The sequence below is a fragment of the Mesocricetus auratus genome, unplaced genomic scaffold, assembly GCF_017639785.1.
Source record: "Mesocricetus auratus isolate SY011 unplaced genomic scaffold, BCM_Maur_2.0 Super-Scaffold_100027, whole genome shotgun sequence".
Taxonomy (NCBI): Eukaryota; Metazoa; Chordata; class Mammalia; order Rodentia; family Cricetidae; genus Mesocricetus; species Mesocricetus auratus.
This window is the reverse complement of record NW_024429208.1, coordinates 2,716,057-2,954,869: the sequence shown is the minus strand read 5'-3', so window position 1 is coordinate 2,954,869 and position 238,813 is coordinate 2,716,057. Positions and strand designations below refer to the sequence as shown.

Below are 238,813 nucleotides of genomic sequence, written 5' to 3'. Positions count from 1 at the left end.
ATAGGATTTCTTTCTTGGGATTAAGTTCGAGTCCAGTCTCTCTCTGGAGGTAGGAAACCAACCTCCTAATGTCTTCCCTCCAGAGGCATAAGGTCTTTGGGTGGGATCCTAGTCTTTACACCCCTGCCCCTTAGGACCCCACGGAACAAAAGCCAGCCAACATCCCCCACCTGTCCCCCGGAAACAGGAGCCCAAACCTAATTACCTTTGCCTGTGGGCACGGGAATTTCCCCATCTGGGAATTCCAAATACCTACTGGGAAAGTACTGAGCTCTTTCCGGCAGTGGTGGCTCCCGTGGAGCTGGGGCGGAGCCACATTCTCAGGTGCCTGAATCACAGCCAACACAGCCGAGGAAGTTCCAGAGCTTCAGGTGTCTCTAACTGTGCTCCCCGAACCACTCGGCCTCCCCCTGCACAGACACAGAGCGGGCTCGGTCTATAAGGGAAGAGCTGACCTTCATCTGTGCCCCATTCCTGGCTGGGCAGGGCAGGCTCAGCCAACTCTGCCTTCCTCCCAGCCATCAGCTGCCTTGTTCCTTCCATCCTCGGAGGATGAGAGAGAAGTGGTTTTTTTTTTTAAAGACATACGGCCTAAAGTTCGGTTCTGCAGTATGGGGGGGGGACACACATATACTTAGTGTATGGGATGCCATAAATTCAAACCCAAGACAGCAACAACAAAGAAAGGGGTACTTCGTGGGTGAGGCGGCCACCGCCAGCTTTGGTTTCACCAGTGTTTTTGACAAATGGTGACTACGTGAGGTGGGTGGATAAGAAAGGGAAAAACACCTTGTTTTTTTTTTTAATTACTTAATCACACATGCAGGGCCTTGGATTTGATCCCAACACCAATAATAATAATAACAATAATAATTTTTATTGTTGTTGTTGTTATTCAATAGTACTTGCCGAAGCATGTAAGACCGACTTTAGTCGGAATTACAGTTATTGGGGCAGAGACTCGCTGAAGAGCGTGCAGTGAGAGCGAGGGGGTCTGTAGAGACAGCTGGGTGGGCGTTGGGGAACAGCAAATGACTAAGAGGAGAGAAAAATCGGGTGGGGGGGACTCTGTCTAAACAGATCAGGCAAGACGCCTGTTGAGACAGGCCAGGTGACCAGACATCACCCCAGGGCTGTGGAGGATGACTGAGGGGGATCAAATATGGGAGAGGGAGCTTGCTAAACCAACTTAATGGGGTTTTTCACTAAAACTAGGTTTTACAAGGGAAGCAATGACTAGGTGTAGGAGACACAGAAGCCTGAACGCTTAGGCAGTTTGTCACCCTCTCACCCCAATGGAAGGCAGGCGAAGACAAACAGGGATCGGGTTCATAGCCACGCCTTGAATCCCAGTGCTCGGGAGACACAAGAAGGGAAATCTCTGTGAGTTCAAGGCCAGTCTGGTCTATACAGAAAGTTCCAGGCTAGCCAGAGCTATATAGTGAGACCCTATCAAAAAAAAGAAAGGAAGCCGGGCGTTGGTGGCACACACCTTTAGTCCCAGCGCTTGGGAGGCAGAGACAGGCGGATCTCTGTGAGTTCCAGGCCAGCCTGGTCTACAGAGCAAGTGCCAGGACAGCCTCCAAAACAATACAGAGAAACCCTGTCTCAAAAAACAAAAAATAAAAATAAAAAAAAAGAAAGGAAGTGATGAAGGGAGGAAGAAGGAAAGGAAGGAAGGAAGGAAGACAGACAAACAGACAAAGAAAGATAATAAACTTAAAAGTGGAACCCCAGAGAGTGGCAGCCTAATTGGGCTCACAGCTGGTTGGGCCTTCCTTCGCCCCAGTAGCCAGAGAGGGGAAAACCAAGCATGTGGTATGGTGCCGGGTGTGGGGTGACCCACTCGGGTGACCTACATAGAGCCTTGGGTTCCCCTCTGCCTCCTCCAGCCATGGCGTGGGGGTGGGGGGGCTGCTGTTACTCATCTTAGGGGCCCCACAATTGCCCAACGTTGACGGGTGGGAGCCTCAAGTGTGAACTCGGGGTGAGGACTTTCCGTGTCTAGAAAGGACTCCAGGGCATCAGTTTCCTCCGCACACTCCTCCTCAGGCACCAGCCTCCGCCCACTCCTTCCCAGTCTTCATTTCTTCAGTCCTCCCCCTAAACATGCCTGGGACTGACCTGACCCCCTAAAGAACCGCACACCTTTAATCCTGGCACTCCAGAGGCAGAGGCCGGTGGATCCCTGTGAATCTGAGGCCAGCCCGGTCTACACAGGGGAGCCAGAGCCACGTGTGAGACCTCATCTCAAAACAAAACTATCAAATAAATAAAAAGCCGGCGGGCTGGCAGCAGCGGGAAGCTAATGGGCCCAGCGCGCTTTGTTCTTCAATCTTGGGAGCTTTTCTCTCTGGGAAGGAATACTGTCTCCTTCCCCTGTGTTGATTCCTCTCACAGTGAGGCAGGAGCTAAGAGAAAGGGGGCGTGTGGAGGGGTCTCGTGGGGGCCAGGTGTCCCTGGCGATCAGGATGCTGCTGGAAATCCCGGGGCTCAACTGTCCCTGCTTCCCTCCACCTGGACCCTTGGCGTCAGAGCCAGGGGGCTGGGTACAACCGGTGCCCGCCGTTCAAAGCGAGGCCACCCACCCCTGCACCGCCACCGGAGTCAAAACACGTCTGCATTTCCACGAGGACTCTGGCTGGCGCAAGCCGGCATAGTTTGCATTCTTTATTTCCAAAATCCATGTCCTTACAATCCGTCCCTCCCCTCCCCCGATCACGGGGTCCCAGGCTCCCCGAGTCTCGGGACGTCACGATCGACACATTCGCATCGTCAGTCCATCCTCCCTGGGATGCAGACGGCTGTCACCCCACCATCACCGCCCCGAAGAAGGTCTTCCCTCTCCTGCAGTCCACCATGTCCGGGTGACTGATGTTGACATACACCCTCTCGCCGCTCCGCAGCTGCACCAGGCCGCCGAACCCCACGCTCGTGTACCACAAGGACCGGTACCCGACGGGGTCCACGACGGGGGTCACGGTCTCTGCGCCCTCTAGCAGCAGCTCGGGGGAGCCCCGCCCGTAGGCGCCCCCGGCGCGGTACAGGGCGCTGCGCAGTGTGAGCGAGCGAGCGCGGCCTCGGCTGGCAGGGGGCGCCCTGCCCCGGTACCCGACGTGGCAGTAGAGGTAATAGACGCCGTCCAGCGGCAGCGCCAGCCCGTCCGTGCGGGAGAACCGCGCTCCGCTCCTCAGAAACGCTTCTTCTTGGCTCGCCTCCCAGCCGAGCTCTTGCCCGCTCATCCAAGCGCCTGCAGAGAGGGACACGCGTGGGCCCTCGGGCCGTGATCTCTAGGATGGGGACCCTCTCCCTACCACTCCCCCCACGTAGGGTGAGCCGGACCCCGAGCGAGCAAAGGGGCGGGGTCTTTTTCACTCCGCGGTACTCGGAGGGGAGGGGTAGGGTAGGTGAAGGAGGCTAACCCCCCCAAGGGGATTGGCGCTCTCCGGGTCTACCAGATGTTTACCAATTAGGTGAGCAGCGGGAAGCTCGGGGCTGAGCTCCGTTTCTGGCTCCCCCTTCGGCCGCCGCTGAACCCCTGGATCTGGTGAAGAATTCACGGCTGGAGGCTGGGTGGCCACCCGCGCAGATGCCTCCTGAGAGGACTGTGCAACAGGCCCCTGGGATGGGGAGCCTAGATTCTTGGAAGAAGAGGGCATCTCGGGACTCAGACGGGGGTCAGGAGCCCCTGAGACGCTGGAGGGTGAGGGCAGGAGGCAAGATGGCTTGTGGTCATCCAGTCTCTTTTGAGCCTGTGCTCCCGAGCCAGTGATCTTCTCAACCTGGAGGGTAGGGGTCACCGCGCCCAGAGTTCAGATGCGGCTGATGGCAGCTCCACCCCTCCCAGCGGAGAGCCCGGCCTAGGCTACTCCAGCACCCCTGCCTAGCAAGCATCCTGCAAACACAGCAAATGCCTTTGGGCAGAAAGACAGGAGCCGGGTATCAGGAAGGGGCTTGCAACTTCAGGGTAGGACCGCGTGGAGAACAGGCAGACACAGAGCAGACGCGCCCTCTGGGGAAGCCCCCAGCTGAGCTAGGGAGGCAAAAGCACAGCCAGAGGTAGCCACTCACCCGACGTCCCTGATCCTGGGGCACCAAGGCCAGCACAGCCAGGACAGTGATGGGCACTGCCAACAGCAGGGTCACCAGGGAAGCAGCTCCAGCCACGGCCAGCAAGAGGCAGCCCCTCCCCTGGGGCCTCCCACCCTGGCCCTGCAGTCCCCGTGTCCCCATCCAGACTCAGCACCACGCCCGGGGGGCAGGGGCTTTCATACCTTAGGGGTAGGGCCACCCCCTCCCTGCAGACCCACACACCTGCCTGGGACTTTCCAACACCCCTGCTCCCCTCACACAGCTTCCTGTTTACCCAGAGCTGGGGCTAGGGCGGGGGAGCTGGATGCCTAGGTTCTCTGAACTGGGGAAGGAGATGGGGCAGAGAGAGGTTTTCAAGGAAAGGGTGAAGGGGGGCTTAGCAGAGAGGGGGAAATGAAGCCCAGGGAAGGAAGGAAGCTTGCAGAAGGCCAGGCAATGGAGACTGTGATGGGCAGACAGGATCCCAGGTGTTTCATGTGGTCAGCACGCTCTGGACCTCACAGGCCAGTGCTGGAGGGAGGGCTACACTCACACGCACACACGCACACACTCACACGCGCACGCACACACTCACACACACGCATGCACACACTCACACACACGCATGCACACGCACGCGCGCACACACACACACACACCAGAGGTTAAGGAGATCGAGTAGGAGGCTAAGAAAATGGGCAGCTGCGTGTCTGCATCCCTGAGACTCCCCTGCCCTCAAACTGGCCTCTTCTCTTCTGTTGGTGTCCCCTAAAACTAAGTAGCAAACGCAGAAATCAATCGATCCACTCCACAGCGATGTGGCTTCATGAAGGGACCTCAGCCTGGCCCTCTCTGAGGTAATGGCCCAATGATAGAACTGTGCGGGGGCGCGCACTCCACCTCAAGGGACACAGTCTAGAGCGAGCAGCCTCCTCTGTCAGGAAGCGTTGGCTAAAGTTCATTAAGCGAATGTCAGGGTGAGTGAATGAGCAGTTCGTTGAGTTTCATGAGCAGCAAGAACTGAATTACCGTGATCGGTGGCAGCTGATTGGAGCCTAAGGAGGACCAGGTGTGAGAAAATTGGACCAAGATCTCAGGTCATCTCCCACTTCCTGGTGGCCCCCGCAGTGTCCCAGCCCAGACTTCCTGTGGGGATGCTAACGCCAGCACAGACACTAATAGAATTTAACTGACAGACAAATAGCACTGAGCACCTGCTGGCCGCCTACCTGTGCATCTAATCTCCATGCAGGGGCTCAGAGAGATTAAGAGGCTGTGGCAGGAGGGGAACTCGTTGACAGAATGTCTGTCTACTGGGCTTCATTTTTTTTGACTAGTAAAACAGTACTAATTTCAGAGTTTTACATTTTACTGTATGTAAATTTTATCTTCCTGTGGCAAGGAGGAAAAATGAGGAAACAAAATACCGAACTTGAGCGGCTCAGAGTTAACATGCAGCAATGCTTGCAACTTGGTAAGATAGGAGAAGTAGCCTGGGGATTGGCCACTGGGTCAAGCGCTTGCCCAGCGTGCACAGAGCCCTGGGTTTGAGTCCCCCTCACTGAATAAAGCAAGTGTGGCACAGCAGGGCTACAGTCTCTGCAGGGTGACCCTGACTGAAGGTGTGAGGCCAGGCTGGGATGCAAGGGAAAGAGCCGGGCGTTGGTGGCACACGCCCTTAATCCCAGCACTCGGGACGCAGAGGCAGGTGGATCTCTGTGAGTTGGAGGCCAGCCTGGTCTACAGAGTGAGTTCTTGAACAACCAGGGCTACACAGAGAAACACTGCCTAGAAAAACCAAAGAACAACAACAACAAAAATTTTTTAATGAGATAGGTATGTGATTCAGCAAACAAAATGTTTGCAAATCTAGGTCAGTGGCTCTCAGCCTTCCTAGTGCTGCAACACTTTAGTACAGTTCCCCATGTTGTGGTGACCCGCAACCATCAAATTCTTTTGTTGCTACTTTATAGCTGTAATCTTGCTACAGTTATGAATCATAATGTAAGCATCTGATATTCAGGGCATCTGATATGTGACCTTCCAAAGAGGATCACACCCCTCAGGTTGAGAAGAGCCTAGATCTGGCTGATAAGATTAGCTGGTGGGGGCTGGAGAGACAGCTCAGTGGTTAAGAGCTCTTTCGGGGGACCTGGGTTCAGTCTCTAGGACCCAGGTTAGGGGACTCACAGCCACAGAACTCCAGCTCCAAAGGATCCAATGTTCTCTTCTAGCTTCTGATGACAGCAACACTCATGTTTGTACACAGACATGGGACATAATTAAATATAATTAAATAAATTAATTAAAATATAATTAAATTTAAAAAATAATAAAAAGAAATCTTTGAACATATATATTTATTTGCTGTTAAGGTTCTGTTTTTCTAGATGCTTGAACTTTGGAAGTGTGTGTGTGTTGTGTGTGTGTGGTGTGTATATGTATATGTGTGTTGTGTGTATGTGTAAGTGTGTGTGTATGGTGTACGTGTGTGTATGTATGTGTGTGTGGTGTATATATGTGTATGTAGGGTGTGTGTATGTGTGTGTGGTGTGTGTATATGTCTATGTATGTGTGTGTAGTATGTATGTGTGTATGTGTGTGTGGTGTGTGTATATGTCTGTGTATGTGTGTGTAGTATGTATGTGTGTATATGTCTATGTATATGTGTGTGGTATGTATGTGTGTATTCTTGCGTGTGAGTGCATACAGGACTTCGGGTGTCAGTCCTGGCCTCCCATCTTGTTTGAGACAGGGTCTGGTGTTGTGTGTTCTGCAAATCCCGGGCCGGGCACTCCCTATGTTCTTGCAGGGATTCCCCTTCTCCTCTCCTTGTCACACCAGCAACATGGAGTTTCAGAAGTGGCTGCTACACCCGTCTTTATGTGGTTTCTGGGAATAAACTCAGGTCTTCAAGCTTTTGTGGAAAGTGTTTTCACCAGTGGTCTTTCTCTTCACCCAGTTTTAGAAATTTTTAATAAAAAATAAGGTGTGATAATAAAGTGATAATAAAATATAAAAAAGAAGAAAATCATTTAAATTGTGCTCCACACCAAACTTTGGGGGTGTGGTAGAGGAAATAAGTACCATAAAATCCCTGGATCTGGTCGACAAAACATGCGTAGGGACCCAGGCACCAGGCTCGCTCACCCTCTGCCTCCGTTTTAGCTAGCAGCCTCCGCTCTGTCCAAAGACTTGGGGCGCAGCCCTTGAGCACCCCCATCCCTCTCAGTCACAGCTGAAGGGCCTTTACCGGGGTCACTACTGCCCTTAGTTCTCTGCTCAATGTCAGAACGCTCCATCCGGCACTAGAAGTGCTGGCTAGACCTGCGTTCATCGTGGAAGCTCCCGGGAGGAGGTGGACATTCATTCAGAGGGTGACTTGGAAGGCTGGACCTGAGGGGTCAACCACACTGGGGGTAGCTAGGCATCTAAAGGGAAGATGTAGCAACCATCTCCCATGGTTTTACTTCCTCTCCTAGATGCGGGGAGGTACAGAGGCAGGGGGAAGAAGTTAGAGCCGGGGGAAGGGCACAGATGCCCGGGGAGGGGATGCTTCTTTCCACTCAGGTGCCCCTGAACAGCTGACTGAGTAGCCTCTAAACCAGAGTCTGGGAAGCTACCAGTGCGTGTTGGTCCTGCACTGGAGGGAAGTGCACCGTGGATTTGGGGTTTCTGGAGCCCCAGGGAACCTTCTGAATTCAGATCCTATCCTTGGAGCCCCTGTGGTGTCTCCCCTTTCCAGATGTTAAAAGGATATATAGCTGAAAGTGGTGGCGCAACCTGTCCGCGCACTCTGTGGGCCGAGGCAGGAAGAGGCAGAGTTCCCGGCCAGCCCGGGCTACACAGAAAACCCCCGACAATAATAATTAGTTAATCAATCAACCAATCAATCATTTTCAGCACAGTTCCTTGGCTCCCCTCCCCCCATGCCTGTTCACGGCATTCCTCTTAAAACTAGGAGGCTCTTGGTTCCGAACTGTCATCCCTGCACCTGGTTCTTGGGTTATGTTTTAGGGGCCTCTTTCTGCCCTCAGGCAGGAACCAGATTCAATGGCAGGAAGTGCCCGAGGGAAGTTAAAGTCCCCAGATCATCCTTTGTAGCCTTTTCCTCCACACCAGCCAGATAAAGCTTTCCTTGGGTGGGCACCGTGTCTCTGTTTTCCCAGTGGTCCCATACCTAATCCAGACCCCACCTCCCTCACCCTCTCCGCAGCACCCAGGATCCTGCTCTTCTGGCCCCCAAGTCCTCTGAGCCCTCCACCCCATCAGCCTAGGGCAGAGGAAACCCAGGGGGCCTGGGAACAGTTAAGCACCCTCTCTATTACTCCTGCGCTTTTTGTTTGCTTTTGAGACAGGCTCTCACTCTGTAGCCCTGGCTGTCCTGGAACTCATTGTGTAGACCGGGCTGGCCTCGAACTCACAGAGATCCGCCTGCCCAGGCTCAGGGCTGGATTTTCCTTGTTAAAGTCTCAGGCCCCCGGCCGGGAAACATATGATGACAAACAATACAGCCTGTCAAAGGACAAGGATTGCAATGGGGCCCCTTGCCTCAGATGGGGAACTTGGGGGCCACGTGACTCGTCCAGGCCATTAAGCCCAGCAGAACAAGGGTTAGTTTAGTCTTGACCTTCAGGCCTGTTCTCAGTCCCTGGCTATGTTACAGGACGAACAAAGTAAGTAGGGGACCCCTCTGTTCTACAGGGGAAGGGCCCGGAGTGCCAGAGAGTGGGGAGGGGTGAAGAGTGGTGTTCGTGGTTAGGAGAGGCGGTCAGAGTGCCCCCAGAACTAACCAGTGCAGGTATGAGTGGGACTTCCAGAGGCCCAGCGACACCAGGGTGTGGGTGAGAAGTCAGGAGGTGACAGGTCTCAGATACCAAGAAAGGTAGCCGGAAGGCTGTGAATCTCTAGAGGAAGTGAGAAGTTGAAGTCTTGGTAGAGAAAGTGCCCTGGGCTGGGGAGCACTCCTGAGCAGACATGAAACCCTGGGTGACAGCCCCAGGGCTCAAACTGGGCATGGGAGGGCCTCCTGCCTGCCCAGTGCCCGAGAGGTGGGGTGGCAGGACAGGAGGTCAGGCTCATGTGCTCTCTGCATAGAGACTTCTGGGAGTTTGAAAACAGCCTGGACTATAGAAGAGACTACAAAAAAAAAAATCTAAAGCTGGGGGTGGTAACACACACCTTTAATCCCAGCACTCAGGAGGCAGAGGCAGGAGGATCTCTGTGAGTTCGAGGACAGTCTGTTTTACAGAGTGAGCTCCCCAGGACAGCCAAGGCTACACAGAGAAACCCTGTCTGGAAAAACAGAAATCTCCTAGAGTATATCTCCTGCATCTAAAACTGTTAGAGAGTGGTAGAGCCCTGCTTTAACCCCAGAACCACGTAAACATTCGCGGCGGTCAGCGCACACTTAATCAGCCTAGCGTTCGAGCGCTGGAGGCAGGAGGGTCAGAAGTCCAAGCGTGCTTGGCTGTGCAGCGAATCTGAGGCCTCCAGGGAGGCGTTGGGACTCTGTGGGCAGGAAAGAGTCAGGACTTTGGAAGAAGCACTGGAGGGTAGGGGGAGAGGGAGGAGAGGGTAGGGGAGAGGGAAGAGAGAGCTAGGGGTGGATATGATCGAGAGACTTTGCATATGTGTATGAAATTGTCAAAGAATAGAAAGTGGAGGGGAAAGAAAGAAAAAGACTGTGAAACTTACATTTAACCAGAGGATTGGGAAACCAGTGAAAGAAAGACTCTCTCGTGTGCCCTTTTCTGCCCTATAGAACTGCTGGTCTTTGGGAGCTTGGGGCTGGGAGGGCTCCTTCTCCTGCTTGTCACCATCCTGTCCGTCTGCCTGTGCCGGATCCATCAGAGAGGTGAGCCCTGCTGTCACCTCCGCAGCCATCCCCAGCCTGCCCGCGCACCCTGCCTTCTGTGGGGGCGGATGTCCCATCATCAGTCCTGTTAAGTAGGACGGATGAGAGGAGAATCCGAAAGGCCCAGCTGCCACTGGGGGCCCCAGAGCAGTCAGCGAGTGAGCAGTGTGCGAGCTGCTGTGCCAGCAACAGGCCTGTGCTGGAGATGGAGAGCCGGGGAGGGGCGCTGTTCTAGGCAGCAGAGCCAGTGCCAGCCGCTGGCCTCGGGTGGATGAGCCCGTCTAGGGTGCCATTCTGGGGTGTGGAGCTGGGGAGGGTCTTGCTGAGTGTCCCCCCCTTTTTTCTTTCAGTTAAGAGACTGGAAAGGAATAAGGTAAGTCAGGGTTGAAGGGGTGAAGGGAAGCCCAAGTAGGGAGTGGGGCTGGGAAAGAGAAAAGGGAAGAGGAAGTAGGAGCAAAGGAGAAAATGAGACACGCAGAAAGAGAAACGAGGCGACGGGAAGGGAGGAAGTGGTGTGTTTACAAGAGTATAAACAAGTCCAGAACAGGCCGGGCGGTGGTGACGCACGCCTTTAATCCCAGCACTTGGGAGGCAGAGGCAGGTGGATCTCTGTCAGTTCGAGGCCAGCCTGGTCTACAGAGCGAGTTCCAGGACAGCCTCCAAAACCATACAGAGAAACCCTGTCTCGAAAAACAAAAAACAAAAAAACAAAAAGCAAAAAAGCCAAGTCCAGAACAATGGCCAAGAAAGGAGGAGGTTAGAGAGAGAGAGATCCCAGGACAATCAGGGCCACATAGAGAGACCCTGTCTCGAAACAACAAAAGCTGAGAGAGAGAGAGAGGGAGAGGGAGAGAGAGAGAGAGAGAGAGAGAGAGAGAGAGAGAGAGAAGCGGGCGCGGGGGGGGGGGAGTGGCTAGCAGTGTGGTTTAGTTAGTAGTGTCTGTCTAGCATGTTCAGAATCATAGGTTTAATTCAAAGCACAGCCTAAAACCAGAGCAGTGGTACATGCCTGAACTCCCAGGTAGAGACAGGAGGCCATCCTCAACTACATACCCAGGTGAAGGCCAGCCTGAGCTACATGAGACCCTGTCTCCAAAAGGAGGGGGGGGGTTCTAAGACAAGTGCTTGCTGCAACCTGCTGTGGTGGCCTGTACCAGAATCCCAGCACTGTAGGGTGCAGACAGGCAGGTCCTAGGGGTTCTCTGGTCAGCCAGCCTAGTGGGAATAGCAAATTCCAGTTTTTAGGGAGAGACTCTGTCACTACTACTACTACTATTACTACTAATGTGTAGAAACAATTGGAAAGGCATCCAAGCATTCTTCTGGCCTACACAAGCACAGGCAGGCAGACAGACAGACAGACACACACACACACACACACACACACACACATACACACACACACACAAAAGACGGAAGGAGAGAGAAAAAGCAAGAGACTGAGAGTCAAAGAGAAACACCTAGGAACACGGGTGGACAAGCGGAGTTTCAGAAAAGAAAAACCAGGAGACGGAGGCAGCAGAGAGAGAGAAAGATGGGATCTGGAGCAGGGCTCAGGGAAGGATGTCAGGACGGCACCCTGGGCCTTCATCATAGTCCTCGGCCCCACCAGGCCCAGTACCTAGGGCAGGAGCTCCACTACGCGTCTCTGCAGAAGCTGCCAGTGTCCAGCAGTAATGGCACCGAGAGAGAGGAAGGAGAAGGCGGGAAGGAGGACCCCAGCAATGACTACGCCTGCATTGCCAGCAAGAGACCCACCTGAGCACCCCCAAGTGCCTCCCTTGACCTGGGTGGGTGGGCAAAGTCACCCTGTGTTCGCCTAGTAAAGACTGGTCCCCGCTTCCATGTCAGGCTTCTCTAAGTCTCCGGTCCACGGCTAACGCTCCCACCCACCTGGGGTCAGGTGTCACTGAGTGTGGAAAGCCAGGAAACAGCTTGCGGGTCCCTAAGGCACAGTTGACAGGGGGCCTAATCGGCTCTGATAGTCTGTCTCTCAGTTGCTGCAGTCACAGCCTCAGGGCCCAGGACAGGTGGGTGTGGTGGTGTCCCTGGAGAGCTAATGGGGGGTGGGTGGAGAGAAGCATAGAGGGGTGTCTGGATAGTAACAAAATACACAAGAGCCGTAAGTAGGAGTGAGGAGCTGATACCGATTTATTGTTGGTCTCTGAGGGTTAGAATCACTCCTCACAGGCTGTGGGAGGGGTGCCGAGGGTTCCCGTGTGACAGGAGCCTGGAGAGAAATGGGGGGGGGGTTGTGCTGCTCAGAGCTACAGCCCTGAAGCTGTCTTCTTGCGGTCTCTTCCTCCCATTTTCTGCCCCTTGCCCACCCCCCGCCCCCATCCCCCCACCCACCACCCCCGCCCCCGCTCAGCAACTCACGTTGGCCCTGATAATAGAGGGCGCTGCCTATGACCACCGAGAGAAAGCCGAGAGCATAGAATCCAGCCCGGAGGAGGAGGCTTGTGTGGGGCATCTGTTCTGAACTGGAGGCTTGCTGAGATTCTGCAACAGGACATGGAGAGGAAGGAGCTGGGGGGTCTCAGAGCTGGGGGCAGTCCTTAACTCCCAGGGACATCGAGTCTGGGGTGTCCCACCAACTCACCTTTCCCCACCACCAGCCGAGTCCCGTTCCCTGTCCCGATGCCCTGGCCTAGCACCTCCACGCTGCACACGTAGGTTCCGGTGTCACGGCTTTGGGCGTCCTGTATGAGCAGCTCTGCCTTGTGGTCCCTGATGAACTGGGGGATGGCAGCAAAAGAGGCCACACGGCCTCTGAACTCGGGGGTCACGTTGCTCACCTCCATCCCCGGGGTCACTTTGTCTTTGTACCATGTGACGGAGCCGATGGCCGCTGTCCCTCGGCTGGCATTGAAGGTGCAGGGCAGGAGAGCAGGGGTGCCCTCTTGGACACGTATCTCAAGGGGCTGAGACACCCAGAGAACACAGGACCCTGGGAAGAAATTAAACATCCAGGGAAGAGCTGCCCAGCTACTCCAAAGAAAAAGGCATTTGGAGGACACCCCAGCTTTCCTCATGGGCGTGTGTCGGGACAAGCACCCTGGGTTGTCTCGTTAAGCCCTTTCCTCTTCACTAACTTAATTTCTCTAGTTTTCAAATTCTTTCACACACCAACTGCAGCCCATTTACAGCCAGCCTTCTCTGGAAACCCATTTTGCCCAACTCGATCTGCACCGTATACTTGAAGCTCAGGAATGCATGTAGCTGCCTAGTTGAGTAACTCCGTGGTGACATCACTCTAGATATTATTATTGCGATGGGAGCTGTTTTTGCTTTATGCTTGCTGGGGTTTGTTTTGTCTTGATTTTGTTTTCTGTATCCCTGAACACCCGGCACACAAACATAGAGGCAAGCAAAACGCCAATTTTTTTTTTTTTTTTGGTTTTTCGAGACAAGGTTTCTCTGTGGCTTTGGAGGCTGTCCTGGATCTCGCTCTGTAGACCAGGCTGGCCTCGAACTCACAGAGATCCGCCTGCCTCTGCCTCCTGAGTGCTGGGATTAAAGGCGTACGCCACAAACACCTGGCATTTGTTTAACTTAAAAGTATTTTATGAGCATGCGTGTTTTGCCTACATACACATCGGTGTGCACATGCCTGCCTACTGCCTGTGGAGACCATAAGAGGGTGCCAGATACCCCAGAACTGGAGTTATAGGTGGTGTCTGGCCACCATTTGGGTCCTGGGAGTTGAACCTGGCCCTATGGAAGAGCAGGCAGAGCTTTTAACCGCCAAGTCATCTTTCTAGCCCCTACATATTAATTTTGAAACTAGACTGGGCTATTGGAGATCCTGTCACCAGAATAAACATTAAATTAAAAAATAACTGTGAAGCCGGGCATTGGTGGCACACGCCTTTAATCCCAGCACTCGGGAGGCAAAGGCAGGCGGATCTCTGTGAGTTCAAGACCAGCCTGGTCTACAGAGCGAGTTCCAGGACAGCCTCCAAAGCCACAGGGCAACCCTGTCTCAAAAAACCAAAACAAATGAACAAACCAAAAAACAAAACAAAAAAACAAATAACTAGCTGGGTGGTGGTGGCACACGCCTTTAATCCCAGCACTCGGGAGGCAGAGGCAGGCAGATCTCTGTGAGTTCGAGGCCAGCCTGGTCTATAGAGTGAGTTCCCGGACAGCCCCCAAAACAATACAGAGAAATCCTGTCTCGAAAAACCAAAAAACAACAACAACAACAACAACAAATAACTGTGAGGTGAGGATGATGACATAGGCCTTGTCACCCAGCACTCTGGAGCCGGAGCCAGGAGAACCTCCACAAGTTCAAAGGTCAGCTCAACTACACTACCTAGAGAGTTGCAGGTCATCCAGGGAAAGAGAGAGACCCTACTTCAAAACAGAAATAGCCCGATCAATCAGTGGGTAGAGCATTACCACCGGCAGGCTCGCTAGACATCTGCAGAGGAGCCTGAGACTTTGCCTGACAGTCCCAGTCCCAGCATTGATGATTTTGGATCTGCAATCTACAGTTTGAAAGGCACTGTTTGTACTCAACAAACATAACTTTTCATGTTCTCTTTGTTAATTAAAATCTGTTTCAGTAAAAAAAAATATCCTAGCCATAAGTCTCTAAAACTCCTAATTATACATGTGTGCCCTATCTAACTAATAACTTAGTAATCTAATCGACCTCAGACATCAAGTTGAGCAGCCCTCAGGGATGAAATTCAGAGTGGCTAGATGGCGTAGCTGATGACCGAGCCTGATGACCTGAGTTCAAGTCCCCGGAGCCATGCACGAGAAGGCTATTCTGTGACCTGTGTGAGCCTTGACAGGTGCGTGCTCGCCTCCAAAATAAGTTGATGTACTTTTAAGAATTAAAAACATCAAAGAAAGAAAGCCGGCTGAGTCTGTTAGAACGAGCCGTAATCTCAGCACTCAGGAGGAGGCTAAGGGCCAGGGCCAGGCTGGGCTACACAGTCAGGGCCAGGGGATTAACTCATTCGGTGGTCATGTGCCCCAAGGCCTGGCTTTGATCCCTGATGCACCACCCTAGCGCCTCGGACAAGTTCAAAGTCATCCTTCGCTATATATGCCGGAGATGGCCTAGGCTTCTGGGACCCTGTCTCAAAAACAAACAAGCAACAATAACACGGATAGCCAAAGTCAGAGTGTCATCCCCTCCTCTCCACCTGTTTTCCCCTGGGGCCTTTCAGGGCTATCTTTCTTGAGAGGAGGCTGAGAAGAAAAAGAAGTCTCTGGAATGGATGCTAGAAATGACCCTTCGGATGGAGGCGACCTCACAGGTCTGCCTCCCGAGTCCACAGACGGTAGCTTTCCGAAGTGCTCTCGGCATCCCTCCGAGGGGGCGACACAGTGCTCAGCCCCCTCCAGGCACCCTCTGGAGCATCCACATCCTCCCCCGCACCCACGCCCTGGGTCCCCGAGCGAACTCCGGGTCACCTGGATAAACCGTGATGCAGATAAACAGCAGCGCCTTGGCCATGTCTCCAGCCGTGGGTGAGGTGACGCTGACCTCGGCCTTGAGGTCTAAGCAGAGGAAGGGTGGACCTGAAGCCTAGGGCAAGCAGGGCTCACGTGTGACTCGCCAAGGACCTCCCCCCCACTGCTTGGGGCTTGGAGAATCAGACGCATGCCCTGTTGAGGAGGGAGATGGGGATGAGGGAGATGCCTGGGGCTCTCTGGAAGCAGCTGGTGGTCAGGTAGTTCACTAGGACAGGATGTCCTCACAGTCTGGTTTTACCAGAGGGGGTGGGTGAGACCAGGATGTGGTTCTCTCACCTCCTGAGGTTCAAGACCAGACCTTCTCCCAGAACAAAACTCCAGCCGAGAAGCTAGCCCTCCTTTCCCTCCGGCTTGTTCAACCGTGCCCAGGCCCACTGCCTCCCCAGGCTGGCTTTCCCTCTGGGCTGCCCGAGGAAGTCTATAAACAGTGGGATTAGGGGAGCCAGCTGATTGGTGGTGGTGGTGGACCTGAGGTTACCCAGGACTGCGTCTGGAAGCTTCATTTGTACAGGTTGGGCCTATGCCCAGCCGTGTTGGCAGGGGAGTGAGTGTTATTAACGGATATAGTTTGGCTCGTTCGTTTTCACGTTTCCTGGAAAGGGCCATTCCCTGTCGGTGCTTTATTGTGCCTGCTGCACAGACGTGGTGACCCCTGAGACACCCATTCATTTGTTATTTCATTGACGTTCGTAGGGAATCTGCAAAGGGCCCATCATCTGTTTTCAACAGGCACAATGGCAGACGTCTTGTTCCCTATAACTACAGGTCACCCCTGGTATGTACTTCACAGACCCACCCACAGGAGACGACACAGCGCCTGGAGGAGAGGCCTTAGTGCAGTGTGCAAGCATGGCCCAACCTCACCATCCACTCTCTAGCTCCTTTTAGTGTGTGTGTGTGTGCACAGGAGTGTGTGTGCACAGGAGTGTGTGTGCACAGGAGTGTGTGCAAGGAGCGTGTGTGCAAGGAGTGTGTGTGCACAGGAGTGTATGTGTGCACAGGAGTGTGTGCACGTGTGTGCGCACAGGAGTGTGTGCAAGGAGTGTGTGTGCACAGGAGTGTGTGTGCACAGGAGTGTGTGCGCACAGGAGTGTGTGTGCGCACAGGAGTGTGTGCGCACAGGAGTGTGTGTGCACAGGAGTGTGTGTGCGTGCACAGGAGTGTGTGCCCCAGCAAGTGTGTAGAAATCAGAAGACAAGCTGTGGGAGTGGATTCTTGCTTCCTTCCATGTGGGTCCTAAGGATAGAAGTCAGGTTGGTTGTCCGTCTTGGCAATAAGAGCCTTTACCTATAATCTCACTATCCTCATCTTCTGCATGTTTAGTTTTTTCAAAAAACAATTTTTAGGCCGGGCGTTGATGGCACATGCCTTTAATCCCAGCACTCAGGAGGCAGAGGCAGGTGGATCTCTGTGAGTTCGAGGCTGGGCTGGACCGACATCCTCCAAACAGTTTATGAGAAACTCTGTCTCATAAAAACCAAAAAAAAAAAAAAAAAAAAAGACTGACTTAGCCCAGCAGTGGTGGTACACGCCTTTAATTCTGGCACTCTGGAAGCAGAGGCAGGTGGACCTCTGAGTTTGAGGCCAGCATGGTATACAGAGTGAGTTCCAAGACAGCCAGAGCTACGGAGAAACCCTGTCTTGAAAAACCAAACGAAAAAGAATGGCTTGGAGCACTTCCAGTGCTCGCTGTCTCCCAAACTACTCTCTGCCACCTGATAACCACAGGTGCCACTCACTGGGAAGGACTCACTTGGCCATCTGGCCACCAGTGAGCCTTGGAGAAGCCTGCCCACTAAGGTGACTAAGCGAAGGGTGCCGTGGGTGGTTATGTGCTGCCCCCTGCTGGCGATGGAGCCTGGGACGAGACATTTAGGCTCTTCTCCACTGAACCTCAATTCCCAGCCCAGAGTCAGTGTGGAGAATACTGTCTTTCTTCTTCACCATAAGCCCCTGGTTTGGGAAGGGAGGGGAGGGACAATGGCCTTCTGGCTTTCTCTTGTTGGTTTGTTTGTTTGTTTGTTTTGGTTTTTTGAGACAGGGTTTCTCTGTGTCTTTGGAGGCTGTCCTGGAACTAGCTCTCGTAGACCAGGCTGGCCTCGAACTCACAGAGATCCGCCTGCCTCTGCCTCCCGAGTGCTGGGAGGCCTTCTGGCTTTCTTATCTTTTCTCTTAAGCTTCATCTTTATGTGTAAGGGCTTTGTCTGGATGTATGTCAGGCTACCACGAGTATGCCAGACGCCCAGAGAGACCAGAAGAGGGCACAGGACGCCCTGGCATTGGAGTTACTAGTCGCCACATGGGTTCTGGGAATCAAGTCTGGGGCCCCTGGAAAAGCAGCAGGCACTCCTAAGTGCTGAGCTGCCTGTCCAGCCCCCAAGCTATTTCTTCACAGTGAACACTCAGACTCCATGACTGGAGGAATAAGGGTTTACAGGTCATCCTGAACTGCACTCTGCAAGCATTGACTACTTGTGTGTGCAGAACCCACAGCTATAAACTCCCAGACACCCCCGTGCTAGCTACTCAGCGTGTATAGGTCTCTTCCTCCCTCATGGGCTGGGTTGACCCGGGAGACGGCTGGACCTAAACATAAACTTCACGTGGGCTCTGTGGAGTTTTGCGGTTCGTGTTTTATCACCCACAGCTGCAGCAAACAACAACACTCTGCTCTCCCCTTGTCTTTTTGCCGCCCAAGACTTCCGACCCTCCTGTCATAGCTGCGGGTTCTGGAGACATCCCTTGCATGTTTTCCTCATTGGTCCACGTCTTAGTCAGGGTGACGACTGCTGTGATGAGTCACCATGATGCGTTTCCGTTGAAACCCGGGCAGGAAGAGTTTATCTGGTTCACACTTCCACATCACTGTTCATCATTCACAGAAGTCAGGACAGGAACCCCCACAGGGCAGGAACCTGGAGGCAGGAGCTGATGCAGAGGCCATGGAGGGTGCTGCTCACTGGCTGCTCAGCCTGCTTTCTTATAGAACCCAGGACCAGCAGCCCAGGGATGGCCCCACCCACCATGGGCTGGGCTCCCCCATCAATCACTAATTAAGAAACTGCCCCCCCAAAAAAGCCGGGCGGTGGTGGCGCACACCTTTAATCCCAGCACTCGGGAGGCAGAGGCAGGCGGATCTCTGTGAGTTCAAGGTCGGGCTGGACCGACAGCCTCCAAAACAATACAGAGAAACCCTGTCTCGTAAAAACCAAAAAAAAAAAAAAAAAAAAAAAAAAAGAGAAAGAAAAGAAAGAAAGAAAAGAAAAATCCCTAGAGGCTTGCCTGCCTACAGACTGAGCTGCAGGTGTTTTCTAAGCTGAGATTCCCTTCTTTCAGACGAGTTTTACTTCTGTCAAGCTGACATAAAACTCTCCAGGGCAGTCCATCCAGAGTAAACCGTGGTGTGTGCATGTTCAGGAACAACTTTCACTACCTCTGAGACTTTCTAAGGACTTTGGCAGTTTTATTTATTTAAGGGCTCTGTTAGTTCTATTATTTACTTGTTTGTTTGTTGATTTATTTGAGACAGGGCCATACCTATGTAGTTCTTGGCTGGCCTAGAACTCTCTCTGTAGACCATGGTGGCCTTGAGCTCACAGAGATCCTCCTGCCTCTGCTATGATTAAAGATGTGAGCCACCACACCCAGCCTTCGATTTGATTTGTTTGCTTGATTGCTTTGTTTTTAGAGACAGGGTTTCTTTGGTAGCCTTGGCTGTCCTGGAATTCATTCTGTAGACCACACTAGCCTTGAACTCATAGGGATCACAGAGCTCTGCCTGCCTGTGCCTCTGCCTCCAGAGGCCTGAGATTAAAGGCCTGTGCCACCACAACACAACTTTCAATTGAAATCTTTTTGTTTTATGAGACAATTTCTCTGTGTAGCGCGGGCTGTCCTGGAACTAACTCTGTAGACGAGGCTGGCCTTGAAGAGATCCACCTGCCTCTTCCTCCTGAGTGCTGGGAATAAAGGTGTGCGCCACCATTGCCCAGCTCAATTTGAAATTTTTTTTTTTTTTTTTGGTTTTTCGAGACAGGGTTTCTCTGTATTGTTTTGGAGGCTGTCCTGGAACTCACTCTGTAGACCAGGCTGGTCTCGAACTCACAGAGATCCGCCTGTCTCTGCCTCCCAAGTGCTGGGATTAAAGGCGTGCGCCACCAACGCCCGGCAATTTGAAATTTTAATGAATAAACTTAGACACACTTGAAACATGAGTATGTAGATCAGGCTAGCCTCAAATTTCCAGCAACATCTTGAATTGAAAAAAGAGTTCTTGAGCTGGGCGGAGGTGGCACATGCCTTTAATCCCAGCACTCAGGAGGCAGAGGCAGGTGATTGTCTGTGAGTTGGAGTTCAGCCTGGTCTACAAGAGCTAGTTCCAGGACAGCCTCCAAAGCCACAGAGAGGCCCTGTCTCGAAAAACAAACAAACAAAAAGAAGAAGAAGAAAAAGAAAAGAAAAGAAAAAAGAGTTCTTGGGGTTAGAAACACAGCTCAGTCACTAAGTGCACCAGCTGCTCTCCCAAAGGACCTGCATGGTCCAGGGCAGCTCCCACGTCCTGTGACTCCTGACTCAGGCGGCTGACATCCTCAGCTGGGCTGCGGAACAGAAGTGGTACATGGACATATGTGCAGTCAAAGACTCCACACACACTTAAAACATGTACTATTCAAACCGAGCAACGGTCTGCACCGTGCGTCTTCATGAAAATTGACCTTCGGAGTCAGATGGGTCAGCACTGGTTTCCAGTCACAGGCGTAGGGGCCTGAGGCAGGAAGACCGTTGCTCAAGGCAGCTTCCGGGCCAGGTTGAGCTACACGAGTCCTGTCTCAAGATGAGAAAAGGAAAAGGCTGTCCAACTTTCTTATCACAGGTCACTTGAGATCTAGCCACTGGCTACAGAAACTTAAAAGAAATCTTGGTAGAGCAGGTGCCTGAGGATGAGTGCTGGCCTTAGGAGAGGTTTGGACCACTGTGGAAATGCAGCCATGGTGACAGACGCCTCAGTGTCCTCCATCCAGCTGCCAGGAGCTCCTCCATAGCCCCAAACAGCTGCAAGCCAGACACACCCTCTGATGTGGTCTGCACAGGTCAGTCTCCTGGGCAAGGGGCAGTTAGAGAGGGAGAATGAAGGGTAACAGAAGACTCTGAGTGCACACACACACACACACACACACACACACACACACAAAGGGTCCTCCCTACAGGTAGAGCGGGGGACTGGTGGGCGTGGCAGACAGGAGCTACTCTGTAGGATGCCTATCAGCTCCCTCGCAGAACTGGATAACTGCTGTGAACTGGATAACTGCTGTGGGAAGAACCTTGCCGTGCGGTGCAGTAACTGGGGAACTGTTGGATCCAACTCCTGCAGGTTGTCCTTTGCACTCCATCCAGGTCCTGTGGCATGCATGCAAGCACACATGGACACAGTGAATACTTAGAACCAAACTAAAAGAAACAGTGTATCTTTCCCTTTTTACCCAAGCATCTCTTGTATCCGTTTCTCAGGCCATCTCTCCTGACCGGGACATCCAGAGTTGCCCTCTAAGCACAGACCTGCTCTCTACGCCAAGAGGTCTGCTGCAGACCGGAGACTTTTCATTTGCTGGTTCACCAGGCCTACCAGTGCTGCATGGCATGGCTGGAGAATTGTCCCCACTAGACACTGAGAGTGCCTGGAGGGCAGGGCTGCATCGCTCTCTGCAGGGGGGAGGCAGGCAAGAGGCTGGCGTCTTCTGCTAGACTCTCCCCACCGCCCGCCCGGGGGGGGGGGGAGCAGCAGAGTGGATATTGCCCTCAGTGGAAGGGGCACAGCCTGGGGAGGGAGAGCAGGGGGGAAGGGGCCAGAGAGGTGGGATTCACAGCCCCGGGCTCCCCTGCTGACCCAGTGACTGAGGAAGGCTATTCCTGGGGAGGTCATTTGCATGAGGTCAGAGTCTTGCTCAGCCCACAGCAGAGCGAGCGGAGCGGGAAGTGGCTCGCTCGGTCTGCTGCCCCCCAGTCTCACTTTCTGTTCCCTCAAAGCCTCTCCGGTTCTCAAGCACCCGTGTAGATTCTACTACGGATTTCAAAGTAGCCGACACAGGACGGCAGTGGCGCTGCAGGCCCTGACGCCAACAAACCAAGGTCCCTTGGGAACAGGCTTCCCTGTGTCCACTGCCCCTCTGGGTCCCAGAGAAGCCAGGTCCTTCCCTTTCAATGCCCTGGCCTCAGCTCACCCCACTCCTGGACTGCAGACTTCAGCTTCCACAGTGGGGAAAGTCAGCCAGGCCCCCTCAGCTGCCTGTCTTAACCTGCCTCATGAAGTCAGAGGAAATCTCTGGGGAAAGCCACCATTCCTCACTTCTTTGGCTCTGGTATTTCTTTGAGACAGGTTTTTATTGTGGAGACCTGACTGGTCTCCAGCTCCCAGGGTCCTCCAGCCTCAACCTCTTCCAGGTGTTGGGGTTGCGGGCCTGAGCGCCATGCTGGCCCCCTCAGATCCTGGGTCCCTTCTACACCTCCAGGGTCTGACTGGTCCTTCTCTCACACAGTCTGCTTTCTTGGAGGAACTGTGTAGAGCTAGGAAAGGTTCAGTCCCAGCCATTTGCGAGGCTGAGGCAGGACGCCGCTTGAACTCAGGCATCTGGACAATATAATGAGACCCTGCCGGAAAAAAAAAAAGCGATGTATCGGAACGTTATTTGTTCGTCTCCCTTAAACCTTCTCTGCCTTCTTCATGGGGTACTGGTGTCAGCAGAAACGATGGGGAAGTGGTGCCTGGGAGTTAACGAGAGAGGGGATGAGCAGAAAGGGAAGTACGAGACAGGTCCCAGAGGAGACCGGTGGAGAGCCAGCAGACAGCGAGACCCAGAGAGACCACCAGGCTGGCCATCTGCCCCGGCATCTGCTCAGCTATGAGCCAAAGCAGGGATTTGCAGGGTAGGGTAGGTGGCCCGCAGCATCAGGAGCCAGGAGGAGTCAGGCCTGCCTGGGTTGGGGAGCCAGGAGGGCAGGGCTTGGGTAACCCTCGGTTGGGCTGGGCATGGGGAGCAGGAAAGGGGGTTAAGCCTCTGCGTCCCTCAGGGGGAAAAGCCTTTGGACTGCTCAAGGCCCAGCAGGAGGAGGGGCTGGATGAGATCAACAAGGTAAGAGAAATAATCAAGGGGGTAGAGTCTGGAGGCTCCCCAGGCAGAGAGGGGTGACCCTGGCTCTGACCTGCCCCCAACAGCAATTCCTGGATAATCCCAAGTACAGCAGTGATGAGGACCTGCCCTCCAAACTGGAAGCCTTCAAGAGTGAGAAGTGTGGATGGGGAGGGAAGCCGGGACTGGTGGGCGGGCGTTGGGGGACGCAGGGGTTCGCAGGATCACAGCGAGGCCAGCAGAAACAGTTGCTTTTGGTGGTGGAAGAGGAAGGCGGCCTTTGTGCCTTTCCTTCCCATTCGTGGTCCTTTTCTCTGCCCTACTCATCTTCCACCCCTTACAGGCTTCCTCTGCATCTGCAGCCTCGAGACCCACCACCCCCACTTCCTCTGCCTGCCCCTCCCCTCCTCCCACGTTCCTGAAACCCCGTAACCAGCAACTACACTCTGCTCTTATTTTCCCCCCTAGAGAAGTACATGGAGTTTGATCTGAATGGAAATGGAGATATCGGTGAGAAAAAGGGGGGCCCAGGGGGACTGTGCAGACCTACGCAAACAGGGGTCTCCTCTACTGGTGCTGCCCCCCCCCCGTGGACAGGCAAAGGTCCAGCCACAGCTGATAATACAAGGGCCGGGATGGGTGCGTGGGGGTACAGGGTGGCAGAGAGAGCGGACCCTCCTCTCCCACCTTCAGATATTATGTCCTTGAAGCGGATGCTGGAGAAACTCGGGGCTCCCAAGACCCACCTAGAGCTAAAGAAACTAATCAGAGAGGTGTCCAGTGGCTCTGAGGAGACGTTCAGCTACTCTGACTTTCTCAGAATGATGCTGGGCAAGGGATCGGCCATCTTGAGAATGTGAGTGTCCAGTTCTAACCTCCCTGGGATTCCCTGTCTTCTCCACCGCTGGCCCTAACCTTGTCCCCGGGAACCACCCTTCCGCCCGTCCACAGCTCTGGTCTCCCCCAGTCTTCCCTCCCCTCATTCCTCCTCCCCATCGGGACTCCTGCAGCAGCCTAAGATCTGCTCCCTTGAGAGACGCGCCCCCGATGCTTGTGTCTCTTGCAGGATTCTGATGTATGAGGAAAAAAACAAAGAACACCAGAAACCAACTGGTCCCCCAGCCAAGAAAGCTATTTCTGAGTTGCCCTAACGAGGTGGATGTACACATGGGGGGAGGGGGCATTCAGTGGCAGCAACCTGGGAAAGAGAAGTGGCTGTGAGTCAGAGTCAAACTAAATAAATAATGCTCCCCTACCTCGTCAAGGCAGCTTCCATTGTATCGGGGGACACCTGACCTGGGCCTGGGGAGGAAGGAAGCATCTTAGCCCCAATAATCCATCTGTCCAATATTGAATGGGTTTGCTGTAGCGGATAGCTCTTTGTGCCGAGGGGAGATTCCAGAATTCCAAGACAACTTTGACCTACAGAATAGAGAGGTGTGTGCCTGGTAGTGGTGGCGCACACCTTTAATCTCAGCGCTCGGGAGGCAGAGGCAGGTGGATCTCTGGGGCCAGCCTGGTCTACAGAGCGAGTTCCAAGAGAAACCCTGTCTCAACAAACAAACAAACCCAAATAATAAATAAACAAAACAAGAAGTTAACCTCCACCGAGTCTTCATCTCCACCTTTGTGACCTCAACAAATCACACAGTCTGTCAGGTTTTACTTTGAAGAATCAGAATGAATGAGAGCTAAGCTGTTTGTTTTTCGAGACAGGGTTTCTCTGTATTGTTCTGGAGGCTGGCCTGGAACTCGCTCTGTAGACCAGGCTGGCCTGGAACTCTCAGAGATCCGCCTGCCTCTGCCTCCCGAGTGCTGGGATTAAAGGAGTGTGCCACCACTGCCTGACTGACAGCTAACTACTGTGCCTGGCCACCAGAAGACCTCAGTACTGTTAGAAACTGTGCGAACAGACACACGCATCAAAGGGCCGGTGTCCCTGGGTGGAGTAATGGTCTCATGACACCACAGAGTTGAACGAGTCACTGGGACCCTTATGAGGAAAAACTACGAACGTCCAGTCCAGAGGTGGGGCTAAAGGTCAGTGGTGGAATGCTGGCCTAGCCCTAGGTTCATTTCCTGGTACTGCCAAAAACAAAGCCTGTCTGCTAAGGAAGGGAAGAGGGGATGTGTCAGGAGTGAGCAGTGGCAGACACAGTATTCAGCAGCTCCGAGTGGCAGGCAGTGTGGAACAGCCAAGCAAACCAGGAAAGTCAGGAACCCAAGGACTGAAAGCCGACCTTTCCTTTCCCAAGGGATCCAGGTAAGCAACTCTGGCCATCGGTTCAGGGCTGTCCGTTCTTTGTTCCTTCCTTCACCAATGCTGGCCTGAACCCAGGGCTTCCCACGTACTGAGAGAACACTCCATCACTGAAATATGTCCCCAGCTTGGGCTGTAGAAATGGCTTAGAGGTTAAGAGCACTGACTTCTCTTCCAGAGATTCTGAGTTCAATCCCCAGCAACCACATGGTGGCTCACAACCATCTATAGTGAGATTCAGCGCCCTCTTCTGGCAAGCAGGCATGCATGCAGGCAGAATACTGTATACACAAATATATACATCTTTTTTTTCAATTTTTATCTATTTTTTATTATTTGTTACTGCTAATTTTATTAAAGCATGATAAATAATTCTTAAAAAATAAATATATCCCCAGCTCATATTTCTTTACTCCCTGAGAAAGCATTTCACATCCAGCAGTCCCAACACACACGGCCTCCCAGTGGCAAAGCGAGGGAGATGTCCTTTCCAGTAGTTTCCATAGAGATCCAGAAACTGTAAAACTACAGGTGGGGGGGCTACAAAGAGGGCCAGCAGTAAGAGCACACACTGCCCTTGAAGAGGACCCCAGGGATGGAAACGGAGCTCAGAGGCTGAGCTCACACAGCCAGAAACAAAACCAAACCAGATTTTGGCTCCCCAAACTGTGGAGCTCAGTGACTCTAGTTCCAGAGGTTCTGGTGCCCTCTTCTGCTGTCTGTGGGCACTGCACCCACATACACATAATTAAAACTAAAGGAATAAGCCAGGCAAGTGGGGTGCATGCCTTTAATCTCAACCCTCAGGAGGCAGGGGGAGGGAGGTGTATCTTCTGTGGGCTTGAGGTTAATCTGGTCTATAGAGGGAGTTCCAGGCCAGTCAGGACGACAAAGTAGCTCAAACATAGATACACCACACACACACACTTTATTCGCTGCTGGGAACTGAACTAAAGGACACCAACTTTTAATTGTGTACATGTACGTGCACATGAGTGCCTAGGACGCCAAGGCAGAGTCCCCTGGGGCTGCAGGATGCTTCTGAGCCACCTGGTTGGTGCTTTGCAACATCAGTCACACTCAGTAGGGCGTCATCTCTCCAGCGCCCAAATCCTCTCCTCCTCCTCCTCTCTCTCTCTCTCTCTCCAAGGTTTCACTTTGTAATTTTTTTTAAAGATTTATTTATTGTGTACACAGTGTTCTGCTTGCATGCCTGCCTACATGACAGAAGAGGGCACCAGATCTCATTACAGATGGTTGTGAGCCATCATGTGGTTGCTGGGAATTGAACTCAGGACCTCTGAAAAAACAGACAGTGCTCTTAACCGCTGAGCCATCTCTCCAGCCCCTCACTTTGTAATTTATGAGGGCCCAAACTCACTATGTAGCATGGGCTGGCCTCAAACTCATGATCCTTCTACTTCAGCTCAGAATGACTGGGATCATGGTATCAACCAGCAGTGCCTTTGTTCTACCTAGGTAATTATTAGCAACAAGAAGCTCTTTAAATGCAGGTTTGGAGCCGGGCATTGGTGGCACATGCCTTTAATCCCAGCACTCGGAAGGCAGAGGCGGGCGGATCTCTGAGAGTTCCAGGCCAGCCTGGTCTACAGAGCGAGTTCCAGGACAGCCTCCAGAACAATGCAGAGAAACCCTGTCTCGAAAAACCAAAAAAACAAAACAAAACAAACAAAACAAAACAAAACAAAAAAAACAACGCAGGTTTGGGCTAGCTTTGTCTTACTCCTTGTTTGTTAGCAAGTGGCGCCCTCTAGTGTGAAGCTCTCGTGTAGGTAGGGATAGGAACCAGGATTCTTTAACTCTTCCCAACACCTGGAATTAACTGCAGCTTCCTGGCAGATGAGCCTGGGATCCTTCAGCCTTTGAGACCAGGCAGTGTTACAGCTGTTGGCAAGGAGGAGATCCAGGACCCGTCCTGAAAACTCTGGAACTCTTACAGTGACTGGGGCCTGCAATTTCTCCTTTCTGGTTATTTATTTATTTATTATTATTTTTTTTTTGAGGCAAGGCTTCTCTGTGTAGCCCTGGTTGTCCTGGAACTTGCTCTGTAGACCGGGTTGGCGTGGAACTCACTGAGATCCCCCTGACCCTGCCTCCCGAGTGCTGGGATTAAAGGCGTGCACTACACCACCTAGCCTTTTTAAAATTATCACTTTACACACGCCATGCTTTGCCTCCTTGTGAGTCTATACACCACCTGTGTGCCTGGCACCTGCGGGCCAGCAGAGGGCGTCAGATCCCCGAGACTGGCGTTAGACTGCGGTGACCACCATAGAGTGCTGGGAGTTGAACCCTGTCCTCCACAGGAATGTGACGGGTGTTCTTAACCTCGGAGCCATCTCTCCAGGGTTTTTGTTTGTTTTGAGGCAGCATCTTACTATGTAGACCAGGCTAGCCCGGAACTCACAAAGATTAGCCCGTTTCTGCTGGGAACCGTGGGGTGTGTCAGCAGCTCCTCTGACTCGCTATGGTTTTCTATTCTCCGGCCTCACCTCTCCATCCTTCATACTACTCTTCTCCCCCAACCCTTGCTCCTGCCCACACGCTCGCTCTCTCAAACTGAGGCGGCCTCCTCTTCTTGCCTTTGCCCAGCCCTCACTGCTGGAAGCAGGCGCGAGACCACCAGAGAGGAGTCTGACTGGGCCCTGTGTTCTAACACCAAGGGAGGCGGCACGGAAGCCCTGCCCAGGCAGGCGACTTCCCGGTGAGCCAGCGTCTTTGCTTACTTCCCCTGGGAAGGGGTAGCACCAACCACAGCCAAGCTCTCATGGAAACCACTTACGCCACAAGCTGCACAAACTCCCAGCAGTCACAGTAACACCCCTTCCAGGCCGCCAAATGTACACTGCTCTCTCTGGCCTCCATGAAGACGGCAGAGAATCACCTAGTATTCATGGATGCCTGCAAGAGCAGAGTGTTCCGTACAAACTATTGGAAACGGCTCTGACGGGGGCTGTTCCTTCAGGGGCTGGAGCAACCAGCTGCATCGCGGGGTCTGGCAAGCTTGACTGACAGGCCTTCCTCTCAAGGAAGCCAGGGGAGGCAGGAAGGGAGAACCCAATAGGTGCCAACTGGGGAGGCATACTGCCCCGGGCTCCAGTGTCCTTGCTTGGGTACAGGGAAGTGGTCAGAAGGGTGCTAGTACCTAGTAACAATTTAAACAGTGCTTAGCTTAGCACCCAGTGCTCCAAGTAGGGTGCTTCAAGATTACAAGCACATGCTAATTCTTTTTTTTCTATTTTCCAGACAGGGTTTCTCTGTGTAGCTTTGGAGCCTGTCCTGGAACTCACTCTGTAGACCAGGCTGGGCTCGAACTCACAGAGATCTGCCTGCCTCTGCCTCCCGAGTGCTGGGGTTACAGGCGTGCACCACCAACACCTGGTGGTAATTCTTAACTGCGTCCTGCTAACTTTTGATCTTCATAGTCTGTTCTGGGCAAGTGATTCCTTCATTTACCTACATTAGCCGGGCACAGGCCTGCAAACCTCTGCTTCTACTCACTTCCTTCCATACCTGAACTGTATGTGTCCTCTCAAGACTAAGATTTGCACCACGTTTCAGTGTATGTGTGTGTGAGAGAGGAGAGGAGGGAGAGAGGGAGAGAGGGAGGGAGGGAGGGGGCAGGTGCATACGGAGGCCAGAGGACAACCGCGGCTGTCATGCCTCAGATGATGCCACCTGGCTAGGCTGGCAGGCAGCGCGTCCTAGGCGAGCCACCTGTCCCTGCCTCCGCAGCACTAGGATCACAAGCGGGTGCCTCTGCTCTCTCCTCGTGTTTCCTGAGGGTACCCTTCACCCTGCATTCACCAGCACAGTCAGATGGCCCCTTCTTTACCTCGGCAATATCCCACACGTCTCCGGTGTTGCCGGCCGCTGGAGAGACGGCTCGGCAGACAACAGCACTTGCTGTGCATTCAGAGAGCCCGGATTGGATTCCTAGCACCTACATCTGGGAGCTCACAACCACCTGTAACTCCAGTTCGGGGGGGGGGGGGGGGGGGGGTCCGACATCCTTTCCTGAGATCCATCAGGAACCCACACGGTACTTATGCATACAAGCAGATATCCAAAAACGGAAAACAAAAATAATTAAAATAAAACAAAAAAAAGCTATTTCTGGGGTTGGGGAAATGGCTCAGTCGATGAAGTCCTTGCTACGGCAACCACGAGGCTGGGCGGGACACCGGCGTCTGCAACGCCGACGCTAGGCTGGCAAGAGACAAGGACATCCCTGGGAACTCGTTGGCCAGTCCATCTGGGACCCCCGCTCCCCCACCCAACTATCCAGATTCACTGAAAGTTATGTTTCAAAAAAAAAAAAATGAAGTGTCTGCGAGAGACCTCCGGATGTCAACTCCTCGCTTGCACAACCACCCGTAGAGGCCAGCGCACCCCTCATAGACATAAAATTAACGCGAAAACGTTGAGTAGGTAGGCTTGGTGAGGGGCAAAGGGTTTTACAGCCAAGAGCTAAGCAACGAAGAGGGGAAAGAGTACTACCTTGAAATTCACGGTTGGAAGCACACAAAATTGCCAACAACACTAACTTAAAAAAAAAAAAACCTTTTTTGAAAATTACAGGGCATAAAACCAGACGTCCACCTGAGCTCGTCGCCGCTGTGACGCCGAAGGGTAAGGTCATTCCCACTCTTTGTTCAAGCGGCCTGCATATATTATGCAGATACCCAAGAACCCCTCGACGAGCGCCCACCCGGAGGACGTGCACGGCGGCCCCCTCCCGGCCCTCCCATTGGCTGGCCCACCCACCTCCTCCGCATGACGCGATCTACCAGCGGGAAAGAGCCCGCCCCCCGGACGCCTTTCCCTCTCCCCTTCCCCGGCCCGAGCCTCTCCCAGGGTCTGCGTTCACCCCGCCCTCCACTAAGTCATCCCCTTCCGCTGTCGCCGCGGTCCTTCCTTCCCGTCCCCGCCGACTGGAAGCGCGCCGCGGGGGCCGCGCCCCAAGCATCGCTCCCCGGCGGCGCCTCTCCGCGGCCATCCTTCCGCGGGCGCACCACGCATGCGCCGCCGCTCCTCCTTTTCCCACCGTCCCGTCGTGTAAATTCTGCGCCCCAACGGCCCGGCGTTCCGCCCGGTCTGCGCGTCTCAACTGCCGACGCCGGGGGCGCCTCGCTAGCCAACCGGCGTCCTAGCGCCCGTAAGTCCCTCCCCTTTATGCAAATAGCCTCCGCGCACACACTCACACTCACCACACGGCCTTCATTTTATTTTATTTCATTTTTTTTAAAGAAGCAGGTGGGGGGGGGCCGCAGCCCCGAAGCGCGGAGGGGGGGCCGGATAGGAAGGTGGGGGGCCCGCCCCGCCCTCTATGCAAATAAGGTGGGCGTGCCCAAGCCGCGGAGGGAGGCGGGAGGTAGGGGGGCGCTCCCGGGGGCGGCGGTTGCCCGGATGGGCCGTTAGTCGGAGCCCAGCCGCGGAGTGAGCGAGGGAGACGGGAGGAGCCGAGCGCGGCGCCATCCGCCGCCATCCGCCCCCGCCCCGCCGCCATCCGCCCCGGGGAGCCTCTAAGCCCGGGTCCCGGACCTCCGCGCACCCGGCCAGGTGAGTCTGGGCGAGCCGGGTGCTGACGCCCTTTCCGGCGCGGGGCGGCGGCGGCGGCGACGGCGGCGCCGGGCCGGGGGAGAAGCTGCCATCAGCCGCCGCCATCTTGTCCTCCTGCCGCCGGCCCGCCCCTCCCCCTCGGCCTGCGCCGGCCGCTCCCAGGCCGCTGTGCGGGGGCCCGGGGAGGGGGTCGCGGGTGTGTGTGTGTGTGTGCGTGCGGGGAACCCGACCGCAGCCCGGCAGCCGTCCCCTCCGGGCGTGCCACCCCGCTGCAGGCCGCACTTCCTGCCCGCGTCGCGGCCCCGGTCCCCCGCGGCCCCTCCGCCGGCCGCAGGCAGACGTGCGCCCTTCCGAGGGTCGCCTCGCACTGCCGGACCCCGTCCCGTGCCACCCGGCGCAGTGGTTCCCCCTCCTCCTCCTCCCTCGGTCTCTGCGTCCCGGTCACTCGCATCCTGGAGCCCGGCTTCCACGCAGCATCTCTGCTTCCTGCATCCCCCCAAAGCCTCGGCTTTTCTCGTTTTCCCCGCGGCCCCTCCTCTCTCCCCTTTTCCTTCCTGGCTGGCTGTCTTGACACTGGGCCCCCTCCCCCGCCGCCCCCCGGCCGTTCTTACTTCCATATAGTGTGTGTCCCTCCTTCCTTTCTCGCCGATTCTCTCTCTTCTCTGTCTCTTTATTTTAATTATTATCAGCTCTAATTTGTGTGTTTACGATTTTTCTACCCCCCCCAGTTTTTCACGGTAGATTTCATCTCGCCTTACCTGCCTGTAGAGCAACACCCCCACCCCCACCCCGTCCTCCTTGTCCCCGGCTTACGGTAGAGTTCTGTCGTCCCCGGGTTTGGCCTTCCTCCTATACCTGCATGCTCGCTCTCCTCTTCCTTCCATCTCGACTTCACGCTGTCCCCACCCAAAGATGAACGCCTGGTCGCTCCAGAAGGAGCTGAGATGGAGAGTTTGGGGACCCAGGGTGGTTAAGGAAAGGGCCTGTCTGCTTGCGGAGAGGTTTCCGAGGATAGAAAATGCAGTTGGTCCTGGTTTCGGGTCTCTTTGGGCCCATGGTTAACGGGGTATTTTCAGGCTAGCTCCACAATGCTTTGTTTCCACTCGGTTTTAAATGGTGTACACCAGGGTCCGCTGGTGTTTTTCCTAGGAGCGGAACTGTCTCCAAGAACCAAGATGGGGGCAGGTAAAGCAATGGCTGGCGTGTTCTGCGCACAGGGGTTTTGTTCCCGGGAGTGTGTAGGGCCCCGTTGTTTAGTAGGGCTTCCTGTGGCCCCAGCTCCCAGTCTGGCACAGCGAGCTCATAAGAAGCCTCCGCTTCCCAGCATACCTTCTGTCAGGCCTCCCCAGATGGGGCTTAAGGCTGCTGGGAATGGAACCTGGGACACGGGCCCTGGGGCATGATTACAGAGCTAGTGTCTAGTAGGTTGGCAGTCCTAAGTTCCCTTACACGCTCGATGGAGTTGTGTACCTCGTGGTTTTCTCTGGGGCTTGGACCTGGTTGTCCAATTTTATCCTATGTCCTGATTGTTGGAGGAGTGGAAGATGACTACTTTTGGGATAGCAAGAGAGACTGCTGCCTTTTCTAAGGTGGCACAAAGGACAGAGCGTCTGTTTCAGGAAGATACTGGTGTTTTATTTGCTTGCTTTGTAGGGATACGTCAGGGAGAAAGGACGGCTGTGGGTGCTTAAGAGACTGTAGTAACTTACAGACGCTACAGAGCCACATGTCTGGTCCCTAAAGAGAATGAAGAGAGCTTCTAGGCTTTTGTCTGTGAAGGGGGCAGACTCTGAACCGCCTGCTGTCATCCACAGGCACCGGCTTGTTTTGGGGGAGGTGCCTGCAGGACCCAACGTACTCAATGAGCTTCCAGCGCAATGTCCGATCGCTCGGGGCCGACTGCCAAGGGGAAGGATGGAAAGAAGTATTCCTCGCTCAACCTGTTTGATACGTATAAGGGCAAATCCTTAGAGATCCAGAAACCCGCTGGTGAGGGTCCTGCAAACGTGTTGTTAGTGCTTGAACACTGAGCATGTGTGGTGTGTAGGCTTCTTCAGCAGAGGCAGCAAACAGACCAGAGGAACCATGGACACCTCCCGGTTTCATCTTCAGTGCTGGGGCGGGGGTGCCGGGCTCTGGTCAATAAAATTCCAGTCATCCTCCTGCAAAGGCGTGTTTTTGGTTCCTTGTCCTTGGACACGTAAGAATCGGAGGGAAAGAAATGTGGATTTGCAAAGATCTGGGGCCAGCTTGCCCCTCGCAGGCTCTGGATCAACAGTCCCACAGAGAAACACTGATTCCAGCAGACGTCACCTTTGTCAGGAGAGCTTAAACGTTCTTATTGCATAATGGGATGGCTTCTGAGAGAAATCTGTAGTGAAAAGGTAGTAGAATGTTGAGACTTGTCTAGATGGGATCCATGGATGGGAGACTGTTAGGCATTTCTGACTTTTTCTCCACATTTTTCTTCAGTTGCCCCTCGACATGGCCTGCAGAGTCTCGGAAAAGTTGCCATTGCCCGGCGTATGCCACCCCCAGCCAACCTTCCAAGCCTGAAAGCCGAGAACAAAGGCAATGACCCCAATGTCTCACTAGTGCCGAAAGACGGAACAGGATGGGCAAGCAAGCAGGAGCAGTCCGACCCCAAGAGGTAGACGGGCCTGGGGAGCCTGGGAGGATGACTCTGTTAGGACAGACGTGGTCTGTTCTAAACACATAAGAACCAGGCAGAGCCTGTATGATAACAGTTACGTTGTCATAGTGTTTGTAGATGATAGTGATAGTCAGTTCCAACTTTGGACCACTTGGAGAACTAAGGCAGAGGCTTCTCACACCCTGATAACCTTTCCATCCTACTATTCCCCCAGTTCCGATGCCTCAACCGCTCAGCCGCCGGAATCGCAGCCACTGCCGGCTTCACAGACGCCTGCCTCCAACCAGCCGAAACGACCCCCAACAGCCCCAGAGGTACTAGGAGAACCTGGAGGGGTTGGAGCAAAAGCGACATTTTCCTCCTCATAACCATTTGTTACTTTTGCTTCCCAAGAACACTCCTTCGGTTCCAAGCGGGGTAAAGTCCTGGGCACAAGCCAGCGTCACCCATGGAGCACATGGAGATGGTAAGTTCAAGAGTGTTGGGGGTCTGGCCAGTGGTGGCACACATCCTTAATCCCAAGACTTGGGAGACAGGAGCCCTGCGCACCTTCAGTGAAGATCTTTGGTCTTTGTCTAAGTCTCCGTCTCCCGCTTCATGTCATGCTCAGGAAGTGAGCTCCTGTCTGATTCATGCCCTCCTTCTAACAGGTGGAAGGGCATCAAGCCTACTGTCGCGATTCTCTCGAGAGGAATTTCCGACCCTGCAGGCGGCTGGCGACCAGGACAAGGCTGCCAAGGAAAGGGAGTCTGCCGAACAGTCGTCTGGGCCCGGACCAAGCCTCCGCCCCCAAAGTGAGTGGCTTCCTTGTGTGAATGAGTGGCTGCGTGTAACCAGGATAGTGCCTGTTGCCTGGACAAGCTGAAAGCTGTGTGACTCATCCTCTTACCCCATCGATAGTGAATTATCTCTTCCCTCTGCATTTCTCAAAATACAGATTCTACAACTTGGAGGGACGGAGGTGGGCGTGGCCCTGATGAACTGGAGGGCCCGGACTCCAAACTTCATCCTGGTCATGATCCCCGGGGTGGGCTGCAGCCTTCAGGCCCACCCCAGTTCCCTCCCTACCGCGGAATGATGCCGCCCTTTGTGAGTTTGTGTCCAGTCTTGGAGTGGTTTCACTAAAGGCAGAGTGGTAAAAGAGTCAGGGTTTAGGCAAAGTATTGGTGGCTAATGCATACTTGGGAGGTGAAGTTCAAGGCTAGCCTGGTCTACAGATGAGTTCCAGGACAGCCAGGGCTATAAACTGTTGGGGGCGGTGAGTCAGGACTTAGTTTTTGGAGGACACAGTTGGAAAGTAGACCCCAGTGTAATGGTTGGGGGGGGGAGTGGTGGAACACACCTTTAATCCCAGCACTCGGGAGGAAGATAGAGGTGGATCTCTGTGAGTTCAAGGCCAGCCTGGTCTACAGAATGAATTCTTGGACAGCCAAGGCTACAGAGAAACCCTGTCTCAGAGAAAAAAAAAAGTAGCCCCCAGAGAAATGGGGACGGGAGGATAGCATGTTTAAAGGGCTGGCTGGCTGTTTATCCCTCTTAGCAGAGAAATGGGGATGGGAGGGTAGCATGTTTAAAGGGCTGGCCGGCTGTTTATCCCTCTTAGCAGCCATTGTTGGGCCTTTCTGCAGATGTATCCCCCATATCTCCCATTCCCTCCGCCCTACGGACCCCAGGGGCCTTATCGATACCCGACTCCAGATGGGCCCAGGTAAGCTGTCAGATTTCTGGGTTTGTTCCTGGGGACAGTGTGAGGCTGCTTGGGAAGGTGTGTTTTCTACCCAGGAGGTTCAGCTTTGTATGGGATTCTACTGTGCTGTATTTAATATTGCTCCCCCTCTTTTTGTTTTTCTTCCCATACACAGTCGTTTTCCCCGTGTGGCGGGCCCCCGGGGCTCAGGGCCGCCAATGCGCCTTGTAGAGCCTGTGGGTCGGCCTTCTATTCTTAAAGAGGATAATCTCAAAGAATTTGACCAATTGGACCAGGAAAATGATGATGGTTGGGCAGGTAAATTTGGAGATGTGGATCTTGAAGATTAAACTGACGAGGAAATGATGAGTCATGAGAGGGGCAGATGTGAAGGGTACGGGTGCATGGCATGAGCAAACCCGCGCATGCGCGCGCTCCAGAGCACTGGGCGAGACGAGGGTGACAGGACTTGGGTGGGAGTGGATGGGGTGGGGGTAGTTAGCTTTGAACGGTTTTGTTTTTATAGTTCTAGGCTGTTGGCTTTGTTGGGGAAAGATGTGAGATTGGAGAGCCGACTGCTTAGTTTACTTACTGTCCATTTTCTTTCCCTCAGGGGCCCATGAGGAGGTGGACTACACTGAAAAGCTCAAGTTCAGTGATGAGGAAGATGGGCGAGACTCTGATGAGGAGGGAGCTGAGGGCCAGTGAGTTAGGGCACCAGAGGACAGAAGGGGGCTCTGTTTTTGTGTGTAAAGGGCTGGTTACACTTGAGTTTAATACATTGTCATCCGCCCACAGCAAGGACTCCCAGTCACCTGCTGCTGAGGAGCCTGAAGCAGATGGGAAAGAGGTCACGTCCCCTGGCAGCCAACCGCCCCCTCCCAAGACAGCCTGGATAGAGAACTCTCGGCCTCCAGAGACGGAGCCGGCTCCTGCCACCCCAAAACCTCCCCCACCTCCACCTCACCGGGGACCCGTGGGGAACTGGGGGCCCCCTGGGGACTACCCAGTGAGTATCTACAGTGAGGGCTGAGAGGGTGGGTTGTGGGAGCCATCAGCTGAATAATTACATCATAAGCGGTAATAAGAAACTAGAGGAGGGCTATGTAGCATCTCAGAGAGCTTGGAACTCTGCTCCTGGGGCATTTGGGGAGAAGGGATGATGGGAAGGAAAGGCCACATGTTTAGGTCGCCATGGGAACAGAGATGAAGAAGGGCGAGGAATTTGTCTCCACCCAAAGAGACCAGTAACTTAGAGGTGCGGTTCTTCTGTTGGTTGAGGAGTTGGTTGGTGGTGAAGGTGGCAGCTGTGGTGACTGACAGGCCTGGCCTGATGGGTCTGCCCATTGCCAGGACCGTGGGGGTCCTCCCTGCAAGCCCGCAGCACCTGAAGATGAGGATGAAGCCTGGCGGCAGCGTCGGAAACAGTCCTCCTCGGAGATCTCCCTGGCAGTGGAACGGGCCCGAAGGCGACGAGAAGAGGAAGAGCGACGCATGCAGGAGGAGCGCCGGGCCGCGTGTGCCGAGAAACTCAAGCGGCTTGATGAGAAGTTTGGGGCCCCTGACAAGCGGCTCAAAGCAGAGCCTGCGGCCCCACCTGTGGTCCCCCCTGCTCCAGCTCCGCCGCCTGCCGTCCCCAAAGAGCTCCCTGCTCCTCCAGCTCTGCCGCCAGCCCCAGCCCCAGCCCCAGAGAGAGAGCCTGAAGAGCCAGCACAAGCCCCTCCTGTGCAGCCCGCCCCCAGTCCAGGTGTGGGTGCAGCTCCCACTCTGGCCAGTGGAGGTGGCGCTGCCAGCAGCACCAGCAGTGGCAGCTTGGAGGCCAGCCCAGGTATGGAGAAAGGGGTAGGGGTGGGCTCTCCTAGGGGCCTGCCTTGTGGGGAACTGGATAGGAATGGTGGATCTCACTGGAAAGAGAGTTTTATTGCGTGAATTATGAGAAGCAGGGAAAGAGGGTTCTGTGTCGGGAAGTCTGGAGGAGGATCAAAAACCATTTTGCAGCACCTAAAGTGGATCAGAGTTGTTTGTGTTTTCTGGTGGTGTCACAGGAGTACTTGAGGCCTTGAGGTGTTTTCCTGGGTGGGCATTAATATAGTTGAGGCTTGGTTGAAACCTTTAGGGGGGTTAGAGTTTCTGGGATACTTGGACTGTTTTGATGGACCAAGTCAGTCTATTCTTCCATGCAGTGGGACCCCAGCTGCCTTCAAAAGAGGGTCCTGAGCCACCAGAAGAGGCCCCTCCACCTGCCACACCCCCAGCCCCAAAGGCTGAGCCCAAGGGTGAAGGGGTTGGTCCTACCCGCCAGCCTCCCAGCCAGGGCTTGGGCTACCCCAAATACCAGAAGTCTTTGCCACCTCGCTTCCAGAGGCAGCAGCAGGTAAGGTCAGGTTCTTGTCCTCTGGCTGTTTGTGTCTTCCCCGCCTCTGGAGACCTGCAGGCCTGTGTTCACCTTCTCATTGTGTGACCGACCGCCATCCAGCTACTCCATGTTGTCACGGCCGCGACTTTCTCTGTGATGCCTTTGGTGTAAGCTGTGGTAACCTTGTCCATCCTGTGTTGTTCTGACAGGAGCAGCTCCTGAAGCAGCAGCAGCAGCAGTGGCAGCAGCAGCAGCAAGGCCCTGCCCCTCCTGCCCCAGTGCCCCCGTCACCACCACAGCCTGTGACCCTGGGAACTGTCCCTGCCCCACAGGCACCACCCCCACCCCCCAAAGCCCTGTACCCAGGCGCTCTGGGCCGGCCCCCACCAATGCCTCCAATGAACTTTGACCCCCGCTGGATGATGATCCCTCCATACGTGGACCCTCGGCTCCTCCAGGGCCGTCCCCCTCTGGACTTCTACCCTCCTGGGGTGCATCCCTCTGGTAAGGATCCAAGGAGTGGTGGGACACTGGTCTGTATGACAGATAGCCGGGGCGAGTCTTGTGGGAGGGAGCAGGCTCAGGGAGGCGTGGACCGTGGGCTGTCGTCACTCAGGAAAAGTGTCTAGAACAGGTGCACATGCTGTCTGCTGGGCCTGTGACATGGTAGCATCCTTGTTTTCTTAGGTCTGGTTCCCCGGGAACGTTCCGACAGTGGGGGCTCAAGCTCAGAGCCATTTGAACGCCACGCACCACCTCTATTACGGGAACGGGGCACTCCACCAGTGGACCCCAAGTTGGCCTGGGTAGGAGACGTTTTTACCACCACGCCCACTGACCCTCGCCCTCTCACCTCACCTCTGCGCCAGGCAGCAGATGAGGACGACAAGAGTATGAGGTGAGTTGCTGGGGAGGGGCGGTGCGGGGCTGAGTGTGGTCATCCAGGTGATGGGATCCCATGGAAGGGTGTTTAGGTGGGGAAGCACCGAGTGCGCTCACCCTCATCCTGACAAACTTGTGTTTCTCTTCAGGAGCGAGACTCCTCCAGTACCTCCGCCCCCACCTTACCTGGCTAATTACCCAGGTTTCCCTGAGAATGGAGCTCCTGGGCCCCCAGTCTCCCGCTTCCCTCTGGAGGAGCCAGCTCCCCCAGGACCCCGCCCACTACCCTGGCCCCCAGGCAATGATGAGGCTGCCAAGATACAAGCCCCACCACCCAAGAAGGAAGCCCCCAAGGAGGAACCGCCCCAGGTGTCGGGACCGGAAGCAGGCAGAAAGCCTGCCCGTGGAGGCCAAGGCCAAGGCCCGCAGCCACCACGCAGAGAAAATCGTACCGAGACTCGCTGGGGCCCTCGCCCAGGCAGCTGCCGCCGGGGAATCCCTCCAGAGGAGCCAGGCGTCCCTCCTCGCCGAGCTGGGCCTATAAAGAAAGCACCGCAACCCGTGAAAGTCGACGAGATGCCTCCTAAGCCCCTAGAGCAGGGGGATGAAACCCCCAAGGTTCCAAAGGCAGATCCACTCAAGACAGCCAAGGGGAAGGTGGGCCCCAAGGAAACCCCACCGGGTGGGAATCTCTCTCCGGCACCTAGGCTCCGGAGGGACTACTCCTATGAAAGACTAGGCCCTGCATCTTGCCGGGGTCGGGGCCGAGGCGAGTATTTTGCCAGAGGAAGGGGCTTTCGGGGGACCTATGGGGGCCGGGGCCGGGGAGCCCGGAGCCGAGAATTCCGAAGTTACAGGGAATTCCGAGGAGACGACGGGCGTGGTGGTGGTGCAGGGGGGCCAAACCACCCGTCTGCCCCCCGAGGCCGCACTGCCAGTGAGACCCGGAGTGAGGGTTCAGAGTATGAAGAGATCCCTAAGAGACGCCGCCAGCGTGGCTCTGAAACAGGCAGTGAGACCCATGAGAGCGACCTGGCCCCCTCTGACAAGGAAGCCCCCCCACCCAAGGAGGGCGTGCTCGCTCAGCCCCCCCTTGCCCCACCGCCACCAGGAGCTCCCCCGTCACCAGCTCCAGCCCGGTTCTCCACTGCCCGGGGTGGCCGGGTCTTCACCCCCAGAGGAGTGCCATCGCGCCGTGGCCGAGGTGGGGGGCGGCCCCCGCCGCCTGTTTGCGCAGGCTGGAGTCCTCCAGCCAAGTCCCTGGTTCCAAAGAAGCCTCCACCGGGTCCTTTGCCCCCGAGTAAGGAGCCTTTGAAGGAGAAGCTGATCTCGGGGCCTCTGTCCCCCATGTCCCGAGGCGGCAACATGGGTGTAGGCATGGAAGATGGGGAGCGACCCCGACGGAGGCGACATGGCAGAGCTCAGCAGCAGGATAAACCCCCTCGTTTCCGGAGGCTGAAACAAGAACGTGAAAACGCCGCGAGGGGAGCCGATGTCAAGCCCCCCTCCCTGGCCCTCCCAGTCCCCGCCCCTGGACCCGAGGAGACTCTGGCAGCCACCACTGCCGCCCCGCCCCCTCGCCGCACAGCTGCTAAGTCCCCTGATCTGTCAAACCAGAACTCCGACCAAGCCAATGAGGAGTGGGAGACTGCGTCAGAGAGCAGCGACTTTGCCAGCGAGCGCCGGGGTGACAAGGAGACCCCCCCTGCAGCACTTATGACCTCTAACCCTGTGGGAGCTCCTGGGGGCAGTGCGGGTGGGTCTGGACCAGGCATCTCAACCATGTCTCGGGGAGAGCTGAGCCAGCGAGCCAAGGATTTGAGCAAGCGGAGCTTCTCAAGTCAGCGGCCAGGCATGGATCGTCAAAACCGCCGCCCGGGCCCTGGGGGCAAGACTGGCGGTGGTGGCAGTAGCGGAGGTAGCGGCTCAGGCCCTGGTGGACGGCCCGGCCCAGGACGAGGGGATAAGAGGAGCTGGCCCTCTCCTAAGAACCGAAGGTGCGTAAGGGCAGATTGTTAGTGTGTTAGGGTGAGGGGTGAGCATGGGTACCCGGGAGTTGGAGGCCTGTGGATGGATGTCTCTTCGCCTTGCTAAGGGCAGTTAATCGAAAGAGTTGGCAATCCCCATGCATGTTTTCCTGCTCTAGTTTATTTCCGTGTCGCTTTGTAAATAGAAAACTTGGAAAGGGTTTTACCGGGAGAGGACAGGGTATCAGTGGAGAAGCTAGAAAACAGATGCTTGACTCAGGGACAGTAAGAGTTAGTGAGCCCTGGAGCTGATGCTCTGCTTTCTCCAGCCGTCCTCCCGAGGAGCGGCCCCCGGGGCTTCCTCTGCCACCGCCGCCCCCCAGCAGTTCTGCTGTCTTCCGCCTCGACCAAGTTATCCACAGCAACCCTGCTGGTATCCAACAGGCTCTGGCCCAACTTAGCAGCCGTCAAGGAAGTGTAACTGCACCAGGGGGGCACCCGAGGCCTAAGCCTGGGCCTCCCCAAGCCCCTCAGGGCTCGTCCCCTCGGCCCCCAACCCGTTATGACCCCCAGAGGGCCAGCAACGTCGTCAACAGTTCTGGTAAGCTGGAGGCAAGCAGGTGGGAATGACTGCCTCCCCGAAGGTTAGGTGCTGGGGTGGGGAGCAGAAGTTTGGGTTGGGGGCGCTGTTGTGGGTTCAGCGGTGAGCATAGCTGGAAGGACTGGAGGGTGGAGTTGGGAGAGCAAGCTATGGCCAGGGCTCGACTGAGGTGGATGCTGACGGTTCTCCCCTTTTCCCCAGACCCCCACTTCGAGGAGCCAGGGCCGATGGTGAGGGGGGTGGGCGTGACTCCCCGGGACTCTGCTGGGGTTAATCCCCTCCCCCAGAAACGACGGGAGCGGCCTCCCCGAAAACCGGAGCTGCTGCAGGAGGTGAGGGGTGGGGCTGGAGGGTGGGCCTCTTTGCTCTCTGTATTCTCTGCTGCCTTCTGTGGCGAGCTCTTGCTCGGATTCTCCGTGTCAGTCACCGCTTGTCTCCCACTGTGTCTCTCTCTGCTGCCCCTCACTTCAGGCTGCCCCAGCTCATTTGCGTTTCCCCTCTGGGTTTCTCCCCTTAGGAACCTGTGCCAGCTTCTCACAGCTCTGGATTCTTAGGCTCTAAGCCTGAGGTCCCAGGCCCTCAGGGAGAATCCAGAGATTCAGAGGCAGAGGCCCTGACTCCCCACATCTGGAACCGTTTACATAATGGTGAGTAAAGCTGGGGGGGCTGGGGTGGGACGGGTGTGAGTGGCCCCGTTCGGTCTGTCTGTCTTCTCATGGCCTGGCTCATGCTTGCTGTGTGCTCTGCAGCCACAAGCCGAAAGAGTTACCAGCCTGGCTCCATAGAGCCCTGGATGGAGCCCCTGAGTCCCTTCGAGGATGTGGCAGGCACAGAGGTGAGTAGGCATTGGGAAGGGTGGCAGGGTGGTTTTTCGAGACAGCTTTGGAGGCTGTCCTGGAACTCGCTCTGTAGACCAGGCTGGCCTCGAACTCACAGAGATCCGCCTGCCTCTGCCTCCCGATGCTGGGATTAAAGGCGTGCGCCACCACCACTGCCCCTCTCATTGTTCATCTTCTCATCTGTCCCGGGCTCCTCCCCTCAGTCGTGTGCACGCCTGTTGGGTTGGTGTTTCTGCTCTAACTTAGCTCCCTCCATTCCTCAGATGAGTCAGTCTGACAGCGGGGTGGACCTGAGTGGAGATTCTCAGGTGTCATCAGGTCCCTGCAGCCAGCGAAGTTCCCCTGATGGAGGACTAAAGGGGTCAGCAGAGGGACCCCCCAAGCGGCCTGGAGGGCCCTCACCCCTGAATGCTGTTCCTGGTGAGGCTGCATCTGGCTCTGAACCCTCTGAACCTCCTAGGAGACGGCCACCTGCTGCCCATGATGGGGACAGAGAGGTAGAAGACTTACTTGCCTCTCTCTTTGCCGGTGTGGCGTGGGATTTCTCGGTTTGTTTCTCTGTCACTCACCAACTATACTTTGTTTTTGCCAATGTAGGAGCTGCCCCGGGAGCAGCCTCTCCCCCCTGGCCCCATAGGCACAGAAAGATCACAGCGCACAGACCGGGGCCCAGAGCCAGGCCCCCTCCGGCCATCCCACCGACCTGGCTCTCAAGTTGAGTTTGGCACTACCAACAAGGTCTGAATGGGCTGAACTTGGACATATTCTGGGTTGGGTACGGAGAGTGATGACAAGTGGGATGGACGGAAGTTTGAATTGTGGGACAATCACCTCCCCCCCCCCCCCAACGTTACAGGACTCAGACTTGTGCCTAGTGGTAGGAGACACTTTAAAAGGAGAGAAAGACTTGACGGCGTCAGTCACAGAGGTAGGTAGTATGGCTTTGGGGGGGCTGTGAATCTTGATGAAGATAAATGAGTGCGTGTGTGGTGCAGTGGTTCCCAGCCCTGCCTCCTGGTGCTGCAGCCTTTAACACAGCCCCCATAGCGTGGAGGCCCCAACCATGCGGTTATGCCTGGTGCTGCAGCCTTTAACACAGCCCCCGTAGCGTGGAGACCCCAACCATGCGGTTATGCCTGGTGCTGCTTTGCAGCTGTGACTGTGCTGTTGTTAAGAATTGTCATGTGGGAGGGAGGGACTGGAGACCTGACCCAGCGGTGAAGAGCGCCGGCTGCTCTTCAGGGTCCTGAGTTCAGTTCCCAGCACCCACATGGTGGCTCACAGCCATCTGTAATGGGATCTGGTGCCCTCTTCTGGCCTGCAGGGATACATGCAGGCAGAACACTGTACATGATAAAACTTTAAAATCACAATGTAATACTCGGTATGGGAGCCCTGTGAAAGGGTTATTTAACCTCACAGGGATCACAGCCCACAGGTTGAGAACTGCTGGTCTAGAGTGCTGTAAGGGTTCCTTCTTGACAAAGCTTCTTTTGGCCAGGCCGTCCCCATACCCAGAGACTGGGAGCTGCTTCCCAACGCGTCTGCTCCAGCTGAGCCACAACCCAAGAGCCTGGGTTCTGGGCACTGTGGTCCAGAGCCCAACCCTTCAGGTCAGCGCCTGTACCCTGAGGTCTTCTATGGCAGTCCTGGGCCTCCCAGTTCCCAAGTAAGCCCCATTCTCATCATTTGTCCCCTTCCTACTTCTCCTTTTTCTTTTCCTGCTTTTGAAGCGGCCTGAACTCCTTATGTAGACCAGGATGGTCTCAAACTTCGATGCTCCCCTGCCTCTACTGCCAGGTGCTGTGATTAAAGATGCCCCCTACCAGCATACCTAGGAAATTGTGTGTGTGCGTGTGTGTGTGCCCGCGTGCCAAGGCATGTGCTAGACCTACAAGCAGAGGTCAGGACAACTCTGTAGTCCTGCCTCCAACTCTATGAGGTTGGGTTCCAGGCTACCAAGTGTCAGCAGCGAGTGCCTTTGCCGGCTGAGCCGTCTCTTTTGTCCTCGAGTCGGTTGTGTCCATTTTTCCATTTCCTGCAGTGAGTGGGTGGATGGGTGAGGCTTTTCGTTGAGTTTTTGCTTTTGATAGCATGTTCCCATTGCTCTGACAAAATACCTGAGAAGAACCTGTGGTTTTGAAGTTCTTCATGGTAGGAAGGAGCATGGTGGCTGGGTGATTTCTTTATCTTGCTGGGTAGTGGTAGCACACACCTTTAACCCCAGCCCCAGGGAGGGCAGAGGCAGGAGGGTCTACAAGAGTGAGCTCCAGGACAGCCAGAGCTATATAGAGAAACCTCGTTTCAGGAAAAAGAGAGTGTTTTGTTTCCTTTTAAAACACGCACGGGTGTGTGTCTGCGCGTGCCTGCACCATGTGTGTGCGGTGCCCAGAGGCAGAAGGCAGCCTTGCATCCTCTTGGGACGGAGTTCCAGGTGTGGCTACTAAGGATGCACTGGGTCTTGCCACCAGTGTGCTTAACCACTGAGTGATTTCTCTAGCCTTTTTTTTTTTTTTTTTTTTTTTCCTTTTTTTTCTTTTTTGGTTTTACGAGACAGGGTTTCTCTGTTTTGGAGGCTGTCGGTCCAGTCTGGCCTCGAACTCACAGAGATCCGCCTGCCTCTGCCTCCCGATGCTGGGATTAAAGGCGTGCGCCACCACCGCCCGGCTTCTCTAGCCTTTTTTTAAGCTTTGTTTTAATTTTGTATGTGCACATGATTGCAGGTGTGCACAGAGGCCGGAGTGTCCGATCTCCCTAGAGTTGAGTTGAGATGGGCGTGGCGCCTGTTGTTAACAGTTGAGCCAGCTTTCCAGCTGCCCCCCCCCATGCCCTTGACTCAGTCTGGCCACGTTATCTGAACTGCCCTTCAGTTTACTGTGCAGTGTAAGCTGACCTTGAACTTGGTGGTGTCCTCTGTGCCATCAGCCTTCCCAGGGACAGAGGCCACCAGGCTCCACTGTTACTCAGTCTTGTTCTGTGGGGCCCTGCGCCTACAGGGTGGTGCTGCCCACCTTCAGTGGGTCCTCTTCCCCTTGGTTAGCTTCTCCTGGGACAACAGTGTAGTGGTGTGTTGCCTTGTGTGTCTCTCAAAGTCACTAGAACGCTCTCACCTTGCTGTCCTCCAGCAGGTCTCTGGGGGCGCCATGGACTCTCAGTTACATCCCAACGGTGGAGGCTTCCGTCCTGGGACCCCATCATTGCACCAGTACAGGTAAAACCCGATGCTTGTAGACCCCCGAAGGGAATGTGGATAGATGGCAGCAGGGAGGGTACGGAAGAATAGAGTAAGGCGTCACTCAAACTAAGAGTAACATCTCCTTAACTTCTTTTCAGGTCACAGCCCCTGTATCTACCCCCAGGTCCAGCTCCTCCCTCGGCGCTGCTCTCTGGGGTAGCTCTCAAGGGCCAGTTTCTGGACTTGTCGGCACTGCAAGCCACAGAGCTGGGGAAGTTGCCTGCTGGGGGGGTTCTGTACCCTCCACCGTCCTTCCTCTACTCTGCAGCCTTCTGCCCCAGCCCTTTGCCTGACCCAGCCTTGCTGCAGGTGCGTGGTGGGCCGTGGGAAGGGTGCTCGTGGGGCCCTGCCCTCCCGGGAGCTGACCTTTTCCCACTTGCCAGCAGGTACGCCAGGATCTGCCGTCCCCGTCAGATTTTTACTCTAATCCTCTACAGCCTGGTGGTCAAAGTGGCTTCCTTCCTTCAGGAGCCCCTGCCCAGCAGGTATCTTGGTCTCCTCCTGCCTCTGTCTGAGTTTGGATTTTCCCAAATGCTTTCCTGCCCTAGTGGACTCACTGGATTTCTTGTAGATGCTTCTACCTGTGGTAGACTCACAGCTGCCGGTGGTGAACTTTGGCTCCCTGCCACCAGCGCCACCTCCTGCTCCACCCCCGCTTTCTCTGTTACCTGTGGGTCCTGCTCTGCAGCCCCCAAGCCTGGCTGTGCGGCCCCCACCTGCTCCTGCTACTCGGGTCTTGCCTTCATCTGCCAGACCCTTCCCCCCTAGCCTGGGGCGAGCAGAGGTAAGGGGTTAGGTACAGCGCCTGAGAAGTGAGGCCCCTTTAGGTGGGAGGGTTCCGCGTTTCACGTCGAATGGGTCTTAGATGATAGAAAGGTGGGAGGATTCAGACAGGGTGCTCATAGGTGAATTATTTCTATCTTCAGCTGCACCCAGTAGAACTAAAGCCTTTCCAGGATTATCGAAAGCTGAGCAGCAACCTTGGTGGTCCTGGGTCATCTCGGACTCCCCCAACTGGAAGGTAAACAGGAATGGGGTGTAGACTCCATCTTCAGGCATTTTCTTTGAAACCAGGACAGTCTTGGGGCTTGCCTTGACCAAATTTCTTCCCTTAGGCCCTTCTCTGGTCTCGGGTCCCGTCTCAAGGCTCCCCCTTCCACTTACAGCGGAGTATTCCGAACTCAGCGCATCGACCTCTACCAACAGGTGAAGGAGAAACCCTGTGACCCCAGCCTTAGCCTAGGTTCCATCCTGAACTCCTGAAGGGTTGCTGACTTACTCTTCTACATGTATGCATCCTTAGGGCTCCCCACCTGATGCCCTGCGCTGGGTGCCGAAGCCTTGGGAGCGGACAGGACCACCTTCTCGAGAGGGGCCTTCCCGAAGAGCAGAGGACCCTGGGTCCCGGGGGGGACAAGGAGCCTGGATTGCCCCCACCCCGCTGAGGGAGTTCCCCTTGACCCCCACCCCGGGGCTTGTATATAGATTATAAATATATAAGGGGGAGGGGTGGGTGGGGAGGGGTTGTGGGTCTGGAGCTCACTTCCCCTCTTCTCTTCCCCTGGTCTCCCATCCCTGGGGCCGTTTGTTAAAAAAGAATAAAAGAATTAAAAAAAGGGGGGGGAAGTCATTTGGGGTTTAGTTAGCTGTGATGTTTTACCGTGTATACCCAGTAGATTCAGTAAGAACTATGCACTTCAGGGTTCCAGAATTAGGGACTTTAGCTGGGCCCAAATAAGGAAATCTGCGTGTACCAGTGGGGGTCAGTATGTCCCTGTCTTAGGGTTTCTGTTGCTGTAACCATGCGACTCTCACAAAGGCAAGCATGTAATGGGGGCTGGGTCACAGGTTCAGAGTTCAGTCCACTGGCAGCATGGCTGAAAACGGTGGCGTACAGGCTGACGCAGTGCTGGAGAGGGAGCTGAGAGCTCTGCATCCCGATCTGCAGGCAGAAGGATGAGCAGCCCACTGGGCTTGAGCGTCTGAAATCTCAGCACACTAACTACCTCCAACAAGGCCATACCTAATGCGACTCCCTCTGAGCCTGTGGGGGCAGCTTCTTTCTCTTGGGCGGGCTCCACTCTGCTAGTGACTTCCTCAGCAGGTATCCAATACTGAGGCCCGAGCTTCAACCTGACACCCTCTGAGCCTCCATGCAAAGATGTCCCTGACACATTGGCTTCTGTATGCCACCCTGCCCCTCTTTAGAATCCCTGTGTTCTATAACCTGGCTGCAGCGCTCCTCACACTGACAACCAGGGAGCCTTGGGCACACCGCACATGTTAACAGTCGTGTAGCCCTGGCCACTTGCAGACTCCTTAAGAGTGGGAATGGGCTGTTTGTGACTCTTACTGGCTTCTTGCACCTTGTACCCTGACTCTAAAAGTCAGAACCATGTGGCTGAGGCTCCCAAGCTTCACTGCTTGCTAGGGCTGGAACATGGCCGGGTTATTGAAACACATTTTCATAATAAGCTTTCTGGTTTGATGGCTTCCCTTACTGTGTGTCAGCACATTAAGCTTAGGTTCAGCAAAAGGGATCTCACAGTAAAACACTTTCTCCACGAAAGCCACGTCTAGTATTGTCACTTCCCATGAGTTTATGGGGACCAATTACATTCAAACTACACTTTACATCCCCTGGCTCCCAGAGGTCAACAATATGATGTAAATCGATTTTGCCCAGTTTCAAAGGGCCCCAGAGTCGATTACAATTGTCTCAAAGTCTAAAAGTTCAGTCCCTACTGAGATGGAGTATCTCAACTATGATCCCCATAAAATCAAAAGGCAGACCACATACTAATGACAAAATGGTACAGGATATACATGACCATGCCAACATATAGGGGAGGGAACATACTGAGCAAATACTGAAGCACTGTAACACGAAAAACCGAACTGGTTACTCCTTAGTTTTGTTTTCTTCAAGACAGTTTTTCTTGCTTTGGAACCTGTCCTGGCACTCTGTACACTAGGCTGGCCTTGAACTCACAGCCATCCACCTGCCTCTGCTGGGATTAACGGCGTGCGCCACCAACGCCCGGGGTTCCAGTTCCTTTTACCTTTGTTGATGGCAACACAACTCGTGGGGTTGAGCAGCTTTCTTTGGCATGTATGCCAACATCTTGGCGTCTCCAAGGCAAGCCAGGCTTCACCTTTACAGCATCACAAAATGGCCTTTCTAACCTCCATGTAGGACTCTCCCGACACATGGCCTGGCCTCTGCAGCTTTTTTAGTCCTTGAGATCCAATAACCCCTTTCTTGCATCCTTGACTCAAAATAACATGACTGAAGCTGCCAAAGTCCTGATAGGGCTGGGTGTGGCCCCCCCCCCTTTGTTCAATGACATCGTGGCCAGCTTTGTTTCAATGGTTTCCTAAACTGCCTAAGCTTGGCTGTCCTGGAGCCTGCTCAGATCCATCATCTGTCTTCCAGAATGCTGGGGCTAAAGGGTGCATAACCTTACACAGCCCTAAGCTTTTCTCTAATTCTCTTTCATAACTTGGAAGGTTAGCTCGGTAGGCTTTTGCTCCGTGACCACTGCCTTTATTGCACTTAGTGTCAGGCTTTTCTCTAATGTGTTTATAGTTCCTGGTGTTCCTTTTCTCCTCACACATTTTCTATTTCTCATTGCTCAGCTGCTTTTCACTGTAGATTCTCACAAGTGTGTCAACAAATATCCAAGCGACCCCATCACCATTGAGCTGTCTGGAAATCTTTGTAAAAGCAGACAAGCAGAAAGCCAAGTTCTTCACCAAAATCTTAGTGCTCTCTAGGCCACATTAATAGTCCAGCCCCACAGGTCAGGACCCTCAGCACACATTGCTATCACCTCAGGCTCCTAACAGGGCCCATTAATCTCCTAGTCCAAAGTCTACAGTCCCCCAAACAAAAGCGGCGTCGGGCCTCCCGCAGCAATGCCCGAGTCCCCTTTTCCAACACTGTATTGGGATTCAATTGCTGCAGAAACAGCATCACCATGCTAAGTCTTACAAAGGAAAGCATTTAATTGGGGCTGGCTTCCAGGTTCAGAGTTTAAGAGTCCCGTTGGATCAGGCAGCAGGGCAAGCCTTAGTGATATACTTCCTCCAGCCAGGCCACACCTCCTATAGTACCATTCCCCATGGGAGCCATTTTCAATGTAAGCCACCACAGAACCATACAGCTGCCTGGTGTTTCCGGTTTTCTTCAGCATGGGTCTGTCATTAGGCCTTTACATTTCAGGGATCCAGGCAAAAGTTGAGAACAGTTTAAAGTTACTGTTGTAAGGGGCGGCAGAGGTGCATGGGTGCCAGAGTGCTACTTGGAGCACCGTCTTTTTACAAAAGTCCAAACCACCGACGGGCCTGCATTCGCTCCATAAGCAGAGTGTGATGCACATGTGTATTAGGTTCCTAGGGATTTGATGAAATGTTGAGAAAACAAAGTACCAGACAAAGGAGCCAGGAAAATCCGACTTTTATTTCTTAAATACTGTGAAGGAAGGGGGTGATCCCCTGGTGCGAAAGCTAGGGGTCGTCAGCAAATGCCCGGTGGGCATTGGGGAAGCGCTGGGGGCTGTAGTTGGGGTCTTCCTGCAGTCGCTTTTGGATATCCGACCGGAGCTAGAAAGAGAAAACACACACAGGTTAGAGGAGCCCTGGTTTAGCCCTATGATCCCAGCAAGTGCAAAGACCAGCCCTCAGGAAATACTTCCCCACCAGCCATGCTGGCAAGCCCAATGAGATTGCTGAGCCTTCCCAAAAGCCACAAGGAAAACCTTGACCACCAACCGGGGGCTTCATCTCTGAATAGATCCAGGGAAGCAGGTACCTGGCCCAACCCCTCCCAATAGACCATCCCTATTCTGCTGCAAAGTGGGGGCACCTGCTGCCTGTAGCTCTCCTGAACCTCTGGAGCCTCCAGGTCCCGGCTCAGGCTCTCGGGGCTTGTCAGGGGCCGAGCTCCGGCTGCCTTAGCTGCCCGGCTCACTGCCTCTGAGAGTAGCAGCTGGGGGCCCTCACCCTGCATTGTCTGGGGACAGGTTGAGAGGGAAAAGGGGATCAACATCAAAACCGGTGCCACCACCCAGTTCACCCTTTCCCTTAGTTAACAAGAGTCTAGTTCGGCACAGGGTGGGGAAACAGTCTGCATGTGGTTTTGACAGCAGAAATGCCTTCCTAATTAAGAACAAAAAATGTTTGATTGCAAAGAAGGCACCAGCAGGTCAGACCACCTGAGACTCAGAGCTAGCTACTCTTCAAGGCAAAGCCCCAAAGCCATGGGCCCTAATCACTTGGGAACTCACACAGCTGAGGTACCACAACTGCCACAAGCAGTAAGATGAAGGCCCACGTTGTCACACGCACAAATCAACAAGCCTGACTCCCAAACAGGCTTCCTAACTAGATGGAGAAACTGAACGAGCGAAGCAAAAGCCTCTAGCTCAACAAGGGTACTGGACAGAGACAGTCTCAGGAAAGAGACAGACCAACCTTGCGTCTCTTGGCAGGCATACCGCTGAGGTAGGCATCACTCAGGGGCGGCTGAGGTTTCACCTTCCGCTGGCTCTGAATGTCCTGCTGGATAATAGGGACCCATTCCTGGGGAGGAAAGGATTAGAAATCATTCCCACAAGGTAGAGTTCCTAACCCCGCTGCATCACCCCTGCCACTCACTGGGGGGACCGCAGCTGCCCAAGGCTCTGCATCAGCTGAAGCTCCGTCCTGTTCATCCCGGGAGCCACCTTCAGGGGCAGGGGGTGGACCTCGGGACATGGCTTCTTCTGCTGTTGTTCCGGGGGCTGGGGAAGCATTCTCCCGCTGGAAGGAGATGGCAGGAAGGTCCAGCCTTCAGAATTCTTTGTCCCCAAGTCCCTTTTCTTCCAGCCCAGCCAACTACACCATTATCTGGCTTTCCACCTCTCCCTGGTACCTGAGGCTCAGGGGAAGTTCTTTCTGCTCCCTGAACTTCCATCGGCTCTTCAGGAAGTGCCTGTGGGATTGCACAAGACAGACAAGAGGTGGGGCGGGTGTCAACAGCCCATCTCTCCAGTTTCCTTGTGTCCCCTGACCTCACAGTGACTGGGTCTCTTACCTGGGGGGGATCACCAACCCTGCGGACGTATCTGAGGATGGCATCAGGGCCCACAGGCATGTGTTCCAAGACCACCTGAAGCCTCAGTCCCATCATGGTCGTCAGCCAGCTCACCAAAGATGGGTTCACTCCACGAGACATTCGACGCTGAGGGTTAGAAAGCAGGATTACAACTTTCAACCTGCTTGTACAATCTACATCTAGGGCAATAGCTGTAGCATTTGGAGAAGAAATATAAAAACTGCAAGACTTAAGAGTTGGGTGGTGCTGAGCCGGGCGTTGGTGGCGCACGCCTTTAATCCCAGCATTCGGGAGGCAGAGGCAGGCAGATCTCTGTGAGTTCGAGGCCAGCCTGGTCTACAGAGCGAGTTCCAGGACAGCCTCCAAAGCCACAGAGAAACCCTGGTTCGAAAAACCAAAAAAAAAAAAAAAGTTGGGTGGTGCTTACAATCCGGCCGTTGATGACAGCAGCAAGCTCCATCTGCTGTCCTCCCAAGCAGTGTAGGTTGAGGGCCAAGCACTCGAACAGGCCCTGGTTACACAGCTCCAGCAACCGGGCTCCAAATCCACTGTCTGCAGGGAGGGTGTGAGAGCCCATGTAACTCCGGCCGCCCTGCACCGTAGCACCCCCGCCCTGGCAGGCCCCGCCTGACCTGTGCAGTGCAGCACATGCGCAGCGATGCTGTTAAACTGCTCTTGGAGAAACTCTAAATTTGTTCGGATGATGTCCACACCTGGCTGAACCTGCACCAAAGACTGAGACACACAAAGATCTCCAAATCAGGACCATCAGGATGTAGGGGGAGGAAGAGGCAGCAGGGGCCCCCAGCTTCCCCGCCCAAACCTAGACAGGGAGAAAATGTACAAAGCACACTCACAAAGCTCTCCCGTACATATTCTTCCAGCCCAGTGATCAATGTATGGGTTGCCATCTGCAGGGGAACATCACAGAGAGGCAGTCAGGGCTAAGGGATGGAGGCGACAAGGAAGGAAAGCTCTGGGGCCCTGGGCCTTCATTTACCCGGATGTTGCCAGGTGTGGGCTCCTGACCACCCAGGTAGTGCTGGTGGAAGAAAGAGCGCAGCTGCGGCTGGAGCCGCTGCAGGGGCTGGAAGTGCCCATGGAGAAGCATCACCACATCCACCATGGAGAAGTTCTGGCACAGAAGAGAGAGCAGAGCTCCAAAGAACCCTAGGGAGGGGGGCACAAGTGAGCAGTTGTGTCCCCTCCCTGCCCAGCCCCACAAGCTGTCAGCCTGGTCCTTCTTAGTAAAGGAAGGCCAACTATGTCCCCGCCCCGCTAGTTCAAGACCACAGCACCCCCGTTTTGCTTACCAAGAGCCCCATCAGCCCCCGGCTCAAAGATGTTGCTGGATCCACTGAGGCGTTGGATGAAGGCAGCGATGCTCTCACTGCTGCCAGCCCGAGCCCCCAGGGAGCCCAGAAGGGAGCTCAGCACTCCCTGTACTACCGAGGTGAAGAACTCTGGTGGAAGGCTCTCTGGACCTAAGCCTCCAGTACTCCCTGTTCCACCAGAAGGGGACCCTGGTGGGGGTGTGGCCTGCTGCTCTGGGGCAGGGGGTGGGGGTGGAGGAGGTGGAGGTGGTGGAGGGGCAGTCTGTGACGCCTAGCAGAGAAGGAAGGAAGGAAGGAAGGGTAGAAGACAAAGACCACAGCGTCAAGAACACAAAATGGCACCAAGAGGGCACAAAACAGTCAGGCCCAGGAGAAGAGCACAGAGACTCTGATCTTGACCTAAACACACACAGCCACCACCTATTCTTAGTCACTGTATTTAATGTGTACAGGCATTCTGCCGGCCTGTATGTCTGTGAAACGTGTGCCTGGTTCCCATGGGGACCAGAAGAAGGCAGCAGATCCCCCAAACAGATGGCTGTTACAGATGGCTGTGAACCACCACGAGGGTTCTGGAATTCCAACCCTGGTCGCTCTGCAAGAACAGCGAGCTAGCTCTGATGTTAACATCTTAAGCCAGAACACTCAGGGACAGACACTCAACAGAGGGCGTGAAGTCAAGTAAGCACCTCCCTGCCTCTGAATGGGTCAGACCAGGGAGCAGACCCTTCCCCTCACACGTCACTAAGGTGCTTCTCAGCAGCTATGGGAGGTAACAGAAGCACCACTGCTCTACTGTGCTGGGGGACAAAAGGGCAGGACAGCCACTCACCTGCAAAAACTCGGTCATGCCCTGGAGAAAAGCGGGAACACCAGGCATGGCCACGGTGATGGTGGGAGATGCCATGGCAGGCCCAGCAGCCCCTGGCCCTGCCGGTCCCAGCAGGTTCCCCAGGAGCTGAGAGAACTGAAGGTCAGCAGCAGACGGCTGAGGGGGTGGAGGCTGCGCAGGACCCCCAGGAGCAGGGCCAGCTGTTGTGGCTGTGTTCGTGGTACCAGCACTAGCTGAAGCAGTGGCAGGAGCCGGAGCCGGAGCCGGAGCCGGAGCCGGAGCTGGAGCCGGAGCCGCAGCTGGAGCAGGAGCTGGAGCCGGAGCTGGAGCTGCAGCCGGAGCCGGAGCCATTCCTGGAGTCCCCTGAGCTGTCAGGAACCAAAAAACAGTGCAATTTGAAGAAAAACCAAGTTACAGCTGCCCCGTTCTAGTCTTTCCAGCAGGAAAACAAGAACTGAGATGTTTTACAGGACTAGGACATACAGAGCAGGACAGAGGTCATCAGGACAGTTAACATGGAGGTCCCTTTGCCCCCAAATCTTACTCAGTAGCCCAAGCTAGCATAGAAATGATCTCTACAGTCTAGGATGTCCCTGAAGTAACCAGGCACACAAGCGGCCGCAGCTGCAACCCTGGAGTGTGAGCCAGGAAAGACTAAGACTCACCGACGAGGACAGGCTGCATGAGAAGCTGCCCCACAAGGCCGCTCACCATCTGGGCCAATGAAGGGTTTGTGCCCAGTCCAGTGCCCTGCGGGACAGGGAAAGGAGTCAGCTCGGTCCCTCCCACAACCCGCCAGGAGTTTCCCACTGGAATGTCCCCGCACCACTGCTCACCAGAGTCCCCGAGACTGGAGGCCCCCCAGGATGGGAAGGCCGAGCCTGTGGAGGAGTGGGCCGGGCGATCACCACCCGAGTTGGTGCTGTTGGAAAGCCAGGCACCTGCTGTCCTGTGGACAGAGACCAGAGTGCGCTGAGGGCTCAGGGCTTGCTGCAGCAGACAGTACCACCACCATGAACTAGGCCCACCTCCCTGGCCTCCCCTTCCAGGTCATTACCTGCGGCCGCGGAGGCAACTGCTGCCACCATGGCCTGATGAGTGATCTGGTGGGCGACGGCGTGCATGAACTCAGGGGGCAGGGAGGGCAGCTGGATGAGGGTGGAGCCTGGGGGGTGGGTCTGATGTAACCTTGAACCTGGACCCCTTCAACCCACCCACTCAGCCCTAACCCCTTTCTCCCCAGAGCTCTGAGCCTGCTCTGATAACCTCATTCTTACCCAGGGTCTGTCCATGACCTGGAGGTCCCAGGGGACCAGTAGGAGCACTCGGGACACCGCCAGGCTGTGATCCAGGATCTGAGCCAGAAAGACATCCAGAAATGTAAGAATGGCAGGGTCAAGGCCTGGCTGTACCTCCTGACATCACTCTCGGACCTCCAAAGCCCCTGCTCCTCTGTTCACTCCAACAGAAAGGCTGGGCTCCCCTCACACAAAGCCCCCCCCCCAAGGCTCCTGCTGCCCTTCTCTACCAGCAAATCTCCCTAGCTCCGCTCACCTTGGATGTTCATGTGCATCATGACCACAGGCTCCACGCTCTGGTGGGAAATCCGGATGACCCGTGGGTGGCTGGCAGCTGGGGGGGGCGCTCCTTCGGTTGATGAGTCAACAGCGGTAGAAGATGGAGGCAGGGACGAGGCCTGACCAGAGCCTGGGGACGCTGCCTCTGAACCGGGAGCTGGTGGAGGCCTGGCCCCATTGCCTGTCATGGTCACAGTAGTCCCCACATTTATCTGGAAGACATGGATAGGCAGACATGAGACAAACACAGGGGCCTAACCCAGACCACCGAGAGCCTCCCAGAGACACCACATGTTCTGTCATCACACTTCTCCTGCCTCCCAGCAGCCATCTGGGTCATCCGATGCCACCATGCCCCTCTCCTTCCTCCAGCCAGGCTCCCTGCACCCACCTGAATGGGAATGGCTGCCTGCTGGAGCACCATGGGAGTCGTGTAGTGAGACATGGGCCGTACCACGTGCAGGTGCCGGGGCGGGGCACAGGCTAGATTGCAGCGCAGATCAGACAGGGCCACGAAAGTGTTGCCCAGTAGCCGGAGGCTCTCCCCCACCAGGTTGATCAACCTCTGGTCCTCCTCACGGCCCTCATGCTGTGCCCAGGGCAAACCCAGAAAAGCAGGACATTAATAGGGACAATGCCTTCTGAGACTGCCATGTCCTGTCTCTGGAAGCATCTACATGAACCAAAGCTTTTCATTTTCAAGTAAATTCTATTCAATGCACATAAAGAATTTTCCACAAAAACACAGCAAAGGTTAAGCAACCAGGTGTAATTCCTTTCTACTCTGTATACTTCCTAAACAATTAAGAACACAATAAGTCCAAAGATTGTCACCATCTCCTCATAGGAGACCATTCGCCTACAGAGAGGGATTTCTGTGCTAACACTGAGGACAGTGAAGAGCTATCTGCATCCCCCCACTGCTCCCAGCACTAGGAGGGAAGGCCACCAAAAGGCTCACGTTGTTGTTGTAGTCTGTGGTGGCAGCAGCACCTAGGACCTCACAGTAGCGTTGCAGGAAGGGCTGAAGACGGCGCTGCAGGCGCTGTAGCTCCTGGAGGACTTCCACGTGCTCCGCAGGGGAAGGGTGGCTGTGGAAACACCAGAGCCATGAGCTGCGGCTGTCCTCAGGGGACGACTGCCACTACCCACGCACTCTCTAAGACGAGCGAGGGTGGAGAGGAGAAAGCTCACTCCCACGTCCCGGTATGGCCCATGCAAAGAAGGCAAAGAGGGGCTCAAAACCAGACGAGACCTCTGCATCATCTTGCCTCACAGACAATAGTCTACATGAGACGCCCTTTGACCCCACTACACTACAACCATTAAGAACCCCAGCAACAAGCTGGGCATTGGTGGCGCACGCCTTTAATTTCAGCACTCGGGAGGCAGAGGCAGGCAGATCTCTGTGAGTTCGAGGCCAGCCTGCTCTACAGAGAGAGTTCCAGGACAACCTCCAAAACAACAACACAGAGAAACCTTGTCTCGGAAAAAACAAAACAAAACAAAACGAAATGAACCCAGCAACCACTTTCCTCCCTTCATACCCTTCCTGGTCCTCACACCACACCCACACTCTGCCTTCCAAGTCCCCACAGGGCCCCCCATCTCTCACTTGGGTGTATTTGTGTCTGGCGCAGGTGTAGGGCCCGCTGGAGCTGGGCCAGCAGCAGCAAGCTCTGGAGTCTGGGCTGGGGTGCGCTCCCCCATCTCTTCTGACTCCATGGGCTCACGAGGAGGCGCTTCACTCTCCACTGGTTCTGATGTTTGTGAACTCAAGGTCACTGTCTCCGAGGCCACAGTCGGTGTCTGTGGGGGTGGCTGACTGGCCTGTGCTTGGGGTCCTCGGCACTGAATGTGGAGAGTCAGGACACCAAGGGTGAGACTGCGGCTGCCGAGGCTTATGCAGACCGGAGCCCAGGGTGCAGACAGTGCCCACGAGGCCCTGAGCAGGGCTGTGCACCCCCATGACTGGCAGAGACTGGACACATGCTGGATTGCGTAGCATTTATAGAGTAGGGGCTGTGCTTTCCTAATTTCCAGGAGAGGAAATGGCCATGAGCTGTGACTATAACAAAACTAATAGTTAGGATACCCTACACTGAACATGACAACATGACAGTTAAAAAATTTTTAAATTCCCAGCACTCGGGAGGCAGAGACAGGCGGATCACTGTGAGTTCGAGACCAGCCTGGTCTACCGAGTGAGTTCCAGGACAGGCTCCAAAACAATACAGAGAAACCCTGTCTCGAAAAACCAAAAAATAAAAAATAAAAAATAAAAAAAAATAAAAATAAAAAAATTTAAAATTAATCCCAGCGCCGGGCGGTGGTGGCGCACGCCTTTAATCCCAGCACTCGGATCTCTGTGAGTTCGAGGCCGTGCTGGACCGACAGCCTCGAAAACAATACAGAGAAACCCTGTCTCGTAAAACCAAAAAAGAATCCCAGCACTCTGGAGACAGAGGCAGGTAGGTCTCTGCGAGTTCAAGACCAGTGTAGTCTAAAGAGTGAGTTCCAGGACAGTCAGGTCTACATAGAGAAACCCCATCTCTCAGAAGAAGGAAGGATGGAAGGAAGGACGAGAAAAAAGAAATTTAAAAATTGTGGCAGGTGCTGGGTGGTGGTGGATCTTTGTGAGTTCAACACCAGCCTGGTCTTCAAAGAAAGTTCCAGGACAGACTCTAAACCTACAGAGAAACCTGTTTGGAAAACAAAACAAAAAGTGGCATGCGTGGCTCCTCACACCTATAATCACAGCACTTAAGACGCTGAGCTAGGATAGAGGCTCACTGTGAGGTCAAGGACAGCCCAGGACACAGAATGAGGTTAGAGAACATTTCTAAAAGGCAACTTCTTTAAATGCAGGAAACCTATGACATTGTCTGGCAGTCTGAAACAAACTCTCAGACACCAGGAGTCGGAAGGTTGGCAGGAGACAAGACAGTGGCATGTGCCGGTTAAGCCCCACTTGAGAGGCTGAGGCAGGCAGGCAGACAGCCTCACAGACTTCCTCTGCCTAAAAGAAGACTACACAGAACGATCCAGAACAGGAAAGCAGGCAAACAATCCAGAACAGGAAAGCAGGCAAACAATCCAGAACAGGAAAGCAGGCTCCTGCAGCCTGAGTATGCCAGGAATGTTCTTCCTTTAAGACCATGAGAAGAGGAACACAGGAAACTCTAGCCTGTCAGACCTGCCCACTCACCTCCATCCGGGACAGCAAGGTCTGTATGTCCCTGATCATATGCTGGGCCATCACCAGCCGCACCCGGGGCTCACTCTACAATATAAGGAGGGCGGTCAGCGCAGGCCCGAGACAAGCCTAAACCCCACAGCACACTATACCAGCTCCCCGGCACAGTCTCCTCAGCCAGGTCCTCCCCACCTCAAGGCCTCCTTCTCTTCTCCTAGACCCATTTCCCTGCCCCTCTCAGGTCCTCACTCCCCACCTCATGGCCTCCTTCTCCCAGATCCCCTTCCCTGACCCTCTCAGGTCCTCACTCCCCACCTCATGGCCTCCTTCTCTTCTCCCAGACCCCCTTCCCTGACCTCCCAGGTCCTCCCCACCTCATGGCCTCCTTCTCCCAGACCCCCTTCCCTGACCCCCCAGGTCCTCCCCACCTCATGGCCTCCTTCTCTTCTCCCAGACCCCCTTCCCTGACCTCCCAGGTCCTCCCCACCTCATGGCCTCCTTCTCCCAGACCCCCTTCCCTGACCCCCCAGGTCCTCCCCACCTCATGGCCTCCTTCTCTTCTCCCAGACCCCCTTCCCTGACCCCCCAGGCCTCACTACCTGAACTGGGGCCTGCTCCATGTTGATGTGGACATCCACAGCAGAGCCGTCACTCTGGGGAAAGGGTAAGGGAAGTTGCTCTGGGAGAAGCCGCATACTAAGGCCTCCATGCTCCAACCTTTTCTGGAGCCCCTACCCTCTTTTCCTTAAAAAATGGAGGCCAGTACAGGCCAGAGGCCTTTCCATCTCAAGGCATGCACCCAGGACACCTATCTTCTAAAGTCCCTGCAGCTGCCGTGACCAAAGCTACTCTTCCCAACAAAACCCTCCCATGAGAAACACAGGCTCACAGGAAGATTGAAGGTTCCAACCATGACATAGCTGTTGGCATTCCGGTCATGAACAGAGGCCCCAGGCCCCCGAGTGCCAGGCAGGGGTGCCCCGCCATGAGGAGCTGAAGCCGACCCTGTCCCAGAAGATGCTCCTGAAGGGAGCTGCGTCTGAGGAGGAGCCCGTTCCACCAGGTGGATAACCTTTCCCCCAACATCTGCAGAGAAAGAGACACACACCAAAACTTGTAAGTAGGTAACCATGGCCTCTGGACAGCAACCTTCACCTCAAGTGGCTCCCAGCCCTTACTGTATTCCTGGAGCTTCTTATCATCTTGCAGAACCCGGCCCTGGTAGATGAGCCGTTGTTTCTCAGAAGGGATGCTGACAGAGGCAGCAATATGCTCCTTAAACTCCTTTACATTCATCTGAAAGGAGAGTCACGCATCAGAATCACAAAGTGAAAGAAAGCAAAAACCAAGAGGGACGCCAGACTTCAGATGCTGAGTGAGGCCACAATCAAAGTGGGTGGCCCAGCCAAAAACACCCCAAAACAGGTGGTACACAAGGCTGGAGATGAGGGGTGGACGGGCAACAATAAGGAACAAACAAAAAGGCAGGCTGGGGAAATGGCTCAGTGTTAAAAGCTAATACTGCCAAGCCAGGCGGTGGTGCCCACGCCTTTAATCCCAGCACTCGGGAGGCAGAGGCAGGTGGATCTCTGTGAGTCCGAGACCAGCCTGGTCAACAAGAGCTAATTCCAGGACAGCCTCCAAAAACCAGAGAAACCCTGTCTGGAAAAACAAAAACAAAAAAGCTAATTCTGTTCTTACACAGGACCTCAGTTCATTTTCTAGCACGGATACTGGACAGCAGCTCACAACTACTGATAAATTCAATTCTAAGGGACTCAGTGTCCTGACCTCTAAGAACACTTGTACCCACACAAACCTATACAAAATTAAAAATAAAAATAACCAAGGAGTGGTGGTATATGCCTCTAGCAACTGGGAGACAGAGGCAGATGGATCTCTTGTGAGTTGGAGGTCTACATTGTGAGTTCTAGGACAGCAGAGCTATGTAGAGACTGTCTCAATAAATAAATAAATAAATAAATCCAAAGGGTAACCATAACAACATCAGTAAATAAATAAAAATAAATCTTACAAGAAAAAAAAGCTTTTCTTCTTCTTGGCTTAGTATCCACAGAGACTGGCGGTCCTTTTCTAAATATAAAACTACAACAGGAGCCCGTGGCTGTAATAATCTCAGGGCTACAAACAGGTGGACACTGTGGCACAAGCCTCTAACCCATGGAGACAGAGGCAGGGGGATCTCTGTGACTACCAAGCCAGCATGACCACTGAGAGACCCTGACATACAACACAAAACGAGGTCTACAGAGATGTCTGAGTTAAGAACTCATTTAATTCCTCACCATCAACACATAACGGAGTAGGCGCTGCCATTTCCTAACTCCCACAACAACCAGAAGATGCCACAGGTTACAGGACCTGACGCCCTCTTCTTGGGTACCAACTGCACATACGGTACACATACACACCTGCAGACAAGACACTCACAGGCTGGACAGCACTCGCCTTTACTCCCAGCACTTGGGAGGCAGATGCAGGCGGATCTCTGTGAGTTTGAGGCCAACATGGTCCACATAGTAAGCTCCAAGATAGCACGCGCTACACAGTGAGTACAGTGAAACCGTGTCTCAAAAAACCAAAACAAAATAAAATAAAAATGAATAAAATCTTAAAAAAGAATTGAAGCCAAGCGGTGGTGAACACTTTTAATGTTAGTACTCTCTGTGAATTGTAGGTCAGACTGCTCTGCAAAGTGAGTTCCAAAGCTGGGGGGAACGACACCCCTGACACACGCACCCCCAAACAACCTTCTCCACCAATGGCAAGAAACACTGGGAGGAAAGCAGGGTCTGAAAAGAAGCCTGAAGAAGAAAGAAGGGGGCACAAGACTATCTGCAGCTCAGTGGTGGGTGCTCTGCGCTAGGTCCTAGGTTCAACACCCTGCAGGAACCCCCAAAATAAGAGAAGGGGGAAATGAAGAACGCAAGCAAACCAGTGTGGTAACACACACCCGAGAACCCAAATTTGGAGCACACAGACAGGAGGATCACAAAACTAAGACCATCAGTTCTAAGACATATAAAACCCTACCTCAGCCGGGCAGTGGTGGTGCACACCTTTAACCCCAGCACTCGGGAGGCAGAGGTAGGCGGATCTCTGAGTTTGAAGCCTGCCTGGTCCTCAGAGTGAGGTCCAGGACAGGCAGGGCTACACAGAGAAGCCCTGTTGGGGAAAAGCTAAACAAAACAACCCACAACAAGTCAGGCATGCTACACCTAAGAGCCTAGCAGACAATGGAACTCAGAGGGTCAAAGGCAGCCTGAGCTCTAGGAGATACCGTTGTCCCCGCCACCCCCAAAAAGAATCTTCCCAACTAGACACCTAACTCTTGGTAAGGGCCACAGACACCTACTCACAAAAGTGTACGCAACGTTCCCAATGTTTTAGAAACCACAGCTAACGACCGGCTCATGATCTGTTCCCGAAAAGACTTTCGCAGTAACGGCAAAGGTAACTGTGCTCACACTGCACGCTGTGAGTGCCAGGGGTTCAAACCATGCCTCAGATACTAGGCTCCCGGAATCTATAAATACGGCGTAAGCCCGAGAACGAGTTGTTCAAAAATAGAGCAAACACAGCACACTTGTCTGAGGTCCCTGTGCTGCTTCCGGTCCCAACGGCCGGAGTCATCCGTGTCCCTTTGGGCTGAGGTCGGCCCAGGACAGGGACAGATTCCTCCTCTGTTTCCCTCGCCACCTAGGTCCGCCAAGGGGGAGGCGGGCGGGACTAGAGGAACCACACCTCCTCACTCAACAAGAACAGGAGGTGCTCTACCGAGGAAGGGACAAAGGCGTGGAGGACAAGAGAGCCGGGATCGTCCCTCAGAAGGCGCGCGAGCGACCGGGGTGCATGAGTGCGTGCGTGTGTGTGTGTGTGTGTGTGTGTGTGTGTGTGTGTGTGTGTGCGCGCGCGCGCGTACATATACATAAATTATGTTTATAGAAACGAAGCCGCGGCCTCACCTGGGCCCCCACAATGAAAGTCCGAGTCTGGGAGTCCAGGGTCTTCACCAGGACCTCCAGGCTGTCGGGCTCCTCCATAGCGGCGCTGGCACTATCGCTCGGCTCCATGGCCGACAGCTCTCTGAGGGAAAAGCAGAGAAGGGCGGGGGAGGAGTGGTTGGCCGTCGCCCGCTCGCCCTGCCTTTTCCACACCCGGAAGACCGGCCGGGGGGAGGTGTGTGGGGGGCCCGGCCCCCGCCCCGATCCCCGTAGGAAAAAAAAGGAAAGGAAAAGTTTCTCATACACGAACGCAGAGGTTCACGCGCGCCCTCATCGCCCCGTTTTATTTTTTTGATCCGGGGAGGAGGCGCAGGAGGAGAAACACAAAGGGCAGGAGGCGGCCGGCGGCATAGGGAGGCGAAGGACGGGGAGGTGGGAGGGGCTCGGCAGTGCCAATCACACCCGAGGGAGAGCCGGTTGGGCCGGCGGGGGGGGGGGTCCGGGCGGCGGGCGCGAGACCGACCCGGGGGGCCGGGGGGCAGTTGTCATCACCGGTCGCGGCCGAGCGGGCACCGGCGCCCGCCGGGGGGATCGGGGCGGCCAGCCCGGGACAACGCGAGGGTGGGAGGCGGTGGGGGAGGGGAGGGGTCGCGCTGGCCTCCGGCGGGGGAGACAGCGGCTCCGCGCACGCGCGCCGGCCCCGCCGAACCCGGCCGGGGTGGGGGGAGGAAAGGAAAAAAAAAACCAATTCACCACAGACGCCCCGGACACTCACGGGAGCCCCGACCGGCTCGCTGGCCGCCCCTCCTTCCGCCTCCGCTTCCGTCGGCGCTCCAGCGACGCGGCTGAGCCGACACGCGGCCAGTCACATACACACACACGCACACACGCACGCACACGCGCGCGCACAACAACAACACACACACACACACACAGGCGCGCACGCACAAGGCACCCGCACAGCCCACCGCCCCGCGGGCTCCGCCCCCCCACCCCGGCTTCCCCCACCACTCCGTACCGTCACTTCCGGTCTCCCCCAACCGGGCCCCAGAGGCCACTTCCGTTTCCCGATCGTATTTGGGGGGTCTCGAGGCGGCACTTCCGGCTTCCCCAGGCTTCCCCCTTCCCCCACCCCCTCCGTCTCCCCAGTCCGCTTGTGCGGGGCCGGATGAGGAAGTCCACAGCCCCCACAGACAGTGAGTTCCTAGGGGGCGACACGGGCCGGGGCCGGCCTTAGATGGGAGGGAGCCGACCACCCCGGAGGAGCCGCCGCCACCGCCGCCGTCGCCCGGGGGACCGCACTGCGCCTGCGCGCGCGCACTCCCGGCGCGTGCGCACACTCTCCCCCCGCCCGCCCGCTCTCGCTCGCCTCGGGCGCTGTGCGGTTTCTGCCCCGGCGCGCGCCCCGCCCGGAGCGCCGCACGGCCGAGGTGGCTGCCGTAACGCCTGAAGCAAACGTCCGCTGAGCGGGCGCGGGGGGAGGGCGGGTGGGGAGGGGAGGGGGAGGGCCGGCCCCTGGCTGCAGAGGCGCCGCGGACGCCTGCGTGGGGGCCTGCGGGGGTTGCGCCCCGTGCGGCCGCGTCCCTGTTTGGCGGGCGGAGGAAACGGACAGGCGTCTCCCCTGGCCACCTCACGCTCGGCAGGGCCCCTGGTCCTCCCGTGCTGCCCGCGCTTCCGGAAGCCACTCTCTCTCCCCCCCTCCTCCCCTGGACGGTTGGGGACGTTCCGTGGGCTGTGTCTGCTCGCCCCCCCTCCCAGCCGGATCAGGGCGGTTGCGCCGTTTTTGCAGACTCTGGTGGGGGTGGTCTCATGCAGGTCGTTGCTCGGGAGCGCCCGAGGGGGGGGGGCTCCATGCTTTTAAGACAACTTCAGCGTTTTGAAACTTCATAGCCCTGGCGTTGGTGGCGCACGCTTTTAATCCCAGCCCTCGGGAGGAGGCAGAGGCAGGCGGATCTCTGTGAGTTCCAGGCCAGCCTGGTCTACAGAGCGAGTTCCAGGACGGGCTCCAGAACAATACAGAGAAACCCTGTCTCAAAAACCAAACCAAACACAAAAGCGGGCGCCCAGACAGGAGTAGGGACCGAAGGCGCTCGCCACAAAGAGAGTTTGCACAGGTTACAGTTTCTCTGCCGCCTCCCCCCTTTCTCCCCAGGGGTCGGTCCTGAGGACAGTTCCAGTGAGCATTGTTGAGTGAGCACTTACTTTGTCCCAGCCTGAATGGCTGGACTTTCGCACACAGTCTCACTGCGTCGCCCTGATTTGCCTGGAGCTCCTAATGTTCCACGCCACTGCCCAGGGCTGCGATTTAAGTCGCGTGGCACCCTGCCAGACAATCCCAGGCTACATTTTTTATTCTTTCTCTGAGACACCGTTTTCACTATGTAGATCTGGCTGTCCTGGAACTCAGAGAGATCCACCCACCTCTATCTCCTAAATGCTGGGATTAAATAATCTTTTCGACATTTTGGGTGGGGGGTGGGCTGTGTGTGCCTTGCATCTTCCACAGCAGCCTAAGTGTGGAGAAACATACCGGTGTCCTCTTCCCACCGTGGGGACCTGGGGGTCGGTCAGGCCCTCACCTGCTGAGCCATTTCCCTAGACACACATTTTAGGGTTACAACATTTCAAGGGCTGGAGTGGTAGGGCACTTGCCGGGCAAGCCCAAGGTCAGGCTTGATCCGTTGCTCCACACGGAAGTCTTGAGCACCACTCCAATAAAAGGGTCAAGCCTATCATCGGCCATGGGTTTCTTGTTTTGTTTTTTCTTTTTTGTGTACATAATAAATAAATCTTAAAAAATAGAAGTGAAACGTTAAAAAATAGAGAAAAGGTGTGATTTATTTCTATGGATATTTGGATATTTAATCATGAGCCTTTTTTTTAATTTGGATTTTCCAAACAGGGTTTCTCTGTGGCTTTGGAGGTTCTCCTGGAACTATTTATTTATTTATTTGTTAGGTATGTAGTGCTCTGTCTGCATGCATGCCTGCAGGCCAGAAGAGGGCACCAGATCTCATTATAAGTAGTTGTGAGCCACCATATGGTTGCTGGGAATTGAACTCAGGACCTCTGGAAGAGCAGCCAGTGCTGTTAGCCTCTGAGCCTTAAGGCAGACAGGCACTTAGGAAGAGGACACTGTTTATGTAAATAAGTCCCACCTCTCATTGCACTGACAGCTCCACACACGAAGACTATCCGGTGACTGTCTCTTGACATTGCATTTAAATCTTGACAACATAGCAATCCACCACTTAAAAAGCACTACCAGCAATTGCAGTGGGTGCTTTGTAGCTACTAACGACAGTGGATATTTACTTCTGACTTGGTGTGTACATGATCTCATTTAACTGTGAGACTGACAAGTTGCCCATCCCACAGATGGAAAAAAGAGCAACAAGACACACACACACACACACACAGCCTGGCGTTGGTTGGTGGCATGCCTTTAATCCCTGTCGCGTCTGCTGCGAGGCCTGTGTCCGAGAACGTGCGGAGGGTGTCGGGGATTGACAACACAGAGACTTGTTCAACGATGTAAAGAAAACTTTAAGCAGGCCCCAAAAAGGTTCAAGAAAACTTCCTAAGAAAGGCTCCCACCAGAGAAGCTTCTGCTCTCTCCTCTACCCTGGCTGGTTCTGCTCTGACACCAAAAACTGATCTGGGCGTGGCAGAAGAGGCGGTTAGTCTTTTGATAAGGTCGAGGTCAGGGTGGTTTCTGTGGGCAGGCCTTTTCCAGGAACTTATTGCCCCCGGGCATTGTATTGTTTTTAGTAAACATGTTTTTAGTAAACATTGTCTTACAGCTGCCTACTCCCAGGCAGAAGGGGAAGTGGGTCTCTGCTCAAGGTCTGGTGTTCCCACAAATCCCAGCACTCGGGAGGCAGAAGCAGGCGGATCTCTGTGAGTTCCAGATCAGCCTGGTCTACAGAGTGAATTCCAGGACGGGGGTGGGGGGGTGTATTAAAACAATTGTCCCAGGAGGTGGGGGTGTGTAGATCATTGCTATTACTGAGCATGCCTGGTATGCTTGAAGCTCTAGGTTTGATCCCCAGCATGAGGAGGCAAAAAAACAAAAACAGAAACAAAAAACTGTGCCTACCCTAGCCCAGCAGTGGTGGTACACGCCTTTAGCACCAGCACTCGGGAGGCAGAGGCAAACAGGTCTCTGCGAGTCCAACCTGGTCTACAGAGGGAGTTCCAGGACAACCAGAGCTACATAGTGAGACCCTGTTTTGAAAAAAAGGAAAGAGGAACCCACCGTGCCCCAGCAACTGGCTGGCGCCCGTTCTAACACTTATCAGCTTGTCTTGCAAGGATTTGTTTGTAAAGCTGTTTTTCCATTTCTTAAAAAAAAGTCCCCTGGGATTAGCCAGTTCCTGGCAAACAACTGAAATCCCTAAATTGGCCAAATGAATGAATGAAAGACGGACCCAGTCACTTGCCCTCAGTGCCTCCCAGCCCCGCAGAGCTCCAGCGCTGATACAGGTTGGAAGACTGTACACGTCGACTGTAGTGGCCCAGCTCTCCTGATGCCTCGGGGTCACCGCACATGCCAGGGTCTACTGCAGAGGGGCTGAATACGGAAGGGGGGGACGGGCCCAGCGCTGTAGCTAATCCAGGCTTGGGTTGGAAAACAAGGCTGAAGTTACTTATTAGCAGGTGACAGGGTCAAGGGTCGAGGCAAGAGGGGGCTGAAAGCAGAGAGTGGACTGCGCGGCCAGCAGAGAAGGGTCAAGGCACCAGTCCCCTCGCCTGCTGCGGAGCACCAGCCGGATCCAGCCGGACATGTTCCACCAAGTCTGGGCAGCTGTGCTCTACCTGTATGGCCTTCTCTTCAGCTCGGTGAACCAGTGCCCCGAGCACGGTCCACTAACGGCGCTGGACATGGGTGAGAGGGAGGTGAGTGCCGAGCGAGGCAAGGGGAAGAAAGCCCGTGGGGAGCCGAAAAGTCCTGGGTGGGGTAGCTCAAGGGGACCAGAAAGCAGGGGAGAGGATGGGAGGAAGAGGATGAACAGAAAGAAGGCCCGAGGTAGGAAGTCGCCGGCGGCCCCCTGCTGCAAGCTGGCAGGGCCCCACCCGAACCCGCAGCCCTGGAGGTTGGTCCTCCCGATGGGAAGGCCGCCTGAGCTCTGTCCTGCTAACTCAACCCCCTTGCTCCTTTCCACCGCCTTTCCAGTCCCCAGAGCCCCACCTGGGCCTGTGGTACTTCATCGCAGGGGCGGCCCCCACCAAGGAAGAGCTGGCTACCTTCGACCCGGTGGACAACATCGTCTTCAACATGGCTTCCGGCTCCGCCCCAAGGCAGCTCCAGCTTGGGGCAGCCATCCGCATGTGAGTGGCAGCGGCGAGGACGCGGAGGCACCACCCGGTGTGCTCTCTGCCCAAACCGTGATCACCGCCATCTCCCCCACCCCACCCCCGAGTCGAGCTCCCCATCCATCACCCCTTGCCCGCTGAGCTCAACAGCCTACGAGTCACGTTCGTTCTGCAGATGACAGGCCAGGCTGGAAACCCTGAGAGCTGGGCCGGGCGGGAAAGAGAGGGAAAACATAGAAGGTTGTGTAGTTGCGCTTGGAGTGACACTCCCATCTTTCTTCCTGGCTACCAACCACCGCCTCTGCAGGAAAAACGGGATCTGTGTGCCCCGGAAATGGACATACCACTTGACTGAAGGGAAAGGTAGCAGAGGCCTCAGAACTGAAGGTGGGTTCCCACCAGCTCGCCGCCCTCCCCATCTCCTCGGAAGTGAGGATCGAACCTAGGGCCGCCTGCACTGAACTGCACCCCCAGGCCCCTCCTAGCCTTACCACGACAGTGGTTGAGCTCACCCTGTAGCCCCGGCGGCCGTGAATGTGAAATCCTCCTGCCTCGGCTTGCGGAGCAGCTGGGATCAGGGCGGCGCACTAGCCACCGGGCCTGACTCAGCTTGTGCTCCTCTCCCAACCCCGCCAGGCCGCCCCGACATGGAAACAGACCTCTTCTCCAGCTCGTGCCCAGGAGGAATCATGCTCAAAGAGACGGGCCGGGGTTACCAGCGCTTCCTCCTCTACAGTGAGTGGGGGTACCAGGCAGGCCGAGGGAAGCCGGAAGGTTAAGGGGCGTCCCTTCCAGGGCGGGATGGGCATCTTCACCAGGCCCTTTGGGAACAGGGAGGGGAGGCAGGGCTGAGAGGCAGGAATGCTGACCCGCCTGGCTGCTCCCTGTCCTTCCAGATCGATCTCCACACCCTCCAGAGAAGTGTGTGGAGGACTTCCAGGCTCTGACCTCCTGCTTGGACTTCAAAGCCTTCCTAGTGACTCCCAGGAACGAAGGTGAGGGGTTGCAGTCTCCCAAGTCTTGTGTGGTGATTGTAGAGCTAGCTCAGTGCAGCGACAGCAGAGGCCGTGGCCAAAGGCGGGCGCCCTCAGGATGGGGGGGGACACTGGTCCCGCTAATTCTCACAGGCTACAGCGGCACCAGAACTTGGCTAAGAGCTGTGGCTTCACCAAGCATAGCTCCGGGTGACTAGAAAGAGGCTTTTCTGAGGTGGAGGGGAGAGCGACGGCTCAGAGGTTAAGAGCAAGAGCACTGACCACTCTTCCAGAGGTCCTGAGTTCAATTCCCGGCAACCACACGGTGGCTCACAGCCATCTGTGGTGGGATGCGATGCCCCCCTCTGGCGTGAAGGTGTACATGCAGGCAGAGCGCTCACATAATAAGACAAATCATTTTCTTTTTAAAAAAGAGGCTTTTGGTTAGGAGTGGAGGCACACGCCCATAATCTCAGCACCCAGGTGGCAGAGGCAGAATAAACCTGGTCCACACAGTGTTTCAGGACAGCCAGGGCTATGTAGTGAGTCTGTCTCCCAAAAGTAAAAAGAGGAAAAAGATAGCCGGGCGTTGGTGGTGCACGCCTTTAATCCCAGCACTCGGGAGGCAGAGGCAGGTGGATCTCTGTGACTTCGAGGCCAGCCTGGTCTACCAAGTGAGTTCCAGGACAGCCTCCAAGACAATACAGAGAAACCCTGTCTCGAAAAACCAAAAAAAAAAAAAAAAAAAAAAAGAGGAAAAAGATAGGTTTCAGCCAGGCATTGGTGGCGTACACCTTTAAACCCAGCACTCAGGAGGCAGAGGCAGGAGGATCTCTTTTTTTCTTTTCTTTCTTTTTTTTTTTTTTTTTTTGGTTTTTCGAGACAGAGTTTCTCTGTGGCTTTGGAGGTTGTCCTGGAACTCACTTTGTAGACCAGGCTGACCTTGAACTCACTGAGATCCGCCTGCCTCTGCCTCCCGAGTGCTGGGATTAAAGGCGTGTGCCACCAACGCCCTGCAAGGCAGGAGGATCTCTGTGAGTTCAAGGCCAGCCTGGTCTACCAAGTGAGTTCCAGGACAGCCTCCAAAACAATACAGAGAAACACTGTCTCGAGAAACCAAAAAAAAAAAAGAGATAGGTTTCTGAGTCTTTAGAGCAGTGGTTCTCAACCTTCCTAACATGACCCCAGCCACAGAAGTATTTCTGTTGCTCCTTCATAACTGTAATGTTGCTACTGTTGTGAATCATAATGTAAATATTTGATATGCAGGGTATCTGATATTCGACCTGTGACACGGTCATTCACCCCCCTCCAAAAGGGCCACAGCCACAGGTTGAGAACCACTGCTTTAGGAGACTAAAGGGAGGAAAGAGAATGGTCTCTAACCCCTGCTCCATTACCACTAACTGGACCTCCTCTCCCTCCTCCCGGCACAGACGCCTGCCAGCTGTCCAGCAAGTGACCCTGACTTCACCCATGTCCTAGACTGAGCTGCTGGGGAGACGCTGGAGACCCTCCACCCCTCCCAAGGATAATAAAGATGGTTTTTCAATCCTCACGTCCTGGGTTTCATCTGCAGCGTCAAAGTCAATTCCCCATTTTGACGCCCCCCCCCCACTGTTTGCCATCAGGAAGGACCGCAGGCAGCACTTCTCACATTGTACTGGTGTATTTAGGGTTTAGTGTAGCACATTTATTGCCCAGTGACAGGCGCTGTGTCACCCGTCAAAGCCGTTATGAACCAGGCCTCACGCCAATAAGGCCTGCACCATCCCTGTCTCTTCTGGATCCTACTGAATACCAGACCCTCCCCAGGGGGGGGGGCGGGGGGCGGGGGGGGGTACCACAACACCTGCAGTCCCTTCTAGAATCCCTGTTCCTCCTACCTCACAGCCCCACTCTCCTTAGATGGCTCCCGTGGGTCCTAGGATCCAAGGGACTGCATGGATCTCCGGGTCATCCACCCCGGGGCTGGAAAGGACCCCTTGGCCTTCATTCCCCACTGTGACTTTTACTTTCTTTTATTTTGCTCTTAAAAAGTGGAGGTGGGGGGAGATTGGAGGTGGTAATTAAAAAAACAAAAGGTGAAAATCTAAAAGGAAGAAATAACAACAGCTGGTGATTCAAACGCTGAGGCCCCATTGTCCATTACGGGACAGCCCTGGCCATGGGCCACTCATAGGACAGGGCTCCTGTGCCTTCATGCTCCTGAGTCTCCTCCCCATCCCTGAGGTCACTGTGCTGAGATCTGGGTCTCCCCACCTTCCTCCTAGAGGCCATTCCACTATCCAGCACCCTGCGCCCAACCCTCACCCAGTCACAGTACCCTCCCTGGACTTTCCCTCGGCTCCTCCACCTCCCTCCCCTGGCCCTCGCTCTCCCAGTCAGCAGGCTCCTCATCCTCGCTAGGTTCCCGGAGGCTGACAGCCAGCACCAGGGCCTGCAGGAGGCCAAAGAGGCAGGCAAAATGCAGGGGGTGGGCGGTGAGCAGGCTCAGCACAGCATGGAGTCCATGGAGGGCCGCCAGGAAACACAGCAGCCCATGCAGCCAGAGGCCCACGGGTCCTCGGAGGCCCAGAGCGTCCAAGACAGCGCGCAGTGGCCTGGAGCACAGAGCCAGCAGGGCCGAGGCTAGTAGCTCCAGCAGGTGCAGGGTCAGGTTGGTAGAGATCTGCAGGTACTCCTCTGGGTCCCGCAGATAACCTGAGGGGGCCCCCGGGTCCCCCCGAAGCCAGCACAGCAACTTCTGACGGCGACCAGGTTTCTCCGACAGGGCTTCTGGTCCAGTGGTGCCTAGTCCCCCTTGGGGGGACCCTCCAAGGTTCTTCATGCCACCTGAATCCAGTTTGGGAATGGTGTCTCCAGTCTCCAGTCTTGCAGGCTCCTGAGCGCTAGAGACAGTCTTGTTCCTCTTGAGGGAATCCTTTCTTTTGCTCCCCGCATGGTCCGCTTGGTCCTCCCTGCTCATCCCCGGAGCAGCCCCAGGGGTCCTCAGTTTCCCCGAATCCTTGTTCTTAGGAGGCCCTGCATCTCCCATTGTCTCCGGGGCACTGTCCCAGTCGCTGCCTGAATTCTCGGGAGAGCTGTCCGCCCATCTGGTTTCTGGGGCAGGCAATTCAGCCTTTGTTGACTTCCTGCGGCCCCAAGGTCGAGGTAGCCAGCCACCAAGCCTTCGCAGGAACATGACTGAACTGTGTAACGAGCCCCTCCAAATCTGCGACCGCTTCCTGGCCGGAATCGGCTCCGCTTCGGAAGAGATATCTGTTGGGTGATGTCCTCCTCCGAATTCAGAGAGAGCTCACGTAGCCCCAAGTGCGGTAAATGGCCCGCTTCCTTGTCAGTTTAGGGGAGAAGAAATCCATCTGCCACCCCACGCACACACAAGACATCAAGGGCCTTATAAGGCCGGGGTCACCCCACAAATGCTCTGTGTTTTCAGATTTCCTTCCCAAGCAGTCGGCACCCTAAGTTTCACTCACCAAGGCCACACCCCAAGGTGCCCCAAAAAAGGGGGGAGGTGGTGCTCCATCGGAGCCGGAAGGAAGGTGGCCCAGAGTCCTCGGGCCCTGAATCTGAGGAGCCTCTAACCCTCCGCTCAGGGGAGCTCAGGGAACAGGAAGTCCCGGGTGAGGGGAAGGCGGGATGGAAGGTCCGGGGAACTCCAGCCAGTTGCACACATTCCTTAACTTAGGAGGCTACGGCTCCACCAAGTGGCCCCGCTGTCCCGCGAGGGCGCCGCTGAGACGCGGCTCCCGCAAGGTCACAGCAGAGATGTCCTTGGAGATGGCAGCCCCGAGACACGGTGCCGGCCTAACCTGGGGACCCAGGGTCTGGGCGCTTTGCGCTGCGGGCAGCTCCGGGGCCCAGCGTCCGGGGAGCGGCCTCCAGGAGCCGTGCGAGCCCGGAAGCAGCTGTGCCGGGTCGGGAGGGACCGGCGGGGGCGGAGCAGCAAGTGAGGCGGACCCGGCAGAACGACCTCCCCCGTCGCCCCCGCGATGCACTAGCGCAGGCGTAGAGAGCGCATCAGCTAAGCCAGAACCTGAATCCAAGCCCAGGTCTGCGCTTCGCCGCCCGCCTCTCACTCGGTGCTTCCGTCCTCGGCTTTTGTTGGGGATTTTTTTTTTTTTTTTTTTGCTTTAAAAGACAAAGAGTATCCCTATACATGTAGCTCAGGAAAGGCCTGGGCGTAGATAGCCCAGGCTGGCTTTGAATTGGTCCTTTGCCTCGGCTTCCCCACGGTCTTTTTGCATACACCCCCGCCATTCCTCGTTTCCCACCTGCGACATCACGTAATGCTGGTCCAGAAAGGTAACTATCGGGAGCCACGTGACGTGACTTAAGCAGCTGCCCTTTGCCCTTCCTGACCGGGATTTGAAAGTTTTCATGTTCCTAGCGCTTGGTGTGAGCATTCCAAGTGGATGTGGGTGCCCAGTAGGACATAAAAATGTAGAAAAACGTGCTGCCTGTTTTCAGAGAGTGAAATGGGGTCTTAGGCTGTCTGCGTTAGGACTAAGGATGTAACTCATACCTGAGCTTGCATAGCAGGTATGAAGGCCTAAGTTACATCCACTACACTGCAAAACCGGCTGTGGAGGTTCACACCTTCAATTTTGGCATTCCAGAGCTACCTGGATCTACATAGCACGTTTGAGGCCAACAAATTGAGACTGTCTCAAAACAAAAGAAAAGATCATCTTAAACTTTGGGAGGTCAGAGCTCAGGTCCTAGCTAGGAAGTCACACAGGTTGGATAATGGTAGACCATTCCCTGCGGGACTCGGCTTCTGTCACATTTAGTCACAACTGGCCTCCTCGAGGAGTTCAGAACCTGAGGGTTTGTTTTCAACATATGGTAAACTCGGTTCGTGGCATATATCACTGAATTGACTGGATTGGCCCAGAGATCAATTGAGAAGAGAGTCTTTCACAGAGCTGGGCAGTTCCTAGTTCAGGAGGGCTTCAAAGAACAGATATACGCAGCCAGCAAGGCTAGGGATCCTCTGTCACCTGCAGAGCTTGCCCTTTTGGCTTGGGTGAGGCTTCCATGTGACTCAGATTTTCTCCAGTGCAATACAATGTCATGCAAGAAAGTAAACAAACCACAGTGAAGTTTATTTCTCTCTCAACTCTCAGCCCTTCTCTCTAAAAGCAGAGCCCAAACCTGAGGGTCTGGCATCTGGGCGGATCCCAGGAAGTACAAGTTCAAGTGCCCATGTCAGGGGTCCAAGTCCATCCGGGAACAACAGGCCAGCCCGCACCTGTCATAATTCAAGGTTCATGTACAGTCTTAGGTTTCGCTCCCAGGCTCTGTCCTTCTCTTCTCTCTTTCTGTTCTCCCTCTGACTGAGTGTGGCGACTCGAGGTACTCTTTCTTTCCCAGACACAGCCCGCGTGTCCCGAGCTGGGAAATGCGTGACTCGGGGCTGGGGTGCAGATCTGTAGCCCAGTCCTTCCTGGTCCCTCTTGAGGATAGTGGGAATAGGGTTGGCACGGCCTTCACCCCGGGGTCCTAGCCCCATTCCTGGTTCCCAGCCACCCCTCAACAGCAGCCTGAAGCCAGGACTGGAGGTGGGCACCCCAAGGGGAAGGTTGGAGGGCCGGGGACTCCTAGACAGTGACAGCAGGTGAGCGGTAGATGTGCGGTGGTTGAGGTCTTCAAAGTGGGCACCACAGTCCTCGCAGAACTGGGAGGCGGAGGGGGGGGACCTGCAGAGAAAGAGAAGTTAGAGGAGGGGAGGAGACAACAGGAGCCTCGCTGTGCGGGCGGCACCCATCCTGTCTTCTTCTGGTTTTAGCATCGTCCTTTTGTTTTACCCTGCCTCGGACAGGCGCCCCAGAGTCCTCCCAGGGTTAGCCAAGTGCCCCACTGCCGAGCTGCACCAGCCCCTCTCCATCTGCGCAGAGGGACGATTGGGGATGCCGTGAGGTGGCCGTCAGCTCTTAGGAATGATGAGCAGAGCTGATGCTTATGAAGTGCACACTGTGACAGTCACCGCTCCACCACTTATGAAATGCACACAGTGTGACAGCCACCGCTTTGCACACTAACCTACTGCATCTTTTTTTTTTTTTTTTTTGGTTTTTACGAGACAGGGTTTCTCTGTATTGTTTTGGAGGCTGTCGGTCCAGCCTGGCATCGAACTCACAGAGATCCGCCTGCCTCTGCCTCCCGAGTGCTGGGATTAAAGGCATGCGCCACCAACGCCCAGATAACCTACTGCATCTTAAGGTCTCTGACACAGGTGCTCATCCCCAATTCTCAGACAAGGAGAGGATACAGACATTAAACCTAACCAAGATTTAGATGCGCAAAGGCCCTGTCCATTGTTGCTCTGTGGCGTGACTGAACTAACTACACCTCCTGGCGTGGGGTGTCCACACAGGGGGGTGTGAGCTAAGGCTCCCTCCTCACCGGCTCTGGTTCTCGGGGCTCCTTGTCTCTCCACGGCTCTCTCTGACCATGCGGGCCACCTCAGGGAAGCCGGCTTCTTCTGCCAGCTGAGCGGCATCCCTGCCTCCCGGCTCACAGACTCCTACCCAGGCGGCGCCCCGGGCCAGGAGATAGTGCACGGCGGCCGCCTGGCCTGCTCTGGCCGCGCACATCAGGGGAGTCCACCAGAAGGCATCGCGCGCGTTGATGTTCCCGCCAGCTCCCCCTGCCTCTCGGGGCTCCAGCAGCCTTCGAAGTTCTGTCAGGTCCCCGTTCTGGGCTGCCAGCAGGATCCACTGGGTCATCCTGTCATCATCCTCCGGCGCCCTTCCTTGCCCGGAGGTCCCTGGGACCACTGCCGCAGCCTCCCTCGTCACTCTTTTCTTCCTCTTCTGTCCCCTGACGGGGCCAGCTCCCTGGGACTTAGAGGAGCTACTCTCATCTGCAATTAGAGCCTCGTAGAAAGCCCGGGCTGCGGCCCCATCCAGGACGGGCTCTGGCTCCTCAGGCTGTGGTTGCTGCTGCCCATCCTTCCAGAGGTCGCTGGAGTCGGTGGCTGGAGTAAACGCGATGAGGGATGGCCTGGACATGGCTTTGGGGGAAACGAGAAAAGCAGGCAAGGGTAAGGAAAGACTGTGACGAGCGCTCCAACACTTCACGTAGCCGACGTGACGACCAGCGCCACCCCCAGGGCATGCTGGGAGGAGAGAGCAGCCGAGATCTAAAAAAGAAGCCGGGCCTTGGTGGAGCACGCCTTTAATCTCAGTACTTGGGAGGCAGAGGCAGGCGGATCTCTGTGAGGTCCAGACCAGCCTGGTCTACAAGAGCGAGTTCCAGGACAGCCTCCAAAGCCACAGAGAAACTAGAAAAACCAGAAAAAAAATAAAAAAGAATGCTTGCCTCGAGTATGGGTTCTATCTCTAATATAGGGAAAAAAAATTATAGTAGGAGAAAACGTTCTACCAGACAGCTGTCTAAGGGGTCCTGCGTTCTACTCCCATCTCCCTTCAAACAAAAAAATGTCAGGCTCTGTCTTGAAAACACTTTCCCAGCCCGGCGGTGGTGTCGCACACCTTTAATCCCAGCACTCGGGAGGCAGAGGCAGGCGGATCTCTGTGAGTTCGAGGCTGGGCTGGACGGATAGCCTCCAAAATAATACAGTGAAACCCTGTCTCGTAAAAACCAAACAAAACAAAAAAAAAAAAACATTTTCCCATCCTGCAACACGTACCGTTAGGAAATATCTGCTCGGCCTTTTACATCTTGCTCGGTCTTATTTAGGTGTGTGTGTGTGTGTGTGTGTGTGTGTGTGTGTGTGTGTGTGTCTTCTTTTCCCAAAGAAAAACATTATTCCGGATGGTTGGGGGGGGACTGTTGCACTGTCACTTCGGTACCGAAAAGTGGAGCTCTCGTAACCTGCAGGAGTTGACAGCTTCAAATACCCACACGGCAGGAGGACGCATGCGCAGCAGCTGCAGCAAACAACAACAACAACAACAAAACACCCACAAGGTTCGGTTTCCCGCGCTGGAACCCTTCCCGGCATCCGCCGGCGTCAGGCCTCGCGTGCGCCCAGATAGCGCGAGGACCCAGGGGGACCTGTCGGTTGAGGGTCCTACTTTTCCATAACGCCCCCCACAATGCTCTTCGCCGCCCTCGACGTGGTCCCTCCCGCTCCGAGCTCCCTCTCTGGAGCCGGGAGGCCCCGCTCTGCGCCGAGGGAGGACACAGGGGGAGCCCGGTGGAACGCCGAGGGGCTGGGCGATGAGATAACTGCACGGCGCCCCCTCCTCGCACTCCTCCACCGAGCAAGGGGTTCCAAGGGCGCACTCGGGGCCCGCAGCGAGAGCGCGGCCAGCCAAGCCCCCCCGAGGAGATGGAGAAGTGCAAGGGGACGAGCGGCAGAGCGGCGGGCGCCACCGCAGGTTAGCGCGCAGGGCGGCCCGGCAGGCTCTCTGGCCGCGCTGCCCCAAGCCCACCCGACTTCGGCGCCGCCGCACCTCCCAGCCACGCCTCCAGGGTCCGGCCGCTTGGCCTGGGAACGGTGTCGGTCCCCCGGGGCGGCAGGGACGACCGGAGCGGAACGCGGAGGGCGCGCGGCGGGCGCCGGCCCGACGGCCCAGCGAGCCGAAAGCGCCTAGGACTATATTTCCCAGGCTTCCCGGGTCGCGACGGCTGCGGCACTTGGCTTCCGCTTCCGGCGGAGGCGCGGCTCGCCCCGCCCCCCCACCCCCAGGCGGCTTCCGCTAGGGCCTCGCGACCCCCGGAGTCGCGCGCGCGGGGACTCCTGGGATTGGTAGTTCGCCCGTCCCCCTGTCTCCTCCTTGTCTGCCTCCCGGCGGGACTCCATTTCCCGGCGTCCGTAGAGGTAGGGGCGGACCCTGGCGCCTGCGCGTTGCCCTCCTTTCCCCCCACCGCCACCACCCTCACCCGTTTCCACTTCCCCCCCCATCCACCCCTCCCTCCCCACTTGGCCTGCCGCGGTCGGGTCGGCTTCCTGCGCTGTAGCGGTCGCTGCGGGTTCCTTCGAAGCACAGCTCCCCTTCCCCGCCCCAGTCCCAGTCCCCGTCCGCCCGGTGAGTCTGGGGTTGTCCCCGGGCGCGGCGCTCGCTTCTGCGCCCCTAGATGTGGGGGCGAGGAAGGAAGTGACCGGGTCGGGAGCCGAAGAAGGGAGGGAGGGTGGGTGGCCCGAGGAGGGGGAGGCGGCGAGCGGGGACGCCCCTGAAGCCCCCAGGAGTGCGGTGCTCCGGCCAGCGCCGTGAGGGCCGCGGGGGGACCCGGCTCTGACGCGGAGGGCGAACTTCGGAAGCCTCGGGCCGGGCGCCAGCCAAGTGCGGGCACCTGCGGTGGTCGGGGAGCCGCCGGCGGCATGCGGGGGACGGGGCCCGGCCTGCGGGGACGCCGGGGACCGGGGTGGCCCTGATAGATCGGGACCTGTCACCTTGGGGGAAGCCGCGGAACTCGTTCTCACGGCGCCGAAGCGGGGGGGGGGGTGGCTGAGGTCAAGGAGAGAGGCGTGGAGAGCGCTGCTTCCAGGCCGGGGCCACCTAACGCCCAAGGGGCCCCGGATCCTTCCGCCCCTGGAGGAGAGCGTGTGGGAGGAGGGAAGAGACCCAGAGACAGCCCGGTCTCCACCTAACGCCCTTCTTCCTCAGCCGACGTTAAGATGAGTAGCTCTGAGGAGGTGTCCTGGATCTCCTGGTTCTGTGGGCTCCGTGGTAATGAGTTCTTCTGTGAGGTGAGTTTAGCTGGCCTTCCTGGGCCAGCTCCACGCGCCCTCGATGATGTTTTCGCCTGCGATCAGATTTCCCCGCGAAGCTGACTGTGTAGCCCAGGCTGGCCCTGAACTCCTGGCAGTCAGTCCTACGGCCTCAGTCTCCCTAGGGCTGGGGCTTGCCAAGGTTGGTCCCTCTATGCGTGGCTAACAGAGGTGCCTGCCGGTGGCCATCAGGAAAACGGGAAGGTCGCATGTAGCATGAAGTGTGTTAACGTAGGAAGCTGTCGGTGCCGTTCAGGGGGTCTGATGTCCCAGAGCAAAGAGTGAACCCCGTTCCTTTAGAGGAGGGGGAGAAGTGGAGTGATGTCTGCACACAGTACCTTGTTAGCCCAGGAAGGGAAGAGCCATGGTTTCTGTGGGACCCTGAGTGCCTCTGCAGCACTGGGAGCAGCGGGAGCCCATGGGGGAGCAGGGGGAGCTGATGCAGGCAGAAGACCCTAGGGGCTTCCCACACAAGTTCCAACCTCCTGACTTCCCATCCCGGTAGGTGGATGAGGACTACATCCAGGACAAATTTAATCTTACTGGACTCAACGAGCAGGTGCCTCACTATCGACAAGCTCTGGACATGATCCTGGACCTGGAGCCTGGTAACGTGCCCGCCCCCGGGGCTGCTGTTGCTGAGTGTGGTGGGGTCGGTGATGAGGTGTGCATTGTATGCGCTCTGGTTTCTTTTTATCCTGGTCTCTGCTCGCTTGCTTCTTGGATTTTTTTCTGTTTTTGGTGTTTAAAGACAGGGTCTCTCTGGCCTTGAACTCGCAGAGATCCACCTGCCTCTACCTCCCGAGTGCTGGGGTTAAATGCATGGGCCACCACCGCCCAGCTGCTTGTTGAATTTCTAAATTTGATTCCGCAGCTCTTCTGTGTGCTCCCGAGTCCCTTGCTCGTTAATGTGTTTTCTCCCCGCCTCCGTCCCCTCCATTCATAGCCCAAACTGGACTTTACCCCTTCCTGCCTTAGCCTCCAAGTGCTGGATTATGGCACACACACCAACGCTTGGCTTCTTCGTTGTCTTGATTCCTTACCTGACCCTTGCCTTGCGGGACTCGTACTGTTTGTTTCCGTGCCCTCGGGATGTGGCTCCAGGTCTTCCCAGTGCCAGTCTCCTGGAGGGTTCTGTATGCTGCTGCTTTGACTCCGCCTGTCTCGTGCCACTCTGGACGTGTCTGTGTCTATGGTTATGTGTCGGGGAAGGGGAGAGGCAGGCAGAGCCTGGAGAGAAGGCAGGGCTCCCGCCGGGTGATGGACAGGGTGCGGCTCGGAAACAGGTGCTGGATAAACTGTAGGCGGCACCTTGGGGACGAGGTGGGGTACAAGTGGCCGTCTCGCCTTTCAGATGAGGAGCTGGAAGACAACCCCAACCAGAGTGACCTGATTGAACAGGCAGCGGAGATGCTCTATGGGCTGATCCACGCCCGCTACATCCTCACCAACCGAGGCATCGCCCAAATGGTGAGGCTCTGCTCCTGAGGCAGGGAGGCTAACAGGTGCGTGAGGCAGAAGGCATGTTGCGTACCTGTCGAGGAGTCTAGCAGAGGAGACGAGGAGAAGCCCAGAGCTGGGCTGAGAATCGAATCCTCACTGAGGGTCCTGCTGAAGGTATTGTTTCCAGGGAGGGAGATGAACCCTTGGACAGGAAGGAGTTTTCAGGGAACAGATCACAAATGGCCCCTGTGTTCTGCAGCCTGCCAACTTGAGAAAAGCAGTTGAGAAGCTTGAGAACCTCTCTTGACACAGAAGGGGCTTCTGTCAGAGGTGGGAGGCCGGGGTGGGGAAATGAGCTCTCTAACACTCTCTCACTGTCTCTTCCTTCTGCACACCTCAGTTGGAAAAGTACCAGCAGGGAGACTTTGGCTACTGCCCTCGTGTGTACTGCGAGAACCAGCCGATGCTTCCCATCGGTGAGTGTGGAAAGGGGGAGGAGGGCACTGCTTGGCAGTCCTCCTGAAAGCCAGGTTGATGTGGCAGTGCCTGAGACTGGGAGGTTGGGGGCGTTGGGACTGGGTCTGCAGGGTCTGCTGTGTCCCAGGCCTTTCGGACATCCCAGGCGAGGCCATGGTGAAACTGTACTGCCCCAAGTGCATGGACGTGTACACACCCAAGTCGTCCAGGCACCACCACACGGACGGCGCCTACTTCGGCACTGGTTTCCCTCACATGCTCTTCATGGTGCATCCGGAGTACCGGCCCAAACGACCTGCCAACCAGTTTGTACCCAGGTGAGGAGCAAGACGGTCACAGAGTCAGAGCACGATCCGAGACCTTGGGAGAATTGAGGACAAACGGCCCTTCCTTGAGGCCTGCCTCTCCCCAAATCAGGGCTGCTTCCTGCTGAGTGACTGGGGACTTCCTGATTGCTCCTGCCTCTGCTTTCTTAGGCATAGAGCAGGGGTGCTGACAGTAGCTACTTAAACAGTGGCCACTGCTGCCGCCATCTTAGATGCTCGAGTTTTTGTGGCTCAGTATGGCTTACTTTTACTATATGCCAGGGAAGAAAGATTACATTTGTACAGGTACTAATCTGTAGCTCCTCAGATTTGAAATTTCCTGTGTGGGTTGGGGGTTTAACCAAGGGCCTCATGCCTGCTAAGCACAGACTCTCTTTGAGCTATACTATCAGTGTGGGTTTTTGTTGGTTTGGTTTGGGGGGGTGTGTGTGTGCAAGTGCGCTGCCTCCCAAGTGCTGGGATTAAAGGCATGCACCACCAACACCCGGCTTAAGATACATTTTTAAGAGGGCTGGAGAGATGGCTCAGCAGTTGAGAGCACTGGCTGCTCTTCCAGGGGTCCTGAGTTCAATTCCCAGCAACCACACGGTGGCTCACAACCATCTGTAATGAGATCTGATGCCCTCTTCAGGCAAGCAAAGGAACATGCAGACAGAGCACTCATACACATTTAAAAAAGCATTGGTGGTGCACGCCTTTAATCCCAGCACTCGGGAGGCAGAGGCAGGCGGATCTCTGTGAGTTCAAGGCCAGCCTGGTCTACAAAGTGAGTTCCAGGACAGCTTCCAAAGCTACAGAGAAACCCTGTCTCAAAAAAACCAAAAAAAAAAGAGAGAGAGAGAGAGAGATACTTTTTAAACTGGGCATGGTGGCGCACACCTTCAACCTCAGCACTCAGGAGGCAGAGGCAGGCAGATCTTTGCGTTTGAGGCCAGTCTGGTCTACAGAGTGAGTTGTGAGTTCCAGGGCAGCCAGGGCTGTTACACAGAGAAACCTTAACTCAAGGGGGCAGGGGGTGCTTTTTCAAGTGAAGGTGGGAAAACTGGGGAACTATTGAGGAGGCGGCTGGGGTAGTGTGGGCTGCCGGCCACTGACAGGGCCAGAAGGTAGCTCACCTGCTGCCTCTCTGACCTCTGCCCGGCCCAGGCTCTACGGTTTCAAGATTCATCCAATGGCTTACCAGCTACAGCTCCAAGCCGCCAGCAACTTCAAGAGCCCAGTGAAGACGATCCGCTGAGTCCCCGCCCACCTGTCCCTCGTCTTTACACCACTGTTCCTTTGCTGCCACCCTCCAGGAAGTCTATGGTTTTTAGTTTAAATGAAAGGAATTGCTATTGTGGTGAGAACATGAAATAAAGTGGAAGAAAAGGCCATGAACTGGTCTGCTGGTGCTTGTTGCTGGGGAGGGGGAGGGGGAGGGGCAGTGTGCCCGCCTCCAGGGTCTGCACAACCTAGTCCATCGCCCCCGGGGAAAAGAGTACGGCTTCTCGGATTCGGTGATGTTAGTCGTTAAATGTATCAGCAGCATTCGGGATTGGGAAGGGGCGAGTACAGGATTGGGAAGAAAGACTTCAAAGGCCAGAGAGACGTCTGGGCTCTTTGGGCTGTGACTGTGTTTCTACTGTGGGACTTCATGAGAAGTGTTCTGGGTTTGCTGTTGAAGGGAATGTCATCCTAAGTAAGCAGAGCTGCAGGGAAGGCAGAGAGCCATAACTGTTGCTCTGCTATCCTGTGCCCCCTGCCCCGAGAGCTAAGCAGTCCATCTGGGAGGGTGGGAGGCTCTGGCTAACCTCTCCCTGTGGTGTAGGTGGACAGCAGGTAGTGCCCAGACAGACACCAAGCCGCGGCCCACATGGGAACCAGGCCTTGTGGGTGAGGACGTGCCTGCCTTCCTGCCAGTTGGTAGCTTCTTCCCGGCGGGAGCACAGCAGTTTCCGCCCAGGCTGCCTGTCAAGGCGGTTCTGCCTCTGAGGATTAAGGGGTTTGCTCCCAGGAAGGTGGGGTTTGGGGTATTCCACAGGAGCTGTTCCTCTTCTCCAGAGTCCCACAATGAAGGCCGTGTGCCTGCAGGCCTGCTGACCGTGGTGGGCTTTGACGTGGGCCAAGGTCTGGGAGGAAGGGGGACTGAACCGGGAAGGAGAGGCCCGGGGCCCGGGTCTGTGCACCAATCACCTGGTGCTGATCCGTGCCTGCCTCTTGGGTCTCTTGGAAGACCCTTCGGTGGGCTTCATTTCCAGTCAGAAAAGTGCACCGTCAGCAGTTAATCCCCAGGTGTGGTTAGCACCATCTACCACGGAAAGTCCAGGGACAGGGCTGCTGGCAGAAGTGTGGCTTGTCTCTGTCCGTGAGGGTTGTCGGGATCGTGGAAGGGGGTGTGTGCAGACGAGACGAGTGTGTGAACACTTTAGCCTCTTCTGAGAGCACATAGGAAAAATCTGGTCTGCATGAACGCTGGGGAAAGTGAGGTTTGGGGGCTGTGGGAAGCTATTACCAGGGGGTCATAGCTGGCCCCTCCCCTCGGGGTGTTAAGTGTACGAGGCTGTGACAGTACAGTTCCTTCCGCGGTAAAGAAAAGTGCATCACTGATCTCCCAGACTACTAGTGTAAGGCTGACCGCTGTCGGTACATTGCTGCAACTCTCGGTCCAGTGCCCAGCGCCAGAGCTCTGCCTGGGTCCCCGAGAAGACATCTGGCCTTGGCCCTGTCTGAGCCCCCGCCTGGCTTGCATAGCTTGCTCATAAAGTACCCGAGTGCCCAGCCCATGTCACCCTGCCCGGGAGCTGGCCGTGCCCATTGCTGACCTGCACCAAACGTACTTGTTCCCTAGCAGCTTAGGACTTACGCTTCTTCCCCCAGACGAGACCCCGACCCGCTCCCCCTCCCAGATTCTGCTCTGCAGTCCTGGAGCACCCGACTCTGGTCCCTGTGGTCTCCTAGGCTGCTCCTCCATATCCCCAGCTTCCAGACGGCACCTGGGTCCCTGGGTGCGGGCGCTGGCTTGCCTCCTCCTGTCGAAGAGAGGTATGGCTTCATGAGTGTCACTGTCTTCACGGACCCTCAGTCTGGTCCTGTGCCACATCCTCTCAGAACTGGCTCTTCATCCTGTCTTAAGCGCTGAGCCTCGGTGCCAGGCTACGGCAGGAAGGGCAAAGGGTGGGCTTCTGTGCCCATTTCCTGGTGTGGCGACCTGTCGGCCGTCTCCCTGACCTCACTTCGCCCAACTCCATGCCTGGTGGGGGCCGGGGGCTATTCTGTTTAGCCATGAGCCCTTGTTCCCTCCACAATAAACCAACACTGGGCTAAACCCGTTGTGTGGGCGGTGGGGAGGTTCAGCTTCAGATGTGGGCAAATCCAGGTCAAAGATACACGTGTGGGATTCCAACAGGATTGCTAAATCTTCCCCACTGTATTTGGTCTTTATGGCTTCCTCAAATTACCCTGAAAGGCCACAGCCTTCTCCCCCTGCTCAGCTGAAGGCCAAAGCACGAAGACAGGTTCCCCACATGTAATCTTCAAAACCTGGAATATTAGCCCACGTGGTGCTAGGCTTTCACCTGAGGAGAAACTCAAGTCCACACCCACGTGCACTGAGCAACCTGGTTCATCTCAAGAGTCCTGGCACCTCGCAGTATATGCATCGAGCTAGAGGCTGCAGCTGTCAAGTCTTCATTTTAGTACTTTGGGATTTTTTTAAGATGAGGTCTCCTGACCCTCCTTCTCTACCTCTTTCAAGAGCTAGGATTATTATAGGTGCGATCACACTAAATATTGAAAAATTTTGGTCAGGCAGTGGTGGTGCACACCTTTAATCCTACACTTGGGAGGCAGGGGCAGGCAGGTCTCTGAGTGAGGTCAGCCTGGTCTACAGAGTGAGTGCCAGGACAGCCAGGGCTACATGATAGATCTGTCTCAAGCAATAATAAGTATTGGAGACTTTCAGGCACAGGGAAAGCCCTCGTGGGTACTTAGGCGTCCATCTGTTCTGTCCATCCAACGCATCAGCCAGGCTTTAAGTGCCGGCACACTCTCTCAGGTGAGCAGAGTCGGTGCTAGCGGGCTGCAGGCCCAGGTGTGTCGCCCCGTGAGTCAGTTGCGTGGCCTGAGGTGATCACCTGTGCTGGAGGCCGGCGCCTCACGAGTAGAGTCGATGGATGCCCAGGTGTGCGTGCTCATGGACAGAGGCGGTACACGGAAATTCCGGTTCCTTTTGGCTTTTGTGATCAGGCTGGCCTCGATCGCAAGGCCATGCTGCCTCAGCCTTTGAGTGCCGAGTGTAAGCGCATGAGCCACCATGCGAGCAACCCGCTTTGTAACCTTGCCAAGCACCCGGTGGGTGCTGCCTTCACGCCCCTTCCTGGGTACACGGAACAGATCGACACATAAGGAGAATCTGGAGTTGGAGGCCGGTAAGGGTTATACAGCACACACACACACACCTAAGAAAAAACTTACACTGCCCTAACTGGTCAGACTGCAAGAGAGACAGGTTTAGGAAGAGACACTAACCCTGGGAGTTGGAAAACAAGGTTCCTTGTCCCTAGAGTTCACTGCCTCCTCCCTAGTGCCCTACAGACACCCTTCCTTCCTGGGTCAACCTTGTTCCATATATTGCCCACACGGCCTCTTAGTTCTCCCCACGGAGCTCTGATCTGACACCGCCACCTACTAACCTAACCGACCCCGCCTTCCTTCACCATGTAAGGGCATCTGCTTCCTTGGTTAGAGACGACAAGGTAGGGCAGTACAGGACAGTCTGACCCAGTTTCCAAGGCCTTCACCTTGTCCAAGAGACAAACTGAACACTTGGCATACTAGTTTACTTGGGGGGAGCTGTGAGGATTCAGGCATTAAGCCGGCTTGCCCAGTCACCTGGCAGAATGCACTCAGGTAGTACCCTGGTCAGCCCAGGGTTCGGTGACTACTGTAGTCTGCAGGCAGGTGCAAAGGACCCCTTTAAAAGAAAGACCAGCTGGGCGGGTGCTGATGGCGCCTGTAATCCCAGCGCTTAGAAGGCAGAGGCAGGGGGATCTCTGTGAATTCAAGGCCAGCCTGGTCTACAGAGGGAGTTCCAGGACAGCCTCCAAAGCAATACAGAGAAACCCTGTCTCGAAAACAAAACAAAAACCAATAAATAAGATGAAAAAATGAAAGATCCCCGCCCACTTATGCTCTTTCCAACCCCCCGCCCCTGCTCTCTTCTCTTCCCTCGGTTCCCCTGGGGCAGACGGGACTTTTTCTGTCTGTCTTTTCTCTGTCCCCTCTCTCTGTCCCTGTGTCTCTTCACCTCTGTTCTCTTTCCTCTCCCTTCCCCCCCTTTTTTGTGTTCTGATCCTAGGTTTATTCAACACAATCCTTCCACTCTATACAAGTACAAACACGACCTTATCTAAAATGCCACAAAGTTATAAAACTCAAAGCAAATTTTGCAGTACTGACTGTACAATAAAAGCAAAAACGGGCCCGGTGTTGATGGCATACGTCTTTAATCCCAGCACTCGGGAGGCAGAGGCAGGCGGATTTCTGTGAGTTCGAGACCAGCCTGGTCTACAGAGCGAGTTCCAAGACAGGCTCCAAAACAATACAGAGAAACCCTGTATCGAAAAACTAAAAAAAAAAAAAAAAAAAAAAAAAAAAAGTAACAACAAAAGCAAAAATGGGGCAGTGTGTACGTTGCCCAGGTTAACTGCAACATCATCACGGAGGGTAGGTGATAATGGGGGGGGTAGGTGATAATGGGGGGGGCGGGTTCCACCAGGCCCCGGTAGAACTAACTGGCTCACCGACTTCAGAGAGTAACGGGGACGTGGGGACAGGGGATAGAGACACGGTGACACCTGACAGCACAGCCGCTTGGTCCCCTGTCTGCAGATGTGGCACAGCCACGCAAGGCGGTGACCAGGTCGTCTGCCTGGTCCTCGGTCGTCTGTGGAAAACGGTGTGATGCCTTTGCTTGTGGCAGCTGTCTCTGCGGCCAGCTGTACTTTCAAGGACCGGAAGCGGCGAACTTTCTAGCCGGAAAACTAGGGGTACCTCTATGGACGCAGTCCCGAATCAACAGAGGTACCTCTGCAGCCAGAATCCTCCTGACGAGGAAATATCTCAACTGCTGCTCTCTTCACAGACCACCCTGGTAGGGGATCCTTCCCGACGGATCCGCATTTGGCTAGAGAAAGGACAAAACTGAGCTGGGGGAACGTAAGTTACCGAGCTACGAGCCGATGTCCCTGCTTATCCGGAGGAGTTAGAGCTGGAGCGGCTCCAGTGGCGGCGGTGGCGGGGAGAGCCAGACTTCCTACGCACAGGGGACCTGCGCCTTGGGGATGGAGACCTCCTCCTCATCCGTGGGGGCGACCTGCGCCACCTGGGAGGCCGCGGAAGCATTCTCCTGGGTGGGCCGAATCCCCGAGGGGGTGGCGGGGGCCAGGGTGCCAACCCAGCAGCAGCGGTGATCTCTGGGTCATCGGTTTGTCCTCCCCATCCATGGGTTTCAGTGCCTTCTCTGCTTCTTCTGGGTCCTCAAACGCCGCATATGCGTAGCCTTTGGATAGAAGGGGATGCATCCTTCCCACGGGCATGTCAATCATTTTAATTTTCCCGTAAGTAGGAAACATTTCCAGGATATGATCCTTGGTCGCATTGCTGGAAAGCCTCCCAATGAGCACTTTGGTGGGTTTGGGTGAAGGGCTCCGCCTTTTCCTCTCCTTTTCATCTCTTTTGGGTGGTTTGGATTTGGAGCGGGAACGCCTCCTGATGTCACGTCTGCGCGCCGAGAAGGGCTTGGGGAGCCGGAAGAGCTGCCAGAAACTGGAGCTTCGGGAGGTGCTGGAGCCCCCTGAGCGGCCGGGTGCAGAGGAGGAGCTAGAGCCGCTGCTTGAGCCTGTGCTAGTGCGCGAGCCCGAGCCGGAGGTCGAGCCGGATCGAGACGTCTTCCCGAGGCTGCCACCTCCTCCCGCTCTTCTCAGACCCGGAGGCCGGCGCCTCCCTCCCTTTTCTAATAAAACTTCTCTCTTAAGCTCTGTCTGCCTGGCGCGTTTGTCCCTCCGCCTCGGTCACCCGCGATCGACATGGAATCCGCCGCCAAGGCCCTCCAACAAGGTTCCCCTCGAGCTTTATCATAGCAGGAACACCCGGGGACTTCGGACGGGAGGGGGAGCTGGGGAAAGAAGGTCGCAGAGCGGGGTATGAGGAGGAGGAGAGGCCGGGGTGGCTGCCTTGAGAGCTTTGAGGTGGTCTTGCCTGGGTCCAGATGAGAATCCCGAGAGGGGCTGGACACAACAGAGGTTCCCGGTGTCCTTGTGCGCAGTTTCCTTCCTGTTTGCTGGGTCTTTGCAGAAATCCCAGAGGCAGCATTGGTAGATATCCAAGGGCCAAACATCGTTGGGGTGGGGGGGTGGGGGTGTGGGGGGTGGAGGGGCGGGGAGTGGGGGGGTGGAGGTGTAGGAACAACCCTTCATCTGCTCCCTGCAATCACCGTGATGCTTGAACCGCTGCCCAGGGAGGGGCCACAGGTACGGAGCCCCCAGCCCATTCTCAGCCCACGCAGGTGTCACGATCTCCCTTAGTACCCTTGCTCGAACCAGAAGCGAGCCATGGAGCATTGGGTAGGCGTGGGAATGCCCAGTGAGCCATCAGCAATGAAACTTGGAAGGTGTTCCTGTGTCACGTCTGCTGCGTGGCCTGTGTCCGAGAACGTGCGGAGGGTGTCGGGTATTGACAACACAGAGACTCGTTCAACGATATAAAGAAAACTTTAAACAGGCTCCAAAAAGGTTCAAGAAAACCTCCTAAGAAAAGCTCCCACCAGAGAAGCTTCTGCTCTCTCCTCTCCCCTGGCTGGTTCTGCTCTGACACCAGAGGTGGATGTGTGTGGGTTTGAAGGTGCGGTTAGTCTCTGGACAAGGAACCCTGCAGGAACGTGGGAGGCTGTGGGCTGTGGGCCGAGGAGGGCATGGGCGTGGGGACAGGTGGTGGCTCTCACAAAAGTGCCGGAACGTCTTAGGGCCGTGCGAACAAGACACAGCGTGCGGCGTAGGAGACTGGGAAGAGCTTGTGGGGCCCGTCCATGGCGGGAGGAGGGGTCCACGGCGGGAGGAGGGGTCCACGGCGGGAGGAGGGGTCCACAGAGGGAGGAGGGGAGGAGGGGTCCATGGAGGGAGGAGGGGTCCACGGAGGGAGGAGGGGTCCACGGAGGGAGGAGGGGTCCACGGCGGGAGGAGGGGTCCACGGAGGGAGGAGGGGAGGAGGGGTCCACGGAGGGAGGAAGGGAGGAGGGGTCCACGGAGGGAGGAGGGGTCCACGGAGGGAGGAGGGGAGGAGGGGTCCATGGAGGGAGGAGGGGTCCACGGAGGGAGGAAGGGAGGAGGGGTCCACGGAGGGAGGAGGGGTCCACGGAGGGAGGAGGGGAGGAGGGGTCCATGGAGGGAGGAGGGGTCCACGGAGGGAGGAGGGGTCCATGGAAGGAGGAGGGGAGGAGGGGTCCACGGCGGGAGGAGGGGTCCATGGCGGGAGGAAGGGAGGAGGGGTCCACGGAGGGAGGAAGGGAGGAGGGGAGGAGGGGTCCACGGAGGGAGGAGGGGAGGAGGGGTCCACGGAGGGAGGAGGGGTCCACGGAGGGAGGAGGGGTCCATGGAGGGAGGAGGGGTCCACGGAGGGAGGAGGGGTCCACGGAGGGAGGAGGGGTCCAGGGAGGGAGGAGGGGTCCACGGAGGGAGGAGGGGTCCACGGCGGGAGGAGGGGTCCAGGGAGGGAGGAAGGGAGGAGGGGTCCACGGCAGGAGGAGGGGTCCAGGGAGGGAGGAAGGGAGGAGGGGTCCACGGCGGGAGGAGGGGTCCGCGGCGGGAGGAGGGGTCCAGGGAGGGAGGAGGGGAGGAGGGGTCCACGGCGGGAGGAGGGGTCCACGGCGGGGAGCAGGCCTGTGGCGCAGGAACAGTCCAGTTACCGTTCTTCATGTGCAGGGTGACGCAGCTGCTGCCCAGAGCTGCCAGGCCGACATCCAACCCCAGAAGGCGCGCAGCTCTCGGGGTCTCCAGTAGACACCAGTAGCCTTGCAGGTACTTGGTGAATTAATGGAGGTGGCCCAGGGGGCGCTCCGCAGGGTGGTTTTGCCTAGAACACTGAGAAATGCTGTGATCCAGAGTCCGACCCCGACCGGCCTCCACGCTGCGTGGCCCCCACTGTCCCTGCTCTGCAGCCACAAGACCTCGGATTCTCATTAAAAACCCTCACTCTTGCCAGGTCTGGTGGCACGCTCCTCTTAATTCTGTACTCAGGGGCTGAAGATCTGAGTTTGAGACCAGCCTGGTCTGTATAGCAGACCACAGCCAGGGCTACATAGGGAGAGCCTATCTCAAAAAAGTTAACAAAACAACAACAAAAACCCAGACCTCCTTCCTATGTTATCCCCCACCCAAGAAACGCATCCATTTAGCGCGTATTCAAAGGGTAACGCGTACCGGCACTCCGTAAGCCTAATTTCCATTTACAGGTGAGGTGGAGGCTGCCCACCCCCGTTCTGTTAGAACAATCTTTCCTCTGTGACTTAGTATTCAGTGTCTCACCCCATTGTGCTGGGATTAAAGTCGCTGTCACCACAGCTGGCTCTGCGTTCTCTTTTAAACTTTTAAACGGGCCACACCCATCCCCACCAGGTCGCACTGGCAGCCTTGGCAGTCTTCCACTGCTTGCCCGAGACCCTGAGTGCTGGGGTTGTCACCAGTGGACACGCTTCCTCCTCCTCTCCCTCCTCCTCCCCCTCCTCCTCTTCCTCCCCCTCCTCCTCCCCCTCCTCTTTTTTTTGTTTTTTGTTTTTTTTTGTTTATTTTTTTTTCGAGACAGGGTTTCTTTGTGGTTTTGGAGGCTGTCCTGGAACTCGCTGTCTTGGACCAGGCTGGCCTCGAACTCTGCCTCTGCCTCCCGAGTGCTGGGATTAAAGGCGTGAGCCACCACCGCTCAGCTTCCTCCTCTTTTTTAATTTAGTTTTCTGAGAGTTTCTCTGTATAGCCCTGACTGTCCTGGAACTCGCTCTGTAGACCAGGCTGGCCTCGAACTCACAGAGATCCACCTGCCTCTGCCTCCCGAGTGCTGGGATCACAGGTGTGCATGCCACATACACACTTTCTTGTGTGATGTTCAGGGGTGAAGCACGGGTCTGTCAGGACAGGGAGAGTCTGAGCCCCGCACACAGGAGAACTCAAACAGCCCACATGCTACATCCCATACTCTGGTGGCCCGAGCCCTGGGACGGCTGTGCTCATGGTAAGGGTTAGCTACCAGAGAACTGCACGCACACGGAATCGCCTCTTCCCCTGGGCCGTGGCCCACACCGCACGCTAAGAGCTTAGGACAGCAGATGACTTGGTGTGGGGCAGAGGCTTGGCCACCAGGTGAGGTTAGCGCACTGAATTCAGCATCATTCTGCCTCTCTGATCTGCGTGGCTCAGTCCTCCCCATTCTGTGCTCTCATCTGCATGACCCCAGTCCCCCCATTCTGTGTTGCCCTTGAAACTGCAGACTGTCCCTTCGTATCTCCTGAAAACTTGTTGACACCGCAGTGAGGCTGTCCCCAGGACTGTCCTGCGGGATGACCAGCAGTCCGTTGAGGTCCCTGGACAGTCCCATACTCCTGCCGGTGGTATCACGCCTGCTGCTGACTTCACCTGTATACCCTGGACAGGAGTGCCCAGGCCCTGGGAGAACCAGAGTTTCTCCACGCAGTTGGCCTGAACCTTTCTGACCCTTAGAACGGTGGCTCTCAACCTGGGGGTCCTATCCCCTCTGGAGGCCAAACAACCCTTTCATAGGGACCACATATCGGATACCCTTCACACCAGATATTTACATTATGATTGACAACAGTATCAGATTTGCAGTAAGAGAACAGCACACAGGGCCAGCACTAGTAAGAGAAAAGTGTCCAGGGCTTGGCTGGCACTATGGTGTCCCAGGGGCCTTAAATGAGGTGTGGGCTTATTGTGGTGGGGGAGAGGCTGGCTAGGAGGAGAGAGATGGGCAACACTCTGACGTGGGTAACACCACCAGAACAGCCAGGTCAGAATGTCCACCATCCACAGCCACTCTGGGCCCTAGTATCCTGTCTTGGGGAAGGAACCCAGAAAGACCTGTCCTGTTTCTTTCCTTTCCTGATGCTCCGACAAAATACTCCAGCAAAAGCAACTCAAGAGAAGCATTTATTTACTAAGACAAGGTCTATGTAACCCTGGCTGTCCTGAATTCACTCTGTAGACCAGGTCGGCACCAAACTCACAGAACTCTTAACCCCAAATGCAAGGATCAGCCAGGCATTGGTGTCGCACGCCTTTAATCCCAGCACTCGGGAGGGAGAGGCAGGCGGATCTCTGTGAGTTCGAGACCAGCCTGGTCTATAAGAGCTGGTTCCAGGACAGCCTCCAAAGCCACAGAGAAACCTTGTCTTGGAAAAACAAACAAAACAACAAAAACCCAAATGCAAGGATCAAGGTGTGCACCACTATACCTGGCAAGATGTTTATTTTAGCGCATTATCCCAGGGCACTGTCCATCACAGCAGGGAAGTCACAGGAACAAGAACTTTAAAGACCTGGCCATATTGCAACCGCAGTCAAGAACAATGAATTCCTGCACGTGTGATGGTGCTCACTCATTCACCCCTGCCCAAGAGATGTGTGTATGTGTGCACATACATGTGTGTGCACATACGTGTGTGTGTGTGTGTGTGTGTGTGTGTGTGTGTGTGTGTGTGGCCAAGAGGGCCAGGGAGAGCTCGTATTTGTTGGAGTTTGTTCTCCTCTTCATGACAGATCACCCTTCACCTCGGAGCCATCTCCAGCCTGGCCTTCCCATTCTACACAGTTCAGCGCCCCCTCCTGGGGAAACGGACAGCCCAGGTGTAGGCTGATCATCTCCCCACTTCAGTTAATGTAATCAAGATAAGTCCCCACTGAGACACTGCCCCAGGTGACTCTAGATTGTGTCCAGGTGACACAAGCAAACCAGCGTGCTGAGCCGGGCGTTGGTGGCGCACGCCTTTAATCCCAGCACTCGGGAGGCAGAGGCAGGTGGATCTCTGGGAGTTCGAGGCCAGGCTGGTCTACAGAGTGAGTTCCAGGACAGCCTCCAAAACAATACAGAGAAACCCTGTTGTCACGTCTGCTGCATGGCCTGTGTCCGAGAACGTGCGGAGGGTGTCGGGTATTGACAACACAGAGACTCGTTCAATGATATAAAGAAAACTTTAAACAGGCTCCAAAAAGGTTCAAGAAAAACTTCCTAAGAAAAGCTCCCACCAGAGAAGCTTCTGCTCTCTCCTCTACCCTGGCTGGTTCTGCTCTGACACCAGAGGTGGATGTGTGTGGGTTTTTGAAGGTGCGGTTAGTCTCTGGACAAGGTCGAGGTCAGGGCGGTTTCCGTGGGAAGGCCTTTCCCAGGAACTTATTGTATCATTTTTAGTAAACATGTTTTTACTAAACATTGTCTTACAGCTGCCTACTCCCAGGCAGAAGGGGAAGTGGGTCTCTGCTCAAGGTCTGGTGTTCCCACAATTCACCCCTTTTTATTTTCAAATGAGGCACTCCTGGCTTAGGTCAAGTAGGGTCACCCTTCCTTTCCCGTCTTTGGGGGACCTTGAACCCCTGTTTTAGGTGGGAGGGGTCTTCCCCACAGGTTGTCCGTCATCGGAGATACCCCAACCTTAAATCATCTGTAACCAACCTTCATGGCTATCGGGATTGCCATGGGCTAAGCTAAGCAATACTTGGTTACGGATCTCTTGCCTCTGGAACAAGGCACGTTTGAGCTCGGCATAAAGCCAGAATGCCTACTGCCACTGTCACCATTTCCAGGACCCCCATTGACATAGCGCCTCTCCATTACCATACCCATCACCAGATCTGGGCCATAACATTCTACCAGGGTAACCCGCATGTGATTTACATTTACAATTTGATAAAGTTTCCAATCGTTTCAAGATCTGCTCAGGAAAGCATTTAGAAAGTGCACTTGCACAGATACATTGGGCACAATCATTGATGTTACACATGTAGCATTATGAAAAATATGAACAATAGTTGTCACATTAGGACAAGTTGCATTTCTCCAGAAAAATATAATGGCCTAGTCGTGATTCTAGAAACAGGAACCATCAAGTCTGATATTTCAAGTGACCATGTCCTGTTTAAATACTGAAAAGAGGCTTTTGCCACTCATCATAGTCCATACCAATGTCCAAATGCTTTAAATGGGTCCTTTTTTCTCTGTTGGCTTCATGATGAAAACTCATGGGTCCGGAAGGTTGATGCAGCAGGTCTGTTGAGAAACTGGAAATCTCGAACCGACTGTTTTTTTTTTTTTTTCATGGGCTGTAGATTCGATGACATCAAGGGTCAGGAACACTGATTTAGGAGATCTCACTCAAACTGGCTTAGGTAGGCTCCCATGGTCTCAGGTCAAGTTTTTCTCTGCTCCATGCATCTCACTAAATGGTCTGACAGTTGTCGAAGCTTTATTCTTTTCCTGCAAGAAAACACAAACATGCCCTTGACCCCAAATTAGGGTCTTCTCCACTGTCTAGTGCATGGATGTCTCCATTTGACCTGAGCAATGGTTGCTCAAGTTCCATCATGCCAGAATCTGTCTGAAGCTCACTGGCATTCACATTATAAAATTTTTAAATGAGGAGTGTATTATTTGATGAGTCATGTGGGGACTGGGGACATTATTCCCCCTTTTTTATTTTCTAAAAAAAAAGTTTTTTTTTTGAACTGTTGAAGCTGGACCATAACAGTAGAAGGATTTGTCTACCCTCCTTGGTTGACTATCTCAGTAAATTGGGATTACTACTTAGATTATTTGTAGATGTCCATTAAAAAGGACATATCCTTTGAATATTTCCCAAAAACTTCTGAAAATCACTCAAAGATTGTAAACTATACTTTTGAAAATTATTTGAAGTCTGTGAGCAGTCTTTCCCAATCTAACCTGTAGAGCTCTCACTAGCTGACAAGGCCTCATTTGTATCTTAAATTTTTTTTTATTAAAACATTAACAGACTGGCTGGATGTTCCTTTTGGCTATATTTAAAGCAATCTAGGTAGCTTCTTAACTATTTTTGAAGGGATTTAAGTATCCTTTTAATCATATAAGCAGTTCACACTCACGCATTCACAATCACATTTCATACATACCGGTGTGGCCACACCATACATTTAGAACATACATGCATCTTTTAGTCATCCTTTTTCCCTAGGTCATGATTAGTCTGTTGCAATGAAGCTTCCTTAATTGAAATCTATGTAAAAGAACAACTCCAGCCAATCCTTGAACTAAAAGGGTTAAAAAGTCCTGTATGTTCTTTATCATTCCTCCATTTGAGCTACAGTCATGGGGTACAGCTGTACCTACTCCTTGTAACTCTGTAGATGCAAGGTGGAGAGGCCAGGCTTTTGGCCAAAAGTTTTTAGAGATGACTCACAAAATAGAACTTAAATGTAAACAAAAATTTCCATTCCATATACCTTTGTCTTTTTCTTTTACTTAATACCAGTACCTCCTTTATTAACCGTTACCAATTTTCAATTCACCCACTTTTAATCCATCCTCCAACTGAGGGTGATCTCTCAGGTTCCCCTTTCTTTCCTGACCTTGGTGTCAGGCGAAGGCCTGGAGATTTAATCCAATCCACCCTCCAACCTAGGGTGATCTCTCAGGGTCCCCTTACTTTCCTGACCTGGGTCAGGTGAAGGCCTGGAGATTTAATCCAGTACCCCTAGCTTGGGACCCCTTTGTAACACATCCGCATAGCCTTACTGGCCAGCCTTTTAGATCTCTCAGTTCCCCTTTACTTTCCTGACCTCAGTGGATCAGGCGAAAGACTGGAGATTTTTTATTTTATTTCTTATTTTACCCTTTTTTTTTTCTTTTCTTTTCTTAACTCGTGATCCTCCTGCCTCTGCCTCCTTCAGCAAATCCTACCGGCGTGTGCCACCACAACCGGCTCTCTGAAAATCATGGCGAACATCCTCCCAATCTGGGACATTTAAGCCTCCCCCAATAATGAACCATGGACTTGCACGTTCAATCCATTTTAGAAAGCCTTCCATGGTTATAGTCCCCTGTTCTCCAAGTAACTTTTTTATGTGATACTGTAATTTAAACTTCCAGGGACTATTTCCCATCATTTTTTTCCTATTTTCCCTCATCTGTCCCTGGCTGGCAAAAGGGACGACCCCATCCACTTACCTCGCTTTCACATCTCGGTGGAACCTCCAATTGTCACGTCTGCTGCGCGGCCTGTGTCCGAGAACGTGCGGAGGGTGTCGGGTATTGACAACACAGAGACTCGTTCAATGATATAAAGAAAACTTTAAACAGGCTCCAAAAAGGTTCAAGAAAAACTTCCTAAGAAAAGCTCCCACCAGAGAAGCTTCTGCTCTCTCCTCTACCCTGGCTGGTTCTGCTCTGACACCAGAGGTGGATGTGTGTGGGTTTTTGAAGGTGCGGTTAGTCTCTGGACAAGGTCGAGGTCAGGGCGGTTTCCGTGGGAAGGCCTTTCCCAGGAACTTATTGTATCATTTTTAGTAAACATGTTTTTACTAAACATTGTCTTACAGCTGCCTACTCCCAGGCAGAAGGGGAAGTGGGTCTCTGCTCAAGGTCTGGTGTTCCCACACCCTGTCTCGTAAAAAAAAAAAAAAAAAAAAAAAGAGTGGAAGCTAGTGTGACACCGGCTACCCAGACACTCAGGAGGACTGCAAATGCAAGACTTGACTGAGCTAGAGTGAGTTCAAAGTGAACCCGGATAGCTTAGAGTGAACGTCTTTCAAAATAAAGAGTTTAAAACAAGCTGGGTGTGAATACTGACGTCACTGTGGGTCTGAGGCCAGGCGAGTCTACATCGAGAGTTCCAGGCCAGCCAGGACTGCATCGTGAGACCCTGCAGATAGATGGTCGGTAGATGATAGATAATGATGGAAGATGATAGATAATGATGGAAAATGACAGGTAGGTAGGTATTAGGTAGGTGACAGACAGATGATGGTGGCTGGACCGAATGAACAGGGAGGGAAGAATGCTCGCTGGGAAGCTTGCCTAGCGTATACCTCAAGGAACCTACGTTCAATCCCCAGCAGTGTCGAAGCCAGGACAGAGCGCAATTCCTCAGTTCAGTCAGAAGATGGCGGCATAGGGTTTTGGAAAAGAGGTGAGGACGCAGATGCAGCGAATGAATGCAGGCGATTATGTTTAGTAAGTTTCCAGACCAGTGCTCCCTCTGCAGCTCTGCCTGGCCGGAGTCCACCACACCAGGCTGCGCCGGAAATGGTCCTCCTGCCCCAGTCTCCTCACACTGGGATCACAGCACCAGCACGCCGAGCGTCACAGCGGGTTCAGAGGAAAAACGGACGGAAAGACACAGTAACAACGTGGGGATCCAAAAAGCGGGGCAGGCTTGCACAGAGTGAGCAGGGCTCACACCACCTTCCTTTCTGCCCCGCCCAGCTCTGCTAAGGGTCACAGCGTCTGGTTCTCCCACAGACTCGATGCTCCAGGTCCCCGCTCCCTGGCTGGCAGCGCATTGGCTCCAGGGAGGATGCGTCCTTGGCCCCGTGCAGGGAGGCACAGCTTGGTAGGCGACGGCCAGGCTCTCTGTGCGCTCGATGCCCCGTCCACAGAAGGTGGCGCTCTGCAGATGAGTCCCCCTCTCAGGCCCCGGGAACCCACGGCTGCACGACTTGCTTCTTACCTTCTCCCCAGGTAGATTGCAGGCTTGAGGTTTTCTTTTTCTTTTTTTCATTTTAAGCCACATTGCACCGTGGGCGACACAACCTGCTTTAGCGTACTGCCTGTCTGGAAGTTCCAGGCTGGACCTCGAAGTCCAGACGTCCCCTACTGTCAGAACTTTCCAAAAATCACATCTCAGGACTGAGGGAAAAACCAAAGCCCTGAGAGGTGAACCGGGTAGGAAGAAATACGCTTCTGAGGTCTTGGCACCAGCCGATGCAAGATACAAATGTCTGTTGAATGATGAGCAATAGTGACAGAAATCAGAGGAGTCCTTTAAAAAATTTATCTGTTTATTATGTGTGTGCTCTATCAACTTTACGCCAGAAGAGGGCATCAGACCCTGCTATAGATGGTTGCAAGCCACCATATGCGCTGGGAATTGAACCTGGGTCCTCTGGAAGAACAGCCTGTGCTCTTAACCACTGAGCCAGCTCTCCAGCCTCAGAGGGATCCTTGAAGAGTGCACAGAGCATTCTCTGACCCGACCACTGTGCCCTCCCTGCTCTAGGATGAAGCCGCAGAGGAGAGCAAAGGGAGAAGGGAGTCACTCTGGAGGTCAGAGGTCAGGGCTTTGAGACAAGCAGGGGTGAGCGCAGCTCTGGGGAGGCTTCAGAGGACAGTGAGCCTTTCTTTGAAATGTGCTCTAGAGCCCCCCCTTTTTAAAAAAGTTTTATTTATCACATATACAGCGTTCTGCCTACATACCAGAAGAGGGCACCAGATTGAATTGTAGATGGTTGTGAGCCACCATGTGGTTGCTGGGAATTGAACTCAGGACCTCTTGAAGAGCTGCCTGTGCTCCTGACCACTGAGCTGTCTCTCCAGCTATGCCCTTGTTTCTTTTTAGCAATAAAAGCAGTTTATAGCTGGGCAGTGGTGGCGCACACCTTTAGCCCCAGCACTGGGAAGGCAAGGACAGGCAGGTCTCTGAGTTCGAGGCCAGCCTGATCTACAGAGCTAGTTCCAGGACAGCCTCCAAAACCACACAGAGAAACCCTGTCTCAAAAAAACCAAACAAAAACAAAAACAAAAAAAGTTTATGTGTATGGATGTTTTGCTTGCAAGTACATCTGTGTACCACGTGAGCGATGTCTGTGAGAGTCAGGAGAGGGCATGGAGTTAGAGACAGCTGTGCACCACCGTGTGGGTGCTACGAGTCTACCTGTGGGTGGCCTGGAAGCACCAGGCCCCTCTCCAGCCACCCTGCCCCTTGTTTCCTTTCTGTGAGGTGCTGGAGGTGATTCGTGAGGGCCCCGACAGTTCGATTCTGTGACAACAGCTTCCCTCCAGGTTTTCCCAAGGTAAAGAGGACTTTGCAGTAGTCGTCATGGTGACAGCGGCAGATGACCATACCCATGCTGAGTGCCCTCCCTTGTGACAAGGGGAGCCAGAAGGTAAACTGGCAAGCGATGAAATGGGCAGGGTCTGAGGACAGACAGACAGACAGGGACAGACACACAAGGGGTCTCATAGCGATGGGCTTGGAGAGCCAGCTTCTGTTGGGGAAACCGCTCAGAGAAACTGAGCTTTTAGCTGAATGTTAATGAATGGCTAGGTTCCTAAAGAGGTATGGATGGATGGATGGACGGACGGACGAATGGACGGACTGACGAACAAATGGAGACCCAGCTTTTCGAAATGGCTGGTCCTCCACCCTCAGGGGCACTTCATCTCCAGAAACATTGCTTATTTTTGACAGCTTTGGAGGAAACATATGCCCCCTTGCTGGGGTTTGGAGCAAATCTTTAACCCACCCTGGGAACGGTGCAGGCCTATACCCTGGCCCAGGAGAATAAGGTAAGAGTAGATGTGGCCTGGTCCAGGGTCCAGGGACCCACCCACTCTCCTCAGGTTTTCTTTCAAGTATCCTTCTAGAGATAGTCTCTCTATTGGCCTAGCTCCCCAGGTGTCTGGGTGTTAGCGGAGCCCAGAACCCCAAAAGCTGTGGGGTGGGCATCTCAGCTGACTGCCTGTGCTTGCTGGAGACTTGGGATACAGGGTGAGAAACGGACCGGGAACCAGGCCCCACCCAAAGATTATGGGGTGACTCACCTGGTGTGTGTCCCACTCCCCCTCTGCTTCAGAGCTTCAGATACCCAAGGGTTCCTCCTGACCTTCAGGGTAAGTTCCAGAAGGCCAGCGGTGGTGTTCCCTGGTGATGGCTGACTAGGGTGGGAGCTCTTGTGTCCCAAGCTAGGGAAGATAGGGCTGGAGGGTGCCTTAGCTGAACAGATCTAGTTACAGGGATTTAGCTTGGAATGGCAGGGTTCATGAGCAAACTGGCTTTGTTTTTTCTTTGTTTTTTGTTTTTGTTTTTTTTTTGAGACAGGGTTTCTCTGTGGCTTTGGAGGCTGTCCTGGAACTCACTCTGTAGACCAGGCTGGCCTCGAACTCACAGAGATCCACCTCCCTCTGCCTCCCAAGTGCTGGGATTAAAGGCGTGAGCCACCAACACCTGGCCTTTCTTATTGTTTTTAAGACAGGATCTCACTATATAGCTATGGCTGACCTAGAGCTTGCTATGTAGATCAGGCTGGCCTTGAATTCACAGAGATCTACATGCCTCTGTCTACTGAGTGCAGGGACTAAGGGTGTGTGTCACCATGCCCTGCCCAGAGTAGCTACACTTTCCACCCCGTCTAAGTCCTGGCTTGGGGCAGAGAGGGTATCAGTCCCAGCTGTGGCCACCTGCTGTTTGCTGCAGGCAGAGTAGTCAGAGGCCAGGGCCACCTCACTCTTGTCACCCTAACCCCAGTCATGTCACCTGTCAGGCTCAGCCCTCCTCTTAGACGCAGCACACTGCCAGCTGTCACTGAGCTGTCGGAGGCCACCCAGAATCAGCCCAAGACTGACCAGCGCAGGATGCTGACGTCCTTGTCCAAACCAGTGGGCCCCAAGCGGTGGAGCTGGGGTTCCTTCACCTGGAGCCTATGTACAGGTCCAGAGGCCAAGTGCGAGCCGTGGAGACCCAGTGGGTTCAGCCTGGGGACGCCGGCAGTGCTGGGGACTGGGGACACCGGCAGTGCTGGGGACGCTGGCAGTGCTGGGCTCCTGGCCCTCATGCCCCACTGTTAACAGGGCGTGCAGACAGACTCGGTGACGAGCGAGGACAGGCATCAGGATTGGTTTGCTGCAGGAGCTGCTCCCTGTTCTTTGTGGAAATGATAAGAGCTGAGCAAAGAATGGGGGTGGGGGACAGGTACCTTCAGGAGAGGCTAAGAGAGAGAAACTCTGCACTGAAGTGAGTTGTAACCCAGGGCTCCCACCAGCCTCCCAGGCAGCCACAAGGCCTGGGAAGCTGAGAGCCAGGGCGCTCTGTCCGCACACTGGGCACAGCACTGAAAGGGTTGGGGACCCAGTTCCTGACGGCTGAGCCACAGAGAGATGAGTTAATCTGGGTTTCCCAGAGCCTCTCCTAGGCTTCTGCCCCAGCCGCTACTTTCCTGGACATCTGGAAAATCTCGCTATCAGACAGTAGTAGAAAAAATACCTTTTTATTAATTATTAGGAATAAATCATTCATGTAATGCAGGATGTGTACTGGGGACAGCTAAATGCTTCCATGTGGATGAGGGGAACGTGCACGAGGACTGTGGTCATGGGGGACGTCCTCACTGCCCAGACTGTCAACAGCAACACCAACAGAGATAGCCAAGTGTCCCCCTCACGTCTCCTCCCATCGTGCCCTTCCAGAGGAGTCCAAATGCGGTCCCTAGAGGTGCCAGGGCATCTGGAAATGCTGGGCTGGGAGCGGGGTGCAGTGTGTGGCCTCAAAGTTGTGCAGATGCTTCCGGGCCTGGAGAGAAGGCCGAGCAGGTGGGTGCGGGCACCCTCGCCCTGGACCCCTGCCCAGCCCTGTCCACGCCCCCACTCGGGAGCTTCCCCTCGCCCCGCCCCAGTCCTGAGCTCACCAGGAACAGCGCCAGCTGCCTCCGCCCATCTGCGCTCATGTCCTCCCCTGCGGAGAGAAGGCCCTCAGAGCCACCGTCTGGATCCCTCTGCCCTCCCCACCCCGCCAGGCCGAGGCCCTCCCCACCCCGCCAGGCCGAGGCCCTCCCCACCCCGCCAGGCCGAGGCCCTCCCCACCCCGCCAGGCCGAGGCCCTGCTCACCCACGCTCCAGGGGAAATCGGGCCCGTGTTCCGCCTGGTGCGAGCGAAGCACGGACAGACACCAATCCTCTTCCACCTCCCAGCGACTATAAACGGCAGCTGCTCAGGGAGAGAGAGGGGTGTCCGTCAACAAGCCCCCCTTACCCGCAGGCCCCTGGCTGCCAACCTCTGGTCCCTCCTCACCTTCCTCCAGCTGGGAGGAGGCCTCCAGCCACTGCCTCACAGCTCTGAGCCCCTCCTCCGCCATCACTCGAGGGTACCTTGGGAGCAGCATGGGGATGACAGAAGGGAACCGTCACTCCTGGCCCTCCTTCCCAGCGCTGGTGTCAGCCCCCAGCATCCACACCCAGGTCTCACCGGAACTGCAGGAGCTTGAGCAGGAGGTCATTGCCTCTGTTGGACATGACGTCTTCAGGGACCCTGGGGCAGGAGTCACCCTGGTTAGGGGAGCTGGGTACACTGGGGGCTGGGGGGAGGGTGGGTAAGGGGTCGGCACTCACGTGGTGGTGATGATCTCATCCTTGGTTCTGCGGATCAGCAGCACCGGGCCCTGGAACCTTCGGGACAGAGCAGGAGGAGCTCAGAGAGAGCCTGGCTACCGCTGAAGCAGGAGCCACAGATTTAAGAAGGGCTCAGGCTCAGAGTGGCCCTGGGCAAGGCCCCTGCAGAGCCAGGTTCATGCTTCCCTGCCAGGTCAGGAGTGAGCAGACGCAGGTCTCACAGGACCCGGGAGGGGCTGGGCCAGCTAAGGTGGCAGGGTGACACGGGCTGGTGGCCACTTAGGTCTTTCCCTAGGCACATCTGAACACCCCCCTTGGGGGGTAAGGGCGTGGGGGTGTGGGTGTGGCCTGCTCTCACCGACACAGCTGCTCTGCGTTGTTGAGATTGAGGTGCTGCCTCACTGTCCTGGTCACCAGGACTCCTGGAGGGGACACAAGTGAAGGGTGGCAGAGATGAGGACCTCGGCTAACATAAGGTCCCCTCCCCTGGAAGGATGACAAGGGAATGTACTCACTCCAGCTGTCTGGCATGACCTTCAGGGCCAGGGGCACCAAGTCATCGAAGGAGGCGTCCAGGATCACGGCGCTAATGTCTGGGTAGGACATGGCTGCCCACGTGGCTAGCAGGACAACAAGGGGAGGGAGGCTCAGCAGTGCGATGGGTGTCTGTCACTGAGGCCCCTCCTACCCACTGCAACCTCCTCCTCTGGACGCCTCCACCCCGCTGCGCCCACGTCTCCCGGGCAGGGAAAGACCCCGTGTGGCAGGTACCCGTGAAGCCTCCGATGGACCAGGCGTAGATGACGATATCCTGGGGCTGGAAGCCCAGGCGGTGGATGGCAAACTGAATGACCACGTCCATGGCATTGGCTTCATTCTGTGGGAACGGCACCCCCTGCAGGACAGGGTCAAGGGTCAGCCAGAGGGCGGCTCCCCTCGTGTGCGGACCCTCCCCGCAGCCACCCTGCAACGCAGACATTATGTGACCCACTGCGTCCCACCGCCTGTCACGGGAGGGGGCTGCACGGTGTTCCCCAGCACCCAGGTCACAGGCGTGTGGGGGCTGCAGAAACGGGCACCGGGCTCCCGCTCCCCGTGCTGACCAGAGGAAGGCACACACGATTCTGGGAAAGGACCGGTCTCCGGAGAGGGTCTCACCGTGCTTCCGGCGAAGCCTGGATGGTTCCAGCCCAGGACGGAATAGCCGGCTGTAACACAGGGGCAGGGGGTAGAGAGCTGTGGGGCTGTGTGGGGCGGGGCAGGTGGGGGCGGGGACGGTCCCGGGGAGGGGAGTGTAGTGAGCAGAGCCCGAGTGGGCTTTTCTCATGAGAAACTCAGCCCTCGGCCTGGTGGACTGCAGGTCAGGCCTGAGGAGGTCACAGTGGTGAGGGAGGAGGGGCAGAGATGAGAGGCGGGAGCCACCCGCGGGCGGGCCTACCTTCCAGGGGTGTGGAGACACAGCCCACCTCATAGAAGCCGGCATTTCCCTCACAGCAGATCACCTGTGGAGGCAACGCAGGCAGGCTGGCAGGGTGCGGGGTGGGCAGTCTACACAGCACGAGGCAAAGCAACTGCAGGGGCTTGCTATGCAGAGGGCTTCAGGAGGCACAAACAAACACACCATACACACACACACGCACACACACCCCACGACAATGACACGGGAGGGGACCCAGAGCCCTGCAACTCTCCTAGGTGTCCAGACAGGCTCTTCTTTTCGAAGCACTCCACGAAGCTCAGAGAGACGGCAGAGCCAGCGCTAGAACCCAAGCCCCTAGACTCCTGCAGTGCTCTTTCCAGGCCAGGGCCGCCTGAAGGACACAGAGCACTGGGACCTGGCGACCCAGGCCAGGTTGAGTGCTGCTGCTCAGTAGCTGTGAGTACTGACAGAGGACAATCAGAGTGGACTCACACAGTCCCACCTCACAGGCAGAGAGGGCTAAACATGGCTTGCACGTGGCAGATGCTTTTGTTTTTTTGACACAGCGTCTTGCTGGGTAGTTCAGGCTGGCCTGGAACTCAGAACCCTGCCTCCACCTCCTGGGTGCTGAGACCCCGGCCTGTGCCGCCATCCGCCCGCTGTTTCTTGTGTATCCCGGCCAGGCCCTCAGTTCAGTATGGGTCAGGCTGACTTAGTCCTCTGCCTCCTCGGTGCTAGGGTGTCAGTGTCACCATGCCGGGCTTTATGTGTCACACTAGGCAGGCTCTCGACATCTCCAGCTCAAGTAACCAATCCTTTTCTTTTTCCCTTTCTGGTGCGGGTGGCTGAGCTGGGTGTGTGTGTGCAATACTTTGTCCCCAGCCTGCAAGGAAGAGACTTAAACTCTGTATGCATCCCGTGTGGAGGTGAGAATGCCACTCCCTGTGGCTTTATGACATAAGCCAGGCTGGCAGGGAGCTTCCGAGGGTCCCCCACCTCGACCCCTACAGGCGTGCTGGGATTACAGGTGTCCAACACGCCAGCCTTTATACATGTTCTGGAGACCAGAACACAGGTCCTCACGCTCGCATGGCAAAATGTCACCCACTGAACCATCCACCCAGCCCTGGCCGTGGGTTCCTGATCCCCTGGCCTCCACTGCTGGGCGCTGGGATTACAGGCGTGCACCCCAGTTCTCAGTGCACATGAAGCTGGGGATGAAACCTAGGGTCTCACGCATGCTAAGCCAGTGCTCTACCAGCTGAGAAACATCCCCATCACCCTGAGCTCCACCTGCTTCCTCTCAGCTTTCCTATGAAGACGTCTTTGGGTGGAGCTGGAAGAGGGTATTATTCTTTTTTTTTTTTTGAGACAGGATTTCTCTGTATTGTCTTGGAGGCTGTCTTGGAACTTGCTCTTGTAGGCCAGGCTGGTCTCGAACTCACAGAGATCCACCTGCCTCTGCCTCCTGAGCGCTGGGATTAAAGGTGTGCGCCACCACCGCCTAGCTGTTTTTTTGGGGGTGCTGGAGGATTATTCTTAACTATGGTTCCACAGCAAAGGCTCTGTAGCACTGCGGCCTCCAACATCTCTACTGCCCCTACCACCCCCACTTGGCTCCCGGCCCCTTCTCACCAGCTTCTGCCCCTGGGGCTCAGCTGTCCCCCGCCGGTCCACAAACATGGTGTCAATCTCGTTGCCATCACAGGCGAGCAGTTTTGCCCGGCGCCCATTACACTGAGTAAGGGAGACGAAAAGACCAGGTGGTGAGGGGCGGAGGCCACACCCCTGGGGCGGGGCAAGCGGCAGTCAGAAGTCTCACCTCTTCCACCAGTCGGGCCTGGCCCTGCAGCAGCACAGGCATGAGGGCCTTCTGGAGCAGGTACACAGAGCCTGGGTACAGCATCCGGCGCCCCAGGGTGTGCGCCACCAGGTAGCTGTGGGGACACGGGTTAGTGAACCCCAGCCCCGGCAGGGCAGACACTGACCTCAGCGCTTGCAGTCGGACTCCGGGGCATGCTAACCTTTTCCTCTGTAGACCCTGATGAAACCATGTGAGCCTGCTGCTTTCCAAGCTCTCCTGTGTGATGGCCACTTTAGGGTTTTAGGGATGGGGACACGACTTAGTGGCAGAGGGCTTCCTAGCACGTGTGAGCCCCTGGTTCTGAACCCCAGTACTATGAAAACAAATCAAAACTATTTTCTATTGTGGCCCAGAACAATACAAATAACATGGATGCCTCTAGACTTATGAGGGGTTATGCCCTGAAAAAAATCACAGTTGAAAATAACGGGGTTGCAAGTGCACTTGACCCCCAAACCTGATGCCATGACAGTGGAGCCGTCCAGAACAGTGACGACCGCTCCCGGCTGACGGGGGCTGTGACTCACCGCCCCTGCCTGGCACCACAGGACACGCTGCCCATTGCTAGGCCAGGGCAACAATGCAAAACTCAAAAGTTAAAACTACAGAAAATTAGGGTCTGCTTGGATATAATTCTGAGAGTTTTATGAGATTATTTCTAGGTACAACAAATAAATGCAGTTATCAACTAATAACTCTGTTGATGCATAAAATGCAATTTATTAAAAGTTCTCAGGGCCAGCAAGACGGCTCACTGGGTCAAGGGACAATCTCAGTGCAGTCCTTGGGTCCCACATGGTAGAAGGGCACCACCAGGTGTCACAAGGCCCTACACACATATGTAATAAATGTATCCAAAGCCCTCAAGTAGGACCAGGTGATCACTACTCAACCATGGAGCGTTTGCCCAGAACACACCAACCCCAGGTCCTACCCCCAGAACCATTCAAAAACAACAAAAAGTGACGGTTTGTAATTCACCACAGTGATTTCCAGACAGAGCCAGGTATGGCAGCCCACACCTGTACCCCAGCACGTGGGAGGGTCAGCGACTCAGGGCCAGCCTTAGCTACGCTACCAATTCAAGGCCAGTCTGGGCTGCAGGAGTCCCTACCTCAAAAAATAAAAATGAGACTCAAATAGCTCAAGACCCGCAGCCCGAGAGATGCCTCACTGGGTCACGGTCCTGTCAGAGCAGAGACCTGGTGGCTATGTTCATGGTGACAGTACCTCCCACACCGGAGCTGCCCAAGGAGCTCAGCCAGTGTCTGCTGAGTGTGCGGACTCCTAGAGACAGGCACGACGTACCTGCTGCAGAGCAACCACACGGCCCCTTCCAGCTAAGCCGAGCACATCACTGCGCCGCCCCGCCAACACCCCACGGAAATTTCCTCCAGGTCAGGGTTCCCTCTGACCAACCCAGGGCGCCAACCGCCAAGGCAAAGTCCACCCCTTCCTTGGTGTTCTGGAGCCTGGTGCTCATTCCCCACGTTTGCAGCGAGGGGGCCGGGACAACCGCACAGCAGCACACGGGAACCTGTCTGTAACAGCCACGGGCCTTCTCCTGGCGGGGCCACTCTGGTTCTCCACAAACGCCCCTGAAGCCTGGGCCTCACAGAGCCTTCCCCACAGGGACACACAGGGCACCCAGCACTAAGCCCTACGAGTGACAGCTACTCTGTAACAAAGTTCACAGCGCAGGGGCCTGGGCCTGCACCCCCCCGGCCCTCCCCCCAGGCTCCCACCTGGTGATCTGACAAGGCAGCTTCTTGACCCTGTTGAGGAATGTGTCTGCTGTTCCCCGGTGCAGGGGCTCTGGGCGGAGCAGGGCCACACCCCTTCGGGAAGGGCCACCTCGGGATCCCTTCCTGAGGAAGGGAAGAAAGGAAGGGGACAGGGTGAGTGAGGAGCAGCAGGCTAGACCAAAGGTGTCTGGAAGGGTCAGTAGTACTGGAAGGCAGGTCCCAGGGCCTCAGGGATGAGGGCGTGGTGGGCGAGGAAGAACCCGCCAAGGGAAAGAGCCACTGGTCCTCACCGGCTGCTGGGCTCGTCCCAGTGGAAGTCGACTGGCCAGCTCCGGAAGTCGAAGTTATAGTTGGCCAGCTGCCTCTGTGGTGGGCACAGAAAGGACAGAAGGGTGGAAGGCTGAGGGGGACACTATCCACCCTCAACACCCTCATCGTGCGGGCTCCTGCCCCCATAGCACAGGGGAACTGACGGGCGGTCACCGACTGGGACAAGGCCTCCCCCCAACCAGCTCATCTGTTCATCCTAGAACTCTTAACCCTGCCTTCCTGAAATCTAAAGCAGGAGTGCGGGGAGGGGGGAGGGGGGAGGGGGGCTCGCTTAGCATGAATGATGCCTTGGGTTCAGTACCCAAAGGCACCACAAAAACCACAAAACTGTTAAAAGCCCAGGAAGGAAGCGTATATGCCTACAATCCCACATTCAGTAGAGGCCCGAGTGACAGCTGGGGGCCAGCCTGGGGTATACAGGGTTTACAGCCTGGGATGTGGAGTGAGATCCTAGTTCACAGACAGGTCACGCTAGCATATGCTGACCTCACCCAGGGGGGGCAAGAGGGTCAGGGAAATACCAGGGCAGCCTGGGCTACATAGCATAACTAGGGTCTAAGAGAACCAAAAAGCCACAGAAATGCCTAGGACTGATGTACCCCAAGGGGGTTGCTTCCGTGAAAAGATGGGCGTGAGGGCTGCTGGCCAAATGATCCCCCTACCTGGTCTACAGAGTGAGTTTCAGCACAGACAGGGCTACACAGACAAACTGTGTCGGGGGGGGGGGGAGCTCCCCCAGCTGACTAAACTGCTGGCCCCGTGACTGAGAGCACAGCCACGCTCGCATGGGCTCTGTGCCCCACGTCCTCGCCCTCTCTTAGGGGCCGTGTACACAGCCACCTCCCTCCCCACATCATGGCGTCGCTACCCTGCCAACCGTCTGTGCCTGTGTCTCCCTACTGCAATGGGCCACACGCTGTGGGCAGTGGTGGGCAGCTTCATAATCCGCTGTCTCCCCCACACCCAGAGCTCCAAGGTCTCTATTTTGAGGGTTATTTTTTATTTTTTTGCCACAGAAATGCTTTTGACATATTCAAAAATAACTCGACTAAGAAAGAGCAACAGAAAAAAATGTACAAAAATGCAAATGACAAATCAAAATAAGATGAGCGAAGCCCGTTCAGCCGGGCTCGGCTGGGACCTGCACCCAGATCCAGACTCTGACTCCCTCACACCGACACAGGTCACTCAGACTCTGACTCCCTCACACCGACACAGGTCACTCAGACTGCTTTTGCCTCTCCTTCCTCAGGAGCGAAACCGAGGGTGAGCATCCACCTCGCGTGGCAGTGAGATGGCTGGTAAGGGTGCATGCGGCAAGCCCTCCCGCCCTGCAGAGCATGATGACACAGCCTGCTGATGGTGGCGAGGCCTGGCCATCAGTGCAACGATGGTGGTCACGGCTCCGTCACACCAGGCAGGGGCTTTACGAGTGCCCGAAGCCCATCTCAGAGACAGCACACTCCAGTGACAGCAGGCCTGGCACGGCCTAGAGGACCCGGCCTCGCTGGCACTGCTCTGCTGCTGGGCACGGCGGTGGACGGAACCTGCCCAATCCGTTCTACCCCCAAACAAAGACAGTGTGGCGTTCAAGGCACGCAGTTTAGCTAAACGGAACAACTGAGCCACTGGGACACACGGGCCCTCTTCTCGGAGACACTGAGGATGCTTCTACGTTTAGACAGTTCTTGGGCATGGAAGTGGAGAGGGAGAGGAATGTTTTAGCAGATTATCCACAGACATTTAGAAAGCTCAGGGCAGTGTGCAGTGTAGACCCAGCAGGAGTCAGTGCCTGGAGCTGCGGGGGGCCGGGGAGGCAGGACACGCTGTCACCCTTGGGGGACCCCTCACCTTGTTTTCTGCAGACTGGTTCCGATGTGTGGCTTCCAAGATGGTGATGAACTGTCGATACTGGGGGTTGGTCCAGCGTCCGATGCCTGGAGAGAGAAGCCAGGAAACGCATTAGGTGAACTGACAAGCCACATACCAGGAAATTAGGAGAGGACTTGGAGATGGGCACGGAGACCCTAGGAGTCGGGGCCTCTGAGGTGGGGAAACGGGACTTCCTCCACACAGCCTCTGGCTGTAGGACTCCTCTTCTGCGAGTCCTCAAGTTTTATTACTATTGTAATTAGCACTTTTGTTGTTATTATCATTATTGTGTGTTTGCGTGTGGGCATACAAATGCCACAGGAGGAATATGGAGACCTAAAAACAACTTCAGTTCTCCTTTTCCATGGTGGGATCTGGGAACCGAACTGACGTCCCCGCTGTGTGCAGCAAGCACTTTCACTTCCTGTCCTCCCCAGACATGCTCCTAACCCTGCCCCTGGTGCCAAGGTCTCGCTCCACTACTGCCCACCTTCATTCCGTGCATCTGCCCCACTGGCCCTTCTCGCCTGGGGTGGGGGTGGGGGTCCCTTCTCTCTGCCTCCTGGCTCATCTCTGTCCCTTCTGGCTTCCTTTCTCTTTCCAAGGCAGCTGGCCTCCGTGGTGATGCCTCTCTCCACTGCCATCAGGAGGAGGCACAGGCTCCAACTGTTTCTTTCTCTCCCTGACCTGGTAGGGGCCGTATGCCAGGGACCAACCTACCCACAGAGACAGGCAGCAAGTAGGACGCAGTCCCTGGCCCTGAGGAGGTTGGCACTGTGCCTGGGTGGGGGAATGGGACAAGACAACAACCCAGCCAATGGGGAATGTCAGAGGGTGATGCTATAACCCAGCCAGCGGGGAATGTCAGAGGCAACGCTACAACCCAGCCAGCGGGGAATGTCAGAGGGTGATGCTACAAAGAAAACAAAACTGGACTCCACAGCATCAACACTGACACCAAGAGACGGAAGCCAGCTGAGCGTGGTTCCTGAACAGTACCAGTGCCGCTTCTGCCAAAATAGGTAAATGCGCAGGGTGGGAGGGCACACCTATAGTCCTGGCTATCCACAGACAGCAACAGTTTTCTTGTTGTTTGTTTTTTGAGACAGGGTTTTTCTGAGTAGCCCTGGCTGTCCTAGACCTCACTTTGTAGACCAGGCTAGCCTCAACCCAGAGATCCGCCTGCCTCTGTCTCCCAAGTGCTGGGACTAAAGGCTTGTGCCACTGCCGCCGTCGCTGCCACCACCTGGCAAAATATAATAAAAAATGCAAACAAGAAGCCGGGCGTTGGTGGCGCACGCCTTTAATCCCAGCACTTGGGAGGCAGAGGCAGGCAGATCACTGTGAGTTCGAGACCAGCCTGGTCTACCCAGCGAGTTCCAGGACAGCCTCCAAAGCCACAGGGAAACCCTGTCTCGAAAAACCAAAAAAAAAAAAAAATGCAAACAAGAGGCCGGAGAGACAGCTCTGGGGTTAAAAGCACTTGTTGCTCTTCCAGAGGACACAGGTTCAGTGCCCAGAACCTACACCAGGTGGCTCATAAATGCTGTAACTACAGCTCCAGGCTGTCTGACGTCTGCTGGCCTCCAGGAGAATCTGCACATGTGATGATACATCAATGCAATTTCGGGCCCACACACCCACATTAATGAAGTGAATAAGCAAATCCTTTTTTTTTTTTTCTTTTGGTTTTTCGAGACAGGGTTTCTCTGTGGCTTTGGAGGCTGTCCTGGAACTCGCTTGGTAGTCCAGGCTGGTCTTGAACTCACAGAGATCCGCCTGCCTCTGCCTCCCGAGTGCTGGGATTAAAGACGTGTGCGCCACCAACGCCCGGCCTGAGCTGTCTTAAAAAGAGAACCGAACAGGCCAGCGAGATGGCTCGGCTGGCGCCTTTGACAGCCTGACACACACAGTTCAATGCCCAGAACCCAAAGGAGAGAGCCGAACCCACCAAGTTATCCTTACACACATACTCGCATGCATGCACACGTGCACACACACACGCACGCACTCATACATGAGCACACACATGACACACACACACACACGTGCGCGTGCACACACACACAAAACGTGGGCACATACACACCCATGCACGCGTGTACAAACACAGGCACACACCACACACACAGAGGTCAAATTTTAAAAATGAGTAAAAACACAAAGCAGAGCCGACTCCCACCAGGGGTCTCCCCAGCTGACTTTTGAGAGGCCACACCCGTATGTGTCCGGGGTCTCATCACGTGCATTTGCATCGGTTCTGACCCTCACTGACACAGAGTCTCACTACGTGGCCCAGGCTGGTCTGGGACTCATCAGTTCCCCGCCTCACTCTCACCCGAGCGCTGGGATTAGAGGACGTGGGCTCAAGCTTTGTCTGCACCTTTTACAGTGAGAACTTAATACCATCCGCCTAACAATGTATGTGTGATCCGCACAGTGTCTGTATGTGTGGCCACGCCCCCGATAACTACGCATCTTAAAGTTGCATCCCTGGTGAGAATTATTTAAGTGCTGTATGCTGTGTTCTTGCTCACACACACAGCTAATGCACACTTGTGATCACACACATAGCTAGTGCACACGTGTGCTCACACACATAGCTTATGCACGTGTGATGTTTGATATGAGCTACTTGAAAGGACAGCTCAACACCTCAAATTATTCTCAGCTACTTATTCACTGCAGGGCCCAGCCCCAACCCATGTTTGCAAAAAGTACTTAATATTTATCTGGTCATAGTTCCAAACCAGGCTCCTGTCCACCTACCTCGGAGGCAGGCCACTCCTGCCAGGAGAAGCAGCAGCGTCCCAGCATAGTGAGAAAACGGCACCACTTTGGACAAACTCAAGTAACCTGACGGGGGAGAGACAGCATGAGAGGCTCTCCCAGTGACCTGACAGGAGAGACAGCATGAGAAGCTCTCCTAGTAACCTGACAGGAGAGACAGCATGAGAAGCTCTCCCAGGGCCTCACGGCCATTCTTCCCAGTTTTCCCACAACCTCTACTGCAGACCCTCTCTTTGGGAGCAGCGGTTCTCAACCTGTGGGCTGCCAACCTTTTGGCAAACCTCTGTCTCCAAAAGTCTTTACATGACGATTCCCAACAGTGCCAAAAATAGCTGCAAAGTAGCAACAAAAACAATTTTATGGTTGGAGGGTGGTCACCACGTGAGGAACTAACAAAGGCTCGCAGCGTCAGGAAGGTTGAGAACCACTGTCTTAGGGGGAGAAGAGGGAAGTCAAACGGTGCTCGTGGGACCCCCTTCCTCTCTGGGGAGGTGATTCACCTGCCAGGGGCCTGCCCGTTTCCTCCCCCGCACCTCTGGGAGCGCACTGACCTTTCCTGTACAGGTAGAAGATCGCAAAGGGAGAGGAGTAATAAGAGATGGACCAGAAGACTGAAGCCTGCAGCAGAGATGGAGACAGGTGGTCACCGCGCCTGTGCACACACTGTCCTGCCTCTCCAGGCCTAGGCTCTGAGGGGGGAACTGGAGTCCACACACTAAGCCACTGCTACGTTCATGACATCATGCACACAGTAGGGACAAACATCTGTTGCCAGGTAGTGAGTCAGAGCATAGCGGAGGCTGACTGACACACTTTTCTCTGTCTACTCAAGTTAATCGTGCCCTCAGTTGGCCCCACTCAAGAGTCTTAGGCTTTGTCTCCGAGAGATAGGCAAATGTCACTATAGGAACCCTGCCAGAGAGAGAGCAGCTGTCTCCGCAGCCAGAGGGTAGTTGCCAGGGAGGACAGGTCACTGGGGACTGCAGGCTCAGAGCCCTGCACATGATCCCAAGGGTGAATGTTTTATCCTCAGACTGCTCTAGAAAAAGTTTATGGTACACAAGAGGGGGGCCCCCAAGAGGGAATGCCAACTGTCTGAACTTGGGGTGCGCTGGTGCATATATGTTCTTCTGCACAGAGCTCAGAGCACCCCCCACCCACACACCTCCTGGACAGGAGCAGCATCCAGGGAGCAGCTGGGCCTGCTAAGAATTACGGAATCGCAGATGCGGAGTTGACTTACCAGTGCCAGGATGCTGTCGGCATGTTTCTCCAGGGCACGGGGCTGATAATATGTATCCTGCCAAAACAGATGGCCGGTTAAGGACCCTGCCCGCTGACGGCCCTGCCTCCCTTCCAGAAGCCTCGACGTGTGCCACCTGGTCCTAGCCTCCTTGGTCATGTCTCTCGGGATACTCCTGGTCTCTACTGACACTAGTGTGACTTCTCACCTGTGACCCTGACTTGGAAGCAAAAGTGAAAGCAGCATTTGGGAGTCTGGCTCTTTTTTCCCCCCCCAAAACCCGGATATAATAAATATGATTCTGTGTATGGGGGGGGTAGTGCAAAGACTCCATGGCAATCTTAAGAGGGAAGGGATAGCATCTGACGTAAGTTGATTCGTGAAGAATGTAGCTAGATGTGGGCAATTTGGAAAGGCTCCTAAACGTAATTTGCAACCCATTAAAAAAAAAAAAAAAAAGGGAAGAGCGTATCCGGAGGGCAGACTACCACCACCTGCAGCTCGTCTCAGGCTAGCTTTGTGGGCTCGAGTTGCACAAGTGGACTCATGACATGGAGAAGTCATTTTGAAACGGAAAAGTCAGGTTACGGAGAAAGTCCAGAGAGCCTAGGGGAGGAGAAACTGGGAGTTCGCGGGCAAAGGCGTTCGGTGCGCGCAGGGGACTCCGGACTCAGCTGGGACCGGCCCGGACCCCTGACCGGCAGGGTCGGGGGAGGCGGAGGGGACAGCGAGCTCTGGTGTGAGGGCGAGCAGCGGTGGCCCCAAAGCCGTCCACCAGAGAGGCGGCGGCCGGGCCGGCGTGACTCGGAGCCGGGAGGCGCTCACAGGGCGGACTGCGCGGCCGCCGCTTGACAGGCGGCCTCCCCCGTCGCCGGCAGTGGACGCGTCCGGGCAGCGAGCGGCCAGCGCGGCTTGGGCCGTACCATGTCCTCAGCCGGGGGGGGGACGCGACTCACCCAGGAGCTGGCGGAGGGGGCGGGGACGGCGGTGGGAGTCTCAGGGACGCTGGACGCGGCCCGGTCCGTCTCCCGCTCCCGGTAGATCTTGTAGAGCCGGGGGCCGAGGACGCAGCTCAGCAGCTTCGCCATAGCCCCGGCTCGGGCCGCGGTTCCTCGGCCTCGGGTCCCCCGCCGGCCCCGCCCTCGGCCTCCGAGGCGCTGCGTGCGTGACGTCAGCACGTACCGGTTCTTCCCCGCGGCCGGTCCGACCCGGCAGTGTGGCCGCGAGGGGACGGTTCCGCGCCGCTGCAACAGAGGCGTTCTGAACGTCGAGGGTTAAAAAAACGTCCTGGCGTGATTAAATCGTGGTTGGTTTTTTGGTTTGTTTTTTTGTTTTTTTGTTTTTTTTTCCTCCTAACCCTTAATGTCAGCATGCTCTGGAACGATCGTTGGGTGTGAGTAGGAGCATTTGACAAGAACTTCAAGAAGAGTCTAGCGGCTGGAGCTGTAGCTCAACGGTAGAACACTTGCCTACCGTCACTCACACACACACACACACACACACACACACACACAGAAGCAAACACACATACACAGAGAGGGACAGACAGACAGACACACAGAAAGACACATACACAGAGAGGAAGAGACAGACAGACACACACACAGAAACACACATACACAGAGAGGGAGAGACAGACAGACAGACACACACACACAGAGAGAAGCAGACACACATACACAGAGAGGGAGAGACAGACAGACAGACAGACACACACACAGAAAGACACATACACAGAGAGGGAGAGACAGACAGACACACACACATAGAAACAGACACACATACACAGAGAGGGAGAGACAGACACACACACACAGAAAGACACACATACACAGAGAGGGAGAGACAGAGACAGACACACACATACACAGGGAGAGACAGACACAGATACACAAAGAGACAGACAGACACACATGCAAACACACACAGAGACACAGTCTAGGGATGTATCCATTAGAAGAAATACCAGGATTATGAAAAATCCTATAAAAAAGTTATTGAAAGAGGTAATCCATCAGGTGTAATAGCACACACCTTTCACCCCAGCACTCAAGAGGCAGAGACGGATGAGTCTCTTGGTTCCAGGCCACTCTGGTGTACATAGTGAGTTCCAGGCCAGTCAGGGCCACGTAGAGAGACCGTTTCAAAGTGCTACGATTAAACACATGTTTCACCATTCCCTCTTTTTCAGATTTTAAAATTATGTGTGTGTGTGTGTCCACATATGCACACAGCCTGCAAGTCCTAGAGTTTTAGAGTAATGTCATTGGCAGAGGAGATTTCAAGGTAGCCTAGAATTGACTCTGTTGTGTGGTTGTTAGTGGTCACTCTTGTGCAGTCATACAATGAAAAGGAGCAAGCCGGTAAGCAGCATCCTTCCATGGTCTCTGCACCCGCTCCTGCCTCCAGGTTCCTGCCCCGTGTGGGTTCCTGTCCTGACTTCTTTTGATGATGAAGGATGATTTAGAAGTGTAAGCTGAATAAGCCCTTTGCTCCCCAAATTACCTTGGTCACGGTGTTCCATCACAGCAATGTTAACCCTCACTCAGACACTCTGCTAGGGCTTCCCTGTAGGAAAAAGGGAGCAGCCAAAGAAACACCCTGAGGAGAGCCAAAGAAACACACTGGCCCTGCAACCACAACCAAAGAAATGTACCCTGACCCTGAAACCAGTGCCAATAGAACACACTTTGTCCCTGGAGTCAGAGTCAGTGAAAGAAATGCACCCTGGCCCTAAAATTGGAGCCAAAAGACTAAAAAGGACCAGAGAAAGAAACACACTTTTGCCCTGAAACCAGAGCCAAATCTGACCAAATCCTGTACAGAAAACTAACTAATCCTCGAGCAGGAGCTCTAGCCAATCTGAGCTCAGCATTAAAATCTGACCAATCCCCACCCTGGAAGCCCTATATAAACCCTGTGTCTGTTCAGCTTGTGGCTGTTTGTGCTACCAGGCTGTCCTCTGTCACTCTGGCAGAGGGCAGCCACTCTTCTGGATTCTTTCCTCCCAATAAACCCCTTGAATGAATCGCTTTGGGTGAAGATCTTTTGCGGCAGCGGAACAGAGGCAACCCTGGGCAGGGCAGAGCAAGTAGAGGCAGCAGGGCAAGCAGGGCTGTAACACTTGCCAGGGAAACCTTCCCCTGACAGAGCGGCTCTCCACTCCCGCAGGAGGAGCAAAACTGCTACACTGGGCAAGCATTACCAACTGAAAGAACCTCTCCTGCAGGAGCAGAGCCGATACACTGTGGAAGCCTTTCCCTGAGGCAGGGTTGTAAGCTGCTATGCTTACTGCAGCCTGTGGTAGTCCTTGGCTCCCAAGCTCCAGGATACCTTTCCATCTGAGCTGTGTAACACTCAGTATTCTGTGTGTGACTCCTGAGATCCAGGATACCTGTCCCGATCCAATCCACCCCGAAATGCCTACATTCCCCCTTATTTTGTTTTGTTTTGTTTTTTCGAGACAGGGTTTCTCTGTATTGTTTTGAAGCCTGTCCTGGAACTGATTCTGTAGACCAGGCTGGCCTCGAACTCACAGAGATCTGCCTGCCTCTCCCAGCACTTAGGAGGCAGAGGCAGGTGGATCTCTTGAATTTGAGGCCAGCCTGGTCTACAGAGTGAGTTCCTGGATGGACTCCGAAACTACACAGAGAAACATTCTACACAGAAGAAATGGTTCTTCTCACAGGGTGCTAAGGTGTAAAGTTGACATTAAAAGCTAGCCAGTGAAGGTGGGGACAGAGGGCAGGGATGAGAGGATAGGAAGGAGGGGAAACGGGTCAGGATGCAAAATTAAAATAAAGAGATAAATAAATAGGAAAAACTAGCCAGTGTGTTGTATGTGAAACTCAGAGACCAATTCTGAGGAGTCAGTTCTCCCCGGGCCCCTGAGGATCCTGAGGACTGAGCTCCAGCTGCTAGGCTCGTTGGCAAAGGCCGTCATCCATTGAGCCACCTCCCCAGCCCAAGAGAAGATAATTTAATGGCTGGGGATATCCCTCAGCGACAAAGAACTTGCCCAATATTTGAAATAATTTGTTCATAATGATACGCACCTGTCATCTCACCTCATACCTTGGGAGGTGAAGGGAGCGCCAGTCAAGATTTCAATATCATCCCTAACCACACAACTTGCAACCCTGGCCCCAAAAATGAAATAAAATACACACACACACACAAAAAGCAACCACATAATTAAATATTAACCACCCAAATTAAATGATAAACAATTAGATGTGTATAAAGGTGTGCATCCATGAATAATCCAGGTCCCTGCTGCGTTTCTCCTCGAGTGACGGCTAAAGACACTCCGCAGGGGTTCTGGAACAGTCCACGGTATGCCAGACAACCACAGGAAAAGACACTTGAGCTCACTTAGGGGGCACCGCCTGGGTGTATGGCTTTATGCAGGGTTCCAAGGCGAGAACAGGCTTGGTTGGCTCATGGCTGATGTCTCGGGACAGAACAAGCTGCAGAAGGTGTAGGTAGACATCTGGGATTCCTTCCACATCAGAGCAGCTTGCACCAGCACTGACTCCAAGCACTGAAGATGAAGGCTCTTCTTCCCCCAGAAGACGTGCAGCTGAGTGCCCCCCACCCCCACCTGCATTCTCATTTCCCCAGAGGCTCAGCAGCTCCAGCCCAGGGGATGTGGCCTTTATCTGTGTTCTGCTTCCTCCCTGGAAACACCAGGTCTTTGGAGCAGGGGGACGCGGCAGTCTCTCTCCATGGCAGCCATAGTCGCTCTCCTCCTCCTCCTGTTCTGGTGTGGGCGCCCCCAGGCCGCCGCAGGTAAGGGGCATGAGGGGGGGTTCTGCAGCTATTTGGAAAGCTGGGAGGGGCCGCTGCTTTTCCTCCTTAGCACTTCTGAAAATACACATGACTCAAGGAGACAGACTCGCTTTGCTGGAACTATCTCAGCTTTTAGTCCTGGGGGAGACCCAGAGGCATCCTACATACAGTTACATACAGTTTCCTGTGTTTTCGGAAATGTAAGTATCAGGCCTGAGGATGTAGCTCAAAAGAGGTCCCTATCACCACTTAAACAGACGCTCGATGTCCATCATCCCAGAATTTGAGAGGAGATAGCGAGACCAGGAGATCCAGGTAATCTTCAGGCAAACAGTTGATTTGATGGTGCAAGATGAGGGTCTTGCTATGTGGTTGTGATGCTGAGTACACTACTTCTAGGCACGTCTGTGAGGGTGTTTCCAAAGAGTTTTAACTGGGGAGGAAAGGAAGAGCTACCTCAACTGCCAGTGTCACCATCCAGCGGCCTGGGGTCCTAGTCTAACTCAAAAAGGACAGAGCCAGTCGAGAATAGACGTCCCCTTCCTCTACCCCTAAGTCCTTCCAGAGGCAGGCATGTTTCTACCGCCATAAATGTCCCGCTATGACGGTCTGTGTTCCTTAAACCACAAGCCAAAATAAACTTCAAGTGGTGGCGGCGCGCACCTTCAGTCCCAGAACTCAGGAGGCAGAGGCAGGCAGATCTCTGAGTTTGAGGTCAGCCTGGTCTACAGAGTGAGTTCCAGGACATCCAGGGCTACACAGAGAAACCCTGTCTCAAATGTAATGAATGAATGAATGAATGAATGACTCTTACTCCCTTAAGTTGCTTTAGCAAGGAATTTTTGTCAAATCTGTATGACAACCCGCAGCAGTCCAGGCTGGCCCTGAACGCTCAGCTCAGGAACCCTCCCCCTCCCCCCTCCCATTCCCCCTCCCCCTCCCCCGTGCTGTGACTACAGGTGCATGCCACTGCGCCCAGCTTACAGTTTCCCTTATTATTATTTTTTTTTTATTAATATCGGTCTGTTTTGAGACAGGGCATTGCTTTATAAGAAGTACCTTGGTTGGCCTGGTAATTGCTAATATATTGCAGTCCTCTCTTCCCTCAGCCTTCCCGAGTGCTGGCATGACAGGTGTGTGCCCGCCATGCCTGGCTTAGCTCCCTGTAGAAAACAAAAACAGATGGGTAGATGTTTGAAGAGATAAGGGCAGCCTCCTTACATCCTGTCCCGTCCTGTCTCAGAGCCTCTCGCCGGCAAGGGAAAATAGAAAGACTTTACTCTCCGTATTCCACCTCACCCGCCCATCCCTGTCCCCAGGTCCCCACTTTTCTGGGACACTCGTGTATCCCAGGTAGCCTTGAACCCTTTAAGCAGCTGAGGGTGACGCTGAGCTTCTGATCTTCCTGCTCTGGGTGTCTGGATCGCCAAGCATGCACCAGCACATTGGGTTTATGGGTTTACGCAGTGTTGGGGACCAGGGTCGCCCTTCATGCAAACTAGACAGGCACTCTTGCCAGCTGAGCCCTGAGCCCCATTCCCAGACCGAGAGAGGCTTTTTTCTTTCTTTCAGTGTTGGGTATGGGACCCAAGAACTCAGGCAAGCACTTAACCAACTACGCTTTGCCAGCCTCTCTTCTTAGTAGTCGCTTGAGAAATGTGCTCTGGAGACCCCAGGGGTTAGACATGAAGTGGGGGCTTGCTGAAGGCATAGACAGCTCTAGTCCTGACACCGCCATTTCTCCACAGACAGCATCCAGACGGTCTATGTCGTCTCGGGGGAGTCAGCCGAGCTGCCGTGTCCCTCGCCGCCCTCCCTACTTGGGGGCCAGGTCCTCACCTGGTTCCGCAGCCCTGCTGGAAGCTCCTCCACCATCTTGGTGGCCCAGATCCAAGTAGACAGGCCAGTCTCGGATCTGGGGAAGCCTGAGAATGACTCCAGGTTCAAAGTCCTTGGGAACTACTCCTTACTGCTGGAGGGGCCCGGGGACGAAGATGCCGGTCGGTACTGGTGCATGGTGAGGGACCAGAGCCATAAATACCAGAACTGGAGGGTGTACGATGTCTCCGTGCTCAAAGGTGAGTTAGGGCGCAAGGACCTCCGTGGACACTGGAGGCTTGGGAAGACCACACAAGGAACTGAGGCGTCCTCTCTCTTGCCAGGGTCCCAGTTCTCTGTGAAGTCCCTGGATGGCCTCTCTTGCTCTGCCCTCCTGTGCTCTGTGGTCCCCGCCAGGCGTCTGGACTCCGTGACCTGGCTAGAGGGGAGGAATCCTGTGAGAGGACATGCTCAGTACTTCTGGGGAGACGGAGCTGCCCTGCTGCTGGTGTGTCCCGCAGAGGGGTTTCCTGAGACCAGGGGCCGTAAGCCGAGGAGCATCCGCTGCCTCATGCCTCAGAACAAAAGATTCATCTTTAGCCTGGCAGGTAAAAAACGAGGGGGGAACTGAAGAAAGGGAAAGGGGATTCTCTCTGGCACATCTCTCAAGGTTGGAAAATGAGGCAAATCAGGCCGGCTCCGAAGGTCACCTCCCTGTAGGGGAAGGCTCCCCCCCACACACATTGGCCAAATCTATCATAAAAGAGGGTTGATTAACTGGCCGTTGGTGGCGCACGCCTTTAATCCCAGCACCCAGGAGGCAGAGGCGGGCAGATCTCTGGGAGTTAGAGACCAGCCTGGTCCACAGAGCGAGTTCCAGGACAGACTCCAAAGCAATACAGAGAAACCCTGTCTTGAAAAACCAAAAAGAAAAAAAAAGGAACAGACCAGACCGGGAGCCAGGACCTTCTTTGGAGGGATTTACCACTGTTAGTAAGGGGTTAATCTAGGAGTGAAGAGAGAGCTCTGCCATGTTAAATGCTTATAGCACAAACATTAGAATCAGAGTTTGAACTCAGAAGTCACATAAAAAAGCCATTCCTGGTGATGCACAGCTGTAGTCCCAACACCAGGTGGGCCGACAGACGACTCCAGGGCTGTGTGAGCTCCAGGCTAACGAGAGAACTCGTCTCACAAAATATGGTGGAACACCACCTGAGGTTGGCCTCTAGTCTCCACACGTGTGCATGCACACAGGCATGTACACACACACACACAGAGGCATGTACACACAGAGGCATGTACACACACACACAGAGGCATGTACACACACACACAGAGGCATGTACACACACACAGGCATGTACACACACACAGAGGCATGTACACACACACAGAGGCATGTACACACACAGAGGCATGTACACACACACAGGCGTGCTCACCCACAGGAGCACACAGGCATGTATACACACACACATACACACACACACACAAAGGCGTGCTCACCCACAGGAGCACACAGACACACAGGCAAGCTCACCAACATGAACACACACATGAGCACACATAGTCATGCACACTAACACCCACAGGAACACATACACACATGTTCACGCACACACACACACACATGCACACCAACACCCACAGGACACATACACACACAAGACAGAACCAGACTGATCTATAAGCAGGGTGTGGCATCATTGGCCTCTTCACACTTGGCAGGAAGAAGGAGGAGCAGAAGTTTGAGCCTTGGCTCTATGGTGAGTTCAAAGGTCATCTGCCCTACATGTGACCTTGCTTCAGAAAAGAAAAGAAACAGGTCTGTGCCTTTAGTCCTAGCTGTCAGGAGGCAGAGGCAGTCAGTGTCTTTGAGTTCCTAGGCCAGCCTGGTCGACATAGCAAATTTCAGGCCAACCAGGGCTATCTATATAGAGAAGCCCAGCCCTGTCCCCACCCTGCTAAAAAAAAAAAAAAAAAAAGTCAAGAAATAGGCCAATATGTGAGCCAAGCATGGTGGTTCGTACTGCAGTCCCAGGACTTGGAGGGGGAGGCAGGCGTTCAAGGCCAGAAAGGACTTCACAAAACCCTGTCTCAAAAACAACAAAAGAAAGAAACAGACTAATCTATTACGTCTATGGACTTTTCCATGGCAGAGAGGAAGTGCATAGGGGTTTCTGGGGACGCTGACTTGTGAAGAAGGGGTCGCACATGCGGTCGTGTAATGGCCGATTGACAGGAAAGGCAGAAGCAGACGTGTGTAGCTGTGCAAAATAAAGGCCACTATGTGGAGAACGAGAGCTGCCAGACTAGAATGACCCGGCTGTAAGTCAGAGGAGCAAGCAGGCACTGTTTCCAGACAGAGAGATCTCGGCAAGGCCTAGAGACGAGCACGGGAGTGGCCGATAAGGGAACGAAGAAACGGGAGCGGTAAAGCTTTTTCCCTTTTCATGCGTGTGCGGTATGCATGCGTGTATGCATATTTGCATGTGTGTGGGTACACATGGGTGCGCGCATGCGCGTGTGCACACACAGACACACACGCATAGATACACACAGACACAGACACAGACACACACACACACACACACACACACGAACATGGGTGTGCAGACATGTGGAGGCCTGAGGTTGATGTCTGGAATCCATTGCTCTTCCGTCTTGGTCAAGGAAGCAGTGTCTCTCAATCAAACCCTGAGCTCATCAATAAGGCTAGTCACACTAGCCAGCATGCTCTGGGGATGCCATTTCATCTCTGCCCTCAGAGGCTGGAATTACAGCTGGGCCGCCATGCCCGCCTGCATTCACATGGTCTCTGGGGATTCACACGTGTGTGGCCAGCATGCTAACTAACTACTGAGCCATCCCCCCCAGCCCTGTCTTTTTTTAATGTTAGTATCTCGCCTGCAGACCTGGTTGGCCTGAAATTCACTGTGTAGACCAGGCTGGCCCTTCCCTGTTTCTTTTGCACTGAGCCAAGCTCTTGCGCAGCCCAGGCAGGCCTCCAGCCGTCCCCACACACACTCCCCACCCCCCACCCACTCCCGTAGATGATGACCTCTGCTCCTTACTGTCTCATCTCCACCTCCCAGGTGCTGGTATTGTAGGTGTGCGCTGCGGTGAGCACTGCCTGCTCTTCCAGGGGTCCTGAGTTCATTTCCCAGCAACCACATGGTGGCTCACAACCATCCGTAGTGAGATCTGGCGCCCTCTTCTGGCCTGCAGGCATACATGCTGGCAGAACGCTGCATGCACGATAATAAACGAAGCTTTAAAAATGTGAATTATCGTGAGAGAAGCTATGACTAGGATGTGCTCTGGAACCAGCTGTCCCTGTGTGACGGGGACCGCTGCCACTCTCTCGGATGGTGACTCCTGGAGTCCACGAGCAGAGTCAGAGGGCGGTGGGTGCTGGAGGCAGGGGGTCTCCTGAGTATTTCCTGTAGGAAAATCCCCCCTAGACTGTGAGGGAGCAAGCCATGTCTGACTCAGGGCTGCCTCTGCCCTGGCTGCTTAAGACAGGTGACCAGACCTTTTTTAGGTGACATCACAGAACGACTCTGCTTCCTTCCTGCAGCAGCGACGGGAAGGTCAGGCTCCCTGACCTGACCTTCCTGTCAGGAAGGTAAAATCCCTCACTGTGTAGACCAGGAAGGCACTGAGGCCCCCACTGCCTGTCATTCTTGTCTTGATGTCACAGCAGCTTCCACAGAACCGTCTCCCGCCACGTGCACCTCTGCCCGGGGCTGGGATGTGCCCGGGGTGCTGCTGCTGCTCACAGCCGGCCTGGGGGTCACCATCATAGCCCTCAGCATTGTGCTCTGCAGGCAGAGGGCCCAGCGGTCTCAGGACAGAGGTGAGTCTTCGCCCAGAGACGTCACCTGCGTGTGAGGCAGAGGGTGGGGCTCATATCTAGACTCTGGCTGGCCTCTGTCTGCTCTAAGGGAGGGGTGACAAGGAGCACATCCCCGAATTGTCTGGCGACCGCTATCCACCACACGGCCTCTTTTCCCCAGAACCCTCGATGCCTCACTTCAAACCTGAAGTCCAGGTCTATGAGAACATCCACTTGGCCCACCTTGGGTAAGGAACAACTGGGGGACGGGGGCTTACGTCATGTCCCAGAGGGGCCCGAGCATGGGAAATTGCTGTTGCCTGGTTCCGGGGTTGGATTGCAGATGGGGGGTCCTGGTTCGTGAGCAGGTGTAGTAGCTTTTTTAACACGGCTTTCTGCTTGGCAAAACTCTACAGCCCGCCCACCCACAAGACCAGGTGACCTTGGTGACATCTGCCTCGGGGAGCCTGACCTGCTGTCCTCTGTCACCTGAAGAATTCCCTGAAAAACCCTGTGGACGGGGGTGGGGCTGAGGGTGTGACTCTAATCCCTCCTGGCCTCCAACAGCCACCAAGCTGGCGGGGACAGGGAGGACCTGAGGAAGGGAGAAACATCATTCTGTGGTGCCACGTACAAAAAGGTGTGGTCTCCTGTCTTGACGCAGCTGGTAGAGGAGGGACCCAGAGTGAGACCTATGATGGGGTTTGGAGTCTCTGTTGGGGACAAGAGCCACAGGGAAGCCCAGAGGCTTGAGAAGTGACGGGGCGTTTGTCATAGGAGAAGCTGTGAAGAAAAGTCGGTGGGGGGGGGAGAAGCTGAGAGACTCGATTGCAGAGTGGGGAAAGCAGGATCCCCAAGTGGGGAGATCTGGGGGACAGGGAAAACAGAAGGTGCAGCAGGCCCCCTCCAAAGTAAACCAGACCTCCCCTCCCCCCCCCCCCCCGTTGTTCCCACAGAGAGACACTGAGAGGGAACAAGACCCTTAATCAGGCCCCAGACTTCCTCAGATGGAACAGGAGGGAAGCAAGCCCAGAGGGGGAGGCCAGTTCAGCCCCAGCAGGGAGATCTCCTTATCCCAGGCGCCCACACGCTACTCTGTGGGTCTCCATCACCAGCATGAGCAGCTTATCACTTCCGACTCCCTGGGAGCTCTGCCCCTCGCACCCAGGGGTCCCAGGCTATCTCCCCGGGCAGAGGAAGCATATACTAGGGCTGGCAGACAGATCCTTAGTGGAGCGAGTACTTCCAGGCTCTCTGAACAGAGGGCAACTCTGGGACGGTGAAGCGGGAGAGGGCATCAGTGCTCCAAAACAGTCAGTCGCCAGCCTCCAGAAACGAGACCACACCCTCACAAGCAGCTCTGCCAGGTTCCCTTTTTGACTCAAGGTTGGCTCTCGAGGGAGAGAGCAGCTTTTTTGGAATCCTCACCTTGCAGCCTTCACGCTGCGGTGGCGTAGGCTCGGATGTTGGCAGGAGAGAGGGTGATGACGGCCACACAGATGGAAACTGTGTGCGGGGCATCGCCCAGGTTCCAGTGTGCCCGTCCAGTCCACAAGGCAGCTACAGTTCGCTCTTGTGTGGGACTGTTGCAGACATACAGGTGCACGGGCGCACACGCCAGCGCATGCGCGGAAGACATCGGGTGTCCTACTCTTTCCTCTTACCCCTTCGAGGCAGGGTCTCTCACTAAACTGATGGCCAGCAAGACCCACAGATCCTCCCGTCTCTGCCCCTCATTGGCACTGGGGTTACGAGCACTCATGTGTGGCTATCCCCGACTTTTAATTTTTAAAATGTTGTATGTACTGGTGCTTTGCCTGCACGTATATCCTGGGACTGGAATCATAGGTGGTTGTGAGCCACCATGTGGTTGCTGGGAATTGAACTCGGGTCCTCTGCAGGAGCAGCCGGTGCTCTTAACCTCTGAGCCACCGCTCCAGCCCCAAGACCAGCTTTTTTTGTTTGTTTGTTTTTTGTTTTTTGAGACAGGGTTTCTCTGTATTGTTTTGGAGACTGTCCTGGAACTCGCTCTGTAGACCAGGCTTGGTCTCGAACTCACAGAGATCCACCTGCCTCTGCCTCCCGAGTGCTGGGATTAAAGGCGTGCGCCACCACCGCCCGGCCCAAGACCAGCTTTTTAAGTGGGTGCTGGCACCCAAAGCCAGGTTCTTATGCTTATGCAAATGCTGGTATCCAAGGAGACATAGATTCTGGCCTGTAGAGTTCATTCTTAAAGCGCACCCCCCCTGTGATCCCTCACCACCGCCTCTACGCAAGGCTTGAAGCACCCCCAGGCTCACAGACAGCCCTGTTACATACTACTTATTTTGTCTTTATTTATTTTGGTGACATGGGGGTGTGTGCGCTAGGCAAGCACTCTGTCCCTGAGCCGTTTCTCCACCACAATAGCCCTTTTATTAGATGTACCTCTTTACGGTTCCCCAAGGCAGCCTTCCGCTCCTGAGACCCTCGGGTGCCACGTGACATCTTTTCCAGCAGAAGTCTACGCCTCGCCAATCCCAGTTTCCACGTCTGGCCCTTTGCCTGGGACCCACAGATCCTTGAGGGTAGCTGACCTGGGACACTTAGAGAAAAGACAGCAGGGGTTTCTACTTATGAGGCTCTGGACACATGCACGCTGGGATCGGAACTCCAGTTGTAGGAATCGGGTCTCAGGAGGGGTCTGTAGAGGTGTTGGTGTAAAAACCCTCAGGGGCCAGGGTGTGTGTGTGTGTGTGTGTGTGTGTGTGTGTGTGTGTGTATACACATTCTTGAGCATGCCCCAGAGACATCCGAGCACGTGTTTCCAGGTCCACGATGACATCCGGAGTCCTGGGTTGACGGCCGTGGGTTCACAGGCTAGAGAAAGATGCTCCCCAGGCAAGGAGCAACAGGGTGGTGAGGGGAAGGCTTGGGAGCCGCCCTGAGGGGGCAGTGTTGCAGAGGTCCTGCTCACAACACTGGTGTCGGAGAGCGTAGGACTGTGACCAGTAGGTGGCGTGGCCCAGCAGAGGGCACTGGGCCCTGGGGAGGCAGCCTTTCCGCTCGATGACATCCTCCTCCTCCTCCTGGTCTGCGGGACAAAGGGACGCTGAGGTTGGGTGGCAGAGGGGAGAGGCGAGGAGTCACCCGGTAAAGGGCCGTTGGGCCAGAGTCGTCCTACCTGAGGTGCCAACGCTGATGCCACACGCCTCGTCTTCCTGGCACTCTGTGAGGACGGGGTAGCAGGGCTTGGCAAAGCTGCACGTATAACACCGGAGCCGCCCCCGGGCTGGGGAAGTGGTGAGACCTGTCGGTCGGCAGAGAAGGTTAAGAGGGGACAGACACACGGAGGAGGGAGAGGAGAGGCACGGAGGAGAAGTAGACAGGGGCTTGAGACAGGGAAGGAAGGAGACAGCACGCAGGCCAGGGACAGGACGAAGGGAAAGGGACACAGTAAGTCGGGGGAGACAGACAGGAACAGAGGCCAAGAGAAACAAGCCCACAGAGCGTCGCACGGAGGCCTGTGAGCAGGGAGCCAGGCCTCGCACAAGCTAAGTGTGAGGTAACGAACGGGAATAGAGAGGGAGTCAAAGAGTCAGAGGCAACCAGGAAGAGATACCCTCAAATGCTCGCCCCCCCCCGGCCTTTTGAGACAGGGTTTTACACAGCCCAGGCAGGCCTGGGAGTCCAGCTCCTCCTGCCTCAGCCTTCCAGTCTCCCAATAACTCCCTGTTTCCCTTCACCTCTGTCAGCTCCTTCTCCAGTCTCCATTCCAGCCCTGGCATGCGCCCCCCCGTCCCAGCGCTCTGCCCTTGAGGATTCCCCAGTCCGCCCTTACCCAGTGCCCCAGAGAGGAAGAGGGTGCAGAGGACGGCTCTGGAGGGGCCCATGGCAGGACCGGGGTTCAGCTGTCTGGGAGGATGAGATCTGCACCCCAGTCAGAGCACACCTGGTCAGAGACGGAAGAGGAACCAGTAAATAAGCAGACCCAGCGAGGGAATCTGGGGTGTGGAAAAGTGAGATTTGCCCACCTGATGCAACTGCTCTCCCTTCCTACGCCCGTGTCTCTCCTGCCCCTGCCCGCCTTGAGGGTCTCCTGTTTCCTCAGTGTTTGCTAACTCAGCCTAGCTGTCTGCCGGCCTGGAGCTGTCTGTCACCTTCTCCTGCCCCCCTCAGCTCCAGCTGTTCTCAGTTCTGTGTTTTTGTTTTTGTCTCCCCCCCCCCCCCCGAGCTTGTTTGCCTCCCAGGGTCACACTCGGAACCCTCCCTCCCTCTGCCCTAGATGTTAAGGGCCCTGTTGAATGTGGTATCAGCAAAGCCCACCCACCCGTTGCCACGCCCCGCCCCACCCCACCCATAAAGCCCAGCAGTGAGGGGCCTGCCCCACCTCGTTCATATCCTTTGATTCACCCCCCCAAGCTTCAACACTGCTACCCCATAATTATCCCTCCTGGCTTTACTGCTGGGCTAGAAGGATGTGTGTCCTTCCTCTGGGAAGACATTGGAAAGGGAAGACTGGGTGTATCCGTGCAGCTGTAGAGCACTAATCCAACACCCGGACAGCCCTGTAACCGTTCCCAGTTCCAACGGAAGAAACACTTCACCAGAAGGGCTGCGGCCAGGAAGAGGGCGGGTGGGCGTCTCAGCATCTCTTTGTACCCTGAAAAACGACCAAAGACCTCGGAGATCCTTCCCTCATATGAATTCTATCAATGTTTGCCACACCAGATATTAAAATGGGCTGGAGAGATGGCTCAGTATTAGAAGCCCTTGCCGTGTAAGCCTGAGAGCCTGGACTGGAGCCCTGGAACCACATAAAGGGGGGAGAGAGAGAGCCAGATGAGCACAAAGTCCCACCCCACCCCACCCCCGTCCCCACCAGTGCAGGACGGCTTGCCTTCACCTGCACTCAGAGGGACACACAAATAATGCATTTTATTAACTTATTTTTTTGGGGGACTGGTCTGGAACTTTATTTGCAAACCAGGTTGGCCTTAAACTCACTGAGATCCTATGTTGCTACTGCCTATTTCCTTAAGACTTTATTTCTAAAGTGTGGTGTGTGTGTGCGTGTGTTCGGGTGCATGTGTGGTGTGTGTGTGACTGTGTCTGTGCGTGTGTGCATGTATGTGTGTGCATACATGTGTGTGGTGTGTGTGTGCGTGTGTTCGTGTGCATGCATGTGCATGTGTGGTGTGTGTGCGTGTGTGACTGTGCGTGTGGTATGTGTGTGTGCGTGCGTGTATGTGTGTGTGTGTGTGTGTGGTGTGTCTGTGCAGATATATGCATGCAAGTGCTGGAGCCCGGAGGCCAGAGAGGACACTGTGTCCCGGGAGCTCTGGTTACCACTGCTCCTCGTGGGTACTGGGGAAAGAAGCTGTTCTGAAGGAACGGCAGACATTCTCATCCACTGAGTTATCTGTCTCTCCAGCCCTAAATAAAACGTCTCAAAAAGAAACCTAAGGGAGCTGGAGAGACAGCTCACCAGTTTAGAGAGCTTGCTGTTCTTGCAGAGGGCCCAAGCTCTATTCCCAGCACCCACATGGTGGCTCACAGCCAACTGTAACTCCAGGTCCAGGGATTGGACGAACTCTTTTTTTTTTTTTTTTTTTTTTGGTTTCTCGAGACAGGGTTTCTCTGTGGTTTTGGAGGCTGTCCTGGAACTCGCTCTTGTAGACCAGGCTGGTCTCGAACTCACAGAGCTCCTCCTGCCTCTGCCTCCCGAGTGCTGGGATTAAAGGCGTGTGCCACCAACGCCTGGCTGGATGCACTTTTGTGGCCTCCACCAGTACCAGGCATGCGCGTGGGGCACATATCTACCTGTAGGCAAAACATTCGCTCACATAAAATAAATCTTTAAAAAAAAATAAAAAGGAATTAAAATAAGAAGCCTCAGGGGACGGCACACACCCATGATCCCAGTACACCTGAGACTGAGGCAGGAGGATTTCTGTAAAGCTGAGGTCAGCCTGGACTACCTGCGGGGTTCTAGGCTAGCCCAGGTTATGCATAAGACTGCCAGAACAAGCAAACACTCACACACACACACACACACACACACACACACACACACACATGTGCGCGCGCACACGCACACACGCACACGCACAGTAAATCTCTATAATCCAAAACGATAAAATAGGACATTTAAAGTTGGTATTGAAGCCAGGCTTGGTGATTCACGCCTGTGATCCCAGCACCCGAGACACTGAGGGAAGAGGATCAGAAGCTCCAAGCCAGCCCTGTCCCAAAAACAACAACTATCAGCTAGCTAAATAAACAATTAGGTGCAGTTTGATTCACTTAACAAATAAAAGCAACGTATTATATGTTAGGGAGACATAGTTGTGTGAAAAATAATAATTAGCCTGGGACGGCACGGGGAGCATGGCATTGTTTTACATTTTTTGAGAATCCATTTAGTGCTGGCTATAATCAAAGGTGGCTGGGTTTTCATAACCTACTTCTGCATTCCATCGGGGAGGTGGGTGAGCAGGACCAAACCCTCAGACATCGGGTTGAAAACAGAAGACCCTGGGGTTGGGGGGGTAGGTATGAAAGGGGCTTAGCGACCCCCCGGAGGGGGATGGTTCTTCGGCTGGAAACTGCTGCGGAGGATGGAGGCCTTTGGGACCTCAGAGGGATGCTCAGAGACACCCTGGGGCCCCTCCCTGTCCCCATTGGGGCCCTGGTGTCTGCTGGGGGAGACTCTTCGCTCTTTATTGCCCTATAAAGCTCAAGGCAAGGGGATATAAAAGCTGGCAGAGCAGCGCCTGAGAGGGGGGGGGGCGGGAGGGAGAGTCGCCACCGGCAGCAGCAGAGGTGATGAACCCCCAGTTGGCCGGGATCCTACTGTGCGTCCTGCTAGGCGCTGCCTTGGGTAAGGGAGCATGTTTCTGGCACAGGCCTGCCCTTCCCTCTTCCAGGGCTCCTCTAAGGGCGCGGGTCCCGAACCTCGAACCTCTTCTTTCCTGCCAGGACACGGCACGCGGTGTTATGACTGCGGTGGAGGCCCCAGCAGCTCCTGCAAACAGACGGTGATCACCTGTGCTGAGGGTGAGCGCTGCGGCTTTCTGGACCGCAAACCCCAACCCAACCCAGGACAAGCCAAGCAACGTGAGTCCTTCGCCCCCCCACTTCCCGCTGCTTCCAACCGGCCCCCACTCCAATCCTGAGGGCTACCACCCTTCCAAATTCCGCCCCCGGCTCTGGGCAGATGGTGGCACTGTTGTGGTAGGGCAGACTAACCCTCGTGGCTCCTGGCACCGTGCCTGGAGCAGCCCACACGCCTCAGGCCCCCTCCCCTTGCTCTCCATAGAAGAACCTCATAGGCCTTTGCTAGGGAAGAAACTGTCTCCCAAGACCAGAGTCAAAATGTTAAACCAAACTCCAAACTTCCAACTCTCAGGGACTGGAGCTGAGGGGAGTGTGTATGTGTGTTTAATAGTCTATTTTGAAATCATTAGGTTTAACTGGAAAAATAGGAAAGAAATGCACAGAGTTCCTGTTTTTCTTTTTTTTTTTTCTTTTTTCTTTTTTTTTTTGGTTTTTGGAGGCAGGGTTTCTCTGTGGTTTTTGTGGTTTTGGAGGCTGTCCTGGAACTCGCTCTTGTAGACCAGGCTGGTCTCGAACTCACAGAGATCCGCCTGGTCTCTGCCAACCAAGTGCTGGGATTAAAGGCATGCACCACCACTGCCCAGCCAGAGTTCCTGTTTCTACCCAGCTTCTTCAGCTGCTAACATTACCAAAATTGGAAAATGACAGCACGATACTAGTTAACCTAGACTTAGAGATTCAGTCACCAAGCTCAGAGCAGAGTACCCCGTTGACTTTATTTTAAAGTAATTATCTTATTTGGTTTGTATTTTTAGTTGGTTGGAGACAGGATCTCACTGTGTATTCTTGGCGAGCCTGGAACTCGCTACATAGACCAGGCTAGACTTGAACTTACAAAAATCTGCCTGCTTCTACTTCCTGAGTGCTGAGATTAAGGGCAGGTGTGAGCCACCATGACTTGCTTAAAATGACATTTTTTTTTTAGATTTTAAAATGTATGTGCATGAATGTCTTTCTGCGTGTGTGATGGTGTGCCACAGGTGTCCCTGGTGTCGTTGGCGGTCAGAAGAGGGGGTGAAATCCTCTGGAATCGGAATTACAGGAGACTGGAGCCACCAAGTTGGTGTGGGAGCCGAACCAAGTCCTGTGGAAGAGCAGCCAGTGCTCTTAACCCGAGTCATCCCCCCCCCCCCCCGTCCCAATTTATTATCTTTAAAAGATTTATGTTTGCGTATGAGTCTGTCTGCCGTCTGTCCGAGTGTCTGCCGAGTGTGTGTGGGTGTTCTCGGAGGCCAGAGGAGTTATCAGCTCCCCTGAAGCTGGCTGGAGTCTCCGGTGGTTGTGAGCCTGATGTCAGAGCTCAGGTCTTCTAGAAGGGTGGCCAGCACTCAGCCACTGAGCTCTCTCCAGCTCGATATTTTTTTACATTTTTTTTTAGGACATGCTCTCACATGTCCCAAAGTGGCCTCAAACCTGCTGTGAATCCAAGGATGACCTTGGACTTCTGACCCTCCTTTGTCCACGCAGCATGTGCTACCCACCTGTTTATTTTGTTACTGCAGATCAAATCCAGGACTTCTGCACCCTAAGCATTTTACTAAGTGAGCTACATTCCCAGCTCTATTTGCTGTTTGGTTGGGACACGGAGGGTCTCAATCTGTAGCCGAGGGTTACCTTTAACTCAGTTGTGTTGCTCAGACTGGCCTTGAGGGGATCCTCCTGCCTCGGCCTCCCGAGTGGCTGTGTTACAGGCCTGCACCACCGTGTCCAACTTTAGCTAAACTTACTTCACAACGATACGTTGTCTTACAGACTGTCCCTCTTGTGTTTAGCTGCGGTTTCTATCCCTCCCCCCCATCCCCCCCACTCGTGTTGAGGCTGAGGCAGGCATGGTCCTGGGTTCTTGGAACACCATGGCATCCCTGCCCTAGGCGGACCTGTTTGGCTCCGATGCCTTAGTTTCAGACAGGTGTTTTTTTTGAGGCGACAGAGTATCCCTTTGCGTCCCTGGAGACTGCATCTGCTCTGCCAGGGAAGGCAAGCCCTGCAGTCAGGAGTTCAACACCCCAGTGTGGTTCTCTCTCTCAGCGTCCATGGCCTTAAGTCAGCACCACCCAGCCTGCGTGGCCACCCACCATTGCAATCAAGTGGACATAGAGTCCGTGGGCGGCGTGACCTTCACAACCCACAAAAATTGCTGCGTCGGAGACCTGTGCAACGGCGCCACGGCGAGCTCCCTGACTCCGCTCTGTATCCTGGCTGCAGCCGTTACCGCCCTGGCCTGGCTCTTACCAGGCCTGTAGAGCCACAGTGGATTGAGGGTAGGGTGGGGACTGAGGGACCTGAGCATCCAAGGTGAGCAGGCAGAAACTGCTTTGTGTGCCATTAAAATGCATGGACTGTTCTAGAGCTATTAAATGCCATCCGTTTTTGTTTGCTTGTTGTTTGTTTTCGTAGACAAGGTTTCTTTATGTAGTCCTGGCTGTCCTCTGTAGTCCAGGCTGGCCTCAAACTCACAGAGATCCGCCCGACTCTGTCTCCTGACTGCTGGGGTTAAAGGCGTGCGCCGCTGCTCCCCGGAGTCTATTTATCTTCTGTTGAAAAGGCTGAAGGGATAGTGTGAGGGTTAGCTGACGGCTGGTGTTTCAGTTAACATCCGACCTGTCAGCAGTCCTTACCCAATGACACCCCTGAAACAGCAGAGAACCTGCCCTCAGGGGCTCCTGGAACTTGCTGAAGGAGATTCTACCTTCACAGTGGGGGGTCCCTGAGTAGGGGATTACCAGGACTCCATGAGCCTGGCTGTCCGGGTTCGTTTCCCCTTCCTTACTTCATAACTCGGCTCCTAACAGGACAATTTTGAACTGAGAAAGCCAAGTTGCTTGAATAACCCAGTTAGAAAGCCACCCAGGAGGCGGGAACAAGAGCCAGAAGCTCTGTCTGTAAACACCTTTCCCACCTTTTCTGGGGCGCCCTCAAGCCAGGCTGCACCTGCTTCTTGGCAGGGTGCAGTCTAAATTTAGGGTGAGGGTTGTTTCTCCAAACACTAAGTGGTGCCAAAGTGCCAGTCACCTTCAGGCACCGGAAGGGAGAGAGGCTCGAAAAACCTGCTGTTCCATCTCGTCAGCCCAGCCTTGCAGAACGCTTAGTTACGAAGAAGGGTGGGGTTGGCAGTGAACTTTCCATGGAGAGGGGCCCCACACCACCGCCACAAAATCCCCTCCTCCCTCCCTCCCTCCCTCCCTCCCTCCCTCCCTCCCTCCCTCCCTCCCTCCTTCCTTCCCTCCCTTCTTTCCACCCTCTCTCTCTAAAATCCTTGTTGTCCTGGCTGGCTTGCAACTTGCTACATAGAGGTCCCACTGGCCTCAAGTTCAGAGATCTTTGCCCCTCAAATGCCGGGATTAAAATGGTATCGCACCACGCCCGCCTCTTTCTTTTTGAGACAGGATCGCACTGGACTCATGCTGGCCTTGAACTTGCTAAGTAACCAAGGATGGTCTCAAACTCCTGATTCTTCCTGCCGCCACTGCCCAGCTGTTGAGAACACAGAGAAAAGCCACCATGCCCAGACTAACGTGTATCCGCTGACAATAAACAGTTTATCAGACACCGACATTTTATTTCTCAAGATGGAAAGAGACCAGCAGGGGGGACTCAACCCCACGCAGTGAGGTTAGCGGGTCACTCGCGGTAGTCCTCCCAGGGCCGCGTCCCAGGGTCACATCGATGTGCTGCCAAGCAGGGAGCCCTTCCAGTGGCCAGTGAAGGAGGTAGCGTGGTCTCCAAGGAAATGGGAAAGGACTTGGTGACATACGGAGTGGAGAGGTGCCGGCTGAGGGGGGCGGCTAGAAAGACCACTCTAGGCACGGTCCCACAAAGCCAATGGGACAACAGGGGACTGATCTTAAGAAACGGGGCGGGGTGAGGGGAGAGCGTGCTGGAGAGCTGGGGTTCTGAGGGAGACAGGGCTCAGGCTACAGCGATGGAAGACTGTGCAGCCACGGGGTGACTCTCTCTCAGTGCAACAACCAGAGGCCGAGGCCAGCCAGGGAGGTGAGGGGGAGGAGGGCCAGCGCAGGTGTGGGCCTCGGGGCTGGGCTGTTGCAGTTGTCCTTGTCACAGCAGGTGGTGTTGTAGTTCAGGCCCAGCTTGTGGTTGGTTTGGTTGAAAACCTCCCGACAAGGCTCCTCTGGTGTGCCACAGCGCAGGTTAGAGAAAACCCACATCTTCCCTAGGGGCCGGAGCCAACCGAGAGGGGGTCAGGGGTCAGCACCGCCAGCTTGCCCGTGTCCACTGGTCCCCCTCTTCCTTCCCAAAGCTGCTTGGCTCCACCCTTCCCCTCTCTGCTCAGTCTGACCATCCCTCCCGAGTGTGAGCCGCAACCCTGCCTCTACTTCCAGCACCCCCTTCCACGGGGCGCTCACACAGACGCAGTGTCTGCAGACACAGGTCAGCGCCTGGCACATAATCATCTTTGGCCGCACGCTGTCACCCCTGTAGCTCTCTGTCCCTGCCTTGGATGGGCCTCAGTCCCAGATGTTTCTCCCGCCTGGCCCCTCCCTCCCAGAAGAGGAGACTTTACCAAGGTACACGTTTGTGGTCAGGCATCTTTGGCCTGGCTCCAGGCGGCAGGACTGGCGATCCACACACCCCAGCACGGGGACCTTGTAGCAGGAGTGACACCTAATGTCAGCTGGGGAGGAAAGGAGTCAGGCTGAGGTGAGGGGAAGGCTGAGGTGAGGGGAAGTTCTGAGTTAGGGGGAGGGGGGAGAACTGTCCACCAAGCAGCCAGCGTCTCTGACCTGCTTTGTTCACAGGGACAGAGCAGGTGGGGGCGGAGAGGGCGTTGTGTGGAGGTGTCTGTTCTGCGAGTGGAAGGCACACACCCTTAAATACCTTCCTCCACCCAGCCTGTTTGGGATAGATGAGTCAAGAACTGTAATAACAAAACTCGGGGTTGGGGGTGGCCGGGATATGGGGAAAGCTCGGCGACAGAGGCTGGGGGAAGAGGGATGAGACTCGGGATGGAAAGAAAGAAGAAATTATGAAGTGTGGGAGTCACCGGTGCCTTCAGAGATGGCCTGGGACCGAGGCCGTCAGAAAGCCACCTGCGGCCAGCTTTAGAAGCTGACAGGGCTTGGGGAGGATCAGCCCTGAATGAGTGAGTCCTCTCTAGCAACTGTTCTGGCTCTCGCTGTATGGAAGAAGGGACAGTACCCGTGAGGCGTGTCACTGGGTTGTCTTATCACCTAACAAAAGCGGAGAGTGGGTGCCGAAGGTGGCATGCCAGGATCCTGTGCTGGCCAACTTCAGGTCTGAGCGTGCAAAGTTGCCTATAAGGAAGGTTGGCTCCCCGCAGCACCGGGTGGAGGGTCCTGGTGTACCTCCAGGAAACCCATCTCCCTCAGGGGTAAGTGCTCTGGCATCTTCTCTCCAGGAGGCTCAGGGAGGGTCTCTGATTCTTTGGGAAGGCTGTGAGCGGTCACTGGAACCACCCAGGAGGCTTTGCATCCCAGGCAGACAGCGGGGAATGCAGCAATGTCAGGCAGGAAGGAGCAGGCTGAGAAGGGCCATTGCAGAGCACCTCAGTGCCTGAGGTGGGCGGAGGAAGGAGCGCTAGGTCCTGGAGAACTGCGTGTTGGAATGGGGCTGGCCAGGGAGAGTGTCCAGGGAGGAAGGCACGCTGCAGTGGGAACAAGAGGTCTAGAGCCATGGCATGTCAGAAGACTGGACCAGGGGAAATGGGAGCCAGGAGGAGGAGACCGCAGTGAAGACCTGCGTCCTTAATAAAGGATCAAAGGCCCAGGTGTGACGCTTGTGTAACCCCAGCATTTAGGAGGAAGAGACAGATGGGAGGACCAGGAGTTCAAAGCCAGCTTTGGCTACACTGTTAGGGTCCAAGAATAATCTACCACAAAGACAGGGTTCAAGCAAGCCAAAAGTTAAAAACAACAAGAAAACAAAACAAAACAAACAAACAAAAAAAACAAAACCGTGATATGTGAGGGAGGCCCCAGGTTTGGAGATCCAGACTGCAACCTTGAGGCAGGAATAGCAGTCAGTTTTAAAGGGAAAAACCGCAAAGAGACAGCTCCCGAGTCCCGCCCAGTCATAATATAATAGGGGAGAAGCCGAGAAGCAGTTGGGAACTTTCCATGGTGGAACACTTTCAGCCTATTAGGGAGTTCTGGCGGCTTGCTCTGGGCTAACCAGTCAGAAGGGGGGGGATGTTTGCGGTGTAGCCTCATTCTAGACATCTGTATGAGGGAGCTGAGGGCCACCGCAGCTCAGCCTCAGGAAATTGTGGGTAGTGACTGAGGGCAGAGTGGCAGACTAGGACAAAATGGAGTTCCTGCTGCTAAGTGGGATCTAGCAACACAAGACTCTGCCAAATAAATGAATAAATAACCATAAATAAAAACTAAGTAAAGAAATGAAGGGAGGTAGAGGAGGAAAGGGAAGGAGAAGGCAGGGAAAGGAAGGAAGAGAAAAGGGCCCAATACACTCAGACATCTGGTCCTAGAGGCATAGGGGAGACTAAGCCAGGTAGGGTTGGGGTGGGGCCCGGGGCCCTGGGCGAGCTCACCTGAGACCCAGCAGCAGAGCAGGGTTGACAGGGCGAGCAGCAGCAGGCGTTTCATGGCGAGGCTGAAAATGGTCACAGCCCCAGAAGCTGATGGGAGTTGTCAGGGATCTAGCTCTGAGAGCAGCCTTTTCAGAGTTTATAATCCCAAAGGCCCCTCCCTTCCAGGCCTCTGCCCTGTGTGGTACCTCCCTCCCAATTTATACCCAGCTAACCAGAGAGAAAGATCAGAGGTGGGGAGGGTCCAAGCAGGCCTGGGAGGGGAGAGGAGATGAGACAGGGGGATGGACGGGGGAGGACACGTGTCACTAGTGGCCAACTCCATTTTGGATCTTGGCTTTAGGACCCCCCGACTGAGGGCCCCACAGCCCCGAAGCAGCATCAGAAAAGTCTCTGTGACTTAAACAGGCACAGGGCCAGCTCCTGCTAGTTCCTAAGAAGTGAGCAGTGGGTTGTAGCCTGAACTGATCATCAACTTTGGGTCCCTGGAGGCGGGGAGACATTGGTAAGGGCCATGCAGGCAGAATTGGATGAAATGGACTGGAATGATGTAGATTCATTCCCCCGCCCTGTCTTCCAACTGATGCCCAGCCACAGGATAAAGTTTGTGACATCACGGAGGGTTTCTGTGATGTCATAGGTATCAGCGGGGCAGAGGCTGTGCATCCTGAAGGACCACACCAAGAAGCTATGGATGCCCTCACGCCACTGCGCTTGGGCTTGGGTTTGGGAGGAGCACCTTGGGTAGGGAGGAGCATCTGGGCACCCGGAGGTGAGATGAGAGTAGAGAATAGAGTCATGCACTGAGAATTCCTTTATGTCATCTGTTGTTTTAGCCACCTTCAATGTATATATTTGGTTCTCACAACGCTTTCATCTCCATTTCCCTGGCGAGGGGACAGGCAGAGGTGACTTGCTCACATCACCCAGCTACTGTGTGGCAAAAATCAGGATCTGAACGCAGGAAACTGAACTTCAGAATTTGTGGGACTGGGGGGGGGGGTCCTGTTAGTTTGCAGAAGAAGCGCAGAGCCTTTGCGAAAGGTCCCGGGCACAAATTCTAAACAGTTTTGAAAGATTTGAAGACTGCTAGCTGGTTTATGAGGATTTCTAGAAGGATCCAGGAATTGGTGGCCTCGCTCGCGCTCTTATCTGTGCCCCCAGTCCCGTAGTAACCCCATCCCTGCCCCTCTGCGTCCCTCTTCCCTCCGGTCTCCCTGCTGACTCACTCGGCCTCTGCCTACCATGCCCCAGCCATGGCCCTGGTCCTGCAGCTGCTGCTTCTGTTGCTCTCAAGGGTCCAGGGCGATCCCCAGGGTAGGCTATCCCTAGGGAGCTGTGATGGGTCGAGACAGACTGACAGACTAGGGAGGGGGCTGCATATAAGACCCAGAATGGTAGGTAGAAGGGTAGAGGAAAGGGTGGGGGGAGAGAAAGACAGAGACAGAGACAGAGAGAGATCTAGTAAACTAGCCCTAACGCCCTCCCTCCTCCACCTTCCCTAGTTATTCTGAAGGGCAGCCCTGGGGACAGGGTGAATCTCTCCTGCATAGGGGTCTCAGACCCCACCCGCTGGGCTTGGGCGCCTAGTTTTCCGGCATGCCAGGGCCTCTCTAAAGGGCGCCGTCGGATCCTGTGGGCCTCCTCGAGCGGACCCCCAGCCGTGTTCGCGCACTTCTCCGGCCGCCTGCGTTCCCTGGACACTGGCATCAAGCGGCTGGAGCTGGTGCTGAGCGCCGGGGACTCTGGCACCTTTTTCTGCAAAGGGCGCCAAGAGAATGAGAGCCGCACAGTGCTTCAGGTGTTGGGGGACAAGGCAGACTGCAGGGCTTCGGGATCTAAACACGGTAGGTCGAGGCTCAGATGCAGAGGGGCACTTGGCTTGGACACACAACTCTGGACAAAATACGGGGCAGAGTCTTGTAGAGAGGGAGAGCCAGTCGGACCCTGTGGTCATACTCCTGACCTCAGCACCCCTCCCCTCTTCGCGCATCTCCCCAGGTTCCGGGTATCCCAAGGTCCTGATTGCTCTGTTGGTCCTTGGGCTGATGCTGGGACTGGGTGCCTGGGGCTTGGTCTGGTGGCGGCGCAGGTGAGCACTGGAGGCGGAGCCTGGCTTAATACAGGGTGTGGCCAGTCACGGCGGCGGGGGGGAGGGGACGGAGAGATGTGGGGCAGAACCCCAACCTTAGCAAACAACAAGAAGTGTCTGGAGGCTTGGCGGCTTCTGGAAGGCGAGAGGTCAGCCGTTGGGTGCTAGACTACAGGGTGCTAGGCCACAGGCTGGAGTAGGGAGCCCAGACATCAGGAACCAAACTAGTAGGGGCCGAAAGCCCAGAGAGTGGGCGGGACCTGGTCCCGGAGGAACCTAAGTTGTTTTGCTGGTCGGAGACTGTAGTTTGCACAGCTCTCACTGGCGCCGCCTGCGGCCGAGGAACCAGTAGGACGAGATTGGTGACTCTCCAAGGACTTCCTTACAGGCGCTCGCCCCCGCCCCCGCCCCCGCTCCCGCCTCCGCCTCGACCACTCCCCACATTTGGTGAGCTTAACGGCACCCCCATTTTTCTCTCTCTCCTACCCGAACGATCCCTAGCCCTGAATTCTTGAGTCTGAGTCCTTGCCCGGGGGCAGACGAAGTTGGTCATTTTCTCTTCATCCTTCAGCTTTGACCCTCCCTTCCCACTTAGCTCCAGTCACAAATGCTGAGCCGCAGCCGCCGTTAGAACAGGAGTCCAAGAGCTCGGGCCACCTGGACCAGGAGCCGGTAAGGGCCTGCGGATAGGACGGCCTTAGGCCAGAATCCCGGAGAAAGAGGGGGGGGGGGGAGCCTAGCTCGGTTGCTGTGGGGCAGCCGTGCAATCCCAGCACCCCGGAGGTTTATGCAGGAAGATGGAGCCCAGACTTTGCTGCAGTCTCCTCTGCCCACGGCGGGGAGGAGGAAGGGGTTGATTCTAAGCTAAGGGGTCGGATCGCCAAGACCATCTTGCCTTTCCCCCTCTACCTCCTCAGAGCCTGCACTACGCTGATCTGGACCACTCTGTCCTCGGGGGGCACCGCCGGATGTCCACGGTGGTTCCCGAGGATGCCTCCACTGTCTATGCGGTTGTAGTTTAAAGGGAAGTCCTTGCTCTCAAAGCCGGGGAAGGGGGGGGGGGCACCATGGACAGAGGCACCGGTTAGCAGTCTGGATACCTGGGCTGTCTCTGCAGCGGTTCTTTCTCAGCCACTACCAACTCCCTTAGAACACCCTTCCTTCTCCACCAATGCCCTCTCTATAGATGGCCAAGCGGTCGTGAGTCTTAACTCCAATGGATACCGCGTCAGTTCCCCTTTCCAAACACGCATTTTGAACTTAACCACCCGCCTCCTTTTCCTGCCTCGCTCCACTCCCCAGGCTCATCGGCTGCAGCTGCTCATCTGCTGTCTGTAAGGTTGCCAGTGATGTCCTAGGCCCCATGGTAACATTCACGGACTTGGCCTTAGATCACCCCTCTTTAAACCCTGGTTTACTTTGTTGCTAAAACCTTCCTTCTAGAAGACTTGCAACTCTGCCTCTTTCTTCCTCCTCCTTACTCCTCTTCTAGAAAGCGAGCCAGCCCCCGGCCCCTTTCCCTCCAACCCAGATCTCAGAGCAAGCACACCCTGTCCAGCTGGCCTCAGGTATTTTACACAAGGCATATCAGAACTGACTTAGTCATTACCCAAACTATTCCCTGGCCCCTCCTCTGCAGTCTCATGACCAACCCAAATTGCCCAAGCCAGAAACTGGGAGTCAGAGGACACCAAGTCCTCCTCTCCCACACAGGGATCTACAAAGCTCCCCCCCCATCTTTCCTTTAAAAACAGGCTCTCCTGTAGCTGAGGCTGGCTTTGAACTCCTGATCCCCTGGTCTCCACCTTCAGTGCTGGGAGTTACAGGCCTGTCTCATCTTAGTGTCACTGCCAAATCTGTACCTGTCTCCATGTCTAGTGCTGCCACCAGAATGCACTCTCATGGTTACCGCATGGGCGGCCCACAGTCCCTTCTGGTCCTCCTGCCCTCCAGAGGATTCACCCCTGCTCCTCTCCTGGGAATAGGGCCAGGCTTTGGGGACAGGTGCTGCTTTGTGTACGCTTAGGCTAATCTGTCAATTCCTGTGTCACGAGCTCACCTTAGATTCCAACACTCATTGCCCCAGTGAGATAAATCCCATCTCCCAGATCCCTTCTCCCTCTTCCCCACTTCCTGCCTCGGTAATTATTTATCCTGGGGATTTCACTCAAATGTAGCCTTTTCCTGGGAATACTGCTCCTCATCGCAAATGCTCGCCCACTCGCGCACAAACATCGATGCCCTAGAAGCCCCTCTGGTCCTTCTCATAGAAAGCGACTCCTGAAAACCGTCTTAGTATAACCTGTCTGCCTAACCCCTTGAGTTCTCTGTGAAACCTCAGTACGTGGATGAAAGCGTGTCCTGGATAACACGGCTGTTTATCGAACGGAAGTGGACTGGCAATCTGCCAGGGTCTGAATCACCAGACATTCAGAAAGCGATCTGCCCATATCATGCAATCCCCCTTTCTGTCCTGGGATAAATACTCCCCACCACAGTCTCTTCCTCCTCTTGGTACCTGAGCCCTACAACAGGGCCGGGGAGTGAGACCTGGGGCACACAAAGAGGCCTGAGGCCGACTTCAGGTTCCAGCCCCACCCCATCCCTTTCTCCCAGTGAGACATCAGCCACAACCCCACCTAAAAGGCCCATTTCATTTTATTGGTTTTGACAGAGAGGACTCGCCCAGTGGCTCCTGTCCTTTGTTCCACACTAAGTCCTCCCTTGTCCTGGGGCACGTCTCCACCACTACCTCCTCCCCACCCTCTATTACCTGAATCTACCCCTACGTGGTCCAAGCCCAGGCCCTCAGCAGTGGGGGCGGGTGCTGAGCACCAGGCAGAGGGAGCTGAGGCCGGCACCGGCCTTCTCCAGTTCTGAGCAGGACACGGGTACCAGGGTGACGTCAGAGAGCTTCTGCAGACCCTGTGGGGAGGACACCGAAGGTGTGGATACCAGAGCCACGCCCCCCCACCCCCAGCCGGCTCCTAGTGGCCCCACCCAGGTTTCTGGAGAAAGGCTCCCTTCTTCCTTCCACTGGGAAAGACAGACTTCTTTCTCTGGTTGGTGGAGTTTGCCCCTCCCTCACCTCCTGGCTGTTGGGCAGGTCCCCACCTCCACGGTGCAGGAGGAAAGGGGTGGCACCGGGCAACCCAGGGCGCAGAAAGAGACAGTCAGCTGCTGCGTCATCAGGGAGGGTCAGAGAGGCGTAGGGGTGATCGGTCAGAGCTGCCATTGCCTGGAGAGAGGAAGTGGGTGTTGAGTTCTCCACAACCGAGCTTGCCTGACCTAGCACCAAGTAAAGGCTTGGGACAAGGGTTACATTTGTACGATAATGACAGCAAATATGTAACGCCAGCCGTGCCGGGCACAGTCGGTCTCAAGGTCTCAAACACTCGTAGCCACCGTTTGTTTACTTTTGCGGGCCCTCCCCCAACTCCTTTCTTCTGCACCCCTTGTTTCCTAGGGTGTCCCCTTTGTGTTAGTGAGGACAAGGGCTGGGAGCAGTCCCCGGAGCTAGCCAGAGTCCCTGCCGCCCCTGCCCTGAGCCACGCCCACTTCGTGGGCCACGCCTCCACCACCAGCCCTGTCCCCGCCTCACCCTGACAGCTTTTTGGGCAGCTTCGCTGCTTCCAGCCACCACAGTGCGGGGTCCCCCCATGCCGCAGAGGCCGCGCAGGTGTGAGGCTCCCGAGACCGGCACGGTGGAGACGGCGAAGTCCTAGGCGAGCAGGAGGGTTTAGGGTGCATCAAGAGCAAGCCCTCTGGCGCGCGCGCACACACACACAAAAACGCGCTCTAGGCGAGCAGGAGGGTTTAGGGTGCACCCGGAGCCCAAGAGCAAGCCCTCTGGCGCGCACACCGCCGGCGCGCTCTCCCCAAACTACCCTGGCTCCTCACCCGGAAGGTGTCTGCCACGATCTCGGCTCCTCGGTGATTGGTCCACTTGGAGAGACCTACGAAAAACTCCCGGCCTGAGCCCGGGAGGACACGCGGGTTCGAAGGCCAGAGTTGAGTTTGGAATCAAGATCTGAGATCGCTTGGTCTCCCAAACTCTGCTTCTCCCTGCCCAGCCCCCCCCCGGGGGGGTCGTCTCGTCTCACCCGTGAAGAGGACGTCGGTGCCGTCCAGCGTCGCGCTCTCGTCCCCCACCTCCACAATTCGGAGCCCCAAGTCCTGCAGGGCCTGGCGGACCCCATCAACCTGGGAGAAGGGAGCGGAGGGGCTGGGACATCCGCAGCTCCCTCTTTGCTGTCAGCCCCAGACATCCAGCCTCCGCCCCCACGCCCGCCCGCCCCCGTCCCCCCCAACCCCCGCGCAATGCTGTCCCCCTCCGCCCGCCCGACGGACACACCCCCCACCCTGCCGCTCACCTCGGGCCTACGCGCTGGGCTCCAGGGCCGCGTGATGAGGGCCGTGTCTCCTTGGATCACGGCCGTGTCACCGAGCAGCGGTCCCAGCGGCAGGGATTCCTCGGGAGGCAGTTCGAGCAGCTGCAGCCCTAGCCGCTGCCTCAGTTTACCTCCCAGCACTCCATGCTCCCTCTGGGCTTTCGCCAGGTCCAGAGCCGGGAGACCAGCCCCCGCGCCCTCCCCGGATGCCAGGCTCTCGGGGACACCCCGGATCAGGGCATGGGAACAGCGACCCAGCCCCTCCCCCGGCGTCCCCATCCCATCCACTCAGACGCCCCTTCCAGCCAAGCTGATGTCAGTTCTCTCTTTGGCTTCACTCGTCTGGGAGAAGAGACGGGAGGGGGAGGGGAGCAGCGGAGAGAGACACGCAAAGAAGAGAAGGGGTGGGGGAGTGTTAAGAGCCCCTGGGTCTTCCTCCCGCCACCTCCAGGCGCCCCTCCCACTCTGCCCCACCCCCCTCTTCCAGGCCTCCTTGCCCCGGGGACCCCGCTCGGCCTCCTCTCAGCGGGGAATCTGCTTTAAGAGGCGCCCGAGGAACGGGACTCGGATCCTTAATCTCCCAAACACCTGTTGCCCCTGCTCGGGGGGCTCCGCTCGGTCCCTGCCCCGCGCCCCCTCCTGGCAGCCGCTAGGATGCGCTCAGTCGCCAAAAATGCGGCGGCCCCGCCCCCTTAACCCTCAGCTGCTCGCAGCGGGAGGGACCCGAAGTCCTGCCAGGGACCCTCGGAGGCGAAGGGACGGGAAGAGAAAGCTGGGCAGCGGATCGGGGCCCCCGGGACGTGGAAGCCACGGATGCTCGCAGGAGAAAGGGAGGAGAGCGGCAGGCCGGAGGAATTCGGGTCTGAGGAGTTAAGCGTCCTCCCTCCCCACCCTGGCTGATCACGCTGCCCTTCGAGCGACCCGGCACAAGCCAGACTTTACTCCCGGAGGACTGGGAGAGGTCTCAAACGAAATCCGGAGGGCGGGGAGCCCGGGGAGGGGGGGCGTGGAGCCCCTCCTGGCTTCAGGACTGGGTACCCCTGTCCACCTCCCACCAAAGTCCACCCCGCCCGGCTCCTCGTCCAGGCGCAGGCTATTCTCACACTGCGTCCGGCGCAGGCACCGACGCAGCGCCCCCAAACTGCAGCCCCTCCATACCGTTCGGGGACAGTCCCCCCCGCCACCTCCCCGTCTCCAGACTCACCACCAGCGGCCACCACCACTCGCGCGGCGCTGTGATTTCGGCCTTGGCCCCACCCCCAGAGGAGAGAGTTGGATGCAGATGGGAACCCGAGTTTTCAAGCTGGGGAGGCCACGAGCTTGGGCTCTCGAGGGGTTTCCCTGGGTAGACGAGCTCACACACGGCGGTGGGGCGGGGGCGCGATGGTCTGGCGGCTCCGGGGCATTGTCTAAGCGGGACGGGGCGGGACCTTCCGAGACCACGCCCATTCCGCCCTGCTAGGCCGCGCCCATTCCTCTAGGACTGAGCGCCCACCCGCCCACCCACCCTCCACTCCCCCTGAACTCCCGGCACCGCCCCAAGAGCGCTGCCCAGGCCCACTCAGATCCGGCTGCGGGGCTGCAAGCAGGAGGTGGACCGCACAACAGCCCTCTAACGGACGGACGGATGCAGAACATGGCAGCCCCTGCACAAACATTGCCTCCCTAATTCCTGGCAGATGCCCTGGGCTTAAGACCACAGACCCTTCGTGCCCACTACACGGTAAGCCCAGTTTGTGCAAAAACAAACAAAAGAAAACCCAAACCAACAGCAGATTTTCATTCTGTATTTTATTACCGAAACACGTGGTCCTACCCACCCCACCCCACAATAAAAATGTTATTTACCCTTGGTCGCCTATCCGTTACCCCACTCCTCCCCCCAGGCCTACACTTGTGCCCCGGACTTCCTGACCGCTGGCTATTCTGGAGTGTGTCCATTCGGGAGCCTCGCAGAGCGTCTATGGCAAGCAGAGAGGGTGCATGAGCCTTCAGAAGGCGCTCATTTCAGAGCCTTGGCCACCTGCTCATAGGCCAGCTCTATCTCCTCGTCGTCCGGACAGGTGGAGGCGAACTCTTCCCGAGCGTACGCGTTGCTCAAGTACCGATGCACTCCACGGAACGCCTCTGGGATGGTGAAGCCTCTGTACTTCTTACACACCACCTGGACGTTGGAGAGAAGTTGGCACGTTAGCCCCAGGGGAGTCGAGCTTGCTGTGTTCTGGAGCTGTCGGACTTTGTCTTCCTCCAGGGTCTTCCAAGACTACCTCGCCGCTTAACACATATTTTTGTTACTGTTGTTTTCAGACAGGTTCTCTCTACGTAACCCAGGTTGGCCCGGTCTCTGGAACCTTCTGTTGCAGCCTGAGAGTTGGAGCTACAAGTTCCAACTGTGCCTCAAGTCTTTAAAATTTCTATTTTTACATTTATTTTTATTTCATGTGGATGAGAGTTTTGCCTACAAGTATGATGGTGCACCAAGTGTGTGCAGTGTCTGTAAAGGCCACAGGAGGGCGTCAGATTCACTGGGATGCATTACAGATGGCTAGCTGCCGTGTGGGTGCTGGGAATTGAACCCGGGTCCTCAGGAAGAGCGGCCAGTGCTCTTCATCACTGAGTCATCCCCCCAGCCACATTAGAGTTCTCTTACTAATTGCTTCTTTATTTCTTGTTTTTGTTTTTTGAGACAGGGCTTCTCTGTATAGCCCTGGAATTCGCTCTGTAGACCAGGCTGACCTCAAACTCAGAGCTCTGCCTGCTTCTGCCTCCCGAGTGCTGGAGTTAAAGGCTGCTCCACCACCGCCCGGTTTCTTATGATTCATATCTAAGCTCCATTTGAATGGCTTGCTCGACTTTTCATTTGTCTGAAACGCCAGTATTAATAGCCTGCTCCTTTCCAGACCAAACACCTGTGGTTCAACTTTTCTCCCCTTAACTAACGACATGGTGAGGCATGTCGTTAATCCCAGCACTGGGAGGACTAGACAGAAAAGCCCTGTCTCAAGAAACCAAAATAATAATAATAATAGAGAAAGATGGGCTAAAGACACAGCTCAGCAGCGAAGAACACTCACTACTATCGTAGGAGTCCAGAGCTTGATTTCCAGCAAGCTGTGTAAGCTCCAGGTTCAAGGGCTCTAACTCCCTGCACCTGTACTCACATGTAATTAAAAATGAATAAACGTCCCACTCCCTCACCCCCCGGGGATGTGCTTAGGCCTGGGTTCCATTTCCAGTTCAAGACCGCATGCATGCACAGGGGAATAGATAATTAGCAAAGTGTAACACTATTTTTGTAGTGAATTCTGTCTCTTTTTTCATTTGATTTTCAGGTCATGTGTCATTACCTTGATACAAAAGGTTTTTTTGTTTTGTTTTGTTTTTTGAGACAGGGTCTCACTGTATTGTTTTGGAGCCTGTCCTAGAACTTGCTCTGTACACCAAACTGGCCTTGAACTCACAGAGATCCGCCTGTGGGCAAGAACTAATTGAATGTCATTTGATTCTTTTCTCTTCTTTGTTTTTTTCTTTTCTTAGGAGGGAGGAGACCATCATTATTTGAAACAGTGTTTCCTTCTGAAGCTAAGGCTGATACCAGCCTTCCTACCTCAGCCTGGAGAATGCTGAGGGTCACAGGAAGGAGCCACTTTGCCCGGCTCTCTCAATCCCTAGGGCCACTCATTATTCAGTTGGTGGGGCAGTGATGATGGGCCTATGCGTTACTAAATTACACTGTAGCTTTAAGGCTGTGACAGAAACATGGGAAACGGCAGCTCATGTCTTCCTTGAGAGGAAATGGGAGGCCTAGTTACATAGAGAGTTACCGTGTAAACTTTGGACAATCCTGCTTTGTTTAAACTTTAGATTTGGCAATGATACAGATGCAGGAAAAGCCTTCTTGTAAGTAGCCATGGACATAAACATAAACACACACACACACACACACACACACACACACAGAGGCGCCCACAGAAAATCTGGAGTGTCACTCTTTTTTTTTTTTTTTGGTTTTTCGAGACAGGGTTTCTCTGTGGCTTTGGAGGCTGTCCCGGAACTCACTCTGTAGACCAGGCTGGCCTCGTGGAGTGTCACTCTTGATCAGACACTGTATAACCATGGCTTGTATCATCCAGTGTAATTCTCCTAATTGACAACTACTAAGCGATAGGCTGGTGTCCCTGGGCAGGGTCCACCATTGGTAACCTACAGAAACTGTTCTAAGAAAGGTGTCACCTTGGGATGCTGAGATTGCTCCACTGGGTGAAATCACTTGCAGCTAAGTCAGGTGACCAAGAGTTGGGTCTTTAAGATCCACACGGTGGGTGGAGAGAACCGACTCTCAAATTGTCTTGTGACCTCCACACCCCATTTGTGCCCCGCCCACTTATAATAAATAAAAGGTAATTTTAGGAGGCTTTTACCTGAAAGATTCATTCCATCCCCTCCTACCACAGTGACTACCCACCTGTACAATGTGAAGCTTTGGTAACAGGTTACAGTCGGCCAGGGTGAGCTCATTGCCATCCAGAAACTTCCTCTGAGAGACGCCCTCGTCCTCGGCGCTGGTCTCATCCACTTCTTCTGGGAGGGGGGATGTCAAGTAATTATCTAGAACCTTCAGAGCTTTCAGGAGCCCCTTCTCCAGGTCTGTGAGAGAGAGGGGAAGCTGATTAGAACCTTCAACACTGGGGAGACAGTGTACCCAAGGAGAGCCATCGAGCTGTGCGGACACGGCTCAGAGGTAAAGCACCTACTGAGCATGTGTGAGACCCTGATTTAAAAAAGAAAAAAACCCAACAGCACCATGTATGCTATTGTTAGATTGTGTGTCAAAGATGTGTGTGTCCAGATGTCTGCATGTGTGTGGAGGTCAGAGGTCAATACCCAGTGTTTTTCTCGATGACTCCATCTTTCCCTTCTTTCAGATCTCTGTGTATATTTTTGTTTAAGTGCAAGTGTGTGAGCCTGTAGGAGCGCATGTATACCCTGTGCATGCAGGAGCCTGAGGAGGACAGCAAAAGGGAGTCAGATTCCCAAGAACTGGAGTTACAGACAGCTGTGAGCTGTCACGTGGGCGCTGGGAGCCAAACCCTGGTCCTCTGGAAGAGCCGTGAATTCTTTCTTTTTTTTTTTTTTTGGTTTTTTGAGACAGGGTTTCATTGTATTGTTTTGGACACTGTCCTGGAAGAGCCATGAGTGCTTTTAGCCATCTTTCCAGTCCCCACTGTATTTTATACAAGGTCTCTCCCTGAACCTAGAGCTCACCGGTCTGACTAAACGGCCCCCATCTAAGCCTCCTCCTGTCTCTGCCTCCTCAGCACCAGGGTTAGAGTAGCTGCCCATCCTGCCTGGAATTTCACCCGGCGCTGTGCATCCAAACTCAGGTATTCATACTTGCGTGGCAAGCGCCCTACTAATAGACCGAGCCACTTCTCCAGGCCCCGGCTTGTGACTTATTCCCCCAAGCGCTAGAGACTGAGTGCAGGGTTTCACACACTAGCCAAGCTCCGCACGCTGAATCACGCCTCAACCTCCTAGTCTAACCAATCTACAAGGAAAATCTCAGTCAGCCCAGGAAATGGATGCTATCCCACTTACAGATCTGCAAGCAGATTTAGACAGGTGCAGAGGCCTTCTCAGAATCAACCCAACTCGATTCCACCAAAAGCCAAAATAAAGTTATGTAAAAAACAGTAAAACAGCCGGGCATTGGTGGTGCACGCCTTTAATCCCAGCACTCGGGAGGCAGAGGCAGGTGGATCTCTGTGAGCTCGAGGCCAGGCTGGACCGACAGCCTCGAAAACAATACAGAGAAACCTTGTCTCGTAAAACCAAAAAAAACAAAAAACAAAAAACAAAAAAAACAGTAAAACAACAACAAAAACTGTCTGCAAGTCTGGTAATGCTGCAGTACATGTAGGGGCGTGTGGGGGGCATACATGAAGGTGCACTTTAAAAATGAACTCTAGAGGGGCTGGAGAGATGGCTCAGAGGTTAAGAGCACTGACTGCTCTCCCAGGAGTCCTGAGTTCAATTCCCAGCAACCACATGGTGGCCCACAACCATCTACAATTCAATCCGGTGTCCTCTTCTGGCATATAGACAGAACACTGTATATGTAATAAATAAATAAATCTTTAAAAAAATGAACTCTAGAGCCAGGCGGTGGTGGCGCACGCCTTTAATCCCAGCACTAGGGAGGCAGAGGCAGGTGGATCTCTGTGAGTTTGAGGCCAGCCTGGTCTACAGAGCGAGTTCCAAGAACTAAGCAGAGAAACACCGTCTAGAAAACAAAAACAAAACAATTCTAGAGGGAGGGGAGATGGTTTGGTGGGTACCAGCACATGCTGTATAAGCAGGAGAACCTGGGGCTGGAGAGAAGGCTCAGCAGTTAAGAGCACTGGCTGCTCTTCCAGAGGACCTGGGGTTTGATTCCCAACATCTGTAACTCCAGCCCCAAGGAAGCTGACACTGTCATCTGGCCTCCTCAGGCTCTGAGCACAGGTAGACATTCAGGCAAATAACTCGCATACATAAAAATAAATTTTAAAAATCTCTAAAAACAAAACAACCCCCAACCCCCCCAAAAGTCTTGGCAATGAGACAGCAGAGAAGCAGAGGGGAAGCTGCAATGGAGGTCCAGGAGGGGTCTGAGAACATCTGCTCCAGCGCCCTGACAGCCAAACCCCAGGGGCCTCTGGTGCCTCTTAACCAGGAGGCTCTTCCAGGACCAAAGCCTCTGCTCCGCGAGACTCACTGTCATTGAGTGCCGGGTTTGAGTTCTTGATGTAGGCAGAAAACTTGGCAAATATGTCCAGCCCCGAGGTGTTGGACTCAGGGTTCAGGGCGGCCAGCTTTGGGTACCTGGAAGGCAGCGGGAGGGAGAAGGTAGAGCCCTTTCTGGAGGGGACTCAGCCCTACCGCTTCCCTCCATCTTTGTTCTCCAAAGCCCCCCAGCTCCGTCTCCTCTTCCCAATGCCCCTGTACCTGGGAGGGCACAGCACGGCCTCCAGGAATTCCTCGATCTTGTTGGTGTCTGTGTGTACTTCAGTGCCGTACAGCAGGAATGGGAGCTGTCCGCCCGGGCAAAGTTTCTGAACGGTCTCGGTCCGTCTGGAGAAGGGGCCAGGCGTCAAGAGAGGAAAAGGGCATCAGAGACAGAGACAGGGACGCCGAGATGCAGGAGAAGTCCATTTGTCCCCGCTGAGCTTTAAGGCAGAAGGGCTCGCTCGCGTGGGTTAGCGCGTGCGTTAGCGTGTGCGTACATCTGCGCACGCATTTGCACAAGGGATGTTTAGAGGAACGGAAGTGGGCCCACCTCTTGGTGTCCACGGTGGTGACGTTGAAGGTGACTCCCTTGAGCCAGAGCACCATGAACAGTCTCTGGGAGAAGGGGCAGTTCCCAATCTTGGCCCCGTCACTGCCAGCCTGAAAAGCAACCCCAGCCCAGCATTAGGCCTGGTGCACCCCATCCTTACCAGGCGATTCTCTGACATACACACACTGCTGCACTCTCTGAGGCACCCCTAGTGCTGAGTTATTTTCCCCCTCTGGGGCCGGGTCAAACCTAGGATCAATGGGTAAATTTCCAGCAAAGGCAGGCTCATGGCATCCCAGCAATAGACAGGTGGGAGGAGCCAAAGGAACAGCTACATCTTGGCAAGCTTGGAGAATCCTGAATCCAAAAGGCAAAGAGTAGGGGACTCGGTGGGGCTGGAACTGAATACTAGATCTTGACTCCTTCCTGGGTTCTCAAGTGGGGCAGAGACTAGGAAGGGCTGGGGGCGGGGGTGAAGGGGGCTGGAAACCAGGGTCCGCAATCATTAAACCTCCATCCAAGCCGCTCCTGGAGGCTGGGCGGGCACTCCAGTGGACCTCAACCTCACCTGAGAGATATGGAGGGCCTAACAAAGGGGGCAACTCTTCAACTGGATGCAGGTGACCTCATCCCCCAAAGGACACCTCCCCCCCAGACCGAGGGTGATTCATCTCTGTGTCTTCAGGCCTCGGCAGCTTCCTTCCTGGCAAGGAAGTGGGGGCAGGGACCTAGACACAGGCCGAGGCAACTGGGGCCACCCAGACGGTTCCCTAAACCTACACTCTCACTGCTGGTCCCCTAGTTGACAGCTCTGTTCTCCAAGATCCTCCTCGAAGGACACAAGGCCAGAATCTCGGCAGCATTGTTTGACCCAGGAATAAATAAATGTGAAAAAAGCCTCCGGAGGCGAGTGTGAGGTGGGGACCACACCTAAGGGGCGGGTCCAGGCTCCAGTTGGCTTCCCCGGGGGCCAAGGAAGCAGGAATGGGTGCCAGGGAAACCCCGGCAAAAAGGAGAAACAGACAGCGCACACACACACACACACACACACACGGTCACACAGGCGGGACACAACCGACCCGACAGAGACAAGACACGCACAGACCAGAAGTGGAACAGAGTGGGGGAGTAAGCGGAAGGTGGGGAGGATGTGTACAAGGGGGGGGGGAGAGGGGGGAGGGAGGGGGAGGGGGAGGGGCGGGGCCGGAGGGGACAGGCCTGAGTAGACAGTGGGCTGCAGCCAGGGGTTTCCAATCCCAAAAGCTGAGCCCCTTCTCTCCTTGACCACACCCACCCACCAGCCCAGGGGCTCTCCGGTCCCCTTAGGAGCTCTCTTCCCCTCCCCTCACTAGCAACTGTAACTAAACTTTAGTCCCCTTCCTGCCTTCTAGTCTCTGGCTTCCTGCGACCCAACCTGCAGCTTCCTGAAAGGTCCTTCCTTTCCTGTGCGGACGGACACACTGCTTCCGTCCCGCCAGATTCGTTCTCTGTGTCTGTGTCTCTGTGTCTGTGTCTGTGTCTCTCTCTCTTTCTGTCTCTCTGTCTCTCTCTCTCTGTCTCTGTGTCTCTCTCTGTCTCTCTCTCTCTCTCCCTGTGCTCATCTCTCTGTGTCTGCCTCTCTCTCTCTCTCTCTCTGTCTCTCCCTCTCTCTCTCTCTCTGTCTCTCTCTCTCTCTCTCTCTGTCTCTCCCTCTCTCTCTCTGTCTCTCCCTGTGCCTCTCTCTCTCTCTCTCTCTCTCTCTCTCTCTCTCTCTCTCTCTCTCTCTCTCTCTCTCTCTCTCTCTCTCTCTCTCTCTCTCTCTCTCTCTCTCTCTCTCTCTCTCTCTCTCTCTCTCTCTCTCTCTCTCTCTCTCTCTCTCTCTCTCTCTCTCTCTCTCTCTCTCTCTCTCTCTCTCTCTCTCTCTCTCTCTCTCTCTCTCTCTCTCTCTCTCTCTCTCTCTCTCTCTCTCTCTCTCTCTCTCTGTGCCCATCTCTCTTTCTTTCTTGGGGCCGCATGCCCTTCTCAGGCCCCGCCACCGTCTCCTTCTCAGCCCTTGGGTCCTCTGGAGCCCTGGACCGCGCGCGCCACACCCCATTCAGTTGTCCCTCGCTCCTGAAACCCCACTCGGTCTCCTCGAGGCTGCTGGGAGCCTCTCCCACAAACTTTCCAGGGCGAGTCCAGAACTCTCATTCCCGTCTCACAAGTTTTGCCCCCCTCTCCCCCAGCGAGACAGCATCGGGGCTGGGGTCAACGAGGAACCGGGCGGGGGTTAGGGCCGGAGCTGGAGGACGGGAGGGTTGGCTTGCAGGAATCCCGAGGGTGGCGGAAGGAAGAGGCGCTCCTACCTTCACGAACAGCTCGACCTGAGGTTGCTCTTCGGCCATGGTTGCGTCGGGGACCAGGAAGCAGCCGTCGCTGGGGGAGCTGGGAGGGGCCGGGGAAGGCGGGTCTCACAGTCGGGGATCCTCTCCTCCGGGCTCCGCGCTGCCCCTCGGGCCGCACCCCGAGTCCGATCCGACCCTTCTGGTTCGCTCCAGCACACGGCTTTCCCCACCGGCCCCGTGCACCCCACACCCAGCTTCTTTCTCCACCTCGGTCCCCTCCCGTTGAGCTCAGGGAGCAGCTGACTCACCGGCCGGCCCCGCCCTGAACCTGGGGAGGGGACCGGAGAGGGAGGGACGGAGGCCCAGAGTAAGGGTAAGGGAGGGGTGTTAGGAGGGAGGCCCGGGGCGGGAGGGGGGCTCCCCTGCTTTTTCTCTGACCTTTCCTGAACACAGCACCTTTTTCGTGCCTCAGTTTCCCCGCCTCATGGATGAGAAGGGCGGCCCGCTCTCCCACAGGGAAACACACCGAGGTGCACAAACGGGGTTGGAGGCTGGGAGCGTTCTGCGTTCCAGCCAGTCTGCTGGGGTGTGTGTGTGTGTCTGTCTGTCTGTCTGTCTGTCTCTGTGTCTGTGTGTGTACGTGTGTCTGTGTGTGCAGGAGGACACGGAAGCAGACACTGAGGTTGCGATCTGTGGATTGGCGAAAGGCACCAACTGGGAGACCCGGAGGCCTGATTCGACGGAAACAGGAAGCCGAGCCCAGGCTTCACGGCAGGGGGCGGTCCTCTGGAAGCCTGTCAACGCTTAGGCTTCCCCGTCCCGGGCCCCTTCCCCTCCTCCGGCTGGTAAAGGTTGCCTTGGAGACGGGAGGGGGGTTATCCCGGCACCAGGATAACACTGGGGCTCATCCTGGCATGGGTGGGGTGTCGTGAGAAGAAAGCAAAGGTCAGACAGATCGGAACACTAAGTAAACAAGGAGGCAGAGGAAAAGTAAATTTTCCCCTTGGAGGCTTGATTTTGGAGTTGCTATCTAACGTTACAACCTATTTTTGTTGTTGTTGTTTAATCTAAAATATGTCTGCCAGTATTCCAGCCTGCACGTTCTACTGTCCGACCATGCGCTTCCTTTTCTACTGTCCAAAAAAGAACTCCATTTGGAGAAAAACACGCTGGACTTAGAAAGACCTAGAAACAAAACTGGGCTGGAAACTGAGACTTCGAGGTGCATGTGTTGCTGGAAACTAGCAGTTAGTGGTTTCCTCTTAGCTTCCTCTTCCAGGAGCTTTCTCCTGGGGAATGGGGGCGGGGATCTCCTCCTCAGAAAGGCAGAATATTCTTGGTATTTGGACCTTTGGACATCCCTAAAGTGTGTGTTCCCAATCATGTCGACCCTCAAAATCCGCACAGGGGCCCTTCCCTACTGACGAACAAGGTGATTTCAAGGATGCCCGATTTCCCAGACTCTTCCGTTTTCCCCACGGGTAGGTAGGTGACCACCACAGACCTGCACAACCTTGATCTCACGGGGAGAAGCTTTAGTTGGTCTCCAATAGGCTTGACAGCCTCGCCCCTGCTAGTCTTTGGAGCCTCGGCTGCCCCATCATCAATATTGTCTGGGGCTGCCTGGATGGCCACCCTCCAGGGATCCTGCCTTCCTTTTCAGGCCACGCGCTCCTGGGACCACGGGGGGTTGGGGGTGCCTCCTGGATTTGAAGCCAGGACTGCTTCAGAAAACTGTGTTGCTCCCATCTCATCTGCCTGGCCCTGCTTTTCCACGGCTCCCTCTTCTCAGCTGGGGTCTCCTCCTGTGCCCCATGCCTTCCGTGTCCTGGTAACCAGTCCCTAATCTCCTCCCCGCCCAGATTGGAAGGTGGGTCCCTCCCTGCCACGCCTCAGAGCTGTCGCCAGCCTCCTCCAGGTTTCCATAGCTCCATTGCTCAACAATCTGCCAAGGGTAACCATTAACCCAGCCCTTAGCTCTGCTCCCCACCTTCCGCTGTGGAGAGGATTTTCCAGTCACTGAGCAGCCCGGTCACCTCACACCGTCTCCCTGGGCCCTAGACAGGACCTTCTTATTTCAGCATAGCTCGTACAGTTTGTTTGTTTGTTTTTTCGAGACAGGGTTTCTCTGTATTGTCTTGGAGGCTGTCCTGGAACTCTCTCTACAGACCAGGCTGACCTCGAACTCACAGAGATCCTCCTGCCTCTGCCTCCCGAGTGCTGGGATTAAAGGCATGCACCACCACCGCGCTGGGACAGTTTTTAAATCATGTATTTATAGTGGTGTGCGTGTGTGTGTGTGTGTGTGTAAGGGCACAAACACCGCAGGTGTGGAGGTCGGAGGTCAATTTGAGAGTTAGTTTTTTTTTCCTGCCGTGTGAGTCCCTGGGGATGGAATTTAAGGCGACGAGGCAGCCCTAAAGGGTTAATTATTTATTGTAAGCTGCATTTCTTTTCTTTCCCACCCAGCTCTACCATCGATGAATTATGATACCCAGTGTCCTTAGGGGTGAGCGGGCTGTGGTGCGGACACAAACCGGCAGGGGTGAACGCGTGTGATCTCACTCTGTCTGCTTTTCAGAACGCAGAGTCACTCACTCGGATCCTGCGCTTCCTCTCCAGAGGTCCCGAAGTAATCGGGGTCCCGTCGCAGCGCACTTGTGGGCGTTGGGTGGCCCCCTGCGTTCAGGGAACCGGCGGGGTGTGGCGGGGCGGGCGGAGAAGCAGGGTTGAAACGAGAGGCGGCTCTCACTTCCGTTATTTGTCTTAAGACACTGTTAGCCAGACGCTGCTCTGAGTCCTTTATAAATACTATTACCTCGGCGGGTGCAAATATCAACAGAGCGGTTGCCGTGGGCATGGGCGGGGTTAGTGCTGCTTCTCGCCCCGCTCCAGGCCGGAGGAATAAGGCTCTGGCTTTATAAATATTAACTCGGCGGGTGCAAATATCAACAGAGCGGTTGCCGTGGGCATAGGCGGGGTTAGTGCTGCTTCTCGCCACGCTCCAGGCCGGAGGAATAAGGCGCTGGCCCTTTAAGGGCGGCCTCCTCGCCGTAGCGCTCCCCCACCGCCCAGACCCTTTCCCCGGACTGGGACTCAGGCTCGCGCGGCGACTTTGTGGCCGGCGGGCGCCGCCCCGGCAGCAGCCGGAGCTCGGAAACCCTGGCCTCTGGAGGGAGGCGCGGCTGCCTAGCAACGGCGGAGGGCGGGAAGTTTGAACGCGCCGGCACCGCCCCTATCGTCGACGAGCCAATCAGCGCTTAGACCGTGCCCCTCGGCGCTGGGCCCTCCCTCTCTTCCTATTGGATAGCGAGACAGGCTCCCCCAGCCAATGGCGACTGAGAGGGCGGGGCGAGCGCGCAGCCCTCCTCCCCGCCCCGCCCCTCCCCGCCCCCAGATCCGCTCGCCCTTCCCCAGGCTGGCGGCCGTTGGTCAGGGAGGTCGCTCGTCGCCTCTGAGGTGACGGGAAAGGCGGGAAGACGCCGCGAGTTGAGCGCGGCTGTGGTTGTCCGGGGCGTGGGTGGCAGAAACGAGAGCTGACGCGACGGCCCGCTCCTTCCGACCCCTCCTCCCCGCCCCACCCCCTCCCCACCCGCACGCTCGCCCGCCGGAAGCACGACTTCGAGTGACAGAGATGAGGGGTGGGGCGGTGACTCGGGGCCGGTTCGCGGGGAACCTCAGACAGCCGCGACGCGGTGCGCAAATCGCCCCGCCCAGCCGCCACCCGCTGAAACGGGCGGCTTCTGAACCTCCCTCTCGTCCCCCGTCCTCAGAGTCGCCGAGCCCATGGCTTTCAGAGCGACCCCAGGCCGGACGCCGCCGGGACCCGCCCCCGGGATGTCCTCGGCCAGCTGCCCCAGCCCACAGGCCCCAATGCCCGGGCCCGGAGCTATCGAGGAGGACGAGGAGGAGGAGGACGAGGAGGAGGAGCCGCCCGCCGAGGTGTGGGAGGGAGGGGCGGGAAGGGCCGGGCGCGAACCTGTTTCACGTCGACTGAGGTGCCCAGTGCCCGTCTCCGAGACTAACATAATAAGGGATGGCCAGACCACGCCCTCCCCCAGGGGTCCCCATATTGACCGCTCTCCTCCCTCGTGGGGCAGATCCATCTGTGCGTGCTGTGGAGTTCGGGGTATCTGGGCATCGCTTACTACGACACGAGCGACTCCACTATCCACTTCATGCCCGATGCCCCAGACAACGAGAGCCTGAAGCTTCTCCAGAGAGGTGGGACAGAGCCCCTGACTCCTCTTCTCTGGGCTTGGAATTGTGTCACGCCTACGTCCTTTACGTGACTGAGTCTACTTTATAGTCGCCTGTAGTAATCCGGGGAATTGAGTATCCAACGCAACTTTATCGGGAACTTGCCCTATGTTAAATGCTGTAGATTTAGTCCCTGGCAAGCCGTTCATGACTTTAGTGGTCTTTTCCAGGACGCCTCCCCCCACCCACCCCTGCAGAATTACCACTTGACTAAATCTCTTTCCAGACTGCTCCCAGCCGGTGCAAAGCACTCTCTGACAGAAAATAAATCCTCTTATTTTTGTTTGATTTTTGTTTTTTTGAGACAGCTCTGACTGTCCTGGAACCCACTACATAGGCCTGCCTGACCTCGAACTCAGACACTGGCCTGTCTCCCGAGTGCTGGGATCAAAGGCGTGTGCCACCGTGCCTGGCTGAGAAAATAAATTCTCTAGTGGCAAGAAGAGAGAGCTGCCCGTTTCCTCTTTGTCGTGTGTAGAGCTCCTTTGACTCGTTTGGTCCCTTCTCTTTTCAAGTTCTGGATGAAGTCAACCCCCAGTCTGTCGTTACAAGCGCCAAACAGGATGAGGCCATGACCCGGTTCCTGGGGAAACTTGGTAAGGGTGGCATCAGGAAGGGGGAATGGAACTAAAGTGTGGAGTACCGGGAGGCTGGTGTTGACTGGAAGGCAGGACGGGCGAGAACGGGATTGAAGCATACACAGCCACGCCCCTTTGCTTCCACAGCCTCCCAGGAGCACAGAGAGCCACAGAGACCTGAGGTTGTACTTCTGCCGAGCGTGGATTTCGGTAGCTGCTTCCTTTACGTTGCCAGACCCCATCCCAGTGGCCCTGTCCCCTCCCTTAATCCACCCCATCATCAGAGATCCCCCCCCACCCCGTCTGTTCTTATCTGAAAATGCCTCTCATGCCCCATCACCCATGTCCCCGAGATTTCTCCTGCACCTTATCATTAATAACCCAACTTATTGAGAAGCCATCAGGTTAGTTATGTTAGGAATGCCCCCCCCCACAGAAAATGGAGATGACACTTTCAACCAGCCTCGAATGTTGGAGTTTCTCCCTTTAAGCTAAAGTGGTTTATTGCAATGGGTTCCTGATGACCATAAAACACTTCCTACTTGGCAAACTCCCAGGGTTACAAAAAGGACAGGGGATGTTCTGTCCTAATTAGATATCTGGACATTCGGACTATTCTTTCCTTTATCATACGTTCTTTTTGACCTAGAAAATCCAGAATCCCAGACATCACTTGTCTTTCCCAGGTTGTGGGTATAGCCAGACATCTACGTCACATAAAGAATGAAGAGTGCACTTTTGGTTCTTGCTTTAGCTTCCCTTAACAAGCTCTGTGGACTTGGGTTGCTTTTGCTCTTGTTAAGTTGGTGTGAGAAAATGGATTTGTAGACTCTTCTCTCCTCACTCCCTGAAATAGGTCCAGAGACAAGCAAGCAGCGTCTCCTTTCTGGAAACTACTCGTTCATCCCAGAGTCCATGACTGCCACTGAGAAAGTCCTTTTCCTCTCCTCCATCATTCCCTTTGACTGTGTCCTCACGGTGAGCTGCGTCACTGGGGAAGGCATGAGCTCCCAGTCCCAGGCTGAGTTCTGGGCTGGACTGGCCCAGCCCTGGAACATGGCAGTCTTTGTTGGTGTTGGTGTTGTCCAGCATCTGGAACATTAGGCTTTATTCCAACTGCACTACTGACCCCTCCCAGGTCCGGGCACTTGGAGGACTGCTCAAGTTCCTGAGTCGAAGAAGGGTCGGGGTGGAACTGGAAGACTATGGTGTCAGCGTCCCCATCCTGGGATTTAAGAAATTTGTGTTGTAGGTGATGTAGAGGGACTGGAAGGTCTCAGAAGTAAGCCAGCAGAGTGGACTCGTGTGCTGGGACACGGGAGGGGTGGGGACAGGGGACACGTGTGCTGGGACACGGGAGAACCAGGGCCTGTTGCTCTGGAGAAGACTGGGCGGTGCTGAGGGAAGGGAGCCCAGGGAGCGGGGCTTGCAGTGAGCTGCCGTGCCTCAGGCACCTTCCCTTTGACTTGTTTTCTGTCCTCAGGACCCACCTGGTGAGCATAGATCAAGACACTTACAGGTGAGGTGCACAGACTGCCAACTCCGCCTCCAGAAACACAAGGGTTGAGCCTAATGCTCTAAGAATCCCAGTGAGGCTCTAGTCTAATCCTGGCTGTTCAGATCTCTCTCCTTGAAGGAAAGGGAGGGTGATGGGGGGGGAAGGGGGGAACTGAAGCACAAAAGCATGGCCTCCCTTTCCTTCCTTTTTATGTTGGAGATGGACGAGGGGCTGGTGCCTGCTAGGCAAGCATTCTGCTCACTGAAGTGACAACTCCAACCTGCCATTTACTTTTTTTTTTTTTTTTGAGATTGGGTCTCTCTACATAGCCCCACTGTTCTGGAACTCACTATATAAACCAGGCTGGCCTTGAACTCACAGAGATCCACCTGCCTCTGCCTCCCGAGGACTGGGATTAAAGGTGTGCGCCATCACACCTGGCTTTCTTTTCATTTTCCTAAGCAGAGAAGCTGAGGCAAATCTAAAACTGAGTAATAAACCTCACATCAAACTTATTGCTGGGCGGTGGTGGCGCACGCCTTTAATCCCAGCACTCGGGAGGCAGAGGCAGGCGGATCTGTGAGTTCGAGGCCAGCCTGGTCTACAAAGTGAGTTCCAGGACAGCATCCAAAGCCACAGAGAAACCCTGTCTCGAAAAACCAAAAAAAAAAAAACAACTTATTCTTGCCAGGGGTGGTGGCGCATGCCTTTTACCCCAGCACTCAGGAGGCAGAGGCAGGAATTCTCTGGGAGTTCAGGGTTCAGGGCCAGCCTGGTCTACTTAGCGAGTTCCAAGTCAGCCAGGGCTACACACAGTACACAGAGAAACCTGCCTCAGTTCCCCACTCCCTTTATTATTATTTTCAAACAACGAAAGTGCCAATAGGAGCATGGCTCAGTGAGCAACAGCTCTTGCTACTCACGATTGAGGATCTGAGTTTGGACCTGAGTTTTATGTAATTCCTTGGCATCTCTGGCTGCCATCTTAGGCAAAGAAGATGTGGGACTCTGGGTTCGGTGAGAAACTCTGTCTCAAAAGAGAAAGAGACAGAGACAGGACAGCCACTTGTGTCCTCTGGCTTCTCACATATGTGTGGGAGCATGTGCACCTGCACCAAATCTGTGAGCACAGGCAGGTGTGGTGGCTCACCGTCAGTCCCAGCACTGGAAGGCAGAGGCAGGGGATTTCTATAAAACAAATATGCACACACATGCATATGATCCAGACGTCTTCATTTCTCTGTGACAGCGTTCTGCAGATCTTCAAGAGCGAGGCGCATCCCTCAGTCTACAAAGTAGCCAGCGGGCTAAAGGAGGGGCTCAGCCTCTTTGGTAGGTGTGCACTGTTGGTCACCCCACACTGAAACCCTGCTAGACACGCTGTTGACTCTTCCTGCTGTCCTGTCAGTGCCAGACGCCTTCTCCACAGCAGCCCGGGGTTCTCAGCCTCTGTGCCCACTCCCAGCCTGCGCTCCATAGCCAGCCATGCAGTGTAGCGTGCGTGTCAGCTCTGACCAACATTATGTTCAGTCTCTGGCTCTGTACGAGGTGCCCACTAATTGGGCACTTAGTACCTGTCAGTCCACCGAGGAGAGTTGTGTAACTGATTTGTATGGTTTTTATCTGGGTCCTCTGGTTTTAGGGTATATTAGGGACATGGCTCTAGATGTCCAGTTTCTCACTGGGCAGTTTACATATTGTGTTGGGCTTTTTGTGAGTTGTGACTATGTCCATTTATATATTTTTCTGGCTTTTCCCAGCCTCACATAGCTCAGGCCCCAATTTGTGGCCAGGCCCTGACTTTGGCTGCCTTTGTGTCCTGTATCTAGGTCTCCTTGTAACAAGTTCACTCCTGTGCATACCCCACAGGGATCCTCAACAGATGCCGCTGTAGGTGGGGACAGAAGCTGCTCAGGTGAGTGTGTCTCACACACACTGGATACCGAGGCCATGGCAAAGTATTCATTCAGCAATACTAGCCATAACTACTGCCCAGGGTAGCGGCTCCTATTATCCTCATTTTAAGTTGTGAGCACAGGTGCACTCATACTCATGAATAATATACAGATACACACACACACACACAGCAGAAACTTAACCACAGACTATGGATGCATTGCAAGATAATTTAACACCAAAAGCTAGGGGCATGGCTCGGTAAGATACTCAATTCAGTGTGAGGCCCATCTGCAGTCTAGAAAAAAAAAGTTAAACAAAACTAGACATGCCCCATCTCAAAATGACTTCTCCCCAACGCCCAACCCAGGGTCTTTATCAGGAGCATTGCATCTACCTCCAGAGTGGTCTCTGCCTCTGGTCTCTTCTCCACATCAGCTGTTCTTTCTAACCACATGCCATCATGACAGAGGCCTGGGCTTGCCACTGCACTTCTTAAAAAGTCTTCTCAAATAGGGCTGGAGATGCCATGGAGGTTAAGGAGCACCTGAACCTGTGCCTCTAGTTCCAGGGGATCTGACACCATCACACAGACATACACGCAGGCAAACACCAACGTGCATAAAACAAAAAAAATTTAAAAAGTTTTAAGTAAAAGCCGGGCGTTGGTGGCATACGCCTTTAATCCCAGCACTCGGGAGGCAGAGGCAGGCGGATCTCTGTGAGTTCGAGGCCAGCCTGGTCTACAGAGAGAGTTCCAGGACAGCCTCCAAAGCCACAGAGAAACCCTGTCTCGAAAAACCAAAAAAAAAAAAAAAAAAAAGACCCTGATAGCCAGAATGAGATATTGGTGTAGAGGGAGGAAGGGTGGCTAAGAGATTTCAGGACAGACACAGAGGCATTAGGGAATAACTGAATATGGAGGAATGAACGAGAGGCTTCAATCCAAGGCTCCTATCTTGAGATGCTACACTGCCATTAACGCTATTACCCAGGAAAATGTGTCAGGAAGAAGTCTGGATGTTCTGAGCCTGCAGTGTCTAGGCAAAGTACAGGTGGTAACAATATGCAATGGTCAGGCCAAATGTATAGGAGTTGTGTGAATCATTTTTTGTTTTTGTTTTTAGAGACAGGGTTTCTCTGAGTAACAGCTCAGGCTGTCCTGAAACTCACTATGTAGACCAGGCTGGCGTCAAACTCAGAGATCTGCCTCCCTGCTTCTGTCTCCTAGGACTAAAGGTGTGTGCACTGCACCTGGATAATTTTTGTTTTGTTTGCTGTTGAAGAGGGTCTCATGTAGCACAGGATGGCCTCCATCTAATTTTTTAAGGAACATTTTTATTTATCATTTTTAATGTGTATGGGTATTTTGCCTGTATGTATGTCTGTACACAACTTGTGTGCCTGGTCCCCTGAGGTCAGAAGAGTGCTTCAGACCCCTTGGAACTAGAGTTACAAAAAGTTGTGAACCAAGCCAAGCATTGGTGGCACACACATTTAATCCCAGCACTTGGTAGGCAGAGGCAGGAGGGTCTCTGTGTTTTTCGAGGCCAGCCTGGTCTACAAGAGCTAGTTCCAGGACAGCCTCCAAAGCCACAGAGAAACCCTGTCTCGAAAAACCAAAAAAAAAAAAAAAGTCTTAAGTAGTAGCTAAGAGGATGCTTCCCTATTACAGGAAAAGCTTAGCATATGTATGTTGTAGTGAGGTGTTTATGGTCCTTCCTGTTGCTGAGGCAAAATGTTTGATGGGAAGTCGCTTACGGGGAAAAAGGGACTATTTGGCTCACTGTTCCAGGTCACATGATCGTGGGAAGTCAGAGCAACAGGACCCTAGTGACATTATGTCTGCAATTAAGAGCAAAGAGCAATGGACTCATGCGTGCATCCAGGACAGGGCTCACGAGCTTGCTCCTTATTCAGTCTGATCCAAACCCAGAAGAGTGCTGCTCACAGTGTGGGGGAGTTCTCCACGTCAGTGGGTATAACTAAGACATTCTCAGATATAATTCTAGACTGTCAAGTTGACGATTAAAACCAATCATCGTACCCCATTCACCTTGGTTTTAGTTTTCAGGTTCACATCCCGAATTTCCTTGTTAATCCTTTTCTCCTAGCTCTAGTCCCTCCTGTCAACATTTAGTCTCATGCTTGAGGTCAAACTAGCTCTGACCTTTTTGGTGAAGCGTCCACAGGCCCGCACACACACACACGCACACACACACACACACACTCTCCCTCTCTCTCTCTCTCTCTCTCTCTCTCTCTCTCTCTCACACACACATACACACACACACACACACACACACACACGAGAGGTGGATGGGCTCCTGTGCTCAGATGCTCTTTCACGTCCGGTCAGAATCTTTAGTGAGCCAGTTGCCTTGTGCTTGTGAATTCCTGTTGCCCGTGTCTGTTTTTGGTTTGCTTGTTGGTTTTTTGTTTGTTTTTCAAGACAGGGTTTCTCTATAGCTTTGGAGGCTGTTCTAGAACTCAGTCTGTAGACCAGGCTGACCTCATATTCACAGAGATCCGTCTGCCTCTGCCTCCTGAGTGCTGGGATTAAAGGCGTGCGCCACCACCGACCGGCTCTGTTGCCTGTGTCTGACATGTGAGTTTGTAGATAAACTATTTAAAGAGAGAACAAAGTACGAAAACTCAAGCACACTGGCCACATCGCCTCCAGACCTGAGTCCATAGAAACCTTTGCTACCAGACAGGCTCATAGGTGACCCCTTCCCCTCCCACCCACCCCACTGCAGCTCATTCCTCTGTGGACTGATTGAGGATGATCTCTGAGTGATTCAAGTATCCACACGTTCTTCAATGCTTTAGATGTAAATCCGGAATTTCAAGCAGGAATAGGAGGGGGATGTGGAGGTCTTACAGGGTTTGTTTGAAACATGGTCTCACTATGTATCCCAGACCTGCCTGAAACTTGCTAGAAAGGCCCAGATTGTAATTCACCTTGTGATTATCCCCCTCTCTGACTCCTGGGTGCTGGTATTACAGGAATGGATCAGCATGCCTAGCATGGAGGAAAAGAATTTCCCATGAAGAAGAGAATTATGCTAAAGATGGAGAGAGCCAGGCATCCTGGCAAATGCCTGTAATCTCAGAACTGGGAAAGAGTGGGTCTAGAATATAGTACAAGTTTGAGGCCTTTGCTACAAGGCCTCTGTGTGTGTGTGTGTGTGTGTGTGTGTGTGTGTGTGTGTGTGTGTGTGTGTGTGTGATCACTTGCTACTCTTCTAGAGGATCCTTGTTCAGTTTCCAGCATCCAGGCCATGCTGCTAACAACTGTGTGGAGCTCTGTTCCAGGGTCTGAGACCCTCTGGCCTTCAGAGGCACATACTTGCACACTCATTGCATACATACCACAATACACACATTTGTCTTGTTTTTTTAAGACAGGGTTTCTCTGTGTAGCCCTTGCTGTCCTGGGACTCATTCTGTAGATCATGATGGCCTCATACTCAGAGATCTGTCTGCCTCTGCCTCTGTTGGGATTAAAGACTACACCACAGCCGCCCGGCTCATACCTGTAAATTTTTAGAGGGGAGGAATAGAGTAAGGACTGGGGACGAGTACCAGGCTTTTTCTTTTGGGTCACCAACCAGCTCCTAGATCATGACACAGAGACTTATTAAGTTTTGTGTGTCCAGCCTTAGCTTAGGCATGTTTCTGGCTAGTGGTTTTAAATTACGCTGGTTCTCTTCTTTTCCTTGGGGCTGTTGCCTTTCTGAGTTCTGAGCTCTTACTTTTTACTGCTTCTCTGTCTGTCTGGCATCTGCTGGCTTCTTGCCCCAGGCGTGTTCCTCATTCTCTCCTCCTCCTTTTTTTCTCTCTTCCCGAGCCTGTATTTCTCTCTACCTGGAAACACTGTCTATCCCTCTCCTGCCTAGCTATTGGCTGGTCAGCTTTTTGTTAGACCAATCAGGTGCCTTAGGCAGGCAGGGAGAAACAGAGGCAGCACATCTTTACATAGTTAAACAAATGCAGCACAGAATCGAGAACCCACAAAAATCTAACAACCAATCAATTGAGGGGTGCAAGGAAAAGACAAACTCACAGATACAGAGCAAAGCAGATTCTGCTGCTGACCCAGCTGCTTTCGTGCCGCTGTCCTGTCCGGATGAAGAGCACCAACGGCGCTGCCTCTGCTTCTTGCTCCAGCTCCCAGTGCCAAGAGAGCTCCAGAGAGCACCACCCCTCTCCCCAGCTCGTAAGCTGTACTTATACAGACAAGACCACGCCCTAGGACTTGTTTCCTCAGAGGTCATTGGCCAAATGGATGGAAATCCCACAAGAAGGAGTAAACAAAAGTAATGCACCTTGCCTGCAGTGGTGGCACACATCTTTAATCCCAGCACGGTTGTGAAATCAGGGCCATCAACAGAACACAAGCCTGGTAAATCCAGGTGTCCTATCAGAAAGTCCCCTAAAGGACACTTGTGCTCTGCCGAGTGGGGCCAGACCTTCCCAGCCCGGCCTGCACTTCCATGACCCAAGCCCTCTTTGTGGAGAACAGGGATGGCCAAAGCCCACCCTTGAACTGAAATGGATCTTTGGTTTTATTCTAATTTGGGATGTTCTGACTGAACATGACTGGCTATGGGCTAAATGGGATGAGGTACGCATCCTGAGGCCCATGTCTCCACTCGCTAACTCATAGACAACATGAGTAATGGCTTCCTGTAATGTAGAAAAGAACCCCCAGGCTAAAGTTCTTACAGAACCCACACCCAGAATTAAACAAATACAGATGAGACGTTATTACTATGCAATAGTTTATTTAACGTAACAGGTAATACTTCTGGCAACAGAAGATGTAATGTTTGTACACGCTAGTCATTAATGAATCAGATCCACTCATTGAAACACCTTCACAATGTCTCCCCAAGTCCTCTCTCTACAAAAGATGACCATTATGAAAAATTGTAAGATGTGTTGGGTATGATGGCCCCTGTGTTTAATCCCACCAGAGACAGAGAGGCAGGCAATTTTGCGACCAGCCTGAACTATGTGAAACCTGTCTCAAAAAAAAAAATGCAGGCTGGGGGTGTGGCTTAGTAGTTTGGTGCTTGGATTATGAGTAAGCCTTGACCCAACCCTAAACATTGCCAGAAGAAGAAAGAAAAGAAGAGAGTAGGAGAGAGAATGAGAATTAGTTATAGGCATTTACACAGGAAAACCATGGAAAGATGAAATTTCATCTGTGCTGTTGCCCTAAAATACTGTCACAGCTGCATTCAGATAGCAAACGCGTACTGACTCAGCCTCTCCCACTCAGCCACAGAGAACTGTAGTGTTGGCACACAAATGCCACAACACACTGCTCTTGCTCTAAAATATTGACATGCTCTATTACATATTCACATGAGTGACACATGGTCTCACCCATCAAACCCATGACATACAGACATAGACATAGTGACATCCAGCAATTTTCTCAAGTACATACAAACATGAGAACACAGACAGGGCCTTGCACTTACATTCCTATAGCATGCTGCAGGCACATATTACCACGCGCCCCGAAGATTTCCAGGAAAAATGAAGATGATGAGAGATGTGGCTTCTAATTTCCCCATCCCAACCCCCCACCCCCAGGCTATGGTTTACACGTCCAACTCAGGAGCTAAAGGAACTCAATTCTCGTCTGGATGTCATTCAGTTTTTTCTGATGCCTCAGAATCTGGACACAGCCCAGATGACGCACCGTCTCCTGAGCCACATCAAGAATGTGCCTGTGAGCCCAGGGCAGAGGTCGGGGCAGGGGCAGGGGCAGGGGGTGAGGCTGAGCACCCCCATGGCAGAGGTCAGGGCGGGGGAGTGAGGCTGAGAGCCCCCATGGCAGAGTCGGGAGTGATGCCGAGAGTCCAGGGTGGAGGGGGGGGTGAGTGAGGCTGATGGCTTATAGAAAACTTGGGGCTTCTTTTGTTTATTTTATTAAAATTTAGTTTATTTGTTTTGTGTTTTGAGATAGGGTCTCACCATGTAACCGTATGGCTGGGAACTCACAGGGATCCACCTGCCTTTGTCTCCCAAGTGATGGATGAAGTTGTGCATCATCACACCTGACTGTTTTTGAGACAGGGTCTCTGTGTGGTCCTAACTGACTTGGAACTTGGTATGAAGACCAGGCTGACTTTTAACTCAGAGATCCACCTGCCTCCCAAGTGTAGGCCACTACTGCCCAGCCTAAGATTTATATTATTTTTAATTTTATACATGTATAGCATGTATGAGTTTGAGGCTAGCCTGGTCTACATAGTAAGTTCCAGTTCAGCCAGAGCTTGTCTCAAAAAACAAAAAAAACAAAACAAAAGTCAGATGACTCTGTGTGGAGTATTTGCATGTGAGTATGGGTGACTGCAGAGTCCATAATAGGATGGTGGGTTCCTTAAAGCTAGAGTATGGGTGTTTGTGAACCTCCGTCTGTGGACCCTGGGGACCACACCTCTGGAAAAGCATCTCTCCAGCCTGGACTGTGGGCCTCTTGAGAGGTATCAGACAGTAAATGGCAAACCATGGCTGTCCCTTTGTCTGTTTGTAGCTGATCCTGAAGCGCATGGAGCTGTCCCACACCAAGGTCAGTGACTGGCAAGTCCTCTACAAGGTAAGGCCTCTCTCAGGATCCTCCTGCCCCTTCTCCTGAGTCCAAGGGCTGCGGGCTCCCCTTCTTTCTTTCTTTCTTTCTTTCTTTCTTTCTTTTTTTTTTTTTTTTTTTTTTTTGGTTTTTTGAGACAGGGTTTCTCTGTGGCTTTGGAGGCTGTCCTGGAACTCGCTCTGTAGACCAGGCTGGTCTCGAACTCACAGAGATCCACCTGCCTCTGCCTCCAGAGGGCTGGGATTAAAGGCGTGCGCCATCAACGCCTGGCGCAGGCTCCCCTTCTTAGACCCAGAAATCCCAGATAAGCTTCAAGTCCTGTGTACAGACCGTCTCCACTCTGGATGCACTGCCACAGTTTACCCACTGACGCTTCTTTTAAACTTTGTGTTGCAGAAAATATTTGCAAGGAATAGTATAATTACTCCCCTTGTGCCCAATCGTTCAGTGTCAATACTCCTGACAATCTCCTTTTACCTCCAGCCATTATTTTATTTCTTTTTTTAAAGACTTATTTATTTATTTATTCATTGTGTCTACCTGCATGTTAGAAGAGGGCGCCAGATTTCATTATGGATGGTTGAGAACCACCATGTGGTTGCTGGGAATTGAACTCAGGACCTCTGGAAGAGCAGTCAGTGCTCTTAACCTCCGAGCCATCTCTCCAGCCCGCCATTATTTTATTTCATCCACAAATACATTGCAGTGATTAAAAAGTTGGCACTGGTATCACTGCTCAATATCAGAACCACGAGGTCCTCACCGCCTGTATCATTTTATCCTGCATGTACCCTTGTACAACATGTGCATGCCTAATCTGGAGAGGCCAGCAGAGGGCGTCAGACCTCCTAGAACTGGAGTTACAGATGGTTGTGAGCCACCCTGTGGGTTCTGGAAAACAAACAAACAAACCGTAGTCCTCTACGAGAGTAGCCAGAGCTCCTAACTGCTGAGCGGTCTCTCCAGGACCTGTGAGGTTTGACGTTAGTGTTGTAAAGACAGTGGGGCAGAAGCTAGAATTAGTGATGTGTGCCTTGTCTGGGTTGCTATGACTGTAAATATGCTTACATAATCATAAAGCAAAGTAAATACCTATCGTCTTCGTGTTCTGTTGCTGTGAGGGGACACCGTGACCACAGCAGCTCTTGTAAAGGAAGTAAATATCTATCGTCTTCGTGTTCTGTTGCTGTGAGGAGACACCGTGACCACAGCAGCCGACTTACAGTTCCGAGGTGTAGTCCACTGTCACCATGGTGGGGGCGTGGAAGCGCACAGGCGCACACGGCGCTGGAGAGGAGCTGAGCACTGACCTCAGACAGCAGGGAGCGCCGCCCACTCCCTATGGGCCTGTGGGGGCCGTTTCCATTCAAACCACCACATTTATTTCCTTTTTTTTTTTTTTTTTTTTTTTTTTTGAAACAGCTTCTGATTGTGTAGCCCTGGCTGTCGTGAACTCTTTATGCAGAGTTCTGGCTTAAAATTCACAGAAACTGCCCCTCCTCCGCCTTCCTTCTGAGTGTTTGGATTAAAGGTGTGTGCCACCACGCCCCTGTCTCTTTCTGAATTTTAAAATGTATTGTTGTATTGTTTTACTTAGGTTTTAAAAACTGATTGCATTGCTTTGTGAATGTGGAGCACTCGTGAGACAGTGTGCATGCGGGGTGAGAGGAAAGCACCAGGGGTCAGGGGTCAGGGGTCAGTTGTCTCCTTCCTCAATGCGGACACCAGGGTTGAACTCAGGTTGTGAGCAATCGGAAGCAAGTGCCTTTGTCTACTGCCGCGTCTTGCTGGGTCTTATTTTTTGAAGCAATTTAAGACTTAAAAGTTGCAAGAATTATAGTTATCCTGCCTTCCCTTAAATTAACATCCTATAATCACAAAACAATTGTGTGTGTGCAGGTGGGCGCGTGCGTGTGTGCTTGTGTGTGTATACGTGTGCGTGCGGTTTGTGTGTGTGTTTATGGTGTGTGTGTGTGTGTGTGTGTATGGAGTGTGTGTGTGAACTGAACCTAGAATGTTACACATGCTTGGCAAATGGTCTATCACTGAGATAGATTCCTCAGCTCTATGTCAGTCGATTTATTTCTGCCAGGCATTGGTGGCACACACCTTTAATCCCAGCACTTGGGAGGCAGAGGCAGACGGATCTCAGTCTGTTTACAGATCAAATTCCAGGACAGCCTCCAAAGCCACAGAGAAACCCTGTCTCAAAAAACCAAAAAAAATATTTATTCTTATCTATTTTGAGACAGGATCTCACTGTGTAGCCCTGGCTGTCCTGGAGCTTGTTTTGTAGACTAAGCCAACCTCAAATTTATAGCGATCTTTTGCCTCTGCATCCTAAGCACTGATGCTTGCTTCTTTGGTTGGTTACTTTTGAAAGTGGGTCTCAAAATATAGCCCAAGCTAGCCTCAGATGCACTAATATAGCCCAGGCTAGCCTCAGATGTACTATGGCATCCAAGCTGATCTTGAACTTGTGATCCATCTTCCTCACCTTTCAGGGAGCTGGGATTATAGACTTGTGCCACCACACCCAACTGAGACCTTGTCCTCTCCCCCAAAACAAAAGAAGTTTAAGGTTATCCTGGGCTACCAAGTGAGTTAGACAGCTGTGTGGATTACTTGGTGGTATCTCAGAATAAACAAGGGTAGGGGTCACAGCTCAGCCCTGGAGTACTGTGAGGACCCTGGGTCCTGGGTTCAATTTGAGAGAGACATGAGGGGGCAGGTGTACACACCTGGTTCAAGCCCCAGCTGTCCATTTGCGAGTTTGTTTATCAAGAGTGAGGCTTTCAGGCCTTTACTCCAGGGTCTCCTCCGTGAACTGGAGGTGGTCGCTGTGCCTTCCTCTCCAGTCCATGTGCTCTGTTCCTGCTCTCACATGACTTTTGAGTCTTTTTTTTTTTTTTTTTTAGTTTTTCGAGACAGGGTTTCTCTGTATTGTTTTTGAGGCTGTCCTGGAATCGGCTCTGTAGACCAGGCTGGCCTCGAACTCACAGAGATCCACCTGTCGACTTTTGAGTCTTTATTCACGACCTGTCACATTTCCTTTTCTCTGAAACGGCTTTCCCTAACTGTTTCAGGCCGTGTTAGTCTTGTTTTCTGAAACTCGACTACTTGGTCAGTTGTACAGCTCACTTTGCTGGCTTGCAGTTCACACAGCTCTTCCCCAGAGCGAGACCTCTGCCGCTTAGGGCTCTGTCCAGAGGGCTAAGATGTGGTTAGATGAGAGAGAGGGCTGAGATGCAGTTAGATGAGAGAGAGGGCTGAGACTCGGTTAGATGAGAGAGAGGGCTGAGATGCGGTTAGATGAGAGAGAGGGCTGAGACGCGGTTAGATGAGAGAGAGGGCTGAGATGTGGTTAGATGAGAGAGAGGGCTGAGATGTGGTTAGATGAGAGAGAGGGCTGAGATGCGGTTAGATGAGAGAGAGGGCTGAGACTCGGTTAGATGAGAGAGAGGGCTGAGACGCGGTTAGATGAGAGAGAGGGCTGAGACGCGGTTAGGTGAGAGAGAGGGCTGAGACGCGGTTAGGTGAGAGAGAGGGCTGAGATGCGGTTAGGTGAGAGAGAGGGCTGAGATGCGGTTAGGTGAGAGAGAGGGCTGAGATGCGGTTAGGTGAGAGCTCCTCCACTGGCTCAGCCTGGCTCCCGAGCACTCCGAGCCTTTCCTCCCTGCAGGGCCCATGCTGTGGCTGCTGCTTCCTGTTTGCTTCTTTTCTTGGCTCCTAAAAAAACACTTTTTTTAGCCAGGCAGTAGTGGTGCACACCTTTAATCCCAGCCCTCAGGAGGCAGAGGCAGGCGGATCTCTGAGTTTGAGGCCAGCCTGGTCTACAGAGCGAGTTCCAGGACAGCCGGAGATACACAGAGTAACTTTGTCTCAAAAAACAAAACAAAACAAAAATATGTATTTATTTACTTAGTGTAGTCTGTGCTAGCTTGTGCCATGACTCTCACTTGGAAACCAGAGTACAACCTGAGAGACTCCCTCCTTCACACACACACAGGGGTCTGGAGAAGGAACGCGGCTGCGAGGCTCAGCAACCCTCAGCTTCCCTTGCTGAACCACGTCCTCGACCCTTTTCCTCGACGTTTATTCCTAATCTCTCTTGCACAGTCTAACTGGCAATGTCTCTGTTTTCACGTGTGCCTCGCTGTGTCTCTCTGAGCCTCTATTACTTCTCTGTGTCCCCACCGCCTCTGTTCTCAGTCGGCTACACCCGCTCCCTCAGCTCCCTGAGCTGCCTCACCTTCCTGGGCTCTCTCCTGCAGACTGTGTATAGTGCCCTGGGCCTGAGGGACATCTGCCGCTCCCTGCCACAGTCCATCCAGCTTTTTCACGACATCGCCCAAGAGTTCTCTGACGACCTGCACCACATTGCCAGCCTTATTGGGAAAGTGGTGAGAGGAAAGGGGACATGAGGAGGAAGCAGAGAGTGGAGTGGGAACAGAGAGGATGGGATGGAGAGGATGGGATGGAGAGGATGGGATGGAGAGGATGGGATGGAGAGGATGAATGGAGAGGATGGGATGGAGAGGATGGATGGAGAGGATGGGATGGAGAGGATGGGATGGGATGGAGAGGATGGGATGGAGAGGATGGGATGGGATGGAGAGGATGGGATGGAGAGGATGGGATGGAGAGGATGGGATGGGATGGAGAGGATGGGATGGAGAGGATGGGATGGAGAGGATGGGATGGAGAGGATGGATGGAGAGGATGGATGGAGAGGATGGGATGGGATGGAGAGGATGGGATGGAGAGGTTGGGGTGGGATGGAGAGGATGGGATGGAGAGGATGGGGTGGGATGGAGAGGATGGGATGGGAGGATGGGATGGAGAGCACGGGATGGGATGGAGAGGATGGGATGGAGAGGATGGGATGGAGAGGATGGATGGAGAGGATGGGATGGGATGGAGAGGTTGGGATGGAGAGGATGGGATGGAGAGGATGGATGGAGAGGATGGGATGGGATGGGAGGATGGGATGGAGAGGATGGGATGGAGAGGATGGATGGAGAGGATGGGATGGGATGGGAGGATGGGATGGAGAGCACGGGATGGGATGGAGAGGATGGGATGGAGAGGATGGGATGGAGAGGATGGGATGGAGAGGATGGGGTGGAGAGCACGGGATGGGATGGAGAGGTTGGGATGGGATGGAGAGGTTGGGATGGGATGGAGAGGATGGGATCAGTTTGGTAACTGAACAGGGTGTGGAGAGAAGTGTGTGAAAATTAGTGTTAGAGAATTGGGGGGGTGAGGACAGGACAGAGAAAGGGTACTGGGTGCTCAGAAACTGGACTTCCTGTCTGTCTCCTCAGGTGGACTTTGAGGAAAGTCTTGCTGAAAATCGCTTCACAGTCCTCCCCAACATAGATCCGGAAATAGATGCGAGTGAGTTCTGGGCACGGGGGTCCTGGGGGCCTGCCAGCCAGACACCAAAACCAGAGTCTCCTATAGCATAGGCTAGCCTCAAACCGAATAGGTAGCTAAGGATGGCCTCAAAGTGCTGACCCTCCTGCCTCCACTTCTGGAGTGCTTGAATTATTATAGCATGCACACCATGCCCAGCCAACCAGGACTTTTTTCATGTGGCCAGGGTTGGCCTTGAACCCCTAATCTCCCTGGACCTCACCTTTGTCTACACGCCTAGAAAAGCGACGGCTGACGGGGCTCCCAAGCTTCCTCACTGAAGTTGCCCAGAAGGAGCTGGAGAATCTGGACACTCGAATCCCTTCCTGTAGTGTCATCTATATCCCTCTGGTGAGCAGGGGGAGGGCGGGGCCTCTAGGGGCTGTGGTGATGCCCAGCCAGCCAGCTCCGCAGCCTGGGGACGTGAACACCTTTGGTGACTGTAGCTCTCTGAGGGGAGAGATGGAGCACCCCAGTGGTGTCTGCGAGGAGGCTGTCCCGCAGGTTTCACCCCGCTCTGCCTCTCCTCTCCCCAGATCGGCTTCCTTCTTTCCATTCCCCGCTTGCCCTTCATGGTGGAGGCCAGTGACTTTGAGATTGAGGGCCTGGACTTCATGGTAAATCCCTGTTCCTCCCGCCGCTGGGTGGGGTGGGGGTGTGAAGAAGAATTGACAGGAAGCTGGAAGATCGCCTTCAGCACTGAGCAAAGTGTGGGGCCATGTCTAGCTCAAGCAGAGCTGAGACAGAGAAGGTAGGGCGGGGCACTGGGGGAGGGGGAGGAGAGGGACACCGAGGGATGAAAAGCCACTGGGCATGGTGGTACACAACTGTGATCCTGGCACTCAGGAGACAGAGGCAGGGGGATCTCTGTGAGTTCCAGGCCAGCCAGGACTACAGAGTGAAATTGTGTCACTAAGCAAAAACAAGAGACAAAAGCCCAGAGCTTGGAACCCTTGCTCCCAGTTTCTCTCAGAGGACAAGCTGCACTATCGCAGCACGCGAACCAAGGAGCTGGATGCCCTGCTGGGGGACCTGCACTGCGAGATCCGCGGTGAGCAGCCTGGGGAGGCAGCCCCAACAACAGTCTGCTCTCTGGCCTTCTGTTCCCTTCTGAACAGCTGCGGGAGTCACTGCATCTGTATGCCTGCTTCCAGATCTTTCAGGGGCCTCTGTGTCTGTCTTCACTTCCCTGAACTGACCCCAGCTCCTTCCCCAGACCAGGAGACCCTGCTGATGTACCAGCTGCAGTGCCAGGTGCTGGCGCGGGCTTCTGCCCTCACTCGGGTGTTGGACCTGGCCTCCCGCCTCGATGTCCTGCTGGCTCTTGCCAGTGCTGCCCGGGACTATGGCTACTCAAGGCCGCGTTACTCTCCCCGAACCCATGGAGTACGGATCAAGAATGGCAGGTGAGAACAGAGCGGGGCCAGACGCAGACACAAGGGGCCCACAGGCTCCATCTTCTGGTGTGGGGCTCATCCGCCCGGATCTACAGTCCACGCGACGTCCCTCCCCCCACAGGCATCCTCTGATGGAACTGTGTGCGCGAACCTTCGTGCCCAACTCCACAGACTGTGGCGGGGACCAAGGGAGGGTCAAAGTCATCACTGGACCCAACTCCTCAGGGAAGAGCATATACCTCAAACAGGTGAGGCCACACAGCCTAGGTCTCTGCATCTCCTCTGTCTCCTCTGTCCTGCAGCCTGTGTTGGCCACGGGCCCCTTGGCCAACCTCTGGAGGCCCCGGCCATTCCCTAGCATGCACTCACCACACCCTGACTCTGCACAGTTAACTCTGAAGTCTCTGCTCTGCAGTTACACTGCGCCCCCTTAATCTCTCACTCGAGGTTTAGTTGAGACCCAGTTTTGCTTTTGCCCATAGAACCAGGTCCATGTCCTGTCCCCTCCCGTGCCCAGGTAGGCCTGATCACGTTCATGGCCCTGGTGGGCAGCTTTGTGCCCGCAGAGGACGCTGAAATTGGGGTAATCGACGCCATCTTCACCCGAATTCATAGCTGCGAATCCATCTCCCTCGGACTCTCCACCTTCATGATTGACCTCAACCAGGTTAAAGGGGGCAAAAGGAGGGAGGGGCAGGAGGGATAATCAGGTAGGAACCGCGCCCCTGCCCTTAGGAGCACATGCCCTCTGCTGCTTGTCCTCTGTACTTGAGGCCAGGGAGCACCCAGGTCAGAGTCTAGAGGAAGCAACACCATAAACATTCCTGGAGACTCCTTCATTGCTACCAAATGAAGGCTGAGCAAATAAGTGTGACTCTTAAGAAGCTGTAGTTTGCCGGGCGGTGGTGGCCATGCCTTTAATCCCAGCACTCGGGAGGCAGAGGCAGGCGGATCTCTGTGAGTTCGAGGCCAGGATGGACCGACAGCCTCCAAAACAATACAGAGAAACCCTGTCTCGTAAAAACAAAAACAAAAACAAAAAAAAGAAGAAGCTGTAGTTTGCCCAGGGCAAGCATCAGAGGCCCTGAAAGCGAAGGAGCCCCTTGTTCACTTGTGCCCTGCAGGTGGCCAAGGCGGTGAACAACGCCACTGAGCAGTCGCTGGTCCTCATGGATGAGTTTGGGAAGGGAACCAACACGGTGAGAAGAGAATGCTGAGAGGGGAGGGACAGGAGACTGAGCTCGGAGAGGGAATGGGGATGGTGGGCAGGGATGGGCAGAAGGGCACGGGTGCCCTGGCTGTCCCCTCACCTCTGCCCTCTGGCAGGTGGACGGGCTGGCACTCCTGGCTGCTGTGCTTCGACACTGGCTGGCCCTGGGGCCCCGCTGCCCCCACGTCTTTGTGGCCACCAATTTCCTGAGCCTCGTTCAGCTGCAGCTGCTGCCACAAGGGCCTCTGGTGCAGTATCTGGTGAGCAGTCACTCCAGCCCGAGGCCTCTCCCCTTCTCAGGCCCAGGGGAGCCCCGTCACTGTCACTGTCTGTCTTTTCAGACCATGGAGACCTGTGAGGACGGCGACGACCTCGTCTTCTTCTACCAGCTCTGCCAAGGTGTTGCCAGTGCCAGCCATGCCTCCTATACGGCCGCCCAGGCGGGCCTTCCTGAGCAGCTCATTGCTCGCGGCAAAGAGGTGACGAGGGCCTGTGTGCGGCCACCTCCTCCCCGGGCTCCCTTCCCGCACAGGTGCTCCTCTTCAAGCCCTGTGCTTTTAAGATTTATGTGTCTGGCTGGGCAGTGGTAACGATCGCCTTTAATCCCAGCACTCAGGCAGTCGGATCTCTGTGAGTTCAAGGCTAGCCTGGTCTGCAAAGAGTTCCATGCTGTAAACCTTACCTCAAGAAAAAAAAAGACTTATGTATTGTGTACATGTAAGACTCATGTATTGTGTACACATAAGTGTTTTCCTGCATTTGTGCCCGTGTCTACGACCGTGGAGGTCAGAAGAGAAGGTCAGATCTCAGGAAACTGGAGTAGACAGTTGTGGGTGCTGGGAACTGAACCTAGGTCTTCTGTGAGAGCAGCCAGTGCTGTAATCACTGGGCATCTCTGCACCCTTATACCTGCGCCTCTTGAAGACCTGGACTTGTAGGCCCACAGGATCCCCGACCCTCATTCCCCTCCCCCTGTGAGCCCCACCAGCTCCCGTCTTCCTTCCCGTGCTAGGTCTCAGACTTGATCCGCAGCGGGAAACCCATCAAACCCGTGAATGAGCTCGTGAGGAGGAACCAGGTGGAAAAGTAAGCGTCCTCCCCACCCTCCCTCCACCCTGCGCCCCTCCCTCACCAAGTCAGGTGTGGAGGCACACGCCTGTAATCCCAGTGTTCAAGGCCAGCCTGAGCTACATAGCAAGACCGCGTCAGAAAATGACAAAACTGACTGCTTTCTGAAACCCTTAGCTCTCGGGGCAGCGGTTCCTGTGCAGACCCAGAAGGGGCTCGGTTCTTTCTCCCTGCAGTTGCCAGGCACTGGTGGGTAAGTTCCTGAAGCTGGACTTGGAAGACCCCACCCTGGATCTGGGCGTTTTCCTGAGTCAGGAAGTGCTGCCGGCCGCCACCACCATCCTCTGAGGGCCCTTCCTCTACCCTCTGATCCCAACACCTGAGACCAGCACGCCGCCCCCTCTTCTGTGGCCCCAGCGTTCTTGGTCGTTTTGTATTAGGAATAAAATTTATTTTGGATCAGAATCTTTCCAAAGATCATCCAATAGGACACTGGGAGAGCTGGGACAGGGAGCAGTCCTTCAGAAAAACAGTGACACTTGGCTGGGGTGCTCAGTGGTTAGCAGCACTGGCTGAGCGTGGGCTTGGCCCTAGACATCACATGGTGGCTCACATCTGCAACTCCTTCTGGTCTCCATGGGCTCTGGGACTCAGGTGATGCACACACACACACACACACTCTCTCTCTCTCTCTCTCTCTCAGTCAGGTACGGTGCTGCACACCTTTAATCCCAGTACTGGGGCAGCAGAGGGACAGGCAGATTTTTTTTTTTTGGTTTTACGATACAGGGTTTCTCTGTATTATTTTGGAGTCTGTTGGTCCAGCCTGGCCTCACAGAGATCCTCCTGCCTCTGCCTCCCGAGTGCTGGGATTAAAGGCGTGCACCACCACCGCCCGGCTCCAGGCAGATCTTTTTTGAGGCCAGCCTGGTCTATAGTGAGTTCTAGGACAGCTACGCCACATAGGAAGATCTTGTCTCATAAAAAGTCATAAATAGCCTGTGAGTTCGAGGCCAGCCTGGTCTATCTACAAAGTGAGTTCCAGGACAGCCTCCAAAGCCACAGAGAAACCCTGTCTCGAAAAACCAAAAAAAAAAAAAAAAGTCATAAATAACATTTAAATAAATTCAGATTCTGCCTTTGGGACTCCATGAGGGCAGCTGCTTGCGAGAGGCTCCACACAAACAGATTGAAGGATGACTCAGGTCAAGGGAGGCCCCAGAGGCTGAAAGACAGGCAGGTCGGGTAGAAGGCAGGGCTGGGGGCGGGACCAGTCCTGGCTCCACCCTTCCTACTTCAGAGCCATGGGGAGCCCAGGTCATGGTGGGCCACCCCTGGTGCAAGCGCCCTACACTGTTCTGCTGCTACCACTGGGGACAAGCCGCCAAGATCCCGGGGCCCAGAGCTTCTTCCTCTGGGTGAGTACTAGGCCAGCGAGTCTAGGACATCCCTCCCCAGATCTGCCGTTTCCAATCACTCTGGGGACCCATGGGCTTTCCCCCTGTGCCACCTTGCGCCCAAGTCCTCAGTGGGCTGTCTGAGCTCACACTTAGTGACCAGGGTGAGCCCTTGAGTGTGGGCCGTCGTGGGGTCCTGCTGGGGGTGAGAGTTTTGGCCTGTGTTTGTCGAAGCCAGCTGCAGATGATGCAGGCTCTGGAGAGGGAACAAGATGCTCTGTGGCGGGGCCTGGAGCTGCTGGAGCAGGGCCAAGCCTGGTTTGCAGACCGTCTAAGACAGACACAGCAACGACAGCTGCATCTGGGCGCCCTTGGCCAGGTGGGAGCTGCCTCCTGTATGTGGGCCGGGGGGAGGGGTAAGCGGAGTCTGCTCTGGAGAGGGGGAGGGTTAACAGGCAGGGGTCATGAAGTGGAATGGCATCAGAACGACAGGAAGCCACCAGTGTCCATTGTTGGGCTGGAAGAAGCTGGTCTGCATTCCATTCAGAGGGACTCCATTCGATCAGAGTGGGGGTGGCCTGGGCCGCTCTCACAGGGTAGGATGGACAGGGTGGGGTACGGGTGGGGCCACGCAGTTGGAAGGGAGCTGCAGTTCTAAGAGATGGAGGTGGAGAGGCCTGGATTTCCCACCTGTCCGGAAGGGCTCTGGGATGAGGCATTCAGTCAGGGTGGGCTGTGGTGAAGAGGTGGCAGGTGGATCTGTCTCCAGGACAACGTCACCCTCAACCCACCCAGGATTTCCCCATGAACTTGGACTCAGAGGCCGACTCCCCACAGCTAACCCAGATCCAAAAGGTGAACGCTTGTTTGCGAAGTCTCATTCAGACGGTGAGTGTGTCGTTTTAATGTGGAGACTGCAGAGGCGTGGGGGAGTCCACCGAGTTAGCTTCCCCGTACCCACTGGCAGGGCTGGCTCCCGCAGGGCGCGGAGGGATGCCAGGGTTGAGAACGTGTGGCAGCTACGGGCAAGCCGAAGGGAGTGCCGGGCCTGGCCCTGCAGGGCGGGAAGCAGGTGCCGGTCTGGTTCTCTCTTCTAGGAGTTGTCGGAGCAGCAACAGTCCAAGGGAGCGCTGGCTTGGCCAGGCTGCCCCCAGGGGCAGAGGGGCCCTACCCGTGTGTGAACCTCCCCTCCCAACACTGCTGAGTCGGGAGCGGGGCTGGCAGACACCGCACACACCTTACTTTATCGTGACCCAGCAGCCAGGGGCTCTGGGCTGTGGCTCAGAGAAATTCAAAAGTGAACTGGAGACCCCTAACAGTGCCCGCTGCACCCTCTGGACATCCCTACCCTCACTCTGTCCCATGCTGTGTGCAAAAACACCTGTCTTGAGTGTGGGGGAGAAGGCACCATCACTGGAACCCTCTGCAGCTTAAAGTCCAGCTAAGTACAGAAGCCACCCTGGATGCTAGAGTGAACCTGTGCTTGCGGGTGCCCTGCCCTCCTGGAATAAACAGCAGCTTCCAAAACATTAAAAAAAAAAGCCTTTTGTTTGGTTCCTGTTTGGGTTGGGAAAGCACCTCGTGGGAAACCCATCACCACCCTCCAGGTCTCTAGATTTGTTAGGCTGACGTTGTTTCTGAGCTAGGCAGCCCTCTGACATCCGCTCCGTTTCCAGGGGCTACAGGTATGGACCACCATGCCGTCTACTCCTGGGCGGTGGTGGTGCAAACCTTCACTCTCGAGGCAGAGGCAGGCAGGGTTCTGAGCTCCAGGACAGCCAGGCTGTCACAGTGAAACCCCGTCTCGGAAAAGGAAGAAAGAGGAGGGTCAAGTGTGACAGAGGAAAACCCCAACCCAGTCAGAGGGTGGGGCCCTGAAGCCATGCGACCACCCCGCCTATGGGGCAGACTAGAATGGTACTGAAGAGGCCTGTCCCCGCAGCGCTGTCTGTTACCAGGAAGAGCAACCCAGCAGGAACAGCACCCCTGCGATTGTCCCCCACCACGATGGACTGGCCGCCCCTCCCCCAGCTCTGCCCCGAGTCACCGGAGCGGAAGCCGGCACGGTGGAGGCGACTGGAGGGAGCACGCGGCCAGCGGGGCGGGCGGGACTCTCCAGCTGATCCTGCGGGGAGGAGAGGAGGGGACTAAAGTGTGCCAGGCTTCGCAGCCAGGAGGGAGGCGGGGCGGCGCCTTACCTGCGAGGCTGGGGAAGCGGGGAGGCGCCTTACCTGCGAGGCCGGGGCCAGCACCAGCAGCCGGAGGAAGGCATGGGTCGGGGGCGCCGGGCCGGCTCCTTGTCCCACCGCAGTCACAGTCACCGTCACCACACTGCCAGGAGCCGCTGAATCCGGGACCTCCAGCCACAGACGCCCCCAGGCAGACTCGTTCAGTCCCAGCTGAGCCCTGCAGAGCGGTCAGAAGGCTCCATCAGGCTACAGTCCCGGGGTGGACCCAGCATTTCAGGGTTGAGGGCTGAGGAACAAGAGGCTGCGGCTTGGGATGAGACTCGAGTCCCAGCAGCCCCTGTAGAACTGCCTGGGTGAAGCCAGAACCCAGCCAAGCAAAGGTACAGACCGGGAAACTCACCTGGACAGGTTGGAGGTGAGGGAGAAGCTGGGGTTGACTGATGTCCTAAGGTCGAGATCCTGGGGGCCGGAGAAGCTGGCCACGCGCAGGCTCAGAGGGGCCTTGCTGCCCGGGGTCAGGGAGGCTGGTGGGCCACCGAGCTGCAGGGAAGGAGAGGGTGAGAACAGCGGTTTCTAGTCCCCCCAGCCTCACCCGCCCACACACCTCCTCACCTCCAGAAGCACAGGAGCCACCGTGCAAGGCTGGGGGGCGGTCCTGCGCAGGCCCCGGCCCCCTCCATCCCGGCCAGCCAGCTCCAGGAAGAAGGACCCAGCAGTAGACAGCAGTATGGGCGGCAGGGTGGCAGCAAGGAGGCCTCGCTCGGGGGGTCCCACAGGCTCCAAGGGCACCCGGCCCAGACGGGGGGCCCCAGAGGGCGCCCCCCGAAGGACAACATGGGAAAAATGCGGCTGGCCATGCTCGGGGTCCCGACTAGAGGCCAGCCCTGTCACCTCTACCAGCAGCTGGGTCCGCAGACCTGAGGTGGGAGGGAAGGACAGCGGTCTACACCGGACTGGAGGGGTAAAGGGGGGGGTCATGTGAGGGCGTCACGTGACACCCACCGAGCTGGACTCTCGTCACAAGGTCACAAGACACGCACACGTATGCATACATACGTCTACACACACTCACACACACACACACTCACACACTCACACACACACACACACACACACATGCAGCCAACTGAGGGGCAGGGTCAGCGAGCAGTCTATACTACCTGCGACTGGCTGAGTGAGGGGGTAGAGGCCTGGGTGGGGTCCGTCCTCCACAGGGACCCCGAAGTGAACGAGGAAGTCCAGGGGAGTCTGGGCTGGGGAGGGAGGCGGTCAGACACCCGCAGAGAGGACCATGTCACCACACCCCTTCCCGGGAGCCTTCTCTCCTCACCTTGCACTCTCAGGCGGGGACTCCCCTCAGCTGCTATCCGCATCTCCCAAGACCCTGTCGGAGGGGGGTCAGCCATGGTCACTGTCCAGAACTGTCCGAAGCGACGGGTGTGACCCAGAGGGCCTGTGCCTTCCTCTGGGCCCTGGGACACCCCTGGGACGGGGACGAGAGGCTGTCACGTGAAACGATTCTCGTCCCTGCGCAACCCCTTGCTCTGCTCCCTCGATTTCCCCGTCTGCCTTGGGACCCACACCATGGCACCTGCAGGGCTCCTGATCCAGAAGCTACTGATGTCCCCGTGCATCCGCACCGTGACCCGCCGGAGCAGCCTGTCCACGGTGAACACACACGTCTCCCCAGGGACGAAGGCAGGAGGCTCCAGGGGAAGAGTCACCTGGAGACATGAGCAGGACCAAAGGGGAAAGAGAGGACGGCATGGACCAACAAAGGCAGAGAGAGGGAGAGGGAGGGGCCTCACCCAGGGAAGGGGCCGTCAACAGGGCCCTGGACCGGGGACAATGCGACTGTGCTTGGTGACACACTGGAGGTGAGGGATTCAGAGTGCGGCAGTGCACGCCGTTAGTCCCAGCACTCGGGAGGCAGAGGCAGGCAGATCTCTGTGAGTTCGAGTTCAAGGCCAGTCTGGTCCACTCGGTGAGTCACAGGCCAGGCCAGGCCAGCCAGGACTACACAGTGAGACCTTGTCTCAAAAACAAAACTAAAAAAGATTTCTTGGGGCTAGAGAGATGGCTCAGAGGTTAAGAGCACCGACTGCTCTTCCAGAGGTCCTGAGTTCAATTCCCAGCACCCACATGGTGGCTCACAACCATCTACAATTCAATCTGGTGCCCTCTTCTGGTATGTAGGCAGAACGCTGTATATGTAATAAATAAATGAATCTTTAAAAAACAAATTTCTTGTCTCACAGTCTTGGAGACCGAGGTGGAGGGCATGCGGGCAGTTACTGCCTCAAGGAAGGTGAGAAGCCACGGATCTGGGGAGGGGGGAGATGGGGACACAGGACAATGACAACTTCCCTCCCTGGCCTTCTGTCAGAACGCCTTCTCCTCTAAAGAGACTTGCAGCGCCTCAGACCTCAGATCTGGCCTGTACTCACTCACCAGACCAGCCATGCTCTCCCCAACAATGGCTGCCACATCCCGAATGTGCTGGTCTTTGGTGAAGATCACCTCTCCTCCCGAAGCCAAGGCAATTGCTTCATACGGCTCAAAACGCAAAGGAGACAAGACCTCTCGCCGCACTCGCCCCTGAACCCTCGCTGGGTCTTCAGTCACTAGGAATGTCACCTGCGACCGAATGACATCCCCATGCTTGAGGTATCCAGGCAGCACGGTGTAAAGCAGGCCTCCTCGGCTCCGCTTTCTCCAGAGCTGTCTCCCCCCCTCCCCTCAGGGGCGGGGCTCCCAGTGACACAGCCCTTGGAAGGCGAGTCTGGATGGTCCATTTCCCAGTTTTGTTTTTAATTCTGTTTTTATATTGCAATTTACTTTTCCTTGTGTGCGGTGCTGGGGATAGAGCCCAGGGTCTTAGTGTAAACATCACTGAGCCCTAGCCCGACCTTGTTTGCCCAGCGTAGAGGGCGCCAGGCCCTGGTGCTGACAGCACTAGGGAAACCAGGGTTTCTCTTCAACGGAAGAGGTGTATGTATGTCCTCCTGGTGAACTTAACAGCCTGGTGGTCCCTGCTACCTGTAGGGCCAGGCCTCACCCGAATCCCCCAGACTACTATGCTTATCCCAGGCTCCTCCCCCCGAGGCCTTTATCCCGAACACTGTTTCTGTCAGTAGAACACATCCTTATGGAACAGGTCATATGTACTTTGCAGTTTTATTGCGACAATCGTTACCAGGAAACTTTTTTCCGCCAAGGTTGTACTGCACATAAATATGCCTAAAGTAAACCGCCCCGGGGTTCGAATTCTAGAAGTTTGAACCCACACTGGCTACCTTCCCGCCTCAGGCAGACAGTTTCTCTGCCGGCCCTGGAGTCTGCAGAGAGCACACAGCCCAGCCCTTTGAACGGCTCACTGGGCCTGTTCAATACGAACAGTTCAGGATGGCTAAGGGCATGGACCCCCAATCTGGGGTTTGTTAAAGGTTTGGGGTGGCCTCACATGAGACCACCGTCTTCAGGGAGCTCACCCTGCAGCGCCGTTCCCGAGTCAGGGATTCTACCCGGCTGGTGAGAAAGGCGTCCTTGGGGGAGGCATCGGTGAAGACAAAGATGTCTGAGAGGGGCGGCGTGTGCAGCAGGGCCAGCTGGCGAGGACGAAAAGGCTGACTGTTAAAGGCGGTGACCCAGGGGAGCGGGTGGGACCAGGCGTGTGGGAGAACAGGGTGTCTAGCTCCGGCTCCCCCCTGGTGGCCGGGTCTGGAAGGGCAGGATGGGAGGGAGGGGGGCGGGGAGGGGCGGCACCTGACCTCCAGGGCAGACAGGCTCATCTCAGGCTCGTCTCCACCCCCCAAGGCCTGGATCTCGTTGAGTCTCTGCCAGAAGCGGTCAGGGTCACTGGTTGTAAAGACAGGGCCAAACCCTGGGCAGGGGGCAAGGAAGGGCAGGTACGTGAGGGAGCTGTGAGCCACAGTGTGGACACCGTACCCAAACCCAAGCTCTGCAGGAGCAGCGGGTGCTCTCAACTGCTGAACCATTTCTCCAGCCCCACTTCTAAAACTTTTTTTTTTTTTTTGGTTTTTTTGAGGCAGGGTTTCTCTGTGTAGCCCTGGCTGTCCTGGAACTCACTTTGTAAACCAGGCTGGCCTCGAACTCACAGAGATACACCTGCCTCTGCTTCCCGAGTGCTGGGATTAAAGGCGTGCGCCACCTACGCCCGGCCCCACTTCTAAAACTTAATGAGAGAATAAACGTTCTCACCCGGGAGGCTCCTGGGAGAACTTCAGTGAGCTGGCGAATTTGTAAGCGTTACCAGAGACTGGACACAGTACTAACACAGTGTGGCCTCACGCGTCCTCGAAGCATGGGGGTAAGTCACACACCGTGAGGTGAATCAGACTCAAGCCCGCCCCCCCCAAGAAATTCTCAGTCCAGGAGGATACACCAGGTGCGAGCCCATTTTAGATGACACAGCAAAGGAAGATTAAGCCGGCCAGCCCACGGTGCCGTGAGACTGGTAGTTGGGAGTAGGACTAACACTCCCAGCCTCCCCACTGAGCAGACTAAGATCTAAGGCCTGGAGAAGACAAGAGCGCTTGTTGTTGCTGCTGTGCCAGCCAACACGAAGGCAAAATAGCCACTCACACTTTATAAACAAAACAACCAACCCAAAAGATGCAGACAGCACAGACACCTCAGGAAGGCAGAGGCACCTTCCCAAACAGGCACTGGACTTGTGAAGATGCCACCATTTCAGAGACAGCGGAAGCAGCTGACTATCTTCTACGAAGACACAGGTACCCAGCAGAGGCTCGCCACGATGACCCAGGCAGCATGGCCCTGAGGTCCACCTGCTCCTCACCGGAGGCCTCTGCCCTGGGCCACCCTTCCCTCCATCCCTGCAAACCAGTGCTACCTGGGTCATGGAAAGGCACCAGGACGTAGAAACCGGGCTCCATGGGACTGCCCTGCCGCTGCTCCGCGATGCGGCGAGCCTGGATCTTAGCTGCATTGATCTCCTCGCCCATACTGCCTGTGGTATCCAGGACAAAGCTCAGCGTGGAGGCTGGCGTGATGTCCAGCAGCCTGTGGTCCAAGTCAGAGACACAGTGAAGGTTCCGTACTTTCATCCCCAGTTCCTCAGTCCCACCCCCAGGGCCACTGACCAATCAGGGAACCCATCTCCAGGAGGCCACCCACCTGGAGAAACCCCTGTCTCCCAGGCGGCTTCGCAGGAGGCTGAAGGCCTCGATGGAGGCGAGGAGGGCCACTTCTACAGCCTGGAGGTGCAGCTTGTGGTGTGGGGAGAAGCTTGGAGATGTGCTGTCCTTGTTAATGCCTCCCCGAGGGGGCTGGGAGCTACTCTGGTCAAAATGGCCCCCGTGGCTACATTTCCCTGGGTTGAGGAAAGAGATCTGGCTCGTGAGGGACAAAGGCCCACTGCCAACTAAAGACTCCGGGCTCCTTTCTGACCTGGTGTGGCCTCCTCACGCCTCAGCAAGGGAGCGGCAGGAAATAGTGACCTTTTGTGTAAACCAAGAGGGGTCAGGGTCTCTCTCTCTGAAGCCAGTCCCCAGGCAACACAGAATGACTGGGTCCCCTCAGAGGCCCTATGCACCCTCTCCCAGGGAGGCGCCACCAGGGTCCTCTGTTAAAGGCAAAGGAAGCGGCTGTCTCCTCCTCCTCCTAGGGAGCTTTCCCACTGGGTACCTCGAGGTTTGGGGGGATGAACTCCAAAGTAGCCAGAGGTGAGCAGCGTGACGTCAGGCATATTCCCAGGGCAGCTCAGCTCCTCACAGTCAGAGCAGGTGGGATCACCCTCTGGGAACAGAAAGCAGGAGCTGCAACCCAAGCCTCAGCCAGTGCGTTTTTATCCCTGGTTACCCAGTGGCTTCCTCTCTGCTAGAAAGACAGAGAGAGGACCGCAGGCGCCGGGGCCAGGCTTCCTGGGTCAGATGCCGGCCGCCCAGGCTCAGCGTTTGCATGGTTGCGATGGAGTTGGTGCACAAACCCCGATAGTGTGGGCACCAATCCTATGGGGCCTCTGCTCTCTGCCAGCTAGACCCAGGGATTTGGGAGGATGGGGGGTGGGCTTTGAGAGAAGGCCATGGAGCGGCAGGAAAGACACGCATGAGGTCTGAGCGCTGACCCATGATCCTGGATGCTTTCCCTGTGCGATGCTGCGAAAGCTCCAACTGTTCTAGCCATTAGCCACATTAAGGGAACTCATCGTCCCTGCGGGATAAAGCAACGCCACATCCTACAGGCCAGCCTGGTCTACAGAGCGAGTTCCAGGACAGCCTCCAAAGCCACAGAGAAACCCTGTCTCGAAAAAAAGAGAGAGAGACAGACACAGAGAGACAGACACAGAGAGAGAGACAGACACAGAGAGAGACAGACACAGAGAGAGACAGACACAGAGAGAGAGGCAGAGAGAGATATGGAGAGACAGACAGACAGTGACAGCCAGCGAGGGGTGCATGAGAAGAGGGGCTCCCTGAGCTCCCGCCTCCTCCACACAGGGTCACGGCCGTACCTTGTGCCAGGCTCCAGAGCTCCGGCCTTGGCCAGAGGAGGTGAGGGTGCGGCTGCCGCTCCCCCAGCTCCACCCAGTTGCTGTGGCTGTAGAAGTCCTGGTCCCAGGAGAGGGGGGGGAGGCGTTAATTTGATCTAGTCAGGATCAACACCCTGGCCCGCCACCCGGCGCCCCCACCCAGAACGTATTTCCCTCCTCGCTCCCGTTTGCCGTCCCATTTCTGCTCGCATTGCCCAGACAGCTCTGCCCAGGTGGCAAAGCCTTCTTGTCACAGTCTTTTCTGCCTTGGAGTCTACACCAAGGGCTCTCTGGCGGCCCCCAAAATAAGCCAGCATCCCCCCCCACTCCACGCCCCCTTTCCCTGCTCCGTCGCCACTGCTGCAGGACCCTGGACTCTCTGCCAGCTCAGGCAGGGTGTGCCCCACAGAGGAGGGGAGGCTGCGAAGGCGTGCCAGTCACCTGCAGGGCATGAAGCGCGGCGCCTAGGCGCTGTCGGGCCAGCGTGTACTCAAAGGCTCTGGCGGCCACCAGGGTCTCCCGCAGAGCCCCCACCAGGAGTGTGCGCCCCTGGACCAGCCTCTCGGCATCAAAGTGCAGGTCAGGGTTGTTCCTGGAAGCCGGCAGGAAGTCTTGGGCTGCATTGGCTCGAGACACCTCTCCTAAAGCCGCTCTGAACCGCCGGGAAGGTGACCCAGGTCCAAAGTAGGCAGCAAAGATGTCATCGGCAAGGAGGGTCCGGCCCTGGCAAGAGTGGTGAGGGACAGGGACTCCAGAGGAGCCAGCCCCTTGGCTTCTGTCACTGGCACCCAAGCCTGGGCGTGGACAGAGTGGAGGGCGAGGAGCCCCACCAGGGAGGGTCAGATCTGCAGTTTTCTATGCAGCCCTGGCCGGCGTGGCCGGCACGGCACGCACTGTTACAGGCTGGCCTTAGACAGCAGTTAAGCGCTGGGATTGCAGGTGTCTGTCAGGTACAGACGGCGCTCAGGGGGTGGCGCTGCGCAGGGAGGGAGGGGTGCGGAAGCGGGCAGGTGAACGGGTGACTGAGCCTCCCCTGGCCACCTGCGGGGCCTAAGGGGTGACAGGACCCAGGAGTGCTCACCCTGTAGTCCTCCAGACGCAGGCGTGGCCGGCCTGGGGGTGGCCGGTCCAGAAAGAGCTGGAGGGTGACATTGAGCGCAGCCTCCTCAGTGAGGTCTTGGTGAGTGACAGAGCCCGGGGCGGCCAGGAGGCTCCAAACGTTGGGGAAGAAGGCAGATGTTGGCGGCAGCTGAAGCAGAAGCAGTATTGAGGGGCCCAGGTGGGACAGGGCGCCTCCAGGGAGCATGGCTGCGGCATGGACCTAGGGAACAGGAGGATCTCAAGGGAGAAGCCACCGTCCCCGGGCGGGCCTGGCCGTCTCCACGGCACCTGCTGCCCACTTCCTGCCTCCCCTCAGGTGCGCACTCCAGCCTGGCTCCCGGCCCTGAAGCAGCCGCCCACACAACTCAAGCACCTATCAGGCCAGTAGAGCAGACACCGGCCATCAGGAGGTCGGGGGCTCCTCGGGGTTCTCTTCCTACACCAAGTCGAGCCCCAGCCCTACCCTCGAGCCTGAGGCCTGTCCTACCTGGTTGCCGAGTCTGCTGGGCGGCACTGGCCCGGGTGTGGCGTCCCAGGGCACTTAGGTCAGAGTTATAATTAACTGACCTCAGTGGAGTGGGAGGGAGGGCATTAGAGACCGCTGAGGACAGGACAGGCAGCCCCGACCCTCTTCCATTCATGCTCGCCCAAGGCCACAAGAAGCAGTGGGGAGCAGGGCGGGGCCAGGGCGGGCCTCGGTGGCCGCAGCAGCAGCAGCGCGAGGTGAGCTGGGGAGGAAGGGAGCCAGCAGCTGAGCAGTGACTCAGGCCTGGCGCCGTGCCAGAGACAGACCCAGGCAGGCGCATCCCTCTGCCCACCAGGACCCGGGCGGGGCTGCTGCCCCCACACCGCACCCCTGCATCCCTCCTGCCCCCACCACACCCCTGCATCCCTCCTGCCCCCACCACACCGCACCCCTGAATCCCTCCTGCCCCCACACTGCACCCCTGCATCCCTCCTGCCCCCACACCGCACCCCTGCATCCCTCCTGCCCCACCACACACAGACAACAACAATTTTTGACAAAAATATTTTATTGCTGCCATCCCTGTTGGTGGACCACTGGGGGTTCTGAGCGTTGGGGTCACAGCATCTTCTGGAACAGGGCAATGGCCTCATCCACCTTCCTGAGCTCTGCCTCTGTCTGCTGCAGCTGGGGTGGAAGAGGGGCATGCTGTGAGGACCCAGGGAGACCCAGACACCCCAACGCGGAGGGGCCCAAGAGGGAAGGATGGGTGAGCCACAGGGAGGCCGGCAGGTGTATTCCACACGTCCATCATGCTTTCCCTGGGTGCCCGGCGAGGGCCTCAGGCCACGCGCCCTGCCTGGCACCCCCACCTGTGCAGGAGCCATGCGCTGCCTTACTATCCTGTTCCCCGTGAGGTGACAAGGTCACTTCACTCCGAGGCCCGAGAGGAAGCCCTCAACTGCAGCGGGCGCTCAGGGGCTGGGCCTCAGGGCCGGCAGGGTTCCACACCAGGACACAGCCTGGCGTTCTGGGTGAGGCAGGCACTACACCCCGACTGCGGCATGGGGCTCCAGGTCCCAGCAGCTGGCTGAGAACCAGGGTGACCGCGGAAGCTCATGTCAGGTCCCCCCACGCACCTTCGCCTCGTCTGCCTCCTGGACCTCCAGGGGCACCTTTGTCGAGTAGCCCGAGGCAGCGCGGCGCTCCTGCAGCCGCTGGGCCTGGCGCTGCGTCTCCCTTCTCTTGGCCTGCAGCTTGCCCAGCTCCCGGGCGGGGTCCACCAAACCCTGCAGCTGCAGGTGGATGGAGCAGCGGTCGGAAGCCACAGCCACAGCGCAGCCCTGAGGTGCGGGAGCCCCCGGGGCCAGCACCGCCACCACGCCCGCACTGGCCAGCGCCTGCACATAGCCAGACACTGCTGACGCCAACGCACCCGTGGCCTCATCAGCCACTTCCAGGAAACCTGTGGAGGACGGAGGGAAGTGAAGTCTGGCTACTCAGACCCCGGGCTCCCGAGGGGCCGAGGAGGGCAGGGGACGGGGACACAGGGCCCGAGGCTCACAGTCAGGCCTGGTGCGGGTCAGGTTGTAGTCGGCACGCAGGGCGCGCACGGCGCGAGTGACGCTCAGTGCCAGCTCCATAGCAGCTTCAGCCTCGGGGTCCTTCCAGGAGCACTGTGAGGAGAAGGAAGGGGTGAGGGGTGAGGGGCTGCAGCCGCCTGCAGGAGACTGTGAGGAGGGGGGTGAGGGGGCCACAGTGTTCCCTCCAGGCCACACCTCATACCTCTGAGGGCTCTGGGTAGGGGGTGACACACAGGCTAGCGGGAGCTGCTGCGGTCCGCCGGGGCAGCCTCTGGAACAACTCCTCCGTGACAAAGGGCATGAAGGGGGAGAGCAGCCGCAGGCCGACGTCCAGGCAGGTGTAGAGGGTCTGTCGGGCACACTCTGCGGCCACCTGGTCCGCTCCATTCAGAACAGGCTTTAGGCACTCCTAGAGAAGGAGGCACAGAGTCAGGGTCGGGACTACCTGCAGCCTTCACTGAGGACAGGAGGAGCCAACACACGGCCAAGCTGAGCCCAGAGCCACGGTGCCTAAACCCCGCCCCACTGCTCACCAAGTAGACGTCACAGAGCTCATAGAGCCAAAAGCTGTACTGGGCGGTGGTGATGGCCGGAAAATCGTAGGCCTGGAAGCCTTCATTGCTGAGCCTCACGGCCTCCGTCAGCCGGCTGCGGATCCAGCGGTCCACCAGGCTCTCGGGCCCTTCAGGCTTGGGGGAAGAGGAATGCCAGCCAGTTAGCCACCACGTGCCCAGGCAGGGAACCAGATGCCACAGCAGAGTCTCCATCCCTGCCTTGTCAATGTCTGGGGAGGAAGGATGGGCCCAGCCCCTCGGTGAGAGCCCCAGAGCCCGTCTGTCCCCAGCCTACAAGGAGGGTCTCAGGGTCTGGGCACAGCAGGGACTACGCTCGGCACTTGAGGACTGGAGGGGCAGCCTGTGTGCTGCTGTCACCGACCCCAGCCAGCAGACCCTCACCTTGGAGGCAGGCAAGGGCACGAAGCCCTTCCCAAGGCCGCGCAGGGCGAACTTGGTGGCGTTCCAGAGCTTGTTGCAGAAGTGGCGGTACCCCAGGATCCGGTTGACATCCAGGTTGATGTCTCGACCTAGGCGAGGGGTCAGTGTGACTCCACCCTGTCCTCCACCCCCCAGGGAGGTCCCCTGCAGGCCCAAGGTCAGCAAGGATGTCAGGGAAGGAAACAGGCCAAGGGGGGATGGGGACCGCACCTTGGGATGTGTAGGCACAGAGTCCAAAGCGCAGGGCATCGGTGCCACACTCGGGAATCCCCGCTGGAAAGTCGGCCTTCTACAGAAGCAGAGCAAACAGGATGGTCGGCCCTGCCCACCTGCCGCAGTCCCCGCCCCCGGGGCGTGTCTACCTGCCGCAGCCCCGCCCCGGGGCGTGCCCACCTCTGCAGCCCCGCCCCGGGGCGTGCCCTCATACCTGTCCTTCCTTGGCTTTCTCCACCTCAGTGGGATCCAGGTTGCTATGCAGAAGTTGGTCATGGAGGCCCTGAGGGAGAGACGGGGCTTTCAGATGGCCCTGGTCACAGCCCCACAGCCGTTCCTACACCACCCTCTGAGTGTCCCACCTGCAAGGAGACCCCGTGGATGACATCCAGGGGGGTCGATGACATTGCCAAGAGACTTGCTCATCTTCCTGCCGTGGGCGTCACGCACGATGGCATGGAGATAGACCTGGACACAGAGCGGAAAGAAAATGAGGCTACCACGCCTCCAGGCTGGCCCTCCCCACGCAGTGTCTCAACGTGCCTGACAGATGGCCAAGAACCCCTCAGTGGACCCCTCAGCCCTGGGCCAGACTGACCAACGCTATTCTTAGCCAGGAGCCACACAGGAGGGCAGTGAGGGGGCACAGGCGGGTGAGGCAGGGGCGGGGCAGGGTGGGGGCGGGCGGGGCGTCTTAGGCATCTTCTCACCTCTCTGAACGGCAGCCTGCCCGTGAGTTTCAGGCCGAGCATGACCATCCGGGCCACCCAGAAGAAGAGGATGTCGTGACCTGTCTCCAGCAGGGTTCCAGGGTAGAACACGCTGAGGTCCTCTGACTGGGAAGAACGAGGGTGGGGGTGAGAAAGATTCCCTTTCAAAGCCCCTCCCTCTGTGCTCTGGGAACACACCTGACTGGGCCAACCAAAGATGGAGAAGGGGAAAAGACCGGACGAGAACCAGGTGTCCAATACGTCCTCATCTAGAAGAGGCCAAAGGTCAGAGGTTAGTGGGATGGGAAAACGGGCCCAGGATCCCAACTGTGCCCCGCCCTCTGCGCCCACTCCCTGCCTTGCTCAAGGCTGATCTTGTCGGGGGACACGCCAAACGCCCGTGCCGCCTTCTCTCTGGCCTCCGCCTCGCTGTGTCCGCTCACCCAGTACCGCCCATCGGTGTCCTGACAGAGAGGGTCATCGAGAAAGGTTCCGCTACTTTGCCCAGACCCCTCTGCCAACCAAGGGCCTGGAAACCCACAGCCCCTCAAACACGTAGCTGCAGCCTTTCCTCACCTCCCCCGGGGGCACGGCTGGGTCGTGGACGGTGACAAAGTAGGCAGGGATTCGGTGGCCCCACCACAGCTGCCGAGAGATGCACCAGTCTCTGCAAACGGAGAGGGTGAGTCGGGTGCTCGGCGCGGCCCGGCCGCCGGCCGTCCGCCCCACCCAGGGAGCACACACACCGAATGTTGTCCATCCACGAGTGCCAGGTCCGCTGGTGGGCCTCGGGCAGGATGCGGAGGTCGCCCCGGGTCACAGCCGCGCTGGCGGCCTGAGCCATCTCCCCGCAGCGAACGTACCACTGCGGCCTCAGCAGGGGCTCAACCACGTCCTTGGAGCGGCTGCAGGAGGAACAGGTCATGCGGCGGAGGCCAGGCCACCCAGAGAAGACCCACCATCCCGTCTGGCCTGTCTCCAGTCTCACTTGCAAAGTGGCACCACCATGGGGTTGTCCTTGACGCCGCGGAAGAGCCCCCGTTCCTTGAGAGCAGCCAGCACCGCCTTCCGGGCCTCAAACCTGGGCAGCCCCTGGATGAGAAAGGCCTTTCACGGGGCTGCCCCAGCAACCCCGCCCCCCCGGTCCCCACCATGCAGACATCCTCACCAGGAAAGGTGGGGGCACATTGACAAGGGCCCCCTTTGAGTCCATGATGCTGACGGCCTCCAGCCCATGCCGCTGCCCGACCTCATAGTCATTCTGGTCATGGGCAGGGGTGATCTTCACCGCACCTGGGGACACGGGAGTGACAGTGCTCCAGACGCCGTGGGCTCCCCCGCCACCCGTGTCCACTTTCCTACACCCAGCCCCAGTCCTGCCTGGCAGGGGAGACAATTTTCATCCCTTCCCCCAACAGGCTAAGGGCCCGCCCACCTGTTCCAAACTCCATGTCCACAAAGTCATCGAAGACAACAGGGAGGGTCCGGGACAGGAATGGATGAATGACGCTCTTTCCCTTTAGGTGCTGAGCAGGGAAGACATCAGAAAGGAATGACATGCGGCCAGCAAGAGACCCCCACCCAGCCAGAGCCCCTGTCCTGGGCTGGCTCCCTCCTAAGGGCCGACAGCTCCAACTTCAGGGCTGGGAAAGGAGCCCAGAGACGATCCCAAGCCCTCAGAGCTGTCCCGCGTGCCCCTCCCTGGGACACACCTGGTATCTGGGGTCTTTGGGGTGCACGGCTACAGCCACATCTCCCAGCATCGTCTCAATCCGAGTTGTCGCCACCACCACCTCCTCGTCGCTGTCTGGGGTGACAGGAGGTGCTGTGTCACAGCTCCCTCCTATGTCCCTCCCTGCCTTCCTCCCCAGCCCACAACCCGGTGTCCTTAGCTCCCACCTGAGCCTTGAACCTTGTAGGCAAAGGACACGAGGACCCCAAACTCCACCTTCTCCTTGTAGCCAGGCACAGAGAGCAGGGTGCGCCCCGTCAGCTCCTTCTTATCCACCTGCGAGATGGGTGTTTAGAGAAGTGGCCCTGGGCCTGGCTTGGGAGGACTAGAGAGGAGACGGGCTGTGGGCAGAGGTTACCTCAATGTCAGAAATGGCAGAATTGAGGGTGCAGGACCAGTTGACCAGGCGGGTGCTACGGTAGATGACACCTTCTTCATGGAGCCTAATAAAAGCCTCTGTCACAGCTACTGACAGTTTCTAGGGTGGAAGAAAGAGGAACCTTGGCACAAGGCAGTGGGGTCCACTAGAGTCCTACACCCAGCACCGACCCCTCAGCAGAACACCAGGACAGGCCAAAGCCTAGCGATGGGACAGAAGGGTGCTTCCAGCTGGAGTCTGGGCCTGGAGCAGGGTACCCTGCGCTCATGCTCCAAGGGCCAGAGAATGTGCGGGCCACGAGGGCCGGGAGCTGCTGCTTAGAGCCGAGTCCTCTGTTGTGTTCTAACCTCCTGGTAGAGCATAGCCCACCCAAGGGGCGCCCTGCCCGGCCCTGCCCCAAGGCTCCGCCTGCATACAGGGTCCATGGTGAAACAGGCTCGGTCCCAGTCCAAGGAGCTGCCGAGTTTCTTCAACTGGTGGTAAATCCTGTCCCCCTTCCTGGAAGCGGACAGAGCCCACCATAAGCCTTCAGCCATCTGGTGGCTGACGGGGCAGTGAGGGGGTCACTCACCCCTCTGAAATTGACCTGGGCCCTTCCGTCAACCCAGCCCGAGGGTCTGAGCCTGCAGTCGGGGCCCACGTGGAGGAGAAAGGCCGCCATATACTTACTCTTCTTTCCATTTCCACACCTCCTGCAGAAAGGCCTCACGGCCCAGTTGGTGGCGGTTCACACCCCGCTCTCTCCAGAGCTTCTTCTCCACCACCACCTGGGTGGCAATGCCCGCGTGGTCACAGCCCGGGTTCCACAGGGTCGTTTCCCCACGCATACGGTGCCTGTGGGAGGCAGGGGCAGAGGGTGAGCCAAAGGTCTCAGGGCAAATGGATGCTAAGGAAATGGCTGAACCGAGACCCTCTCGTTCTGAAGCCAGGCAGGGAGAGGGCTCAGAAGGCCGGGAAAACAATCTGGAAAAAGAACCACAAGGAGGCTCCCAGTCCAGCTAAGCACGAGGCAGCTCCAAGCTGACCTCGTCCCTGCAGACCCAGGCACACTGCTCAGGAGGTTTTGCTCCCAGCCCCCATGTTCTCAAGAGTCCTTATACGTCAGAGTGCCCAGCCAGGAAGACACGACAGGGATGGGGCAACGACCGCAGAGCGAGGGACACTCTTAGTGGTACAGCTGGTAAGATGTCCATGCTCAGGGTTAAGAGCACTGGCTCCTCTTCCAGAGGATGTGGGTTCAAATCCCAGCACCCAGATGGTGGCTCACAACTCTAACTCCAGGTCCAGGGAATCCACTGCCCTGTTCTGGCCCCTGCAAGCCCCAAACACACATGACATGGGGTGCACAGACGTATGTAAGGAAAACACTCATCACATTTTATAAAAATTTGCAAACTTAAAAACAAAAAGAAGGACTGACGTTAGTCTGCACATAGGAACACAGCACAAAGAGGAACTGTTGGATATAAGGAAATAGTTTGGGCGTTGGTGGCGCACACCTTTAATCCCAGCACTCGGGAGGCAGAGGCAGGCGTATCTCTGTGAGTTTGAGACCAGCCTGGACTACCAAGCGAGTTCCAGGACAGCCTCCAAAGCCACAGAGAAACCCTGTCTTGAAAAAACCAAAAAAAAAAAAAGGAAATAGTTGAGGAACTTTTGTGTTTGGCTTTGAGATACAGACTCATGCAGCCCAGGCTGGCCTCGAACCGGCAGTGATGCTGCCAGCCTTGTCATCACACCGGGCTGTGTAACCACTTCTTTAAGAGCTGGCAGCTTTCTTTTATTCAAGAGTGTCTTGCCTACATTCATGCGTACCGGAGGCATCAGATCTGGAATTGGAGTTAGGGATGAGCGGCTGCAGTCACCATACAGGTTCCAATCCCAGGAACTCCACAAAAGCAGCCAGTGCGCTCGACTGCCCAGTTTCTCTGAGTAACCATTTTTGCTGGTCAGAGTTAAATCTTTCCTATAAAAAAATAAAGACCAGCCTGGTCTACAGAGAGAGTTCCAGGACAGCCTCCAAAGCCACAGAGAAACCGGTCTCGAAACGCCCCCCTAAAATGGCAAGAAGGAAAGGGGCTGGGGAGACAACTCAGCGGCTACCAAGCGCGTGCTGCTCCCGCAGAGGACCAGCGTCCCGTCCCCAGCCCCACATCAATCGGGCGGCTCACAGACTCCGTACTCCAGCTCCAGACACCTCGGCCCTATCAGCATCCGCACTCTAGCGCACAGACCCACACAGATGCACACATACAATGCAAATAAATCCTAAAGATAAAAATTCTCCTAAATAACAATAACCCCCCCTTCCAGCACTCAGGAGGCCAAGGAAGCGAAATCTCTGGTCTATAGAGTGGTTTCCAAAGCAGCAGAGTTAGGCCAACACAATGAGACCCTGTCTTGAAAACTATTTCTCCCTCAGCACTCGAGGACCTAGTGTGTCCTGGAAGAACATTAAATGTCTACAGCAACGTGTGCATGCCAGTAGACAGCTAGGGAGACCTGACCAGAAACCGGGGCTCTGCTCTGGGAGGGAGGAGGTCTGGGTGGGATGATGACAAGTCTGCTCCTGCCTCGCACAATCCTGCTCCTGCCTCTCGCACAATCCAAAGGAACGAGGCTGCAGACCAGCGGTGCGGCTCTGCGGCTGCCCGCGTGCCTGGCATGCACACGCCAGGGGCCCACTCCCCAGGGCTGCAAACGGCAGTGACGAGAACAATGCGTTCCCAGGAGACAGACAGAAGGGGGAAGAAGGAACCTGCGGAAGTCAGGTGCAGAGGATCACCTGACCAGGAGAGAGCCAGCAGGAGAGACGCGAGGCCCCAGAGTGTGGAAGCAATGCCAGCATGGCAGAGCCAGCCTAGTCAGCGGAGGGAAAGGGACTGAGCGGGGCAGAGGGTGCCAGACGGAGGTGCACACAGGAGCTCACCATCGAGTCAGAGAGTCCTGGATGGCGTTGGTGAGCGCGTGGCCCAGGTGCAGGGAGCCTGTCACGTTGGGGGGTGGGATGCACATCATGAAGACGCCTCGGGGATTTGGTGCTGACACGCTAGGACGCTGTGGCAGAGAAGGGAGGACTACTGCTAAGGCACACTGCATCCGCACGCGGCCCCCCCCCAGGCCCTAGCGTCCTGCCCTTCTCCCCCTCCACCCGCTCCGGGCCTGGGCAGCAGCAACCACTCACCCCATACTCTGGCTTGAAGAAACCCTGCCGCTCCCACCAAGAGTACCAGGCAGCCTCCACGTACTGAGGGCTGTATGAGTCGGGCATGGTGCCACTCACATCTGGGAGGAAGGAGAAGACGGCTTACTGAAGCTGGGCAGGCTCAAGCCAGGACGGAAGGGACAGGCCAGGCCAGGCGGGAGGCTGTGCTGCGGAAAGCAGCAGCCAGAGGCGGGGCCCCTTCCGTAGCCAGTACCTTTCTTTTCCCCGGGCTGGGTAGGGAGGTCATAGGTAATGACCCCAGGGTCCCGTTTCTCCTTCTTCTCTGGTTTGGGTTTCTTCTGTTCGGAAGGAAGAACAGAGGGAAACATCAGCTGATCAGCAAGGCTTCCGCCCCTCCCCACCCGGCCTTTGCATTCCTACCTCCCCAGGCGGGGGCTGCTGCAGCTGGGTCCTCTGCTTCTGCTGGAATTTCTCTAGCTTCTCCCGTTTCTTGGCTTCCTTCTTAAGCTGGGCAGCTGTTTTGGGGGGCGCAGTGGCCTCGGGGCCTGGAGTGAGGCAGAGAAATTCAGACCCGAGGGGACCCTCTACGAACAGTTCTAGATCTAAAAAGGGCTGTTTCTAGTGCCCTGAGGCTCAGCCTGGTTATCTCCCACCTCCCCTCCCACAGGCTCCCCACCCTGGTGGCCCAGGCAGTTCTAAGATAAAAGAAGCCATGAATGATACAGGAAGGTCCCGGAGGGGCCACCTGTCCCTCTGCCACCGCATCCTTCTTACCTGGCTGTTGAGTAACGGACCTTGTCCCCGAGTACAGGACCACTTCTCCTACCACAGCCCGGAATTCCGGTTGCCGGACGCAAGTGTTAAACCAGCGAGTCACATTACCCCAGATCCGACGGACAGCAGGGTCCAGGACCTGAGAAGGCAACAATGAAACCAGCCATCTTAGTCACCGCGCAGTGACGGGCTCCTGTCCTCCCCAAGCCCCAGGGACTCACGTATCGGAAGGGCAGCAGTAAGGCTGTCACAGCGGCTACGTCCGCCAGCGTGGGAGCGTCCCCAGCCAGGTAGGTGTGTAGCCGAAGCCAGTCCTCCAGGGGGCTCAAGGCCTTGCCCAGGGCCCCAAGGGCAGCCTGACAGGAAAGAACGGGACATGTCAAGGGTTACATGCTTCTACACTAGCGACCCAACCAGAGAATTATTTCACTGCTACTTCATAACTGTAATTTTTCTATTGTTATATTGTAATGTAAATATCCGTGCCTTCCAAGGGTCTTGGGCGACCTCTGTGAGAGGCTGTTTGACCCTCAAGGGGTCGTGACCCACAGGCTGAGAGCCACTGTTTATCCTATTTGGTCTTCCTATTCCCAGGACCACCAGCTCCGGGGCTAGCTCCTTCCTCATTCAGACGCTCAGTGTAAAAGTACAGCTGTTAGGTGTGGTGTTGCTGGCCTTTGATCCCTGAGTTTTTAAAGCAAGCCTAGTCTACACAACCAGCTCCACACCAATTAAGCCTACAAAGTCCCTGTCTCAAAGAAACACCAAAAGCATGTCTGGTTGGGAGTGCAGGTCAGAGGGGGAGTGTTAAGCACGTAGGAGGCCCTAGGTTTAATCTCTACCCAGTATATGTGTGTGTATACTGTATCATATATAATATGTATATATTACAGGACTGGAGAGATGGGTGACAGGGATCAGTAGTCAAGAACACTGCTGCTCTTACAGAGGCCCCAAGCGTGGCTCCTGTCACCCATGTGGCGGCTCACAGCTGACCTGGCCACACCCCTGGCCTCCCTGGGCACTAAGGCACGCATGTGTATATACATACATGCAGACAAAACACCCACACGCATAAAATAGAAACCGAATACACACAAGCGTGTGTGTGTGTGTGTCTGTGTGTGTGTCTGTGTGTCTGTCTGTGCGTGTGTCTGTGTGTGTGTCTGTCTGTGTCTGTCTGTGTGGGTGTCTGTGTGTCTGCAATTAAACCTATCAGGCGCTGCAGTTACAGGATATTATGAAGCAACACAGACTACTGAGAAAACAGTGAATGAGTAGACGTGGAAGGCACTCCCCTGCAGGAAGAAAGGGGCTTCCTGCTGACCCATCAGTACGTGAAGACGCATGCCAGGGCCTGTGCCATTCATTCATTCACTCATTCATTCATTCATTCACTGAAGTAACCCTGAGCATCCCCCACGCACGCCCTACCGTGCAGGACTGCAGCTTCCAGCTAAGGCACGAGGAGTCTGCCCTGGAAGGGCTCACAGAAGCAATCTGGTGGTCTCTGTCCTCTCCCTTCCCTCCTCCTCTTGCATGGTTCCCCCTTATCTCCTCCCAGAGACTATCATTTCTTCCTCGGTCTCTCCACATCTCAAAACAACAGCTGTTTGCGTCGCTCACCCCTGCCAGACTCCTCAAACTTTCCCTCAGTATACTGCCGAGTGTCTGTCAGCCTCAGACAGCCTACTGTCATCTGGGAAGAGGGGACCTCAGCTGAGGAAAAAAAATACCCCAGTGACTGGCCCGTAGGCAAGTCTGTAGGGGCATTTTCTTAACTAACGATTACCGGGGAGACACACACTAGGAAAAGTCGTCCTGGATGGTATAAGGAAGCAGGCGAAACAAGCTTTGTGGACAACGCCAGTAAATAGTGCTCATGGCCTCGGCTTCAGTCCCTACCTCCAGTTCCTGGCCTGCCTTCCCTCCGTGACGGAGTGCACAGCCTGAGCGTACACGGACACAAACCCTTTCCTCCCCAAGGTGCTTTGGGTCGTGTCGCTTCCTGACGGCAACAGGAACCCAAAGACCCTCAGAAACTTTAAACCGCCTGGCACACCAGGGAGCTCCAGGGCGTTCGGCGAGGGCTCACCCTACCTATTGCACCCCTGAGGAGGAGATTACGTCACCTCGCATTCTCAGTCACGCACCAGGACTAAAGAATTCAAAGTGTTCCCAAAGTTACCACACCGGTGGCGAACAGGGATCCGAACACTATTTCCACCCCCCGACAACCGACTTCCGTGTCTTCGGGATCCTCTGCAAACCTTGCTTTCTCAGAATTCCTCCCTCCCTCCTTCTTGCCCCCTCACCTGGGGATCCTGACCAGGACTTCGAAGTCCCAGGGCGGGCAGCGTGGCCCCGCAGGCAGCTGGTATGAGCTCCGTGTCGGCATAGCTGACCCACTGTTGGACGAGCACAGCCGCCCTGCTGCCCCCGGGTCCCCCCAGGCCCGCGGGCCACAGCAGCTGGGCGACAGCCGGGGCCCCCCACACCCACAGGCCGCCGGGCCCCTGCTCCAGGGCGGGCAGGCGAGGCGGGGGGAACGGGGTCCGGCTGCTCGGGGGAGGCTGCAGGCAGATGCGGGGGTGGGGTCCCCCCCACCCGGGGCCGTCACCGGCTTCCCCGTAGCGGGCGGCGATGAGGGCTCGGAGGCTGGGGAAGGCGTCGGGGTGCGGGGACACGTAGAGGATGGACATGGCCGTGCCGGGGTCCGGAGGCCGCGCAGAGTCCCGAGCAGAGGCCGGCGGCGACGGCGGCGGCGGGGACCCGGCTAACCACGTGCTGCGCGGCACGCAGGCGCCGGTCCGGGGCTCAGGCTTGGCGGGGCGGCCGCGAGCGGCGCCCGGGGCTGGGAGGCGGGGCCGATCGCTCGCCCGCCCGTCCGCCCGGGGCTGGGAGGCGGGGTGGCGCCGCCGTGCGTCCGGCAGGGGGCGGTCACGCGGGGCCGGCAATGTTCGTCAGCCGGCCAGGGCCGCGGCCCCGCGGGGCGGCCAGGGTGGAGGCGGCGGGTGGCGGAGGCGGCTCTCCCGCTGTGGGGCGGCGGCGCGGCCGGGCAGGCGGGCACCCACGTGTCCCCTTTGTGACAGCGCGCGTTTCCGGGCCCGGGTCCTCGCCTGCGCGTGCGCCGTCCCGATGGCCGGGCCTCCGTCCGGGCCCGTGTGCGGCCTTCCGAGGCGGGACGGCTGCAGGGGCGAGCGCCGCCGCGGCGGGCACGAGCCGGTCCTGGGCCAGGCGCAGCCGCGGAGGGCACCGCGCGTTCCTCGGTCAGGCGCCGCCGCGGGCCACCCCGGGGTCCTCGGGTCAGGCGCCGCCGTGGCCACCCCGGGGTCCTCGGGTCAGGCGCCGCCGTGGCCACCCCGGGGTCCTCGGGTCAGGGTGATGGCCGCCACCGCCTCCTGCAGGACTCTGCAGCCTGGGGCCGCTGGGATAAAGCTCAGCAGTGCATCGTCCGGGCTGCGTCGCCTGCCTGCACTTACGCTCTGTGCGGAGGGAACCGGGCAGGTCACGGGCTAGTATTTGGTAGCCGGTGCTCCCGGGCTCGCGGGCGGTGCTGGGTCTAACTCCAGCACTGGAGAAGAGGGACAGGAAGAGTTCTTCCGCGTGTGAAAGGGAAGGCAGAGGCACTCCAGTTGGTGCGCTGAAGCAAATGGCTAGAACAAGTTCGCAGGGCTTGGGCGGCCACCGCCTTATTTTCTATTACATTTTTACTGTGTGCACTTGAGCGCCTTATTTTCTATTACATTTTTACTGTGTGCACTTGAGCGCATGTGGAAAAGACATTTCCACCAAGTGGGTCCCAGGCATCAACTCAGGTCACGGTTGGCGGCTGGCGCCTTTCACCCGATGAGTGTCCTCCTGGCCAAGCTGTTACAGCCTTAGCGCAGAAGTACCCAACGCTGGTAAATGGGACTGGGTTCCTGGCTGGGGAGGGGGAGGCACGAAGAGCAGGGAGTGTAGATCAAACACCCTCCCCACCTCCCAGCCCACAACGTAGACCACAAAGCCAGAACTCAGTTTGCATCATAAATTTTATTCCCGATGCGGGACAGATTCTCCTCATTCCCCCCAGTGTATCACAAGTTGCCCTGGATAGGTCTAGGAAGCTCTCGCCCATCTATCTCCAGGGAAGGGAGAGAGGCGGGGACCAGGAGGTCTCACGGTTCCCAGCTTTCCTTCCCTCCCTTCCCAACAGAGGACAGCCGCTCCTGTTCCCTTTCATCCATTCAATTAAACAGAAAAAATCACTAACAGAACGAAACACTGAAGCACTGGGCAGGGTGGGGGGGGTGTCACTGCTTCTGCTGAAGGGCTTCCTTCCTGGCGGCGTCCTGCAGCAGCTGCGTGTCCACCTCGTCTGCCGGCAGCTGCACGTAGCGGACCACCGAGCCCCTGATGAAGCAGTTCTTGACCGACAACTGGAGGCACATAGGAGTGAAAGCCCCTCCATTAGGAAGCCTCTGGCCACCCAGGGGGCCTTGGCCTTAAAGGGCTCCTGTTTCTGGCCAGCCCCAACTCACCATGTGAGGGTACTTCTCAGGGTCTGTGACGCTGATGTCAGTGAGTTTGATATTGAGGTACTGAGAAAGAGGGACAGCACCATTAACTCCAGAGAAGATACAAGACGCCACCCGACTCCCCCTTCCTTCCTCAGAACAGACTGAACCTTTACTGCGTCTCACCTGGTCCACAGAGTGGAGGGTTCCACAGATGCTGCAAAGGGCAGAGGGAAGAACCAAGTTAACACACACACCCTGACACCAGCATGGGGGCATCAGACACACCCTGACACCAGCATGGGGGCATCAGACACACCCTGACACCAGCATGGGGGCATCAGACACACCCTGACACCAGCATGGGGGCATCAGACACACCCTGACACCAGCATGGGGACATCAGACACACCCTGACACCAGCATGGGGACATCAGACACACCCTGACACCAGCATGGGGGGCATCAAAGCTAGAACAAGAATGTGGGGAGAAGTCAAGGCCTTTGAAGCCTAAGGGAGAGCCAGCATGTGGCCTCTGATTCTGAGAGGAACAGGTGAAGCCTCTCAGAATGGTTCATCAATTCAGACCCCTACACCAATAATTGCTACTCAACCGTTGCACAACAGGCCTGTATTCTGCTTAATATTTGTATTTCCTTTTAAAGACAGGTTCTCACTCTTTGGCCCAGGCTGATCTCAAACTCGTGGCAATCCTCCTGCCCCCACTTGGAACTATAGACAGACGCCATCATTTATAGTCATCTTTTTATGTTTATTTTTCCAAGACAGGATTTCTTTGTGTGGCCCTAGCTGTCCTAAAACTACCTCTGTAGACCAGGCTGGCCTCAAACTCACAGAGATCCACCTGCCTCTGCCTCCCAAGTGCTGGAATTAAAGGCATGTTTTTAATATTTTATTATTTGTGTGCATGTAGGCGCCTACTGAGGCCAGAAGAGGGCATCAGATCCCCAAAGCTAAAATTGCAGTAGTTGGGAACTGAACTCTAGTTCTCTGGAATGGCAGCAAGCTCTTTTTTAACCACTGCCCTTTCTCTCCAGCCCTACCAACGGCTACTTTTAAATACCTTAGTTTACATTTCTCAATTCTTTTAACAATCTTAAATCTGCCAGGCACTGGTGGCACACATCTTTAATCCCAGAACTGGAGAAGCAGAGACAGGTGGATCTGAGTTCGAGGCCAACCTGCTCTACAGAGCTTGAGCCAGGAGAGGCTCCAAAGCTACATAGAAAAAACAAAAAAACTGACATCTTCCAGCCTCGTACAGTCCCAGGACTATCAGGGGTGTTAAAGAGAAACCCCATCTTAAGAACAAATGGGACATACAGCATGAGAGGGAGAATTGGTGGAGTTGTTGGTGGACTGCTGAGCCCTGGGCTCATCCCCAGCACACGAGGGAAAACGTTCCCCTGTGACACTAAGCTTCCAAGCATCCACTAGGAGGGAAGCAGATGCTGACTGATGTGACTAAAGGGCCCAGAAACGTCTCTGCAGCGACACAACATTTACTCCGAGTCCTGAACGGCTAAGAAGCAAACAGACAAGGAGGCGGAGGACGCAGATACAGTACAGGAGGGACCGTGTTAGGCTTCTGTGTGCGTTTTCTCTAACTAAATGGGCACTGTGCCATGCACACTATAGTTAACTGCTTTCCCTGCCAATATACTCATTCCCATGATAACAGGTTTTATTACGGAAGTTCAAACTTTTGAATTTTAATTAACCTCTTACGTTTTTGAGAGATTAATGCTACCTGAATCATTTTTGTTTCTTTGTTTTTGGTGTTTCCAGACTGGGTTTCTCTGCAGACCAGGCTGGCCTTAAAAATCACAGATCCGGCCGGGCGTTGGTGGCGCACGCCTTTAATCCCAGCACTCGGGAGGCAGAGGCAGGAGGATCTCTGTGAGTTCGAGACCAGCCTGGACTACCAAGCGAGTTCCAGGACAGCCTCCAAAGCCACAGAGAAACCCTGTCTCGAAAAACCAAAAAAAAAAAAAAAAAAAAAAAAAAAAATCACAGATCCGCTTGTCTCTGACTCCAGAGTGCTGAGATTAAAGGCGTGCACCACCACTGCCTGGCAAATGTTTTTTACACTCAAAGCTACAAACACCTTGGTATATTTTTTCCAAGAGTACAATAAGCATTATTTATTTATTAGCATTTTATCATTTATTTAGCATATTTTTAAAGAACATAGTCGAGTCCATGTTACTCGTGTAACGAATTCTTTTCTTTTTTTTCTTTTTCCAAGACAGGGTTGTTTCTCTGGCTGTCCTGGCACTCACTCTGTAGATCGGGCTGGTCTCGAACTCACAGAAATCAGGGTGCCTCTGCCTCCCAGGTGCTGGGATTAAAGGAGTAGACCACTATGCCCAGCAATCTTAAACCTAACCTCTACCCTTATGGCACAAGCTATTTTTTTCTTCTGTGTTCGGCCCACCTGCTCTCTCAAAACAACTTTGGGGAGGGGGGAGGTTCAGGACCCTGGGCACCCCCACCCCCCTCCACCTCCCAACTTCAGGTAAATACCTACCTCAGGTCATTCTTGAGCTCCACGACCACATCCTTGCCCACGAGGGATTTGAAGAAGGAGTAGAAGAGCTGTTGGGAAAAGGAGGGGGAAACTACCTCATGAAAAGTACAGGGAGGAGGAACCCCGTGCCCCGTACTCTGAAATACTAGTCTCTGTGCCCCGCCCCCGACTCTGGCAGTTCCCAAGAAAAGTCCACGACCGACGACAATCTCTTCGCAGATACTGGGCCGTTCACTGGGTCACAGTGGGCGCCCTGGACCCGATCTCTGGAATCCACCACCTCCCGTAGGAAATCTGCGCGCTCTCTGCGGGGAAATGAGGACCGCACGCCACCCGCACCCTCCAAAGACGCCGCTCCCCCGGCGGGGAGATGCGAGGCTAGCTTTCCGTCCTCCCGCGGCGCCCGTGGGCTTCCTCTCGCCCAAAGCAACCATTGGCTCCTACGAGTCTGCTCAAACTGCAGCCCGGGGCGACCGGACGAGCGGCCCCGGCCCCGTTCGAACGGCCCGCGGCGCGCGGCGGCGGCGCTCCCTTTTGACGTCACGGTACCCACCATGGTGCTGGCGCCACGCGCGGCGGCCTGGGCCGCGGCGGAAAGGGCCGGGGGCTGCGGGCCAGAGGCCGGGCGGGAGCCCGAGCGCGAGCCCGCGCGTGGGGCACCGCGGGATCACGCAGGCGCCACGGGGGGGAGCCGCGGGGAAACGCCCAGGGCCGAGAGCGCGCGGCTGAGCCCGGGCTCCAGGGGAGCGAGCGAAGGAGGGAAGAGCGGACGGGACCGCCAAACCGAGAGGGGGCGGGTCTTCCTGTCTCCCACTTCCTCCCGAGCGGCCGCCTCCCACTGCGCATGCGTGGGCCCGTGACGGCTGCGCGTTCAGGGCGGCTCGCCCCCCCTCGTCCGCCCTCCCCTCTCTCTCCTCCTCCTCTCTCCTCTCCTTTCTCTCTCTCTCTCTCCTCCTTTCTCTCTCTCTCTCTCTCTCTCTCTCTCTCTCTCTCTCTCTCTCTCTCTCTCTCTCTCTCTCTCTCTCTCTCTTTCCTCTCTCTCTCTTTCTCTCTCCCCCCCGCCCCCCCCGTGGTTTGCTCATACCCCGCTTTCCTGTGGAGGATTGCCGGGAAGCTTTAAAATGATGCTCAGTGCTGGGCAGGGTTGGTGCCCTCCCGGAATCCTGGAGAGAGCTGAGACAGGGGGATTCTGGTTTAGACGCCTGCTGAAGCTGCCCTGTGTCAAAGGGAGCAGAACCTCATCAACACACGCTGGCTGTGCTGTGTGTGGTGTTGGGGAGGGTTATAAGGGGAGCCTGAAGACAAATCCTACTTTTTTTTTTTTTTAAGATTTATTATGTTCTGCCTGAACACCAGAAGAGGGCACCAGATCTCATTATAAATGGTGTGCTCACTCTCTGGTTGTGGGACTTGATCGCAGGACCTTCGGAAGAGCAGCCAGTGCTCTTAACCTCTGAGCCATCTCTCCAGCCCCCAAATCCTGTCCCTCCCTCCATCCCTCCTTCCTTCCTTTCTCTTTCTTGACACAGAGTTTCTCTGTGGCTTTGGAGTGTGTCCTGGAACTGGCTCTGTAGACCAGGCTGGCCTCAAACTCACAGAGATCCTCCTGCCTCTGCCTCCCGAGTGCTGGGATTAAAGGCGTGCTCTGCCACCACCACCTGGCCGAATCCTGATTCTTATCAAAAGTTCCCAGTAAGCAAGTTTCCCTCAATTTCAGGCTTATGTGGGATTTTGGGGGTGGGGTTTCCTGGGACTGGAACCCAGAGCTTACACACGCTAAGCACACCCACCAAGGAACAGCCCCAGCTCTCGCGTCCATATGTTTTAGCTTTTACGCAGGCCTTGTTTGTAAAGAACTAAACAGACTGTAGCTCACAGTTAGAAATCACATTTTCTTCTTTTATGTGTATGGCTGTATCTGCCTGCAGGTTAGTTCTGCACTACGTGACTGTTGGTGAGAAGTTAGCTGGCTTCAGGTCCCTGGGAGTGGAGGTATGGACTGTTAGGAGCCACCTTATGGATGCTGGGTCTAGAATCTGGGTCCTCTAGAAGAGCAACAAATGCTCTTAATTGCTTAGCCATCTCCCCGGCCCTGAAACATTTTCTAATAGCTCACCTCCAAATACTGCTTTGGCTGTTCTGTGAACAGCATTAACAGGCTTGGAACATTCCCGTTGTAAATGAGTTCACCAAGAGCTGACTGATAAAAATGGAGACACCAGAAAACCCAGAGCAGAAAACAGAGGCTGAGACCCACAGCCACACATTAGGCGGAGCTCCAGGAATCCTTCAGAAGGAGGAAGGATCTTCGGACAGAGGGGACAAGGACGCCACTAGAAAACCCACAGAATCAACTAATCTGAACTCTTAGGGGCTCACAGACACTGAGCTCACAACCGGGGAGCCTGCATGGGACTGACCTAGGCTCTCTGCATATATAGGTTATGGTTGTGTAGCTTAGTCCTCTTATGGGACTTAACAGTGGGGACGGGGGCTGTCTCTGACTCTTTTGCCTGCTTTTGGAACCATTTACACCTTCTGGGTCACCTTTTTCAGCCTTAATACGAGGGGGAGGGGAGGTGCTTAGTTTTGCTGCAACTTGATACATCGTATTTGGTTGATATCCGGAAAAGGAGGCGAGGAGGAGAAGCTGCTGTCAGGTGTGCCAGGTGAGGGGAAACAAAAAGCCTCTTCAGGGAAGTTCCCAGACAAGGGATGCAGCTGCCTGGGGGAAGGAAAGGCATTGTTGTTGTTTTTAATGGTAATTAAGTCGGAAGTTGCCATTTAATTAAATGTTGTATCTGGCGGACACTTGGGTGGGAACCCTGTCTGAATACCGAGGGAGAGGCTTGCTATTTTGATGTTTTGCGTTGTCTTCTTGAGGCTGCCTGTAGGTACAAAAATTCTGAGCATCTGGCCTGCTGATTACAGGGTAGAATTCTCTACAGGATGCCAAAATAGAGGATAGCCAAGGTTTCCTTTGTGTGTGTATGCTGGGGCAGGGGGCTGGAGCATGCATGCCAGGGTCTCCTGTGTGTGGAGGGGAGGGGGCTGGAGCATGCATGCCAGGGTCTCCTCTGTGGGGGGGGAGGGGGCTGGAGCATGCATGCCAGGGTCTCCTCTGTGGGGGGAGGGGTCTGGAGCATGCATGCCAGGGTCTCCTCTGTGTGTGGAGGGGAGGGGGCTGGAGCATGCATGCCAGGGTCTCCTCTGTGTGTGGAGGGGAGGGGGCTGGAGCATGCATGCCAGGGTCTCCTGTGTGTGGAGGGGAGGGGGCTGGAGCATGCATGCCAGGGTCTCCTCTGTGGGGGGGGAGGGGTCTGGAGCATGCATGCCAGGGTCTCCTCTGTGTGGGGGAGGGGTCTGGAGCGTGCATGCCAGGGTCTCCTCTGTGTGTGTGGGGGGTCTGGAGCGTGCATGCCAGGGTCTCCTCTGTGTGTGTGGGGGCTGGAGCGTGCATGCCCGGGTCTCCTCTGTGTGGGGGAGGGGTCTGGAGCGTGCATGCCAGGGTCTCCTCTGTGTGTGTGGGGGGTCTGGAGCGTGCATGCCAGGGTCTCCTCTGTGTGTGTGGGGTCTGGAGCGTGCATGCCAGGGTCTCCTCTGTGTGTGTGGGGGAGGGGGCTAGAGCATGCATGCCAGGGTCTCCTCTGTGTGTGTGGGGGAGGGGGCTAGAGCGTGCATGCCAGGGTCTCCTCTGTGTGGGGGGGTCTGGAGCGTGCATGCCAGGGTCTTCTTTGTGTGTGTGTGTGGGGTCTGGAGCGTGCATGCCAGGGTCTCCTCTATGTGTGGGGGGGTGGAGCGTGCATGCCAGGGTCTCTTCTGTGTGTGTGGGGGGGTCTGGAGCGTGCATACCAGGGTCTCCATTGTGTGTGTGTGTGGGGTCTGGAGCGTGCATGCCAGGGTCTCCTCTGTGTGTGTGGGGTCTGGAGCGTGCATGCCAGGGTCTCCTCTGTGTGTGGGGGGGGCTGGAGTGTGCAGGCCAGAGATGGACACTAGGTTTCCTTCAGTCATTTTCCACCTTGTTTAATTTTTAAATTTTATGTGTAAGAGTGTTTGGTTGCATGCATGTGTACCATTTGTGCTGTGCTCCAGAGACTGGAGGAGAACGCTGGATATTCTGCGGTTGGAGGCAGATTTTAGCCACCATAGAGGTGTTAGGAATTAAACCCTGTCCTCTGGAAGAGCAGTGCATGTTCTCAGTCACTGAGCCATCTCTCCAGCCCCATCTCACTTCCCTGAGATGGGCTTTGTCATCCATCCTGGAGCAGGCTGATTCATTCAGCCAGACTGACCTGCCTACAATGATCCTTCTCTGCTTCCCCGAGCTGGGATTTCAGGTGTTCAGATCTGGATCCATCAGGATATCAAGGCAGATTTGTTACCAAGTTCAACAGAATCTGCATTTGAACCTAAGTCAGCCTGTGATTGATTAGAAGCAGTAACCACTGGCTGGACAGTGGTAGTGCCCACCTTTAATCCCAGCACTCGGGAGGGAGAGGCAGGAGGACCTCTGTGAGTTCGAGGCCAGACTGGTCTACACAGCAAGTTCCATGACAGACCCCAAAGCCAAAGAGAAACCCTGTCTCAAAACCACACCCCCTCAAAAAAAGAAGTAACCACAGTTAGCAACTAATTTATATAGACCTAGGGTGCCAGAAAATTAGGAAACTTTTTTCTTGGCAGGTGTAATGTTCTATCATTCCAGTCATCATTCAGGTGGACAGTTCAAGCAGACCTAGACTACATAAGACCATCTCAAAACAAAACCAAAAAGGGCAAAATAATTGTTGGAAGCGCTGAACTTACACAAACCTGAGTCCCTCACCCTTAGCTGATTCATCAGCCACAACAAACTCACAAACAGAATGTATGTCCTGTGTGAGCTCCCGTCTGACTTTTCTAGGAACATTGACAGTTTAAAGACATCAGGAACTAAACCATTTGAGGGAGACACAGGTCATTTTTGGATATAGTGTCTGAGGCTAACCTGGGCTACAAGGAACCCTGACTCCAAAAAACAACTAAAGCTGGGCATGGCGGTGCATGCCTGTAATCTCAGAACTCAGGTGGCAGAGACAGGAGGATTGCTGCAAGTAAGGGGCCAAGTTGGCCTGCATGGTGAGAGTCAAGTAAGCTAGACACTCACAGTAGGGCCATGACTAAGGAAACAGAAAGATACCAGAAGCTACTTCCTTTGGGAACAAATTTACTGAGAGACGAATAACCATCCACACAGGAAGGAGAAAGATGAGGCTAATAAATAGCAGACATCCAATTCTTCAAATGGTCCAGAGGGGCCTTGCTTTTCCAAAGGTACATTTCAGGATCGCAGACACAAGGGTGGGGGGCGCGAAGAGATGAAATACAGACTTCTCCATCAGAATCCCAAAGGACGGTGACTTAGGCTCAAGTCTAGTCAGCTCAAGAGTCATAGTGACGTTCCAAGATGAATAAAAATTCCCCTAGAGGCACCCCAGCACCCTGCAGGTCTGGGAAATGCTAATCGACTTCCTCGATGGTAGGGCCTGTGGCAGCCCTGTTGGGCGTGAACCCCGGCGCGCAGGTGGGCCCGGCGCATCCCCCCTGGTAGAGTTTGGTGATGACCGGGTTACACATGTTCTCCAGCTCTTTTCTCTTATGATCGAACTCCTCCTTCTCGGCCAGTTGGTTGGCCTCCAGCCAGGAAAGGACCTCGTTGCACTTGTCCAGTATTTTCTTTTTGTCGGACTCGCTGATCTTGTCCTTCAGACCTTCGTCACTCACGGCGCTCTTCATGTTAAAAGCGTAGGATTCCAAGGCATTTTTGGCAGCGATTTTCTCCCTCTGGCCCTCGTCCTCGGCCTTGTACCTCTCGGCCTCCTGCACCATGCGCTCGATCTCCTCCTTGCTCAGCCGGCCCTTGTCGTTGGTGATGGTGATCTTGTTGGCCTTGCCCGTGCTCTTGTCCATGGCCGTGACATTGAGGATGCCGTTGGCGTCGATGTCGAAGGTCACCTCGATCTGGGGCACGCCCCTGGGTGCGGGGGGTATGCCAGTCAGGTCAAAGCGGCCCAGCAGGTTGTTGTCGCGCGTCATGGCCCGCTCGCCCTCGTACACCTGGATCAGCACGCCCGGCTGGTTGTCCGAGTAGGTGGTGAAGATCTGCGTCTGCTTGGTGGGGATGGTGGAGTTGCGTTTAATCAGGACAGTCATCACGCCCCCAGCGGTCTCCAATCCTAGAGACAGGGGAGCTACGTCCAACAAAAGCAAATCTTGTACTTTTTCAGACTTGTCTCCCATTAAAATAGCTGCCTGGACTGCAGCCCCATAGGCCACCGCCTCGTCCGGGTTGATGCTCTTGTTGAGATCACGTCCGTTAAAGTAGTCCTGCAGCAGCTTCTGCACCTTGGGGATGCGCGTCGAGCCGCCCACCAGAACGATGTCGTGGATTTTAGCCTTGTCCATCTTGGCGTCCCGAAGAGACTTCTCCACGGGCTCCAGCGTGCCGCGGAACAGGTCGGCGCACAGCTCCTCGAAGCGCGCGCGCGTGATGGACGTGTAGAAGTCGATGCCCTCGAACAGCGAGTCGATCTCCAGGTTGGCCTGCGTGCTGGACGACAGGGTCCTCTTGGCGCGCTCGCAGGCCGTGCGCAGCCGCCGCACGGCGCGCTTGTTCTGGCTGATGTCCTTCTTGTGCTTCCTCTTGAACTCCTCCACGAAGTGGCTCACCAACCGGTTGTCGAAGTCCTCGCCGCCCAGGTGCGTGTCCCCCGCCGTGGCCTTCACCTCGAAGATGCCGTCGTCGATCGTCAGGATGGACACGTCGAACGTGCCGCCGCCCAGGTCGAAGATGAGCACGTGCCGCTCTCCATGACCTCCTTTATCCAAGCCGTAGGCGATGGCGGCCGCCGTGGGCTCGTTGATGATTCTGAGCACATTGAGTCCGGCGATGACACCTGCATCTTTGGTGGCCTGGCGTTGAGAGTCATTGAAATAGGCGGGCACCGTGATCACTGCGTTGGTGACATTGTGGCCCAGAAAAGCCTCCGCAGTCTCCTTCATCTTCGTCAGCACCATGGACGAGATCTCCTCGGGGTAGAAGGCTTTCTTCTCCCCTTTATAGGACACCAGCACCTTGGGCTTACCTCCTTCGTTGACCACTTGAAATGGCCAGAGCTTCATGTCCGACTGTACAACAGGATCATTAAACTTCCTGCCGATTAGACGCTTGGCATCAAAAACAGTGTTCTGGGGGTTCATGGCCACCTGGTTCTTGGCGGCGTCGCCGATGAGCCGCTCGGTGTCGGTGAAGGCCACGTAGCTGGGGGTCGTGCGGTTGCCCTGGTCGTTGGCGATGATCTCCACCTTGCCGTGCTGGAACACGCCCACGCACGAGTAGGTGGTGCCCAGGTCGATGCCTATGGCCATTCCTTTATTAGCAGCCATGGTCTTCCGAGGCCTATGGAGAAATGAGACTTTATAATCACACTTGGGGGAAGTGATTTGTTTTTAAATAAAACTTAAGCTATTTGTCGATCAGTTAGTAACTCAAGATTTATTATTTTTAATTATGTGCATGTCTGTGCGGGCATAGGCACGTGAATGCAGATACCTGTGGAGGTCGGGAGAATGGGATGGCCTTGGAGTCAGAGCTAGACTCCAAGGATGGGTCCTAGGCACTGAATTCAGGTCTTCTTCTTCTTTTTTTTTTTTTTTTTTTTTTTTTTTTTTTTTTGGTTTTTTGAGACAGGGTTTCTCTGTATTGTTTTGGAGGCTGTCCTGGAACTCGCTCTGTAGACCAGGCTGGCCTCGAACTCACAGAGATCCGCCTGCCTCTGCCTCCTGAGTGCTGGGATTAAAGGTGTGCGCCATCAACGCCCGGCGAATTCAGGTCTTCTACAAGGACAGGTATGCTCTTAATGGCTGAGCCCTCTTGTAGCCCTTGGTCATTTTTTTTTAATTTTTTCATATATTATTTTGTGGGGCTGGAGAGATGGCTCAGCAGTTAAGAGCACTTCAGGAGGACCCAGATTCAATTCCCAGCAACCACATGGTGGCTCACAACCATTTATAATGGGGTCTGGTGCCCTCTTCTGGCCTGCAGGGGCACACACAGGCAGAGCACTGTATAAATAATAAGTTTTTTTTTAATTCATTATGTATACAGTGTTCTGTCTGCATGTCTGCCTGCAGGCCATAAGAGGGCACCAGATCTTATTACAGATGGTTGTGAGCCACCATGTGGTTGCTGGGAATTGAACTCAGGACCTCTGGAAGAGCAGCCAGTGCTCTTAACCTCTGAGTCATCTGTCTCTCCAGCCCCATAGTAAGATTAAAAAAAAAAAAAAGAACATTGTATGCATAATAAGTAAAAAGGCATTAAGTGCTATTAGCTGCTGAACCGGACCTCCAGCTCCATCAATCAATCAGTCTGGTTGAAACCACAAGCATGAAGATAAGCAAATCCCCAGGCTTTTTCACAGAAAGAAGTCTTACCCAGAGAGGCTGTGAGTGTTGTTTTTGGGGCTAGCTGTTGTTTTGGTGTGGATTGTGTACACAAGGAACACGTGGATGTAAGGTGTCAACCCTGCTGTCGTTCATCTGCCAGGCACCTTGTTGAAACAGGACCTCACTCACTGGCTATGCTGTCGGGCAGCAGGCACCTTGTTGAAACAGGAGCTCGCTCACTGGCCATGCTGGCTGTCGGGCAAGCCCCGTGAGCCATCTCCCTTGCTCTGCGATCCCAGGTGCACGGCACTGTGCTGGGAATGTTGTTCCGTCCTGTGGGTCCTGGGGATTGAACTCAGGTCTCACGCTTACGTGCCAAGCACTTTACCCACTGAGCCTCCCCTCTAGCCTCTCGGAGGTTGTATTGGGTCACTACTTAGTTCTCGTAAGGCAGTGTGTCTCACTCTGTAGCCCAGGTTGGCCCGGAACTCCCCGTGTATCCCAGGCTAGCTCCCTCGGCTTTCCAAATGCTGGGGTTACAGCAGGCTGCTTTTCTTTACACCTATGGTCTGGGCTGTCTCAGACATCCTACAATTCTGTGTTTTCCCCTCTCATAAGAAATAGAAAATGAGCCAGGTGGTGGTGGAGCACACCTTTAATCCCAGCACTCGGGAGGCAGAGGCAGGCGGATCTCTGTGAGTTCGAGACCAGCCTGGTCTAAAGAGGGAGTTCCAGGACAGCCTCCAAAACAATACAGAGAAACCCTGTCTCAAAAACAAAAACAAAAAAAAAAAATGAAAGAAAGAAAAAAAATGAGAGAGAGAGAGAGAGAGAGAAAGGAAGGACAGAAGGAAGGAAGGAAGGAAGGAGAAACCAAGAGAAAGGCGCTAGGCCTCAACTTTAAAGGTGTCTGGTGCAAAGAGTTTATACATTTGTGTTTGTCACGCTGAATAACATGAAATAAGCATTGTCTAAATGCCTACTCCACTTACCTTTCACTGTCTTTATTCTTTGAAGTTATCTTTGGGATTGGTTCTGGGTTTTTGTCTCTTTGCGTATGAGGGGTGTGGAACCCAGGGCCTTGGGGATTCTAAGCAAGGGCTTTACGGTGGAGCTACACCCCGGAGTGGTTACGTTTTCACTCTAGTTTTGTCTCAGAGCACAGGTCCCAAGACCCTCGGGCAGCCCCCAAGGCTCCCATTAGTCTGTTTCAGGATCACCGCTGGCTTCTGCAGGGTTTCGAGTCTACCAGATGTCATAGGGCAGGACCCGCATCAACACAATATGGGAGGCGGCACCACATGGTCCGCTTCCCACGGGCAAACTGGCTCCGTTTAGTCTGAACCTTGTCCCCCAGCGGGCTTGATTAAAATCTTCAATCAATAATGAACCTTTGCCTATATTCATTTTGAAATACTCATCGTCACAGGAATTCATTCCAAAATGGGCCCCCTGATGTTTCCTAATCCGGGTGGTGCCTGCAGTCTCTCTCCCTTGGCCTCCAAAGAGTGGGGATTATGCTGAGTTTTCTCGCCGAGAGTGGGATGTCTTCTGGATTCGTCCACTCACCCTGTGCTTATTGGAATTAGTCAGCTTTTGTCCGTTTATGGCAGGCCTCGTTTCACTCGGCATTAATTCTCATCCATGAGCTTGCATACCCCGGCACTTCTAAGACTGAACCCCAACCATTGTGTTTGTCCCCCACCCTTTCCTTCCACAGTCATCTCCCGAGGACACCGGCTTCCTTCCACTTCCCCGAGGCCGTGAATAATGCTGCTGCTACCACAGGCTCACATTCACCCCCAGGCCTGGCTTGCACGGCAAAGCATTTATGCAACGATGACAGACACTGGTGTCCTCAGCCACTCCAAGGTGGAAGGAAGGTAGATACTCTCCCCATTTCTCACGGGGCCTAAATCAACGCCAGCGTGCCTATGGCAGTGGTGTGTTTTACTGTGGGACCGTACCTATCGACCTGTCTCCTAAGATTGTGTTCTGAAACTCCTTAAAAGGATGGTAGGGGACAAAGGACTTGTAACAGTGAAGAATGCTTCCTGCATGGGGCCAGTGGTGGTGCACGCCTTTAATCCCAGCACTTCCTGAGGCAGAGGCAGGCGGATCTCTGTGAGTTTGAGGCCAGCCTGGTCTACAGAGCAAGTTCCAGGACAGCTTCCAAAGCTACAGAGAAACCCTGTCTCGAAAACAAAACTAAACAAAAGGAATGCTTCCTGCTGAAGAAGCTGAGCTCAGTTCTCAGCACCCACGTTGGGCAGCTCACCATTGCCTGCGACTCCAATTCCAGGGGATGGGAGCCTCTTCTAGCCTCTGGAGGCACTTGCACACACAGCACACACTCACAAACACACCAACAAGCAGTTTCTTAAAAAAGACAGGCACCAGCCTCCATTCAGAAGTGCCTTCCTGAGCAACCTATGTGGGGTAATTTAGCCCCCACAGGGGTCTCACGAGGTAGCTCAGGCAATGCCCCTGCCTCCATGCCTAAGTGATGGGATAAGAGGCTTGGGCCACCACGTGGCCTCCATCAATCTTTCTGAGAAACAGGGCACAACAGAGACATTTTCTACATGTTTTTTTTGTTTTTGTTTTTTTGTTTTTGTTTTTGTTTTGTTTTTCGAGACAGGGTTTCTCTGTGGCTTTGGAGGCTGTCCTGGAACTAGCTCTGTAGACCAGGCTGGCCTCGAACTCACAGAGATCCGCCTGCCTCTGCCTCCCAAGTGCTGGGATTAAAGGCGTGCGCCACCAACGCCAGGCTTCTACATGTTTTTTTCAAACAAAACCCCACCCCCTTGGCCAAGCCCTCTCAACATCCTCAGCACTTGGGGCGCAGGCTTGAACCTCTACACCCAGTTTCTAACCTTCTCTTGATTATACCGCCGGTTTTTTTGGTGCCAGTAACATATTCAAAACGGTCTTAAAGTGTCCCCTCCCGATTCCAAGCCAAGGCTCCTTCCAGCCACCCCTGTCCCTCAAGAGGAACTCTTTTCTTGGTTGACAACCCCCACACCCAGATCGAAAACAACTAGAGTCTGTGTGGGGAGGGCCACACTAGTAATCCCAGCACTCAAGGCGCCGAGGCGAGGACGCCGAGTTCCACTAGACTTAGTCTGTAAATTAATCAAACCTAAGAAATGTCTTAGCCCCTATCCAAACCAGGACCAACAAGGACGCGCAACCTAATGCCCCATTCCAATCAAAGCCTTCTCGGCTCACCTGGAATCTCTTCGTCTTCGATCCAGTTTGGAAAACTTGAGGTCGACGAGCCCCTACGAGTGGGGAGCTCCAGGAACATCCAAACTGAGCAACCGGGGTCCCCCCACCCCCCCCACCCCGCCCCTCCCGGCAACTTTGAGCCCGTTGTGGGACCGAGTCTCTGATTCCTAAATTAGTCCATGAGGTCAGAGTCAGCACAGCCATTGTAACGCGACTGGAGGGGACCACGTCACCAGACACGCCCCAAGGCCTCTCTCTCCCTGGGTCACCTAAGCAGAGGTGGGGGTTACAGCCCGCAGCGCGACCCGCAAAGTCAGAAGCGCTCCAGTCTGATCTTAACCAACTGTCCAAAACCTCAGATCACAGCCAGCTGTCCACAACACCGAGCTAGAGGTGACCTTTCCAGGCAATTCCACAGAGGCCGCGGGCCAGCGTCGCCATGGCAACGGAGGCAACAGCACGTCCGTCCCCCCCCCCTTCTCCCTCTTCCCCCACCGCAGGGATCCGTCCTCTCCAGCGAATCCCAGAAGGGTCTGGAGAGTTCTAGGCAGGGCCGGCACCCTCCGAACCTATTACTCAAAGGAGGCGGGGAGGCTCCTCCAGAAGCGAAACTGCTGGAAGATTCGGGTCCCCACGGCCGCCTCCGGCTCGCTGATTGGCCCAGGCGAGAGCGGGCGGGGCCCGAGGGCGACCCATAAAGGCGCGGGGCGGCGAGCAGGGCACCAGACGCAGCCTGCGGTTCCCACGGGCATCTCGCGTTCCCCCCCGGAGCCCAGAGCGAAGAGCGGCCGAGCCGCGCCTTCCCGACTCTCGGCCAGAACCAGCCTCGTTCCCCGGAGCCTCCCCGCCGCAGAGCGCAGCCGACCCGCAGCAGCCGAGCGTCCGACCCCGACCGCCCAGAGCGAGCAGCAGCGGCCACGGCGCCATGGCCAAGAGCACGGCGATCGGCATCGACCTGGGCACCACCTACTCGTGCGTGGGCGTGTTCCAGCACGGCAAGGTGGAGATCATCGCCAACGACCAGGGCAACCGCACGACCCCCAGCTACGTGGCCTTCACCGACACCGAGCGGCTCATCGGCGACGCCGCCAAGAACCAGGTGGCGCTGAACCCGCAGAACACCGTGTTCGACGCGAAGCGGCTGATCGGCCGCAAGTTCGGCGACGCGGTGGTGCAGTCGGACATGAAGCACTGGCCCTTCCGGGTGGTGAGCGACGGCGACAAGCCCAAGGTGCAGGTGAGCTACAAGGGCGAGCCGCGGGCCTTCTACCCCGAGGAGATCTCGTCCATGGTGCTGACGAAGATGAAGGAGGTCGCCGAGGCGTACCTGGGCCACCCGGTGACCAACGCGGTGATCACGGTGCCCGCCTACTTCAACGACTCGCAGCGGCAGGCCACCAAGGACGCGGGCGTGATCGCGGGTCTGAACGTGCTGCGCATCATCAACGAGCCCACGGCGGCCGCCATCGCCTACGGGCTGGACCGCTCGGGTAAGGGCGAGCGCAACGTGCTCATCTTCGACTTGGGCGGCGGCACGTTCGACGTGTCCATCCTGACGATCGACGACGGCATCTTCGAGGTGAAGGCCACGGCGGGGGACACGCACCTGGGCGGCGAGGACTTCGACAACCGGCTGGTGAGCCACTTCGTGGAGGAGTTCAAGAGGAAGCACAAGAAGGACATCAGCCAGAACAAGCGCGCCGTGCGGCGGCTGCGCACGGCCTGCGAGCGCGCCAAGAGGACCCTGTCGTCCAGCACGCAGGCCAGCCTGGAGATCGACTCGCTGTTCGAGGGCATCGACTTCTACACGTCCATCACGCGCGCGCGCTTCGAGGAGCTGTGCGCCGACCTGTTCCGCGGCACGCTGGAGCCCGTGGAGAAGGCGCTGCGCGACGCCAAGCTGGACAAGGCGCAGATCCACGACCTGGTGCTGGTGGGCGGCTCGACGCGCATCCCCAAGGTGCAGAAGCTGCTGCAGGACTTCTTCAACGGGCGCGACCTGAACAAGAGCATCAACCCGGACGAGGCGGTGGCCTACGGGGCGGCCGTGCAGGCGGCCATCCTGATGGGGGACAAGTCTGAGAACGTGCAGGACCTGCTGCTGCTGGACGTGGCGCCGCTGTCGCTGGGCCTGGAGACGGCGGGCGGCGTGATGACGGCGCTCATCAAGCGCAACTCCACCATCCCCACCAAGCAGACGCAGACCTTCACCACCTACGCGGACAACCAGCCGGGCGTGCTGATCCAGGTGTACGAGGGCGAGCGGGCCATGACGCGCGACAACAACCTGCTGGGCCGCTTCGAGCTCAGCGGCATCCCGCCGGCGCCCAGGGGCGTGCCCCAGATCGAGGTGACCTTCGACATCGACGCCAACGGCATCCTCAACGTCACGGCCATGGACAAGAGCACGGGCAAGGCCAACAAGATCACCATCACCAACGACAAGGGCCGGCTGAGCAAGGAGGAGATCGAGCGCATGGTGCAGGAGGCCGAGAGGTACAAGGCCGAGGACGAGGTGCAGCGTGACAGGGTGGCGGCCAAGAACGCGCTCGAGTCCTACGCCTTCAACGTGAAGAGCACCGTGGAGGACGCGGGCCTCCAGGGCAAGATCGGCGAGGCCGACCGGAAGAAGGTGCTGGACAAGTGTCAGGAGGTCATCTCCTGGCTGGACGCCAACACGCTGGCCGAGAAGGACGAGTTCGTGCACAAGCGGGAGGAGCTGGAGAGGCTGTGTGGCCCCATCATCAGCGGGCTGTACCAGGGCGCGGGCGCTGCCGGGGCTGGGGGCTTCGGGGCCCAGGCGCCCAAGGGAGGCTCAGGGTCGGGGCCCACCATCGAGGAGGTGGACTAGGGAGAGAGGGGCCCCTGCTTGCTCTCCCGGTGTCCTCTGAGGACCGCCTTTGCACTGGTTAGTGTCAGGATTAGCCCTTCACCCCTGGCTTCATTCTGCTCTTAAGTCCTAGCCTTAGGGAAACATTTTGTTTACTTTGTGGAATAACTCGTGTTCTTTACATTTCCTGTAAGCTAGTGCTCTGAAACACTGCCACACTGTATGATGTTTGCCAGACTACAAACTCGGGAGATGTCTTCCTAACTGAATAATTGGTTTTTCTGATTCTGGATTGTAATAACAGAGAACCAAAGAAGTCTTCTCTCTTTGTTATTTTAAAAAGAAATATGTTGCTATCGAGGGCTAGCACCTTATTCTCTTTGGGTTTAAGACCAGCCTGGTCTATATAGTGAATTCCAAGACAGCTAGGGCTATATTGAGGGACTTTCTCTCAAAATAAAAAGAGAGAGAGAGAGAAATATGTTAAACACCAGTAGATTTTTAGGGTCTTTTGTCTTGGACTCTGTCCTTGGCCACACTGCTGAGGCACCCTATGTGGGTCCCTTCCACGGGCTAAGTTTGTCCTATGAAAGCGGGAGGCTCCGTCTGCTTCTCCAGGTGTTTCTACTTTGGTGTCGAGGTTTTGCTGTTGAGAACTGTTGAGCTGGTTTTTCCAGTTGGTAAACTTGGAGGTGAATTTACACTGCCATCCTTTGTTCCCGTTGTTTTTTATATGCTCATACTGAACACAGGTCAACTTTTACTGGTTATTTCAAAATAAACGAAATAGCTTGCCGTGTCTGTGTGCCTGATGAACTGCTCCTGCGGTCCTCTCTCAGCTGAGTCTACAGAAAAGAGTGACATGTGATCTCCCAGGGCCTGGAGGGCAGAGGGGACACTGCATTGTGATCCTCTTGCGTGTCTGTGAATGGGGTCAGCTGGGGCTGGGGCATAGCTCGGGGAAGGAGGTCCTGTGATAACTTCTCGTGGAGAGGGTTGTCCAGAAGAGCCCTGGTGTTTGAGGCTTGCAGCTGGGGATCCGGGAGAAGTCAGTCACCTGGCAGGGTGGTGAGGGTGCAGACCGTGTAAGACTCCAGAAGAGGCGATGGGGAGGCCACCCAGTTACACAGTGTTATAGCAAAAGGGGAGGTGACATAAAGTATTAAAAGGTGGTGGACGGTGAGCTTTAAACCATGAGAACTGACACAGCGAGTGAGGACACACAGTCCCTAGTTCTCATTTTTACTGCCGGGGTCAGAGGTGCCCTGCGGGGCAGGAACGGGTCAAGGCACACACTCACAGGGGACCTCTGTGGAAACAAGTTTGCTCTTCCTTTTCCGGGTTGGTCCTGGGCACAGGGCTTAAATCTGCAGGTGTGAAGCCGGCGCCTTTCCCTGCTAAAGCCTCTCTGGCTCTCATCCTCTACTTCTGATGTTCTGGCTTTTTTTGGGGGGAGGTTCGAGTCAGGGTTTCTCTGTATCCTTTTGGAGGCTGTCCTGGAACTTGCTCTGTAGACCAGGCTGGCCTCGAACTCACAGGGATCCGCCTGCCTCTGCCTCCCGAGTGCTGGGATTAAAGGCGTGCGCCACCAATGCCCAGCTACTTCTGATGTTCTGAATGCAGGCTGAGCTAGTCGGGCCTCACTACCCTGGTGAGATTATAGAAAGATTACTTTTTCTTTTCTTTTTTTTTTTAACTTGCTTAAACCAAAGGTTTTCAGGCAGGTGCTAACTTGGAACTTAATAGGTAGTCCAGTCTGGGCTTGAATTTGAGGAGTCTAATATGGCTTCAACGCCCCCAAATGCTGGGTTATAGAGGTGGATTGCCATGCCATGCCTACCTTATAACTTTTTATCGGGTTGGTGTTTCTTTTCTTTTTTTGCTGTGTGTGTGGTGCTGGGGTTTGAGTCCAGTTCTACCATTGAGTATGTGTACAGGGAATCAAACCTAGAGACCACAGATGATAAGCAAATGTTTTACCAATGGACATCTTAAGCCCTGGTTCCTGTTCATTTGTTGTTGGGTTTTTTGAGATGTGTTCTCTCATAGCCCAGGCTGGACCTTCACGGACCCTCCTCCAGATTCTTCAAAAGTGGGGGTGTTAATGGGCTGGAGATACAGCTCAGTGGTAAAAGCCGAGTGTATACCAACCACTCTGGGGTCAGACCTCTGCAAGGGGGAGGGGGGGAATGCTGGAGGGCATGGAGTTGTGAATGGACCTTCGGGCTGATACTTTCCTTCATAGTTATTTCTGAAAGGATACTGGAATAGAAATTGCACTTGCGAGTTGGGCATTGATGGTGCACGCCTTTAATTCCAGCACTGGGAGGCAGAGGTAGGTGGATCTCTGTGAGTTCGAGGCCAGCCTGATCTACAGAGTGAGTTCCAGGACAGCCTCCAAAACAATACAGAGAAACCCTGTCTTGAAAAACCAGAAATTAAAAAGAAAAAGAAGAAATCACACTTGCAAGTTTTTTTTTTTTTTTTGGTTTTTTCAGACAGGGTTTCTCTATTGTTTTGGAGGCTGTCCTTGAACTAGCTCTGTAGACCAGGCTGGCCTCGAACTCACAGAGATCTGCCTGCCTCTGCCTCCTGAGTGCTGGGATTAAAGGCGTGCGCCACCAACACCCAGCCACACTTGCAAGTTTTAAAAGAGAGAGAGAGAGAGAGAGAGAGAGAGTGTGTGTGTGTGTGTGTGTGTGTGTGTGTATGTGTGTGTGTTTGGGAACCTGTGTGTGGGGTCAGAGGATAACTGGGGAGTCACTTTCCTTCCCCCACTGTGGGCTCTGGAGTGTTGGACTCAGATAGTCAGGCTTGCATGCTGGGTCACAGCTGCCATTTTTGTCACCTGCGTTTCAAGTGTTCCAGTGACCACACACGGCGGGGTCACCTGACAATATAGAGTCTCAGTATCAGAAGGACCTCAACATGGAGGGTTGTGACAGAGTGGACAGTTGTCACCTGTTGCGTTCTTAGCCCTGCTGTGCTGGTTGCTCTCATGTCAGCTTGGCACAGGCTGGAGTCGTCTGAAAGGAGGGAGCCTCCACAGGATCCAGCCATTTTCCTTTCTTTCTTCTGTTCATTTATTTTTATTATAAATAATGTTTTTAAAAAGTTGGACAAACTTGGGCTGGAGAGCTGGCTCAGAAGTTAAGAGCACTGGCTGTTCTTCCAGAGGCCCCGAGTTTAATTCCCAGCAACGACATGGTAGCTCACAACTATCTGTAATAAGATCTTTTGCCCACTGTATACATAATAAATACATCTTTAAAGCAAACAGACAAAACAACAACAAAAAGTTGGACAAGCTTTAATTAGTTAATTTATGTGCATTGATGATTAGCCTGTATAGGTGTCCATGTCAGATCCCCTAAACAGGAGTCAAAGACAACAGTGAGATGCCATGCCACAGCTGCCATGGATGCTGCGAATTTCATGTGGGTGCTGGGAATTGAACCCTGGTCCTCTGGAAGAGCAGTCAGTGCCCTTAACCACCAGGCCATCTCTCCAGTCTCGAATTTATTTATTTTACACCCTGTCTTCAGCCTTCCTCTCCCTCCTCTCCTCCCACTCGCTCCCTACACCTCCCCTCTACGCCCCCCCAATCCATTTTCTTCATTAGTGAATGGTGTGGGAGGGTCCAGCCTATTGTGGGCAACGTCTCGTCCCTGGGCTGGTGGCCCTGGGTCCTATAAGAAAGCAGCCTGAGGCAGCCATGGAAAGCAAGCCAGTAAGCAGCTTCCCCTGTGGCCTCTGCATCAGCTCCTGCCTCCTGGTTCCTGCCCTGCTGGAATCCCTTCTGTAACTACAACATGGGAGTGTGAGCCCAGTAAACCCTTTATGAGCCCCTCGCTTTTGGTCATGGAGTTTCCTCATAGCGAGGACAGTTACCATCTCTGCACGCCCCCAAACTCTGTCGGAAGCACAGTCAGTTTGAAGGTTGCTGAGGGAGGTGGGGGATCAGGTGGGGGGGCGGAGCCACCCAGAAGCTCTGCTCCTGTCATTTTTGAGGATGACTTTCTCACTGCTGCCACCCGATTTGTTTGGCTCCGTACGGTGAATGTCACAAAACTTCCCACTGTCTCCATCTGAGGAATTAGAGTTGGGTGTGGTGCATGCCTGTCCTAGCTCTGGGAAAAGTGGAGGCAGGAGGATTCCTGTTCAAGACGAGTGTGGGTTCCGTGGATCTGTGATGATGGAGGGAGGAGGGAGAGGAGACTTCAGGAGCACCACAGAGGTGACGGCAAACTTGTAACCCCAGCACTTGCAGGGCTAAGGCAGGTGCATTATCTGGAGTTTAACATTCACCTGGTCTGTCTTAAAAAAGAAGCAAAACCAGAAGCAACTTTAAACAGTGAGGGAAGGGAAGGGAAGGGCTGGAGAGACGACTCAGGGGTTAAGAGTACTGGCTGCTTCCCCAGAGGACCCAGGTGCAATTCCCAGCTCCCAAATGGTGGCTCACAACCCTTTGGCAGGTGCCAGGCACTCACGGGGCGCACAGACACACAGGCAAAGGAAGTCCTCATACACACAAAATCAACCTTAAATTAAAGAATTCTAAAAAGCAGCAAGGGCCAGGAAGTGGTGGCGCAGGCCTTTAACCCCAGCCCTTGGGAGGCAGGCACACAGGCAGGTGGATCTCTGTGAGTTCAAGGCCAGCCTGGTCTACAAAGTGAGTGCCAGCACAGCCAGGACTCTTGATAGAGAAACCTTGTCTAGGGGGAGAAAAAAAAAAGCATGGGCTGGGGGGAGGCATTACCATGCCTCTCCTGTCTATCCCAGTATGTCAAGCTTCTGGCACCTTTGCTCCCAGTGCAGACTGCTGGGCTGGGAGGGATCCTTTGGCCTGGAAGGAACTGCCCTCGTTATTCTCAGGGACACTTCTTAACAAAGCAGACTATCCCCTGCCCTCGCCTCGCCTCGCCTCCCCCTGCCCTCTGGAGCAGCAACTTCGGTCATACTCCACTTTTAACATCCAGCAGGTCTGTGAGCCCGGTGCCAGCTGTGCCATGGTCACAAGGCTGTCACTCCCTTCCCATTTCTGACAGACAAGAAGTCAGAAGCCTAGGGGCAGGGCCATGAGGGGGTGGGGCAGGAGGGAAGTTCCTGCAGGGCGGGGTTAGATTGTGGGAGCAGGGGTTGTCACTAAACCTAAAGCCTGTAGAGCTCACTCATAGAGTTCCACCTGTCACACTGCTGCCCTTCCATGCGTCTGCACCGTTGGTGTGTGGAGAGGCAGTTTCAGGAAAAAGGGTTGTGTCAGAGAGGCACGGGTAGGGAGATGACTTGCTCTGGCCTTTCCCACTGCCTTCCCCCTCGCTCTAATCTTTCATGGGGTTCTTTTAAAAAGAGAGAGAGAGAGAGAGAGAGAGAGAGAGAGAGCCTGGCATTGGTGGCACACGCCTTTAATCCCAGCACTGGAGAGGCAGTGGAGACAGATCTCTGTGAGTTCGAGGCCAGCCTGGTTTACAGAGTGAGTTCTAGGACAGCCTCCAAAACAATACAGAGAAACCCTGTCTCGAAAAACCACAGAGAAAGAGAGAGAGAGAGAGAGAGAGAGAGAGAGAGAGAGAGAGAGAGAGAGAGGCGGGAAGCTATGTGGGTACCAGGCAGGCGGTGGCTCGGTCACCCAGCATCATAAACAGTCTCTTGTACCATGTGGGTGGAATGCGTCTGTCTTGGTTGTGCAGGTTGGGGCCCAGGGCAGTCTGCCCCTGCCACTCTTCTTTGTAGAGCCCACACCCATGCTTCCAGGTGTCACCCTTTTTTTTTTTTTTTTTTTTTTTTTTTGGTTTTTCGAGACAGGGTTTCTCTGTATTGTTTTGGAGGCTGTCCTGGAACTAGCTCTGTAGACCAGGCTGGTCTCGAACTCACAGAGATCCGCCTTCCTCTGCCTCCGGAGTGCTGGGATTAAAGGCCTGCGCCACCAACGCCCGGCCAGGTGTCACCCTTTATACTCCAGAGTGCCTCTATGTCTGAACTCTCTCAAAACCTGTCCAGTTTTTTGTTTTGTTTTTGTTTTTAAAAAGGCTTTTTTTAAAAAATATTTATTTATTTATTTATTATGAATACAATATCCTGCCTCCATGTATGTCTGCATGCCAGGAGAGGGCACCAGGTCTCATTACAGATGGTTCTGAGCCACCATGTGGTTGCTGGGAATTGAACTCAGGACCTCTGGAAGAGCAAACAGTGCTCTTAACCTCTGAGCCATCTCTCCAGCCCATTAAAAAGTCTTTAGTGGCTTTTCCCACCATCATGGCGCCTGTGGAGGCCTGCTGGGAATAGGACTTCTAAAGGGCAAATATGTCTGGAAGACTTTGGTGCAAGGCCACTTTTGCTGGATATAAGCGAGGCCTCCAGAACCAGAGAGAGCACACGGCTCTTCTTAAAATTGAAGGTGTTTATGCCCGAGACGAAACTGAATTCTACCTGGGCAAGAGATGTGCTTACGTGTGTAAAGCAAAAAACAACACAGTGACACCCGGAGACAAACCAGACAAAACCAGAGTGGTCTGGGGAAAAGGAACCCGGGCTCATGGGAACAGTGGCGTGGCTCGTGCCAAATTCCGAAGCAACCTTCCTGCGAAGGCCATTGGACACAGAATCCATGTGATACTGTACCCTTCCGGAGTTTAAACTAATGAAAAGGGAATAAATAAAAGTGGATTTGTAGGCAGAGGCAGGCGGATCTCTGTGAGTTCGAGGCCAGGCTGGACCGACAGCCTCCAAAACAGTACAGAGAAACCCTGTCTCGTAAAAACCAAAACAAAACGAAACAAAAAAAAAAAAAAAAAACAAAAATGTGGATTTGTTAAAAAAAAAAAAAAAAGAAGAAGAAGAAGAAGTCTTTTAATGAACTCCAACTAGGGTCTGGAGAGTTGTTGGCTCCATGGTAAGATCTGGTACTCCCCTTCTAGAGGACTTCCCTTTGGTTCCCCAGACCCAAGTTTAGACACCCACAACTGTCTGTGAATCCAGTTCCATGGGATTCCATGCCCTTTCCTGTCCTCTAGGCACCTGCAACCCGCACACATCCACAGTATTCAAAATAGACACTAAAACCTCCCTGACGTTGCATCATAATAAAGCGACTCCAGTCTTTTGTTTTGTGGTAGAAAATTAGAGCCAACTTTCTCATGCTAGACAAACACAACAGGGAGAGATAGGGGTTCAGCCTTCTAGAGCCTGGGCTAGCCTGAAACTTGTTACATAAACCAGGTTGCTTGTTACATAGACCAGGTAACAATGTGACAATCCCTCCAGACAATCCCTCTGTAGCAATGTAACAAATCCCTCTATCGCTGTTCTGGAGTTACAGACAGAAACCACCACACCTGACTTTACCCTGCTTTTTTGTTTTTCTTTTGTTTTTCCAGACAGGATTTCTGTGTGTAGCTTTGGATGTTGTCCTCTTACTCCCTTGGTATACCAGGCTGGCCTTGAACTCACAAAGATTCGCCTGCCTCTACCTCCCCAGTGCTGGGATTAAAGGCCTGTGTGCCACCAACCCCAGGCTTGTATTTGGTCTTCTGAGGCAGAGTTAATTCATTTGTCTCAGGTTGGTTATGATCTCACTGAAAAGTTTCTGCACCCGGATCAGCCTCTCCACAGATGCAGCAATCCAAATCAGACCAAATCTAACCCAATTAGAAAAAGCCCATGTTTAATGAGCACAGAGCTTCCGGGTGGCCTTCCAGCTCCCTAGAGAGGAGACAGGAAGGGGAGACTGGACGAACTGTGGGTGTGGTCTTGAGCATCTCTGAGAGAGGGGCCATCATTTGGCAGGCTTTCTGACAGGCAGCAGGGTTTGGCAGGAGACAAGGGAGGGGGCTTGGTGGAATTCCACCAGAACACTGCAGACTCTTTGGGTTTATGGACTCCAGGGGCTGAGGAAGCTCCCACCATAGCACTCACAGCGTCCTTAGCGTCTCCCACTACGGAACTACAGGAGCCGACCCTCATGCCTGCCTGAAGTGGACACTATTAACTCTACTTTACAGAGGCTCACATAGAGACCTGGATCATTTAGTACCATACAAGTACTCCATTGTGTTTTGTTTTCCCAGACGCGGTTTCTCTGTGTAGCCCTGGCTGTCCTGGAACTAGCTCTTGAAGACCAGGCTGGCCTCGAACTCACAGAGATCCACCTGGCTCTGCCTAGACAGTGCTGGGATTAAAGGCACACGCCACCACCACCTGGCTCAAGCACTTCATAGTTAAAAAGGAAAAAACAAAGCAAAAAACACCCTTGGCCAAGAGGTAGATTCCAGACACAAACTTAGGTCTTCCCCTCCCCAGTGTTTTTCCACTTGCTGGGATCTCCAGGGCTCTCCTGCTACCAAAGCCTTTGCAATCTGCTTAAGAATGTCTGCCTCCGGATCTCTGTGAGTTTGAGGCCATCCTGGTCTACAAAGTGAATTCCAGGACAGCCTGCAAAGCTACAGAGAAACCCTGTCTCAAAAAACAAAAACAAAAACAAAAACAAAAACAAAAACAAGAATGCCTGCCTCAGCAGGGCAAGGTGCTTATGCCTGTTACACCTGCCTCTGAGATTCTGAGGCGGAAGAGCCAACACGAGTCAGCCGGCTTGGACTATGTGGTGAGACCGTCTCAGAAGTAAAACAGGAGAAACAGAACAAGAAGGCTGCCTCCGGGGTCCACATCACTTGTCCCCTCACTTCCTCTGGATATGCTTACAATTGTATCATCTTTTGAAAAAACGAGGACTGAGGAGAAAACAGGGCTGTTTTGAGAAATTGTAATTAAGAGAGAGGGAGAGAGAGAGAGAGAGAGAGAGAGAGAGAGAGAGAGAGAGAGAGAGAGAGAGAGATGCTGGAGCCTCAGGCTGAGGAAGCCTGTCTCCCCTCAAGTGTTCTTGGTGTCCTCTCCTGCCCCTGGCTCTCCCCACCCCTTAAAAGTCCTTCCCAGCCTTCCAGCTTCGGAACCCTGAACTCTGTTGCTTCCAAATATGGAACTCAATAAAAACATAATTCCAGAAAGAACCAAACTCCTCTTGTTGTCTGTGTGTGGTGGTGGTGGGGGCACTGGAAATTAAACCCAGGTTATCATGGACTGTAAGCATGTATTCTACCAGTAACTCAGGTTCCTTCAGACCCTCAGCCCTCCCAGCAATTAAACCTATCACCGCCCTTCTGCCCCCAAAATACCCAGGCCAAAAGGACAGACACAATTTCAAATATCTCCTTGTGCAGAAAAGGACATGGGTGGGCTATGGTGGAGGTTCCCGGTGAGGTGATCCTAGCATTTTGGGGTGAGAAGAGGTTCATGCATCGTTCAAGGCCAGCCTTCCCAGCAAGGAGTCCCAGACAACCCTTCCCTACTGAATGAGAGCCTGTCTCCATTTTTCTTTTAAAGATGTATTCTAAGTTTTGCTGATTCCCAGGACAGAAGGAGTAAACCCAGGACTATCAGGGGCCACAGATGACTGTGAGCAGGCCTCGAGGGAGCTCAGTGGGGAATCCTGGAGGCATCCCCAGCCAGAGATGCTCAGAGTAATGGAAAAATCCTTGAAGCTTAACCAGTTTGACCTGATCCGGGTAGTGATTCATTAGAACTGAATTCATTAGTTCTGACTATGGAATAAGCTGCAGCCTGCCAGCAACACAAACAGGGGATCTATGCATCTTCAAAACATTGACCAAGGTTTGCCAACTACAGCTCTGTCAGATGGCCTGGGATTCCTGGAAGAGATATTTTGATATGGACTTACACACATGCACACATGCATGGACTCGCGCACACACACATATACACACAGGCACCAAAACACACATACAGACACAGGCACACACATGACACACACACACACACACACACACATATATACACGAATGGAGCTGTGTTCAAAAAAAGGGTCCCCCCAGAAACTACCTCCACCCATTTACACTCAGGAGCCTATTGCCTGTAGTTTTCCAGTACTTGGGAGTAAGGTTGGAGGATTGAGGACTTATGACCAACCTTGACAACCACATAGTAAATCCCAGGATGACTTGGGCTATATGAGACCCTAACCAAAAAAAAAAAAAAAAAAAAAAAAGATTTCTGCATGTAGTCTCCCTGCCATGGACTGTTACCTCAGAACTAAGGCTCTAATGCACCCTCATCATTATTTTGTTTTTTGAGAGTCAGGCTCTAAGGTAGCCCAGGCTAGCCTCACACTCTGCATCCTCCTGCCTGCCTGCCCCTCCTCAGCATGGGCCACCATAGCCAGCAGCCTATTGTGATTTTGGGTATCTAACAGGAGGAGGAAGAGGGGCAGCGAGCAGGGAGGATGATCACTGACAAATAATGTATTCATAATCAAACCAGCGGATAAGATGAGGAGGCTCAGGTAAATTAGTAGGCGGATCCCAACTCCCCTGCCACAGGGCTTTTAAATGCTCTGTGAGGTGTGATGCTGTAAGAGGGGACTGTTGAGGGGCCGTGGGCACAGACTACAACCAAAGAAACTCCAACTTTACCCTGACCACGCTGCCCATCGCCATCAGAGCCAGGAAGCGAGCAGAAAGACAGGAGCCCGGCAATGAGCTACGCGAAGGAAAAGCCTGGCTGGCTTTCCCTACTTTCTTTACAATGCTTCAGACAGGGTTTCCCTCTGTAACCCAGGCTGGCGTTGGACGCGCAGCTGTCCTGCCCCAGCCTCTCAAGTGCTGAGATTGCTGGTGTGAGCCACCACTCCCCGCCAACTGCGGTGGAAATTTCTTTGACTCACTAATGCCAGGCTCCAGCCTGGGGCACAGGGAGGGGCTGCCTGCTGGCTCGGTCCACTCCGCCCTGCCCTCCCTCTCAGGGGACACTTTCCCGATTCGGGTCACAGATCCTCCTAACATGAGAACGTAGCGTCTACACCCTGACTTTCTTCTGTAAACCTTGAGGACTCCGCAGGGAGATCTCCTGCTACTTGTACGCTAACCGTGGTGGGAAAAGCACCAGAGCGAACGAAATATACTGTGCGGCCTTCTCCCTGTCCACTCTTAAACCTAAAATGGGAAAAACACGGACGGACGAGCATTCCTTAGGAGGCTCGCACGCTGTCACTCGCAGCCAGGACCAAAACACAATCTTTTTAGGCCAAACCCCCCCCTCTTTTGAGAGACTTTCTGCGTCCGCCACCCCGCCACCCCGAAGAAGAGGTCAGCAAACCCCAAGCCCCCTCCCTGGGATGAGTCCCAAGCACCTCTCACCGCCCAGCACCTCCAGGAGCTGACCATTCTCAGCTTCACCCAGAGAGGCCGCGGGCCAGCGTCGCCATGGCAACGGAGGCAACAGCACGTCCGTCCCCCCTCCCCCTCCTCCCGCACCGCAGAGATCCGTCCTATCCAGCGAATCCCAGAAGGGTCTGGAGAGTTCTAGGCAGGGCCGGCACCCTCCGAACCTATTACTCAAAGGAGGCGGGGAGGCTCCTCCAGAAGCGAAACTGCTGGAAGATTCGGGTCCCCACGGCCGCCTCCGGCTCGCTGATTGGCCCAGGCGAGAGCGGGCGGGGCCCGAGGGCGACCCATAAAGGCGCGGGGCGGCGAGCAGGGCACCAGACGCAGCCTGCGGTTCCCACGGGCATCTCGCGTTCCCCCCGGAGCCCAGAGCGAAGAGCGGCCGAGCCGCGCCTTCCCGACTCTCGGCCAGAACCAGCCTCGTTCCCCGGAGCCTCCCCGCCGCAGAGCGCAGCCGACCCGCAGCAGCCGAGCGTCCGACCCCGACCGCCCAGAGCGAGCAGCAGCGGCCACGGCGCCATGGCCAAGAGCACGGCGATCGGCATCGACCTGGGCACCACCTACTCGTGCGTGGGCGTGTTCCAGCACGGCAAGGTGGAGATCATCGCCAACGACCAGGGCAACCGCACGACCCCCAGCTACGTGGCCTTCACCGACACCGAGCGGCTCATCGGCGACGCCGCCAAGAACCAGGTGGCGCTGAACCCGCAGAACACCGTGTTCGACGCGAAGCGGCTGATCGGCCGCAAGTTCGGCGACGCGGTGGTGCAGTCGGACATGAAGCACTGGCCCTTCCGGGTGGTGAGCGACGGCGACAAGCCCAAGGTGCAGGTGAGCTACAAGGGCGAGCCGCGGGCCTTCTACCCCGAGGAGATCTCGTCCATGGTGCTGACGAAGATGAAGGAGGTCGCCGAGGCGTACCTGGGCCACCCGGTGACCAACGCGGTGATCACGGTGCCCGCCTACTTCAACGACTCGCAGCGGCAGGCCACCAAGGACGCGGGCGTGATCGCGGGTCTGAACGTGCTGCGCATCATCAACGAGCCCACGGCGGCCGCCATCGCCTACGGGCTGGACCGCTCGGGTAAGGGCGAGCGCAACGTGCTCATCTTCGACCTGGGCGGCGGCACGTTCGACGTGTCCATCCTGACGATCGACGACGGCATCTTCGAGGTGAAGGCCACGGCGGGGGACACGCACCTGGGCGGCGAGGACTTCGACAACCGGCTGGTGAGCCACTTCGTGGAGGAGTTCAAGAGGAAGCACAAGAAGGACATCAGCCAGAACAAGCGCGCCGTGCGGCGGCTGCGCACGGCCTGCGAGCGCGCCAAGAGGACCCTGTCGTCCAGCACGCAGGCCAGCCTGGAGATCGACTCGCTGTTCGAGGGCATCGACTTCTACACGTCCATCACGCGCGCGCGCTTCGAGGAGCTGTGCGCCGACCTGTTCCGCGGCACGCTGGAGCCCGTGGAGAAGGCGCTGCGCGACGCCAAGCTGGACAAGGCGCAGATCCACGACCTGGTGCTGGTGGGCGGCTCGACGCGCATCCCCAAGGTGCAGAAGCTGCTGCAGGACTTCTTCAACGGGCGCGACCTGAACAAGAGCATCAACCCGGACGAGGCGGTGGCCTACGGGGCGGCCGTGCAGGCGGCCATCCTGATGGGGGACAAGTCTGAGAACGTGCAGGACCTGCTGCTGCTGGACGTGGCGCCGCTGTCGCTGGGCCTGGAGACGGCGGGCGGCGTGATGACGGCGCTCATCAAGCGCAACTCCACCATCCCCACCAAGCAGACGCAGACCTTCACCACCTACGCGGACAACCAGCCGGGCGTGCTGATCCAGGTGTACGAGGGCGAGCGGGCCATGACGCGCGACAACAACCTGCTGGGCCGCTTCGAGCTCAGCGGCATCCCGCCGGCGCCCAGGGGCGTGCCCCAGATCGAGGTGACCTTCGACATCGACGCCAACGGCATCCTCAACGTCACGGCCACCGACAAGAGCACGGGCAAGGCCAACAAGATCACCATCACCAACGACAAGGGCCGGCTGAGCAAGGAGGAGATCGAGCGCATGGTGCAGGAGGCCGAGAGGTACAAGGCCGAGGACGAGGTGCAGCGCGACAGGGTGGCGGCCAAGAACGCGCTCGAGTCCTACGCCTTCAACGTGAAGAGCGCCGTGGAGGACGCGGGCCTCCAGGGCAAGATCGGCGAGGCCGACCGGAAGAAGGTGCTGGACAAGTGTCAGGAGGTCATCTCCTGGCTGGACGCCAACACGCTGGCCGAGAAGGACGAGTTCGTGCACAAGCGGGAGGAGCTGGAGAGGCTGTGTGGCCCCATCATCAGCGGGCTGTACCAGGGCGCGGGCGCTGCCGGGGCTGGGGGCTTCGGGGCCCAGGCGCCCAAGGGAGGCTCAGGGTCGGGGCCCACCATCGAGGAGGTGGACTAGGGAGAGAGGGGCCCCTGCTTGCTCTCCCGGTGTTCTCTGAGGACCGCCTTTGCACTGGTTAGTGTCAGGGTTAGCCCTTCACCCCTGGGTTCATGCTAAAGTTCCAGCCTTTTGTAAGGTAATTAAGTTGACTGTTAGACTTTGTATGTTTATGTTCTTATATTCATGTTATCCCTGCCAGCTTGTCTGTGTCAGTATTTTATTCTTGGCAGAGCAAGGGGATCGTGTTCTTGCACTAAAGATGTGTGGAATTTAAAGGTTTTTTTAGGGTTGTGTTCCATTGTCCCGGGGACATGGTGCTGCTGCCTCAGGGTCTGGTCCCAGAGTCGAGCAGCTGGTGTTGATTCCCCTTCTCTGTCACTGCAGTTGTCTCTGAGACAATCTGGCTTTCAAACACTTCTTTGTGCTGCTGACTTCCGTCTCCTGTACTAAAACTGTAACACATGCTTGACCTGGTGACAGTGTTGTGACCCATAAGTTCCTTGCATTTAATCTGCGGTCTGTAATGATGGCAATTTCCTGCCACCAGACAGATCAACACTGCCACCCCGTGGAGGCTGTTTTCCTTGCAACACTACAAAGTTGGAAAAAATAACATTTTTATAACCTATATATTAAAAATAAACTGTTACAAGTATGTTTTGTCAGTGTGTATGTTGGGAGGGATGGTGAGTTCTGGGTTCTCGTGGGTTCCCTGGTTCTGTGGTAAGCAGAATGGGTATTTAGGGAGTTTCATTAGGATTTAAGTGTAGGTTTTCTATTGTATTAGGCAGGTTCTTACTCTGATGGGTAGGGCTCATTTTGGGGGAAAGTAAGAGTGGTGCTGGAAATATTTGGGGGATCATGGGTAAAGGGCATCCCGGGCTCTGAGGTGTCTGAACTCTTTCCCCCACTGTCCCTGGGGCTGAATCTAGAGCAGCCTTTCTCAACCTGTGGGCTACCATCCCTTTTGGGGGCCATAGGACCCTTCGCAGGGGTCATTATCTAAGACCATCGGAAAACACAGATATTAACATTACAATTCATAACAGTATGGAGTAGAAACAAAGTAATTTTGTTACAGGGGAGCTCACTATAACATAAGTATCTGTATTAAAGGGTCGCAGCATCAGGAAGGTTGAGAACCGTAGCTCTAGACCATCATGAGCAGAGACTAGGGCTCTGTCACTGAGCTTTAGCGCCCTCTTTTTTTTTAACTTTTCCTGTGTTTTTTGAGGCTTTGTCTCTGCTATGTGTTCCTGCCTGGCCTGCCTCAGACTCTGAGATCCATCTTCCTTCTGCACACCCGGCTCCTTTACAAGGTCACAAAGTTGCCCCAGTTATACTTAGACTCCCGGCAGCTCAGCCTGGCCTTGAACTCTTCTTTTCAGTCCTCATTCCTAAACCCCCGGGCTGAGACAGTGCACTTTTGCCTCCCTACACCAAGTCTGGCTATCGTTTTCTTTTCTGGGGGGAGGTGTGTGTGTGTGTGTGTGTGTGTGTGTGTGTGTGTGAGAGAGAGAGAGAGAGAGAGAGAGAGAGAGAGAGAGAGAGAGAGAGAGAGAGAGAAGTGGTCTTTTTAAGTAGCCCTGGCTGTGGCAGAACTATTTCAAACCAGGCTGGCCTTGAACTCCTGCTTCTGCCTCACATAATGCTGGGCTTAATAGGCTCAAACGATCATCATATTCACTCCCTCTGCCCCCATTCCTCTCCAGGCAGTGAGCCAGGCGAAATAACGGACCACTTACCCAGCATGTCCAAGGCCTGAATGAGCAGGCAGAAAATGTGGAAAATAAATGCTGCCCTGCCAAGCCTTTTGTTCCACGAATCTCCATCTTACCTGTGTAATGACATCCTCCGAGTGCTGGGGAGCGTAGCACAGCAACAGAATGCCCACTTAGCGTGCATGAGCCCCTAAAACAATCCCGGACCCTGCCAAGAATAAGTCGCTTAGTTGGGCCAGGTGTCAACCACCTGTAATCCCAGCATGTTCATACACAGCCAATGAAAGGTCATTCTGGGGTAAGGAAATCGTCAGCGATAGCTTATCATTTTTTTTTTTTTTTGGTTTTTCGAGACAGGGTTTCTCTGTAGCTTATCATTCTTGAGGCCAGGGCAATTATGCTCATGAATTGCTCATTACGGAAGCGGTTTATTGCTGAGCCGGACCAGACCATCAGGAGTCATTTCTGGCCTGAGCGGTTGAAAGTAGCCTCTTCACACAGGGCTCCCAGGTGGTACTCGGGCTTCTAGGAACTGAGAAATCTATCAAATATGTAGTTACTATAGGATTCTTAGACTTTAAAAGCTTCTTTAAAAAAAAAAAAGACAAGATCTCTGTGTAGCCCCGACTGGCCTCAAATTCACAGAGATCTGCCTGCCTCTGTGTCCCAAATGCTGGGATCAAAGGCCTGTGCCACTACATCCACCTCACAAGAGAGTTTTCATGGGAGGCTACAACCTTCAAGGGAGGGAGAGCAGATGCAAAAATTGAAAAAAAGGACGTCAAAAAAAAAAACATTTCTTGTATGGACAGTGGCCTTCCAAATTTTATTTTATTTTTTTTGGTTTTTCGAGACAGGGTTTCCCTGTGGCTTTGGAGGCTGTCCTGGAACTCGCTCGGTAGACCAGGCTGGTCTCGAACTCACAGTGATCCCAAATTTTATTTTTTAATTAGTTTATTATTATTATTATTATTATTATTATTTGGTTTTTTGAAACAGGGTTTCTCTGTGGCTTTGGAGGCTGTCCTGGAAATCGCTCTGTAGACCAGGCTAGTCTCGAACTCACAGAGATCCGCCTGCCTCTACCTTCCGAGTGTTGGGATTAAAGGCGTGCGCCACCACACCTGGCTCCCAAATTTTATTTATAATATTGTTTCTGAGTTAGGGTCTTACTCAGTAGCCCAAACCGGCCCTGAGCTCCATAAAGAGCACAGCCCAGACCTCTAACATTATTTATTTTTAGTTTTTTGAGACACGGTTTCTCTGTGTAGCCCCGGCTGTTTTGGAACCCCATTGTAGACCAGGCTGGCCTGGAACTCGGAGATTTGCTGCCTCTGCCTCCCCGGGTGCTGGATTAAAACTGTATACTTGCTCCTCCCAGCTAAAATGTACTTTTAAAAATAAAGCCAGGACAGCTCAAAGTGGCTCCCACGTGTGGTCCCAGCATTTAGGAAACAGAGGCAGGAGAGTCAGAATTGCTGTCTCAAAAAAATTACAAGGGGTTGGCTGAAAAAATGGATCAGTGGTTAGGAGCACTGCTCTTCCAGAGGACCCAGTGCCCAGCACCGTACCAGACAGCTCACGACCACCTGTGGGCTCCAATTCCAAAGGATCCAAAGCTGGCAGACACTTGCGTGGTGTGCACACACACATATATACATAACTAAAATCAATTGTTTTTCTTTGTGTTTTTGGAGACAGGTTTCTCTGAGTAACAGCCCTGGCTGTCCTGGAGCTTGCTCTGTAGACCAGGTTGGCCTGGAACTCACAGAGATCCCTCTGCCTCAGAGTGCTGGGATGGAAGGCGTGCACGGTCACAATACTCATTTTTAAATCGTTTTAAAAGGTGACAAATGTGTCTGGGAGTGGCGGTGGGTCCAGGCTGCAATTCTATGCATGGTTGGAAGCCACGATGGAGCCAGGAATACACGGTTGGGGACGGGGTAAAATTTTAATATTCAATAAACTTTTTTTAATAAAAAGAATGTAGAGCAGACGCTGAGCTGCAAGTTCAGATTTTTTTATTTTTATTTTTGTGGCTGCTGGAGGTGAGAGTCCCCTAGGGTGGGACTGGATCCAACAACAGAACCACCAACATCCACCTCCAGGAGGCCAGAGAGCGCACGCACCCAGCCAGCTCTCCTCCAGGGTCCTTATCCCGCCTTGGCCGTCTAAGCCGCCTGTTTGCAATTTTTTTTCTCCTTTCCTTGCTTTGGCAATTTACCCGCATGATTCACGAGGCATGCCGTGACTCTCTACCCAGGAGGGCGAGCGACGCGATCCCACTAGGTTCCCTCCGCGTGTGCTTGCGCGAGCGGGGTCAGGCACCGCGGAAGACGGCTGTGCCCGTCAGGACCCCGGCCGGGCGCGGCTATAAAATGCGCAGGCGAGCGGCGGCGGGTCTCTTTGTGCGCGCTCTGGCTGCAATGTCTTGCTTTCCGTCTGCCGCGCTCTCTGGCCATGGAGTCGCCTCTGTGGTGGGGTGCGGGGCACCGAGCCCCGCGCCGGCCTCGTGCAGCAGGTACCCCGGGGCCCTGTGCGGGCGGGCGGGAGGGATCTGCGGTGTGGGGCTGGGCAGGATGACCCACATTTGCAGACTAGAGTTTCTGATGTCCCCGTGACGCCACCTCTTGGAACTGACCCAGCCCGGGGCCGGGGAGGGCGGCCGGCCGGGATCTCGCGCACCCATGCTCACTCCCTACTCTCTTTTCCTCTTCCCAGGCCGCTCGTCGTCGCCAGCAGAGCCCCGGCGGCGCCATGGTAGGTGGGGGCGCGTGTGGAGGGGGCTGGTGTCGGGGGACGGCGGTAATGATGACCTCTGGTGATTCCGAGTGTCTCGATGACGCCATCACCGCAGCGCGCTGACCGCCAGGCTGTGCAGTATCGTGGGGGTTTCTGAGCTTGCATGGCCTGGAGAGCTTAGCGATTCCCTTTTTGTGTCTTACCTCCTCGCAGGGGTTTGAGGACACCCACCGGCCGCTTGCTGCTGGAGAAAGGTTAGTACTGAGTGCCGGGAGCCTCAAGTCTTCATGGGCATTAACATGCTTGTCCCTTACCCAATTTGTTCCTTAGATTTCCAAGTCTTATTTCCTTTTTGGGGGGCAGGGAGGTTTGAGACAGGGTTTCTCTGGCTTTGGAGGCTTTCCTGCGGCTCACTCTTGAAGACCAGGCTGGTCTTGAACTCATCCTCCTGCTTCTGCCTCCCGAGTGCTGGGATTAAAGGCGTGCACCACCACCGGGCTAAATCTTGCTTTTTCGGCTTTTTAAAGGCTTTGTTCGGGTTTGTTAGTGAGGGCATCAGATTCTTAGTAACTGGAATTTCAGACGCCTGTAAATTGTGGGGTCTGGAAGAGCAGCCATTTCTCCACTCCCCATGTTGAGATAACAAGGCTGGCCCTCTTTCCAATCTGCCATGAGTGCCTGGGCCTTCGATCCCATTGGCACGCCAACATTCCCAACCTAACTCCAAGCTTCTAGCATGCTGGGGTGTAAAGCCGTGAGCTGTGGACCTCACTTTATTGGGGTTTTCTGTATACTGGCGCCTTTTTGCGTTGATGTTTGTGGGTCACGAGTGCTTTTCTAGGGCATTTGGGCTGCAGGGGCTTTGTCAGGTGTGGCGGGCTTTAGGGTTGTCATCTTGTAGGATACTAACGTTCCCTGGACTTCTACTGTATTCCCTGCTGAGACTGGATTTGAGAATAATGCCTCTGATTCGGGTCTCCCTCCGTTGGGAGTGATGATTTCACAGACTAGAGTCTCTGACAATGGTCCTGATGTCAACTATAAATCTGACTCACTTGGGGAACCCGAATCTGTTATTCTGGGTGTACTACTGGTGCATAGCTGGTCCCTGCCTGTCACTGATTGTCCCATTTTTTTCTCTCTAGAGTGAGCTCTGAAGGCTACACAGGCTTCATCGCCTGGCCTAGAGTGTGGGCTGACCTGAGGGACCCAGCCTGAGGCAGACCCAGGATGGTGTGACTGTGCCTTCCCCGTGACGCCAGTGTAGGGTGGCCAGCGAACGGTTTCTTCTTGCCGTGGTGGTGAGTGTTCCGGTTAACTTTCTGTTGCTATGG

At 55.2% G+C, this 238,813-nt stretch overlaps 28 protein-coding genes, 1 long non-coding RNA gene and 3 other non-coding genes across 65 annotated transcripts in view; 17 read left to right on the top strand and 15 right to left on the bottom strand.

Moving 5' to 3' along the window:
* Position 1, top strand: part of Tnf (tumor necrosis factor) — a 2,708-nt gene extending 2,707 nt beyond the window's left edge. Inside the window, exon 4 of the mRNA XM_005086799.4 lies at position 1. This exon is cut by the window's left edge and continues 1,118 nt beyond it. The gene's annotated coding sequence lies outside the window, so the exon portion shown is untranslated.
* A 2,656-nt stretch (positions 2–2,657) lies between these two features.
* Positions 2,658–4,354, bottom strand: Ltb (lymphotoxin beta). Its single transcript, XM_005086801.4, has 3 exons — positions 4,072–4,354; positions 3,467–3,782; positions 2,658–3,250 (listed from the first exon to the last, which is right to left on the bottom strand). Exons 1-3 carry the CDS (start codon positions 4,231–4,233, stop codon positions 2,808–2,810), a joined length of 921 nt encoding a protein of 306 aa, XP_005086858.1. The 5' UTR covers positions 4,234–4,354; the 3' UTR covers positions 2,658–2,807.
* Positions 4,355–8,628: 4,274 nt separating this feature from the next.
* Positions 8,629–11,773, top strand: Lst1 (leukocyte specific transcript 1). Its single transcript, XM_005086869.4, has 4 exons — positions 8,629–8,747; positions 9,836–9,928; positions 10,279–10,301; positions 11,541–11,773. The coding sequence occupies exons 1-4, from the start codon at positions 8,729–8,731 to the stop codon at positions 11,688–11,690; spliced, it is 285 nt and encodes a 94-aa protein (XP_005086926.1). The 5' UTR covers positions 8,629–8,728; the 3' UTR covers positions 11,691–11,773.
* Positions 11,774–12,055: 282 nt separating this feature from the next.
* Ncr3 (natural cytotoxicity triggering receptor 3) lies at positions 12,056–15,968 on the bottom strand. 2 transcript variants are annotated; one of them, XM_040732384.1, is made up of 5 exons: positions 15,704–15,968; positions 15,365–15,559; positions 12,531–12,878; positions 12,308–12,430; positions 12,056–12,158 (listed from the first exon to the last, which is right to left on the bottom strand). In XM_040732384.1, exons 2-5 carry the CDS (start codon positions 15,405–15,407, stop codon positions 12,106–12,108), a joined length of 567 nt encoding a protein of 188 aa, XP_040588318.1. In that variant the 5' UTR covers positions 15,408–15,559; positions 15,704–15,968; the 3' UTR covers positions 12,056–12,105. The 2 variants fall into 2 exon arrangements, with proteins under 2 accessions (XP_040588318.1, XP_040588317.1); XM_040732383.1 differs by lacking the exons at positions 15,365–15,559; positions 15,704–15,968 and having other exon boundaries at positions 12,531–13,353.
* Positions 15,969–22,194: 6,226 nt separating this feature from the next.
* On the top strand, positions 22,195–23,806 carry Aif1 (allograft inflammatory factor 1). The gene is made up of 6 exons (XM_005086803.4): positions 22,195–22,348; positions 22,493–22,554; positions 22,638–22,704; positions 23,020–23,061; positions 23,245–23,407; positions 23,618–23,806. The coding sequence occupies exons 1-6, from the start codon at positions 22,324–22,326 to the stop codon at positions 23,700–23,702; spliced, it is 444 nt and encodes a 147-aa protein (XP_005086860.1). The 5' UTR covers positions 22,195–22,323; the 3' UTR covers positions 23,703–23,806.
* A 6,452-nt stretch (positions 23,807–30,258) lies between these two features.
* Positions 30,259–46,244, top strand: Prrc2a (proline rich coiled-coil 2A). The gene is given in 32 exon segments (XM_005086805.4): positions 30,259–30,394; positions 32,209–32,383; positions 32,867–33,044; positions 33,262–33,361; positions 33,441–33,513; positions 33,698–33,841; positions 33,985–34,136; positions 34,676–34,755; positions 34,910–35,052; positions 35,348–35,438; positions 35,533–35,743; positions 36,088–36,562; positions 36,918–37,108; positions 37,300–37,594; positions 37,778–37,988; positions 38,122–39,969; positions 40,269–40,540; positions 40,742–40,872; positions 41,058–41,187; positions 41,290–41,375; positions 41,643–41,876; positions 41,977–42,117; positions 42,236–42,307; positions 42,881–43,048; positions 44,508–44,590; positions 44,713–44,923; positions 45,001–45,099; positions 45,186–45,398; positions 45,541–45,635; positions 45,730–45,820; positions 45,918–46,022; positions 46,024–46,244. Coding segments are annotated over 31 exon segments (6,471 nt in total). The 5' UTR covers positions 30,259–30,394; positions 32,209–32,271; the 3' UTR covers positions 46,060–46,244.
* LOC121134417 lies at positions 32,552–32,682 on the top strand. The gene has a single exon (XR_005871490.1). It is a non-coding gene; the product is annotated as a small nucleolar RNA SNORA38 (small nucleolar RNA).
* A 2,812-nt stretch (positions 46,245–49,056) lies between the features above and the next one.
* Positions 49,057–62,742, bottom strand: Bag6 (BAG cochaperone 6). Of its 11 annotated transcripts, none has more exons than XM_040732410.1 (26): positions 62,634–62,742; positions 61,637–61,757; positions 58,829–58,946; positions 58,540–58,736; positions 58,250–58,303; positions 57,663–57,737; positions 56,070–56,305; positions 55,416–55,545; positions 54,846–55,043; positions 54,432–54,666; positions 54,155–54,232; positions 53,935–54,042; positions 53,714–53,826; positions 53,543–53,627; positions 52,878–53,245; positions 52,025–52,316; positions 51,712–51,881; positions 51,569–51,622; positions 51,344–51,446; positions 51,139–51,263; positions 50,691–50,837; positions 50,529–50,588; positions 50,273–50,416; positions 50,090–50,197; positions 49,482–49,628; positions 49,057–49,219 (listed from the first exon to the last, which is right to left on the bottom strand). In XM_040732410.1, the coding sequence occupies exons 2-26, from the start codon at positions 61,742–61,744 to the stop codon at positions 49,124–49,126; spliced, it is 3,549 nt and encodes a 1,182-aa protein (XP_040588344.1). In that variant the 5' UTR covers positions 61,745–61,757; positions 62,634–62,742; the 3' UTR covers positions 49,057–49,123. The 11 variants fall into 11 exon arrangements, with proteins under 11 accessions (XP_040588344.1, XP_040588346.1, XP_040588345.1 ...); XM_040732412.1 differs by lacking the exon at positions 62,634–62,742 and adding an exon at positions 62,369–62,578; XM_040732411.1 differs by lacking the exon at positions 62,634–62,742 and adding an exon at positions 62,391–62,578.
* On the top strand, positions 62,694–69,463 carry Apom (apolipoprotein M). Of its 2 annotated transcripts, none has more exons than XM_040732421.1 (7): positions 62,694–62,811; positions 66,272–66,514; positions 66,792–66,946; positions 67,239–67,318; positions 67,568–67,666; positions 67,828–67,926; positions 69,342–69,463. In XM_040732421.1, exons 2-7 carry the CDS (start codon positions 66,401–66,403, stop codon positions 69,365–69,367), a joined length of 573 nt encoding a protein of 190 aa, XP_040588355.1. In that variant the 5' UTR covers positions 62,694–62,811; positions 66,272–66,400; the 3' UTR covers positions 69,368–69,463. The 2 variants fall into 2 exon arrangements, with proteins under 2 accessions (XP_040588355.1, XP_040588356.1); XM_040732422.1 differs by having other exon boundaries at positions 62,710–62,811; positions 66,275–66,514.
* Positions 69,464–69,558: 95 nt separating this feature from the next.
* CUNH6orf47 (chromosome unknown C6orf47 homolog) lies at positions 69,559–71,851 on the bottom strand. Its single transcript, XM_013125849.3, has one exon. The coding sequence runs from the start codon at positions 71,087–71,089 to the stop codon at positions 70,223–70,225; it is 867 nt and encodes a 288-aa protein (XP_012981303.1). The 5' UTR covers positions 71,090–71,851; the 3' UTR covers positions 69,559–70,222.
* Positions 71,852–72,995: 1,144 nt separating this feature from the next.
* Positions 72,996–76,497, bottom strand: Gpank1 (G-patch domain and ankyrin repeats 1). Of its 3 annotated transcripts, none has more exons than XM_013125843.3 (4): positions 76,335–76,497; positions 75,566–75,806; positions 74,317–74,926; positions 72,996–73,610 (listed from the first exon to the last, which is right to left on the bottom strand). In XM_013125843.3, the coding sequence occupies exons 3-4, from the start codon at positions 74,922–74,924 to the stop codon at positions 73,166–73,168; spliced, it is 1,053 nt and encodes a 350-aa protein (XP_012981297.1). In that variant the 5' UTR covers positions 74,925–74,926; positions 75,566–75,806; positions 76,335–76,497; the 3' UTR covers positions 72,996–73,165. The 3 variants fall into 3 exon arrangements, with proteins under 3 accessions (XP_012981297.1, XP_012981298.1, XP_005086928.1); XM_013125844.3 differs by having other exon boundaries at positions 75,566–75,750; XM_005086871.4 differs by lacking the exon at positions 76,335–76,497 and having other exon boundaries at positions 75,566–75,810.
* Positions 76,152–81,212, top strand: Csnk2b (casein kinase 2 beta). 2 transcript variants are annotated; one of them, XM_040732420.1, is made up of 7 exons: positions 76,152–76,259; positions 77,490–77,572; positions 78,099–78,201; positions 78,948–79,063; positions 79,437–79,512; positions 79,641–79,830; positions 80,986–81,212. In XM_040732420.1, the coding sequence occupies exons 1-7, from the start codon at positions 76,211–76,213 to the stop codon at positions 81,074–81,076; spliced, it is 708 nt and encodes a 235-aa protein (XP_040588354.1). In that variant the 5' UTR covers positions 76,152–76,210; the 3' UTR covers positions 81,077–81,212. The 2 variants fall into 2 exon arrangements, with proteins under 2 accessions (XP_040588354.1, XP_005086873.1); XM_005086816.4 differs by lacking the exon at positions 76,152–76,259 and adding an exon at positions 76,754–76,910.
* A 4,243-nt stretch (positions 81,213–85,455) lies between these two features.
* On the bottom strand, positions 85,456–90,456 carry Ly6g5c (lymphocyte antigen 6 family member G5C). Its single transcript, XM_040732528.1, is given in 5 exon segments — positions 85,456–86,313; positions 86,316–86,883; positions 87,405–87,516; positions 88,778–88,892; positions 90,385–90,456. Coding segments are annotated over 5 exon segments (1,113 nt in total). The 3' UTR covers positions 85,456–86,067.
* A 9,634-nt stretch (positions 90,457–100,090) lies between these two features.
* Positions 100,091–113,647, bottom strand: Abhd16a (abhydrolase domain containing 16A, phospholipase). The gene is made up of 20 exons (XM_005086817.4): positions 113,444–113,647; positions 112,488–112,544; positions 111,796–111,862; positions 111,224–111,310; positions 108,434–108,519; positions 106,543–106,616; positions 106,253–106,375; positions 104,466–104,580; positions 104,279–104,380; positions 102,662–102,725; positions 102,382–102,431; positions 101,995–102,118; positions 101,739–101,843; positions 101,582–101,645; positions 101,224–101,280; positions 101,081–101,143; positions 100,907–100,983; positions 100,724–100,822; positions 100,524–100,570; positions 100,091–100,408 (listed from the first exon to the last, which is right to left on the bottom strand). The coding sequence occupies exons 1-20, from the start codon at positions 113,573–113,575 to the stop codon at positions 100,325–100,327; spliced, it is 1,677 nt and encodes a 558-aa protein (XP_005086874.1). The 5' UTR covers positions 113,576–113,647; the 3' UTR covers positions 100,091–100,324.
* Positions 113,648–117,175: 3,528 nt separating this feature from the next.
* LOC101825291 (lymphocyte antigen 6 family member G6F) lies at positions 117,176–132,406 on the top strand. The gene is made up of 9 exons (XM_040732527.1): positions 117,176–117,278; positions 119,027–119,356; positions 119,441–119,704; positions 122,806–122,958; positions 123,119–123,185; positions 123,505–123,622; positions 129,715–129,799; positions 129,898–130,035; positions 132,064–132,406. Exons 1-9 carry the CDS (start codon positions 117,215–117,217, stop codon positions 132,276–132,278), a joined length of 1,434 nt encoding a protein of 477 aa, XP_040588461.1. The 5' UTR covers positions 117,176–117,214; the 3' UTR covers positions 132,279–132,406.
* Positions 125,249–127,437, bottom strand: LOC101826250 (lymphocyte antigen 6G6e). Of its 3 annotated transcripts, none has more exons than XM_040732373.1 (4): positions 127,307–127,437; positions 126,758–126,868; positions 126,101–126,226; positions 125,249–126,010 (listed from the first exon to the last, which is right to left on the bottom strand). In XM_040732373.1, exons 2-4 carry the CDS (start codon positions 126,807–126,809, stop codon positions 125,790–125,792), a joined length of 399 nt encoding a protein of 132 aa, XP_040588307.1. In that variant the 5' UTR covers positions 126,810–126,868; positions 127,307–127,437; the 3' UTR covers positions 125,249–125,789. The 3 variants fall into 3 exon arrangements, with proteins under 3 accessions (XP_040588307.1, XP_012982701.1, XP_040588306.1); XM_013127247.3 differs by lacking the exon at positions 127,307–127,437 and adding an exon at positions 126,951–127,107; XM_040732372.1 differs by lacking the exon at positions 127,307–127,437 and having other exon boundaries at positions 126,758–126,929.
* A 1,167-nt stretch (positions 132,407–133,573) lies between the features above and the next one.
* Positions 133,574–137,084, bottom strand: Ly6g6c (lymphocyte antigen 6 family member G6C). Of its 2 annotated transcripts, XM_040732603.1 has the most exons (4): positions 136,774–137,084; positions 136,562–136,623; positions 134,558–134,668; positions 133,574–134,206 (listed from the first exon to the last, which is right to left on the bottom strand). In XM_040732603.1, exons 1-4 carry the CDS (start codon positions 136,938–136,940, stop codon positions 133,992–133,994), a joined length of 555 nt encoding a protein of 184 aa, XP_040588537.1. In that variant the 5' UTR covers positions 136,941–137,084; the 3' UTR covers positions 133,574–133,991. The 2 variants fall into 2 exon arrangements, with proteins under 2 accessions (XP_040588537.1, XP_005086877.1); XM_005086820.4 differs by lacking the exon at positions 136,774–137,084 and having other exon boundaries at positions 136,562–136,750.
* Positions 134,205–140,095, top strand: Mpig6b (megakaryocyte and platelet inhibitory receptor G6b). Of its 8 annotated transcripts, none has more exons than XM_040732598.1 (6): positions 134,205–134,561; positions 138,064–138,405; positions 138,560–138,650; positions 139,039–139,097; positions 139,222–139,322; positions 139,568–140,095. In XM_040732598.1, exons 1-6 carry the CDS (start codon positions 134,495–134,497, stop codon positions 139,670–139,672), a joined length of 765 nt encoding a protein of 254 aa, XP_040588532.1. In that variant the 5' UTR covers positions 134,205–134,494; the 3' UTR covers positions 139,673–140,095. The 8 variants fall into 8 exon arrangements, with proteins under 8 accessions (XP_040588532.1, XP_040588531.1, XP_040588534.1 ...); XM_040732597.1 differs by lacking the exon at positions 134,205–134,561 and adding an exon at positions 137,089–137,330; XM_040732600.1 differs by lacking the exon at positions 134,205–134,561 and adding an exon at positions 137,112–137,330 and having other exon boundaries at positions 139,246–139,322.
* Positions 140,096–141,290: 1,195 nt separating this feature from the next.
* Ddah2 (dimethylarginine dimethylaminohydrolase 2) lies at positions 141,291–144,465 on the bottom strand. The gene is made up of 7 exons (XM_005086825.4): positions 144,246–144,465; positions 143,024–143,383; positions 142,754–142,853; positions 142,551–142,624; positions 142,252–142,371; positions 141,739–141,888; positions 141,291–141,575 (listed from the first exon to the last, which is right to left on the bottom strand). The coding sequence occupies exons 2-7, from the start codon at positions 143,318–143,320 to the stop codon at positions 141,459–141,461; spliced, it is 858 nt and encodes a 285-aa protein (XP_005086882.1). The 5' UTR covers positions 143,321–143,383; positions 144,246–144,465; the 3' UTR covers positions 141,291–141,458.
* A 350-nt stretch (positions 144,466–144,815) lies between these two features.
* Clic1 (chloride intracellular channel 1) lies at positions 144,816–152,887 on the bottom strand. Its single transcript, XM_005086827.4, has 6 exons — positions 152,684–152,887; positions 150,360–150,469; positions 150,029–150,154; positions 149,799–149,905; positions 147,507–147,688; positions 144,816–145,205 (listed from the first exon to the last, which is right to left on the bottom strand). Exons 1-6 carry the CDS (start codon positions 152,720–152,722, stop codon positions 145,044–145,046), a joined length of 726 nt encoding a protein of 241 aa, XP_005086884.1. The 5' UTR covers positions 152,723–152,887; the 3' UTR covers positions 144,816–145,043.
* Msh5 (mutS homolog 5) lies at positions 151,302–177,062 on the top strand. 5 transcript variants are annotated; one of them, XM_040732594.1, is made up of 25 exons: positions 151,306–151,498; positions 156,436–156,604; positions 156,763–156,886; positions 157,438–157,518; positions 157,648–157,710; positions 158,357–158,478; positions 158,639–158,748; positions 158,984–159,019; positions 160,248–160,330; positions 160,868–160,913; positions 166,505–166,643; positions 167,451–167,513; positions 171,779–171,907; positions 172,832–172,904; positions 173,164–173,273; positions 173,459–173,539; positions 173,886–173,973; positions 174,139–174,328; positions 174,441–174,567; positions 174,837–174,986; positions 175,444–175,518; positions 175,646–175,789; positions 175,871–176,008; positions 176,542–176,615; positions 176,775–177,062. In XM_040732594.1, exons 1-25 carry the CDS (start codon positions 151,344–151,346, stop codon positions 176,860–176,862), a joined length of 2,658 nt encoding a protein of 885 aa, XP_040588528.1. In that variant the 5' UTR covers positions 151,306–151,343; the 3' UTR covers positions 176,863–177,062. The 5 variants fall into 5 exon arrangements, 4 of the variants coding, with proteins under 4 accessions (XP_040588528.1, XP_040588529.1, XP_040588527.1 ...); XM_040732595.1 differs by having other exon boundaries at positions 151,307–151,487; positions 176,834–177,062; XM_040732593.1 differs by having other exon boundaries at positions 151,308–151,498; positions 176,834–177,062.
* Positions 152,899–155,497, top strand: LOC121134400. The gene is made up of 2 exons (XR_005871474.1): positions 152,899–153,035; positions 153,321–155,497. It is a non-coding gene; the product is annotated as an uncharacterized LOC121134400 (long non-coding RNA).
* A 376-nt stretch (positions 177,063–177,438) lies between the features above and the next one.
* Positions 177,439–179,535, top strand: Sapcd1 (suppressor APC domain containing 1). 3 transcript variants are annotated; one of them, XM_021223481.2, is made up of 4 exons: positions 177,439–178,015; positions 178,233–178,373; positions 178,790–178,882; positions 179,092–179,535. In XM_021223481.2, the coding sequence occupies exons 1-4, from the start codon at positions 177,902–177,904 to the stop codon at positions 179,173–179,175; spliced, it is 432 nt and encodes a 143-aa protein (XP_021079140.1). In that variant the 5' UTR covers positions 177,439–177,901; the 3' UTR covers positions 179,176–179,535. The 3 variants fall into 3 exon arrangements, with proteins under 3 accessions (XP_021079140.1, XP_040588193.1, XP_021079139.1); XM_040732259.1 differs by having other exon boundaries at positions 178,229–178,373; positions 178,790–179,535; XM_021223480.2 differs by having other exon boundaries at positions 177,439–178,373.
* On the bottom strand, positions 179,524–188,523 carry Vwa7 (von Willebrand factor A domain containing 7). 3 transcript variants are annotated; one of them, XM_021223479.2, is made up of 17 exons: positions 188,286–188,523; positions 187,779–188,018; positions 187,139–187,420; positions 186,680–186,776; positions 185,854–185,964; positions 185,344–185,539; positions 185,060–185,229; positions 183,954–184,066; positions 183,675–183,791; positions 182,635–182,820; positions 181,775–181,907; positions 181,514–181,567; positions 181,344–181,436; positions 180,796–181,100; positions 180,584–180,723; positions 180,226–180,400; positions 179,524–180,119 (listed from the first exon to the last, which is right to left on the bottom strand). In XM_021223479.2, exons 2-17 carry the CDS (start codon positions 188,001–188,003, stop codon positions 179,946–179,948), a joined length of 2,571 nt encoding a protein of 856 aa, XP_021079138.1. In that variant the 5' UTR covers positions 188,004–188,018; positions 188,286–188,523; the 3' UTR covers positions 179,524–179,945. The 3 variants fall into 3 exon arrangements, with proteins under 3 accessions (XP_021079138.1, XP_021079136.1, XP_040588192.1); XM_021223477.2 differs by having other exon boundaries at positions 181,514–181,666; positions 188,286–188,520; XM_040732258.1 differs by lacking the exon at positions 188,286–188,523 and adding an exon at positions 188,172–188,278 and having other exon boundaries at positions 181,514–181,666.
* A 291-nt stretch (positions 188,524–188,814) lies between these two features.
* Positions 188,815–200,658, bottom strand: Vars1 (valyl-tRNA synthetase 1). Its single transcript, XM_005086830.4, is given in 30 exon segments — positions 188,815–188,951; positions 189,404–189,729; positions 189,829–189,940; positions 190,050–190,256; positions 190,381–190,536; positions 190,804–190,931; positions 191,053–191,131; positions 191,270–191,338; positions 191,418–191,450; positions 191,452–191,523; positions 191,766–191,891; positions 191,964–192,034; positions 192,124–192,229; positions 192,342–192,432; positions 192,512–192,670; positions 192,754–192,857; positions 192,934–193,058; positions 193,201–193,291; positions 193,478–193,572; positions 193,665–193,773; positions 193,856–193,975; positions 194,293–194,374; positions 194,546–194,710; positions 196,806–196,933; positions 197,061–197,161; positions 197,296–197,380; positions 197,463–197,587; positions 197,817–197,955; positions 198,038–198,172; positions 200,132–200,658. Coding segments are annotated over 30 exon segments (3,795 nt in total). The 5' UTR covers positions 200,519–200,658; the 3' UTR covers positions 188,815–188,882.
* A 1,174-nt stretch (positions 200,659–201,832) lies between these two features.
* On the bottom strand, positions 201,833–205,668 carry Lsm2 (LSM2 homolog, U6 small nuclear RNA and mRNA degradation associated). Its single transcript, XM_005086831.4, has 5 exons — positions 205,421–205,668; positions 204,868–204,935; positions 202,502–202,532; positions 202,340–202,399; positions 201,833–202,237 (listed from the first exon to the last, which is right to left on the bottom strand). Exons 1-5 carry the CDS (start codon positions 205,421–205,423, stop codon positions 202,112–202,114), a joined length of 288 nt encoding a protein of 95 aa, XP_005086888.1. The 5' UTR covers positions 205,424–205,668; the 3' UTR covers positions 201,833–202,111.
* A 4,388-nt stretch (positions 205,669–210,056) lies between these two features.
* Positions 210,057–216,652, bottom strand: LOC101828609 (heat shock 70 kDa protein 1-like). The gene is made up of 2 exons (XM_040732088.1): positions 216,526–216,652; positions 210,057–212,305 (listed from the first exon to the last, which is right to left on the bottom strand). Exon 2 carries the CDS (start codon positions 212,290–212,292, stop codon positions 210,367–210,369), a length of 1,926 nt encoding a protein of 641 aa, XP_040588022.1. The 5' UTR covers positions 212,293–212,305; positions 216,526–216,652; the 3' UTR covers positions 210,057–210,366.
* Positions 216,653–216,749: 97 nt separating this feature from the next.
* On the top strand, positions 216,750–220,150 carry LOC101830239 (heat shock 70 kDa protein 1A). The gene has a single exon (XM_040732089.1). The coding sequence runs from the start codon at positions 217,451–217,453 to the stop codon at positions 219,374–219,376; it is 1,926 nt and encodes a 641-aa protein (XP_040588023.1). The 5' UTR covers positions 216,750–217,450; the 3' UTR covers positions 219,377–220,150.
* A 5,405-nt stretch (positions 220,151–225,555) lies between these two features.
* LOC110339469 (60S ribosomal protein L35a-like) lies at positions 225,556–226,069 on the top strand. Its single transcript, XM_040732090.1, has one exon. The coding sequence runs from the start codon at positions 225,662–225,664 to the stop codon at positions 225,992–225,994; it is 333 nt and encodes a 110-aa protein (XP_040588024.1). The 5' UTR covers positions 225,556–225,661; the 3' UTR covers positions 225,995–226,069.
* A 4,633-nt stretch (positions 226,070–230,702) lies between these two features.
* On the top strand, positions 230,703–233,671 carry LOC121134227 (heat shock 70 kDa protein 1A). Its single transcript, XM_040732087.1, has one exon. It carries the CDS (start codon positions 231,109–231,111, stop codon positions 233,032–233,034), a length of 1,926 nt encoding a protein of 641 aa, XP_040588021.1. The 5' UTR covers positions 230,703–231,108; the 3' UTR covers positions 233,035–233,671.
* Positions 233,672–237,541: 3,870 nt separating this feature from the next.
* On the top strand, positions 237,542–237,604 carry LOC121134413. The gene has a single exon (XR_005871486.1). It is a non-coding gene; the product is annotated as a small nucleolar RNA SNORD48 (small nucleolar RNA).
* An 862-nt stretch (positions 237,605–238,466) lies between these two features.
* Positions 238,467–238,532, top strand: LOC121134412. The gene has a single exon (XR_005871485.1). It is a non-coding gene; the product is annotated as a small nucleolar RNA SNORD52 (small nucleolar RNA).
* Positions 238,533–238,813: the final 281 nt, after the last annotated feature.

Bases quoted from the DNA above. Each gene is read 5' to 3' on its own strand.
- Ltb (XM_005086801.4), bottom strand. From the start codon at position 4,233: ATGGGGACACGGGGACTGCAGGGCCAGGGTGGGAGGCCCCAGGGGAGG. The intron at 3,783-4,071 runs GTGAGTGGCTAC...CCTACCCTCCAG, and splicing joins CCCAGGATCAGGGACGTCGG to GTTGAGAAGATCACTGGCTC. The intron at 3,251-3,466 runs GTAAACATCTGG...CCCTCTCTGCAG, and splicing joins TCCCGCTGCTCACCTAATTG to GCGCTTGGATGAGCGGGCAA.
- Lst1 (XM_005086869.4), top strand. The intron at 9,929-10,278 runs GTGAGCCCTGCT...TTTTTCTTTCAG, and splicing joins GTGCCGGATCCATCAGAGAG to TTAAGAGACTGGAAAGGAAT. The intron at 10,302-11,540 runs GTAAGTCAGGGT...CGGCCCCACCAG, and splicing joins AGAGACTGGAAAGGAATAAG to GCCCAGTACCTAGGGCAGGA.
- Ncr3 (XM_040732383.1), bottom strand. From the start codon at position 12,963: ATGAGGAAAGCTGGGGTGTCCTCCAAATGCCTTTTTCTTTGGAGTAGC. The intron at 12,431-12,530 runs GTGAGTTGGTGG...GTCCTGTTGCAG, and splicing joins TCGGCTGGTGGTGGGGAAAG to AATCTCAGCAAGCCTCCAGT. The intron at 12,159-12,307 runs GTGAGTTGCTGA...ATTTCTCTCCAG, and splicing joins CCTCTATTATCAGGGCCAAC to GCTCCTGTCACACGGGAACC.
- Aif1 (XM_005086803.4), top strand. From the start codon at position 22,324: ATGAGCCAAAGCAGGGATTTGCAGG. The intron at 22,349-22,492 runs GTAGGGTAGGTG...TGCGTCCCTCAG, and splicing joins CCAAAGCAGGGATTTGCAGG to GGGGAAAAGCCTTTGGACTG. The intron at 23,062-23,244 runs GTGAGAAAAAGG...TCCCACCTTCAG, and splicing joins GAATGGAAATGGAGATATCG to ATATTATGTCCTTGAAGCGG.
- Bag6 (XM_040732410.1), bottom strand. From the start codon at position 61,744: ATGGAGCCGAGCGATAGTGCCAGCGCCGCTATGGAGGAGCCCGACAGC. The intron at 53,246-53,542 runs GTGAGTCTTAGT...GGTTCCTGACAG, and splicing joins CATGCAGCCTGTCCTCGTCG to CTCAGGGGACTCCAGGAATG. The intron at 51,882-52,024 runs GTAAGCAAAACG...CCCCCTCCCTAG, and splicing joins GGGGGCTGATGGGGCTCTTG to GGTTCTTTGGAGCTCTGCTC.
- Apom (XM_040732421.1), top strand. From the start codon at position 66,401: ATGTTCCACCAAGTCTGGGCAGCTGTGCTCTACCTGTATGGCCTTCTC. The intron at 67,319-67,567 runs GTGGGTTCCCAC...CAACCCCGCCAG, and splicing joins CAGAGGCCTCAGAACTGAAG to GCCGCCCCGACATGGAAACA. The intron at 67,927-69,341 runs GTGAGGGGTTGC...CTCCCGGCACAG, and splicing joins AGTGACTCCCAGGAACGAAG to ACGCCTGCCAGCTGTCCAGC.
- CUNH6orf47 (XM_013125849.3), bottom strand. From the start codon at position 71,089: ATGTTCCTGCGAAGGCTTGGTGGCTGGCTACCTCGACCTTGGGGCCGC.
- Gpank1 (XM_013125843.3), bottom strand. From the start codon at position 74,924: ATGTCCAGGCCATCCCTCATCGCGTTTACTCCAGCCACCGACTCCAGC. The intron at 73,611-74,316 runs GTGAGGAGGGAG...CTTTCTCTGCAG, and splicing joins AGCCCCGAGAACCAGAGCCG to GTCCCCCCCCTCCGCCTCCC.
- Csnk2b (XM_040732420.1), top strand. From the start codon at position 76,211: ATGGAGAAGTGCAAGGGGACGAGCGGCAGAGCGGCGGGCGCCACCGCA. The intron at 76,260-77,489 runs GTTAGCGCGCAG...CTTCTTCCTCAG, and splicing joins AGCGGCGGGCGCCACCGCAG to CCGACGTTAAGATGAGTAGC. The intron at 78,202-78,947 runs GTAACGTGCCCG...CTCGCCTTTCAG, and splicing joins GATCCTGGACCTGGAGCCTG to ATGAGGAGCTGGAAGACAAC.
- Abhd16a (XM_005086817.4), bottom strand. From the start codon at position 113,575: ATGGCGAAGCTGCTGAGCTGCGTCCTCGGCCCCCGGCTCTACAAGATC. The intron at 111,311-111,795 runs GTCAGTGCGCTC...CTCCCCCGTCAG, and splicing joins CTTCTACCTGTACAGGAAAG to GTTACTTGAGTTTGTCCAAA. The intron at 101,646-101,738 runs GTGAGTACATTC...TGTCCCCTCCAG, and splicing joins GGTCATGCCAGACAGCTGGA to GAGTCCTGGTGACCAGGACA.
- LOC101825291 (XM_040732527.1), top strand. From the start codon at position 117,215: ATGGCAGCCATAGTCGCTCTCCTCCTCCTCCTGTTCTGGTGTGGGCGC. The intron at 119,705-122,805 runs GTAAAAAACGAG...ATGTCACAGCAG, and splicing joins ATTCATCTTTAGCCTGGCAG to CTTCCACAGAACCGTCTCCC. The intron at 129,800-129,897 runs GTAAGGGAGCAT...CTTTCCTGCCAG, and splicing joins CCTGCTAGGCGCTGCCTTGG to GACACGGCACGCGGTGTTAT.
- LOC101826250 (XM_040732373.1), bottom strand. From the start codon at position 126,809: ATGGGCCCCTCCAGAGCCGTCCTCTGCACCCTCTTCCTCTCTGGGGCA. The intron at 126,227-126,757 runs GTAAGGGCGGAC...GCCGACCGACAG, and splicing joins CTTCCTCTCTGGGGCACTGG to GTCTCACCACTTCCCCAGCC. The intron at 126,011-126,100 runs GTAGGACGACTC...TTTGTCCCGCAG, and splicing joins CATCAGCGTTGGCACCTCAG to ACCAGGAGGAGGAGGAGGAT.
- Ly6g6c (XM_040732603.1), bottom strand. From the start codon at position 136,940: ATGCTGCTTCGGGGCTGTGGGGCCCTCAGTCGGGGGGTCCTAAAGCCA. The intron at 134,669-136,561 runs GTGAGCTCGCCC...TTTCCTCCCCAG, and splicing joins GCTCTGCTGCTGGGTCTCAG to CTGACATTAGGTGTCACTCC. The intron at 134,207-134,557 runs GTAAAGTCTCCT...TCCGGCCCCTAG, and splicing joins GACCACAAACGTGTACCTTG to GGAAGATGTGGGTTTTCTCT.
- Mpig6b (XM_040732597.1), top strand. From the start codon at position 137,249: ATGGATGCCCTCACGCCACTGCGCTTGGGCTTGGGTTTGGGAGGAGCA. The intron at 137,331-138,063 runs GTGAGATGAGAG...CACCTTCCCTAG, and splicing joins GAGCATCTGGGCACCCGGAG to TTATTCTGAAGGGCAGCCCT. The intron at 138,651-139,038 runs GTGAGCACTGGA...ACTTCCTTACAG, and splicing joins TTGGTCTGGTGGCGGCGCAG to GCGCTCGCCCCCGCCCCCGC.
- Ddah2 (XM_005086825.4), bottom strand. From the start codon at position 143,320: ATGGGGACGCCGGGGGAGGGGCTGGGTCGCTGTTCCCATGCCCTGATC. The intron at 142,372-142,550 runs GTGAGGAGCCAG...CTGCTCGCCTAG, and splicing joins TCGTGGCAGACACCTTCCGG to GACTTCGCCGTCTCCACCGT. The intron at 141,576-141,738 runs GTGAGGGAGGGG...TCCTCCCCACAG, and splicing joins ACCTGCCCAACAGCCAGGAG to GGTCTGCAGAAGCTCTCTGA.
- Msh5 (XM_040732593.1), top strand. From the start codon at position 151,344: ATGGGTGCCAGGGAAACCCCGGCAAAAAGGAGAAACAGACAGCGCACA. The intron at 157,519-157,647 runs GTAAGGGTGGCA...TTGCTTCCACAG, and splicing joins CCGGTTCCTGGGGAAACTTG to CCTCCCAGGAGCACAGAGAG. The intron at 160,914-166,504 runs GTGAGTGTGTCT...CCCCACCCCCAG, and splicing joins TGGGGACAGAAGCTGCTCAG to GCTATGGTTTACACGTCCAA.
- Clic1 (XM_005086827.4), bottom strand. From the start codon at position 152,722: ATGGCCGAAGAGCAACCTCAGGTCGAGCTGTTCGTGAAG. The intron at 150,155-150,359 runs GTGGGCCCACTT...CCCCTTCTCCAG, and splicing joins ACCACCGTGGACACCAAGAG to ACGGACCGAGACCGTTCAGA. The intron at 145,206-147,506 runs GTGGGTAGTCAC...TCCAACGTCCAG, and splicing joins CAAAGCTTCACATTGTACAG to GTGGTGTGTAAGAAGTACAG.
- Sapcd1 (XM_040732259.1), top strand. From the start codon at position 177,902: ATGGGGAGCCCAGGTCATGGTGGGCCACCCCTGGTGCAAGCGCCCTAC. The intron at 178,016-178,228 runs GTGAGTACTAGG...TGTTTGTCGAAG, and splicing joins CCCAGAGCTTCTTCCTCTGG to CCAGCTGCAGATGATGCAGG. The intron at 178,374-178,789 runs GTGGGAGCTGCC...CAACCCACCCAG, and splicing joins ATCTGGGCGCCCTTGGCCAG to GATTTCCCCATGAACTTGGA.
- Vwa7 (XM_021223477.2), bottom strand. From the start codon at position 188,003: ATGCTCCCTGGAGGCGCCCTGTCCCACCTGGGCCCCTCAATACTGCTT. The intron at 183,792-183,953 runs GTCAGGTGCCGC...CGTCCTCGCCAG, and splicing joins TGAGCCTGTCTGCCCTGGAG to CTGGCCCTGCTGCACACGCC. The intron at 181,101-181,343 runs GTAGTATAGACT...CTCCCACCTCAG, and splicing joins CCTCACTCAGCCAGTCGCAG to GTCTGCGGACCCAGCTGCTG.
- Lsm2 (XM_005086831.4), bottom strand. The intron at 202,533-204,867 runs GTAGGTATTTAC...TGCCCTTTGCAG, and splicing joins GAGCTCAAGAATGACCTGAG to CATCTGTGGAACCCTCCACT. The intron at 202,238-202,339 runs GTGAGTTGGGGC...ATGTGCCTCCAG, and splicing joins CTGAGAAGTACCCTCACATG to TTGTCGGTCAAGAACTGCTT.
- LOC101828609 (XM_040732088.1), bottom strand. From the start codon at position 212,292: ATGGCTGCTAATAAAGGAATGGCCATAGGCATCGACCTGGGCACCACC.
- LOC101830239 (XM_040732089.1), top strand. From the start codon at position 217,451: ATGGCCAAGAGCACGGCGATCGGCATCGACCTGGGCACCACCTACTCG.
- LOC110339469 (XM_040732090.1), top strand. From the start codon at position 225,662: ATGTCTGGAAGACTTTGGTGCAAGGCCACTTTTGCTGGATATAAGCGA.
- LOC121134227 (XM_040732087.1), top strand. From the start codon at position 231,109: ATGGCCAAGAGCACGGCGATCGGCATCGACCTGGGCACCACCTACTCG.